This window comes from Tiliqua scincoides, chromosome 2, assembly GCF_035046505.1.
Source record: "Tiliqua scincoides isolate rTilSci1 chromosome 2, rTilSci1.hap2, whole genome shotgun sequence".
Taxonomy (NCBI): Eukaryota; Metazoa; Chordata; class Lepidosauria; order Squamata; family Scincidae; genus Tiliqua; species Tiliqua scincoides.
Window position 1 is genome coordinate 249668311 of NC_089822.1, and position 246780 is coordinate 249915090.

The following is a 246780-nucleotide window of genomic DNA, read 5'->3' on the forward strand; positions in this document are numbered from 1 at the left end:
TAGAGACAGTTCCCAGACAGGCCAAGAAAGAAGATAAGCAGAATCGCAGCAAAGAAAACCATGTGTGTTGTTGTGTGGTGCAGTATCCCAAGAAGAACAAACTCAGTCCATGAAGTTTCATTTACTCTACCCATGCCAGTGTCACCCAAAAGTTGAAAGGATATGGAATTGATGGAGAAGAGAAGGGGAGGCAGAACTGACAGGGTCAACAAGGGAAGAGACAGGCAAGAAGAATATGCGTGTTCACACACACATGGTGAGGCTGGAAGTGTCTCGAAAGTCCTTGCTGAAGCAGGTCCCGCTAGCGATCGGGTTTCAAAAGCCATCAGTAAATCTATTTTGCCATCTTGTCCAAGATCCTGGGAGGAGCACCTGAAAGAAAAATCAAGTCATATATGCAGCTTCTGCTCAAGCATGAAACTAGTATAGTGAAGCAAGGCCTCCAAGAGGAATTTTATCAGGGGGTAGAAGGTTTCTGTTGGGACCCTTCCAAGAAAGGGACTGAACGGGACAAAACAGAATGGGGCAGGGTGTTGACAAAGGGGGCAAAACAGGGCAAGGAAGGGTGGCAACAGCCGAAAAACTCTTTGGAGCCCAGATATACTGGGCTTCCCAATGAACAGCCCAGGTCTACCTGCCCAGGCTGCATTGGCAGCTTGATACAGCAATATGAGAAATGACTGCCAAGTCTCTCAAAAATCTTTTAAATAGAGAAGGTAATTGCAGAAAATTAGCATCATAGTATTTAGGATCACTCTAGAATGGAGAGTGTCCTTTGTGTACCAAAGCATACTTCTGCAGCGCGCAGCTGTTCCCCTGAACTCTTATCCACTCCTTCATGGCATGCGGATCAACACACCAAAGAGCTACTGTTTCCTCCCAGATCTGACACTGTGTTCAGGAGTGTCATGTATACATTCCTTGGCCTAGCACATATGGCTTTTGGTAGCAGCAGTAGCTGCACACCCAGCATGCCATGTGGGCAGTGAGTACAGATGAGAGAAGAAAATGGAAATTTCCCAGGAAATTTTTGAGGCCCCTTTTCGGACCCTGGGCCTGAGTATTAATAACCCCCTTTACTCCCCTCTTCTTGGCCCTGTTCTGAAGTTGAAACCACAAAAGCAATGTGTGCTGGACTGCAGTCATAGCTTTGTATTGTTGTGTGTAAGGGTAAGCTTGGTGGTTTCTTGTGTTTTCTGTAATCATCATCTGTAATCATCATCCATGACTGCCGTTTTCATTCCTAACTGAGAAAACCTGAATATGCATTTAATGGTGAAAATATTTTATATATTGACTGTAACTGTTAGGTATTTTATGATTCTTGCCCAGGTGTCAACAAACTGTACTCTTGTGAAGGAGAAATATGACAGGTTTTCCCACTCAGATAAGAGGAGTGAATCTTTGCTTGTTTCTGATGTAAAATCTATTCTGGTCTCCTATAAACTGTAGATACTCACCTACAGGGCTTTTTTTCTAATGGAACGCGGGGGGACGTTCCGGCACCTTTTTGCAGGGGCCCCTCCCCTTCGGAGGCATTCCGGGGGGGAGCAAAACAGAGGCCTTCACTGGGTAGGTGCTGGGGGGTGCAGGGTGGGCAGGCGCCTGGCCCCTGCCTGACCGCACAACGACCCCCTCCTGCCCCATCCCCAAGCTCTCGCCTAAGCCCAGCCCACCTCCCCTTCCCCCGCTCTCTGCTTCCCTGCGCAGCTTCCAAGCCGGTGGAGGGCGCGGGGGACACATGCCGATGCCGAGGAGGAGGATGGACAGCCAGCCAGCCAGCCAGCCAGCCAGGGAGATGGGCTGCGGCACCCATGGAACACTCAGGTACTGGCTTGGCGGAGGAGGAGGAGAAGGAAGCTGGCTGGTGCAGCCCCCGTGCCAATCTGCAGCACGAGCCTAGGCGTGTCTACTCAGAAGTAAGTCTCATTGTGCTCAATGGGCCTTGCTCCTGGGAAAGGGTGCATAGCCTTGCAGCCTGAGAGCCCAAGCCTATGCATGTCTACTCAGAAGTAAGTTCCATTGTGTTCAAAGGGGTTTACTCCCGGGAAAGTGTCATAGCCTTGCAGCCTGAGTAGACAGGCAGAGGAAGGGCTCTGAGGCTGCAGTCCTCTCTATACTTTCCTGGGAGGAAGCCCCATTGACTCTAATGGGACTGACTTCTGAAGAGACAGGCACAGGATTGGGCCCTGAGGCCGCCATCCTATCCACAGTAAGCCCCAATCACTAAAATGGACTTCTGAGTAGACATGCATAGGATTGGACTCTTAGGCTGCAATCCTAGGCACTTTCCTGGGAGTAAGCTCCATTGACTAGAAGGAGACTTACTTCAGAGTAGACATACCTAGGATTGGGCTCTTAATCCTGGCAGAGATATATATCTGCACCAGTTTTCACATGCTAAGGGCAGGTGAAAAGCGATTCTATGTGCGTACAACGTGCTGTCCAGCCTTGCCAGAGATCCTCCTCATCCTTCCCCCACAAGCATGCCCTCCGCCAGCCAGCGTTTGCAGCTCCTCTCCAGCAATGCACAGCAGCTGCTCAGGGCAGCAGAGAACATACAATTGCATGCCAAGCGCCTTCCCAAAGACACAGAGTATTCTGATACCTGAATTAAACCATATTTAATTGCTTGTTTGCAAACGTAGCTGTTTCTATGTGCACCTAAGGACCCCTCTCGTGTAAGAATTCCTTTTTTGTTCTTACTCCCACAGTTGCTTAGAGTAATTTTACTACATGGAACTCATGAAAGCCATTTTTCGGAATCCATTCACTGCTTCCTCTCCTCGAAGTAGTGTCCCACTACATACTACACGCTACATGTGCACCTGTACAGTATTTTTCCCCATGTGTAGAAAAAGTAGCTAGGGGGAAGGGGATGTGGAGATTGACAGCCCAATCCTATGCATGTCTACTCAGAAGTAAGTTCATCTTTAGGGGGGAAGCACATAAAAAATATTTTATTTCTCCAATAAAAAATGATTTAAAAATAAATAAATAAATAAATAAATAAATAAATAAAAGATTAACAAGTTGTGAGTTCCTGCACCTTTTCTTTTACACAAAAAGCACTGCTCACCTATAAGGCAAGAAATCTCTGCCAATAAATCAAACTTAGATCATCTCCTTGCCTTATCTTTGAGGTCACTCAGGGATCACTCAGGGATCAGGCAAGTGCAGCACCAGGAGAAACAAGAGGACATTGCAGAGATAAATTAGATGGCTATTTGTCTCCACCGTAACCCCTCCAAAGCAAGCTGCAGGCAAAGTTAACTTTTGAATTAACTTTCTGTCTTTTTGTAAGACAGTTAGAGTTATTTTTTTGTAAGTTATTTTAGAGGGTTTTTTTTGTCTTTTTGTAAGACAGTTAGACAATAAGAGTTACTAAGGAATTGAAGAATGAAGTTGCAGATCTCTTGACTAAGGTATGCAACTTGTCCCTCAAAACGGCCACGGTGCCAGAAGATTGGAGGATAGCAAACGTCATGCCTATCTTTAAAAAGGGAAAGAGGGGGGACCCGGGAAACTATAGGCCGGTCAGCCTAATATCCATACCGGGTAAGATGGTGGAATGCCTCATCAAAGATAGGATCTCAAAACACATAGATGAACAGGCCTTGCTGAGGGAGAGTCAGCATGGCTTCTGTAAGGGTAAGTCTTGCCTCACGAACCTTATAGAATTCTTTGAAAAGGTCAACAGGCATGTGGATGTGGGAGAACCCATGGCCATTATATATCTGGACTTTCAGAAGGCGTTTGACACGGTCCCTCACCAAAGGCTACTGAAAAAACTCCACAGTCAGGGAATTAGAGGACCGGTTCTCTCATGAATTGAGAACTGGTTGGAGGCCAGGAAGCAGAGAGTGGGTGTCAATGGGCAATTTTCACAATGGAGAGAGGTGAAAAGCGGTGTGCCCCAAGGATCTGTCCTGGGACCGGTGCTTTTCAACCTCTTCATAAATGACCTGGAGACAGGGTTGAGCAGTGAGGTGGCAAAGTTTGCAGACGACACCAAACGTTTCCGAGTGGTGAAGACCAGAAGTGATTATGAGGAGCTCCAGAAGGATCTCTCCAGACTGGCAGAATGGGCAGCAAAATGGCAGATGCGCTTCAATGTCAGTAAGTGTAAAGTCATGCACATTGGGGCAAAAAATCAAAACTTTAGATATAGGCTGATGGGTTCTGAGCTGTCTGTGACAGATCAGGAGAGAGATCTTGGGGTGGTGGTGGACAGGTCAATGAAAGTGTCGACCCAATGTGCGGCGGCAGTGAAGAAGGCCAATTCTATGCTTGGGATCATTAGGAAGGGTATTGAGAACAAAACGGCTAATATTATAATGCCGTTGTACAAATCTATGGTAAGGTCACACCTGGAGTATTGTGTCCAGTTCTGGTCGCCGCATCTCAAAAAGACATAGTGGAAATGGAAAAGGTGCAAAAGAGAGCGACTAAGATGATTACAGGGCTGGGGCACCTTCCTTATAAGGAAAGGCTACGGCGTTTGGGCCTCTTCAGTCTAGAAAAGAGACGCCTGAGGGGGGACATGATTGAGACATACAAAATTATGCAGGGGATGGACAGAGTGGATAGGGAGATGCTCTTTACACTCTCACATAATACCAGAACCAGGGGACATCCACTAAAATGGAGTGTTGGGCGAGTTAGGACAGACAAAAGAAAATATTTCTTTACTCACCGTGTGGTTGGTCTGTGGAACTCCTTGCCACAGGATGTGGTGCTGGCGTCTAGCCTAGACACCTTTAAAAGGGGATTGGACAAGTTTCTGGAGGAAAAATCCATTACAGGGTACAAGCCATGATGTGTATGTGCAACCTCCTGATTTTAGAAATGGGTTATGTCAGAATGCCAGATGCAAGGGAGGGCATCAGGATGAGGTCTCTTGTTATCTGGTGTGCTCCCTGGGGCATTTGGTGGGCTTCTGTGAGATACAGGAAGCTGGACTAGATGGGCCTGTGGCCTGATCCAGTGGGGCTGTTCTTATGTTCTTATGAATTCTCCTCCTGAGGAAAAAAAAGTAAGCCAGGGCTCAAGGCTTCCATTTAAATCAAGCAAGCCACGTTTTCTTTAACAGACGCTTCTGCACCTTCCTCCTTTGACAGAGGTCTGGTTTGACAAGATGTAATCTCATTTCCATCTGAAACAAAGTCCCATGCTACAATTCAGTAAACCATTACTTAAGAATAACACCCATGGGAAGCTACTTCTGGGTAAATCAGGCTACAACTATGTGTAGCTGCACTTGCTCATACTCATTCCTTGTTGCTTGTTTCTCCACTGTGAACTGAATTGCACACTCCCAGTTATATATTATGAGAAGAAAACACACGTCATGGTTCAAGTTGCGGACTCACCTCCCTGCATTACAATCTCTGCGCATGAACTGGAGGTTGTCCATGACTTTGTGTACCTTGGCTCAACAATCTCCGACACTCTTTCTCTCGATACCGAGCTAAACAAACTCATCGGTAAAGCAGCTACCATGTTTTCCAGACTCACAAAGAGAGTCTGGTCCAACAAGAAGCTGACAGAACATACCAAGATCCAGGTCTACAGTGCTTGTGTCTTGAGTACACTTCTGTATTTGTCATGACTTAGTGAGTCATTGACTCTTCGCTGACAAAAGGAGAGGAAACTGAACGCTTTCCACATGCGCTGCCTCCAACACATCCTTGGTATCACCTGGCAGGACAAAGTTCCAAACACCACAGTCCTGGAACGAGCTGGAATTCCTAGCATGTACGCACTGCTGAAACAGGCGCCTGCGTTGGCTTTGTCAGGTCGTGAGAATGGGCGATGGCCGGATCCCAAAGGATCTCCTCTATGGAGAACTTGTGCAGGGAAAGTGCCCTACAGGTAGACCACAGCTGCGATACAAGGACATCTGCAAGAGGGATCTGAAGGCCTTAGGAATGGACCTCAAAAGATGGGAAACCTTGGCCTCTGAGCATCCCACTTGGAGGCAGGCTATACAGCTTGTCCTCTCCCAGTTTGAAGAGGCACTTGCCCAACAGACTGGGGCAAAGAGGCTAAGAAGAAAGGCCCATAGCCAGGGAGACACACCAGGGACAGACTACATTTGCTCCCAGTGTGGAAGGGAATATCACTCCTGAATTGGCCTTTTCAGCCACACTAGACGCTGTTCCAGAACCACTTTTCAGAGCGCGATACCAGAGTCTCCCGAGACTGAAGGATACCAATGATGTATGTTATATGTTGAGCCCCTGGCTTAACATACCAGGCACCTTAAAGAAGGATTTGATGAATGATTCTACTGGTATGTTGTTTTCAGTGCACTTATAGTGCTTACAAAAAGGTTGTGAAGACCAGAATTTATCAAATTATTAAATAAAAATGTATCATGATCTTTTACTATGTTTTTATTAGAGACTGTACAGTTCTTAGGTAACAATTACTGGTAGGTTATTTTACAGGATCTTGGGTCTAATCAGACAAAACTACAGTCAGACAGCCCCCTAAATTTAACCCTACCCCCTGACTTATCGGGGGGGGGGGGGTCACAGAAAATTCCATGATTTTTGGCTCAGAACCTGAAGAACCTTTATTAGTCCCCTGGTTGGATAGTAACTACCTTGAAAATCCATTGGAACAAAGAATGGTGGATGCCTGTTCCTGTCAGTGTGTTAAGCTAGATGGACCTTTGGTCAGAGCCAGGGAGCATGGCTGTTCTTGAGCATGGGTGTTCATATGAGAATGGGACCGTGGGTGTTCACTGAGCACAGATTGGGCAGGCAAACGCAAATCCTTTGAGAGTCTGGGTGAGTCTCCCATCTTGATGGGAGTCCTGATGGGAATTGCTCCCATTCCTGGTGCAGTTCTACAAAACAAACTAAAATCATATAACACTGAAGTCGTCTGGTTTGCACATGGATATACATTGCTTAATTTCCCCCCCAATTGTTTACTCAGTGCTTGATGAGTTGCTGCTGACTCTAATGAAAAACATTGTCTTCAAAGCGCTAGGACAGTTCTGTCTGCATTCATCACAAGACGGGATGTACAAAATTGGCTGTGTTCATCTCAGGATGGAATACAAGCATGAACAAGTTTCTGTTTGTAGGTCTTCTGAAGAATATATGTAGGGAAGGGACCAGATGATGTGTCACAAATGTTATCATTTGTGAAAGGTCAGGCATGAGACTCGGATATTGGTCTTGCAAAGAGGACTTCTCTTCATGTTATTCTAGTCATGTTATTTAACAGACACACACACGTCTTCCCTCATGCCACAATTTTAGTCCAGATCAGCTCACCCTCCACTGCTATTTTAAACAGCCTATTGAAAAATATATATTAAAGAGATGAAAATGTGACAATGCCCCCTTTGAATGTTCAAGGAGACACGCAGATCTCTCCCCTTGCAGAGCTGCAGACAGACACTCTCCCTGGCGTAGAGGGAGAGGGTAGGTGTAGCTAATGAGAATATTTATGTACCACTTTTCAACAAGGCAATTCACAAAGCTGTTCATATAATTCCTGTGGCATGTGAGTTAACGTGCCATCAGCGTTTGCCCCGCCCCCTCATGAGGCACAGCAGGGCTATCCCTCAGCGGATTGGCCAGGGGCTAAGTGGAAGCAGGGCCACATGGGAGCTGCACCCTGAGACCCCTCAGTTGGAAGCAAGTGGCGATCCCCTGCCCGCCCACCCTTCTGCAGTCTGATGACTAGCTGGTTGCCATTTGGGGCTGGGTAGGAATTTTTTTACCATCACCCAATTGGCCTCTAGGTTGGTGGTTTTTTCGCGTACCCCAGACTGTGGAGTTATGGTGGGAATTTTTTGAGCATTAAATAGTTAATTCTTGGTCACTTTAGACATGTGTTGTGCGGGTTTGGGTAGGTAAGGCAATCTTGGTGTACACCGCGGGGTGGCAAGGGCTGGGAGGACTCCGTGCTCGGTCATGCTGGCATAACCGGTTGGGTGACACGGGCTGGCCAAATCTCAGCCTGGTGGCAAAGGTGCACCATGGGTTTGCTCAGTGGCCTGCGCTAGCCAGCCACCCTGACCCCTTTGGGGTGACAAGGAAGGGGGCGGCAGGCATTGTCCTGATGCAGCCTGGAGTCGGGTGTGGTCGCCCAAAATGGGTTTACGGGGAGGTAGACGGGCAGCTCCGTTTACCCCACGTAGAACCCGCACGACTTAGTCCCTGTTGCAATTTGAGCTGTAATTTAAATAGTTAATAAAGTGACCCTTTCTACCATAGACCTTTGCCTGTGTCTTTATTGTGGGGTGCGGGGCAAATAAATAAATAGCTCCTAGTTTCGAAATGACTCAATATCTGAAAACTACTTGACAAAACACCACGAATTAATTTACATTTCAAATTTGAAAAAATTTACATAAATGAATACATTAGAGACAAAACTTATATGACTGAATGAATTTTACTGAGCTGATTTAGAATTCACATGAGAACTATAATACAGGCACTCAAAACCACATGAGAACTATGAACTTTTGACACACACCTCTTGCACAGCGAAAACATACAGGCCAAGCCAGAAACACGTGGAGACACGTCCGGAGGCAATGGGGGGGGGGGGTTTAAAATAATGCCCAGTGATAGAAAGAAATTTGATTCCTTTGTTCCCAATTAAAAGCCGAAATGAAAAATCAAGAGTTGCTCTCCTTCAGATGGTTTATTTTCTAACAGGCTCGAACAGACTGATTACGGACAAGACCATACCCCTCCCTGTACTTCCCCTTACAATCACTTTTATAACAGTACAAAACAATTGTCCATAACAACCATGACGCAATTTGGCTTCTCGGGACTTTCCAAACTTCCAGAACTCATCAACACTCAGGTCAAAGTGCCCTATTACAAGTTGACATGATCTCGGATGTTCCCTTACAAAAGTCCCTGGCCGTCAGCCACAGTTTAGAACTGAAAAACACATTCTTTCTTATCTGCGTAACAGAGAACCAAAGTCTGTAGCCATAATTGTAGGCCTGAAAACCAGTTTCAGAGATTACTATATATTACTAGAGTTAAAACACATACAAAGGTTTACATAAGAAGATATATCACTACAGGTAACCTTAAAAATCTCCTTCAGTGCCTCCTCTTGGCACAGATGACCTAGGTCATCTGAGCCACCAACAAAATTTCTTTTTTTTTAATACATTGATATATGACAATATAGATATATGCAAAACGTGAGTATAAGTTCCATTATCTGTCATTTCTTGTAAATACCTTTGCTAGCACTAATATACTCTCTTGGGTTCAGGAGTTGTGCAAGCTTTAGACATGATTATCTTACCCATGCAATAAGTACATCTTACCAAAACATATATCAATAACAAAAGACAGATAAAGACAACCAAAGTTCTTATCAGGTTATGCAACCATCCCCCCACATCAGGGAACCAACTGAACAGATTAGCCCAAAATCCTACCACCAGTTTGCCTGCCATATCTTTGGCCACTGTGCGAATGTGGTGTGCACGATCCCATGTAGAGTTGTACGTATCTGGAATGAAAACACAGCACTCCTGCCCCACTACCGCGCACACACCTCCCTCGGCAGCCAATAAAAGATCAAGAACAATGCGGTGTTGTAACACCGTTTGCCTTATTTGCTTCTGCTCAGAAGCTAAATCAAGTAAGGCTCCTGCTGTGTTGTTTGCCATTTGTTCAAGTATCCCTTGGACACGAATCAGACCCTCACCTACTCTCCAGAAAGCTCCACTACAAGCCCAAGGAAAGGCTGCACAGGTACCTGTCCAATCATTCAGTGCTCTCCATGTCAGAGGGTGTGTCCTATCCGCATCTTCCTTAGCACTTCGCACATTCCGCACTCTTTCAAGTGGTAGTTGTTCCCTGAACAAAACTGGAGGATTCAACCATGCTAAGTAGCATGAACCATCCCACGAAGTTGGAAGAATGATATAGGCTTTGTCCCCACATACCCAATAAACACCATAGAGGAGGCTAACTCTATGAAGAGTTGACACTGCATAAACTCGGAGGGCCCATCCTGACCACACAACTAATCCCTCGAAGCGTTGTTCTACAGCCTTATCCTCGCAGTAACATAGGTAACCTTTACTGTCTTCCTTAGGTGCCCCTGGATATGCTGGGACACAATCTAACAAAATCTTTTCTCGTAATAATTTGAGGGTTTTAAACATTAAAGCACAATTTAAAGGTTTTGCGTATGCCCAATAGGCTCTGCTCTGGGAATATCCATCTTCTAGAGTCATTCCTTGCCCCCTCTTCGTTCCAAAATGTGTACCATTAAAATATCCTTTACAGACACTAGTGCCCACTGGTTGTGCACCTCGACTTAAAAAACACCATTCTCCCTTCCTTGGTATCACTATGGTATACTTATCAGAAACAACTCCCACATCATTCCAGGTCACAAAGCTGGTTCCTGTGGGATCCTTTAGAGAAGGTGCCCAAGTCATATTTTGTGCTGTTAGAGGGGTTGGTATCATTGGAAAACCATTTTCACTGGACACTGGCAAAAGAGAACAAACCCAGCATGATGTATTCTGCAAGGATGGCATACGTCTCTTCATCTGGTGAGCAAAACGAATAAAAGCATTAGCATCATCAATTTGTCCTAACCCAGGAGCCACATGCAAAGCCAAACCCACAATACACAAGCACAAGCTGCAAAAGTCCAAGCCACGATTCGTGGCCATCCTTCTGGGAATGGACACCAGAAAAGCTCCTCTGTTGCAGGTGCTTCAGGCTCCCCAAAAGGATAGCAAGTCATTTAAAGTTCAGTCATTCAAAGTGCAATCAAAGTTATTGAAAGTTCCGTCACTCAAAATTCAACTTCTGGCCTGCCTTTCAGGTCGGTCAGGCTGCGTTGCTCCTGCGCTGCCAGCAACTTCTGGCCTGCCTTTCAGGTCAGTCAGGCTGCGTTGCTCCTGCGTTGCCAGCAACTTCTGGCTCACCTTGCCGGTCAGTGAGCTGTGGTGCTCCTTGTCATTTCGCTGGTGCAGACCCCTTCTGCTGTGCACCTCTTGACCCTGGTGTGGTGAATCACTTAGATTCACGTAGATTCACTTTTTATCGACTCGTACACTGAAATACGCGTTAGCCAGGTCTACCAGAGTGTAATACTGGGCATCAGAAGGTACCTGAGCTAGTATTGTACTTGGATTGGGCACAACTGGAAAAGATGGTATCACATAATCATTAATTAACCTCAGATCTTGCACCATCCGATAGAGAGGTTTTCCGTCTGATCCCACCTGTTTTTTCTTCACTGCAAGTATAGGTGTATTACAAGGAGATTCACAAGGAACCAAAACCCTTTGTTTTAGCAATGCATCTATGAGAGGTGCAAGACCTTCAATTGCCTCAGGTTTTAATGGATATTGCCTTTGCCTTGGTGGAGGCTTTCTCTTTTTCACAACTGGAGAAATAGGTGCTGCAGATTTCACTAACCTCACTGTATGTTTATCTCCCCACACTATAGGGTTCACTTCATTTTGTAATCTTTCAGGCAATGCTGCACTCTCCTTAGCCTCCAACCCAGCTAGGAGATGCATTTGATGCAAAGGAAATTTAACAGTTATACCCTCAGGGTCACAGAATATTTGAGCCCGCAGTTTCACCAGCAGGTCGCGTCTTAAAAGAGCAGAAAGGTCACCCTCCCCGCTCTGGGTCATCAATAGAAAAGAATGCTCGAAACTCAAGGGACCCAGAGAAGCTGAACACTCAGTACTCATAAAGTGTCTCTCTGGTTTCTCTGTGACTCTTAAAACTTCCCTCTCTATTTGTCCTCTTGGAGCTGCCCCCCCTGGTAAAGCTGTATGAGAAGCCCCTGTATCAAGCAACAAGTTAAAAACTTGTTCTCCCACCTTCAATGGAATAGTGGGGAATCTTGGATCACACTTAAACTGCAAATATCCGGCCTCATACACTTCTGGACTCTAGGGGAGCGGCGCGCAACTTCAGTCAGTAAAGTCCATGAATTGCCTATCAGCAGCCCCTTGGCTGATTTGCCTGAGATCTTCTCGGAACTTCAAAGGACAATTTCTTTGGATATGTTCTGAACTCCCACATCTGTGGCAAATGATTTGATTACCCCCTTTCGGAGTCATGCTACCTCTCATATTAACTCCTCCTTGATCTTGATTCATTGATCTTCCTCTTCCACAACCTCTCCTAGTTCCCCCTCTGTTCTGAAAAGGACCATCTTGAAATCTTCTACTCTGAAAATTCCTTGCCCCTTCTCTGGAAGCTGCAACTATAGCAGCAAGAAGAGAGACCTGTTCTTTTATTTTAGCCTGTTTTTCTTTTTTTTCTTTTTTGCTTGTCTTTCAGATCCCCCCTTGCATTGAACACTCTGGTGGCAATGCTTATAATCTCAGGTAGATTTTTCTCTTGCATGCCATCAGGATGTTTCCTGAAGCGACGTGCAATATCTTCTGAACACTGAGCCATATACACAGTTTTTAATACCTCCTGCCCTTGCTTTGATTCCGGATCTAAAGCTCCATGCTTCCTAAACTCACAGGTCAATCGTGTACAAAAATCAGAAGGATGCTCATTAAAACGTTGCACACAGGCAGTAATCTTACTCTAATTTGGAGTAACTTCTCCTGCTGCTTTAATTCCTTCTAAAACAGCTTCCACAAAATTAGACAAAGCTAACTTTCCATTTGGAACGTTTGCATCCCATTCAGGATTGTACTGCGGCCAATCTAACAGAATCTAAGTAGGAGAAGCAGGCTTTCTTCTTATATATTCTATGGCTTTCAGTTTAACCCTTTGTCTCTCATCCTCCGTAAAAAGATGGTCCATTACTTGCATAACATCCGCCCAGACCGGGGAATGAGTAGCAAAAATGGTTTTAAACTTCTGATACACTATATTTGGATTATCTTGTAGACGTGGTATTGTCTGCTGCTAATTCATCAAGTCAGAGGTAGTGAAAGGTGTATGGGTGAATACCATTTCATGACCTTCAGCCGTAGGAACTTGATAGGCTCTCAATGGAGCTATAGAGTTTCCCGGTGTGGATGTTTGCGGCTGGAACCTGTCAAGTCTATTGGTTGTACGTGTTGGAGAGAAAGACTACTCCACACTTGAAGGCACTTTACCGTCAATTTGTGCTCTAGCATAGATCTTTGCTATCTTATTGACTGATCTAGCCACAGACAAATCATGATCAGTAATTGGACTTGTCTCGAGTACAGTAGGATTACAGCTTTGCCTACTATGGGTCACAGAAGGGACCTCTAGGTTCAAAGCCTGACAAATATTACTAGACTCAGTTCTCCAGGAAAAATCAGGTGATCCAGGGAAAACTTGTTCCCTACCCTGGCTACGTAAGACAGGACTAGCCAATTGATCCTGAGAAACTGTAGCCCTCAATGTAGTTAGAGGTTGCCCTTTCATTCCTCCAGTTCTAGTTGCAACTACTTGAGGCACTGGAGCAGCTCCAGCTTGTCCCCTAGGAGTCAACAAATGGAATGGATACAGGGCTGGGTTATATTGATTATCCTCTTGGGAAGTGGGATTAACTTTATAGGGGGGTGGACTGGTTGACGATACCTTACATCTATTTTTTTCTACACACATAGCCTGGATGGCTCGCTGGCTATCAGAAGGTTTAAAATTATACCATACAAATAAATAATCCACCTGACCAGGCCTCTGATCAAGCAAAATTCCCTGTAAAGCATTCATCCTTCCCTCAGAGAACGTTCTACAGCTTGGCCACTGATCAGATTCTGGCAATGAAGAGGTAAGACTTGGCCAGACGACCGTACATAGGGTGACCATACGTTTTTTAGACAGCCTTACTGTTCTTGGGATACTATCCCAATCCCTCAAAATCAGGGAAAGAGGAGCATCAGCGTTACAACTAGGTGTCTGGCCCATTTTAAGACAAGCTGATTTATCAACAAGTAAGAAGCCTAAACATAGGATTGAACAATCCCCTTTTACTCAGCTTTATTCATTCACACAGTCTCCCTGTCTCATTCAGTCTTAAACGCACCACACAGATTAAAATTAAATTTAGCTGACAGGATGCATACAAAACACGAAGCAGCCTTAGTTTAAACTCTGCTGCACAAGCAGACCGGGAAGAGCGTTAAGCACTGGCTAAATGCTCAGATTCTTAACACTATTCAGCTTTGCTGAACCACTCCCTATTTTTGCAAACTCAGGCTGGAGATTCTACAGCATTTTAGTTGAAACTCAGGACAAAGTCCAGACAATTAACACACGGGAACATTCATTTATATACCTGGGAAACCTAACTTTCTCTGCCTGGCCAGGCTATTCCAGAGTGCCAGCACTCTACCAGAATCCCTTGAAATAGACTCTGTGAGTTCCCTTCTTCACAGCCTGTTAAACACTCTAGCTAACAAAGATCTTACAATCAGCTAGTTAAGTCAGCTAATTCAGCTAACTAATCAGATCAACGCAAGCATACAGACAGAACCATTTAGACCTAAGCACAAGAAATAAACACATAGATCAACTAAAGACAGCCACAAGACAACATAGACACATCACACATCACACAAGACACAGAACAGTACACAGAACATAAAGCATAACCAACAACAAAAAGCACAACCATCATACTCTTCCATATGCTGAATCTTGCAATTTGGAGCCAAATCAGACAGTCTGTTCGTCCCAAGCCAGGGGAAGGTCACTGCACGACAACCGTCTCAGCAGTAGCCTCAGCCTCCTCTAGGCACGCTTCTCCTCCTAAAAAAGGGAAGGTGCGCGCAAAGCGCACCCAGCAAGAGGCGAGGCACCCACCAAGCCAACTGTCACTGCGTTGTCCCATCTGGGGTGCCAACTGATAGAAAGAAATTTGATTCCTTTGTTCCCAATTAAAAGCCGAAATGAAAAATCAAGAGTTGCTCTCCTTCAGATGGTTTATTTTCTAACAGGCTCGAACAGACTGATTACAGACAAGACCATACCCCTCCCTGTACTTCCCCTTACAATCACTTTTATAACAGTACAAAACAATTGTCCATAACAACCATGACGCAATTTGGCTTCTCGGGACTTTCCAAACTTCCAGAACTCATCAACACTCAGGTCAAAGTGCCCTATTACAAGTTGACATGATCTCGGATGTTCCCTTACAAAAGTCCCTGGCCGTCAGCCACAGTTTAGAACTGAAAAACACATTCTTTCTTATCTGCGTAACAGAGAACCAAGGTCTGTAGCCATAATTGTAGGCCTGAAAACCAGTTTCAGAGATTACTAGATATTACTAGAGTTAAAACACATACAAAGGTTTACATAAGAAGATATATCACTACAGGTAACCTTAAAAATCTCCTTCACCAGGGAAAAGCAGAAAACACATGGAGACTATAAAAGGTCTTGCTCTCACTCGGCCTGCAGTTTGCCTCTGGGGGTCACGACCAGCAGTTGCAGGCCAGGGCGGCCTACAATAGTCTCCGACGGGCTGGAGGCTCATTGCAGACTGGGGGCTCCCTGTGGGTTGGATAGGGGGTCCCTGAGAGTTCCTGAGGGCTGCACATGGCCCGTGGATCAGGGTTTGCCCACCCCTGCTCTAAAGGAACGATTCCTTTTGCTGCTGCCGTCTTTAGTTCTGACCCAAATAGGTCCCTCTGTTTTGCAGGCAGTGAAAGTGGAGGGGTCTGTTTGGCATTACATGGAGAAAGGAGGTGACATGTCTCATAATTTTGGCAGGGGCTTACCAGAGTCAATGGTGGCCCCCTTTCTTTCTTCCTTAAACATTTTAACTTGACAGCACTGCAGGATGAAGCAGAAGCTAGTAGTACTGGAAGCACTGAAAGTCTTCCCCGTGATTGGTTCCTACTTGAACTGGTTTCAGGACAGGGAGGTTGAAGGAAGGGTGTGGAGAGGTCAAGGGAGGGTGTGTATCCCAATGTGTGTGCCAAGATACTATCCTCCCTTTCCGAACCTGCCTCACCCTTTTTCTCATCTTGGACTTATGCCAGCCCTATGACAGGCTTGGGCTTTAAACCAATCATTCCTCTGTTCCTGTGTTTCCCAAACTTTGGGTTCGAATCCAAGTGGGTCATGATCCAATTTCTGGTGGGGTCCCACAGAGCCTCCAAAAAATCACAGGTGATGGAAAGATCAGATAACTAAAAAAAACTCAAGCCCTGAGGCTATTCAAAAATCAGACGGCTGCTACTGCCCTGCAAAGAGCTGAGCTCCTGGAGTTTGCAACATAGCTGCTAATTGTGTTGCAAACAGCTGTGGTCCTGCACTTTGAAATCTTGTGTAAATTAAAGGAGATAAAGGTTTGAGCATCTTTTTTTGGGTGTGCTTTTTTCCATGTCCCTCAATGACAAGTAGTGCAGACAGGTGAAGACTGGGTTACCTAACTAAGCCCCTCAAGCCTTGGGGCTATTCATTTAGGCTGTCTCATTATGATAAATGGATAGTAGTTTTTTTTAAATAAATAAATAAATAAAATATTCTTTGTATATAAATAAAAACATTCTTTCTAGATCACCTTTTTTAAAAGTCTCATAAAGCTAGGTGGGACCCGATCGAGAGCTGTTTTAGAAAGTGGGTCCCAGTGCTAAAATGTTTGAGAACCACCGCTCTATTCTTAAATGTAAGATATACATGACCTTTGTATACGTATGGTGCACATGCACAGTTATTCGTGCATTCTGTTTGACTCACATGGAGCAGAATGCACAATCTCTACCCTACACTAGAGGGGTCCAGTCTCCAGATTCATTTTTAGAATGAATGCATGTTCAGACATGGGCACCAGAACAAATATCCATGTACAGGCATTTGTACCACATATGTGAACAGCACATGACAGCAGATGATTCTGAATTCAGCTAGAGAATGTTTTCCTTAACAAACCTTCCAAAAATAACAAAACTGGATACATGGAATGCAACTCGCAAGATCACTGGGGTAATCTGGGAAATGGTCTCTTTTTCACAATGGCTTGAACCTTGGGATCAGCAGCAGTTCATGAAGTGATTCATTGGAGGCTATAGTTGTCCACCACACCCCTGAGTGTCACGACATGGAGAAAGGAAGACGAGACAACCTTGTTGTGAGTAGACAGATGTGGCAAAGAAACTGTTAACTCTGGACCATGTAGGTGGGCATTTCTTGACTTGCGGATGTCACTTACTTACTATTTTTAAAATGCTTAATATTTAGAAACGGCAAGAGAGCTTGCAAAAAAAAAAAAAGAATCTGTGATAAAAGCATACACTATAAGAACATCACCCAGTAAGAACACCAGCAAACACAAAAAGGAGCAAACCAACTAAGATCAAACAGCAGTATGTTCTCTATATAGAAAACCACAACAAATTCTGGCCTAGGCCCACACAGGGCTCGGACAGTCACTTAGCAATCACACACTTGCACAATTCTATAAGCCCTGATGCCTCTGTGGCTTCCATGTGGCATTCTCTGATGACCACATCAGGGTTCAGTGGTGGACAGCGGTAGCCTCCAGTGAACAACCTGTGGTGTGCCTCTGATCAGGCTGATGATTTTTGTATTACGCAGTCAGTGGACATTTAACAATCCATTTCCTCAGTACTAATAACACATCTCGGTTCCTCAGACTATATATGAGGGGATTCAGCATAGGGGTGACAATGTCACAGAACACTGAGGCTATCTTATCCTGTTGTGGTGTTCTGTAGGATTTGGGTGTTAAATACTTAAAACCGGCAGCTCCATAGAAGATCCCCACAACACAGAGATGGGATAAGCATGTACCAAATGCCTTGTGCTTTCCTTCCATCGAGTGCATTCCTAGGACTGTGGCAAGGATGGAAATATAGGAGGCTAGGATGACCGAGAAGGGGCAGAGAAGGAAAACAATGCCACCTAAGAATAATCCATTTTCATAGGTGTGGGTCTCAGAACATGACAACTTCAGCAGAGCTGGGACTGTGCAAAAGAACTGGTCAATGCCATTTGAACCACAGTAGGACAATTGAAGTACACTAATGGTTTGTATCAAAGCATGAAAAGAAGTACCAAACCAGACCCCTGCTGACATGACTAGGCAAGTCTTCCTGCTCATGAGAACAGGATATTGCAAAGGCTTGCATATTGCCACGTACCTGTCATATGACATGACGGTCAGCAGGAGACATTCTGCTACTCCCATGGTCAATGTGAAAAAAACCTGGATTCCACACCCAGCCAATGAAATTGTGTTCTTTTTGATTAAGAAGTCCATTGACATCTTGGGGACAATGGTGAAGAGCTGACAAATGTCCACGAAGGACAATTGGCTGAGGAAGAAGTACATGGGGGTCTGAAAATCAGAGGTACCTCTGTGAAACAGGAAAAGATAGAGACAGTTCCCAGACAGGCCAAGAAAGAAGATAAGCAGAATCGCAGCAAAGAAAACCATGTGTGTTGTTGTGTGGTGCAGTATCCCAAGAAGAACAAACTCAGTCCATGAAGTTTCATTTACTCTACCCATGCCAGTGTCACCCAAAAGTTGAAAGGATATGGAATTGATGGAGAAGAGAAGGGGAGGCAGAACTGACAGGGTCAACAAGGGAAGAGACAGGCAAGAAGAATATGCGTGTTCACACACACATGGTGAGGCTGGAAGTGTCTCGAAAGTCCTTGCTGAAGCAGGTCCCGCTAGCGATCGGGTTTCAAAAGCCATCAGTAAATCTATTTTGCCATCTTGTCCAAGATCCTGGGAGGAGCACCTGAAAGAAAAATCAAGTCATATATGCAGCTTCTGCTCAAGCATGAAACTAATATAGTGAAGCAAGGCCTCCAAGAGGAATTTTATCAGGGGGTAGAAGGTTTCTGTTGGGACCCTTCCAAGAAAGGGACTGAACGGGACAAGACAGAGTGGGGCAGGGTGTTGACAAAGGGGGCAAAACAGGGCAAGGAAGGGTGGCAACAGCCGAAAAACTCTTTGGAGCCCAGATATACTGGGCTTCCCAATGAACAGCCCAGGTCTACCTGCCCAGGCTGCATTGGCAGCTTGATACAGCAATATGAGAAATGACTGCCAAGTCTCTCAAAAATCTTTTAAATAGAGAAGGTAATTGCAGAAAATTAGCATCATAGTATTTAGGATCACTCTAGAATGGAGAGTGTCCTTTGTGTACCAAAGCATACTTCTGCAGCGCGCAGCTGTTCCCCTGAACTCTTATCCACTCCTTCATGGCATGCGGATCAACACACCAAAGAGCTACTGTTTCCTCCCAGATCTGACACTGTGTTCAGGAGTGTCATGTATACATTCCTTGGCCTAGCACATATGGCTTTTGGTAGCAGCAGTAGCTGCACACCCAGCATGCCATGTGGGCAGTGAGTACAGATGAGAGAAGAAAATGGAAATTTCCCAGGAAATTTTTGAGGCCCCTTTTCGGACCCTGGGCCTGAGTATTAATAACCCCCTTTACTCCCCTCTTCTTGGCCCTGTTCTGAAGTTGAAACCACAAAAGCAATGTGTGCTGGACTGCAGTCATAGCTTTGTATATCTTCCTCACTATTTTTTGTTGAAAACGAGGGATTGCTGAAAGATCCACCAGGAGCTTCAAGTGCCATAGAAACCAGTGGGGAAAAGAGAAAGATGACATTAGCAGCATACAAAAACAGCAGAAGTATAGTCCATGAAAATAGAATCACATACTATGGTATTTTCTTCAGGCAAAAATGTGTGCCCCTGATGAACTCAAAGCACATTGTTAATTTTTCTTCATACTTTCCTCCCATTGTTTTGTAAGTACAATTTGCCTTTATGGCAAAATAACTGCAGTTGAATCAACAGCAACAAGTTGATGGGCCTGATAGTACTTGTTAGCATCAAGAGATCATGAAATTAGTGCAGGTTTTTGTTTGTATTTGCAATTATTGGCAATATAATTCAAAGCAACTCTAAATTTACGGTCAACAATGATGCACTTAGCAACGATACAACCGGAACAGAAAAATAAATGAACTAAGTGGATCAGATGCACCTAGCAATGATAGAACCAGAACAAAAAAAGAGAATGAACTGAGTGGATCAGATACACAATTTGGCAGATTCCGAATAATTTTTGAGCAGCAAGTAATGAGAGTCATGTAGCCCAATATACCCCACAATACTTACAGAAGAGCCTAAAATCTGGATGTCAAACACAAGCCAGGTGGGTTTTGGAAGTCTTGATTTTCTTCCATGTGGTGACGGCTCTTATCACTTAATAACCTCTCCATCTCCAGTCTCCATACACTAGCATTAGGAAAAGGGATTAATGCGTGCAGCCGGGTTCATTGTGACAATACAATATTTGCCATGAAGACTTTTCAAAATAAATTTTCAGTTTTTATTCCCTAATAAAGATGAGAGAGAAAAATATTTGGCATGATGATAACCAGAGATGAACCACAACATGGTTTCACACAAACATGTCTGGTGTTTATAGAAATTCAAATATAAGACTTGCCTAGATTCTGTCATACGTATCATCAGCTGTGGATGCATCTTCAGACATGCAGGAATAGGTTTTTATATTTTTCTCTGATGCTCAGCTTTATACCTGCAACCATGCAACAAAATACTGTACTAATTGAACAAGTTGGGAGTTAACTAATTATGTTATTTTAAAACTATATTTTGCATCATCCAGGAAGTCTGACATCTTTGGGGTGAAAATAGTCTGCAAGGCACCAGGCGTTGGGGACTTCAGTCTCAAATCCCAAAGCTTAATTACAGTTTGGCTGTAGAAGTTGAAGCCATTGCCAAGGGGATGTGAACGAAGACACACAAAATCTCAGGTATGACGCTGTTGTAGTTGAAGCATGGTAATATAATCAGGTGTGTAAGGTAATTCCATTGTTGTGTGTAAGGGTAAGCTTGGTGGTTTCTTGTGTTTTCTGTAATCATCATCTGTAATCATCATCCATGACTGCCATTTTCATTCCTAACTGAGAAAACCTGAATATGCATTTAATGGTGAAAATATTTTATATATTGACTGTAACTGTTAGGTATTTTATGATTCTTGTCCAGGTGTCAACAAACTGTACTCTTGTGAAGGAGAAATATGACAGGTTTTCCCACTCAGATAAGAGGAGTGAATCTTTGCTTGTTTCTGATGTAAAATCTATTCTGGTCTCCTATAAACTGTAGATACTCACCTACAGGGCTTTTTTTCTAATGGAACGCGGGGGGACGTTCCGGCACCTTTTTGCAGGGGCCCCTCCCCTTCGGAGGCATTCCGGGGGGAGCAAAACAGAGGCCTTCACTGGGTACGTGCTGGGGGGTGCAGGGTGGGCAGGCGCCTGGCCCCTGCCTGACCGCACAACGACCCCCTCCTGCCCCATCCCCAAGCTCTCGCCTAAGCCCAGCCCACCTCCCCTTCCCCCGCGCTCCGCTTCCCTGCGCAGCTTCCAAGCCGGTGGAGGGCGCAGGGGACACATGCCGATGCCGAGGAGGAGGATGGACAGCCAGCCAGCCAGCCAGCCAGGGAGACGGGCTGCGGCACCCATGGAACACTCAGGTACTGGCTTGGCGGAGGAGGAGGAGAAGGATGCTGGCTGGTGCAGCCCCCGTGCCAATCTGCAGCACGAGCCTAGGCGTGTCTACTCAGAAGTAAGTCTCATTGTGCTCAATGGGCCTTGCTCCTGGGAAAGGGTGCATAGCCTTGCAGCCTGAGAGCCCAAGCCTATGCATGTCTACTCAGAAGTAAGTTCCATTGTGTTCAAAGGGGTTTACTCCCGGGAAAGTGTCATAGCCTTGCAGCCTGAGTAGACAGGCAGAGGAAGGGCTCTGAGGCTGCAGTCCTCTCTATACTTTCCTGGGAGGAAGCCCCATTGACTCTAATGGGACTGACTTCTGAAGAGACAGGCACAGGATTGGGCCCTGAGGCCGCCATCCTATCCACAGTAAGCCCCAATCACTAAAATGGACTTCTGAGTAGACATGCATAGGATTGGACTCTTAGGCTGCAATCCTAGGCACTTTCCTGGGAGTAAGCTCCATTGACTAGAAGGAGACTTACTTCAGAGTAGACATACCTAGGATTGGGCTCTTAATCCTGGCAGAGATATATATCTGCACCAGTTTTCACATGCTAAGGGCAGGTGAAAAGCGATTCTATGTGCGTACAACGTGCTGTCCAGCCTTGCCAGAGATCCTCCTCATCCTTCCCCCACAAGCATGCCCTCTGCCAGCCAGCGTTTGCAGCTCCTCTCCAGCAATGCACAGCAGCTGCTCAGGGCAGCAGAGAACATACAATTGCATGCCAAGCGCCTTCCCAAAGACACAGAGTATTCTGATACCTGAATTAAACCATATTTAATTGCTTGTTTGCAAACGTAGCTGTTTCTATGTGCACCTAAGGACCCCTCTCGTGTAAGAATTCCTTTTTTGTTCTTACTCCCACAGTTGCTTAGAGTAATTTTACTACATGGAACTCATGTAAGCCATTTTTCGGAATCCATTCACTGCTTCCTCTCCTCGAAGTAATGTCCCACTACATACTACACGCTACATGTGCACCTGTACAGTATTTTTCCCCATGTGTAGAAAAAGTAGCTAGGGGGAAGGGGATGTGGAGATTGACAGCCCAATCCTATGCATGTCTACTCAGAAGTAAGTTCATCTTTAGGGGGGAAGCACATAAAAAATATTTTATTTCTCCAATAAAAAATGATTTAAAAATAAATAAATAAATAAATAAATAAATAAATAAATAAATAAATAAATAAAAGATTAACAAGTTGTGAGTTCCTGCACCTTTTCTTTTACACAAAAAGCACTGCTCACCTATAAGGCAAGAAATCTCTGCCAATAAATCAAACTTAGATCATCTCCTTGCCTTATCTTTGAGGTCACTCAGGGATCACTCAGGGATCAGGCAAGTGCAGCACCAGGAGAAACAAGAGGACATTGCAGAGATAAATTAGATGGCTATTTGTCTCCACCGTAACCCCTCCAAAGGAAGCTGCAGGCAAAGTTAACTTTTGAATTAACTTTCTATCTTTTTGTAAGACAGTTAGAGTTATTTTTTTGTAAGTTATTTTAGAGGATTTTTTTTGTCTTTTTGTAAGACAGTTAGACAATAAGAGTTATTAAGGAATTGAAGAATGAAGTTGCAGATCTCTTGACTAAGGTATGCAACTTGTCCCTCAAAACGGCCACGGTGCCAGAAGATTGGAGGATAGCAAATGTCACGCCTATCTTTAAAAAGGGAAAGAGGGGGGACCCGGGAAACTATAGGCCGGTCAGCCTAACATCCATACCGGGTAAGATGGTGGAATGCTTCATCAAAGATAGGATCTCAAAACACATAGACGAACAGGCCTTGCTGAGGGAGAGTCAGCATGGCTTCTGTAAGGGTAAGTCTTGCCTCACGAACCTTATAGAATTCTTTGAAAAGGTCAACACGCATGTGGATGTGGGAGAACCCGTGGACATTATATATCTGGACTTTCAGAAGGCGTTTGACACGGTCCCTCACCAAAGGCTACTGAAAAAACTCCACAGTCAGGGAATTAGAGGACAGGTCCTCTCATGGATTGAGAACTGGTTGGAGGCCAGGAAGCAGAGAGTGGGTGTCAATGGGCAATTTTCACAATGGAGAGAGGTGAAAAGCGGTGTGCCCCAAGGATCTGTCCTGGGACCGGTGCTTTGCAACCTCTTCATAAATGACCTGGAGACAGGGTTGAGCAGTGAGATGGCAAAGTTTGCGGACAACACCAAACTTTTCCGAGTGGTGAAGACCAGAAGTGATTGTGAGCAGCTCCAGAAGGATCTCTCCAGACTGGCAGAATGGGCAGCAAAATGGCAGATGCGCTTCAATGTCAGTAAGTGTAAAGCCATGAACATTGGGGCAAAAAATCAAAACTTCACATATAGGCTGATGGGTTCTGAGCTGTCTGTGACAGATCAGGAGAGAGATCTTGGTGTGGTGGTGGACAGGTCGATGAAAGTGTCAACCCAATGTGCGGCGGCAGTGAAGAAGGCCAATTCTATGCTTGGGATCATTAGGAAGGGTATTGAGAACAAAACGGCTAGTATTATAATGCCGTTGTACAAATCTATGGTAAGGCCACACCTGGAGTATTGTGTCCAGTTCTGGTCGCCGCATCTCAAAAAAGACATAGTGGAAATGGAAAAGGTGCAAAAGAGACCGACTAAGATGATTACGGGGCTGGGGCACCTTCCTTATAAGGAAAGGCTACGGCGTTTGGGCCTCTTCAGTCTAGAAAAGAGACGCCTGAGGGGGGACATGATTGAGACATACAAAATTATGCAGGGGATGGACAGAGTGGATAGGGAGATGCTCTTTACACTCTCACATAATACCAGAACCAGGGGACATCCACTAAAATGGAGTGTTGGGCGGGTTAGGACAGACAAAAGAAAATATTTCTTTACTCAGCATGTGGTCGGTCTGTGGAACTCCTTGCCACAGGATGTGGTGCTGGCGTCTAGCCTAGACACCTTTAAAAGGGGATTGGACAAGTTTCTGGAGGAAAAATCCATTACAGGGTACAAGCCATGATGTGTATGTGCAACCTCCTGATTTTAGAAATGGGTTATGTCAGAATGCCAGATGCAAGGGAGGGCACCAGGATGAGGTCTCTTGTTATCTGGTGTGCTCCCTGGGGCATTTGGTGGGCTGCTGTGAGATACAGGAAGCTGGACTAGATGGGCCTATGGCCTGATCCAGTGGGGCTGTTCTTATGTTCTTATGAATTCTCCTCCTGAGGAAAAAAAAGTAAGCCAGGGCTCAAGGCTTCCATTTAAATCAAGCAAGCCACGTGCTCTTTAACAGACGCTTCTGCACCTTCCTCCTTTGACAGAGGTCTGGTTTGACAAGATGTAATCTCATTTCCATCTGAAACAAAGTCCCATGCTACAATTCAGTAAACCATTACTTAAGAATAACACCCATGGGAAGCTACTTCTGGGTAAATCAGGCTACAACTATGTGTAGCTGCACTTGCTCATACTCATTCCTTGTTGCTTGTTTCTCCACTGTGAACTGAATTGCACACTACCAGTTATATATTATGAGAAGAAAACACACGTCATGGTTCAAGTTGCGGACTCACCTCCCTGCATTACAATCTCTGCGCATGAACTGGAGGTTGTCCATGACTTTGTGTACCTTGGCTCAACGATCTCCGACACTCTTTCTCTCGATACCGAGCTAAACAAACTCATCGGTAAAGCAGCTACCATGTTTTCCAGACTCACAAAGAGAGTCTGGTCCAACAAGAAGCTGACAGAACATACCAAGATCCAGGTCTACAGAGCTTGTGTCTTGAGTACACTTCTGTATTTGCCATGACTTAGTGAGTCATTGACTCTTCGCTGACAAAAGGAGAGGAAACTGAACGCTTTCCACATGCGCTGCCTCCAACACATCCTCGGTATCACCTGGCAGGACAAAGTTCCAAACACCACAGTCCTGGAACGAGCTGGAATTCCTAGCATGTACGCACTGCTGAAACAGGCGCCTGCATTGGCTTGGTCAGGTTGTGAGAATGGGTGATGGCCGGATCCCAAAGGATCTCCTCTATGGAGAACTTGTGCAGGGAAAGTGCCCTACAGGTAGACCACAGCTGCGATACAAGGACATCTGCAAGAGGGATCTGAAGGCCTTAGGAATGGACCTCAGAAGATGGGAAACCTTGGCCTCTGAGCATCCCACTTGGAGGCAGGCTATACAGCTTGTCCTCTCCCAGTTTGAAGAGGCACTTGCCCAACAGACTGGGGCAAAGAGGCTAAGAAGAAAGGCCCATAGCCAGGGAGACACACCAGGGACAGACTACATTTGCTCCCAGTGTGGAAGGGAATATCACTCCTGAATTGGCCTTTTCAGCCACACTAGACGCTGTTCCAGAACCACTTTTCAGAGCGCGATACCAGAGTCTCCCGAGACTGAAGGATACCAATGATGTATGTTATATGTTGAGCCCCTGGCTTAACATACCAGGCACCTTAAAGAAGGATTTGATGAATGATTCTGCTGGTATGTTGTTTTCAGTGCACTTATAGTGCTTACAAAAAGGTTGTGAAGACCAGAATTTATCAAATTATTAAATAAAAATGTATCATGATCTTTTACTATGTTTTTATTAGAGACTGTACAGTTCTTAGGTAACAATTACTGGTAGGTTATTTTACAGGATCTTGGGTCTAATCAGACAAAACTACAGTCAGACAGCTCCCTAAATAACCCTACCCCCTGACTTGGGGGGGGGGGTCACAGAAAATTCCATGATTTTTGGCTCAGAACCTGAAGAACCTTTATTAGTCCCCAGGCTGGATAGCAACTATCTTGAAAATCCATTGGAACAAAGAATGGTGGATGCCTGTTCCTGTCAGTGTGTTAAGCTAGATGGACCTTTGGTCAGAGCCAGGGAGCATGGCTGTTCTTGAGCATGGGTGTTCATATGAGCATGGGACCGTGGGTGTTCACTGAGCACAGATTTGGCAGGCAAACGCAAATCCTTTGAGAGTCTGGGTGAGTCTCCCATCTTGATGGGAGTCCTGATGGGAATTGCTCCCATTCCTGGTGCAGTTCTACAAAACTAACTAAAATCATATAACACTGAAGTCGTCTGGTTTGCACATGGATATACATTGCTTAATTTCCCCCCCAATTGTTTACTCAGTGCTTGATGAGTTGCTGCTGACTCTAATGAAAAACATTGTCTTCAAAGTGCTAGGACAGTTCTGTCTGCATTCATCACAAGACGGGATGTACAAAATTGGCTGTGTTCATCTCAGGATGGAATACAGGCATGAACAAGTTTCTGTTTGTAGGTCTTCTGAAGAATATATGTAGGGAAGGGACCAGATGATGTGTCACAAATGTTATCATTTGTAAAAGGTCAGGCATGAGACTCGGATATTGGTCTTGCAAAGAGGACTTCTCTTCATGTTATTCTAGTCATGTTATTTAACAGACACACACGCGTCCTCCCTCATGCCACAATTTTAGTCCAGATCAGCTAACCCTCCACTGCTATTTTAAACAGCCTATTGAAAAATATATATTAAAGAGATGAAAATGTGACAATGCCCCCTTTGAATGTTCAAGGAGACACGCAGATCTCTCCCCTTGCAGAGCTGCAGACAGACACTCTCCCTGGCGTAGAGGGAGAGGGTAGGTGTAGCTAATGAGAATATTTATGTACCACTTTTCAACAAGGCAATTCACAAAGCTGTTCATATAATTCCTGTGGCATGTGAGTTAACGTGCCATCAGCGTTTGCCCCGCCCCCTCATGAGGCACAGCAGGGCTATCCCTCAGCGGATTGGCCAGGGGCTAAGTGGAAGCAGGGCCACATGGGTGCTGCACCCTGAGACCCCTCAGTTGGAAGCAAGTGGCGATCCCCTGCCCGCCCACACTTCTGCAGTCTGATGACTAGCTGGTTGCCATTTGGGGCTGGGTAGGAATTTTTTTACCATCACCCAATTGGCCTCTAGGTTGGTTGTTTTTTCGCCTACCCCAGACTGTGGAGTTATGGTGGGAATTTTTTGAGCATTAAATAGTTAATTCTTGGTCACTTTAGACATGTGTCGTGCGGGTTTGGGTAGGTAAGGCAATCTTGGTGTACACCGCGGGGTGGCAAGGGCTGGGAGGACTCCATGCTCGGTCGTGCTGGCATAACCGGCTGGGTGACGTGGGCTGGCCAAATCTCAGCCTGGTGGCAAAGGTGCACCATGGGTTTGCTCAGTGGCCTGCACTAGCCAGCCACCCTGACCCCTTTGGGGTGACAAGGAAGGGGGCGGCAGGCATTGTCCTGATGCAGCCTGGAGTCGGGTGTGGTCGCCCAAAATGGGTTTACGGGGAGGTAGACGGGCAGCTCCGTTTCCCCCACGTAGAACCCGCACGACTTAGTCCCTGCTGCAATTTGAGCTGTAATTTAAATAGTTAATAAAGTGACCCTTTCTACCATAGACCTTTGCCTGTGTCTTTATTGTGGGGTGCGGGGCAAATAAATAAATAGCTCCTAGTTTCGAAATGACTCAATATCTGAAAACTACTTGACAAAACACCAGGAATTAATTTACATTTCAAATTTGAAAAAATTTACATAAATGAATACATTAGAGACAAAACTTATATGAATGAATGAATTTTACTGAGCTGATTTAGAATTCACATGAGAACTATAATACAGGCACTCAAAACCACATGAGAACTATGAACTTTTGACACACACCTCTTGCACAGCGAAAACATACAGGCCAAGCCAGAAACACATGAAGACATGTCCAGAGGCAATGGGGGGTTTAAAATAATGCCCAGGGAAAAGCAGAAAACACATGGAGACTATAAAAGGTCTTGCTCTCACTCGGCCTGCAGTTTGCGTCTGGGGGTCACGACCAGCAGTTGCAGGCCAGGGCAGTCTCCGATGGGCCGGAGGCTCATTGGAGACTAGGGGCTCCCTGCAGGTTGGATAGGGGGTCCCTGAGAGTTCCTGAGGGCTGCAAATGGCCTGTGGGCCGAAGTTTGCCCACCCCTGCTCTAAAGGAACGATTCCTTTTGCTGCTGCCGTCTTTAGTTCTGACCCAAATAGGTCCCTCTGTTTTGCAGGCAGTGAAAGTGGAGGGGTCTGTTTGACGTTACATGGAGAAAGGAGGTGACATGTCTCACAATTTTGGCAGGGGCTTACCAGAGTCAGTGGTGGCCCCCTTTCTTTCTTCCTTAAACATTTTAACTTGACAGCACTGCAGGATGAAGCAGAAGCTAGTAGTACTGGAAGCACTGAAAGTCTTCCCCGTGATTGGTTCCTACTTGAACTGGTTTCAGGACAGGGAGGTGGAAGCCAGGGTGTGGAGAGGTCAAGGGAGGGTGTGTATCCCAATGTGTGTGCCAAGATACTATCCTCTCTTTCTGATCCTGCCTCACCCTTTTTCTCATCTTGGACTTACGCCAGCCCTATGACAGGCTTAGGCTTTAAACAAATTATTCCTCTATTCCATTGTTTCCCAAACTTTGGGTTGGAATCCAAGTGGGTCATGATCCAATTTCTGGCGGGTTCCCACAGAGCCTCCAAAAAATCACAGGTGATGGAAAGATGAGATAACTAAAAAACTCAAGCCCTGAGGCTATTCAAAAATCAGACAGCTGCTACTGGCCTGCAAAGAGCTGAGCTCCTGGAGTTTGCAACATAGCTGCTAATTGTGTTGCAAACAGCTGTGGTCCTGCAGTTTGAAATCTTGTGTAAATTAAAGGAGATAAAGGTTTGAGCATCTTTTTTTGGGTGTGCTTTTTTCCATGTCCCTCAATGACAAGTAGTGCAGACAGGTGAAGACTGGGTTACCTAACTAAGCCCCTCAAGCCTTGGGGCTATTCATTTAGGCTGTCTCGTTATGATAAATGGATATAAGTTTTTTTAAAAAAAATAAATAAAATATTCCTTGTAAATAAATGAAAACATTCTTTCTAGATCACCTTTTTTAAAAGTCTCATAAAGCTAGGTGGGACCCAATCGAGAGCTGTTTTAGAAAGTGGGTCCCAGTGCTAAAATGTTTGAGAACTACTGCTCTATTCTTAAATGTAAGATATACATGACCTTTGTATATGTATAGTGCACATGCACAGTTCTTCACGCATTCTATTTGACTCACATGGAGCAGAATGCACAATCTCTACCGTACACTAAAGGAGCCCAGTCCCCAGACTCATTTTTAGAATGAATGCATGTTCATGGGCACCAGAACAAATATCCACGTACAGGCATTTGTACCAACAGCACATGACAGCGGATGATTCTGAGTTCAGCTAGAGAATGTTTTTCTTAACAAACCTTCCAAAAATAACAAAACTGGATACATGGAATGCAACTCACAAGATCACTGGGGTAATCTGGGAAATGGTCTCTTTTTCACAATGGCTTGAACCTTGGGATCAGCAGCAGTTCATGAGGTGGTTCACTGGAGGCTATAGTTGTCCACCACACCCCTGAGTGTCATGACATGGAGAAAGGAAGATGAGGCAGCCTTGTTGTGAGAAGACAGATGTGGCAAAGAAACTGTCAACTCTGGACCGTGTAGGTGGCATTTCTTGAGTTGTGGATGTCACTTACTTACTATTTTTAAAATGCTTAATATTTAGAAATGGCAAGAGAGCTTGCAAAAAAAAAAGAATCTGTGATAAAAGCATACACTATAAGAACATCACCCAGTAAGAACACCAGCAAATTCAAAAAGGAGCAAACCAACTAAAAACAAACAGCAGTATATTCTCTATATAGAAAACCACAACAAATTGTGGCCTAGGCCCACACAGGGCTCGAACAGTCACTTAGCACCACACACCTGCACAATTCTATAAGCCCTGATGCCTCTGTGGCTTCCATGTGGCATTCTCTGATGACCACATCAGGGTTCAGTGGTGGACAGCGGTAGCCTCCAGTGGACAACCTGTGGTGTGGCTCTGATCAGGCTGATGATTTTTGTATTACGTAGTCAGTGGACATTTAACAATCCATTTCCTCAGTACTAACAACACATCTCGGTTCCTCAGACTGTATATGAGGGGATTCAGCATAGGGGTGACAATGTCACAGAACACTGAGGCAATCTTATCCTGTGGTGGTGTTCTGTAGGATTTGGGCCTCAAGTACTTAAAACCGGCAGCTCCATAGAAGATCCCCACCACACAGAGATGGGATAAGCAGGTACCAAAGGCCTTATGCTTTCCTTCAATTGAGTGCATTCCTAGGACTGTGGCAAGGATGGAAATATAGGAGGCTATGATGACCAAGAAGGGACAGAGAAGGAAAACAATGCCAGTTAAGAATAATCCATTTTCATAGGTGTGGGTCTCAGAACATGACAACTTCAGCAGAGCTGGGACTGTGCAAAAGAACTGGTCAATGCCATTTGAACCACAGTAGGACAATTGAAGTACACTAATGGTTTGTATCAAAGCATGAAAAGAAGTACCAAACCAGACCCCTGCTGACATGACTAGGCAAGTCTTCCTGCTCATGAGAACAGGATATTGCAAAGGCTTGCATATTGCCACGTACCTGTCATATGACATGACGGTCAGCAGGAGACATTCTGCTCCTCCCATGGTCAATGTGAAAAAAATCTGGGTTCCACACCCAGCCAATGAAATTGTGTTCTTTTTGATTAAGAAGTCCATTGACATCTTGGGGACAATGGTGAAGAGCTGACAAATGTCCACGAAGGACAATTGGCTGAGGAAGAAGTACATGGGGGTCTGAAAATCAGAGGTACCTCTGTGAAACAAGAAAAGATAGAGACAGTTTCCAGACAGGGCAAGAAAGAAGGTAAGCAGAATCGCAGCAAAGAAAACCATGTGTGTTGTTGTGTGGTGCAGTATCCCAAGAAGAACAAACTCAGTCCATGAAGTTTCATTTACTCTTCCCATGTCAGTGTCACCTGAAAGTCGAAAGGATATGGAATTGATGGAGGAGAGAAGGGGAGTTAGAACTGACGGGGTCAACAAGGGAAGAGACAGGCAAGAAGAATATGCCTGTTCACGCACACACGGTGAGGCTGGAACTATCTCGGAAGTCCTTGCTGAAGCAGGTCCCGCTAGCGATCAGGTTTCAAAAGCCATCAGTAAATCTATTTTGCCATCTTGTCCGAGATCCTGGGAGGAGCACCTGAAAGAAAGCTCAAGTCATATATGCAGCTTCTGCTCAAGCATGAAACTAGTATAGTGAAGCAAGGCCTCCAAGAGGAATTTTATCAGGGGGTAGAAGGTTTCTGTTGGGTCGCTTCCAAGAAAGGGACTGAACGGGACAAAACAGAGTGGGGCAGGGTGTTGACAAAGGGGGCAAAAGAGGGCAAGGAAGGGTGGCAAAAGACAAAAATATAGATATACTGGGTTTCCCAATGAACAGCCCAGGTCTACCTGCCCAGGCTGCATTGGCAGCTTGATACAGCAATATGAGAAATGACTGCCAAGTCTCTCTAAAATCTTTTAAATAGAGAAAGTAGTTGCAGAAAATTAGCATCATAGTATTTAGGATCACTCTAGAATGGAGAGTGTCCTTTGTGTACCAAAACATACTTCTGCAGCAGCTGTAGCCCGCAGCTGTGTCCCTGAGCTCCTATACACTCCTTCATGGCAAGCGGATCTATACGCCAAAGAGCTACTGTTTCCTCCCAGATCTGACACTGTGTTCAGGAGTGTCATGTATACATTCCTTGGCCCAGCACGTATGGCTTTCAGTAGCAGCAGTAGCTGCACACCTAGCATGCCATGTGGGCAGTGAGTACAGATGGGAGAAGAAAATGGAAATTTCCCAGGAAATTTTTGGGGCCCATTCTTCGGCTCCTGGGCCCCTTTTCGGACCCTGGGCCTGAGTATTAATTACCCCCTTTACTCCCCTCTTCTTGGTCCTGTACTGAAGTTGAAACCACAAAAGCAATGTGTGCTGGATTGCAGCTGGATTGTATAATCTCCTCACTATTTTTTGTTGAAATGAAGGGATTGCTGAAAGATCCACCAGGAGCTTCAAGTGCCATAGAAACCAGTGGGGAAAAGAGAAAGATGACATTGGCAGCATACAAAAACAGCAGAAGTATAGCCCATGAAAAGAGAATCACACACTATGGTATTTTCTTCAGGCAAAAATGTGTGCCCCTGATGAACTCAAAGCACATTGTTAATTCTTCTTACTTTCCTCCCATTGTTTTGTAAGTACAATTTGCCTTTACAAATTGAGTTGAGTTGAGTCAACAGTTGAGTTGAGTCAACAGCAGCAAGTTGATGGGCCTGATAGTACTTGTTAGCATCAAGAGATCATGAAGTTAGTATAGGTTTCTGTTTTTGTTTGTATTTGCAATTATTGGCAATATAATTCAAAGCAACTCTAAATTTACGGTCAACAATGATGCACTTAGCAACGATACAACCAGAACAGGGAAAAAAATGAACTGTGGATCAGATGCACCTAGCAATGATACAACCAGAACAAAAAAAAGAATGAACTGAGTGGATCAAATACGCAATTTGGCAGATTCCGAATAATTTTTGAGCAGCAAGTACAAGCCAGAATGAGAGTCATGTAGCCCAATATACCCCATAATACTTACAGAAGAGCCTAAAATCTGGATGTCAAACACAAGCCAGGTAGGTTTTGGAAGTCTTGATTTTCTTCCATGTGGTGACGGCTCTTGTCACTTAATAACCTCTCCGCCTCCAGTCTCCATACACTAGCATTAGGAAAAGGGATTAATGCATGCAGCCGGGTTCATTGTGACAATACAATACTTGCCATGAAGACTTTTCAAAATAAATTTTCAGTTTTTATTCCCTAATAAAGATGAGAGAGAAAAATATCTGGCATGATGATAACCAGAGATGAACCACAACATGGTTTCACACAAACATGTCTGGTGTTTTTAGAAATTCAAATGTAAGACTTGCCTAGATTCTGTCATTCTTATCATCACCTGTGGATGCATCTTCAGACATGCAGGAATAGGTTTTTATATTTTTCTCTGATGCTCAGCTTTATACCTGCAACCATGCAGCAAAATACTGTACTAATTGAACAAGTTGGGAGATAACTAATTAAGTTATTTTAAAACTATATTTTGCATCATCCAGGAAGCTCAAAGTCTGACATCTTTGGGGTGAAAATAGTCTGCAAGGCACCAGGCGTTGGGGACTTCAGTCTCAAATCCCAAAGCTTAATTACAGTTTGGCTGTAGAAGATGAAGCCATTGCCAAGGGGATGTGAACAAAGGCACACAAAATCTCAGGTGTGATGCTGTTGAATTGAACAAAGTCATAAACATTGTTGGTTAGATGGACACACAAACACAAAGTTTGACCAAGTAGGTACAGGAACAAGCCATGCCCAGCAGATGGAACTGGGATGCTACATAAGATCAGAGCATAAAAACCCTACACAGTGCTTCTGGGTGCCAGATGTACCTCAGAATGCCAGATGCAGAGGAGCGCACCAGGATGCAGGTTGTTTATTTATTTATTTAGCGTATGGCATATCATAGACTTATAAATCAATTAGACTAGGTCAAATGTCAATGTCCAGTTCGTCCAGCCATTCAAGGACAGAGTTACCTTCTTTGAAAAGTCAGACCATGGGCCAGTATACGCCCTCACTTTGCAGCCAGACACAATGTGGTACAGGTGCAGCCTATTTATCCACGCATTTTTATCTTCGGATTTGTCTCAACGAGAATGGGATGGGGGTACTGAAAGACACACACACCTTTGCCTCCTTTGCCCTGCACTGGCATCTCGCTCCTTTCTGGGCAGCCCAAAACACTGCAAAAAGGCTCCACCTCGCCCAGGCAGGGAAATAGCCCTGGAACCCTGGAAGAGGTTCCCCTTGCAAGGAACAGTAACATTTCTGGAGCCCTGGAGCTTCGGGTCCCAGCAATAGAAGCCAGCAGCCTGCCCTTTCTATGCCAGCCACTAAGGAGCCGATACTGGGACAGTGGGCTTGGATGCCAATCACAGAGGCTTGGGAAGGCACAGAAAGAACAAGGCAGGAGGCTGGGGACATGTGGGTAGCCATTAGCCACCAGGGAGAAAACGGGCATGGTCACCAGGTGGTCCTTATTCACCCTGCCCAGGAGGAAGAGGTGGGCGCTGATGGGACAGGCACCTTCTATGTAAAGCCCTGGCAGGCTCATGATGACAGCCAGTGGTGGTGAGGTGGCTGGCTGTGGCAGAAGCTGGCCCACCTGTGAAACCTCTGGAGCACTGCAGCTAGGGAGGAGGAAAAGAGTGACAGAACCCCCTTCTGCCAGACTTTGTCTGAGGCCCTTCTCGCACCAGCAAACCGGGAGGCAACAGTGAGGCTCTCCCCCTTGCCCTCAGGCAAAATCCCTTAGGGAACTTCTAGCCTGACCACCCTTAGGCTGCACACACACACACCCCTCAGGCCGGACAGCAGTTATTAGGAGCCACAGCTCTACACATTATGACATTCAAGTCAGGGGTCTAAAGCAACCCTTCATTTAAAGTTCTCATTGTGGGGGATCCAGGTGTGACCAGCATAATCTGTGCATGTGTGGTGAATGTCCAGATGCTCAAGTAGTTGAGGGGCCCTGACCCATGAGAGGGGGGTATAGATTAACTTGTACCCAGGTCCAGGGTCAAAGAAGGGCCTGCAGCTCTCACTGCTCAGCCTCTGCAGCTGCTGACCCTACACCGTCTCCAACCTGGCCTCCCACAAGTCCTGCTGAGGGCGCTACTGTGGGACACACCTCAGAGACTGCAGCTGCAAGCCATATGAGCTGGGCTGAGGAATTCATACAAGACACTGTTTAACATGGAGCCAAACTGGGGAAGAAACTGGCCTGCTGTAGTAGCTCTTTGGCTTGTGGATCCGCTTACCACAATGGAGCGCATAGGAGCTCAGGGACACAGCTGCGGGAGTTCAGCTGCTGCAGAAGTCGGTTTGGATACCTGGAAATTTCCTGGGATCTCAGCTGGTCTCATGGAATGCAACAGGTGGAGGCCAGGTCTACTGGGTGGGTAAACCTGGGCTCTGGAGACTTTTCCAGCTGTTGCCACCCTCCCTCTGCCCTATCTTGCCTCTTCCCACCCTGCATCTCCATCCCCTTCCTCCTGCAGTTTTGTCCTCTCTCCCTTTGGGAAGGAGCCCAAAAGACACTTTGTACCCCCTGATAAAGTTCCTTCAGAGATCCTGCTGCAGTCTCTCTCCTTTTTGCACCCAGTTGGATATAAAGCTAATCTTGTTGCTAGGACGAAAGCCTAGGTGACTTTTTTAAAGCATTTGTGTGATTTCCTGATTCCTGGGAGCAAAATCACACCAAGGAATCCATAAAGAAATGGATCAATAAGTCTTGCCTGTTACTGTCAATTCCACTGATCTTTGAATGTAATTATCTTCTCCCACCTACTTGCGGAATCTGCTTTAATTCTCCACTAAAACTGACCAGGGTACTTCCTGTGAAGCTCCATCTTCCTAAGGCTCTGCTTTTTATAACCTCATCCTTCACTTGAATTTATTCCATTAGATTGCATTACATTCAGCCCCATCTAGTGGCTGAATGCAGTATAGCTCTAAGCATACATTCTGGGGTGATGCTAGGAGTCTTTGAAGTGGGTCTATAGAGTTTTGGGGGGGGCATCCTGAGAGGCTTGCAAAGTGCAGTTTGCTGTGCAAAGGTAGAAAACTCCATTTTCATGCTTTTTAGGATATTTAAAAGACCTTTAGGGATGCCACATTCACATGCTGTGACTCTTCCAATAGGATCTCAAAAGATGGTCTCAATCAAAGGGGGCTCTAGAGTTTGCATCACCCAGTGCGAGAGTTCATTGCGTCACCCCCATGAAGGACCTCCTTCCGTACCAAACCATGCAGAATACATTACAATATCATACGTACAACCTAGATGCAGTGGCATCACTAGGGTTGGTGTAAACCCCACATATTATAACACTGGATCAACTAATAGATCAAAATAACAAATTTTTCTCCTTTTCTAATTTAAAAACAAAATAGGCATTACCTGAGTTTGCAAAGTGGAAACATCTGCAATTGATACATTTGATAGCTACTAAGTATGGGCCATCTGCCTTGTCTGCTTCAGTCTCCATTATTATCAGAAAAACGTATGGAGTTAAGGCAAAAAGAAACCTACAATTTTTTTGTATAAATATTGGATGGTATGTAACAAATCTGACACAAATGTACCATGTGAAAAAAATGGAACAAGGAGCTTACCAGACCAATTCAATATAATCAAGAGATTATTAACTTATTACAAAATATTTCTTTGATATCTATGGATCTTAGATTGAGATTAATCCAACAGAAGATTATTTTCTGGATATATTGGACCCCTCGTACAATAAAGGACTGATTGCTGAACTGAGATGTTGGAGGTGTGATGTATCAAATGCCACAATGACTCATAAGCTATGACCCTGCCCAGTAATACGTGGCTCTTGGGAAGGTTGTCAAGAATACAACATTAATATTGTAACTGGACAAAAACTGATTTTTACTGATGTACATGTTATGTTGAATTATATACCCGTGACTTACAGATAAAGGGCACAATCCAGAGGAGGACTTGGGCAGGCACATGTTTGCACCTCCTCAGGAGTAAGCCATGCTGGTGCATGGAGGTGCGCTGGCACATGGAGGCTGAATCCAGCCTCCGTGGCGGCTTGCGTGGCGAGCCTTGTGTTCCCCTCAGCTTTGAAGGCTTGGAGGGTGAGAGTTTCCCCTCGCCTTTGGAGGCTTCGCATAGCATCAAGCCCTGCTTGGTGACAGGGGTGCCGGTCTGCATCCCTGTTGTTAAGCAGCGCACAGCTGTACTTATACCTAGTGTTTCTTCCTGTCTTTTCATGTTTCGATGAAGTTTCTGGATTTCATATATCTGTTTTGCTGCCCCTCACCTGGAATGGCTTGGAAAAGGAAGGGGAAGTGAGTGAGGCTCCTGCAGTGAGGCTTCCTGCAATACTTAGTGCTTTGCATCTCCTTTAGCTACGCCACTGCGTGTATATCCGGGTATGGTATTGTTTATCTCTGGATAAAACTTGCATCTGTTTGAACCTGATCTGTGGTGGAACACGCAATAAGAACAGGCCACCAGATCAGATTAATGTCAAAAATAAGGATGCTCTCTGTGTGTTCTGCCAGGAATCTAACGTTGGTTTTCAGAAAGTGCACCCACACTCTCCAGTAAGTGCAGGGACCAGGATTCTTGGGACAATCTGAATAGAGACTGTAATCCTAGCTAGAGAATTATTTTATTTTTGCTTTGCTGTTTTGTTTCTTTCACTCCAAGCCAGCATGCAAACTTTACTGGTTCAGCAACCATAAGAACCCCACTGGATCAGACCAAGGGCTCATCTGTTTCAGCTTCAGCTTCATGTATCTCACAGTGGCCCACCAAATGCTTCAGGGAGCACACAACACAACAAGACACAACCTGGTGCCCTCTCCTGCATCTGGCATTCTGAGGTACATCTGGCACCCAGAAGTACTGTGGAGGGTTTGTATGCTATGATCTTGAGTAGCATCCCAGTTCCATCTCCGGGGCATGGCTTGTTCCTGTACCTATTTGGTCAAACTTTGTGTGTGTGTCCCCATCTAACCAACAATGTTTATGACTTTGTTCTATTCAACAGCATCATACCTGAGATTCTGTGTGTCTTTGTTCACATCCCCTTGGCAATCGCTTCAACTTCTACAGCCAAACCTTAATTCTCAAACCTTTTAATTCTCAAACAAGTTTAAATTAAACCTTAATTCTCAATTAAACCTTCTCAATTAAACCTTAATTCTCAATTAAACCTTTAATTCTCAATTAAACCTTAATTCTCAAACAAGTCTCAAACCTTTGGGATTTGAGACTAAAGTCCCCAAAGCCTGGTGCCTTGCAGACTATTTCCCTCCTTCCCCAAAGATGTCAGACTATGAGCTTCCTGGATGATGCAAGATAGTAGTCATAGTTTTAAAATAACATAATTAATCTCCCAACTTGTTCAATTAGTACAGACACCTTGGGGCTAAAAGAAGTATTTTGTTGCATGGTTGCAGGTATAAAACTGAGCATCAGAGCAAAAATATAAAAACCTATTCCTACACATCTGAACATGCATCCACATGTGACAATAAGGATGATAGGATCTAGGCACATATTATATTTGAACTTCTAAAAAACACCAGACATGTTTGTGTGAAACCATGTTGTGGGTCATCTCCGGTTATCCTCATGCCAAATATTTTCTCTCTCTCATCTTTATTGGGGAATAAAAACTGAAAATTTATTTTAAAAAGTCTTCATGGCAAATATTGTATAAGGAGTCATGTCACAATGAACCCAGCTGTCTGTTTTAATCCATTTTCCTAATGCAAGTAGGGATACTGGAGACGGAAAGGTTATGAAGTGATAAGAATCATCACCACATGAACGAAAATCCACCTGGCTTGTGCTTGACATCCAGATTTTAGGCTCTTCTGTAAGTATTATGGGATGTATTGGGCTACATTAGTCTCATTCTGGCTGGTACTTGCTGCTTAAAAATGATTCGGAATCCCCCAAATTGTGCATCTGATCCACTCAGTTCATTCTTTTTTTTCCTGTTCTGGTTGTATCATTGCTAAGTGCATCATTGTTAACAGTAAATTTAGAGTTAATAGGGTGCTTTGAATTATATTGCCAATAACTGCAAATACAAACAGAAACCTACACTAACTTCATAATCTCTTGATGCTAGCAAGTACTATCAGGTCCATCAAATTGTTGTTGTTGAATCAACTGTAGTTATTTTTACCATCAAAGCAAATTGTGCTTACAAAACAATGGGAGGAGGGTAAGAAGAGGAATTAACAATGTGCTTTGAGTTCATTAGGGGCACACATTTTCGCCTGAAGTAAATACAGTAGTGTGTGATTCTGTTTTCATCGGCATTTCTTCTGCTATGTTTGTGTGCTGCTAATGTCATCTTTCTCTTTCCCCATTGGTTTCTATGGCACTTGAAGCTCTTGGTGGATCTTTCAGGAGTGATCAGTCCCTCAGATTTCAACAAAATATATTGAGGAGGAAATACAAATGCTATGACTGCAATCCGGCACACATTGCTTTTGTGATTTCAAGTTCAGTACCGGGGCAAGAAGAGGGGAGTAAAGGGGGTAATCCAAGCCTAGGGTCAAAAAGGGGGCCCAGGACCCAAAGAAAGGGCCACAGAAATTTCCTGGGATCTTATGTTTTCCTAACTCACCTTGACTCACTGCCCATGTGGGATACTGAAAGCCATATGTGCTGGGCCAAGGAATACATACATGACACTCCTTTGCGCATGTCAAATCTGGCAAGAAACTGGCCTGCTACAGTAGCTTTTTGGAGTGTAGATCCACATGCTATGAAGGAGTGTATAGGAGCTCAGGGGCACAGCTGTGGGCTATAGCTGCTGCAGAAATATGTTTTGGTACACAAAGGACACTCTCCATTCTAGAGTGATCCTAAATACTATGATGCTAATTTTCTGCAATTAGTGTCTCTATTTAAAATATTTTAGAGAAACTTGGAAGTGCATTTGGTTTTGCCAAGGTTGGCAACCTTCAGTCTCGAAAGATTATGGTATAAACCTACAGCACCCAGTATTCCTAAGTGGTCTCCCATCCAAGTACTAACCAGGCCTGACCCTGCTTAGCTTCCAAGATCTGATGAGATCAGGTTTTGCATATTACTGTATCTAGCTGCCAATGCTGCATGGGCAGGTAGACCTGGGCTCTTCATTGGGAAGCCCAGTAGATCTGCACTCCAAAGACTTTTCTGGCTGTTGCCACCTTCCCTCTCCTGCTTTCCCCCCTTTGTCAACACCCTCTCCTGCTCCATTTCATCCCTTCCAGTCCCGCTTTGGGAAGGGGCCAAAAAGAAACTTCCTCTTGGGGGCTTCAGTATACTTTGTTCATGCTTGAGCAGAAGCTGCATATATGACTCGAGTTTTCTTTCAGGTGTTCTTCCCAGGATCTCTGACGGCAAAGTAGATTTACCGATGCTTTTTAAACCTCATGACTAGCAGGAACTGCTTCAGCAAGGACTTTCGAGACAGTTCCAGCCTCACCGTGTGTGTGTGAACAGGCATATTCTTCTTGCCTATCTCTTCCCTTGTTGACCCTGTCAGTTCTACCTCCCCTTCTCTCCTCCATTCATTCCATATCCTTTCGACTTTCATGTGACACTGACATGGGAAGAGTAAATGAAACTTCATGGACTGAGTTTGTTCTTCTTGGGATACTGCACCACACAACAACACACATGGTTTTCTTTGCTGCGATTCTGCTTATGTTCTTTCTTGGCCTGTCTGGGAACTGTCTCTATCTTTTCCTGTTTCACACAGGTTCCTCTGATTTTCAGACCCCCATGTACTTTTTCCTCAGCCAATTGTCCTTCATGGACATTTGTCAGCTCTTCACCATTGTCCCTAAGATGTCAATGGACTTCTTATTCAAGAACACAATTTCATTGGCTGGGTGTGGAACCCAGGTTTTTTTCACATTGACCATGGGAGGAGCAGAATGTTTCCTGCTGACCGTCATGTCATATGACAGGTACGTGGCAATATGCAAGCCTTTGCAATATCCTGTTCTCATGAGCAGGAAGACTTGCCTAGTCATGTCAGCAGGGGTCTGGTTTGGTGCTTCTTTTCATGCTTTGATACACACCATTGATGTGCTTCTACTGCCCTACTGTCGTTCAAATGGTATTGACCAGTTCTTTTGCACAGTCCCAGCTCTGCTGAAGTTGTCATGTTCTGACACCCACACCTATGAAAATGGATTATTCCTAACTGGCATTATTTTCTTTCTCTGTCCTTTCTCGGTCATCCTAGCCTCCTATATTTCCATCCTGTCCACAGTCCTAGGAATGCACTCAGTTGAAGGAAAGCACAAGGCATTTGGTACCTGCTTATCCCATCTCTGTGTTGTGGGGATCTTCTATGGAGCTGTCGGTTTTAAGTATTTGAGACCCAAATCCTACAGAACACCACAACAGGATAAGATTGCCTCAGTGTTCTGTGACATTGTCACCCCTATGCTGAATCCCCTCATATACAGTCTGAGGAACCAAGATGTGTTATTAGTACTGAGGAAATGGATTGTTAAATGTCCATTGACTACATAATACAAAAATCATCAGCCTGATCAGAGCCACACCACAGGTTGTTCACTAGAGGCTACCGCTGTCCACCACTGAACCGTGATGTGGTCATCAGAGATTGCCACATGGAAGCCAAAGAGGCATAAGGGCTTATAGAATTGTGCAGGTATGTGGTTGCCAAGTGGCTCTCAGTCATGTGTGGGTGCGTGCCACAATTTATTGTGGTTTTCTGTGTATAGAACGTACTGCTGTTTGATTTTAGTTGGTTTGCTCCTTTTTGAGTTTGCTGGTGTTCTTACTGGGAGACGTTCTTATAGTGTATGCTTTTATCACAGATTCTTTTATTTTTTGCAAGCTTCCTTGAGTGCCGTTTCTAAATTTTAAGCATTTTAAAAATAGTGACATCTGCAACTCAAGAAATGCCACCTACATGGTCCAGAGTTAACAGTTTCTTTGCCACATCTGTCTTCTCACAACAAGGCTGCCTAATCTTCCTTTCTCCATGTCGTGACACTCAGGGGTGTGGTGGACAACTGTAGCCTCCAGTGAACCACCTCATGAGCTGCTGCTGATCCCAAGGTTCAAGCCATTGTGAAAAAGAGACCATTTCCCAGATTACCCCAGTGATCTTGTGAGTTGCATTCTATGTATCCAGTTTTGTTATTTTTGGAAGGTTTGTTAAGGAAAACATTCTCTAGCTGAATTCAGAATCATCCGCTGTCATGTGCTGTTGGTACAAATGCCTGTACGTGGATATTTGTTCTGGTGCCCATGTCTGAACGTGCATTCATTCTAAAAATGAGTCTGGAGACTGGGCTCCTTTAGTGTATGGTACAGATTGTGCACCCTGCTCCACGTGTGTCAAACATAATGCGTAAATACAGTGGTGGATCTCCCCAACCTCATGCCCGGGGCAAAGGTCTGCGATGGCACCCCCCTGTGGGCTGTCACTTCCCCCCCCCACAAAAAGCTATCCCCCCCACTCATCCGAGGCTCATGGAGCCTCGCACAACCTCCACCCACATTGGGGAAGCCTCTCTGAGGTTCCTTGTTGCTTTAAACTGTTCTTCTGGAAAACCAGAAGCACAGTTTCCACCCCCATCAGGAGCCTTAGAGAGGCTTCCGTGGGGTCCTACTGGCTCGCACCCGGGGCTTTTGCCCCATCAGACCTAATGGCAGTACCACAACTGCATGAATTACTATGTGTACTATGCATATACATAAGTGACGTGTGTCTTTCTTTTAAGAATAGAGCAGTGGTTCTCAAACATTTTAGCACTGGGACCCACTTTCTAAAACAACTCTCGATCGGGACCCACCTAGCTTTATGAGACTTTTAAAAAAGGTGATCTAGAAAGAATGTTTTTATTTATTTACAAGGAATATTTTATTTATTTGAAAAAAATAAAAACTTCTATCCATTTCTCACCATGAGACAGCCTAAATGAATAGCACTAAGGCTTGAGGGGCTTAGTTATGTGTTAAAGTTGTAAGAGATGGAACCTTGGCTTTCCCCAGGTGTGAGCCGGGTGCACAAACACAGCATACACAGCAGAGTCCTTTCAATGCAGCAGTTGTATTATAGAGCAAGGGTTTTTAGAAGTAGAGTAATCAGCAAACAGTCCAAGTCATATACGATGAGCAGTCAGTTCAGTATCAACAAATCCAAATCAGCTTTCCACAATACACAGTCAAAGTTCAGTCCATAGTCAGTAACATCATACACATACAGTATCCAGCCTCTTCAGTCACTGGCAGCAGTTTAACAGTAATCACCATCAACTCTCCTACTGCTGCACTTGAGGCTCCTTCTGACTATCCTCATATAGTCAGCTCAGCCAATCAGTACTGGCCTTGGTCACACCCAGGGTGTGCCTGTCCCAGGTGCTTGCTGATTCCAGCTGAATTATCAGTCCACACCTGCTCCCTGAACCAACATGTAAGCCTTGGTTCTGCATTTACTCAGAACACAAGCTGACATTATGTGACCAAGCCTTCACGTGCCCACACAACTTGTCATTGAGGGACATGGAAAAAAAGCACAGCAGAAAAAAGACACTCAAACATTTATCTCCTTATATTTACGCGAGATTGCAAAGTGCAGAAGCACTTTGCAGTGCAATTACCAACTATATTTCAAACTGCAGGAGCTCAACTCTTTGCAGGGCAGTAGCAGCTGTCTGATTTTTGAATAGCTTCAGGGCTTGAAACACTGGAATGGAGGAATGATTGGTTTAAAGCCCAAGCCTGTCACAGGGCTGGTGTAAGTTCAAGATGAGAAAAAGGGTGAGGCAGGTTCAGAAAGAGAGGATAGTATCTTGGCACACACATTGGGATACACACCCTCCCTTGACCTCTCCACCCCCTGCCTTCCACCTCCCTGTCCCGAAACTAGTTCCAGTAGGAACCAACCACTGGGAAGACTTTCAGTGCTTCCAGTACTACTAACTTCTGCTACATCCTGCAGTGCTGTCATGTTAAAGTGTTTAAGAAAGAAAGAAAGGGGGCCACCACTGACTCTGGTAAGCCCCTGCCAAAATTATGAGACATGTCACCTCCTTTCTCCATGTAATGCCAAACAGACCCCTCCACTTTCACTGCCTGCAAAACAGAGGGACCTATTTGGGTCAGAACTAAAGAGGGCAGCAGCAAAAGGAATCGTTCCTTTAGAGCAGGGGTGGGCAAACCCCGATCTGTGGGCCATTTGGGGCCCTCAGGGAACCCGTATCCAACCCACAGGGAGCCCCCAGTCTCCAATGAGCCTCCAGCCCGTTGGAGACTGTTGGAGGCCACCCCGGCCCGCAACTGCTGGTCGTGACCCCCAGACGCAAACAGCAGGCCAAGTGATAGCAAGGCCTTTTATAGTCTCCATGTGTTTTCTGCTTTTCCTTGGGCATTATTTCAAACCCCCCCCCCTTGCCTCTGAACAATTTATATCTCCATGTATTTCTGGCTTAGTCTGTATGTTTTTACTGTGCAAGAGGCATGTGGCAAAAGTTCATAGTTCTCATGTGATTCTACATGCCTGTATTATAGTTCTCATGTGTATTCTAAATCAGCTCAGTAAAATTCATTCATTCATATAAGTTTTGTCTCTAATGTGTTCATTTATATAAATTTATTCAAATTTGAAATGTAAATTAATTCTTTTTTCCCCTGGCCCCTGACACAGTGTCAGAGAGATGAGATGGCCCTCCTGCCAAACTGTCTGGCCACCCTGCTTTAGAGCCACCTCTCTGCAGGATGTCCCGAGAGCAAGGGCACTGTTCTATTAAGGCAGGGATAGTGGAACGAGGATTCTACAGGGTTGCTGTCCTTAGTGAGGCGGGAAGATAATGGGAAGAGAAGCGTATAGAAGAGAGCTAGGGAACAAGGAGCATATTTCATGGAACGCTTTGCCCCATTTAGATTGAATATTCTCTGGGTCTATACCTGGCCAATATGGAGGACATTCAAATAAACTTGTTGGAACTTTATCAATGTGCAGCCTCTTCTTCTTTGGTAAATATCAAGGCCATTGCTTTCCACACTTCCAATTTTATGTATTATTTTCTGCATTCATCCTTTATAAGAAAAATGATCTGGCAGTTGCCTCACAAACTCTATTCAACCATCTATAATTCTCCCTTCCTTCAGGCATCTCCCCAGAGTCATATTTAGCATAGTCCAATGAGATTACGTACAGTACTGTGTACATTCTCGATGGACCAGTACAGCACAATGACTTCGCACTTGTTGATATTTCATATTAAGACCATCTTTAACATTGACAGCAGTGGAATGTGGAGGCATTTTATGGCTTTCAGCACGATAATGGAGACAATGTGTTCTGCTCCTTAAGGATGTACCCAAACATTAAGGCACTGCTTTTTACAAGTTTTGTTTTCTTAGGCAACAGGTGATGTCCCTCTGGGAACAGATGCTGAAAGTGGTCTGCCAACATTCATGTTCTACTTCCTTTGGTAGAGACAGCAAGGAAGCTGATGCCAAAGTGAATAGGACATGGCTGGGATTACTTGGGCCAACTGATGTTTGAAAGAATGCTGCAAACCATGGGGGGACCTTGGTATCCACTGATTTGGCATCCACTGATTTGACTCAACACCAATATCAGGGTCCACCTTTAAATGCCTTGTAAAAAGGGGAGAAAAGCACCAAAATCCAATTTCCTACATTCTTACTGTTAAACCATACTGGTTTCAAGTTTCTCAGGGTTAAAGATAGCTTTAAAGACCCACTTCCAGATTTCTTGCTCCTCCATTGTCACCCCAGAGTGCATTGGTATTAGACACTATACTGCATTCAAGCACAAGATGGGCTGAATAAAGGAATCTAAATGAAATGGACAATGGAGGAGCAAGAAAACTGGAAGTGGGTCTTTAAAGCTATTTTTCACTGATTTGGTATCCACTGGTTGTTGTTTTTTAATCCACTTGGGGGTTCTGCAACAGAACCCCAGTGGATAACAAGGCATGACCTGTATGCCTTCACTAAACATCCCACAATAGTAACTTTTCTAAGGGTAATTTCCTGGTGTTTTGTCAACCAGTTTTCAGATATTGAGTCCTTTTGAAACTAGAAACTATTTATTTACTTACTTACTTACTTACTCACTTACCCTAGATACTGGATTACAGGGCTACAGATTTTTGCCAAGTATTCAAGCTGAACATCACCTTGCCTTATCTCTGAGGTCTATCAGAGGGCAGAGCTTTTCAACTCTGTCCTGAGTTTTGTTTCAAGCAGTTGCATTTCAAGGGGCAGGCAGGCTTGATCATTAGAAGCAATTCAGAGATCATTAGAGGGCTGTTAATTTCTATGGTAACCTCCCTGGGAAATTCTAGCCAAAGTTAACCTTTTATTTTCTTCCAGAGAAAAGGGCTCAACTTTTCCATTTCCATTTTGCAAATGCTTGCATTTGGCAGAGGTCTGTTTTTTCAAGGCTAGGGTGTCATCCTCCTCTCCATTTGAAACCAAGTCCCAGACTACAATTCAGTGCACCATTACTTAAGAATAACACCCATGGAAAGCAGTGGGTCTACTTCTGAGTAAATAGAGTTGCAACTATACGCAGCTGCACTTGCTCATCTCTCTGCCATGAATTGAATTGCACACTCCCAGTTATGTGTTTTAAGTTGTATGTTATATGTAGAGCTTCTGGCTTAACACACCAGGCACCTTAAAGGTGGATTTGATTCATAGTTCTCCTGCAGTGATTCCCAACCTTTTTCACTTGCATATCCCTTGGCAGTAATTCCCATAAATCATACCCTTCATATTAGCAAAACGTTTGTTATTAATAATGCAGGTTCAACCTTGTTATACATGGATTTTTTATACACGGTTTTGACTCGGCACAAATGATCCCTGCAAATGAGAAGGAATGTGCTGATCCCTGGAGAAGGGGAAAAATGCACCCCTTTAAAATCAGTTTAAAATACTGCTTTTTACTGTTGCAGAGAGACAGTCATACAAGTGATTACAGGTATAACCTAAGTATCCACAGATTTTTATATCTCAAAACTGATGAGAAGGGCCCTTGAATTTAAAGGAAAACAGTCCTTTAATAATGCCAGAGAGGGACCATCAATCACTGACCATCAATCACTCTCTCTGCAGGCTTCACTTGTCCCTTCCCCCTGAGCAGGTGAACTAAGGCTAAATGGCAGCCTTCTGCCATTAGATTATCACCTTCTGCATTATTTCCACCTTGCTGGGGCTCCTGGTGAAGGGAGGGATTGCTGCCTCCTAGTGAAACCTAAGCACCTGGAGAGACACTGATTGCCTCTGTGTGCATTACAAAAGGTCAGCAAATCACCAGAGGAAATAGACTTTGTTTTTTTAATTGATTTGCTATAGCGTGTTTTTTGCCATCCGAGTGCTTGGAAGGGAACCCTCAAGAATAATGAGTCTCAACCTGTATAAGCCTTCATCTCCTCTATATGAAAACCCACACTTCATGTATTCATCACAGTAGTTTCTCTTTTTATTTGATTAAAGAACTGAAGACTCTGCCTTTGCACTGTTTTGCACCAGAAATGTGCTGAGAAATTCTGGGTGATTGATCACTTTCCATATTATGTTTCAGCTTTTTTACTGTGCTGGTTTTCAATCACTGGTTCATAGATGAACTGATGACCAAAAACTAGCTATTGGTGGGGCTTTCACAGCCAACTAGCTCCCTCCCTTCCTGCTTTGCTGGTCCTTGCAAGGCATTTGTGCCTTGCAAGTCATTCTGGAGCATGACCTGTCTTTTTCTGCCATTATTCCATTCTTTTTCAAGTACCCCTAAAGGTCCTGTTGAGTGTCCCTGGGAGTACATGAACCCCAGGTTGGGAACCACTGTTCTACTGGTACGTTGTTTTCAGTGCATGGATAGTGTTTACAAGAAGGTGGTGAAGACCAGAATTTAAAAAGAGTAAACATGTATCTTATGATCTTTTATTATATTTTTAATAAATTAGAGACTGTACAGTCCTTAGGTAACAATTACTGGTAGGTTATTTTTCAGGATCTGGCCTTGGATAAAATCAAACAAAACTATAGTCAGGCACCCCCCTAAGTTTAACCCCTGACTTAATACATAGACAATTCCATGATTTTGGGCTCAAAACTTGCCCTCAACATCTGTGAGATCGACTTATAGGTGAGTATCTGCAGCACTTACTTACACAAAGTGCTTTGTGAATGGTTTTGTTGAAAAGTGGTATATGAATATTCTAATTAATAGTAATAAAAAATATTCGAGCCAGAGGGCAAGCCCTGTCACAGAAAGACTGCAGCTTGAAAGTATATGTGGAATCTCACTTTCCATAAGTGCTAGAAACCACCTAGGCTTGTGATCCTGGCCATACAGAATTGGTGCTGTTATGAATACGACTTGCTGCCCTTATAGCAGCTTTCATTGCAGTATCAATCCAAGCATGAGGGCTGTCTGTGTATTCTCCTGCAAAGAAGACTCTCCCTTCATTCTGAGACAAAGCCTTGAAGAAGTACTTATACTGGAACGGGGTGGGGAAAGCAAACGCTGACATTGCAAACTCATCTAGGGACCACTTTTGTATCACATGCTTCTTGCAAACGGATTGCAGGTAGTCTTTGGACACTTGGTGGATGACTGATAGGTCATCCATTACTACATCAACACACTTTTCTTCACTAAGGGGAACAAAGAAATCTGCATCATCACTCTTGGTATAAGAAGCGAGGAGAACCCCAAGTCCATTGGGGAAGTCATGGTTCGGGTAGTAGATGACACGAGATGGGAGATCTGTGAATGAGCGCCCACCTCGAATCCCATCCTTCTCCCAAAACCTTTCTGTGCAAGCCAAGGCAATTTTAGTAGCACTGGCATAATGATAGGAGCGCAGGGCATGAGCCTTCACATGAGAAAGAGGTGGCTGGAAAGTGATGAGTCGTGTGGCTTTGGCAGTAGCTGTGACGAGGACGTAGTCAGCAGTCAGGTATGACAAGGCGTTTTTGCCAGGCTTCTGGTAATACACCTTGACTTTCTTGCTTGAGCGAACGATCTTCTCTACAGAGCAGTTAAAACGGATCATCCCGGGCATTTCCCGCAAGAAGCTGTTAGGGAGCTGGTCAAATCCACCTGTGATTTCTTCAAAACTAAGAAGGTCAAGATGAGTGGAGGAAGAAGAACAGGAAAATGGTCAAATGATTAATTCATTGAACAAAACCCATGTATGGAACTCAAGCAAAATACGTTACTGCACAATTTCTGCTTCATTACTTATAACAAAGCTAGAATGAGGACTCTGGTTATTGGTCTGTGTTAGGATACATCTAGAACAGTCCCTCACTTTCCCATCTCTAATCTTCAAGTACTTCCCCTATGTTGCTCTTTGGTCTTCCCATGTCACACCTCAGTCCCTTCACCTCTATTCAATGGTCCACTACTAAAATTATTCACATCTCTCCCCAGTCAGACTATCTGATGCTTCTTCTTAAATCCCTTCATTGTCTTTGCATCCTTTATCCTCCAGTACAAACTTTTCTTAGCTACAAGCCATTTCATGGAATGCTCCCCTCTGTGTTGCTGCCCTTATCGCCTGGTGCATTTATGTTTGTGGCCTTTGTTGCTCCAATTTTACCAGTCTTGATTTTTCAGAAGTCTTCCTAGTCCCTGCAACATTATTTTTCCTCTGCTTACTTGAACACCAACATGGTGCACCCACATCTCTTTCCCTCTCATTCTCACAAGCAGTTTCCTGACATTACAAACAAGTGCAAAAAGAACATGTGAGAAGGCAGTGAGAGTGCACTGGAAACCCTGCACTTCACGGCGACATGGGCTACAACCCTATCCACACTTTCCTGGGACTAAGCCCCATTGACTGTAATGGGACTTACTTCTGAGTAAACGTGCATAGGATTGGGCTCACGGTCTCCTGACAGTTGCTAAAGCTACACCTGCCCTCTCCATCTTTGCCAGGAAGAGAATCTGTCTGCAGCTTTTCATGGAGAGAGATCTGCATGTCTCCTTGAGCATTCAAAGGGGGCATTATCACGCTTTCAACTATTTAATATAAATTTTTTAATGGGCTATTTAAAAGAGCAATGGAAGGAGGGCTGATCTGGATTGAAATTGTGGCATGAGGGGGGACGTGTGTGTGTTTGTTAAATAACGTGACTAGAATGACATGAGGAGAAGGTCCTCTTTGCAAGACTCATATCTGAGTTTCATGCCTGGCCTTTGAACAGGATCTGTACCCTACATGGTGTTAGTCAGGACTCACTGTTTAAATGAGGGTTAGTATCTACCCCACAGTGCGATTGCGGGTTCTCCTGCCAAACCATATACCACATTGTGTCTGGCTGCAAACTGAGGGTGTATACTGGCTCATGGTCTGACTTTTTCAATGAACTTAACTCTGTCCTTGAATGGCTGGACAAGCTGGACATTGACATTTGATCTAGTCTAATTGATATATAAGTCCATGTATTATATGCCATACACTAAATAAATAAATGCCTGACCTTTCACAAATGATAAACATTCACATTATCTGGTCCCTTCCCTACATAAGTTATCCAAAAGACCTATAATAGGACCTTGTTCACGCATGTACATTCCATCTTTAGAGGACTGCAGACAGAACTTTGGAAACAATGTTTTTCATTACAGTCAGCAGCAACTCATCAAGCACTGAGTATAAACAACTGGGAAAAAAATAAGCAATGTATATCCATGTGCAAACCAGACTTCAATGTTATGTGATTTTAGTTTGTCTTGCAGAACTGCACCAGGATGGGAGCAGTTCTCATCAGGACTCCCATCAAGATGGGAGACTCACCCAGACTCTCCAAGGATATGTGTTTGCCTGCCAAATCTGTGCTCAGTGAACACCCATGCTCAAGAACAGCCATGCTCTCTGGCTCTGACCAAAGGTCCATCTAGCTTAACACACTGACAGGAATAGGCATCCACCATTCTTTGTTCCAATGGATTTTCAAGGTAGTTGCTATCCAACCCGGGGACAAGTCAAATGATAACCCTACAACCAAAGCCAGGTTCAGGTTTACCGGGGCTTCCCATAAAGGGCAGAGTATATCATTCCCCTACCCACTAAGATGTAGTGACAATGCAACTCCAATGACTCTGTTCATTGCTACTTCCCTCTGGTGCCCACCATGTGCACATAGGGGCTTCCACCCCTAAGGCTAGTGCATCACTGCAAGGAGCAACACTCTTAGCTGAGAGAGATTCTTCACTACTAGATGATGATTATGGACCCAGAAGTGGTCTCAGGGTTTGGAGATGGGCCCTCATCAGCTGCCACCCAGTGCTGTCCCCTGACACTGGCCCAGTTCGCATCTAATAAAGGCACACTTCATACCTGTTAAAGATTACAACTCTCCCCCTCTTACCTGTCATCATCATAGAAAGTCACAAATTCACGGGCAGCATCAAGGAATGAAATATAGAATCCAGAATCTTCATTCATGAGGTCACCAATCATATTAACTGCTCCTCTGCTTAGATGTCCTTCTTTAATTAGGTATCCCTGGTTGAGAGGAAAATGGATCAAAGTGGAGGAAGAGTAGTTCAAAATACAAAGGCTTTTTTCACTTCTGACATTCAGGGTACAATCCTAACCAACTTTCCAGCACTGGCATACCTGTACGAGTGGGACACGTGCTGCAACCTGCCATTGGGGAGCAGTCACAGAGGCCTCCTCAAGGTAAGGCAATGTTTGTTCCTTTACCTCGGAATTTCATTGCCCTTACCTCAGTGCTGGAAAATTTGTTTGGATTGTGCCCTCAGATACTTTAACTTCAGTTTGTTTTGCCATTTCCCCAAACCAAAGAAGAACAAAGTGGGGAGCTGGAAGGTTCTGCTTGTAGCCCAATGTGGCTACTATAGAGAACTGCTCAGCTGAGCCATTACAGAATACTGTTTAAAAAGGTTAGTGCAGTGGCATAACTAAGGGGGTGCAGGGGGTAGCAGTCGCACGGGGCAACAAGCTTTAGGGGCAACAAGCTGAGCTTGACACTAGTGGCCAAAATTGTGAAAATCTTGGTATGTACAAATAATACCATCATGTTATATATCATTGGAAAGGTAATTTAATGCAGAATGCAACAAACCACATTAGAATAGTTTTAGAATTAGAATATTGTTTTCTATCAATAGTAATGGCCAATTAACCAGAAAATGAAAACACAACTGCCTTAAGGAACAAAAAGCAGATTTTCTTAACTCAAAACTGACCTATGAGACTGATTGTTCTGAGACCCAATAAGATGTTATTATGATACAGCATGGAAAAATTAAGGTGTTAATATGAGTCAGCTCTCATTTCCATGTATCATAATACAGTTACTCCTGCTAACTTGTAAAGAGGCACTTTTTCAAGTGGTGCTCCTCTTATATTTAGCAAGGGGGGAGAATAATTGTCCCTCTTCACCTCAGCACAGTGTCTCTAACCAATAAGGGACACACTTTTTATTTATTAATTACATCTGATTTTGTCATTGGTGGGGGGGCTACAAAAACTCCTTTGATCCGAGGTAGCAGATAGATGTCTTAGCTATGCCACTGGCTCGGGAGAGGTGGCAGAGTAAGTGGGTGGTGTGCTGCTGGGGGGAGAAGGCAGATTTCCCCACAATTTGCACTTTTTAAAAAGTCCAGGCCTGATGTCAATTCCACTTATGACATCACTTCTGGGGCATCATTTTGAGCTCCACACCACGCTACACATTTATTGGCTATGCCACTGGGTCAATGAAAGTAGATGAGATTTTTCCCTTCCCTCCTGCAATATACATTAGTGGCTGAAAACGTATGAAGCGGAAGACCCAAGGACTGGACACCATTTAGACCAGGGGTGTCAAACTTGTTTCATACCGAGGGCCAAATAGCATTCATGATGCCTGCTGAGGGCCAGAAGTGATGTCATTTGGCAGGAACTGATGTCATAAACAGGTCATAACCAAAAATAAACACTTTTTTCTTACTTAGGAACTCATTAGCTGCAAACAACAGAAGAGAAAATATACAAATCTTGATCATATTTCAAGATATGAGAGAGCCCAATTTTCACATGGGCTGCCCTTTCAGCAGTAACACAACAGCACTGCTCAGCAGATGAGAGCCTGAGGGCCAGATAAAAAGCTTCCACAGGCTGCATCCGGCCCCCAGGCCTTATGTTTGAGACCCCTGATTTAGACAAACAATGTGGAACTTTAGATCATGACTCTGCATTCCACTTTCGTGGACCATTTTCAGATGATACCTTAAAATAAAGTATGAAACGACTGGAGCTCTTATCTTTTAGATATACCTGTGTTCCAGTTCTAAAGAGGCTTTTGATCCCAATCGAAACACACTGAGAATTTCTTATAAATTTCCAGTTTTTAGCACCAATTTGAGATCCACTCCTTGTTTCCAGTTCTGTGTCTTTTGATATTGTCCCATATTCCCCATACATCACATGAACCATCCATATGCAAAGGAGCGCCACTGAATCATTTGAGGCAATATATAGGAGACCAGAATAGTTTTACATCAGAAACAAGTAAACATTCACTTCTCTTACCTGAGTGGAAAACGTGTCATATTTCTCCTTCACAAGAGTGCAGTTTGTTGTCACCTGCACAAGAATCATAAAATACATAACAGATACGCAAAGAGCAATATATAAAATATTTTCACCATTAAATGCGTATTCAAGTTTTCACAGTTAGGAATGATGACATCTGTCATGGGTAATGCATTGATTACCAGTAAACCACTAAGGGCACAACCTTAAGTGAGCCCTGGGCTGGTGTAAGTTTCTTGCGCCAGCTCAGGAGGGTCGCAAACATGCCACAAAGCACATTTGCACCTCCTCGTGTGTCGGCTGGACTGGCGCAGGGATGCGTGCTGGCCCAAGGAGGCTGCATCCAGCTTCCGCGCCAATGTGGAGAGGTAAAGCTATGTCAGCCAAGCTCAGCTGACACAGGGGTCTGGGGAGAGTGGGGAGGAGGCATAGATGAGGCAGGAGGAAGGTGTTATGGGGTGGGAGGAGGGCGGGTGGAGGGTGTTCCAGGGGGCAAGCGGGCAGGAAGCAGGAGGTGGGGCTGGGACCCAGCAGTTATGCTGGATCTCAACCCTCTTCCCCGAGCAGTGCAGAGAGGCTCCAAGCAGCTCCATTCTCCTTGGACATTCATCACCTCCTGAGGTGGCGCAGGTCCAAGGAGGCCTATTGGGGCTGTGGTGGCTTACCCGGGGGTAAAGGGAAGAGTTTTCCCTTGCCCCCAGCTGAACTGATTCTGGCCCCAGTCTTGTGCTGGATACAGCATAGGCCTCCCGGCCTGACTGTTCCAGCGCAAGATAGGATTGCGCTATATGTTTCCCTTTACACACAATGGGATTATCTTTATACACATGATCATATGACCATGCTTCAACTACACTTGATAAATTAAAGACAATTAAATCCACAAGATTGTAAAAGATAAACGATATAACATTACATTAACTTATGTACACTAGTGGGAGTACAAAAGCAAGAAAGGCCCCAATCTAAAGAACTGTGCAACTCATTCTACCCACTCAAGGGAGTTGTCTCTTTTCCCTGTCGCCAGGCCACTTTTGAAACTGATGGGACTGAAGTCTTAAGCAGGGGTTCTCCAACATCTCGGGAGTAAAACACGCAAAGTACGTTTGTGCGGTGGCAGGGAAAACGCAGTGACACGATCCTGAGGATTGTGCTGCTGAGGGGGCAGTGGGGCTTTTTTTAACCTACTTTACCTGCTGCCGGGGTCCAGAGGGTGCAGGGAGCTCCACGGAGCCGTCTGCAGGGCTCCCCATCACTTGCAGAAAGTGAAAATAGCGATCACGACCCACCTCCAGGTTGTAATCGCAAAACTGGAAGTGGGTCTCGATAGCTATTTTCACTTTCTACAAACCACACGGAGCCCTGCAGAGGGCTCCACAGGGCTCCCCCCACCCCCCAGGACTCCAGCAGCTGATAAGGCTGGATTTAAAAACAAAACAAAACCCTCCTGCAGTGGTGCAATCCTGGGGGTCGTGTCGCTGCCTTCCGCTTCTCCAACCCCTTAAGGGGGCACAGGCTGCGATCCTCAGGCTGGGGTGTCACGGCACCCCAGTTTGAGAACCACTGGTCTTGAGCAAGACTTGAGAAGTGTGGTACAGGATATATTCAGGATTGCTTTATATACTGTTGAAAGGTTTTTGACACGGTAATAGTGATTGCACGGCAAAATGCAATCGTTACCTCCATGTGAGGGCAAGCGTTATATGGTTTTGCCAATCAAACGGTTGCGTTCTCAGCTTCGCAGTGTGCCTACCTCATCCAGTGTTCCTTCGAAGAGTTGATCAGGAGACTTTCCCCTCTCACTGGGGGCCAAGTCATAGCCGAAGAGATTAGAATTTGCCTGTACTTCTGAGACTCTTTTTCTTATATTTCGGAAGAAATACCAGGCATTCTTATCAGTCTGAACAAATGGATTTAATTTGAGACTGAACTTCTTCAGATATTCATGAACAATTCTGAAAAAAAAAAATAGTGAAAGAGAAAAAGTGCTTTCTTAGACCACAAGGCAGTATTATATGGTAGCATGTGACAGTTTTATACCTTGGAAGGCAAATTAGTCATGAAGCGTTTGCGGATCAGAAGGTTATCAGATAGTACAGGATGACCCCAAAAAAACCAGAACCCACAAATCTTTGAATAAAACTGTTAATTTTAATTTTTCTGAATTAACTGAAACTGTTTCAGATAACTGAAACTTTGGGGAATAATTGTACACAGATTGAAGTTTGAGTCCAGTAAGTTTCTTGAAATTTACTGGACCTTTGTAGGATTTAATAAAATTTTTATGGGTTCTGGTTTTTTTGGGGGTCACCCTGTATATGAGATTGGAATGTTTGAATACAGGTAATTCCCAATTTAAGAACATCTGTCGTAAGGATGTTCCAATTTAAGACAGCCACGTAGCACTTTTGCACAGCTGCAGTCCATCCAGGCCAATTTTTTTGCACAGACACATTAACACTGGTTTTTGGAGAGGTATTCTGCATTTTTGGGGGTGCAGGAGTGGTGGGTTAAGGACAGCAGGTACAGTACTTACAGTGGGCTCTCCTTATCTGTGGACTCAGCATTCACAGATTTGAATACCTGGAGGGCTAGGGGGCCTCAGAGGACTTCCCTGACTCAATTGGAAGGCACTTCTGGTTTGGGCTGGTGACTTCTGGTTGTGTCTGGAAGTCTCAAGCGCTCCCACCCATGCAGAAAGTTGGGGTGTGCACTTGTCCTTTACTATGGTGATGTAACACTAAATCATCAGTCAAGCACAATTTCCACAGTAATGGAGCATATCCTGCATTAGACTGAGTAGCAAATCGCCAGCATGAATGTTCCCTATAATCTGCTTAAGGATTCCTTCCCTCCCCCTTTGAATCTCCTGCATAAAACCACAGGAGAACGTGGCATTTCTGAGTGGAAACCCAATCCAGAAAGAGCGGACTCTATCAGCCTCTTTCCTTACCTGTGGGCTTTGGGTATGCGCATAGGTCCCAAGTCCACATACCAGTCTTCTTCACGATGGGTCTTTATCCGACCCCCTACACGGTCACTGGCTTCCAGGATCTGAACCTAGGAACAAAGACATTGTGCTGGTTTTCACTTCACTATGATGCATCCCAGTATATTATGGGAAATATGTATAAAAGTCTCATGATCTCAATGTACAGGAATGAGAGATGTGAAAGGAAAAAGAGGGCATGTGTCTCCATTCGTTGTCAATGCTAAAATGCTTTTTTTCTCTTGTCAGCATTCATACATCATAAGCTTGTTGCCTTCATCACAAATCCACTGTTTTCTTATTCTCCCTTGGCATTTATGATGACAGACGGGGGCTTCTGGTCGATCAAAGCAGCAGTCCTTTCCTACTTTTTCAGTTCTCAAAGTGTCAAAGGAGGATCAGAACAGCAGACTCATGGAGGAGACCCCTTTTCGCCTACAAAATCTGGATCAGTGAGGGTGACACACTGCAGTGGGGGGGGGGACGGAACATGGCTGATCTCAACAGCATCCTATCCACAGCAGGTGGTGACCATATTTTTCCCCCACAATGCTCTAGGCAAGCTGGCCCAACCAGCACCTTACCTACTTTGACACAGGCTGGATGCATCTGTGTCGGGTGTGCCATGCACCAGATATTTGTGCTGACAGCTCCAAAGCACACAACAGCAACACACCATTTACAGCACTTCAGAAGCATTTATGATTGCTGAACGTGAGTTCAATGGGACTGGGCCATCAATCTTACAATTTAATTACTGTAATGTGACAAAATTAAGACCAAAGGAACACTGTTATGACAGCACCCTTCTGTGCTGTACAGGCATGCCCCCGCATCCGTGGGGTTTCTGCTCTGGAACACACACCCCCCGTGGTTTCCTGAAACCATGGATACAGGAAACACCTGCCCCCCCATCCTTCAGAGTTGAGGGGAGCTCCACTCTTTCACCTCTGGAGGGTCCTCTGAGCTCAGCAGAGGCCACAGACCACAACCCATGGCCTCTGCCAAGCTCAGATTGAGCTTGGCAGCTCAAATAACGTGACTTCCTGTTTGCTGCGAAACCAGAAGTGATGTTTATGCCTAATAAGGCATTGGGTGTCTGGAGAAACCCCCAAGGGAGTGCATGCGGGGGGGGGGGGGCGCAGACCTGATTCGTGAATAACTGAATCCACAGATATGGAATCCGCAGATATGCCCCTACCCCTGTAATTGCAATATGGTGAAAGTGTTGATGAGACATTTACAGTCATTCGTGGCTGGTTTAATAGATTCAAGAGTCATGCATAATTGCATGTTAAAGTGAGTGGTGCGGCTGCCGGTGCTGATACAGCAGCCGCTAGGGAGTTCCCTGAGACTATCACACATCATAAAGAAGGGTGGTTGCCTGTCACAACAGATGTTTAATGCTGATGAATTATTCCAGGAAATAAAATGGCAGGTAGAACTTGCATTGCCAAAGAGGAGAAGGGCATGCCAGGTTCCAAAGCTTCCAAGGACAGACTTACACTCCTACTTGGAGGAAACGGTGCTGAGGACTCCAAGCTGAAACCTTTTTTAGCTTATCATGCTGAGGACCCAAGGGCCATTGCATTTTCAAGGGCAGCTGAGCTAGGTGCGACGTGACCCACCTGTAATTGGCTCGTGACCCACCTACTGGGTCCCGAGCCACAGTTTGAGAAATGCTGGTTTAACTGTAAGGCCTGGGTGACTCTGACCATCTTTGATTGGATTTTCCACTGTTTTGTGTCTGAGGTAGAAAGATGCTGCCATTAGAACAACCTGCCCTTCAACGTCCTGCTGACGCTAGATGAGGCCCCTGTTCGCTCACCTATCCTTGATTACACTGCCCAAACGAAGAAAAAAAAAATAATTGTTCTGCTGCTTCGGAAGTTAGACTTATTCTTGGGTATATTTGGGGCGCTGATTCCCAAAGTGGCATCTGTTTGGCCATATCAGCTCTAGTTATACACTCAAAACAATATACATTGATGCACGTCAGCATGTAAGTTGGGTAGGCTGTATCTCCAAAGCTAAAGCTGACAGGGCAAAACTGATGCCATTTTTGGAATCAGTGCCCCAAATATATCCAAGAATAAGGGCACAATCCTAAAGGGTAATAGGCCAATGCAAGTCCCTTGCACTAGCCCATTGTTGTCACAAAAGTGCCGTAAAGCACTTTTGCACAAATATAAGTGAGGTTAGGCTGGCACACAGACTTGTGGACAGGCCCTGGAGAGTCAGCTGAGCTCAGCCGACACAGGGGTTTGGGGAAGGAAGGGAGGAGGCTGGGGGAGACATTCTGGGGCGGGGAAGAGCAGGTGGGCAGGCAGGGAGTGGGAGGCAGGGCCAGGATCCAGTGGTTATGCTGGATCTTAACCCCATTCCTGGGCAGCCTGGATCAGCCCCAGGCTACTCGAATTTGTGCCACCGATTTCGGTGGCACAGATCCAAGTATCCCCATTGGGGCTGCAGTGGCTCTCCCTGGAGTAAGGGGAAGCGATTCCTCTTGCCCTGGGCTGAGCCACTAAGTGCCAGAACCTTGCGCTGTATGCAGCACAGGCCGGCTGGCCTGCCTGTTTCAGTGCCAGTTAGGATTGTGCTGTTGATCTAAGTTTTAAGGCATTAAAATGTCTGTTGGGCTTATCATCCCAACATCCAGGTGCTATACTTACCTCCCGATACCCCTTCTGTGCTGCTACCTACAGACCAGGGTGTCACTTCCTGCTTTAAGAAGCACTACCCATGGAGAACATTCAGAAGGCTACAGAAGAGAAGAGTGACATTGAAACAGTTCCAGAATAAATACGATATTAAGAATAGTGATGCTTCTGGGCATGAGATTACAACTTCCAACATGAAAGGCATTTGGAAGCACCTCCGCCCCCAATTTGTCAATGACTCCCTTGAACTTGTGGCTACAGTACTCAACAACATGGCAGATATGGGTATTTGCATGTGGAGGAGGAAAATTTCCAGGAACCATTTGAATGCCACTCCCAATGGTTGGCCAAGGAGGATTTGATGGAGCTGAAGTCACAGGGACGTAGGGTGAAGTCCCTGAGGAGGAACAGGAGGCTGAGGAATCCAACAGGTACAATATCAAGGAGCAGGTAGAATGTTTCAACATGAGAAAGCAGCAGCTGGGTTTGTGTCTCAGGACCCAAACGTCAGAAGGGTTCGCAAGGTTTTAGCAGTTGTTCATGGGGCTAATCCATGCTATAAAGTGGTTTATGACGAGAAGAAGAAAGCAACTTTGGAGACATATCTTGATAAGCTTTCCAAAGGACTAGAGAAGAAGCATGATGAAAAAGGCAGAACTTGAAAAGCTGGGGCATCCCCATCAACAGCCAGCTTTAGCAAGTTTCCTTTTCAGGAAAGCACCACACAGTAGAGAGTACTGGTCTGCAGGTGCACTGTAAGTACATTTTTTCACGTTTCGCAGCATGCTGGCTACCAGTAATAGGAACATTTATAAAGAATATTTATATACTTCCTTTCAGCTACTATAAAAAGGATTTCACCTTCTCTTTACAGAGCATGAATAAGTAAACAATATATTCTACTTAAGTACAAAATGACTTAAGTACAGACCCCTGGAACCAAACCAGCCCTTGAACATTGAGTGTACTCTGGAATGCTCAGACATGCTTACAGCCCAGCCCAGCATGAAGCTATATGAGCCTTGATGACACACAGTTCTGTTGTAAATGGTCATACAACAGCGCACAAAGCCAATATTGGTCTGCCATGACAAATGGCAGTGGTGCCAGAGGCCCACTGCTACTGCCCGCTGCCTCTGGCAGTGAATGTAAGCTGATGGGGGGGACAAGAGCTGGCAGATCAGGGTGGGGAGGGGAAGGGAATTTCTGGGAGAGAAGGGAGTGGGCAGGGGTGAATTCCAGTGTGCTCCCCGTTCCCAATCCAGTCCCAATCCTAACCCCGTTCCCAATCCTCGTCCTTCTTCTCTACTTTCCTTGGATCTGAGCCAGCAAAATAGCTGGCACAGATTTGAGAAGGCCCATTGGGACAGCAGAGGCTCGCCCAGGTGTAAGAGAACAAAGCTGCCTTACCTTGAGGAGGTCTCTGGACTGTCCCATGTTCCATTGGTACGGCTGCATTGGCGGGGGGGGAGGGGGGGATTTCATTCGGATTAGGCTAAAGGAGGCTCCTCTGATCAATGAAAGACTTATCAGAACTCAAGTTTGGGTTAAAGGGGTAGCAGGAATGCATCAGCCTCTCCACTTGAGAGAGGCAAGGAGGACTGGAAGTTTCCAGTCTATGAGACTTAAGGCCCAATCCTATGCTACAGTTACACCAGAGCATGTTGCCTTCCACTGCTGTAAATGCAGTGGCGCTGCTGCAAACGGCGTGCCACTGCCATGTACTTCGGAGCCTTCAGCACAACCAGTTGAATGCTGGCAGAGGGGGCGGTTGCAGGTGCTAGAAGGCCTACGCAGAGATAAGTGAAAACATCACCGATTGGCCTTCTGGCTTTCCCCTCATACCAGGCAGCATGTGCTCAGTCAGCATGGCTGTATGCTATAAAGGTGCAGTGAATAGGACTGGGCTGAATGAATTACTCCAGGACGCACTGTCCCAGGGAAATAAAGAGATCAAGCCAAGAGGGCAGAGGTCAAAGATTTTACCACCCCTTCTCCTTCCCAGTCTATACTGGGTATAACCATGAATTTTGATCAGCTGAGAAAGGAATTGAGGGACTCTGAGATCATGTGTTTTTTTTCTGCCAAGGTGTAAGGTTTAATCTTCTGGCCAGGCCTAACCAAAGGAGTGGAGGTGTGTGTGCAAGTGTGTAATAGTTTAGCACTATTTTGATGTCAGGTTATAATAAAAAAGCTGGTTTGAAGCGATATTGCTTTTCAGAGGAGACTTTTACCTCCCCTCCCCCCCCCCAATGTATATGATTCCTTTTCCTATCTCTCCTTCTGGGAACTGAAAATGGAAGGGCCTGATCTACCCTCTCCTTTCTTCCTCCCAGGGCAGTCTCAAATCAGACTGGGGCCTGTTTTGGACCTAGCAGGTTTCTAATTAGAAGTTCACCGCCTCATGGCATGGCCTTTGGCCTTGGCTTTTGGTCAGCAACTGCTTTTCTCAGTAAAGTCCAGATAATGACATCTTAGTTGACAGAAAGAGAAGGTTATGAAGAAATGAGCGATGTAAACCTGGCAGGCTTATGTTAAATACTCCATAGGAATACTTTCCCAATGTAAGCACACCTTTCCATCTTTTTTCAAGAGTCCATGGACGAGAGGGGGATGGTCTGAGTGTACATACATAATACCTTACTTTATGCCAATAAAGGTATCAATCAATCTTTATGTTATGTGTTGGCAAACTTCAGTCTCGAAAGACTATGGTATAGCGCTCTGAATGGTGCGCGAACAGCGTCTAGTGTGGCTGAAAAGGCCGATTCGGGAGTGACAATCCCTTCCACGCTGGGAGCAAGTGCAGTCTGTCCCTGGTCTGTCTCCCTGGCTATGGGCCTTCCTTCTTTGCCTCTTAGCCTCAGGCTGTTGGCCAAGTGTCTCTTCAAACTGGGAAAGGCCATGCTGCACAGCCTGCCTCCAAGCGGGCCTCTCAGAGGACAGGGTTTCCCACCTGTTGAGGTCCACTCCTAAGGCCTTCAGATCCCTATCAATCAGTCAGTCAATCAATTATAATACCTTACTGCAGCTAAGCCAGTCTAGGTGTGCACTGCACCTATAGTGGAAAATCCCTGGCATTGGAAGACACTTTGAGTTAATACCTTACTTTATGCCAAGAAAGGTATCAATCAATCAATCAATCAATCAATCATAGTACCTTACTGCAGCTAAGCCAGTCTAGACGTGCACTGCACCTGTAGTGGAAAATCCCTGGCATTGGAACACACTTTGAGTTACATCATGAGAAGAAAACAGGATGGAACATAATCAATAAGATTAAAGACACACCCTTCTCAGTCACATAAATTACCTTATGCCCTGCATCTTTCAGTAATTTGGCAGCGGTGAGTCCACTTATTCCAGCACCAACAATCACAACAGTCTGTGGTTTGGATGTTCTTCCCAGCCCATTCCTGGCAATGTCTAACAGCTTCTCATAGTCGGGATCATTGAAACACTTCATCCATTCCTCCTGCTCGGCTGCACGATTTTCAGAGATCACGGCTGCCGTAAGCAGTAAGAACAGGAAACCTGCTCAAAGAAGCAAAGGTTTAACAAGAGTTATGCTAACATGGACGTGTTTTGGGGGGTCAGACAATATGCGTCAAGCATTTTAGCAACTTTGTTCTTTAAGCTAATGAAATTTCTATGGAAATCTAACACAACCACTTACCCTTTGGCTGATCACCAGTTATCACATTATCTCTCTGAGTGGCCTTCAGAACTTTGAGTGACCCCTGGGTAGCACTACTTCTTTGCTTACTGTAGGAAATGTATGCCCCATTATAAAAACACCTTCCCCAGATGTTTCATGGATGTAATAAAACTAATAATATAAATGAACGATATGGCAGCACAGCGACACCATTTCAGAGTAGCAGTGTATCATATCCTTGAACATTATTATTAATATTATTACTATTCTTTATTAACAGTATTTATACACTATTCTTGAACTACGACAACAACAAAAAGTTCACAAAGCAGTTTACAGACAAAAATCAAATCATTAAATGGCGTCCTGTCCCAAAAGGGCTCACAATGTAAAAAAATGCAGAAGAATACCAACAAACAGCCATTAGAAAAGAGATTGTGCTGGGGTGAGGAGGACCAGTTACTCTCCCCCTGCTAAATATAAGAAGAGCACCACTTGGAAAAGTGTCTCTTGCGCAGCTAGCAAGGGAGATCCTGTCTGCTTTAGTTGCTGCTGACTAGGAGGAACCAGATGGCAAGGAACAAACAAGACCCAAACGTGAAAAATGGATCATTTGTTCAGCTGGGACACGTTTGTTCCTATTGCTCTGTACAAATGTCACATAGAACAAAGGGCCCATTTCATTGTGTTTTCCATTTTGGATCAAAATTAATGCACACCACAATAATCATAGAGACCCACTGATCACCCACTCCGCAGACTGACCAATTCAGACCTTCATATCTGTCTCCAAAAGAGGGTGAGAAACTCCATGAAAAGACAGTCTATAAGGACCTAGCAAGCTTTCTTCATTGCTAAATTATTCTTGCAGTTATTCAGGGCCCAATTCTATCCAACTTTCAAGCGCTGATGAACAGGCCTCCCCAAGGTAAGGGAATCTATGTTCCCTTACCTTGGGTTGAATAGGCTTGTGCACCCATCAATGTTAGGGTAGCAACAACACCACTGCACAAATTTCTGTTAGCAAAGTCATAATCATAATTTGGTGACCCAAAACACACCATCCATCCCAAATTATGTCTCTAAAGAAAAACTGATAACTTACAGAACAGGTCCATGATCTGATGGCCAATGTACAGACGGATGCCGGATCTCAATGTACAGATCTCTCTTCCTTTATAGAGAACAGGCTGTGACCAATACAGAATGATTCAGAACCTGGGAAATTTAGCTTTCTCAACTCGGTCCTTTGCAGTGACCAACCTGTTACTTTGCAATGCCTCTACACACCTATTTGACAGGTAACGAGTTTAGGTCAAATGTTGTCAAGGCCATCCATCCACAAAGAGCGGGGAAGAAAATGTCAAATGCTATTGCTTAATATGTTCTGCAACAGCTTCCTGGCAACACTGAGATTTCAGGATTGCTAATTTCAGATCAGAATTACTGCCTTACCTATATATCCTATATCCTGGTTTTAAAAAAAATATTACCCTGCACATGCCCAATCTCATCTGATCTTGGAAGCTAAACAGAGTCAGGCCTGGTTAGTACTTGGATGGGAGACCGCCTGGGAATACTGGGTGCTGTAGGCTTATACCATAGTCTTTCGAGACTGAAGGTTGTCAACCATTGTATTGAATTCTATTGCTCGTTGATCATGAGTTCATTTAGGTTCCCCATATGAGGCAGCAAAGGAAGGTAAAAACTATTTTAAATAAGGAATATTGAATTAATAACACAGCCTCATTAATTGGTGAATCACCAATTAATTTACCCAGATATCCCCAGACAGCAGCCTTGACTGGCGTGGAGTCCTTTAGGACAGGGTTTCTCAACCTGTAGTATGGGTACCCCCAGTGGTACTTGAGGTGGTGTCTGGTGATACTCGCAGGACCTTTGGACACCTACTGCCCAGCAGTGAGAACAGGTAGGCAATGCAACAAACAGCAGGAGGCTTGGCTTGGCAGGCAAAGCTCCAAAGCATGCTTTACCGCACTCGAAAAAGCCCTCCTGCCTGTGTAAACACTCTTACTGGTGTTTGTCGTGTTGCATTTGGCCTCCCAACCCAAAAGTCACTGGCAATGATGTCATTGCTAGTTACTTCCAGAGGTACTTCGAATCGGTGGACCTTGTGAAGCAGTACAGCAGAGGACAAACCTTGAGAAACACTGCTTTAGGGTCTTAAGTGATACTTGTAATCTCATGATACTTCTGGAGATGGAAGCTCTAAGCAGCTATGTTTGTATGTTGAGCATTTGTTAGTTGAAAACAGGGAAATATGGAGGCTTCTGTAGTAGCTATCCTGTGCTGTTGTCCATTTTTTGATGTTGTATTGTATCCAGGAATGTGCAGCATGGGGGCAGTAGGTAAGGAAGAACTGCCCACTGGAGTCCTCTGCGGCCACTACTGCTGTGAGTGTGCAAGCACTCCAGCCGCTGGTCAGAGTGCATGGATTTTAAGTGCTTGTTCCTCATGTGGGGGCAGCACTTTTGGGAGGATTCCAATGGGGTGGATCTGCCTCACATGCCACCCCCACACCACATGCCCCTGATTTGGGGCAGGGGTAGGTCAGGCGGTGGGCATTCTTAGAGTGGGCAGGTGGGAAGCTGGGAGGTTTTTAAAAACGGAAGGAGAGGGGACCTGGGAAATTATAGGCCAGTCAGCCTGTTCCAGGTAAGATGGTGGAACGCCTCATCAAAGATAGAATCTTAAAACACACAGACGTACAAGCCTTGCTGAGGGAGAATCAGCATGGCTTCTGTAAGGGTAAGTCTTGCCTCACGAACCTTTTAGAATTCTTTGAAAAGGTCAACAGGCATGTGGATGCGGGAGAACCCGTAGACATTATATATCTGGACTTTCAGAAGGCGTTCGACACGGTCCCCTACCAAAGGCTACTGAAAAAACTCCACAGTCAGGGAATTAGAGGACAGGTCCTCTCATGGATTGGGAACTGGTTGAAGACCAGGAAGCAGAGAATGGGTGTCAATGGGCAATTTTCACAGTGGAGAGAGGTGAAAAGCGGTGTGCCCCAAGGATCTGTCCTGGGACCGGTGCTTTTTAACCTCTTCATAAATGACCTGGAGACAGGGGTGAGCAGTGAGGTGGCTAAGTCTGCAGACAACACCAAACTTTTCCTAATGGTGAAGACCAGAAACGACTGTGAAGAGCTCCAGAAGGATCTCTTCAAACTGGGAGAATGGGCAGCAAAATGGCAGATGCGTTTCAAAATAAGTAAATGTAAAGTAATGTACAGTGGGGCAAAAAATCAAATTTCACATATAGGCAATGGGTTCTGAGCTGTCTGTGACAGATCAGGAGAGAGATCTTGGGGTACTGGTGGACAGCTTGATGAAAGTGTCAATCCTATGTGCAGCTGTGGTGAAGAAGGCCAATTCCATGCTTGGGATTATTAAAAAAAAAAGAGTGAGAATAAAATGGCCAAAGGCCCATCTAGTCCAGTTTCCTGTATCTCATAGTAGCCCACCAGGTGCTTCAGGAGCACACAAGACAACAGGAGACCTGCATCCTAGTGCCCTCCCTTGCATCTGGCATTCTGAGGTCGCCTACTTATGAAACAAGGAGGTTAATCATACACATCAAGGCTTGTAACCTGTGACGGACTTTGCCTCCAGAAAATTTGACCAATCCCCTGCCATCACCACATCCTGTGGCAAGGAGTTCCACAGACTAACTGCACACTGGGTAAAGAAATATTTTCTTTTGTCTGTCCTAACTCTCACAACACCTAATTTTAGCAGATGTCCCTTAGTTCTGGGCTTGTGTGAGAGGGAAAAGAACATCGCTCTCCATCTACTCTACCCATCCCCTCATAATTTTGTATGTCTCAATCATGTCGCCCCTCAGGTGCATTTTTTCTAGACTGAAGAGCCCAAAACGTTGTAGTCTTTCCTCATAAGGGAGGTGCCCCAGCCCAGCCATCATTTTGGTTGCTCTCTTCTGCACCTTTTCCATGTCCGCTATATCCACTGTTGGACTGGAGACACCCACTAGAGCAGGGGTGCTCACACTTTTTTGGCTCGAGAGCTACTTTGAAACCCAGCAAGGCCCGGAGATCTATCAGAGTTTTTTAAACAATGTTCGCGCCATCATAACATATAACATTTATGTGTACAATGTATGTTGGTGTACCTTGAGCCCCACTGAGTATAACAGGACTTACTCCTGAGTAGACATGCCTAGGATTAGGCTGTGAGGCTGCAATCCTAGCCACACTTACCTGGGAGTAAGCCCCATTGAGTACAATGGGCCTTACTCCCGGCGTTTCATCCCAGAGGCACCTGAAAGGGGGGGGTCGGCACTCCGCGATCTACTCATTTTGCCTCGCGATCTACCAGTAGATCGCGATCCACCTATTGAGCACCCCTGCACTAGAGCATGTAAGGCTGTGTAAGGGGGTTTAATTGGGCAGGGGTTGGGCTGAAATAAGGAGAAAATTATAGGTTGAAATGGAATAAAACAATGTACCCATAGGCATTATTGAGGAAAAACACCATCATTTACTGTGAACTCAGCAAAAACCTCACTGCTGGGACCAAGGGGACAAAGGGCAGGCAAGCAGTGCTCTCTCTCATCCTTTAGGCCAGTGTTTCTCAAACTGTGGGTCAGGACCCACTTGGTGGGTCATGAGTCAATTTCCAGTGTGTCCCCATTCATTTCAATGTGCATTTTATTTTTAATATATTAGACTTGATGCTACCATGGTATGTGACAGCATTTGGGGGAATGTTACAGATCTGTACTGTACTTTTAAGAGGCTACTATCTATATCCTTTTAACAATGATAGTCAATAGGACTTATTACTGGGTAAGTATGGATAGGATTGCAGCCTTTGGGATGTTTGGGAATTGTTTTTAAACAGTTCAGCAACTGCTTGGGAGGCTTAGGAGGGTTCTTTTTTATTTTAAATACATTTTTAAACTTATACCTATCGTAAATTTTTAATTGACTTACTTATTTAATTGATTGACTGATTTGATTTTGTCCTACATGGGTGTTAAAAATTTCCCTGCTTGATGATATCACTTCCGGCCATCATGTCACTTCCAGGTTAATGACGTCACTTTGGGTGGGTCCTGACTGATTGTCATTCTAAAAAGTGGGTCCTGGTGCTAAAAAAGTTGGAGAACAACTGCTTTAGGCCTTAGAAAGGAAGGAAAAGTAAATGAAGAACCCAAGTGATAACAAACGGAAACAAGTGATACTGAGTTGGCTGTCTGGGAAGAACTTAATCAATTGCAGGAGGAATGTGCTAGGCAAGCAAAGGCATCCTTGAGTCTTAGGAAGAATTCCAGGAAAACCTGTTGAAAGAGAGCTCGTAAATTTGCCTTCCTGGACAGGGTTGGAATGATTAGTAATATACGTTTAATATTCAGTAGCTATGTGTTAACTGTGCGAGGAATGTGCTGCATGGAGTTTTTCTAACGCAGCGGTTCTCACACATTTAGCACCAGGACCCACGTTTTAGTACGAGAATCTGTCAGGACCCGCCAGAAGTGATGTCATGACCGGAAGTGACATCATCAAGCAGGGGGATTTTTAACAATCCTAGGGTGTAATCCTACCTACACTTACCCAGGAGTAAGTTCCATCTCCTGTCATTGTTAAGAGCATCTACATAGTAGCCTGTTGAAACTACAAACCTGTAACATTTGCCCAAATGCATATTGGTACCCTTTCCTTTTTATTTCTCTGCCTGCCAAGCCAGATCCTCACATTCCAGGTCCCTGACAGCCCTTCTCATAACAGGGCGGTGACAGGGTGAGGAGAAGAGGAGATCGGGCCCAGGGGGAGGTCAGGTCCAACAAATCAACTGGGAGGACAGGTTCCCTCACCGCCCTGAGCAAATAAACCATCTGTGGTGTTCCTCCTGCCACAAATCATGGATTGTCACACTCTTGGCCTGCTTGCAGGAAGGTATGTTGGCTGAGGCCCAGTTGAAACATGCAGAAACCCACGTGGAAATGAGCTTCTCCTTAGTATAAGTGGACACGTGGATGCAAGATCCACATGTTTCCTTCGCTCTGGGACATCCATGAGTACCCCTTTCCAACTTTTTCATCACTTAACCCGTTTCTGCCCTGCCCACAGGTGTACACATTTGATCCCTGTTTCATACATGCAACACTGGGCAGAAATGGCTTGAGCTGGAATGCTATGCGCACCTTCCTGGGAGTAAGACTCAATGAGCACAATGGGACTTGCTCCTGAGTAGACATGCCTGGGCTTGGGCTGCAAATCTCTTCGTTTGGAGCCTTCCACAGGGGTTTCTGAACATATCGTTGCAAAACTCCTGTGATTTTCAGTCGTAACAAACTTGGTGAGATGACATTGTAGACTGTCTTCCTGGCAAGCCTGTCACCACAGCTCCTCCTCTCCATACTTTTCACTTTTGAGGGGATCTGTCTTCTTCCCCTTACGTGCTCTGGAGAGAGAAGTGAGGGACGTATTGTCTAGGAATGCCTACTCAGAAGCAAGTCCCATTGTGTTCAGTGGGTCTTACTCCCAGGAACTTTTATATAGGATGATGGCCCAGACAGAGAGAAAGAAAGAACTACATCTTTCCTGCTCCCCTTCTCCATTTGCTCTTAGCTGTCTCCCTCCCTCTCCATGTGCATGTGCGCACGCCCATGCTCATACATTGCTCCCTTCCCTGGTGTTTCTTTTTGTCTTCTCTTTCCAAAAGACCTACAGTTATCAGTTTAAGATACCATGAGCTTGAGTGTGATATATACCAGGGGGACAAATCAGGATGAAACAGAGATGGACCAAAATCCAAGGCAAGGCATTATGGGAAACGTTAAATTACAAGTGGTTAAGGGGAGATATGAACAAGGAAAACTGTTCTGGGCACCCAGCCCAGAGCACTGATGTAGAATTTTGCAACCCAGGAAGTAATACATAAAGAACTATAAAAGTACCATTGCAACAAGTAGATTTCAGAATATTTGGGATGGCACAACACATGATGAGCATGCAATCCTGTACGTGCTTCCTTAGGGGGAATCCCTATTAAATTCATTGGGACTTGCTTCCAACTGAAAGCTCAGTGTGGGGCAGCAGATGTGGGAGAAGCATTTGCAGGGGGGTATCAACAGGCAGAGGAAGGGTGGGAGCCACAGAGACAGTTGATGGTGTCTGCCCAGTACAGACCGAAACATTTACTTTTAGCACCTGGCTCTCCAAATGGACATGCTGTGGTGGAACACAAGATGGGAAGTTGTTCCACTGGGAAGGAATGAGGAAGAATGTGACAAACTATATACGGTCCTATGTGACATGCCAAGGGACTGGGAGGGTCTCATGACCAAGTCAAAGCTCTTCAGCCTTTTCCAATCATGGAAAATTCTTTCCAAAGAACTGCTGTAGACATTTTTCGTCTATCTCCTTAGGAAACATCCACTAGCAAGCACCCAGTACATTCATTTACATCCATTAACATCTATTAACAGTAGATGCAGTTATGGATTTTATTATATGCTATCCCTGTGATTTTCAACCCTTTTCAACCCCATGGCACACTGACGAGGCACTAAAATTGTCAAGGCACACCATCAGGATTTTGACAATTGACACGGCACACCACACTGCCAGTGGGGGGGGCCCACATCCTCCATTGGCCCTACTAATAAATGACCTTCCCCCAAATTCCTGTGGCACACCTGTGGACCACTTGCAGCACACCAATGTGCCACGGCACAGTGGTTGAAAATGGCTGTATCCATAGCTGTTGTTCTGAACCATATGGGTACAGCCCTGGACACAATGCAAGTTTTAAACAATGTGGTTTCTTACCACTGGTGCTCAAATTGCTTACTTGGGGGAATTAGTTAAAGAGCCCAGGATGGAATAGCTAAGCCCTCTCCAGCCTTTACCTTCCCTGAAGGAGGAAGCAGGGAAACACGGGGTCTTTTAGGCTGGATGCATTTATGAGAATCAATTCAAGAGAAAGGCAACGGAGTATCTCTCCGCCCTCCCCCCCCCCCCCAAAAAAAAAAATCTGGTTAATGAAATCTGATGTTTCAGAGCACAGGCCTGCGGCCTCTGCAGGCTTCAGAATGGACATTTTGGCCAAAAAAAAACAACCCACAACTTCCAATTATTTTGCCCTTGTAAGGCATTCTGAGGCCTAGGGAAAGAAGGAGGGGGCAGATAGGAGAGGGATGAGCAGAATCAGACCAGATACTTAAGAAGGAAGCCCATGATAAGGAGGTCCGATCAAGTGGGAGAGACAGTGCGGAGGGCTAGGTGTATGGGACCAAGAGGCCAGCCCTGTCCCAAGGAAGCGATCCAGACCTTGAACAAAGAAGAGTGCAGGTGTTGTAAACGCCCTCCCTGCCCATGCTCTGAGGCTAACCAGGGTGAGGAGCAACTTGGGACAGTTTTGCAGCTGCAGAGGGAACCACATGCCACTGGGCAATGAGTGACCAGGCCAGCTATGAGAACCCTCTCCCAGGTGTGGCATGGGCAGATGGGCCACCTGACACAGTCTATAAACCCTAACAGGTGTGTGTTGTGTGTCATGTGCCTAGGCTGTGGTGTGAGTGGGTATGTATTAAGTACACTGACATGAAAGGGATAGAGAATGATTTTCAGGGAAGGATGAATAGGAGAGCCCTGCTTTTGTCCCCACTGGTACACTATAGATGAGAGACAGTGGAGCAGGGACAGATCTAATGGGGGGGCATGGGTTTATGGCCTCCCCAAACTGTCGTGCCAGCAGGGAACGGTGCCCACCAGGATGAGGAGCAAAGTCGGGCACCAGGGAAATGTCCGCTGGACAGGGCACCAGCAGCGAGATCACACCTGGACAATGCTCTGTCTGGTCTGAGGTCACACGAGACCCTGGGCAGGCCATGTAGCTGGAAGGGACAGGACTCCTCGATCCGGTGGCCGGGTTCATAAGGAGCCAGGCCGCTGAGGAGGGAGGTCGCTTCTTTGTGAGCTCCAAGGTGGCAACCTGGGGGAGCCTGCTTGCTGCCTTTTCTCAGCCTCCAGTTAAGGTAGTGCTCATGCCCCCCCCCAAACACTGGATTCGCCCCTGCGCAAGGGGGGGGGGTGTGAGGCAGAGAGATGAGAACTTGCAAAAGAGGAAAGAAAGGTTTCAAAGGGTGATAGCAGCAACTGTTACCCTGCATATGCCCGATCTCGTCTAATCTCGGAAGCTAAGCAGGGTCAGGCCTGGTTAGTACTTGGATGGGAGACCGCTTGGGAATACCAGGTGCTGTAGGCTTATACCATAGTATTTCGAGACTGAAGGTTGCCAACCAAAGGGTGATAGCTCCCTGATTCCAGAGAGCTGTGCTGGGGTCCACAGAGTTCTGGGCAGATTGTGGAAACTCTGCCCTGATGCAACGCACAGGGGTTTTGTACCAGATGGTAGAGCGACAACCTGCTGGTCAAAACTCTGCAATACTTAAGGATTTTTTTTTTAGTTGCTGCTACCTGTAGAGCTAAGGCTGTGCACTACAGCCTCATCAGAGTGAGAAAGGGGCTCAGGCGTGATCTGCATTCATGTGTAAATGTGTCACTCCTGGATGAATGGACTCAGAACCAATGCTGAGGTGAGCAGTTGCTAGCACCCAATCATGGGAATCAAAAGGCAGGCAGGCAGAGGATGTAGTCTAAGGGGTTGTTCCAAAGGCTCAAAGGTAATAGCCAGAATGCAAAAGTACAAGGAATACCTCACAGTACTTTCGCAATCCAGATGTGCCAGGGAGATGCCAGGCACAGTGGAATGCGGTTACATCATCTTAAATGTCTACGTGTCAAATGCACTGCAAGCAGGAGGCTGCATGTAATGTAGATGTCATGAGACAACACTGCAGGCAAAGACAGAGAGATTACACACTTAGTGAAAGGCTACGTGCAGTGAGGGCAAATACCAAATGCAAACAGGAAGTGTACTGGAAGGTGGTGTCGGAAGCAGGAGGTTGCATCATGACATGAGCTTCTCTCCCCAAGTTGGGTGGCCTGAGCAAACCAACAGCGTTCTTGGGCTTGACTCAACTTTTCAGGGAAGCAGCATCCAATGTTTTAGAATAGGGCTACCTCAGAATGCCAGATGCAAGTGAGGGCACCAGGATGCAGGTCTCTTGTTGTCTTGTGTGCTCTCTGAGGCATTTGGTGGGCCGCTGTGAGATACAAGAAGCTGGACTAGATGGACCTGTGGCCTGATCCAGCGGGGCTGTTCTTATGTTCTTACTGTCCATTTTGGGGTAACATAATAGGTATGATAGTCCATAATAGTGCATGGTGGCATTGCTGGATGGCATATAGTTGGGTTGGGGACTCGGGTTTGGCTTGATTGAAGCTGCTCGCCATGGGCAGAGCAATCCAACACAATTCCCAAGCAGTGATGCAGCTACACAGCGGTGATCATGAGAACTGACACTTATCTGGATGAAGCATGTAAAAGTGCTGCCAATAGTAATTGGTGCGCTAGGGACAATATCAACACAATTTAACAAGTACTTTGCACAACTGGACACCCTGGCAATAACTCCAGTCTAATTACAGAAGACCACCATAATTGGCACAGCGTCCATCCTTCGTCAGTACCTCATCTACACCTAGATGTCAGGCAGATGTCCAGATGTGGATGAGGACTTACCAGCTGATAAATGTTGTGTTTTTGTGTGTGTATATGATCATTATCAGCTATGTTGTCATTTTGAAGTGAATAAATTAATAAATAAATAAAAATAATAATAATAGTTCATTAGACTATATTAGATGAGAACATGTTACAAAATGTTTAGAAACAAAAATGTAGGCTGTGGAATCTATTAAATTTAAATACTTGCCATCTCTTTACCTTATTTATTTATTTATTACATGTTTTTATACTGCCTTTCTCATCAGATTTTTTCATCAAACTTATTCAAAGCGGATTACACTGGCAGACTCCCATAAACACCCATAGCGGTTTTTACAATATTGTTCTATGTTATTCATATAGAAACATTAATTCTCCAGATTATCCTTCCCGGTGTGGTCGTCTCTCTGGCTGCACAGAGAAAGCCTTCTGAATTTTCCTACGATATCAAGCCAAGCAGGATCAAGTTGTTTATCATTCTTGCTGACTGACTTTTTTTTCACAATTCCTTCCACTCTCTCACTGTGGCCCGCTCTCTTCCAGAGGGTTATCACAACTCGTCAATGACTTCTGGTCTCCCATCCGGGCACGATCGAGCTAACCCTGTTCAACTTTCTTCGGGTAGACATATGTGTTGGCAACCTTCAGTCTCGAAAGGCTATGGTATCGCGCTCTGTCTGTCGGGTAGACAGCAGCTCAAATAAATCAAACACCAACTGAATTCAGACAAACATGTAGAGCCCAATCCTATCTTCTCTCTCCCATCCCCACCCCATCAATGCAGCCATGACAAAAAAAGGCACATGGTGTATCCAGCAGAGAAGTGACCTGAAGGCAACTGAGAGGTAAGTATAAAACATATATACACACCTCCCAGGAAGCTCTGGGACCACTTATGGGTCTCCTCAGATAAACCACCACTTTTGGTAGCCTATGTCGGAAGAGGAATGGAGCAGGGAAGTTTGGAATGAAGGGGAAATGCAAGGAGCCTGCACAGTGTAGAAAGGTTACTGAATGTTAACAGGAAGGAGGAACATCCTATTAATGTTCACTTAGTGCCCTCTAGTGTGCAAGCTAGTTATAACTGCATGCTCTGTTCTCCACTTTAAGCAAGAAAGGGCACAATCTTAATCCACTTTCCAGCACTGACATAAGGGCAATGCAGCTCCGAGGTAAGGGAACAAGCATTCCCTTACTTTGAGGAGGCCTCCGTGAGTGACACCCAACTGCAGGGTGCAGCACACGTTCCATTGGCACCGCTGTGCCAGTGCTGGAAAGTTGGTTAGGATATGGACCAAAGTAAAGCAAGATTCACGCACGCTTGCAGCAGGACTACAAGAAAAGTAAACCTAATGGGTTGTGGGAAGTGGATCCAGATCTGCGGATAACAGAATCCATGGATACCAGATCCACAAATATGTGGTTTGTATGTGGCCAAATATGTGGCCTGTCTTTATGTGGTTTACAGAGTCCTTCTTAAAGAAATTTTGATTGGAGGAGGCAACATGCTAGAGAGCACATTTATTACAGACCCAACCATTAATCTGAACTACTAGAAACGTAACTGAATGCACAACATGTGGAGGTGTTTGAAAATGGTCTTATTTATTTTACTCAAAAGTAAGCTCATTGTGAGCAGTAAGAGTGCAAGTGTGCAAGAATGCCAGTAAGCTAGCGCTTAGGCCTGCTCAGTGAACTTGCACAGTCTCCTGGATGCCGTGAATGTGCTATAAAGCACATTAGCACCACCTCAGGTGTCAGACAGGCCGTGCAAGCACGTGCACCAGCATCCTGGTGCTGAATCCAGATCAGGGAAGGGTACGTTCGCACCAGCCTAGGACGGTCAGTGCAGAGGGTTGGAGAGGGTGGTGGGAGAGCAGAATGAAGGTGTTTTGGGGCCAGGAGGGCAGGATGGTGGGCAGACAGGCTATGGGAGAGGGGTGCAGAGTAGCCCCGTGGGGTGGCAGGTGCATGACACAGGGTAAATATCCCTTTACTGGGAGTTGCAACACAGCCACCTCCTAAACTGTGCCATTCAGCCTGCCTGTTGCTCAGGTTAGAATTGGGCTGTTAAGCTGTAATCCCATCTTACTCACTGGAAACAAACACCTCTGACGATATGAATCACATTTACTGGTTATATTCTGCCATATAGATCGGATTTGAGTCACTGGAATTATTTCCACCAACAGGCAAATGCTTTCATCATGCTCAAAATGTACCTACTACACTGAGAACTGGTTCCTGAAAAATGTCTTACAAAATCTTCATGCCAGTGTGCGCTTAATACAGGATCTATTCAAATCAGGTGCGGAGCTGGGAGAGGTCAATATAACAGCTGAAAGCATGAACAGGTGAGGAGTATAGGACCTCCCCCTACTCCCTGCACTTGAGTTTTCCACCCTTCAGTTTGTCCTCTGGCACTTTTCTCCAAAGCATCCATAACAAGGGAACTAGATGGTGATTTATTAATTGTAGCGGGACTCTGGAAGTTGACACACAATACCATGCTCATGAGATGTGGAATTCTGACTTTCCTCATCCAAGTCTGCCCTTTGGCTCAGTGCATCAATCAATCACAGTAGCACAAGCTTTACGATAAGCATTTATTTACATTTCTGTTCTGCTGATAAAAAATCAACAATACTTCTTAAATAAATGTCATTAAGTCATCTGGAATACATGTGAAACAACACACTGAATGGTCTGATCTAATGATCTGATTTAGTAATAATAATAATAATAATAATAATGCATGTATTTATATACCGCCTTTCTTGGTCGTCAGATTTCTCCTCAGACTTTATTCAAGGCGGTTTACATGGGCAGGCTGTTCTAAATCCCCATAGGAATTTTTACAATCGAAGAAAGGTTCTATCTTTCAAGAACCACAACATTTCAAAGAATATTGTTACCTGTCTATTGCAAGTACATACTCTGAGATTCTGGAGGTAGATGAGTTATTACTACCTGCTTCACCCCAAAACTCAGCAATTACAAACCCCAAAAGGAAAGGAAAGGAAAGGAAACCCCACTGTCTGTTTTCTATACAGACAGTGTTTAGGTTAAAAGCAGGTGATACTATGGGCACCTGTTTACTAGCTACTAAACAGTAACTAGCTAGTTAACAGTATACTATGGGCATATTGTTGTTATGAGCAGGTTTGAAAAATGAATCAGGAATTTACTCGTATGCCACCATTAATCATTCCACCATAGCAGGTTTCCTAGGGGTTGCTTGCTGGTGTTTCTTCAACCTCTTTTCAGATTATGTGTCAGTTTGAATCAAATAACCATTATTTATTTATTTATTTATTTATTTATTTATTTATTTGCATATAAAATAGTTTGTGAACTGATATGGTTGAAAAGAGGTATATGAATATTCATTGGAATAATATTATTAATAATGACGTATTAAGAGTCAGAGGGCAGCCATTGTCACAAAAAGACTGGAGGTCTGTTTTCCATGGGAGCATACATGAGACCCCCTTTTCATGAAGGTTAGAACCCGCCTAAGCTCTGCTCTGTGATTCTTGCCATACAGAAGTTGGGCTGTTGTGAATACAACTTGCTGCCCTTATCGCAGATTTCATTGCAGTATCAATCCAAGCATGAGGGCGGGCTGTGTGTTCTCCAGCAAAGAAGATTCTCCCTTCATTTTGAGACAGAGCCTTGAAGAGGTGCTTAAACTGGAATGGGGTGGGGAAAGCAACAGCTCCCATTGCAAACGGATCCAGGGACCACTTTTGTATCACATGCCTCTTGCACACAGATCGGAGATAATCTTTGGACACTTGATGGATGGCTGATAGGTCATCCATCACTACATCAATACACTTTTCCTCACTGAGGGGAACAAAGAAATCCGCATCATATCTCGTAGTGTATGAAGCTAGAAGAACCCCAAGTCCACTGGGGAAATCATGGTTTGGGTAGTAGATGGCACGAGACGGGCGATCTGTGAATGAGTGCCCACCTCGAATCCCATCCTTCTCCCAAAACCTTTCTGTGCAAGCCAAGGCAATTTTAGTAGCACTGGCATAATTATAGGAGCGCAGGGCATGTGCCTTCACATGGGAAAGAGGTGGCTGGAAAGTGATGAGTCGTGTGGCTTTGGCAGTAGCTGTGACGAGGACGTAGTCAGCAGTCAGGTATGACAAGATGTTTTTGCCAGGCTTCTGGTAATACACCCTGACTTTCTTACTTAAGCCAACGATCTTCTTTACGGGGCAGTTATAACAGACCATCCCGGGCATTTCCCGCAAGAAGCTGTTAGGGAGCTGGTCAAATCCACCTGCGATTTTTTCAGAACTGAGGAGATCCGGATGAGAGGAGGAAAGAGAAGAGGAAACCAGTGAACAGACCAATTCCTTGGACAAATTCCAAGTGGGCAAATCAAGCAAAATTATTAACAAAACCAGAATGAGGGCTCTGGTTATTGGTCAAAGTTCGGATGCATCCAGAACAGTCCCTCAGTGTCTCAACACTTATTTTCATATATCCTATATGGGTCTCTATGGTCTTCCCTTGTCGTACATCAATCTTTTCTCCTGTATCAAAATGTCCACTCCTAACGTTATTCACTTCTCCCCTCACACACTTTGGCGCTTCTTCTCTCATCCCTTTTCTGCCTTCTCCATCCAGCTCAAACATTTTCTTATTAATTATTATTAAGAATATTTATATACCGCTCTGCAACATGAGTAGTTCACAAAGTGATTTACGTAGTGAAATTAATCAATAAATGGTTCCCTGTCCTCAAAGGTCTCTCTGAGTTGTTGGCAACCTTCAGTCTCGGAAGACTGTGGGATCGCGCTCTGGATGGTGGTTCTGGCACAGCGTCTAGTGTGGCTGAAAAGGCCAATTCGGGAGTGACAATCCCTTCCACACTGGGAGCAAGTGCAGTCTGTCCCTGGTCTGTCTCCCTGGCTGTGGGCCTTCCTTCTTTGCCTCTTAGCCTCAGACTGTTGGCCAAGTGTCTCTTCAAACTGGGAAAGGCCATGCTGCACAGCCTGCCTCCAAGCGGGCCGCTCAGAGTACACAGTCCTCAAAGGGCTCACAGTCTAAAAAAATACAGAAGAGACACCAGCAACAGCTACTGGACAAGACAACGTGCTGGGGGACACCCCTGCTATATATAGGATGATACCATTTTGAAAGGTGCCTCTTTGTCCAGTCAGCTACAAACCATTCCATGGAATGTTCCACTCTATGTTGCCGTCCTTATGTCCTAGAGTATTCCTGACTGTAGCCCTTGCTTCTCCTACTCTACCAGTCTCAGCTTATGTTCTTAGGTTTATGTTCTTATGTTCCCAGAACACCAACATGGTGCTGCCCGCCACTCTCACAAGAACATGTAGAAATGCAGTGGCAAGCCCTGCATCCATGCTGCCACTATGTACCAACATGCTTCCAAAGTCACTTCCACTCCCACCCTCCCTCTCTGCCAAGAGTGTTTCTTTGCAGTCAACTCTCCATGGGGAGAGATTTTCTCTGTGATCATCACCTGGAATGTTCCAGAATGCATTATTATGGTTGGCAACCTTCAGTCTCGAAAGACTATGGTATAAGCCTACAGTACCCGGTATTCCCAGGCGGTCTCCCATCCAAGTACTAACCGGGCCTGACCCTGCTTAGCTTCCAAAATTAAACAAGATCAGGCATGTGCAGGGTAACAGTTGCTTCTCTCATTATTATTATTTTTAAATAAAAAGCTACCAGGTGGTGGGGGAGGAGTGATGAGAATTGAAGCTATGGAATGGGTGTACATCTGTTTACTAGTCAAGCATGAGTAACACAAAGAGAAGAATTTGGGGGTTCTTGTGTGTGCGTAACACTTCTATCTCAGACTCATGCCTGATTGTTCACAAATGATACATTATCTGGTCCCTTCCCTACAATAAATAGGATCTTGCTTACATTGCAGATTTCATCTTTTGATGATTGCAGCCAACATGGATAGAATTATCCTACCACCTTGGAGACAATGCCTTCCATTAGAGTCAGTAGCAGCCCACCAAGCACTAAGGGCCTAATCCTATTCAGCTTTCCAGCCCTGGTGTAGCTGTGCCAATGGGGCATGAGCTACATCCTATGTTGGGAGGGTAGTTACAGAGGCCACCACAAGGTAAGGGAACATTTGTTCCCTTACCTCAGGGCTGTATTGCAACTACACTGGCATTGGAAAGTTGGATAGGATTGGGCCCTGAGTAAACAATTGGTGAAAAAATGAAGCAGTGTATCTAGGTGCAAATCAGACTTCAGTGTTAAATGATTTTAGTTTGTTTTGTAGAACTGCACCACTGCATTAAGATGGGAGACTCACCCAGCTTCTAAAAGGATTCGTGTTAGCCTGTCAAATCTGTGCTCAGTGTCTGGTTTAGGATCAAAACCGGGCCAGTCTGTTGTTATCGGGCCCTCATCAACTGTGCCACAAAGCTGACCCCACAATTCTCCAGTAATCCAGTGTTTTCATCTGGTAATCAGCTAAGACAATATACAACCATCCTCTCTTACCCATCATCATCATAGTAGGCCACAAGTTCATTAACAGAATTAAGAAATGAAGCGTAGAATCCACCACCTTCCATCATGAGGTCACCAATCATATTAACAGCTTCTCTGCTTAGATTGCCTTCTTTAATTAGATACTCCTGGTTGGAGGAAATGGGATTTGGGTGAACAGGTGGTTCAAAATCCAAATACTTCCTATTTTCACTTCTGAAATTCCTGATATCCCTGAATAGCGTCCTGCAGCCCAATTCTATGCATGTCTACTCAGAAGTAAGTTCCATTAGAGTCAATGGGGATTACTCCAAGGAAAGTGTGGATAGGATTGGGCTGCTGGTCCCCAAAACTGTATAAGCTATCTGAGCAGTCTGTAATGAAACAACTAATTTTGAATAGAATCAATCTAAAATAACTGTTTAGGAACAAGAATAAGTTGTGTGTTTAAATAATTGAATAGGGTTATTATTTATATATATATTTCTTATAACAATATAAAAACTGTGTGAGATCTTTTTCGTTTACTTGAATAGCAGTCTCCTGCAGTCCACTGACAAGCCACACCACTTCACCCACTCCACCGACTTGCCAGAACAGCAGGTCTTCTCACCAGTGTGAGAAGCAGGCCAGGAAGCAGAGAGTGGGTGTCAATGGGCAATTTTCACAATGGAGAGAGGTGAAAAGCGGTGTGCCCCAAGGATCTGTCCTGGGACCGGTGCTTTTCAACCTCTTCATAAATGACCTGGAGACAGGGTTGAGCAGTGGAGTGGCTAAGTTTGCAGACGACACCAAACTTTTCCGAGTGGTAAAGACCAGAAGTGATTGTGAGGAGCTCCAGAAGGATCTCTCCAGACTGGCAGAATGGGCAGCAAAATGGCAGATGCGCTTCAATGTCAGTAAGTGTAAAGTCATGCACATTGGGGCAAAAAATCAAAACTTTAGATATAGGCTGATGGGTTCTGAGCTGTCTGTGACAGATCAGGAGAGAGATCTTGGGGTGGTGGTGGACAGGTCGATGAAAGTGTCGACCCAATGTGCGGCGGCAGTGAAGAAGGCCAATTCTATGCTTGGGATCATTAGGAAGGGTATTGAGAACAAAACGGCTAATATTATAATGCCGTTGTACAAATCTATGGTAAGGCCACACCTGGAGTATTGTGTCCAGTTCTGGTCGCCGCATCTCAAAAAAGACATAGTGGAAATGGAAAAGGTGCAAAAGAGAGCGACTAAGCTGATTACGGGGCTGGGGCACCTTCCTTATGAGGAAAGGCTACGGCGTTTGGGCCTCTTCAGCCTAGAAAAGAGACGCTTGAGGGGGGACATGATTGAGACATACAAAATTATGCAGGGGATGGACAGAGTGGATAGGGAGATGCTCTTTACACTCTCACATAATACCAGAACCAGGGGACATCCACTAAAATTGAGTGTTGGGCGGGTTAGGACAGACAAAAGAAAATATTTCTTTACTCAGCGCGTGGTCAGTCTGTGGAACTCCTTGCCACAGGATGTGGTGCTGGCGTCTAGCCTAGACGCCTTTAAAAGGGGATTGGACGAGTTTCTGGAGGAAAAATCCATTATGGGGTACAAGCCATGATGTGTATGCGCAACCTCCTGATTTTAGGAATGGGTTAAGTCAGAATGCCAGATGTAGGGGAGAGCACCAGGACGAGGTCTCTTGTTATCTGGTGTGCTCCCTGGGGCATTTGGTGGGCCGCTGTGAGATACAGGAAGCTGGACTAGATGGGCCTATGGCCTGATCCAGTGGGGCTGTTCTTATGTTCTTATGTTCTTATGTTCAGTGTTTTGTGTGGGTTCCTCCTTGGCGGCTGTGGTGGCAGTCAAGAGGCACACAGCGACATGCAGTTCCGTGTTTGCAATGTGGTAAAGCACTAGGTCTAGAGGTGAATGCACCCCATAGGATTGAGGCACATGACAAACCTTTGCAGTCATATGCAAAAGTTGGCAACCTTCAGTCTCAAAAGACTATGGTATAAGTCTACAACACCCAGTATTCCCAAGCAGTCTCCCAACCAAGTACTAACCAGACCTGACCCTGCTTAGCTTCTAAGATCACGCAAGGAGCTCCACCTAATCATTAGGGGAAATATATAGAATGAGTTTGACTTTAGAGACATGCAAAGATTCATTTCTCTTACCTGAGTGGAAAACGTGTCATATTTCTCCTTCAAAAGCGTACAATTTCTTGTTACCTGCACAAGAATCATAACAGATAAACAAAGGGCAATATATAAAATATTTTCCCCTTCAAATGCACATTCAAGTTTTCAGTTAGGAATGATGACGTTAATTAAGGATGATTATAGAAAACATAATTATAGAAAACATAAATACCACTAAGAGACAAACAAGTTTACCCTTACACATATGATTATATGACCGTGCTTCAACTACGCTTGAGAAGTCAAAGACAATGAAATCCACCCGACTGTAAAGGATAAATGATAGCATACAATGATTTATGTACATGGGAGGTGGTACATAAACAATAGTGTAATGGCCCTATCTAAAGAACTGTGCAAGTTATTCTACCCACACTAGGGAGTTGTCTCCCATCCTTGTCACCATGCCACTTTTGAAACTGATAGGACATCATAAGGACATAAGAACAGCCCCGCTGGATCAGGCCATAGGCCCATCTAGTCCAGCTTCCTGTATCTCACAGCGGCCCACCAAATGCCCCAGGGAGCACACCAGATAACAAGAGACCTGCATCCTGGTGCCCTCCCTTGCATTGGCATTCTGACATAGCCCATTTCTAAAATCAGGAGGTTGCACATACACATCATGGCTTATAACCCGTGATGGATTTTTCTTCCAGAAATTTGTTCAATCCCCTTTTAAATGCATCTAGGCCCGATGCCATCACCACATCCTGTGGCAAAGAGTTCCACAGATTAACTACAAGTTGAGTAAAGATCAAAACACTACTTGAGAAGTGTGGTACAGGATATATTCAGGGCCACTTTATATGTTGCCATGCAGGTTTTTGACATGGCACTAATAACTTCCCAGGGACATGCTGGTTTATCTCCACTTAAGGGCAAGTCTTATATGATTGTGCCAATCAGTCAGCTGTATTCTCAGCTTCACAGTCTACCCACCTTATCCAGTGTTTCTTCGAAGAGTCGCTCAGGAGACTTTCCCCTCTCACTGGGGGCCAAGTCATAGCCGAAGAGATTAGAATTTGCCTGTACCTCTGATACTCTTTTTCTTTCATTTCGAAAGAAAAACCAGGCATTCTTATCGGTCTGAACAAATGGTTTTAATTGGAGATTGAACTTCTTCAGATATTCATGAATAATTCTGGGGGGGAAAAATATAGTGAAAGAAAGTATTTTTAAAAAATACAAGGTAAAATTACATGGTAGCATGTGACAGTTACCCTGCACATGCCTGATCTTGGAAGCTAAGCAGGGTCAGGCCTGGTTAGTACTTGGATGGGAGACCGCTTGGGAATACCGGGTGCTGTAGGCTTATACCATAGTCTTTCGAGACTGAAGGTTGCCAACCATGTGACAGTTTTATACTTTGGGATGCAAATAAATCATGGAGCTTTTGCAGATCAGAAGGTTATCAAGTAATATATGAGATGGAAATAAATGTTTAAATACAGGTTGTCCCCAATTTAAGGACATCTGACTCAAGTATATCCCAATTTAAGGACAGCCGTGTAGTGCTTTGGTACAGGCACATTCCATCCAATTATTCCATGCAGGTATTATAACACTGGTTTTTGAGAAGATGCAAGATGCTGTGTTTTTGGAGATGCAAAAGTGGTGGGTAAAGGAAGGGAGGCACAGCAATTCATAAAACTGTACTTGTGTTTCACTCCAATTAATATAAATACAAATGGTAATTTGCTGTCAAATGTAAAATGCAAGTTGTAAACTGCAACTCACACAAGTGCAGCCCTCCATCTAAGCCAGTGTTTCTCAACCAGTGGTATGGGTACCACCAGTGGCACTTGAGGTGGTATCTGGTGGTAATTGCAGGGCCACAGGACACCTGCTGCCCATAAGAGAGATCAAAAACGCAACACAAAAAACAGTGGCAGGAGGTGCCAAAGCATGCTTTTCCGTGCTTGAAAAAGCCCTCCCCTCCACTCTGAGCCTCTTACTGGTGTTTTTCATGTCACATCTGGCCTCCCAACCAGAAGTAACTGGCAGGGAGGTGCTTCAAATAGGTTGACCATATGATGTGGTACAGTGGAGGACAAGCGTTGAGAAATGCTGATCTAGGCTGCTCCTGCCATTGATAGGCAACCCAATCCTGAGCTGCCCGTTGTGCTGGGACTGCCGTGGAGCCAAAACGGCTGCAGCGGCATCCTGTATGGGCAGCAGCCGGTGGTGCCTCAGGGGAAGGGGACTTTTGTAAGGAAAGCAGCCCTGCAATTAGGCTACTCGATTCTGCAGCAGCCCTTGGAAATAGAGCCTTAGAATCAAGAGCCCCCCCCCCCCCCGTGTCAGGCTGTGCAGCCAGACAAAGCTCAGGATCCAGTATAGCTGGTCCCACCTCCCTCCCGCCCTGCTCCATTCCCCTGGCACACCTCCTCCTGGGCTAGCTCCAGTGCTGAGAGAGCTCTGCATGCCTTACGGCACATTTACGACACTCGGTGCTGGCAGTAAGAGCTCAGGATTGGGCTCTGAGAACCAGTTCTATGCATGTCTACTTAGAAGTAAGTCCCATCATACTAAATGGGGCTTACTCCCAAGTAAGGGTGGCTAGGATTGCAGCCTGAGTAGCAAATCATGAGCATGAATGCTCCCTGTAACCTGCATTCAGTCTGCTTAAGCATTCTCTCCCACCCCCATTCCCAACATGGTATCTCATGCATGAAACCACAGGAGAAAGAGTGGGTTTTCTGACGGATTTTCCTCTCTCCTTACCTGTGGCCTTTGGGTATGCGCATAGGTCCCAAGTCCACATACCAGTCTTCTTCACGATGGGTCTTTATCCGACCCCCTACATGGTCACTGGCTTCCAGAATCAGAACCTAGAAACAAAGACATCGTGCTGGTTTTGATTTACATAAGAACATAAGAAGAGCCCTGCTGGATCAGGCCAAGGGCCCATCAAGTCCAGCTTCCTGTATCTCACAGTGGCCTACCAAATGTCCAGGGAGCACACAAGACAACAGATATAACCTACATCCCGGTGCCCTCCCCTGCATCTGGCAATCAGAGGCAGCCTGCCTCTAAAACCAAGAGCTTGCACATACCTACGATGACCGGTAACCTGTAATGAACTTTTCCTCCAGAAATTTGTCCAATCCCCTCTTAAAGGCATCCAGACAAGATGCCATCACTACTTCCTGTGGCAAAGAGTTCCACAAACTAATTACATGCTGGGTAAAGAAATGTTTTCTTCTGTCTGCCTTAACCCTCCCAACACTCAACTTCAGTGGATATCCCCTGGTTCTGTTGTTATGTGAGAGGGAAACGAGCATCTCTCTATCCACTCTGTCCGTCCCCTCCATGATTTTGTATGTCTCAATCATGTATGTATATCATGTATGTCTCAATCATCTTCAGGCACCTCTTTTCTAGACTGAAGAGGCCCAAATACTGTAGCCTTTCCTCATAGGGAAGGTGCCCCAGACCAGTAATCATTTTGGTTGCTCACTTTTGCACCTTTTCTATCTCCACTATTTCCTTTTTGAGATGTGGCAACCAGAACTGGACACAATACTCCAGGTGTGGCCTTACTTTTAAATCTTGGTATTTTTAAATAATACTATCATGGTATGCATCATTCGATGTGTAATTTCAGGCAGAGTGCAATGAAACAAACCTCTTTGAAATATCTCTATTCTATCAAAAGTTATAGTGAAAAAACCAGTGGGGTTTCACTTTCTCTTTCACATTTCACTTGCATGCATCCCAACAGACTACAGTACTCAAATGTGCAAAATTCTCATCATCAGAAATGTGCAAAAAGAACTGCAAAAGGAAAAATGTGGTTGGTGTCTCCATTTGTGGTCAGCACTTACAGATGTTTTTTTTTTTTCTCTTGTTCATACTCATACATCATAATCCTGTGTTCCTTTCATCACAAATCCACCATTTTCATATTCTCCCTTGGCATTTATGATGAGACTTGGGTGCTTACCTTCTGGTAGAGCAAAGCACCTGTCCTTTATTTTACAACTGTTTTCAAAGTCTTAAAGGAGCATCCACAACATCTGGATTAGTCTGGAACATTGCGGAGGAGGGGAGTGGCTGGTGTCACCACAAAAATACAGCATTCATCTCAGATGTTGGGCATCATTTTTCCCCACAATGTTCTGGGCAATGCAATGTCAGGGCATTGCCAGGGAAAACACAATAGGTCATCTGAAGGACCACCAGGAGGGTACTTAAATACTACTAAAGAGAGCTTAAACGCTAGCTCACACAGAGTCAGCGTGTTCCTCAGTTCACTGCTTGAGGTACTTTTGAAACTGGGATCTTACACAGACAAAGGCTGGGCTAGAGCCTCCAAGGTTATCTTTTGCTGTAGATTAGTTATAGCAGCTTAATTATAATAATGGACAGCAACAATGACAATGGCAAAGACACAATCCCCAAGGAGGTGCTGAGCAGTTCAAATGAAACCATAAGCCTAACGGAGCTCCAGGAAGTTGAAAACAGCAGTGGAAGTGGATATTTTGCAAGATTTGAATGAGGACACGCAACTTGCCATATTTGTGTGACAGTATTTGCAGCTGTCATGTAAAAATCTATCTGTTTTTGGCAGATAGGAAACAGGGATGATGAAAGCTTCTCACTATGACTCCGATCACTGGGATCAGGACTGCAAGCTTGGGTAAAGGTCAAAACAACAGGAAGTGACATGGACAGGACAGTCCCCCATCCAGGCACTGCTTCTCATGCGAAACCCTAAGTAATAATGTTACTCCACAGGCATAGAGGATAACCTGGTTTCCAATCAGAACTTCACCACTTCACGGCACGGTCTTGGCTCTTGGCAGCAACTGCTTTTCTCAGTAAAGTTTGGATAATGAGGTCTTTGCTGACAGAGACCATTGTACGGAGGTGAGTGTGTAGGGCTGGCAGAATACATGCTGCTAATGTCAAATATTCCATAGGAATAATATCCCGATCTAGACACCCCTTTCCCTCCTTGACAAGAGGCAAGAGGGCACGCCAAAGGTGTGGTGTGAGTGTACATAAGTCAGCTACCTTATTGAAGCTAAGATGGTCTAGCTCAGGACTGTGCCTGGAGGGGAAAGCCCTTGGCATTAGGATTCATTTTGAGTTACATGAGGAAAGCAACGTAATCAATAAGATGAAAGACTTATCCTCAGTCACGTAAATTACCTTATGCCCTGCATCCTTCAGTAATTTGGCAGCGGTGAGTCCGCTTATTCCAGCACCAACGATCGCAACAATCTGTGAATTGGATGTTCTTCCCAGCCCGTTCCTGGCAATGTCTAACAGCTTCTCATAGTCAGGATCACTGAAACACTTCATCCATTCCTCTTGCTTGGCGGCACGATTTTCAGAGATCACGGCTGCCGTAAGCAGTAAGAACATGAAACCTGCTAGAAGGAGAGAAGCAAAGGTTTAACAAGGGTTATGCTGACATGAACATGTTTTTTGGGTTAGTTGGTCTGAGGCATTTTAACAGGTGCGTTCTTAACACTAATGAAATTTCTATGGAAAGATAACAAAATAACTGTATGGTTGATCAGGAGTTTGTACATTTTCTTCTGAAGAGGATTTCTGAACTGACAGCTGGGCCGCAGTACTTATTTGTTTTTCATAGATAATGTGTGTCCTGCCTTCCCATTAGGCAAACACTTTCCCAGGGGACTCACAGATAAAATGAAACCCAGTGGTGTCACTAAGGGGTGAAGGCTGTACAGAATTGGGAGGGGGGGTGACACCACTACTAGCCAAACTTTTTAAAATCTTGGTATTTTTGAATAATACTATCAGGTTATATATCATTTGATGCATAATATCATGAGGAGTGCAGTGAAACAAACCGCGTTGAAATAGCTCTATTCTATCAAAAGTTATAGCTAAACAACCAGTGGGCGAGGACAATGGTACTTCACCATGCCCACTGCCTTGGGTGTTGCCCTGCCCACTGCGTGGGAGGAGGTTCGTCATGGGGGTGACGCACTGGCCTCTCGTACCGGGCGATGCGAACCCTAGTGACGCCACTGATAATACTCATAACAAAAACTGTTAAAATCAAAGAGCAGTTCATAGAAACCCATTCAAAGAAGCTCTCAGAGAAGCACCATTGTAACCTCTAGTGACATGTTCCCTGCAGCTAGAATTGCAATTGCAAAAAAAGGGGGATCAAAAACAATCTCAACTTTACATGACTGGCTTCCAATTATCTAGGTCAGGGGTGCCCAAACCCGGGCCCTGGGGCCACATGCGGCCCTCGAGGCCTCTCAATGCAGCCCTCGGGGAGCCCCCAGTCTCCATTGAGCCTCTGGCCCTCCAGAGATTTGTTGCAGCCCGCACTGGCCCGACACAACTGCTCTCAGCGTGAAGGCAACTGTTTGACCTTTTTGTGTGAGCTGTGGGATGAGGGCTCCCTCCACTGCTTGTTGTTTCATGTCTGTGATGCCGTAGCAGCAGCAAAGGAAAGGCCAGCATTGCTTTGTGCAAGGCCTTTTATAGGCCTTGAGCTATTGCAAGACCTTCATTCATTCATATAAGTTCATCTTTAATATATTCATTTATGTAAACTTATGTAAATTTATTCAAATTTTAAAAGTAATTCTTTCTTTCCCCGGCCCCCAGCGCAGTGTCAGAGAGATGATGTGGCCCTCCTGCCAAAAACTTTGGACACCCCTGATCTAGATGGTATTCATCTCCTTTGTGACATTACCTTACTCCCATAAGAATGGATGTGACTATGGGTTGATTTATCGTTAACAACAACCTGGTCAGTCCATTCTTACCCCAAGTTTTGGTGTATATGTTTTATCTGATATAATTTATTCTAACAAAAATGTGCTGTCCTTATGAGTCTCCATTGTCAAAGCAAATCACTTGATCAGATTCTTAAACGCCACTTGATCTTCCTCCCTTCATTGCTATTATCATAAGACTTTGCTCCAAAAGTGCATCAAATTTATTAATTTGAAAATATTTACAGTCTCCCTTTCTGCTCCTGTTAGGAGGGTGCCCTAAATGACTAACAAATCAACATAAAATCAAAAGAGTAACTTAAAAATAAGAAAACATGTGAAACAACTAAGGAGGGCAGCACAGCAACACAGAACAACAGATTTGTTTTCAGAACAACAAGTATCATATCCTTAGAACATCCATATTTCCTTGTCTTTTGAAGCTGCTGGCTGGGGGAAATCAAACTGAAAAGAATGAACAAGACCCAAATAGGACTAAACGGATTGCCTGCTTCAGTGGGTCTTCTTCATTCCTGTTGTGTTCTACTTTGCACAAACGTCACACTGAACAGAAGGATCCAATTCATTTTGTTTTGGTCATTGTCACCAAAACTAATGCACACCCCAATAATCAAAGGGTCCCCATGGATCACCCGCTCCACCAGCCGACCAATTCGGACCTCAACCACTGTCTCCAAAAGAGGGTAAGAAGCGCCAAGAAAAGACAGCCTACAATGACCTAGCAAGCTTATATAATTACTAAAGTGTTCTTACAGCTAGCAAACGATTGCTTTCTTGTAAGAAAGTACAGTATATGTAATTGCTAAACTGTTCTTATATTAAGGAAGTAACAGTAATTCAGTCAATATTGAAATAAAATAAAACAATAATAATACACTGAGACCGTTGATAACAAATCACAGTTAGAAAAGTCATCTGGTGACCCAAAACACACCGATCACCTGAAATGATGTCTCTAAAGAAAACAGATAACTTACAGAACTGCTCCATGTTTTGATGGCCAATATACGGCTACCAGAGAGCTCTCTCCTTTTATAGAGGACATGTGACTGGCTGTGACCCATACAGAATGATTCAGAATCTGAAACTGTAGATTTCGCAACTGAAACTTTCCCAGTGTCCAAATTATTACAATGCAATGCCCGTGCCACAGCTACCTGAAAGTCACCCAAAGAGCAGCACATTTTGACGCAGCACGAATGGCCACTGCACATGAGAAGGAATGTGCTGATCCCTGGAGAAGGGGGGAAAAATGCATCCCTTTAAAATCACACTTTAAAAAAACTGCTTTTCTTACTGCTGTAGAGAGACAGTCATGCAAGCAATCATTCCATGCTTCAGCTGAGTCAGGCAAAGGCAGGAGGTCCTTTGCATTTCTGATTGCTGACTGCCTCTCTACAACACTATGGAAAGCTGTTTTTAAAGCACAATTGTAAAGGGACACACTTTTTAATTTTTTTTCAACTGATTTTATTGAACAAATTTTATGGTATCAGCAGGGAGTCCCAGAATCAAACCCCTGCAGATGTCGAGACACAACCTTATTAGGAGCAATGGGAGGGGTAAGAAACCTGGAAGTGGGTCTTTAAATCTATTTTGCCCACTGTTTTTTTTTATTTTTTGGATTTTTTTTAAAAATCCACTAGGGGTTCCGGAACGGAACCCAAGTGGAGAATGAGGGACAACCTGTACTATAGAACATAAGAACAGCCCCACTGGATCAGGCCATAGGCCCATCTAGTCCAGCTTCCTGTATCTCACAGCGGCCCACCAAATGCCCCAAGGAGCACATCTGATAACAAGAGACCTCATTCTGGTGCCCTCCCTTGCATCTGGCATTCTGACATAACCCATTTCTAAAATCAGGAGATTGCGCATACACATCATGGCTTGTACCCTGTAATGGATTTTTCCTCCAGAAACTGGTCCAATCCCCTTTTAAAGGCATCCAGGCCAGACGCCATCACCACATCCTGTGGCAAGGAGTTCCACAGACCAACCACGTGCTGAGTAAAGAAATATTTTCTTTTGTCTATTCTAACTCTCCCAATACTCAATTTTAGTAGATGTCCCCTGGTTCTGGTGTTATGTGAGAGTGTAAAGAGTATCTCTCTATCCACCCTGTCCATCCCCTGCATAATTTTGAATGTCTCAATCATGTCCCCCCTCAGGCACCTCTTTTCTAGGCTGAAGAGGCCCAAACGCCGTAGCCTTTCCTCATAAGGAAAGTGCCCCAGCCCCGTAATCATATACGTCACTCTCTTTTGCACCTTTTCCATTTCCACTAAGTCTTTTTTGAGATGCGGTGACCAGAACTGGACACAATACTCCAGGTGTGGCCTTACCATCGATTTGTACAACGGCATTATAATATTAGCTGTTTTGTTCTCAATACCTTTTCTAATGATCCCAAGCATAGAATTGGCCTTCTTTACTGCCACCGCACATTGAGTCGACACTTTCATCAACCTGTCCACCACCACCCCAAGATCTCTCTCCTGATCTGTCACAGACAGCTCAGAACCCATCAGCCTATATCTAAAGTTTTGATTTTTTGCCCCAATGTGCATGACCTTACATTTATTGACATTAAGTGCATCTGCCATTTTGCTGCCCATTCTGCCAGTCTGGAGAGATCCTTCTGGAGCACCTCACAATCACTTCTGGTCTTCACCACTCGGAAAAGTTTGGTGTCATCTGCAAACTTAGCCACCTCACTGCTCACCCCTGTCTCCAGGTCATTTATGAAGAGGTTGAAAAGCACCGGTCCCAGGACAGATCCTTGGGGCACACAGCTTTTCACTTCTCTCCACTATGAAAATTACCCATTGACACCCACTGTCTGTTTCCTGGTCTTCAACCAGTTCTCAATGCACGAGAGGACCTGTCCTCTAATTCCCTGACTGTGGAGTTTTTTCAGTAGCCTTTGGTGAGGGACCGTGTCAAACGCCTTCTGAAAGTCCAGATATATAATGTCCACGGGTTCTCCCACATCCACATGCCTGTTGACCTTTTCAAAGAATTATATAAGGTTCATGAGGCAAGACTTACCCTTACAGAAGCCATGCTGATTCTCCCTCAGCAAGGCCTGTTCGTCTATGTGTTTTGAGATTCTATCTTTGATGAGGCATTCCACCATCTTACCAGGTATAGATGTTAGACTGACTGGCCTATAGTTTCCCGGGTCCCCCCCTTTCCCTTTTTAAAGATAGGCGTGACATTTGCTATTCTCCAATCTTCTGGCAACGTGGCCGTTTTGAGGGACAAGTTGCATATCTTAGTCAAGATATCAGCAACTTCATTCTTCAGTTCCTTAATAACTCTTGGGTGGATGGCATCAGGGCCTGGTGACTTATTGATCTTTAATTTATCAATGAGGTCTGAAACATCTTCTCTTTTAACCTCTATCTGACTTAATTCCTTGGTCAGGAGGGTCTGTTTGGGCAGCGGTATCTGCCCAAGGTCTTCTGCCATGAAGACAGATGCAAAGAACTCATTTAATTTCTCTGCCATCTCTAAGTCTCCTTTTATCTCCCCTTTCCCTCCCTCACTATCCAGAGGGCCAACCGCTTCTCTGGCGGGTTTCCTGCTTCTAACATATTTGAAGAAGCTTTTATTATTTCCCTTAATGTTGCTGGCCATGCGTTCCTCATAGTCTCGCTTGGCCTCCAGTATCACCTTCTTACATTTCTTTTGCCACAATTTATGTTCCTTTTTATTCTCCTCATTAGGGCAAGACTTCCATTTATGGAAGGAAGCTTCCTTGCCCTTTACAGCCTCTCTAACTTGGCTGGTTAGCCATGCGGGCACCCTCCTGGATTTAGTGGAACCCTTCTTTCTTTGTGGTATACACCTCTGCTGGGCCACTATTACTGTTGTTTTAAGCAGCCTCCATGCACTATGGAGAGATTGGACTCTTTTTACCCTCCCTTTCAACCTCCTTCTAACCAGCCTCCTCATTTGAGGGAAGTCCGCCCGTCGGAAGTCAAGGGTTTTTGTGAGAGATTTGCCCAGTATTCTTCTCCCGACGTGCATGTCGAAACGGATCACAGCATGATCACTGTTCCCCAATGGCTCCGTAACAGTGACATCTCTAACCAGGTCCTGCGTACCGCACAATATTAAATCCAGAGTCACCTGTCCTCTGGTGGGCTCCATGACTAGCTGCTCTAAGGCACAGTCATTTAGCATGTCAAGGAATCCGGTCTCCTTTTTGTACCAGAACACAAATTGACCCAGTCTATATGAGGATAATTAAAGTCCCCCATGATTACAACCCTGTCCCTCCTTGTCACCTCCCTGATCTGTTTCCTCATTTCAAGGTCCCCTTCCAATTTCTGGTCTGGAGGACGATAGTATGCCCCGAGTATTACATCACTCCACAGGCCTGGAAATTTAACCCACAGAGATTCTACAGTGGAGTTGGACCCGCCTTCAATCTCTACTTTGCTGGATTCTATCCCTTCTTTAACATAAACAGCCACCCCACCTCCAACACGCCCCTCCCTGTCCCTCCTGTAGAGTTTATAGCCCAGGATTAGGATATCCCACTGATTCTCCGCATTCCACCAGGTTTCCGTTATGCCCACTATGTCAATGTTTTCCCTTGTCACCAGACATTCCAGTTCTCCCATCTTTGCTCGGAAACTCCGGGCATTTGCATAAAAGCATTTGTACACGGAATGCCCCAAGACAGGCTGCTTATTCACTCCTTTGTCCCCGCATCCTCTCACTGTGCCAAACCATCTATCACATCCCATCACGCTACCATTCCCAATTTCTTCTCCTACTCTGCCTTTGTCTTGTTGTTCTTTAACCTCCCCATCCTCGTCCCGAACCAGATGCCCCTCGGCTTCTGTCGGCCTTCCTCCAGGGATCAGTTTAAAAGCTGCTCTGCCACCTTTTTAATGTTATGCGCCAGCAGTCTGGTTCCATTCTAGTTCAAGTGAAGCCTGTCCCTCTTGTACAGGCCCCGCTTGTCCCAAAATGTTCCCCAGGGCCTAACGAATCTAAACCTCTCCTCCCTACACCACTGTCTCATCCACGCATTGAGACCCCTGATCTCCACCTGCGTAGCTGCCTAGCTGCCTAGCTGGTCCTGTGCGTGGAACAGGTAGCACTTCAGAGAACGCTACCAGAGAACGCTATACTACACGTATAGTGTAGTACACAACGAAGATGTATGGCTCAACAATATAATTTCAAAATAATATACGAATATTATAATATATTGCTGTATTATCAGTCTAACACAATATAATGAGTATAACAGTATAATATAAAATAAAAAACAAAATACATTTTTGAATGGTAGGAAAGCAGCACTCCAAATTTTTGTACATTTATAACACTATTCATACTACCTAAAACTGATGGTTTTATTCCATATTTAGCATCTGAAACATCCCTCTGAGGTGTCCAACAACTGTCGACTAGCATGCTAGAACTCAATTTTCCCTGGAACCTTTTTCCCTTGATTGAGATATCTTGATGAAATTGCTTGCCATGTTCGGCATTGATGTAATGGAGATTCTGAGGGAGGAAATTCAAGTGGGAGTCCAAGAAACGAAGCTTCTCTGCTCTCCTCAGACTTGCGCCACCTCCTGAGGAGTCCGAGGAGACTCATGGGGCAAGAGACTCAAGTCCAAGGAGACTCATAGGGGCAAGGGCGCCTTGCCCAGAGGTAAGGGGAAAAGTTTCCCCTTGTCTCTGGCTGAGCCACTTTGGGCCCCAATCCTGCACTGGATACAGTGCAAGCCTCCTGGCCTGCCTGTTCCAGCGCAGGCTAAGATTGCGCCTTTTGTCTTCTACAGTGATGTTTCTTGGAGGCTGTGGTATATGTACGTTCTCACTGTGAGGAACTGGCCCAATAGCAGATGGGAAATTTGGGTAGATCACTATGTGTTTGGATTTACTTGTTATTCACAAGTAAATCCACACACTGCAATCACTATGCAACACTGCAATCACTTCAGCGCCCTATCTTGCACTGGATGCAGCACAGGCCTCCTGGCCTGCCCGTTCCAGCACAAGATAAGGCCCCAAAGTGGCTCAGCCAGAGGTAAGGGGAAACTCTTTTCCTTATCCCTGGGTAAGCCACTGCAGCCCCAATGGGTCTCGTCAGACTTGCACCACCACTGGTTGGCAACCTTCAGTCTCGAAAGACTATGGTATAAGCCTGCAGCACCCGGTATTCCCAGGCGGTCTCCCATCCAAGTACTAACCAGGCCTGACCCTGCTTAGCTTCCTAGATCAGACGAGATCAGGCATGGAAAGACTATGGTATAAGCCTACAGCACCCGGTATTCCCAGGCGGTCTCCCATCCAAGTACTAACCAGGCCTGACCCTGCTTAGCTTCCAAGATCAGGCATGGAAAGACTATGGTATAAGCCTACAGCACCCGATATTCCCAGGTGGTCTCCCATCTAAGTGCTAACCAGGCCTGACCCTGCTTAGCTTCCGAGATCAGACGAGATCGGGCATGTGCAGGGTAACAGTTGCACCACCTCCTGAGGTAGCATAAGTCCAAGGAGAGCGGAGAGGCTTGAAGCCACTCTGCACTGCTCAGGTATGGGGGCTAGGATCCAGCACAGCAGCCGGGTCCCAGCCCTTCCTCCGGCTCCCCAACTGCCTGCCCCCAGGGTCGCCCTCTGCCTGCCCACCCCCCACCCTGGAACGCCTCCCTTCCACCTCCTCTCCACCCTCCCCAGACCCCTGAATCAGCCGAGTTCAGCTGATGCAACTTACCTAAGGGAAGCTGCCGCAGAGCCTCCATGCTCCAATGCACCTCCCTGCGCTGGCCCAGCTTCCTGCTCAGGAGGCGCAAACTTGCTTTACAGCATGTTTGCGAACCTCCTGGGTGGCCCAAGGGCAACCCAGGATTGCGCCCTAAGTTTGTTTAACAAAAATAATAGTCTGATGAATGATGTTTGAGTTCCCTTCAGGCTTTAACTGCAAAGCATATATGGCAGGAACCATTTACCTGTTCGGTCAGATGCTTCACACAGGTCAAATAGCAGGTATGAGAGGCACAGTTCTTATCTCAGTCACCTATATTACGGCCAAAATATAGGTCATAACATTTTTTAACTAGTCGAGTGAAATTTAGCCATTGAGCTTTAAATTTCAATTCCCCCCCCCCCACACACACACACACACAAACACATAACAGATGGTTTCTGGATGATTTAAAAAACCCCTTGGCATAACGACACAGTCTCGCCCACAACACAGTTGCACAGTAATCTAATCACGACACACACACATACACAAATACACAAAAACTCAAAGTCTCTCAGTGTGTACTGAACACAGTGAATGTCAGCTCGCTATGACGTAGGTCAGTGACGTGTGTATGTTGGGACAAGCAGCATAAATTGTCAGACTGCCACCGGCCTGTATACACTAAACAACACCTGGTGGAAAACTACGCAACCAATTGTGACAAAGGTGGTCAACTCTTTCAACAGATGTATTAAGAAAAAGCTTCATCAATCACGCATGCACACACACAAACTGTGCTTGATAGAAAAATTCTGGTTGCATATTTGACTTCAGCGTGAAAAGTCGTGTTAGAAACATCTTCATTGTTCCATGCGCCAAAAATCACATTGACCAGAGTAATAGAAGATTGTCAATTAGAATATTCAGCCCTGGAATGGGCTCAGAGCATATTATGGATCAGAGCATGGATCAGAGCATATTTCAAAAGTGTTTAGAAACAAAAGTGTAAGCTGTGAAATCTATTACATTAAAATACTCTCCACCTTTTAACCTTAGAAATAAATCAAACACCAACTGAAATTCAGACAGGTTAGGGCCCAATCCTGTCCTCTTCGCACACACACCCTGCCGATGCAGCCACGCTCAAAAAACACATACTGTATCCAGCCGAGGGGCAACCTGAGGGCAATAGAAAGGTAAGAATAAAAATAGCATCCATGCTTCCTAGGAAGCTCTGGGGCAACTCATGGGTCTCCTCGGATATGCCACCACGGGCGCAACCCAAACCTTTAGATAGGCCACGCCGTAAAGCACGTTTGCACCTCCTTGAGTGGAAGCAAGGCCGGTGCTCCAGGAAGCGCTAGCCTGCGGAGGCTGACAGACACCTCCGCACCGGCTTTCCCTCAGCTGCTTGTGTCGGCCTGCCTGCGCTGACAAGCGGAAAAGGTAGGCATGGGGCGGGGAGGAGGAGGGAGGGAGGCGTTCCTTTTCGCAGGGGGGAGGGCAATGGGTGGCCCCGGGGGCGGGTGGGCGAGAAGAGGGAGGCAGGGCTGGGATCCGGCAGTTATGCCAGATCCCAACCCCTGTCCCCGGGGAGGCTTCAAGCCACTCCACTCTCCTTGGACTTGTGCCACCTCAGGAGGTGGCGCAAGTCTGAGGAGACCCATTGTGGTCAGCAGCCCTTACCCAGGGGTAAGGAGAAGTTTCCCCTTGCCTCTGGCTAAGCCGCTGCTGGCCACAGCGCAAGTCTCCTGGTTTGCCTGTTCCAGCGCAAGTTAGGATTGCGCCCCACTTTTGATAACATGTGTGAGAAGAATGGTGTGGGAGGTTTGAAATGAATGATATAGGATCCCAGAACTCTGTACATGCAGAGCTGCTGTGATATGGCATTGGGCCCTGGGCAAGATTCCTGACTGGGGCCCCCTTCTATATTTTCCTGCAAATCAGATGCTACTAATTTTTAAAAAAAATATGTTTTTAATTGACGGTTTTAATTTAGCATGTGCAAACTAAAGACAGTGTTTTGAAATGAAAACTGATTGAAATGAAAATTGATTAAAATGAAAATATTGATCAGAATAGGATAATGTCCTAACTTTGAATGATGCTCCTGCATCAAAGAAAAAAGTTTCTTTTCTTCTGTCTTAGCAAAGTCCTCCTTATTTGCTTTTCCTTCTAATAATAATGCAGGGGCATCCAAGGACTGGCTTTCATTATCTTCCCTCATTACTACGTGACAATTTTGAAACAAAGCCCAGGTGAAATAAACTTGGCTGGCCTTTGTTTTCATTTTTTCCCTCTTTCTTATTTCTTATTTATTTATTTGATTTGTACCCTGCCTTTCTCCCCAGGGGGCACCCAAGGTGGCCGACAACAATCAAAATACATGAAAGATATCCATTAAAAACTGTCAAAAATAAAACTATAAAATAGACAATAAAAGCCAAACAGCAGCAGCAATAAAAAACCATCAGTTAAACAACGTTAATTACTAAATTAATCTTAAATTTAATTAATTACTAATTACTAAATCTTCTTTTCTGGGCTCCAGATTTATACTTTTACCCATTACTGCTATTTGACTTTCAAATCATGCCAAGGCACATGTAGACTTGATCCAAGGCTGTGCGTTCTGGACACACACTAAACTAAAAGAAGGAGTGGAGATGACTATTGGGACCTGGGAACTCTGTGAACTGAACTGGGTGACCTACTACTGGGACCTAGTAGTTGTGCTCTGAAGGTGTTAGTTTTATTTCCTCCTGTTTGAATTGTACCAATACATACTGGAGCTTATGGAGAAGACCTCAGCTGCATTTCCATTACAGCTTGAATCCACTTTCAATGCACTTCTATTCCGCAAATGCTCGGGGGCGACGGCGACAGGGGAGGGCTGTGGTTTGTTAAAGAATCTGAGAGAGCTACGGTCTCCTGAATGCATTGGGGGAATAGTATTAAAGCTGTAGAGGAACTGCAGCCCCAGATAGGCTGAGATTGAGGTACCCAAATTTATTTTGCAATAAATTTTGTCATGTACTGTATAGTTTCTTCTGTCACGTCCTGGGCCCCCTAGATGCCTGGACCCTGGGGATTTTGCTCCCTGACCCCCTCTCCTCAGGCCTCTTCGCATGCCCTGATGTGTAAAGAAATACATCATGTTCAAAGATGAATGTGGTTTACCAATTCCTTTTTAAAGGGATTTTGACTGGAGGCGGAAGCATACTAGAGAGCCCGTTCATTATAGATCACAGAGACCCAACCATTAATCTGAAATTAAACAACAGGGTATGTAACTAACTGGACGCACAATATGAATCACATTTACTGGTTATACTCTGCCTTATAGATCCATCATCTGAGTCACTTAAATTGTTTCTAACAGCTGGTATATATTTTCATCATGTTCCATTTGTGACTACCACACTGATGACTAGTTCCTAGAAGAACTTCTTACAAAAGATGCTGATGCAAGTCTGGCTTCCTATTTTACTCTCTATGGGTCAATGCATTGCCCTGAACAGGAACAATGACTAGCACAGGCAGTGGACATTATGTAAGACTGATAAAATTCAATGCATCTTCTTTACCTTGGTCATTTTTTAATTAATTTTTTTTTAATCTACAGTATATTGTTTTGAGGAGGCCAACAGCCTTTTGGGGTGGAGCACTATACTGGGGGACAGCACTATAGGTTAGGACTGGGGGACACATGCCCCCTGTTTGGCTAAAAAATTTTATTACCAGTATTGAACAAAGGAAGATCAGGGTTCAGTAAATTTGTCACATGCTTGTCTACCTCTTTATACCTTTATGTAGTTTCTTATTTGTGGCATTCTGGCTCATTCAAGCCTTTTATACAGGGGCATCACTACAGTTTATATCACCCAAAGCCAGATGCCAGCGTGTCACCTCTATGATGGACCTCCTCCCATGCAGTGGGCGGGGAAACACCCTGGGTGGTGGGCGTGGTCATGTACCATCTCCCCACCCCCACTGGATTTTGGCTATAACTTTTGATAGAACTGAAATATTTCAGCGTAGTCCGTTTAATTGCATTCTGCATTAAATCACACATCAATTGATGATGATATTATTCAAAAATTACAAGATTTTAAAAATTTTGGCCAGTAGTAGTGTCTCTCTCTCTCTCTCTCTCTCTCTCTCACACACACACACACACTCACTCACACACACACACACACACACACTCGTGCACATCACCCAGTGCAGCTTGTACCCCCCCTAGCAATGGCATGGCACTGCTTTTATGTTCTCATTCCAAACTAGATGGCACGGGATAATCACCAGACCACTCTGGAGGAAGTGTTTTCAGAATGGCAGTATTTTAGGTAGGATTGGGTGCACATGCCTGATCTCGTCTGATCTCAGAAGCTAAGCAAGGTCAGGCCTGGTTAGTACTTGGATGGGAGACCACCTGGGAATACCGGGTGCTGTAGGCTTATACCATAGTCTTTCGAGACTGAAGGTTGCCAACCATTCATGGGAGGTTTGTTCTTAAATCCAATATCAGTATTATCAATAGTGAACATGCAGCAAACATGCTGTGAAGTATGAAGAAATGTATTTATGGTACACTCGCAGTACAGTAGCCTATACTTTGTGGTCTTACCTTGAAAAGTGGGCTTGCTGGGGCTGGGAATTAAGAGGAAGAGAATAGAGAAGCTGGTGCATCGGAAATGGCCTAAAAACTGTAAAATCCAACCTGAGTTGCCTCTATTATGGGTCTGCTTTTATTTGCATGAATGCCCTCTTGAGCCCAATCTTCATCATATCTTAGAATACAGAATGGAAATCCCAACCAGCCCTGTTCCCTCCCTTTTAACCCATTTCTGCCCAACCCACAGGTGCATACATTTGATCCCTTTTGCCTGTAGGCTAAGTTGGGTAGAAATGGCTTAAAGACAAAAAGCCTCACAAAAGTGACTCAGCAGAAGAATCACCCATTAATTTGTCCAGACATCCCCAGATAGCAGCCATGATTGAATTGGAGTCCTTCAGGATCCCTTGTGGTACTCTTGATCTATTGATACTTCTCGAGACAGAAGCTCCAGCCAGCTGTGTTTGTACGTTGAACATGTTAGCTGAAAGCATGGAAGCTTCTATACTAGTTTTTGGTTTTGTTGTCCTTTTTCATATTTTTGCTTTTGCTTTTTTAAATTCTTGTTGATTGTTAAAGATAATTTGGGGACCCCATCAAGAATAGAAAACCAAGTTAAAAATATGTTAAATATGAACTAGTGATTATTCATCAGAATTGCTCTCTCACCTTTGGGTTTGAGTGTCAGGAGAGTTAGACCAAAGAAAATATTTCTTTACCCAGCATGTAGTTAGTCTGTGGAACTCCTTGCCACAGGATGTGGTGACGGCATCTGGCCTAGATGCCTTTAAAAGGGGGATGGACAAATTTCTGAAGGAAAAGTCCATCATAGCCATGATGGGCATGTGCAACCTCCTGATATTAGAAGTAGGCTACCTCAGAATGTCAGATGCAAGGGAGGGCACCAAGATGCAGGTCTGTTGTCTTGTGTGCTCCCTGAGGCATCTGGTGGGCCACTGTGAGATACAGGAAGCTGGACTAGATGGGCCTATGGCCTGATCCAACTGGACTTTTCTTATGTTCTTTGTATGAACTGGTTGTAATCTCAGATCATGAGTTAGCAACAGTAAGATTGAAACACTAAGGCGGCAGTTTTCAAACTCTCGGGAAGAGTTTGAGCCGCTTTCTTGCAGAGGCGGGAGAAGGGCAGTGACACGATCCCCAGGATTGCGTCACTCAGGGGACTGCAGGGGCTTGGCTGTACTTTCCAGAGCCTTCTGCAGCCTCCCGGGGGTGCGGGGAGCCCTGTGCGACCTTGTGCAAGGCTCCCCGAGGCTTTAGAAGTGAAAGTGGAGCGATCTCGCCCCACCTCCGCAAAACCGGAAGTGGAGCATGATCGCTCCACTTTCACTTCTTAAGCTTCAGGGAGCCCTGCAGACAGTCACGCAGGGCTCCCCGCACCTCTGGGAGGCTGCAGGAGGCTCTGGTAAGTACAGCCAAGCCTCTGCAGCCCCCTGAGCGACGCAATCCTGGGGATTGCGTCTCTGCCTCCTCACTGTCTCACCCCTTAAAGAGCCAGAGCCCTCAGGACGTCGCAATGCCCCAGTTTGAAAAGCCCTGCACTAAGGTTAAACTAGGATTGAAACATCTTTTCTGCACAAGGTTGATTTCAAAGTGATATCACAATAAGTGTTGTGAATCTGTTTGATTATTTGGAATGGGTCAACCTAGTTTTGCCTTACTTAAAGAGATGCCATGGAGATCTGAGGTGGGCTAGCTTTTGCACCACCGGAAAGCACTCTGGTCTTTCAGAGATCACGTTCCGGCACCTCAGCGCACCTCAGGACTCAACTCTCAGCCTACCTTTATTGTCAATTGCTGGCAGCCAACAAGGGTTATTTTTTCCTTGCCACATTATAGAAAAATACCTTTAGAAAATCCCCATTGACATGCATAACCTGCAGAGCAGAACCCCAACATCTGGGGTGATATCTGACAAAGAATGATACCAGAGACATCCCTTAAACAGAAATACCAAAAAAATCACGCTTTAAAATATTTATTATGCAAGAAAATACCGCCATGTGTGTGAACCAATGCACCTACTTTACAGCCCAATCCTATGCATGTCTACTTGGAAGTAAGTCCCATTAGAATCAATGGGGCTTCCTCCAAATAAAGTGTGAATAGGATTGGGCTGTGACACAATAAAACAACAAAAAAACATTCTCATTCACAAATGTCTATCCATGCAGGTTTCAAAGTAAGCTTATTTCAAAGCCTTTTAGGTTACCCCGGCTAACTGGGCAATGAAGCACATTTTAAAGCTGTGTCCTCTTATATTTAGCTCAGGGAGCACAACTGTCTCTCTTCACCCCAGCACAGTGTCTTTTCCAGTGGTTGTTGCTGGTGTCTCTTTTACATCTTTTTAACATTGTGAGCCCTTTGGGAGCAGGGAACCATTTCTTTGTTCCTTTATGTTGCTGTGTTCATTGCTTTGGGAACTACATTTTTTTGTTGAAAAGTGTTGTGTAAATTTTTTTTAACAATGATGCCTAAACTCAAACTCATATCTGAACAATGGATGCTACAGCTCATGAGTTTGCTTTGGAGGTGGATTCTGTTTGTTTTGATCATAATCTTATAGAGAACTGTCTTAGTGGGAGCAAAATCCAGAATCTAAGGAACGTATTTGACCCTGGAAAATGCTTTGTTCACCAACCTGTAATAATGTGATCCCTTCTTTTAGGCAACTCCCTGGAGATAACATTGTGCAGAATACAATGAGATTATGTACAGGACTGTTTCCAGTTTCACTCTGCTGCACACCAGGGAGTGGTCAGTGTCGCAGGCAGCACCCTGATAGCTGCGTGTGATCTTGATGCTGGGAAGGCTGGAGTGTCTGGTGAGAATCAGGTCGAGCTGGTGTCAGTGCTTTGATCTTGGGTGTCTCCAAGAGACTCTATGTTGGGGCTTTGTGTTGAAGAACGTGTTGCTGACACAGAGACCGTGATGACAGCAAAACTCTAGCCATTTTTGTTGGCCATTTTTGTTCATCTTCTCAGTGCCGAACTGACCTAAGCAAGTGGACCACAAACTTTATCAGCACCAACTCTAGCATTGAACTCGCCGAGGATGAACAATGGCTCTTTTACGGGGATCTTCTTGATAGTGGTGGCCAGGTCATCATAGAATTTGTCTTTGGCTTCTGCTGGACAGAGTTGGTGCATAAGCACTGATGAGAGTAACAGGTCCTGCTGATGACTGGAGCTGCAGGGACAAAATTCTTTCATTTCCCACAGTAGGTGGGATGATGGATTCCAGCAGGATATTTCTGACTGCAAAGCCAACACCATGTTCCCTGGTTTCGTTTGGTGGTTTTCCCTGCCAGAAAAATGAGAAATTTCTCTCCTTGACAGATCCGGAATCTGGCAGCCTCGTCTCTTGAAGGGCGACGATGTCCATCTGCAGTCTGCTCAGCTCCATGTCGATGACAGCTGTTTTTCGTGCATCATCTATTTCTTGCAGGTCATCAGAGAAGCCAGGTGTCATTGTCCTTATGTTCCAGGTGCCCAGCTTTAGGGCAGGAGTTTTCTGTTTTCTGTTGCATGGTGCAGAGTTGTTGATCCGCTTGTCGATTTTCACCCTAAACCCCACGCACCCCATGAGGTTAACGGACTGTGGCGAGGCAACACCTTACTGGCTGGGGACTGCCCAGCTTAAGGTGGGCAGCTTAAGGTGGGCAGTAGCTACCCAATGAGATGCAATGATCACTCCCACCGTCGGAAGCAGCCCCTGGCGTCACGCTCTACGCCAGTCGAGTGAAGACTTATAACCGGTAAACTGCTGCTTCCCGTGTTGTGCCAACGCTGTATGGCGAAGCTGGAGTGTCTACAAAGCGACTATATCACACGAAAAAGGAAGGAAGACCTCGCATTGATACCAGCAAGACCCGGGATCAGAGAAAAGTGGAGGATTTGCACGAGCGCTTGAGGAATCTCTTCCTGGCCCGGCCGACGCAAGCACATCCAACAGATGGGAACATTTCAAGAATGCCATTTACAACACCGCCTTGTCCATATTTGGCAAGAAGACCAACAAGATGGCAGACTGGTTTGAAGCCCACTCTGAGGAGTTGACACCAGTCATTGAGGAAAAGAGGAGAGCTCAAGCAGCATACAAGGCCTGTCCCAGTGAGTGCAACGTGCAGGTCCTCCGAGCTGCTCGCAGCAAAGTCCAGCAGACTGCCAGGAGATGTGCTAACGACTACTGGCTCCAGCTCTGTTCCCAGATACAGATAGCAGCTGACACAGGCAACATCAAGGGGATGTATGACAGTATCAAGCAGGCCCTAGGTCCAACACAGAAGAAAATTGCCCCTCTGAAGTCTGCCGCAGGCGAGGTCATCCAGGATCGGACGCAGCAGATGGAATGCTGGGTGCAGCACTACTCTGAGCTATATTCCAGAGAAAATGTAGTCACCGAAGAAGCGCTGAACAACATTGAGTGCCTGCCTGTGCTGGAGGAGCTTGACAGTGAACCAACCCTAGAAGAACTTAACGTGGCCCTGGACTCCCTTGCCTTTGGCAAGGCACCTGGAAAAGACAGCATCCCTGCTGAAGTCCTAAAGTGCTGCAAAGAGATCATCATCACTGAACTGCATGAAATCCTCTGTCTCTGCTGGAGAGAAGGTGGAGTACCACAAGACATGAGGGATGCAAACATCATCACGCTGTACAAGAACAAAAGCGACAGGGGTGGCTGCAACAACTACCGCGGCATCTCTCTCCTTAGCGTTGTAGGAAAGCTGTTTGCCCGAGTTGCACTAAAGAGGCTCCAGGTATTTGCAGAGAGCGTCTATCCAGAATCGCAGTGCGGATTCCGAGCCAACAGGTCCACCACTGATATGGTATTCTCCCTTAGACAACTGCAGGAGAAATGCAGGGAACAGCGTCAGCCACTCTTTATAGCCTTCATAGATCTCACAAAGGCTTTCGACCTGGTCAGCAGAGACGGCCTCTTCAAGATTCTCCCCAAGATTGGATTTCCACCCAGGCTCCTCAGCATCATCAGATCTGTCCACAAGGACATGAAGGGCACTGTTGTCTTCGATGGCTCCACATCAGACCCTTTTGACATCCGAAGCGGAGTGAAGCAGGGCTGTGTTCTTGCACCAACCTTGTTTGGGATTTTCTTCGCTGTCCTGCTGAAGCAGGCCTTTGGAACTGCAACAGAAGGCATCTATCTCCGGACCAGATCAGACGGAAAGCTCTTCAACCTCTCCAGACTGAGAGCAAAATCCAAAGTCCAGCTGAAATGTCTGCGTGACTTCCTCTTTGCCGACGATGCAGCTGTCACTACCCACTCTGCCAAAGATCTCCAGCAGCTCATGGATCGTTTTAGCAAGGCCTGCCAAGATTTTGGACTGACAATCAGCCTGAAGAAAACACAGGTCATGGTTCAGGATGTGGACTCACCTCCCTGATTACAATCTCTGCACATGAACTGGAGGTTGTCCATGACTTTGTGTACCTTGACTCTCCGACACTCTTTCTCTCGATACCGAGCTAAACAAATGCATCAGTAAAGCAGCTACCACGTATTCCAGACTCACAAAGAGAGTCTGGTCCAACAAGAAGCTGACGGAACATACCAAGATCCAGGTCTACAGAGCTTGTGTCCTGAGTACACTTCTGTACTGCAGCGAGTCGTGGATTCTTCACTCACAACAGGAGAGGAAACTGAACGCTTTCCACATGCGCTGCCTCCGATGCATCCTCGGCATCACCTGGCAGGACAAAGTTCCAAACAACACAGTCCTGGAACGTGCTGGAACCCCTAGCATGTATGCACTGCTGAAACAGAGACGCCTGCGTTGGCTCGGTCATGTCGTGAGAATGGATGATGGCCGGATCCCAAAGGATCTCCTCTATGGAGAACTTGTGCAAGGAAAGCGCCCTACAGGTAGACCACAGCTGCGATACAAGGACATCTGCAAGAGGGATCTGAAGGCCTTAGGAGTGGACCTCAACATGTGGGAAACCCTGGCCTCGAAGCGGCCCGCTTGGAGGCAGGCTGGGCAGCATGGCCTTTCCCAGTTTGAAGAGACACTTGGTCAACAGTCTGAGGCAAAGAGGCAAAGAAGGAAGGCCCATAGCCAGGGAGACAGACCAGGGACAGACTGCACTTGCTCCCGGTGTGGGAGGGATTGTTACTCCCGAATCGGCCTTTTCAGCCACACTAGACGCTGTTCCAGAACCACCATTCAGAGCGCAATACCAGAGTCTTTTGAGACTGAAGGTTGCCAACAACCATGTACAGGACTGTGCACATTCTAGAGATGGCCAGTACAGCACAGTGCCTTCCCAGTTGTTGATACAGTAAGGTCATAATTAACACTGACAACAGAAGGACACCAGTACTATTTAGGGCACAAGCCTAACCAGGTCCACTCAGAAGTAAGTCCCATTTTGTTCAATGGGGCTTTGTCATGAATATGTACAGTTTAGGCCTAGTAGCACGTAGGGCCTGAACCAAAGTAAACCAGTAACAGAGAAGTGGCTTGGATTGCAGCCTTAAAGTGATAATGGAAATAGCATGTTCTGCTCAAGGTTGCGCTTGAACATTATGCAGTGCTTTTGATAATTGTGGTTTTCTTAGTTCCTCTGGGAGTAGATGCTGGAAGTGACCTGTCAACATCCATGCCCTGCTTCCTTTGGTAGAGACTGCATGGAAGCCGATACCAATAGGACATGGTTAGGATTATTCATGCAACTGATGTTCAAGATGCTGCAAAGCAGAGTTGGAGACTGATACAATCCATTGTGCTACTGAAAGGTCAGCTATTATCCATGCTTTTATAATGGCAAGAGGTTAGCCCTGCCGAGGCTGCTATCTCACCTCGTCTGATCTCGGAAGCTAAGCAGGGTCAGGTTAGTACTTGGATGGGAGACCTCGTCTGATTTCAGAAGCTAAGCAGCGTCAGGCCTGGTTAGTACTTGGATGGGAGACCGCCTGGGAATACCGGGTGCTGTAGGCTTATACCATAGTCCTTCAAGACTGAAGGTTGCCAACAACCATAATGGCAAAACTCAAACAAAATAAATGTGTTGTAGTGGGAGCTATCTCAGAGACCTCCCAAGAGTGTGAGGCGGTGCCCCAGCCACCTTCTCCAATGCTCCCCCTCCTCCTCCTAGTCTCTGAATTTAAAACAAAGATGAGCACAGAGTGAAAGAGGAAGTGTGGAGGAGAGGAATGCGGTGGACTACAGAATTGGAAGGGAGGGGAAACAATTAATATGTTGTTGGCAACCTTCAGTCTCGAGAGACTATGGTAGCGCGCTCTGAAAGGTGGTTTTGGAACATCGTCTAGTGTGGCTGAAAAGGCCAATTTGGGAGTGACAATCCCTTCCACACTGGGAGCAAGTGCAGTCTGTCCCTGGTCTGTCTCCCTGGCTATGGGCCTTCCTTCTTTGCCTCTTTGCCTCAGACTGTTGGCCAAGTGTCTCTTCAAACTGGGAAAGGCCATGCTGCACAGCCTGCCTCCAAGCAGGCCGCTTCGAGGCCAGGGTTTCTCACTTGTTGAGGTCCACTCCTAAGGCCTTCAGATCCCTCTTGCAGATGTCCTTGTATCGCAGCTGTGGTCTACCTGTAGGGCGCTTTCCTTGCACGAGTTCTCCATAGAGGAGATCCTCTGGGATCCGGCCATCATCCATTCTCACAACATGACCGAGCCAACGCAGGCATCTCTGTTTCAGCAGTGCATACATGCTAGGGATTCCAGCATGTTCCAGGACTGTGTTGTTTGGAACTTTGTCCTGCCAGGTCATGCCGAGAATGCGCCGGAGGCAGCGCATGTGGAAAGAGTTCAGTTTCCTCTCCTGTTGTGAGCGAAGAGTCCATGACTCGCTGCAGTACAGAAGTGTACTCAGGACGCAAGCTCTGTAGACCTGGATCTTGGTATGTTCTGTCAGCTTCTTTTTGGACCAGACTCTCTTTGTGAGTCTGGAAAACGTGGTAGCTGCTTTACCGATGCGTTTGTGTAATCTAGAGTGACAGGACCCTTGCATCCTGGACAATTGGGTCCCAGTCTAATTTGGTAGTGGACATTTGTGGCCGTTCTTTTTGCGTCCCAGACATTTGTGTCATAATAGATGTATATATTTTATTTTTAAAATGCAAAGATAGGGTTCGGGCTAGAATAAGAGGCTGAGGATATATAACATGGAATTTGTGGCCCAGTTATTTTCAGTTTGTTGCCGAGTTATCGTGGGATGCAAATAACCAGGGGACGGGCACACACACACACAAATTTAAAAAAACAAAAACCACCCAGTCGCAAATGTCCAGAGATGCCAGTGACTGGGACACATTTGTTAAGGATACTATCATCCAGGACACAAATACTCTAGTACCACAATCCAGTGCCAGCCCATTCATTAAGTGGAGAAAGCGGTTAACATCAAGATTGGGGACCTTAGGAATTGCTGGCTCAAGGTGCCCTTCACCCAGTGTGTGCTACTGCCTACCTCCACTCAACACAAGCAGTATCATCCACTTTCCTACCCACTCACTTTGCTCCTTTCTCACGTGGTCCCTTTAAGTGAATCAGGAAGTGCATTTACCAGTTTGTTTAAATGGACTACACAAGGAAGAATCAAGACAAATGGATAGGAAAGCAGATTGCCACTGCCCCCCCCCAAAAAAAAAACAACAACTGTGCAGGCAGCATTGATCCGCTTCTCTGTCCACTCCCCTCACTCCTTCCTCACAGTCCTCTTAAATAGATCAGGATGTGATGTGCAGGACAGGTTAGACACTTCCAGTGTAACCTGCCATTCCTATTTTGTCAAGAAGGATCATGCAACAGGCTGCATTCTTCTACCCAGGTTTTGGGGGCCTGCCTAAATGCAATAGTGGCAGGGCATCAGGGACAGGGGCAGACATTAACAGCAGTTCCAAACATTCTGCAAAGGATGTAAGAAGGAATGAAGAGCAGCTGAATCTGCCTTGGTCGCTCTCCTCTTGCAGATAACACCAAACTCTTCAGAGTATTTCCACCAAAGCAGACTGAAGTGAGATTCAAAAGGACTTTGGCAGATCGTGTGAAGGGGCAACCAAGCGCACAGTGATTCACATTTGAAGATTTGCGCAAAGTTTGTAATTTAAGCGCAAAGTGATTCATATTTGGGTAAAAAATCCCAACTGATGGATTCTGAGCTGTTGATGATGAACCAGAAGAGAGAACTTGGTTCAGGATGAGTAACTCATTGAAACCGTTGACCCAGTGTGTTGCCAGCTATGATGAAGAACAATTCCATCCATAAGGAAAGCAATTGAGTATAAGACAGCTAATGATACGACACTGCTGTGTAGCCACATTAAGCAGGGACATGATTGGGTCTCATAAAATTATGTGAGTTGTGGAGAGAGTAAGGAGAAAGAAGTTATTCTCCATCTCTCATAAGCCTGCAACCAGTGATTCCCCAACAGATTGGCCAAAGATTGAAGGCACACAAAAGAAACAATTGCTCCACACTGTGCTTTTCGTATGTTCTCATATCCATCTAACCCAATATTGGGTAACCTATATGGGTATGGGTTCTGTACCAAACAGTGTCAGGTTGGATGTATCTTTCTGTAACCACTTATACTATAAAATAGGATCCATTTGGTTGTTTGTTTAGACATTTATATCCCAACTTTCCACTTCCCCCTCAAACGGTGCCCTATCTCCACGCAGTCTGTGCCCATGAAGACCATTTTGTATGTCATAAATAGGATCCATTTGGTTGTTTGTTTAGACATTTATATCCCAACTTTCCACTTCCCCCTCAAACGGTGCCCTATCTCCACGCAGTCTGTGCCCATGAAGACCATTTTGTATGTCATAAAATTGAATCATCCCAACTTGATTTGTTCATTGGCTATAGCATATGGTCAAAGCCTTTACCAGACAAATTCAACATACCACATGTCATTGTGGGAAAGAGATAAACTCAGGTTGCTTTGGACACAGGGTCCAATCCTGTTCAATTTTCTAGCACCGGTGCAGCAGCAATGCGACCCCAAGGTAAAGGAACAAATGTCCCCATACCTTAAGGAGGCCTCTGTGACTGCCTCACCACCACAGGTTGCAGTGCATGCCCCATTGGCATGGCTACACAGGCACTGGAAAATTGGATAGGATTGTGCCCACAGTCACTGGAATCAGTCTGGCATATAGAACAAATTAGGCATCATTACGGCAGGTGTGTGTGTTTAATAAAGGTTCTCTTCCAATTGTGTAAAGAGGTAGGAGAGGTCATAATAAAACAGATGAAAGCATGAACAGGTGAGGAGTATAGGACCTCCCCCTACTCCCTGCACATGAGTTTTCCACCCTTCAGTTTGTCCTCTGGCACTTTTCTCCAAAGCATCCATAACAAGAGAACCAGATGGTGATTTATTAAGTGTAGTGGGACTCTGGAAGTTGACACACAACTAATGCCCTGCTCATGAGATGTGGAATTCTGACTTTCCACATTCAAGTCTGCCCTTTGACTCAGTACATCAGTCAATCACAGTAGCACAAGTTTTATGATAAGCATTTATTTAAATTTCTGTTCTGCAGACATATTTCTTAAATAAATGTCATTAAGGCATCTGGCATACCACCTAGGCTGGGTTTTCTGACCCTGGACATACAGAACTGGTGCTGCTGTGAATACGACTTGCTGCCCTTATCGCAGATTTCATTGCAGTATCAATCCAAGCATGAGGACTGGCTGTGTGTTCTCCAGCAAAGAAGACTCTCCCTTCATTCTGAGACAGAGCTTTGAAGAGGTGCTTAAACTGGAATGGGGTTGGGGACGCAAAGGCTGCCATTGAAAACTGATCCAGAGCCCACTTTTGTACCACATGCCTCTTGCAAACAGATCGGAGATAATCTTTGGACACTTGGTGGATGGCTGATAGGTCATCCATCACTACATCAACACACTTTTCCTCACTGAGGGGAACAAAGAAATCTGCATCATCTTGCCATGTATAAGAAGCAAGGAGAACCCCAAGTCCACTGGGGAAGTCATGGTTCGGGTAGTAGATGACACGAGACGGGCGATCTGTGATTGAGCGCCCACCTCGAATCCCATCCTTCTCCCAAAACCTTTCTGTGCAAGCCAAGGCAATTTTCGTAGAGCTTGCATAATGATAGGAGCGCAGGGCATGAGCCTTCACATGGGAAAGAGGTGGCTGGAAAGTGATGAGTCGTGTGGCTTTGGCGGTAGCTGTGACGAGGACGTAGTCAGCAGTCAGACATGACAAGAATTTTTTGCCAGGCTTCTGGTAATACACCCTGACTTTCTTGCTTGTGTGACTGATCTTCTCTACAGGGCAGTTAAAACAGACTGTCCCGGGCATTTCACGCAAGAAGCTCTGGGGGAGTTGATCAAACCCACCGGTGATTTCTTCAAAACTGAGGAGGTCCGGATGAGAGGAGGAAAGAGAACAGGAAACCAGTGAACAGACCAATTCCTTGGACAAAATCCATCTGAGCAACTTGAGCAAAAAACATTATACAATATATGTTTCATTAATTATAACTCCGGAATGAAGACTCTTTGGTTATTGGTCTATGTTAGGATGCATCTAGAACAGTCCCTCACTATCTCATCACTGTATTCTCTATAGGCCTCTATGGTCTTCCCTTGTCACACATCAATCCTTTTCCCTATCAAAAAGTCAACTCCTAGATTATACACCTCTCCCATTACTTAGACCAGTGGCTCTCACACATTTAGCACCAGGACCCACTTTTTAGAATGAGAATCTGTCAGGACCCGCCAGAAGTGATGTTGTGACCGGAAGTGACATCATCAAGCAGGAAAATTTTTCGCAATCCTAGGCTATAATCCTACCCACACTTACCCAGGAGTAAGTCCCATTTATTATCATTGTTAAAAGAATGTACATAGTAGCTTGTTAAAAGTACAGGTCTGTAACATTTCCCAAATGCATTCACATACTGTGGGAGCATCAAGTCTAATATATTAAAAATAAAATATTTAAATTAATGGGGACACACTTGAAATAGGCTCGTGACCCACCTAGTGGGTCCCAACCCACAGCTTGAGAAACACTGACTTAGACAATTCAATACTCCTCAAATCCCTTAAGAACAAAAGAACATGAGAAGAGCCCCACTGGATCAGGCCAAAGGCCCATCTAGTCCAGCTTCCTGTATCTCACAGTGGCCCACCAAATGCCCCAGGGAGCACACAAGACAACAGACACAACCTGCGTCCTGGTGCCCTCCCCTGCATCTGGCAATCAGAGGCAACCTGCCTCTAAAACTAAGAGCTTGCACATTCTCATCTTCATTCAACACAAACCTTTCCTTAGCATTGAGAGGAGAGACACATCTTGTCTCACAAAAGATCTGTGTTAGCCTGCCAAATCTGCGCTCAGCTTCTGTTTCAGGAACAGCCACGCTGCCTGTCACTGACCAAAGGCCAACAAGCTGACAGGAATAGGCATCCACTGTTGTTCATTCTAATAGATTTCCGAGCAAGTTGCTAGCCAACTTGGGGGCTAATGAAATCGAGGTCCAGATTTACTGGGGTTTGCCAGCAAAGGATGCTCTGTAAGACCCTTCCTACCTTGTTGGGTTCTACCGAGAGGCAATGACAGTGCAACTCTCTTTGGTAACAGTGGGCTCAAACCTATCCAGTTTTCCAGTGTTGGTGCAGCTGTACCAATTGGGCCGTGTGCTGCATCCTGTAGTGGAGGGGCAGTCACTGAGGCCTCCTCAAAGTATGAGAACATGTGTTTCCTTGGGGCTGCACTGTGGCTGTACCGCTGCTAGAAAGTTGGATAGGATTTAACTCAGTCACTCCATTGTGGCTTCCTCTAGGTGCCCAACCCCCAAGGGCTTTCACCCCCAAGGCCGCCGCATCATTGCAGGGAGATGGCTGTGCAGCCACTCTCTCTGCTGAGACACTCCCTTTCTGCATGAAGATTACGGGCACAGAAGTGGTCTCAGAGGTCAGACAATGGGCCTTCATTAGTCCACAATACTGACCTCACGATGCCATACCTGTCCTCTAACACAAGTGTTTTCACTTTGAATCAGCTAAAATGAACATATAACTGTCTTTTCTTAGGCTGCTTCACATCTAATAAAAACAAACACTTCACGTCATACCTGTTAAAAGATTACAACCCTCCCCTCTTACCTGTCATCATCATAGAAAGTCACAAATTCGCTGGCAGAGTTAAGAAATGAAGCATAGAATCCACCATCTTCATTCATGAGATCACCAATCATATTAACAGCTTCTCTGCTTAGGTTTCCTACTTTAATTAGGTATTCCTGGTTGGAGGAAATGAAATTTGAGTGAACAGGTGGTCCAAAATACAAATACTTCCTATTTTCAATTCTGAAATTTATTTTGTTTTTTCATTACCCAATGCAAGTCTTTTCTAAGACTGGGGGCTGGCAGGTTCAGGCTTTAGTTCAGGGGAGCCCAAACCCTGGCCCGGGGGCCATTTGCAGCCCTCGGGGATCCCCAATCCAGCCCGCGAGGAGCCCTCAGTCTCTAATGAGCCTCTGGCCCTCCGGAGACTTGGCGGAGCCTGAGCTGGCCTGACGCAACTGCTGTCAGCATGAGGGTGACTGTTCAACCTCTTGTATGAGCTGCGGGCCAAAGGCTCCCTCCACTGCTTGCTGTTTCACGTCTGTGATGCAAAAGTGGCAGTGAAGGAAAGGCCGGCCTTGCTTTGTGCAAAGCCTTTTATAGGCCATGAGCTATATTCATTCATTCATATAGACCTTCATTCATTCATATAAGTCCCATCTCTAATATATTCATTTATGTAAATTTATGTAAATTTTAAATGTAAATCAATTCTTTTTTTTCCTGGTCCCTGAACACAGTGTCAGAGAGATGATGTGGCCCTCCGGTTAAAAAGTTTGAACCTTTGCTGTAGTTCAATTGTGGCTGCTAAGAACAACCATCACATTCAGTTTGATTCTAATATATTAATTAAATGGATGCTCAACAAAGCTAAAGAGATATTCCCCCTTCTCTCCTGCAATCTGCTTTAGCAGCTAAATACAAAAATACCAAAAAAAAAAAAAAAAAAAAAGGAAGCAGAAAACACACTATGGATCTGAACCATGTAAACCTTTAGTTCTTTATTCCACTGAATTTTACCACTTTTCAGACAATATGTTGAAAGATAGCACAGATTAACAGAAGCCCTTATTTTTGAGCCATGGCCATGCTATAAATCTAAAGGGACTTGCAATTTCAATCCCTATGCGGAGAAGAACATAAGAAGAGCCTCGCTGGATCAGGCCATAGGCCCATCTAGTCCAGCTTCCTGTACCTCACAATGGCCCACCAAATGCTTCAGGGAGCACACAAGACAACAAGAGACCTACATCCTGGTGCCCTCCCTTGCATCTGGCATTCTGACATAGCCCATTTCTAAAATCCGGAGGTTGCACATACCCATTATGGCTTGTAACCCGTAATGGATTTTTCCTCCAGAAATTTGTCCAATCCACTTTTAAAGGCATCTAGGCCAGATGCCATCACCATATGCTTGGCAAGGAGTTCCACAGACCAACCACACACTGAGTAAAGAAATATTTTCTTTTGTCTGTCCTAACTCTCCCAACTCTCAATTTTAGTGGATGTCCCCTGGTTCTGGTGTTGTGTGAGAGTCTAAAGAGCATCTCTCTATCCACTCTGTCATGAGTAGACCTGATTAGAATTGTGCCCTTAGTTTGTTTCTTGCCAAAATGAAGACTGTCTGATTCTCAAAAATGAACTTCAGTGTATAGAAACAGTCAACTAGCCAGAAATACGGGTACTTTTGACAAATGTTCATACTACATATGAAATACTAAATACTTCCCTCCCCCCCCCCAAAAAAAAAAAAACAAAAAACTGAATAAGCTATCTGAGCAGTCATGGTAACTAAACAACAACGAATTCTGAATATAATTAATCAAAATGTTTAGGATCATGAGTACGTTGTGTGTTTTCTATTAAATAATTGAATAGGGTCATTATCTGACTATATCTATTTAAAAAATATGAATACTGAGTGAGATCTTTTGGATGTGCTTGAAAAAGACCACATGAAGATCGTTAGCAGCCATATGCAAAGGAGCTCCAATGAATCATTTGAAGAAATATTCAGAAGATCAGAATAGGTTTGACTTTAGAGACAAGCAAAGATTCACTCTTCTTACCTGAACGGAAAATGTGTCATATTTCTCCTTCAAAAGCGTGCAGTTTGTTGTTGCCTGTGCAAGAATCAAAAGATACATAACAGATAAACAAAGAGCAATATATAAAATATTCTAGCTATTAAATGTATATTCAGGTTTTTACAGTTAGGAATGATGACATCTGTCATGGATATGTCGTGGATGATGCATCAGTTATAGAAAACATAAAACATAAACATTTGATTTTTCTCGGTAAACCGCTTTGTGAACTTTTAGTTGAAAAGCGGTATATAAATACTGTTAATACTACTACTACTACTACTAATAATAATAATAATAATAATAATAATAATAATAAAAAAACATAAAAATCACTAAGGGATAAACAGGTTCATCTTTACACACATGATCATACTACTGTGCTTCAACTACACTTGACAGGTCAAGGACAATGAAATTCACAAAACTGTAAAGGATAAATACTAGAACACTATATTCACTGATGAACACTAGTGGCAGGATATAAACAACAATGGCACCAATCTAAAGAATTGTGCAACTCATTTTATGCACTCCAAGGAATGGAGTCCTCTCCTTGCCGTCATGCCACTTTTGAAACTGATGGGACTTTGGGACTATACTTGAGAAGTGTGGTGTGGGATATATTCGGGGCCAGTTCATGTGCTGCCAAGCGGCTTTGACACAGAATATTAAATGCAGAGTTTACCTCCACGTAAGGGTGAATGTTATATGAGTATGCCAGTTAGAGGACTTAGAGCCCAATCCTAGGCATATCTACTCAGAAGTCCCATTGTAGTCAATGGGGCTTACTCCCAGGAAAGTATGGATAGGATTGTAGCCTGAATTCTCGGCTTCACACTGTGCCTACCTTATCCAGTGTTTCTTCATAGAGTTGGCCAGGACTCTTTCCCCTCTCACTGGGGAACAATTCAAACCCAAAGAGATTAGAGTTTGCTTGTACATCTGCCACTCTTTGTCTTATATTTCTAAACAAACACCAGGCATTCTTATCAGTCTGAACAAATGGACTTAATTGGAGGTTCATCTTCTTCAGATATTCACGAACAATTCTGAAAAGAACAAAGAAAGATCGAAAAGTACTTTTAAAATGCAAAGCAGTATCATATGGTAGCATGCGATGGTTTTATACCTCAAGTTGCAAATCAGTTATCAAACTTTTGCAGATCAGAAGGTTGTCAGATAATATACAAGATAGGAATATATGTTTAAATACATTTACTTTTTATACTACCCCCAATCCAACATACACTCTGTACTCTGTTGCTCTTCCCTGTTCAGCTGTTTCTCTTCCCTGTTCAGCTGTCTGGATTTCACACTAATTCTGCACATATTGCAGTTGACTGAGAAGGAAATCAAGAACGTGAATGTTCTTGATTAAGCATTCCCTCCCACCCCCATTATCCCCTTTGAATCTCATGCATGTAACCACAGGAGATAAAGCAGGTTTTCTAAGGGATTTCCCTTTCTCCTTACTTTTGGTGTTTGGGCAGGCGCATAGGTCCCAAATCCACATACCAGTCTTTTTCACGATAGGTTTTTATCCGACCCCCCACACGATCACTGGCTTCCAGGACCTGCACCTAGGAACAAAGACATCGTGCTTGTTTTTAGTTCACTCTGTTGCAATCCCAACAGACTGCAATGCCCAAAATGTGCATAATTCTCATGATCTCTGCATTCAGGAATAGAGGGCTGCGAAAGGAGAAAGAAGTGGCCTGTGTCTTCATTCACTGTCAGCACTAAAAGACTTTTTTTTCCTGTCAGCGTTCATATATTGTGAGCTTGTTGCCTTCTAGTGGCATACCGGGGGGGGGGGATCCATGGATGCAAGTGACCTCAGGCAGCATGGCTGGGGGGGCTCAGGCGCTGCCAACCCAGCCGTGCCACCCCAAGGGCCACCTCTGCTCACTGCCTCCCTCCCCTAGGAGGCGTTCAAAGGGCCAGGGAGGTCGTATGCAGTCTTTCTGGTCCTCAAAAGGCCTACTCAAGTCTCTGGAGGGCCTTTAAACATGACGTCCGGTTTTTGGCCAGGACCACTACTGTTGCCTTCATCACAAATCTACCATTTTCATATTCTTCTTTGGCACTTATCATAAGGCTTGGGGGCTGACCTTCTGGCAGAACAAAGCAGCAGTCCTTTCTTGCTTTTTCAACCACGTTCAAAGTGTAAAAGGAGAATCAGAACTCCTCCCAGCAGCTGCCTCTTGGATACCCCTTCCCCCCCTCCCCATCACACCTGGACCATTACAACGTGGGCTGGTCTCACCACAAAAACATGGCATTCACCAGAAGTGGTGGCCATCGTTCTCTCCCCCCCCCCCCCAATAATGGTCTGAACAATGCAATATCTGGACATAGTGGGGAAACATTTCATAAGTCATCAGAAGGACTACCAATAGGGATTTTGATGCTCACCTCACACTTTTAAAAAAAAGGAGTTGGAAGAAAGAAAGAAAGAAAGAAAGAAAGAAAGAAAGAAAGAAAGAAAGAAAGAAAGAAAGAAAGAAAGAAAGAAAGAAAGAAAGAAAGAAAGTCTGGACACTGCCCTGCTCCAATGTAAATCTTGCACCCACTCGCTTGTTTTGAAAGCCAACAGGAACTGAATGGCCCACAACACCCCTGTGGTTTCATTTTGAGGCAAATGAGAATAGCCCTGTATTCAATAATAATAATAATAATAATAATAATAATAATAATAATAATAATAATAATAATAATAACTTTATTTATACCCCGCCCTTCTCCCTAAAGGGACCCAAGGTGGCTTACAATAGGTTAAAAGCAGATTAAAACATAATTTAACAAACAGATAAAAACATATTAACGCATTGACAGATATCATAAAAAACAGTAGTCAGATAAAAAATCAGGTAAAAAGAGCATAGAGCAGCAGATCATAAAGGAATCAGGCCTGTAAAAACATACTAAAAGATGTAGAAAAGATGTTAAAAAGGATGTGAACTCAGAAGGCTTGTTTAAACAGAAGGGTCTTCAGGCCTCACCGAAAAGTCTCAAGAGAGGGAGCCATTCTCAAGTCAAGGGGAAGGGAATTCCATAATGTTGGTGCCACTACTGAGAAGGCCCTATTTCTTGCCGCCACCCCACGTACCTCCTTAGGCGGCGGCACTTGTAAAAAGGCCTTCTCTGATGACCTAAGAGGACGAGCCGGATTGTACGGATTCAGTCCAGTTTTCTGTTCATTATGTATAGATGCACACTCCTAACAGTGTGATAACTTCCTAATTCTGTATCTCCTGTTGAACTAGATTGCACAGTAGAATGTACCACAGTCTAGAATGCGTCACTCAGGAAAGTTGCTATATAGGGATTAAGATTCTGAGCTGTGAGGCAGGAAGTCTCCCTTTCCAAGCATGCCCCAGGCTTGAACACAATCTCTGGCCGTAAGCAACCCATTATTGCCTCAGCTCCCTAACGGTAATGTAGGTCTAATAATACCTGCACAGTGTTCAAGGCTGTCGCAAAAATTACTGAGATCATGAATGTAGAATGCTTTGGACACTCTAATGCAGTGTTTCTCAAAGTGTCCTCCTAGGAACCTTGGGACACCCTGAGACAGAGGTGTCATTAGGGGTTTGTATCAGAACTCATTGCATAGACCTCTGCCCATACCAGACTATACAAAATAAATTACAATATCATACTTACAACCTAAATGCAGTAACATCACTAGGGTTGGTGTATCCCCCCATTAACTTTATTTATTTTAATATATAATAGCACAGTACAGTAACCAGTACAGTTACTGAAGGTATGGGAACATTTGTTCCCTTACCTTGGGCTGCATTGTGGCTTCACCATAGCTGGAAAGTTGGATAGGACTGAGCCCTTAATTATAATAATGGAAAGCAACAATGACAGAGGCAAACACATCGACCCTGTGAAGATGTTGGGCAGTTTGAATGAAGCCATAAGCTTAAGGGAACTCCAGGAAGCTGAAGCAGCAGAAGAAGCTGATATTTTGCAAGATCAGAGTGAGGATACACAATTTGTCATGTTTTCAGGACAGTATCCTCAGTTGTCACATAATGATCTATCAGTGGTTTTGACAAATAATAGGCAAAAGGGTTGGTGAAAGCTTCGCATTGTGACTCAGTTCACAGGGAGCAAAACAGCAACTTCGGGTAAAAGTCAAAGCAACAGGAAGTGGCACAGGCAGGGCAATCCCACATCCAAGCACTGCTTCTGATGTTCAGCCCTAAGTAATAATGTTATTCCACTTAGGCTGGGAATAACCTGGTTTCCAATCAGAACTTCACCACCTCACAGTGTGACCTTTGGACTTGGCTTTTGCTTCTCCAGTAAAGTCTCTAGCTAAGGATGTCTTTGCTGACAGAGACTATTGTATGGAGGTGAGTTTGTAGGGCTGGCAGAACCCATGCTGCCAGTGTCAGGTACTCCATAGGAATAATATCCCAACATAGGCACTCCTTTCCCTCTTTTATCAAGAGGCTGACGGGTCCCAGGACATGGTCTGATCATAATAATAATAATAATAACTTTATTTCTACCCCGCCTTTCTCCCCGAAGGGACTCAAGGCGGCTTACAACATATTAAAAACAATTTAAAAACAAATAAAAACATATTAACACATACTAAAAACAGCAGTCAGAGTAAAAATAGGTAAAAAGAGCATAGAGCAGCAGCAAGTCATAAAAGAATCAGGCCTGTAAAAAAATATTAAAAGATGTTAAAAAGATGTTAAAAGGCCAACAACTCAGAAGGCCTGTTTAAACAGAAGGGTCTTCAGGCCTTGCCGAAAGGTCTCAAGAGAGGGAGCCATTCTTAAGTCAAGGGGAAGGGAGTTCCATAGCGTTGGTGCCACTACTGAGAAGGCCCTATTTCTTGCAGCCGCCCCACGTACCTCCCTAGGCGGCGGCACTTGTAAAAATCATACAAGATCATACAAGATATTGCTACCTTACTGAAGCTAAGATGGTCTAAGTCCGCACCATACACCTGCAGTGGAAAGCCCCTGGGCCACTTTGAGTTACATGATGAGAGGAAAGCAGGATGGAATGTACACAATAAGATTAAAGACTGGCCCCTGTCACGTAAATTACCTTATGCCCTGCATCTTTCAGTAATTTGGCTGCTGTGAGTCCAGATATTCCAGCACCGACAATCACAATAGTCTGTGGTTTGGACGTTCTTCCCAGCCCGTTCCTGGCAATGTCTAACAGCTCCTCATAGTCAGGATCATTGAAACACTTCATCCATTCCTCCTGCTCGGCTGCACGATTTTCAGAGATCACGGCTGCCGTAAGCAGTAAGAACAGGAAACCTGTTCAAAGAAGCAAAGGTTTAACAAGAGTTATGCTAACGTGAACATGTTTTGGGGATGGGTTGGTCTGAGTCAGGCATTTTAGCAGGTCTCTTCTTAAGGCTATTGAAATTTCTGTGAAAACCTAACACACTGTTTGGCTGATCAAGAGTTTGTAACATCTTCTCAATCTTCTTAATTTCAGAATTAAGTGACAGTTGGGCCACAATATTTATTTTTTTATTTTTGTATAAAATGTATATCCTGCCTTCCCGTTATAAAAACACTTTCCCAGGGGTTTCACAGGTGCAATGAAACCCATCACACAAGAACAACTATTAAAACCAAAAAGTAATTCATAATTCATAAAAACCCAATCGAAGAAGTTTTAAAACAAAATAAACATCATTGTGACCTCTAATAACATGTTAACTGTAGCTAGAATGTCAATTGCAAAAAATGGGGGAGACACAATCTGTTTGCACAGCAAAACCATTTCAGAACAAGGAGTATCATATCCTCAGAACAGCCAAACTTCTTTGTTTATTGTAGCTGCTGGCTAGGGAAGATCAAACTGAAAGGAAGGAGCAAGACCCAAATAGAACCACCTGAATTGCCTCTTCACTGGGACTTCTTTGTTCCTGTTGTGTACAGAAAATACACATTGAATAAAAGGACACAATTCCTTGAGTTTTGGTCACGGTGGCCAAAATTAATGCGCACCCCAATAATCATAGAGTCCCCACTGATCACCCACTTCACAGACTGACGGGACACTGTCTCCAAAAGAGAGTAAGACGCTTCAAGAAAAGACAGTCTACAATGACCTAGCAAGCTTACTTCATTGGTAAACTGTTCTTACAGGTAGAAAGCACTTACTTAAGTAGTAAGTACTAAACTGTTCTTACATTAAACAAGTAACAGTAATTAGGTCAATGTTAAAATAATAACAATAATAATACACTCAGACTATTGATAACAAATTGCAGTTAGAAAGGTTTGTACCAAGTTTGATTTTGTGACCCAAAGCACACCAACCACCTGAAATGATGTCTCTAAAGAAAACAGGCAACTTACACAACTGGTCCATGTTTTGATGGCCAATGTACTGATGGATGCCAGAGAGCTCTCTCCTTTTATAGACGACACTGACAGGTGACTGGCTGTGACCAACGCAGAATGATTCATAATCCAAGAAATTTAGCTTTCTCAACTGAAACTTTCCCAGCGACCAACCTGTTTCAATGCACACCTAGCTACCTGAAAGTCACCCAAAGAACAGCACATTTTGCATATAGTATGGGTACAGGATGCAACCAAGATGTATGGCTCAACAGTGTAATCTCGGTTATATGTTTTCTAATAAAATACATTTTTGAACACTAGTAGAGCAGCATTCCAAAGCTAGAACGCTTCAAAATTATGTCAAGAACTTTTCATGTTGCTGTCAACAATGTTGATAGAATGACGGTATACTATCAGATGGTTGTTCTAAAAAAAGGGGGGGAGATAATGATTTCTGCTCATATGATGTCAAGGCCTCTACCTCCCCCAAATATTGTTTAATTTGTTCTGCAACAGTTCCTTGCAACATTGAAATTCTCAGATTTATTAGAATAACAGCCCAATCCTAACGAACTTTCCAGTGCATCCCAAAGGGGACTGCATTCTGTATGGGGTGGAGGGCAGTCACAGAGGCCACCTCAATGGAAAAGAACTTTTGTTCCCTTACCTCTCGGCTGCTTTGATGCTGCATCAGTGCTGGAAAGTTTGTTAGAAATCAGCTGTGACTGTATTAGTTGTATTTTATTCTAACGCTTGTTGATTGTCAGTTAATTTTGGCTCCACAAATGAGACAGAAAAGCAAGGCTAAAAATATTTTAAATAAAGAATACTGAATTAATAATAGAAGATTGTCTCAATTAGAGTAGATGAGATTAGATCAATGCATATTACAAAAATGTAACCTAGGGAATCTATGATTTTAAAATACCCTCCACCTGTTTACCTTAGACATCAAATACCATCTGAAATCCAGACGAACACTTAGATAAGCCTGGATTTTTTTCCATCCAATGTATGTTTGAGGACTGAAACAGGTACAAAATTGACAGCTATCTAAAATGATATTGATGAGGTTCTGAAGACCCGGCCTCTGAAACCGATCCTGATATCCACATATGCTGGAGTGGGGTCGCCATGACTGTATGCACAGGCTGCACTTCTCAACTGCTTAGGGGCTGAATCTAGGATCCACTTCCCTCACTCAATGGATGGAAGAGATCCTCGCTCAGTCCTCACTCCACCCCTTCTGTTTGGCATAGTATACAATTCCTGATCCATTGTTTAATGGAAGACCATGCACATGCCTGATCTTGGAAGCTAAGCAGGGTCAGGCCTGGTTAGTACTTGGATGGGAGACTGCTTGGGAATACTGGGTGCTGTAGGCTTATACCATAGTCTTTCAAGACTGAAGGTTGCCAACCATTTTGTCAGTAGCCATCGCTCAGTGCAGAGATCATGCAACAAGAATCAAGCAGGCAAGACTCCTTTTGGCATGGCACACAGTTCCATTTATGCTGGAATATTTCCCTTGTATCAGGACGATGGACTGTAAGGTTCATGCTGATATAAAGCAATCTCTGGAGTAACTCTCCTTAAACTGGTGCATATGAACTACACAGGTTATTCATTAGGGTTGGTCTCTCACCTTCAAATTCTTTGCATGAACTTTCATGACATAGCAACACTAGGATTAAAACATGGACATCTTTTCTTCACAGTGTTGACCTCAAAGTCATGGAATAATAGGTGCTGGGAGTTTGACTATTTTGAATGGATCTGACACTATGGTTTGCCAAGCAGTGATGCTTGGCTATAGTCAATTTGGCAAAGGAATGTTAACATTTCTTAATGGCTGAGGATGGGCCCCTAAACAGGCAGTTCAATTTCAAGAGCGCGTAAAAGCTCATCAGGTATAAAGTAGACTGCAGTCACTTCTGGAGGTGCAGGTTGTCTCTCTGGAGATTGGATGTGGTGTGGTAGGTCTGCTGCTCTGTATGAGTGCCTCCTGTTTGTCTCCACTTATGCGTTGTCTGAATATTTGAAAATACATACAGGTGTGCACCACTTACCACTACTATCCGATCTCTGATCATTCTCAGATCCCCATTGTTATGCAATTAGGTCATTAAGTGAACATCCAGTCCAATCTATTGCCTTCGTTGTGTAAGCAGACACTCCCTGCCAGACACTAACTGGTGGTACAGGCTGCTGGAGATAGATTGCCTCTACTTTGCATTAAGAGCCTCTCTGTTGTGTAAACAGTCACTCTGCTGCAGGATATGGGAGATGTGCTTGCCTCATTAAGAGCATTTTTATTGTGCTTTGACCACCATCATATCTGCGGTCCATCATTAAGCAAACAGGGCACACGCCTGTATTGCAAACACACTTTGTGCCTTCATTGCTCTCTTCCTCTAAAGAAACTCAAATCCAGGATGGATGGATGGATGGATGGATGGATGGATGGATGGTCATGGTTCCTAGAGTTTCTCAATGCCCAGGGCAGCACAGAAAGAGGGTTAAGTGGATGACATTATTTCAGGGGGTGTGTGCACCATGAAAGTCCTCTCTGGGAGGAGGAAGAACAAGTTATCTCTCTGTGTGTCTTCCCTGAAATGTCTGGCTGTTGGTTTACATAGGTGTGGAACTGACCAACAAGCAGCTTGAATTCATGATTAGATCTCTTCTGGCCTTTCCGGTGAAACAGTTGAAACATAGGTGGAATGTCCATTGCAGACCTTGCTGTAATCCAAGGGTCAGAGCTACAGTCAGATAGGGAATTATGACCAAATCTTACCGGAACTGAGTGGCAGCAGAATGCAAGTTCACCATAAAGCTGTCAGTGCACTTGTCAAAGGCACTCCAGCAGTGCGCTGAGTAGTGCACAGCCAATGTGCCGGTGGGAAGGCCAGACACTTCCCACCTGCACAAGGAGTTACCCAGCTGCCTGCCAATCAAGATAAGATGCTGGAGAAGGCAGGAGGGGTAGGGGAGGTTAGAACGGAGTGGGTGGGGAGGGGGCACAATGGGGCAGGAAGGCTCGGGGGGGGATGGATTTGGCAGCAATGGTGCATACCAGATCGTATCACCCTTTTCTACAGCCTCCCTGCCCCCTTTTTCTCCTCGGACTTGCACTAGCAAAATCACAGATCTGAGGAGACCCATTGCACAGTAGGAAGTTTATGCAGGGGTAAGGGGATTTAAGTCTTCTTTCTCTGTTCAGGTCTCCAGATCTGTACTCCTCCCCCTGCTGCATACAGAGCACCCATTTGGGTACAGCTCCATCAGCAAGGAGGAGGGGACCAGGGAAGCCCCTGCAGCAAGGGGAGCAAGCAGCCAGAACTTCGACCCCTGGTGCCCCTCTTGCAAAGAGTGCCATTTTTTCCATCACTTTTTCAAAGAGGCCTGAGCAGCAATTGCAGGGGGGGAATTGTGTAGGCGGGTGGCCAGATAGTTGCCCTCAAGCAACCTGCAGCCTGGTGCAATTGCTACCCCTCCACCCCCACTAGCTACGCCACTGGGAGGGGAAGGATAGTCCCAAGAAAGGCTGATGGGAAAACAAGTATGGAGAAAGAGAAGGAGGAAGCAGCAGCAAGTTCCCAGCTTGAGTTCTGAGTCTTCCGGTCGGCTGTGCAGCTGGAATGACTGCTTGGTATCAGTGAGCAGGCCCAAGTAGCTGCCAACTGCAGCAGCATTGGACTGTTTTGGGTGAGACAGAACTTGGCTGTTGCAGCACCACAACTGTCCAGCACAAGGCACAGCCTTGTGCAAGGGGAGGGGCCAGGTGGGGGCTGTTGGGGGTCATGGCTACAGCTGGGTTAAAAGGTGCCAGAAGCAGGGGAGGGGATCAAAGAGAGAAGAGGAAGAGAGTTGTGCATGCCAAGGGCTGCCTCAACCCCTCCTGCCCCACAATCCGAACAATCCTCCACCCTCAGGCAAGCACACACTCTCATCCAAGGACATAAGAACATAAGAACATAAGAAGAGCCCCACTGGATCAGGCCATAGGCCCATCTAGTCCAGCTTCCTGTATCTCACAGCGGCCCACCAAATGCCCCAGGGAGCACACCAGATAACAAGAGACCTCATCCTGGTGCCCTCCCTTGCATCTGGCATTCTGACATAACCCATTTCTAAAATCAGGAGGTTGCGCATACTCATCATGGCTTGTACCCCGTAATGGATTTTTCCTCCAGAAGCTTGTCCAATCCCCTTTTAAAGGCGTCTAGGGTAGACGCCAGCACCACATCCTGTGGCAAGGAGTTCCACAGACCGACCACACGCTGAGTAAAGAAATATTTTCTTTTGTCTGTCCTAACCCGCCCAACACTCAATTTTAGTGGATGTCCCCTGGTTCTGGTATTATGTGAGAGTGTAAAGAGCATCTCCCTATCCACTCTGTCCATTCCCTGCATAATTTTGTATGTCTCAATCATGTCCCCCCTCAAGCGTCTCTTTTCTAGGCTGAAGAGGCCCAAACGCCGTAGCCTTTCCTCATAAGGAAGGTGCCCCAGCCCAGTAATTTTCTTACTCACTCTCTTTTGCACCTTTTCCATTTCCACTATGTCTTTTTGAGATGCGGCGACCAGAACTGGACACAATACTCCAGGTGTGGCCTTGCCATAGATTTGTACAACGGCATTATAATACTAACCGTTTTGTTCTCAATACCCTTCCTAATGATCCCAAGCATAGAATTGGCCTTCTTCACTGCCGCCGCACATTGGGTCGACACTTTCATCGACCTGTCCACCACCACCCCAAGATCTCTCTCCCGATCTGTCACAGACAGCTCAGAACCCATCAGCCTATATCTAAAGTTTTGATTTTTTGCCCCAATGTGCATGACTTTACACTTACTGACATTGAAACGCATCTGTCATTTTGCTGCCCATTCTGCCAGTCTGGAGAGATCCTTCTGGAGCTCCTCACAATCACTTCTGGTCTTTACCACTCGGAAAAGTTTGGTGTCTTCTGCAAACTTAGCCACTTCACTGCTCAAGGAGGTGCAAGCCAAGACAGACTGTGGGCCTCACCCCACCCTGGTGTCACCCGATGCAGCCCACACAGCCCTAGTGATGCCACTGAAGCTGAGATTTAGGGCCAAATCCTAATCTTCACACACCGGCTCACTGCCAGCGCGCACTGCCGCACCCTTGCCATAAGGCGTGTTTGCGGCCCTAGTGCTGGCACAATGCAAGTGCTAGCCCAGTGCTGAAGGGCACTGGGCTAGTGCCGGTGGAGCGCTGGAGCTCTGCCGCTCAACGGTCATGTGGACTGCCGAGCAGTGGAGACATAGGTGGGGGCATGGGGGAGGCGGGGAGGAGGCATTCTGGGAGGGGGGAGGCGGAGGGAGGCTGGGGAAAGGGCGGGGAGGAGGTGTGCCAGGGGGAGGGAGTGGGAAGGGAGGGAGCGAGACCGGTGGAGTGGTGGAGACCATGGCCGCCCGACACGGAGGTTCTGAATTCTCTGCTGACCTTTGGGTCGTCGTAGAATTGAGTAGCGCCATTGCAGGGCTACTCGGTTTACCTGTAGGAAGGGGAAAAAAAGTCCCCTTCTCTCAAGGAGGAGGTGGCAGCTGCCTGGAGAGCACAGGATGCAGTGGCAGCCATTTTCAGTGCCGCTGCAGCCCTGCATGCCGGGCAGCTCGGGACTGAGCTACCCGTGACTGGCCCAATGTTTCTTTGTGGAGTTCCTTATTATTTTTGGCATACTGGCTCATTTGTGTCTTTTATTTTCTCATTCCAAGGTAGATGGCACTGTTAGAACTCTTCAGGACTTAGGACAGAGTTCTTGCGACTACTGTCATGTGTGAACATTTCAAAACATCAGACTTTTTTTTCCCCTAAGGCACCCTCAGCCTGGCCTACCTCTTTTTGTTCATCTCCACCACATCAACCTGGGGATCCACCTGGAGGTTTCCACAACCACCCTGAACAGATAAGCAATCTGAAGTCATGTTGGGTTTGTGAACCGTAAATAAAGAATGATGAATCTGAAGTCTTCATCCTAAATAGGCAAAGTTCAGAGCACCTGAAAGGGGCAGAATTTCAGGTTGAAGACCATTGACCTAAGGAAATGATCTGATGAAGATAATTTTTCTCTATTAACTCCTACTCTCCTGAAGGGCATGGTGTTGTTTTGAACATCTCTTGAATGAAGGATTGGGGTGGGATGAACGATTGGAGGGGTGAGCATTTTCTCCTGGTTTGATGTTCTGCTCAAGATTTTTTCTTTAGAAACTGAACCCCCTAAAAAAACCTGGTGATCCACCCAGCTGGTAAGTCACCACCTGCTTTTCTCCCACTCTCCCGGAATTGGTGCTGAAAAGATAGATAAATCAGTCTTGTCTCCATATGAAGAACATGTGATTGCAAAATCAAGATATTTGAGAGCCATTTGGGGGGCAGGAGGAAAATGCTGGTGCCAGGTAGTGAGTCAGTCTAGAGCTGGGTGTCTGGGGAGGGGGGTTAATTGGCTAACGGTTAATTCCCCATTCAGCCATGAAGTTCACTGAGTTCATTCAGCCATGAAGCAAGAAAGATAACTTTTCATTGCAAAAGGCAATAATAATATGGCAGAAATACTATTCATTACATCTTGAAGTTTGAATTTTTTCTAAACAAAAAATAAAATTAATATTTTTACTAAATCATTTCACAGTGACTAAAGCAAGTGGTTTTGCTACTACCTACTTTTCAAAGGCAATCAACGCATTTTGTTTGTTTACTTGTAGACTTACATGTATGCAATTTTATATTAAAATGTGCTTAAGCCCATTGGGTTCATTAATTCACTTGTGCTTTTTGAGCACACATTTTAATATAAAATGTTTTATATTTGTAGTCCCGCAAATATATATATATATATATATATATATATATATATATATATATATATATATATATATATATATATATATATGCACTATGGGTGGGGGACTTTCCACGGCCAAGAGGAGTAAAACAGAAGGAGAAAAAGCTGGTATTTTACTGCGGGAAAAATCTAAACAAACTTGAACATTTCATAGCGACTGGAAAAAGTTCATCACTTTCGGAGTTCCTCTAGGTACTAACTGATAAAGCAACTCTACTCGTCTGAAATGTTGCAACGCAGGAAGTAGTAGAGACAGAATCAACCAAATGATTCATTGCAGCACGTGATCTCCAATATTCTGGGGCGAAATAACACAAGAAGAGGATGCAACACTTCCTTCCCCTTCTACATTCACTGGGGCTTGCTTCCGGAAGTAAGCTCAGGGTGAGGAAAGAGTTGCAGGAGAAGCATCTGCAGGGGAAAATCAATGGGACCAGGAAGGCTGAAGTTAGTAGAGGGTTGCTATTGCTGGTGCTCCCTGCATTCCACATTAATGCTATATTCCCCACACTGGGGAACATGAGTTTTTAGATGATGAATAATTAGCTGGGGTAGGGGTGATCAGGGGTTGGAGGGGGCAATGAAGAAGGTAAGCCAGCAGCAGGATGGGCACGGGGTGATTGCGAGCACAGAGGGAATGATCCAAGGGCACTTTGTGTGCCGGTGGGGGGAACACCGAACTTTGATATGAGGAACCTGAAGGATTTGGGTTGGGCCTACCTAGGACCAGGTGGGCTGGGCCCACCTCAGTCTGCTGTTGAACTGAGTGAGCAACCTGAAATGAGCATTTATAATCTCAGGCTGAAACATGCCAACGAACTAGAGTTTCCAACCGCATCTTTGCAAAATAATATGAACATAGGAGCTAAAGAGCTGGTGCAGATCTGAGTAGACCCATTGGAGACTAGCAGCCCAATCCTGAGCTGCCCTGGGGTGCGGGGCTGCGGTGGTGCCAAAAATGGCTGCCGCTGCATCCTGCACGCTTCAGGCAGACCGCGGCTCCTCAGGAGAAGGAGATTTTCGTCCCCTTCCCCCAGGTAAATGGAGTAGCTCCACAATGGGGCTACTTGACTCACCGCCAACCAAACGGTCGGCAGTGAATCAAGAGCATCCGTGTCAGGCGGTGACCCTGACGCAGAGGCTCTGGATCTAGTGAAGCAAAGCTCCACCGATCCCCGCTCCCTCCCCCTGGAATGCCTTCTCCCTGCCCTGTCTCCGCCTCCCCTCTCCCTGGAACCCCGCCTCCCCCCATTCCCACACTTACCTCTCTGCTGCTCAGTAGTCCTTGCAACTGCTGAGCGGTGGAGTTCCGGCGGCCGCCCTGCAGTAGCTCAGCCCAGGCCATTTGGCTACCACCAGCACTCACCCGGCGCTAGGGCCCACAAACATGCCTTACAGTAAGCCGGCATGCACTATTCTGGATTGGGCCCTAGGTGGCCTATGGAGCAGTAAGTACAAATGTTCCTTACATAACTCTCCTGGGCTGCCTGGTCTCGAGCTAGCCCATAGCATACAGCAGAAGCTGTGTCAGCACTCTATGGACCAGTCAAGGATAGGATTGGGCTATTAGTTCTTCTGTTGCCACTTTGCTTCTACAACCCCTCAATATAGCCCAGGAGAATCAGCATCGTGCAATGGTGAGGATGTTGGGCTCCAGCCACGGAGTCTGCTCAAATCCCCACTCAGCTACGAAACTCACCTCTCTGTTTCTTTTAGTCTAACCCACCTTACAGAATTGTTTTGGAGATCACGTGCCTGGGGCAGGAGGCATGGTTGAGTTAAGAGCTACCTGAAGAATGCTAAGCAGGAACAGTCCTGGTTGAAAATTGGATGGGAGAGCAGAAAACAAAAAACGGTGACAAGCTGCTGTGAGAGAACAGAGCCAGGACAAGCTGGTTGTTGAGATCTGTGATGCTGCAGGAATGCAGAGAGAAAAGAAAGAATGATTAGCAGCTTTGCAGACCTGAAGCTGCTCCTACTGAAAGCCTGGACGGTATACAAATATTAGTATTATTATATGGGTAACTCAGTTTGTCACCTTGAATTTGGTGGAGGAGGTGGACAGTGTAGTAATGTGAGCAATATGTTTCCCACCTCACTCCAGTCCGGTTTTAGTGCCTGAAAAGAGTACATGAGCCAGCCAGCATCTCAGATTTTGAAAATTTTAATAAATACATACGTTCTGTCTTCTAAAGCTTGCCTGAGAGCCAAGCTTTCCTGCAATGAGTGTCCCTTCGCTTTTGATTTGGAAAGCTGCTTTTCAGTTTCAAAAACTTGGCTCAGGAAACCCTTCGAAGTTGTGCAAAGGATTTGGATAAGAAACATCACAGATTACCAATTTCAGAAAAGCTGGAAGGAAAATTGCCTTTAAAATCTAGCTCAAAGTGGCAGGTTAATGAAAAAAGCAGAGCTAATATCCCCAAAGTGCTGTGTACTGGTTTTACCAAAATGGCTCTTGAAATAAAGGTAGTGCACATGTCACCATTAAGAAATAGTACGGAGGACAGCAAATTTCAAAAGCTCCTTTCTACATCTCCTGTCCTATATACTGGTAACATCCCTTATTTATTCTTCATTAATTGCTGGGCAGGTCTCTTTTGGCATGTACTGATTTCAGACTACTCCTTCCTGGTATAACATTTCAGGTACTTCCCCTAAATCACACGGAACATAAATGGATGCTGGTGAATAAATGAATGCTACGGCCTCCGAAATGTTCAAGTTCTCCACCTTGATACTGGCAAGTGGCCAGTATCATACAAGAGAAAAAGGAGAATTTCTGGATGGGTTTGTGAAGTGCCTTGAAATGAATTTTTAAAAATCAGCCTGAAAAGCTAGCATATCAGAGGAAATATTTTATTTCCGAGAAATATTGTATCGTGTTACAACAATTTCAGCAAACTGCACATTATTCTTAAAAAAAGAAGAAAAAAAACCCAAGTTCAGAACCAAATTCTTTAAGAATTCTAAATGTATAAGGCTCTATCATCGAACAATGAAGATGAGTGGGGAGGGGGAAAACTTCTAATACAATTATAAATAGCATTGGAAAACTGTTTAAATATAAGGAAAAAGCTAAAATGCCAACAATATCCCATCTTTAAAGAAGGGGCATCAGTGGCAGACCAACAAGATATATGAATGCGAACTCCATAAAAACACATCCAAAATTCTAAAGCCCTGCAGAGGATGGAACCTCTGCTTGGATCTGCTGCCACAGAAGAGGCATCTAGTCCAATGCTGTGTTTCTCAACTAGTGGTACTCATACCACCAGTGGTACTTGAGGTGGTGTCAAGTGGTACCCACAGGACCCCCAGACCCCTGCTGCCTGGCAGCAAGGCCAGTAATGCAATGTACCAAAAAATTTAATCAACTATAAATTTCTTCATTAGATTGTTTTCTTCTCCTGCCATTTGTTCCTATTTTGAATTTATTTAGATTTATCCAGCCTAATCCTATCTTCTGCCAGCCTATAGCATGCAGTACTACCACCAGACAGCTCAAAAGAGATAAGTAAAAACTATTTTTACTTACCTACCCATAACCCACCTGGCCACCAATGCGTCTCCTTGGACCTCACATCTATTTAGCTGGTGTATGTCTGAGAAGCAACAGGGGGCATGTAGAATCAGGAAAAGGGGGGATAGGGCCTTGGTGTGTGCCACTGCCACCAAGATCTTCCCCCTCCCACTCCCAAGTTGCTCCTGGTTCTGCCCACTCCCTACCCCGATCCTCCCCCAAACCACCCCGCCACCACCTTACCTGCTCCAGTGTGGGCTGGATAAGCTGCTGGCATGTGTGCATGAGAGGTGCAGCTTCTATGATGCCAGCCCAAACTTTTGGCAATGGATTGTGAGATCTGCTGCCACAGGCCCTCGACAGGATTGACCCATCACAGATCTAGCACAGTGGTTTCCAAAGTTCACTGTAGGAGTTGGTTCTCCTTAGGAACCACTTATGTCTTTGCAGGGGTGGGACACAATCATAAGAACATAAGAAGAGCCCCACTGGATCAGGCCATAGGCCCATCTAGTCCAGCTTCCTGTATCTCACAGTGGCCCACCAAATGCCCCAGGGAGCACACAAGACAACAAGAGGTCTGCCTTCTGGTGCCCTCCCTTGCATCTGGCATTCTGACATAGCCCATTTTCTGATCCCTAAGCAGTGATGTGATCCTCAGGATTGCACCGCTGCCGGGACTGAAGAGGTGTTTTTTTTACTTACCTGCAGCGAGTGCTGGCCTCTAAGGGATGCAGGCAGCCCCACAGACCCCTCTGTAGGGCTCCCCAAGTCTCTGATTAGAAATAGAGATCAGAAACCACTTCTGGTTTTCAATTGTGAAACTGGAAGTGGTTTCTGATCTCTATTTTTAGTTAATTGGAGGCTTGGGGAGCCCTGTGAAGGTGCTCTTGGGGATCACATCACATCACTGCCACCCCTCAGCCCACCGTTTAAGGGGCCAGAGCTGAGTTCTTCCCTGGCTAGTGGGTCGCGACCCACTAGTTTGGAACCACTGATTTAGCTCATTTCGTCCCAGATTTTTGAAGTGAGTTACAACAGTTTGAAAACAAATGCCTAAAAACTGAAAAATGGGATTAAAAAATATCCCAAATATAAAGGTGTATTAGAATTTTGGCTTGTGTGTGTTTACTCAGAAGGATGTCCCACTATGTTCAGTAGAATTTGCTTCCAGGTAAATGTCCAACAATACAGTAACATGAGCTATAAACTATCTCTTAGGCAGTGCTGCCCCTTGCAAAAAAAGGAAGCGTAGACATTAACATGGGCCCCACGGCAAACTTCTTTTTGCTTCCAGCTGAGTCAAATTCTCTTTGGCTTCCCTTTGGCTAAGGACTTTTGAAAAAAATTCCCTTTATTCCAGCGTGCTCCATGCCCCTCTTCCTTTTCTAAGCCAGGGAACAGGAAGAGGCATCGGAGCCCCAGAGGTGACAGCTTCCACGCTGGGTAAGGGAATGTGGCATTTGGCACACTGCTTTGGGCGCTAGGAATCTTGCATCAGCTTGGGAAGAAGATCCTACTGTACATAGAGTATTATCAAATTAAAGGATTAAGGAATTACATTAACTCTCAATTAAATTAAGGGCGCAATCCTACAGTGAACTTGGGCCAACACAAGTCCCTTGCTATAGTTGGCAACCTTCAGTCTCGAGAGACTATGGTATCACGCTCTGAATGGTGGTTCTGGCACAGCGTCTAGTGTGGCTTAAAAGGCCGATTCGGGAGTGACAATCCCTTCCACACTGGGAGCAAGTGCAGTCTGTCCCTGGTCTGTCTCCCTGGCTATGGGCCTTCCTTCTTTGCCTCTTAGCCTCAGACTGTTGGCAAAGTGTCTCTTCAAACTGGGAAAGGCCATGCTGCACAGCCTGCCTCCAAGCGGGCTGCTGAGACGCCAGGGTTTCCCACTTGTTGAGGTCCATCCCTAAGGCCTTCAGATCCCTCTTGCAGATGTCCTTGTATCGCAGCTGTGGTCTACCTGTAGGGCGCTTTCCTTGCACGAGTTCTCCATAGAGGAGATCCTTTGGGATCCGGCCATCATCCATTCTCACGACATGACCAAGCCAACGCAGGCATCTCTGTTTCAGCAGTGAATACATGCTAGGGATTCCAGCACGTTCCAGGACTGTGTTGTTTGGAACTTTGTCCTGCCAGGTGATGCCGAGGATGCGTCGGAGGCAGCGCATGTGGAAAGCGCTCAGTTTCCTCTCCTGTTGTGAGCGAAGAGTCCATGACTTGCTGCAGTACAGAAGTGTACTCAGGACGCAAGCTCTGTAGACCTGGATCTTGGTATGTTCCGTCAGCTTCTTGTTGGACCAGACTCTCTTTGTGAGTCTGGAAAACGTGGTAGCTGCCACGTGATCTCCAATATTCTGGGGCGAAATAACACAAGAAGAGGATGCAACACTTCCTTCCCCTTCTACATTCACTGGGGCTTGCTTCCGGAAGTAAGCTCAGGGTGAGGAAAGAGTTGCAGGAGAAGCATCTGCAGGGGAAAATCAATGGGACCAGGAAGGCTGAAGTTAGTAGAGGGTTGCTATTGCTGGTGCTCCCTGCATTCCACATTAATGCTATATTGCCCACACTGGGGAACATGAGTTTTTAGATGATGAATAATTAGCTGGGGTAGGGGTGATCAGGGGTTGGAGGGGGCAATGAAGAAGGTAAGCCAGCAGCAGGATGGGCACGGGGTGATTGCGAGCACAGAGGGAATGATCCAAGGGCACTTTGTGTGCCGGTGGGGGGAACACCGAACTTTGATATGAGGAACCTGAAGGATTTGGGTTGGGCCTACCTAGGACCAGGTGGGCTGGGCCCACCTCAGTCTGCTGTTGAACTGAGTGAGCAACCTGAAATGAGCATTTATAATCTCAGGCTGAAACATGCCAACGAACTAGAGTTTCCAACCGCAGGTTCAGTTTCCTCTCCTGTTGTGAGCGAAGAGTCCATGACTCGCTGCAGTACAGAAGTGTACTCAGGACGCAAAGTCTGTAGACCAGGATCTTGGTATATTCCTTGCACTGGCCTGGGAATGTCGCAAAAGTCACATAAAGCTCTTTTGCACCACTTATTTGGGAGATAGGCCTGCACTACCATGGGCCTGGGGATGAAGTGTGTCAGCTGACCTTGGCCAACACAGGGGTGTGGGGGAGCATGGGGAGGGCAGGGAGGAAGTGAGAAGGAGCTGTTTTGGGGTGGGGGAGGGCGAGCAGAGGGTGGGCAGGAGGGGAGTGGGAGGAGGGGCTAGAACCCTGTGGTTATGCCAGATCCTGACCCTAGGCGGCCCAGGGTAGTCCCGGGCTGCTCAGATTTGCACCACCTCCTGAGGTGGTGCAGATCCAAGTAGCCCCATTGGGATCGCAATCACTCTCTCTGGGGCAAGGGGAAACTTTTCCCCTTGCCCCTGGCTGAGTCTCTGGCTGCCTGAAATTTGCGCTGGATACAGCGCAAACACACTGGCATGCCTGTTTCTAGCACAAGTTAGGACTGCGCTCTAGTGGCAGTGAAAGGATTTCAGTAGCAAGCCTGTGAAAGCAGCATCACTGCCTCATCCTTGGGCTATTTGTCTGATATCAAGTGCCTTTTTTGCATACAGTGGTGCCTCGCAAGACGAATGCCTCGCACAACGAAAAACTCGCAAGACGAAAGCGTTTTGCGATTTTTTGGGTGACTCGCAAGACAAATTTAAATGACCCTGCTTTGCAAGACGAATTTTTTTTTTATGCTTCATGCCAGTTTATGCTCACATTCACCCTAAGGAAGGGGGAGGATCTTCATGCCAGTTTATGCTCACATTCACCCTAAGGAAGGGGGAGGATCTTCATGCCAGTTTATGCTCACATTCACCCTAAGGAAGGGGGAGGAAGACAGCGAAGAAAGTGATGTCAGTGATTGTGAGCAAATGAGCTTCATAAATTCTGACTCTAGCGATGATGAGTTCTTGGGGTTTCCAGAAAACTAGAGTACTCAAACCTTTAAGTCTCTCCATTTGTTAATGACAGTGATAATGGTTCTTAATGCCACTGTTGACTGCTGTTCACTTTACAAGGAGCGAAAAATACAGTATGCCTTTAAAGAGCACTTAATGAACACTTTGTAAACCAAATTTGACTTTGTTCTGACTTTTTTTGCCCATAGGAACGCATTAATTAAATTTCAATGCATTCCTATGGGAAACCGCGCTTCGCAAAACGAAATTTTCGCAATACGAAATGACTTGCGGAACGAATTTTGTCTTGCGAGGCACCACTGTACTTGAACGTTGCCTGATTTCTCTTTTCACTCTTTTTTCCCTTTTCATAGATGAGTTTATTTTTGAAAACTTGCTGGCTTGTTTCAGTTAGTCCAGAGCAGAGAGTCTTTACTCCTCCATCTATAGATCATTCATGGCTCATGGGTGAGTGTATAGGTACAGAGAAGTTGGGGTTGCCTACATCAATTGGTTCCCTGGCTACTTCTTCAGTAACCAGCTTCAGTGCTGAACTGGGCTTGTCCTAGATGGGAGGAAGGGTGTGGGAGTTCCCCTTTTTAAAGTGTTCCCTTCTTGGTATTGGCAACCACCCTTTCTGGGACAGGCTGTGCCAGGTTGTCATGTCTGTCATAGTCACTCTAGAAAGGACACAAAGTAAAAAGGGGGGGGGGAGGGTTTGGGAAGTGTGCATGGGGTGTGTGTCCTGCCTTTTCCTTCATCCCTAGGTGGTGGCCCACAGCATCACTGCAGCCCCATTCATAGCTAAAGAAGTGGGTGGATGAATCTAACTTTTACAACAGAATGGGCAAATGTGTGAGCAGGGTTTAACCCTCCCTAACCTTACCTTCTCAGGCTTCATTGTGCCAGGCACTTTTCTCCCAGTCTGGCTAGGGAGAAATGTGTCTGAAGCAATAGAGCACAGTGAAATATTGTGGGGCGGGATGGAGAAGCTTCACCGCACTGGCAGGTCCCCTTGTTTAGTCAGCCCTGAAAGGGCATGACTTTCAGGTCCCTTTTAGACCCAACTGCCTATAGTAATAAAAGCGAAGGCAACTACAGATGTCCCAAGCTAAAGCTGATGCCCACAGGCCACGTCTGAGGTTACTGTTCCTTGTTCACCTTCCAAAAACAAATTAGAGCTGGAACCAGTTTGGCAAGAAACATCCCTCAAGCATATTCTCTTAATTCAAATTTTAATTGCAAAACTTCAGGTTTTATATTCTTGTGTTTTTTTTTAATTCAACAGTCCCAGATCACCACTGTGTGGTTTCATATTGTTCTTAGGGGAAGATAATAGATGTAAAATTTTGAATTTGTTAAGCTATTACTTAATGGCATTTCTTTAAAATTCAATAAGATTGAAACTTTAAAGTCCCTTTAAAGTTCAGCCAACTGTAAGCCTGTTGAAGGATTTTGATGGATTTCAATTTCAGGGAAATTTAAGCCCATAATTGACTCTCTCCGATGAAATCAATGGGACCTAAAGACTGGATTGTACCCATTTTTTTAACTCTCTCTCTCTCTCTCTCTCTCTCTCTCTCTCTCTCTCTCTCTCTCTCTCTCTCAATGCTGAATGTTTTTTTTAAAAAGTTTGAATTTGTGAAGTTTGTGCAAGTTTTTAAACTGATACAACATATAATTTCAGATCTAGAAAATATCCCCTGGGGGCTGGGGATAAGAATAGGCCCTCAGTTTGGCTGTACTTGTCCTAAGAGGCGACTAAACAGCCACCGGGTAGATGGGACTCGTCAGCCTGGGAAGGCAGCTCATCTGAGAGAAGGAAAACTCTGATCCCAAACCTCCACTGCCTTGTGGCTACATCCAGTTATGGAAAAGGCTTCAGGAGTCAACCTCGAGGCAAAATCCGGAGCCAGAGTCCCTGAGGCAGTTCATGGCTGAACACAGTCACCTTCTGGCAACTCCTGCGACGCCGCTGGAACCAACCGTATCGGCTTCTGCCTTTCCATTGGACCATTTCAGTGACGTGGAGAGGGGGGATTTGCTGCATGGGTAACAATCTATCCTCCATATCTACTTTACCCAGGCTTCACGCACTGGAGAGGACACTCTGTTCCAGAACCACCATTCAGAGTGCAATACCATAGTCTTCCGAGACTGAAGGATGCCAACAACAGAAAATATCCCTTATGAAGCAGCTTCCAAAAAATGACACCTTTGGCTGCAGGCTTGACTCCCTTGTCCTCTGCCCCTGTCAAGGAGGGAGACGCTGCCCTTCATTCATTGGCCACTCAGTATCTCTCTTGAACTTCAGCAGAAAGAGAGGAAGAATTAGAATGCTGGCCCTTTTGCTTCCTTGTTGTCAGGGTTGGTGACTTTTACTTGCTATCAGACTGAAGGCGGAAACAACCAAGTCAGTAAAAGCTCTGAAGAAATGCAGACCAGGGGCATGGATTGCCCTATATGAAGGTGAGATGCTGCCACCAGGAGGTGAAAAGCAACTGTAGCAGTGATGGCTGTCTCCCAATCTTTACCACTGGCGGGCCAGTTCTTAAGAACATGAGCCCTGCTGGATCAGGCCTATCTAGTCTAGCTTCCTGTATCTCACAGTGGCCCACCAGATGCCTCCAGGAGCACACAAGACACCAAGAGACCTGCATCCTGATGCCCTCCCCTGCATCAGACATTCTGAGATAGCCTACTTCTAAAATCAGGAGGTTGCACATACCCATCATAGTTTGTAACCTGTGACAGACTTTTTCTCCAGAAATCTGTCCAATTCTTTTTTAAAGGCATCTGGGCCAGGTGCCATCACCACATCCTGTGGCAAGGAGTTCCATGGATTAACTACACGTTGATTTAAAAATGCAAAGTCTGCCTTGTCAGTTTCACTATGTACCAAAAATTGGATTGTGACCGTTGTGGGCCACAGACCCACAGTTTTAGAACCTGTGCATTAGTGTATATGTGAAATTTTGATTTCTTGCCCCAATGTGCACTGATTTGTGATCTGACTCTCTCACCAGTCAGTCTTAGTGAATGACCCTGGTTCTGGCTGGTTGGTAACCTTCAGTCTTGAAAGACTATGGTATAAGCCTACAGCACCCAGTATTCCCAGGTGGTCTCCCATCCAAGTACTAACCAGGCCTGACCCTGCTTAGTTCTGATACTGTGCAAAAGGGAAAAGAACTTCCCTCTATCCACCCAATGCACAGTTTTTTACATCTCAATCATGTTCCCTCTCAGGCACCTTCTTTTTAGATGGAAGATCTCCAAATGCTGTAACCTTTCTTTGTAAGGGAGGTGCCCCAGCCCAGTAATGATTTTGGTTGCTCTCTTCTGCACCTTCTCCAGTTCCACTATATCCTTTTTGGGATGACACAACCAGAACTGAACAGAGTACTCCAAGTGAGGCCTTACTATTGATTTGTACATTGGCATATTTTGGCCATTTTATTCTCACATGCCCAATCTCGTCTGATCTTGGGAGCTAAGCAGGGTCAGGCCTGGTTAGTACTTGGATGGGAGACCGCCTGGGAATACTGGGTGCTGTAGGCTTATACCATAATCTTTCGAGATTGAAGGTTGCCAACCATTCTCAGTCCTTTTTGTAATGATCCCAAGCATAGAATTAGCCTTCTTCACCACCACCGCACCTTGGGTCTTTCATCTAGCTGTCCACCAGCATCCCCAAGATCCCTCTCCTGATCTGTCACAGACAGCTCAGAACCTATTAGTGCAGTGGTTCCCAAACTTTTTAGCATCGGAAAAAAACCCACCTAAAAAAAACTTTCATCTTACCAGCCATTCAATCCTCCAATGCACCGTCTGCCTTGTCAGTTTCACTATGTACCAAAAATTGGATTGTGATTATGGTGGGCCACGGACCCACAGTTTTGGAACCTCTGCATTAGTGTATATATGAAATTTTGATTTCTTGCTCCAATGTGCACTAATTTACACTTATTTACTTTGAAGCGCATCTGCTATTTTGCTGCCCATTCTCCCAGTTTGGAGAGATCCTTTTGACACTCTTCACAATCCCTTCTGGATTCCATGACCTGGAAAAGTTTGGTGTCATCTGCAAAGTTTGCCACCTTGCTGCTTAACCTTGTCTCCAGGTCATTTATGAACAGGTTGGAAAGCATCTGTCCCAGGACAGGTCCTTGGGGCACACCGCTTTTCACCTCTCCATCGTGAAAATTGTCCATTGACAACCACTCTCTGTTTCCTAGTCCTCAACTAGTTCCTAATAAGTCCTAAGACCTGCCCTCTTCTTCCCTGACGGCTTGGTTTTCTCAGCAGCCTTTGGTGAGGAAATGCATCACCTTCCAGCATGATAATGATCACCTAATATAACGTATGTAAAAATGAATGAAAGATTCCAAAGGGGAAATTGCTAATTTGTTACTAGCTCAACATGGACTGTAACTGAAACATTCAGATTTTATATGGTAGCGTGGCCGAGCGGTCTAAGGCGCTGGATTAAGGCTCCAGTCTCTTCGGGGGCGTGGGTTCGAATCCCACCGCTGCCAAGTAGCTTTTTGCCTGATTTATTTTTCTTATTATCCTTAGCAAATTTTTTTAATATAATTTTTTTTTTGAACCTCCAACAAAGAGAAATGCTGATTCTTGTTCCCTCACCCAAACAGGATTCAACACTGGGAACAAGCCTTGGACTTGAATGCCCAGGAGGAGGTCCTGCACTTTGCATTGCCTTCAACCCAATGGATTGAATTCAATGTTAAATAAAGTGTTGGGGAGGAAAAATATTGTGTTGTTTCTGCCCGGTTTCGAACCGGGGACCTTTCGCGTGTTAGGCGAACGTGATAACCACTACACTACAGAAACCTCCACGCCCAAAGTCTTGTCCCGGGGCCTCTCATCCTTTGAACGGCACTTGGAAATGTTGCAATAGGGGGTTGCCCTGGAGAGGGCTGTATATGGTTACACGACATGTGCCAACGATAAAGTTCTCTTTACTTTTGTGCTGAGGTTTCCGCTTGTCTCAGGACTTCTGCAAGTCTTGTGTTCTGCAGCCCAGGCATGTCTACTTGGAAGCAAGTCCCATTCTAGTCACTGGGGCTTACTCCCAGGAAAGTGTGGCTAGGATTGCAGCCTCAGAGCCCAATCCTAGCCGTGTCTACTTAGAAGTAAGTCCCATTAGAGTCAGTGGAGCTTACTCCCAGGAAGGTGTGGATAGGATCGCAGCCTAACACTCCCTTGCACTACTAGAGAGCTGTGATCTTGTCCCGCACTCAATCAAGACTCCATCATTTTCCTTCTTTGCAAACTCTTTTCACCCCCCTGGAGGAAGCCCGGCTGCCAGATCACCCCCAGCACAGTTGCATGAGTGCTGCTGGACTCCTGGAGGAAAGGAATGTGCATTCCCCTTGAAATGCATGTGCTGCTGGCCAGGAAGGGGCTGAACCTGTATATATTCCAAAGTTCACAACATATAAACCCCTAGAATGACACAAAAGAGATGTCTGGGGTGCCATCCCTTTTGCAAACCATAAATCAAAGTTTTGTGCTCCCACCGAAAAAAAAAACAGGGCTCGTCCGGGATTTGAACCCGGGACCTCTCGCACCCAAAGCGAGAATCATACCCCTAGACCAACGAGCCGCTTACAAGCTCTTTTCAATTATCAGTATATATTTTGAGAAGCTGAGCGTACACTCCTATGCATGTCTACTCAGAATTAAAAGTCCCATTGTGTTCAGTGGAGCTTACTCCCAGGAAAGTGTGCATAATCCTTATGCACACTTTCCTGGGAGTAAGCCCCATTGAACACAATGGGACTTTCAATTCTGAGTAGACATGCATAGGATTGTACTGTGAGTCAGTGTGCACTAACCAACCTTTAGCCACCCATGGGGGCGGGAATCATTACTTGTGTTTTCTTACTCCCATCTTCCTGTCCTGCAATTTCTTTTGCCCTTGGAGTTTTTAATCTGCAGGGATTGGAAGAAAGCAGCCATTTGCAAAATATAGAACAGACTGGATAAAGAATCTGCCATGAATCATGAGAATCAGAAGAGATTCTGATCAGAAGGTTGTTCAGCTCAAAACATATGCACAGAGCTCCAGGATTGATGCTCCCTCTTGGTTGATGAATTAGAATTATGCAGTTGTACTTGCAATCAGCTGCCTGCTCTGAACCCAAGTTTAGCATCATGCCACTGACTAAGGTTACAATCCCATCCACACTTTCCTGGGAGTAAGCCCCATAGACTACAATGGAATTTACTTCTAAGTAGACATGTCTAGGATTGGCCTCTAAATCAGCCCAAAATCAGGGTGACCAGATGCAGTGGAGGGCAGAGGCAAGCATTGTATAGAAGAGGGCATCTGGGCAGGTGCAGTTCAACATGGAAGGGATGAAAAAGCTGCACCTGCCCCAATTCCCTCTTCTATGCAATGCTTAAGGGCAGAGGCACTCTGTCCTCCATTGCATCTGATCACCCTGCATAAAATAAAACCAAGCCTGTTTATATATAACTAGGGCCACCCATTGATGTTTTCACCGTGCAGTTTGCAAAGCAGGGCATTCCAGTTCATATCAATGCAATCAAATCTCTAATTGATTGTGCAGTGCCACATTGTTGGTTTAATTGGAATAAAATAAAAGCATGAATGAAAATAGGTTTTCCATCCACCAAGAGCAGAAACAATTGAGGGGCACCTTTTAAAAAAAATGCTGAAGATTAAAAAAAATACTGATAAAAAAATTCTAAAGATTAAGGCCCCAGCGAGATTTGAACTCGCGACCCCTGGTTTACAAGACCAGTGCTCTAACCCCTGAGCTATGGAGCCTACATGCTAAGTAGTATGCTCTTTTCTTTAGACAAGGCTGCTTTTGCTTCTGCCCTGTTCCCTTTCCCAGTTGAGTTCTTTGACCGGTGCACCAACATTGCACTGCATTCGTTGGCTGTATAACCAGCGGCATTGAAAATGGCCTCGAAATCCTGCTTTGCGTCCCTGCAGCTTCCAGTCAGTTGCACAAGGAAAACCCTCCCCCAGCTACTGCCACGTACAGACCAGGAAAGTCTTGCGAACAGTGCCACCTGCCGGTCGGAACGGGCGGTGCAAGTAGATGAGTCTCAAATGGTTTTTAAAGGCAAAGCCAAACCATTCATGCCAAACCCCCAAATCTCACTTTCTGTCAAGTGTTGAAGTCCTCCAGGAGAAACACGAGCTGGTATTTAGTCAGACAATTACTGCACTGCACTGGATCAACACATCTTGAAAAGGGCTGGGACCAAGTTTTCTAATCAGGCACAGCTAGGGGGTTGGACTAGATGACCTTGTAGGTCACTTCCAACTCATGATTTCAAGCCAAAGTCAACCTCAATAAGAATGTGAATCTCTCTCTCTCTCTCTCTCTCTCTCTCTCTCTCTCTCTCTCACACACACACACACACACACACACACACAATTCCTTGGGCCTGGTGTCTAAGTGACACAAAAGCTTGAAATGCTGGAAACAAACTTTTGTGTCACTTAGACACAAGGTCCAAGGAAGTGTGTGTGTATACATGCATATTACCTGGATCGATGCCAAAGTTGGCCCTCTCCAATTAAGTTTGCACATAACAGAATTAACGTAGGAGGGGTTTTTTTTCCTCTACACACATGTACAACCAGATGAGCAAAAGTGATCTCTGAAGGAGCTCTAACACAGAATGGCCAGACATCCTCTTTTTCAGCCTCGTGTCCTGGAAAAGAACTTAAATGTCCTCCTTTTTCCTGTGAGTGGGAAAATATATATTAAATTATATATTTAATATAGTTTTAAATTTAATCATAAGTAGTCTAGTGTTTAAATTAACCACCTGAAATCAATATACAAGTGTTCTTAGTTTTTATTTTGTCATGTCCTACATTTTTCTTGAATGTCCTACATTTTGGAGTACCTTGTTCTCTTTTGAGGTTATATCTGGTCACCTTGCTCTAATTAGTCTCCTAGGGCAGTGGTCTTCAACCTTTTTCGTGTTTTTTAAAATCTGTTCAGCAGGGGACAATTAGTGTGACAATTAGTCTGATTTTTTTCTTTTTAGATGGGTTTTTGGTTGGTTTTTTTAAAATAACAAGTTATAGTAAGAATCTCTCCTCCCCCCCCCCCCATACCATGGTTTAATACAAAATCTGAATTTAATACAGTTTGATGGTTTGCTAGTCCCTGGGTCTAGTTGGGAGACCACAATAATAATAACAGTACCCAACTTGGATGCATCGCTTATAAACACATAATCTCAGAACCCAGATATTTCATCTCAGGGTTGTCTCCTGTCTAAAAGAGCAGACTGGAACTCCATATGCCTGGTATAACTGCTTGAATATAAATAGCTTGAAATTGAATCATGGCCAAATGTAGGATTTAGGGCCCAAAACTTTTCAGCATTGGTGCAGCTGCAATGCAGTCCCACGGTAAGGGAACAAATGTTCTCATACCTTGAAGAGGTCTCTGTGACTGCCTCTCCAGCACAGGATGCAGTGCACACACAATTGGCACAACTACACTGGCACTAGAAAATTGGATAGGATTTGGCCCTTAATCTGTGTTAAAGTCAGGTTCTTTATATAGGTACTGTGTGTGTGTCTATGTATACACACACAGTATATGTATATATACACAGTGTATACACACACACATATATACATATATTTTATATATATAAGAGCAATTCACATTCTTTTACATATACTGTGTGTGCATGCATAATATACACACAACCTAGTTGTCAAAGGAAAGACAGTAAATATAAATGAAATTGTACATAAAAAATATTTAGAAGCCTCTTATTTAAAAAACAAAAAACAAAGTCATCCACCCTGATCACCACCCACAAAAAGAGTCTGGTCCCTGGCATCTCCATCACAGCAGCCAGGCAGCGTCAAAATTCCGCATGCGAACTGCGCATGCTCCGTTTCCCTGTTCCTCTTCCCCCCCCCCCACTGCCTTTGTTGCTTCAACGCGGTGCTGCAGTGATTGTCCTCAGTCGGTTACCGTCGTAGTTGCCTGCATCAGCCACATGGCTCCCCTTACTATGCATAGTTCAGGGGGGTTTTACCAGCCTTTGCTGCCCATGTCTGGCCTCCCCATCTCTCTCTGGTCAGGGCCAGGCCCTTCACGTAGAGACTGGGGAGAACAAGCCAAGGGGCCTGTGTCCTGAAGGCTCCCACTCTTGGGAGGGAACTATATGATAGCCAATGGGTTTACTTCTGAGTAAAACCATGCAGGCCAAGACTCTGAGGCTGCCATCGCTCTTGCATGGGAGTAAACCCACTGAAAAACAGTAGACACACAGGATTGTGCAGTCAAGCTTCTGCATGTCTACTCAGAAGTAAGCCCCATGGAGTTCAGTGGAATTTACTCCTAGGAAAAAGTGCATAAGATTGCAGCCTTTGTAACCTACAAGTTGTAGGTCACAGCTGTAGCATACTTACCTGGGGGCAAGCCCTGTGCACTTCAGGATCTGCTTCTGTGTAATTTGTTTACAGGAGTGGGCTTTTAAAATTAGGAGCTTGCCATGCTGGGGGGGAGGGGGAGGGTGGGAAGGAGCTGAATTTCTCCCTGACCACAGCTGGGAAAGACACAGAAGCCCTGCATTTGTAGGGAAAATGTAGTAGGTGGCAATCTTGCTGCAGAACCCAAGCAGGCACCCAGCCAATCTATGAAGTGACTTGGCACATTGGCAGAGCAGTGGATTTACAGGGCAGCAAAATCTGTCATTGTGTTGATGCTGTTCAATCCTTTTGCAATTCCTGGTTCAGCCAGGCCCCCACTGCAGCCAGAGCCTCCCACTCATGTCCCACTCCCATGCATGTGCTCTGGAAGCAACTAAGTAGTGGTGATAGCAGCTGCTTGGAAGGACTTACTGTGGGACTTCTTCAGTGTCCTTCATTCTTCTCCCTGCAGTTTGCTCCAGCATCGCCCATTTTTCTCACCTCTTTGTGCTTCAATTTTTTGTTCTCTCCCCATCCCATTCCAAATCAGTTTTGCTTCCCCTCCCCCCACTCCAATTTCTTCATTTTAAAGAACTGTGTTTCAAGTCTGGAGTGGGGACTAGACTGACAGGGCAAGGCTATGTGTGTCTTCTTGGGTATACTAGTCTCTAATTCAATAGAACTTATTCTCTGGTATTACACCCTGAGTTAACTCACAGCCCATTCCTATGGGCTTATTGCTCTGGTGTTTGGCAACCTCTCCACCACTCTGCTTAGCATAGCAGCTGGAAAACCATGCGCGGCCAGCAGGCTTGTCAGATCCGTTGCCACTTAAGTTCTACTGAGGGGCAAGAATCAGGACAGATCAGAGTGGGGGGGGGGGTGGATCAAAGCAGCAGGGGCATACAAGACATCCTGAACACCCATCCTGGGCCAGACACACCCCCAGAAGGCTTCTCAGAGCTGTGCCAGCAAAAGAGCTGATGTAGATCCCAGGAGTCCCATCAGGAACCATGTAGCATGCCTTCTTACCTCTGATCAGCCTGGTCTCCAGACAGCACAGTGGATGCAGTGCTGGCAGCCCTATTTATTCCAAACCAGTTGCTTCCCTATGAACCTATCAAGCAGCTGAGATCAATGGCCCCCTCCAAGGTACTGCACCACCATCAGAGGGTGAGGTAAGTATAAGCTGGAGAAAGGGCTCTCTGAGTGGTGACATGTTGGCAACCGTCAGTCTCGAAAGACTATGGTATCGCGCTCTGAATGGTGGTTCTGGAACAGCGTCTAGTGTGGCTGAAAAGGCCGATTCGGGAGTGACACTCCCTTCTACACCGGGAGCAAGTGCAGTCTGTCCCTGGTCTGTCTCCCTGGCTATGGGCCTTCCTTCTTTGCCTCTTTGCCTCAGACTGTTGGCAAAGTGTCTCTTCAAACTGGGAAATGCCATGCTGCGCAGCCTGCCTCCAAGCGGGCCGCTCAGAGGCCAGGTTTTCCACCTGTTGAGGTCCACTCCTAAGGCCTTCAGATCCCTCTTGCAATGTCCTTATATCGCAGCTGTGGTCTACCTGTAGGGCGCTTTCCTTGCACGAGTTCACCATAGAGGAGATCCTTTGGGATCCGGCCATCATCCATTCTGAGTGGTAGCCCCCAAACTTTGTCACTCCTTCCCAAGACAAGCATGGCCTGGCACCAGGGCCTAGGAGAGGGGCGTGGTATGTACAGAACTTGGGCTCAGTTGACTGCTGTAACTTGGCCTGGTGGGATCGTAGCCGTGCTTTTTATGACCCAATAGACAGTCTGTCTGAGTTTGTCTGAGCCAATAGTAAGAAGTTTTGTCTGAGCCAATAGGCTCACTTGCTGAGTACCTTGTAACAAGCCCTTGAGAGTTGGAGAACTAAATGGAAAACTGCTGCATTGGAGAGACAGGAGGAGGACTGGGAGGGGCTGAGCCGGAGTGTGCAAAAAGGCTGCAGTACCATCAAAAGAAAGGTAGAGGGCTGCTGTGTGCAGAGCTGCTGAGGCTATAAAAGGGGCTGCACCAGCACAGTGAGGTCACCCGGGACGAACTGCTGAGAGGGGTTTCAAGACTGGGCTCTGCAGAACAGAGACCAAGCCACAGAGTTGCTGTGAGGAGCATCTGGAGAGAAGGAGCTGGAAGAACAAGCTGTGGAGACCTTCAGGAAGAGAAGCTGCAAGGAGTGAGCTGGGAGAGAGAGACCAAGCTGTAGAGCGGAGCTGAAACCTGAGCTCTGAAGGAGGGCTGAGGAGAGAGCTGTTGGAAGGAGCCCCTGGGAGAGGCCTCTGAGAACCAGAGAAGGGAACAACCACCCAACCTTTGCCTGGCTTGCCTCAAGTCCTGCTGCCTGCCTGCCTGCCTCAGGGAATTTGGAACAAGGTCATTTTGATTTGTTCAGGTCAGGTTCCATTCCTCCTAATAAAAAGCCTTAAAACTAAGCTTGGTGTCAGTGGTCTCTTTCGATCCTGTACAACGGGTAAAGGGTGTAATTTGTACCAGGGCCCAGGCTCAGAAGCAGGGCCCAGGAGCCAAAGAAGGGCCCAGAAATTTTCTGAGATCTTACATTTTCCAGTCACCAATCTCAGACTCACTGCCCACACGGGATGCTGGGGCCATTACCATGGGCACATGGCAGTTACTGCTGCCACAAGCCATACGCACCAGGTCCAGGAATGCATACATTTCTTAAGCCATTTCTGCCTAACGTTGCATATATACAACAAGGACCAAATGTGTGCACTTGTGGGTCGTTAACAGTATCTCATCTGGGAGGAAACAGACCTGCTACAGGTTTTTGACTTGTGAATCCACTTACCATGAAGGAGTGTATAAGAGTTCAGGGACACAGCAGTGGGACTGTAGCTGCTGAAGAAGTCTGTTTTGGTGTACATAGGACACTTTCCATTCTAGTGCGAGTCTAAATACAGTGATACTAATCTGCTGTAGTGATTTTCTGTATTTGAAAGATTTAGGAGTGTGTTTGGTTTTCCATTTACTGTATCTAACTGCCAACACGGAACAGGCAAGTAGACCTGAGCTCTGCATTGGGAAGAGTGGTAAACCTGAGCTCCACAGACTATCCTGGCTGTTGCCACTTTCCCCCTGCTTGTTTTGCCCCCATTCTTGACACCCCCATTTCCACACCCCACTGTTTCACCCCCTCCCTCTTCGGGAAGGGGCCCAAAAGAAATTTTGTACTCCCTAATAAAATTCCTCTCACCTGCCCGGCACTATCATTTTTAAAATAATCTGGTTGTTTACTGTCCCTTGCAAGTGTTTTAAATGGTTGTTGTAAATTTCTTTTATTTGTGGCATTTTCTTGTCTTGTAAGCCACATCTATTTTTTATTTTTTTTGCTTCATAATGCAGGATATAATTCTTTAGATCAGTGGTTCTCACACATTTAGCACTGGGACCCACTTTTTAGAAGCAGAATCTGTCAGGACCCGCCAGAAGTGATGTCATGACTGGAAGTGACATCATCAAGCAGGACAATTTTTAACAACCTAGGCTTCAATCCTACCCACATTTACCCAGGAGTAAGTCCCATTTACTGTCATTGTTAAAAGCATATACCTAGTAGCTTGTTAAAAGTACAGGTCTGTAACATTTCCCCACATGCAGTCACTTACCATTGTAGCATCAAGTCTAATGTATTAAAAATAAAATATTGAAATGAATGGGGACCCACCTGAAATTGGCTCACGACCCACCTAGTGGATCCCAACCCACAGTTTGAGAAACACTGCATTAAATAAATAAAATTTAATTCTGACAAATGTATTTTTCTGTTATACTTTCATTAAATGCATTATAATCCAGAAATAAACATGAATTGGCCACAGGACATGTCACTGCAGTCATCACCCTCTCTAAACCACAATTCCAAATCTGTAAAACAGGAAAGTAGCAATTATTTCCCAGAATTCTTAAAAGGAAGCGGTACTGACCATGCCTCAACAAGTATGCTCCTCTCTACTTTCAGGCAGGCAAGAACAAGATGCAACCCTATATTTAGCACCAATTGTAAAGGGGTTGGGAGGTAGGGAACAGCAGCACACTGATTTGTGACTTGATAATTTGAGGCATTTTCACTTGACCCTCTTGGTGCTTGTGGCCAATCAGTTTTGTAACCTATGACCTTATGCAGCACTGAGCCAACACACTTTAGCAATTTTCAAGTTTCCATGTGCAAGCAGCAGGCACACACCCCTACTGCCACAATCTGGAAGCCCCTACTCAAAAGCCTTTCCAAGCACTTTTCTTGAAACCGTCATATTTCTCCTGGTCACATCATTAGCTCCTCAACTGACATCACTGAGGTCTTGGCATTAAGAGCAAGCTGTAGTTTGTGGTGTGCATAGAACCTAGGCTCTCCACTAAATATCCCACTCCTCTCAAGAACAGAGTTTAATGTAAGTTACAGTGGAGCAAACTGAGAAGAGTGGGAAGACCCTCTCTGTGAAAGCAACATTAAATGTGAAGATGTGCTGCATGTTGTCAGCATTGTAGAAAGATACTTCTTCTCCTTCATAGTCTAAGTACACTCTAATTTTGCCGATCCTCTCAGGCAGGAAAATTGGGGTGCGCTGAGGGGACGTGACAGCCCAGTACCGCCCACCATTTTGCTGCAATGCCCAGATGCCTTCTTCGGGACAAAACTGAGTCAGTCCTTTCCGTCGCACTGATTCCTTGGCTACTCCAAAGGCCCAACCATCTGCACTCCCCACCTCCACCTCCCAATAATGCCTCCCCGATTTGAATCCCTTTGTAGCCAGGACTCGGGAGTTGGTGCTGAAGCGCTTAGGGTTGTCAGGGAGATCTTGCTTCCGGCAGCCCATTCTCACGCTCTTGAGGTCAGCAGAGAGGATGAGGAGGTAGTTGGCCGTCTCTGGATCCAGGAGCACGTCCTCTAGTAGGCAAGAGAAAATTAAAAAGGGAGAGCCAACTATTACCATAAACTACTTGCGCAGCCACTAACAATGGAGAGAAGCAGCAACAGAATGAAAGGTCATAATGAAAAATTGTTTCACTTCTGCTTCATCTTGAACACCAGGCTTTCAGAAAGCCTTTAGGGGTCACATTCAACATGTGTGTTATATTACTGCTTCTCATGGTTTTTAATTCCGCTGGGTTTTGTTGCTATGTTGATTGGTTTAGTGTATTGATTTTGAGATGGGGCACAGCATGGCTACATGCTCAGATCTGTAGAAGGGCATTACAATTCAGCATTTTTATTTTCCTAATAATGCTTAGCATGGAATTTGCCCTTTGCTGTCACACATTGAACTGATGCTTTCATTGAGTTATCAGCTATGACCTCAGTATCTCTTTCCTGGTTAGATATGCCTCATCACTTGTTCAGACTTCATCAGTGTACAGTATATGTGAAGGGAGGGTTTGTCTTCCTTTAACATCCATCATTTTCCAGATACTTTTGTGCAACCTTATCTGCCATTTTGCTGCTCATTGCCCAGTTTGGAGAGATCCTCTTGGAGGCCTTCATAGTCCAACTGGGCTTTCACTACCCTGAATAATTTGCAGACTTGGCCACTTCAGATAATTCAGCCCTAACCAGATAATTTATGAACAAGGTCAAGTTACTTTATAAATCTTTGGGGGATCCCTATATTTCCTCCATTGTGAGAACTGATAATTTCTACTCTCTACTTCCCGTTTACTTACTTTAAACTAATAAATTAGTAACTAATCTATGAAAGAACCCATCCTCTTGTTCCAGGACTGCTAAATTTGCCTCCAAGAACAGTTGATGGGGGACTTTGTTAAATGCCTTTTGAAGGGTCAAAGATACAGTGTTTGCTGGATCACCCTGAGACACATGCTCGTTTATGAACACTGAAATTCTGATGCATTCAGGATCTGCTTTGAATGTTCATCTGTATTGTATGATTTGATTTGGAAAAAGCCGTTTTGTGTCTAGCATTTACCTTTCTCACCTTTCCCCAGTTCATCCCGCAGATTATCTGAAAAGAGGAAACCCAAACAACAAAGGTCAGAATTAAAAGGCACCTGAAAAAAGTTTCTTTTTAAACCAAACACTCTGCACAATACCAAACATGAGAACCCCTGTCACACTATTTACTTGCTGGTATTTCTTTCCTGCCTCCTAAGCTGTTAGGGTCCTGCTAGTCTATATCTGATTGTATAATGACAGAGAAGATAGGAAAGTGTGCGTGGTGGGGAAGTAGGGCAGATTGCCTTCCAAAATCGAATTTGAAGAGGGATCTTCACCCTCTTATTCCCAAGGCTGACCATCCAATTGATCCCAAGCAGCACATACAGGAGAGGGCAGCCCAATCTTTGTGGCAACATTTCATCTGTCTGTTGGCAGCAACTGTTATCCTGCACATGCCTGATCTCCTCTGATGTTGGAAGCTAAGCAGGGTCAGGCCTGGTTAGTACTTGGATGGGAGACCGCCTGGGAATACTGGGTGCTGTAGGCTTATACCATAGTCTTTCGAGACTGAAGGTTGCCAACCATCATGTGTCCCCAGCCTGCATACATCCCTGCTGAACTCCCTGCCTCAGCCAATCATTGCCTCTCTTTTCAAGGAGCAGGGGCAACTGGCTGGGGCAGGAGGCAGCAGCAGATGAGCTGCTGCTATCATGGAGATGGGAGGGGCAAATGAGCACAAAATAGTTAAAAATTGAGATGCGTAGAGCAAGACCTGGTTGTTCCCAGGAACTAGGGAAGCTTTCCCCAGACCTTCTTATTCATATCCTTTCCTACTTTGACCCAGGACCCAGCCCAGCAGATACAGTTCAGCAATACCTTGCACTTTCATCCGGTTAGGGATCAGAACATGCATGAAAGTAAAAAATGGATGAACGTCATAGCATAGCCTTATTTAGCTTGCACATTTATTTCAACTGGTGAAATACTATGTGTCTATATAACACATGTGAATGCATACAAAGCCTAAATAAACAGAAATAAAAGAAAAATAAACATAACATCGATGAACATCCTGGAAGGTTGGATGAAGTAAGACAAAAGAAGAAAGCACATGGACAAAAACAAATGTGGTTTTATAATGGCTGAGAAAGAGCAAAGCTATGAAATTCCATTGGACGAAAGTCAAGATATTGCTGAACAGGCTTGCCCACTGAACAGGTCATCTGGCTTGCTTAATGAAAGCAAAAACCACCATTTTGTAAGCTACTGTCCACAAGAGTCTCTACCTCTGTGCAGAGGTTTCACTTTGTATTCAGACAAACAAGTGGAATGGTAGAATTGCATCTCCTGGTCCCACCCCCACCTTCACATGTTCAAAGACCCATCTGCAGAAGGCCCACGTGCTTAGGTTCCAATTGTGTGGGCGATGTCCTGCAAACATGGAAGGTGCAGATTGTGTGTACAGACCTGAGAGAGCCCTTCTTAGGCATTATAATTCTAGGCACTGTGTAAAGGGGGAATGTGCCAACTAGCCATGGTTACATGCTTCATGGTTCAATAGAGTTCATGGTTATACCGTCTGCTCTGCCCATATTCAGTGCTTCTCTGCAGAAAAGCACAGGGGACACGGCCATGGAGCGTGTTGACCCTGAGGGGCATGGCTAGGGGGCATTCTCCATTTTCCCTCGACTTGTGAATTTTGCATCCAGAATTAAAACACTTGAAGATGGCTAGTGTGTGCACACAGAGGTCCCTCCGCACATGAGAACCCAAGCGAGAGAAGAATTTTAGAGTCATAATGTTTATTTCATGCTGAGGTGAGTTTTGCAAGCTCACCTGGATTTACACTCCAACCTGTGCTCAAATAACATCTGGCTCTATTATTAGTGAATTCTAGGCACTCATTAGGGTAATAACACTTTCAAACTATATTGTCTGCAGTCTTCATGCTTAACTTCATGACGCTAATTGTGATTAATATTGTGAGATTACAGGAAATCACTTGGACACATTTAAGTATGTGGCGGTGACAATGACATATATGCATTCACCCAACTTGTTCTTTATTCCTCTTAGGCTAAAACCCTATACACACTTACCTGAGAGTAAGCTCCAATTGAACAAAGTGGGATTTACTTCTGAGTAAACATGTGTGCGATTATGCTGTTAGTGTCCTCTGCCAGCAACAGAATTTCCATGCCACAAGCCCACATTGCTTCTTCAAACACTAAAATACAATTAGATGCAAACTGAGAGGTGTTGCTTTTCTTTACCTTTGAATTTCTTTAGTACTCCCTTAAGGACCACAGTCTTCAGTGTGAAATTGCAGATATGACCCTTCATGTCAGAAGAAACAGGGATGGGTTTCTGACACTTAAGATCATCGCTTCTAGCAGATTAAAAAAATTAGAATTACTGGACTTATAATGGTGACATGCAAAAGAGCAAACATTCCCCAAAACATAATTTTCATATGTTAGGCTCAAATCCACTCTGAGTCTCCGTTGCATCCATTTTCAAACACTGCCATGGCACACTGGCGTACCACAAGTGATCCACAAGTGTGCCACAGGAATTTGGGGGAAGGTCATTTATTAGTAGGGCCAATAGGGGATGTGAGCCAGTCCAGGTTTTCTATTTGCATTGCAAAGCAACCAGAACAAAAACCACACTAAGCCTCTTGTGTGAAATCACGATTAATCAAATTCTTATGTGGCTGCCACTGGCCTAATTAAAGCTTCTGGAGAGAGAGCCTTGGGTTTCAGCCCAATGGCTCTTAAGCTAAGCTAAGACCTTGATCCGAGGTGAACTTCATGCCACAGGAATAAAAGCAAAGCTCCTACCCCCTTTGCGCTCTGGCATCTTCCAACAGCACTGGTTGGTGAGTGAAGGAAACCAGAGTCCAGCAGGAAAGAGAGGGATCATATTCGCTCTACCCAAAGAGTTATAAGGAGTTGGGGATTTGTACTGACCAAGGGAGACGTGCCACAGACTATAACATGCCTCTGTGACTGTATTTCTCTGAATGGCTGTCTGCCACTGACCTTTTCATTCCTTCATGAGCAAAGAACAAGTGAGGGTGAAAATGGTGCTCCCTACCTGATAAGGGCACTCGTCACATCCTGAAAGAGGAATGGAAAAAAAAAGGTGTTCAGCTTAATTACATCCTCCACACTGATAATTCCAGACACAATATTCTAGTTGCTGTTCCTTCCCCCACTCCTCTTCCTTGATCACAGAACATGCATTCTCATATTTAGATTATACACCAGAGATCAGCAGAACTGGCCCCACTGCAAAATTTCAAGAGAGATATCCCATAATTCTTTGCAGTGTTGCAGGGGATGCTGGAACAGGTACAACTCCTAGCTTGTGTGACTGAAGGGCTGTGCCTCAGAATCCCGTGGGATTCTTTGGACCTGCAAAATAATTGGCACTTTATTGGTATAAAAAGTGCAAACACTGATTGCTTGTTCTGTTGGGCCAAGATGACGGAGGGTGCAATCCTAGCCCACTTTCGAGCACCGACATAAGGGCAATGCAGCTCTGAGGTAAGGGAACAAGCATTCCTGAACTTTGAGGATGCCTCCATGAGTGCCACCCAACTGCAGGATGCAGCACATGTCCCATTGGCACTGCTATGCCAGTGCTGGAAAATTGGTTAGGATTTGGGCCTCAGTGGTTGTTCACCCCTAACTAAGGTTCATATGCTCACTCATTTGAACATCCTTTTTGACCACGCTTCTTAACCACAGTGCATTTGTAGTCATTGCCAGATCCGTGGAAGGGTGCTTGCGGCACCTAGCTCACAGGTTGGGTTGCTACATGGAGACAAGAAACTGTGATGGATGCCTATGTACACACTGGAGAGTAGGATGGAAGCAGATTGACTTTCATGCAACAATTGGAAAGGGGCCAAACACCAAAAAAATCTTGTGATGTTGCTCAGCCAACGACCCAACAACAGTGCACATCCACTCCCAATGGGGACTCATATTTGAGTGCTCTGATGCATGCTGCAAGTTTAATTCTGCATATAGTGACAGATTCACCCAACTGGTTGGAAATGGACTGGAAACTGGCAAACAGGATCTTCAAGTGCTTTGGCCAACAGCTACCAAACACTTAGTGGTTGTGTGAGCATACCCATCATACATGGAGTAACTGTTCAAAAATACTATGTTCAGACATAAACATGTAGGGCAATATACAGGCTTTTATCAAGTTATGGCCTAGCTAACACAGGGTACATACACCTGCAGACGGACACTACATCCAACACCAAACTCAGTGCTGGGTCAGTTTTAATGAAGTAATTTCCTATGTCCGTGGTTAACTAGCTTTTCTAAGAGACCATGAAGAGGCACTGAAGACTGTCAAGTCAATCATGATCTCCCAAGAACCCAATCCTATGTATGTCTCTCAGAAGCAAATCCCATTATAGTCAATAGGGCTTACTCCAAGGAAAGGGTGGATAGGATTGGAGCCCAATTTCTTTTACCAAGGCCAAAATTGTAACTTCCTATTGCACCAACTGAGTGCTCAATCCTATCCAACTTTTGAGTGCTGAGGCAATGCGGCCCAGCGGTAAGGGAACAAACATTTTCTTACATTGAGGAGGTCTCTGTAACTGCCCCTCCCCACCGCAGGACGCAGTGTGTGCCCCTTTGGCTCAGCAGCACTGCAAAGTTGGATATGATTGGGCCCTCAGTCTCTCCTGTTACTCCTTCCTCTCCTGACTGCCTGAAAAAATGACATGTATGCTTCTATAGTTCCCATAGGAAGGGAACAAGGGCATCTGGTGAGTCAGGCAGCTTTCCTAAGAGAGCCAGTGCAGGCTTTGTTGCCATCAGTTGCCAAATGAGGGGCAATATCACAAACTAAACATATAAGACTTTCTTTGGGAGGGATCGTGACATGGGTCTACTGCAGTTATTCCCAAACTATAGGTCTGTGACCCACCAGTGGTCATGATCCACTTTTTGGTGGTTCACAAAACTGCGAGGGCAAATTAGGCCATGTGCATCAAGGGTTAAACACCCTGTTACTTGGGAAGAGCACTGCTGCCCAATCACCATGATAGCTACAGAGGCTTAAGGGGCTGGTAAAGTGATTTTTTTTAGGTGGGTCCTGATGCTGAAAAGTTTGGGAATCCCTGGTCTACTGAATGCTTCAATACATGTTCAGACCACAACTTTACAGGTCTTGGAGAACCTCTGAAAAAGTGGGTCAACCTACAAGCCATGTGTTGCAATGAGGACACATATCAAATCGTATTATGGGAGAGGGTTGCAGAATGCTAAGTGTACCAGAGCCATCAGGGGAATTGTTCATGATGACGACCTTAATACAGTGTGTGACAAATACAGGAAAAGCTGAAAAGGTCCATAGTTCTGAGTTCTTCAGGGTAGCCATCTTCAGAAAGGTATGTTACAGCCTTTAAATAGCACCAAGAAACCAGATATACTCCATACCAGGGAAACTTCAGGTGTAACTTGAGATAGCAGACAAATCACAGCCAAAAATTGACAGGAGAGCACACAGCTCTTCTGCACAGCAGTGTTCTAGTGATGAAAAGATTTCATTGAAAATGCCCCCCTAACAACATAAAAGTATGCACATCACTGTTTCAACATAAAACTAGTTTTAAATTGTCAGTGCCTCAGTCATATTGTGCAGTTTATGGGCCCAATCCTACCCATCTTTTCAGCCCCAGTGCAGCTGCGATACAGCCCCTTGGCGAGGGAATAAATGTTCCCTTACCTTGTGGAGGCCTCCATAACTATCCTCCCACCACAGGATGCAGTGCACATCCCTTTGGCATAGCTACACCAGGGCTGGAAAGTTGGATGGGATTTGGTCCTAAATTTAATATGAATGGCAAGGTAGCCAACTTGTCATACCAGCCCTGGCTCCTACGCCTTTAATAGCAGCTTGATTTGCAGACATTTGCAAGCAGTGAAGCTTATCTCCATGCCGTGAAAAGCTTCAAGGACTGATTTCTGATCTCACGCTGCTGTAAAAGAACAGCAGGCCAGGCTGTTTGTTTCCTGGTCATCTGGCAAGTTTAATCAATGGACAAATACACATTGGCATATATTGAAATGAGTTAGCAACTACAAATGGCGAATTAATTTTTTCCCCTCTAACACATTCAGCAAATTTTACTGAACTCATGAAATCTGCTTCCTACTTACTTTGCCATAGGAATCACTTCCGGGCATTCATAGGCCCACTGTGTTGCTGCAGTTTCTGGAAAAAACTTTACTAGAGTACTCTGGTAGAAATAAACACATATGTAATTTCACTTCTAGGATTGCCAGTTGAAAGGATCTCGGGTAGAACAATAGGGATAGGCTGCTCACTAGCTTGGGGCTTAAAAAGAGTTATTGTCTATTGGGAAAAGCTACCAGCAGGATGGATGGACCAATGATTCATCAGCTCAGGCTCCGCCATTTCCAACCAAGACTGGGGAAAACCACCCTGTCCAAAATACTGCCATAGAGGACAGTAGGCTAGATGGTCCAATGTTGGATTCAGCAAAAGTTAGCTGTATATATTCATATTATTCAGAGTGCTGACATATCCTTGGTGCAATACAAAATGCATAAAAAGAGACACCCACTGGGCTTACAAAACTAATTTGGACAAAATATATAAAATAAAAAGCTAACAACAGATTTTCGTTAGTTACTTAGATCTGAAATTTATTTCCGTTACAGTAAGTATTTTATCCTATATCTTCCACTGTCACTTTTCCGGTGAGTTCCACTCCATCTGCACTCAAAGGCACATACAAAATGGCTTTTGCATTCCCTGAGGTGGGCATAAGGCAAAGCAGAGAAGTGCATTTGATTCAGACAATGCCAAGAGTGCAGGAAGCTCATGGCACAAACACAGACATCTCTTGCCTGTTGAATTGTTGTGCTGATGCTATGAGATCCGTCTGGGCCTAAAAACAGCAGGATGTGTGCACAATTTTAATTCTTACCTTGAGGAAATCCAGCACTGGCTCCTGGATTTTTTCCTCTAGATCAGCAATCAATTTGTTGAGAAGAGAAATCTCCTTGGAGAGCTCCGTGATGTTCTCATTCTGCCTTTTGGTGATTCCTTTCTCCATCTTGTCCAGTTGACCCAGAAGGAGTTGCTCTTGTTCATGTAGAAACTGACGCAGCCCCTCAAATTCAGAGAGGACTTTTTGCCTCTCAGCTTCTATGGTTTTCTTGAAAAGATAAAGAGAAATGGTTTTCAATCTTTTTCATCTCATGGCACACTCACAAGGTGCTAAAATTGCCAAGGCAACCATCTGTTTTTTGACAATTGACAAGGTACACCATACTGCTTGTGGGAGGCCTGCATCTCCCAAAGGCCGTAATAATAAATGACCCTTCCTCAAACTCCACCAGCACACCTGTGAACCATTTGTGGCACATCAATGTGTCATGGCACACTGATTGAAAATTGCTGTATTAGAGGGAGGCTGAAGCAGTTAGAGGAGGCCCTCAAGTCATCCTGACAGGTCATCCAGGTTTCTCTACCTCTGAGATCTTTGGGACTGGTTCTAGAGCTCTGAAGAAATGTGAACATGTGCACAATTTAAATTTTCTTCAATTGATTGACACAATGGTTCAATTTTTTCAAAATCAGCAATTAGGTTGTTGAGGAGAGACTTAAGACCCAATCCAATCCAACTTTTCAGTACTGATGCAGCTGTGCTAAAGAGGTGTGCGCTGTATCCCATGATGGGGGGACAGTCACAGAGGCCTCCTCAAAGTAGAAGAATATTTATTGCCTTACCTCGATGCTGTATGGTTGCCAATGCATGGCTGCATTGGATAGGAAAATTTGGATAGGATTGGGCCCTTAATGAGCGGCCTCCAACTTCACTGGGAAGATCACCCTAAATCATACATGGTAGATTTACCCACATTGAGTCCTACAGACCTACAAAGATGAGTACAGACCCAGAGGCAGTCAATTGGGAGGAAAAGTCTTGAGTGGGCCTACCCAACTTTGGTCCACCGAAGCCAAATCAGAACATTAGCCATCTACTTTCATACTTGGCAGACCCCTTGCTTTTGCAGAACTTCAGACAGTAGCCTAGTGGAGTGTCCTACATGGTTGGTGGACTGTTTTCAGCTCAGTAGATCAGAAGTTATGTACAGCTAAAGTTTGGTACTGAGACATGAGCTAAAGTATGTTTATGTCTCAGCACCGAAGTTACCTAAATGCACTCTTTGTATATCAATACACCCCAATTCTGTTTCTTAGGGCTCTTGTCTCTTGCTGACTTTTATAAAAAAAAAAATGGCAGGACTATTATGTGCCTTTATCAACTTCATGCCATGCAGAAATTCCACAAGTAAAGCTTTTCCCCAATATGGAGATGCCAAGCCGGGGGGGGGGGGGGAGGAAGAGAGAAGCTTCTCTTGCTAAATTTCAGTCTGTTACATAAAGAAAACAGGAGCTTTAGCAGTAGCAAAGGGTAGTCTTATTTGTTTAAGCAATTTCTAGTAGGGTATGGGGGGAACAGCTTAAAAACTGTAGATAAGGAAAAATGAACTGCTGCTGAACAGAGGACAAGAAGGAAAACAGTGTATTCAACATAAGTTAGAAAAGTTGTGTTCTTTATTTAAAGAACCTTCTTTTTCCAGTGCTGATTCTTCAGATTTTTTGCAATTTCCATATTTGTAATTCATCTCTTTTCCCATATTTGTAATTATCTCTTTCAGTGCTTTTAAAAATGTTAACAGAACTTTTTTTTTTTAAATGAGCTGCAGTAATAAATGCAGTGCATTCAGTCAACAGATGGCACCAGAGGATAAGGAAGAGCTGATGGTGTCTCTGAGAAACATATTCAAGTGCACCATAACTCTACCCAGATCTTTCACCTAAATATACTGCAGTCTATATTATGAAGTTACATTAGGTCAATTCTAAGTTCAAGTTCATGTAAGCAGTGGATACACTCCAACATGACTTCTGCTCCTCAAAACAAACCACCATGGTCAGTCCAATGCTCCTGGAAGTGCACAAACCAGGTGTGATGGACTAGGAATGCTTTATCATTTGCCCCCAGTAGGCAAGGTGCACTGCTTCTGAACATGGAACTTTCATTCTTTGCCATCTTGACTCCACCTTTGCATAGAAAGGCAAAAGAAAATACTTCTTTACTCAGCATGTGGTTGGTCTGTGGAACTCATTGCCATAGGATGTAGTGACGGCATCTAGCCTAGATGCCTTTAAAAGGGGACTGGACAAATTTGGGGAGGAAAAATCCATTACAGGTTACAAGCCATGATGTGTATGTGCAACCTCCTGATTTTAGAAATGGGCTATGTCAGAATGCCAGATGCAAGGGAGGACACCAGGATGCAGGTCTCTTGTTATCTGGTGTGCTCCCTGGGGCATTTGGTGGGCCTCTGTGAGATACAGGAAGCTGGACTAGATGGGCCTATGGCCTGATCCAGTGGGGCTCTTCTTATGTTCTTATGTAATCAATCCATCAATTACCTCAGTTACTGTGGCTACCTGGCACTGAACTTACCTAATCCTTAAAGAAAAATTAGCAGATCACCTTCAAAACCTACTCATAAGAAGAGCCCTGCTGGATCAGGCCATAGGTCCATCTAGTCCAGCTTCCTGTATCTCACAGCGGCCCACCAGATGCCTCAGGGAGCACACACAAGACCACAAGAAACATAATTTACCTAGTGTCTTGGAGTACCCATAATACTGAACATTCAAACTGCATCAAAGACTCTATGCTAAGATAAACATGAAATTGTTGTTCCCAGGTGATTGAATGAGGGAGTGCATATTCCAGGGGTGGCCTGCCATTTGCTGATTGACCCAAAGTTGCCTAGTTTTGCTTGATGGGCAAACAAATGCACATAGCTCCATGCAGATTCTTGCAGGCCAAACTGCTGTGAAGGGCACCAAAGCAATCCAGGCCTTTTCTTTTGGCCAACTAGCAATCCCACCTAACTCTCTTCCAACCAAATGTTCATATCTGATTGCACCCAGTTGCTCATTTCTGAGTAACAAGAAGTACCCACCAACAGATCTTGGCTTTTCTTGTCATCTTGTGTTTTGAACTCCAAAAGCTCTTGCCTTTCTTTTTTCAAGAAATCCAAACGGGACTGAATTTGTTCCTGAAATTAAAAAATTACATTATTATTGTTGCTATAGGAAGGCTAATAAGAGAATGACCAAGAAACACACAGAGAAAAACCAAACCCATGAACAAGTGTCATGCGGATACCAAATACATTGTATTGGCAACCTTCAGTCTCGAAAGACTATGGTATCGCGCTCTGAAAGGTGGTTCTGGCACAGCGTCTAGTGTGGCTGAAAAGGCCAATCCGGGAGTGACAATCCCTTCCACACCGGGAGCAAGTGCAGTCTGTCCCTGGTCTGTCTCCCTGGCTATGGGCCTTCCTTCTTTGCCTCTTAGCCTCAGACTGTTGGCAAAGTGTCTCTTCAAACTGGGAAAGGCCATGCTGCACAGCCTGCCTCCAAGCGGGACGCTCAGAGGCCAGGGTTTCCCACTTGTTGAGGTCCATCCCTAAGGCCTTCAGATCCCTCTTGCAGATGTCCTTGTATCGCAGCTGTGGTCTACCTGTAGGGCGCTTTCCTTGCACGAGTTCTCCATAGAGGAGATCCTTTGGGATCCGGCCATCATCCATTCTCATGACATGACCAAGCCAACGCAGGCGTCTCTGTTTCAGCAGTGAATACATGCTAGGGATTCCAGCACGTTCCAGGACTGTGTTGTTTGGAACTTTGTCCTGCCAGGTGATGCCGAGGATGCGTCGGAGGCAGCGCATGTGGAAAGCGCTCAGTTTCCTCTCCTGTTGTGAGCGAAGAGTCCATGACTCGCTGCAGTACAGAAGTGTACTCAGGACGCAAGCTCTGTAGACCTGGATCTTGGTATGTTCCGTCAGCTTCTTGTTGGACCAGACTCTCTTTGTGAGTCTGGAAAACGTGGTAGCTGCTTTACCGATGCGCTTGTTTAGCTCGGTATCGAGAGAAAGAGTGTCGGAGATCGTTGAGCCAAGGTACACAAAGTCATGGACGACCTCCAGTTCATGCTCAGAGATTGTAATGCAGGGAGGTGAGTCCACATCCTGAACCATGACCTGTGTTTTCTTCAGGCTGATTGTCAGTCCAAAATCCTGGCAGGCCTTGCTAAAACGATCCATGAGCTGCTGGAGATCTTTGGCAGAGTGGGTAGTGACAGCTGCATCGTCGGCAAAGAGGAAGTCACGCAGACATTTCAGCTGGACTTTGGATTTTGCTCTCAGTCTGGAGAGGTTGAAGAGCTTTCCGTCTGATGTGGTCCGGAGATAGATGCCTTCTGTTGCAGTTCCAAAGGCCTGCTTCAGCAGGACAGCAAAGAAAATCCCAAACAAGGTTGGTGCAAGAACACAGCCCTGCTTCACTCCACTTCGGATGTCAAAAGGGTCTGATGTGGAGCCATCGAAGACAACAGTGCCCTTCATGTCCTTGTGGAAAGATCTGATGATGCTGAGGAGCCTGGGTGGACATCCAATCTTGGGGAGAATCTTGAAGAGGCCATCTCTGCTGACCAGGTCGAAAGCCTTTGTAAGATCTATGAAGGCTATAAAGAGTGGCTGTCGTTGTTCCCTGCATTTCTCCTGCAGTTGTCTAAGGGAGAATACCATATCAGTGGTGGACCTGTTGGCTCGGAATCCACACTGCGATTCTGGATAGATGCTCTCTGCAAGTACCTGGAGCCTCTTTAGTACAACTCGGGCAAACAGCTTTCCTACAACGCTAAGGAGAGAGATGCCGCGGTAGTTGTTGCAGTCACCCCTGTCACCTTTGTTCTTGTACAGCGTGATGATGTTTGCATCCCTCATGTCTTGAGGTACTCCACCTTCTCTCCAGCAGAGACAGAGGATTTCATGCAGCTCAGTGACGATGATCTCTTTGCAGCATTTTAGGACTTCAGCAGGGATGCTGTCTTTTCCAGGTGCCTTGCCAAAGGCAAGGGAGTCCAGGGCCACGTGAAGTTCTTCTAGGGTTGGTTCACTGTCAAGCTCTTCCAGCGCAGGCAGGCACTCAATGTTGTTCAGTGCTTCTTCGGTGACTACATTTTCTCTGGAATATAGCTCAGAGTAGTGCTGCACCCAGCGTTCCATCTGCTGCGCCCGATCCTGGATGACCTCGCCTGTGGCAGACTTCAGAGGGGCAATTTTCCTCTGTGTTGGACCTAGGGCCTGCTTGATACCATCATACATCCCCTACATACATACATACATACATACATACATACATACATACATACATACATACATAATGCATGTAAGCACCCAAAATGTGCTATATGACCATACTTCAAAGAATGTGAGAGAGTTATATAGGGTTGGCTCTAGTCAGAGCCCTATGGATCACAAATGGAGAAAGAAGGTGCATTCAGAAATCTCCACACGATGGGGAAGGTCTCACCTACTGAATGCCTCATTCTCATGCAGGTACTACAGAAACTGAAGCCCTGCCAGGAAAAACTGGCAGCTCTCTGAGCCAGGCTGTGCTGGACCTCAGAAAACATATCCTGGGAAAAGAGGGGTGGGGAAGATCATTGTAGGCGTTTTGGTGTTCACATATACGTTTAAGGGATTGAGTGCTTTTGACCACTGGAATTGCCAGAAAAACTTGTACCTTGAAGACATGCAAAGCGAAGAGAAAGGATGCAGCTACCAGTTGGACCTCCTTGCCCTGCTGCTCTGCCTGGCAGCCCTCCCAGCCACATGATGGGGATTTGTTGCCTTTAGTGTTGAAACTCTAAAATTAGGTGTGTCAAAGCTCAGATCTGCCTTGAAGTCACACCCTTCACCTTGGAAGACCTGAGGCCTAATCTCACATTGGTGGGTGTTGTGACTGTATTTGATGAGCAGTTCTAGCTCCATGCCAGAGAGTTTGCAGGCAGAAAGTCTCAAGTTCAGTCAGCATCTCCAGATGGGGTTAAAAAAAGACACTCCCTCTCCAAAAGCTGAAAACAATCAGGATACACAATACAGAGCTAGATGGACCAACAAGGGAAAAGTTCTCTGCCAGGCTTTTCGCTTTTATTTTTATCATGCCCTACATTTTTCTTGGAAGTCCTACATTTTTGGGTGCCTGGTCCTCTTTAGCAGTTATGACATCTGGTCACCCTGCCTGTTGGTGACGTTAAAGGTGTACAATACCTCTTCCTCTGTGTCACTTTTTATGCCCTGCTTAGATAAGTCTTAATATCAGGCATATAAAAATAGTATTTAAGATTAAAAAAAAATAGATCCAGCTTATACTCATAGGTAGGATAATCAGCCTAAAGCAGTATTTGCATTCATTGGACACTCTACAAGTGAAGGATCATCACAGGCTTAAAAATAAAAGCACAAATAGTCAAAACTTGAATTGTTGTGTCTTGGAAGAAACATGGACCATGGATGGCTAGGAAGCAGCCTTACAAATCTACCTGGCTCTAGCACCCTACCTAAGGCAGCAATCCTTTCCACACTTTCCTGGGAGTAAGCTCCATTGACTATAATGGGATTTACTTCTGAGTAGACATGCAGAGGATTGGGTTGGGCTCTGAGTCTACAGCCCTATTCACACTTTCCTGGGAGTCAGCCCCATGGAATCCAGTGGAACTTACTTCTGAGTAGACATGCCTGGGACTGCAGCTTGGGCTGCTCCTCCTGACCCAGGCGCCTCCTCGCCTATCTGCAAGCCGGGAGGGGGGAGCCTGGTAACCCCCCCCAAGGCAGGGAGGGAGATGCTCAGCTTCTGCAGCCCCTCACCTTGCCCTGGCCAGGTAAGCCCTGCCCTGCCAGCCCCTCCATCCCTCGGATGCAGAAGGAAGGAAGGAAGCTGCTCAGCAAGCAGGTGCAGCGGACCAGGGCTGCAGCTCTCCTAGGGGAAGACCTATGGAATGCAACGGGACTTACTTCTGAGTAGACACGCATAGGATTGTGCCCTGGGGTGCCCACGGCTCACTGCACTCGGGCTCAGGCCGCCTGGAGTGGGAGGAAGACGGGGAAACGGAGCCTTGCAGCAGGCGGAAGGGGGGCGCCAGGCTGCCCCCCAAGAGTGCAGCCCAAGCTGTTGCTCCCCCGCGCCCCCCTCAGCGACACACTTTACCACTTCCAGTCTCCAGTCACCCGAGCCATCAAGTGGCAGCCTGTTCCGCAGGTGCATTCTATGCCCTGCAAAGACTTTTATGTGGGCAAAGCCTCCCCCTGAAAGGCTGAAACAGGGGCTTCTCCGGAAGCCGTGGGAAGTGGGGCAGGGAGGCAAAACGGCTCCGGCGGACTCCACTCGCGGGTCCCGCTCCTGCCTGGGGGGCCAGTGGCTCCCTCCCGAGGCGCGTCCGAGGTTCCAGCGCTGCCCTGCCGGCGCCAGCGTCACTCTCCCGCAGGTCTCGCGCTGTCTGTCTCGGCGGCCACCAGGGGGCGCGCTCCTCGCCCTCTGCCTGCCCAGGCGTCCGGAGGAGGCGAACTCCTGCGCCACTCGCCGGCCGTGGCTCCGCTCTGTTCAGAACTCCCTTTACCTGCGCGGAGGGCGGGGTCTCCCTCCTCCAATGGGCGCTGCGCATGCAAATGAGGGCGCTGCTGCCTGCATCCTCACCTGCATCCCTGCTGCGCCCGCATCCGTCTGGCTGCGCATCCCCTGGGCTGCTGGCTGGCCGGGCAGAGCCACCCTCCTGGCAGGCACGAGCCTCTTCTTTCCAGCCCCCCCCCCCGCTCTGACACAGAGAAGGGGCCACCAGTCACGAGGAGCAGCTTCTTCTCGCCCCCTTCTCTCCCTCTGTCGTTGTTTTGCTGAGTCAGGCCGTGGAAAGCCCTCGGGGCAGGGACCTCTCGCCTTGCAGATGGGAAACGCCGCTGGGCACAAACCCCATGTGTGCAACGCCAGGGCACGCGGAGAGGGGGGTCAAGAGCTGCGAGAGGCGGAGTTCCCTTCCAGCGGGGAGAGGAGACCAAGGAAAGGAAGGAGTGGCCAGTGCAGGGGAGCGCTAGGACTGGGCTGGGGGTTGCATTCACCACAGTCTGTGGAACTCCTTGCCACAGGCTGTGCTGATGGCATCTGGCCTGGATCCCTTTGAAAGAGGATTGGGCAAATTTCTGGAGGAAAGGTCCATCACAGGTTATAGGCTGTGATGAGTATGTGCAACCTCCTGATTTTAGAATGCCAGGTGCAAGTGAGGGCACCAGGATGCAGGTCTCTTGTGGTTTTGTGTGCTCCTGGAGGCATCTGCTGGGCCACTGTGGGATACCAGTGGCTGGTCTAGATGGGTTTTTTAGTCTTATGCAGCCAGGCTTTTCTTATGTTCTTATGTACAAGCTTCAATTGTAATCTTGATCTGACTGCTCTTCATTAGGTGAGATTATGCCCCTGGCCTCATAAGGGGCTTAATATTGCATGCACTGTAGTCCTTTTCTGCTGCCCTGAAAACTGAGGTTCTGTGAGGAGATGGAACTAGGGATTTGGGGCAGCAGCACCAAATTAGCCCGTGTACTCTGTGTGATCCCTAAACTGATGGTTCTGGGGTTTTGTTGTTTTAACAGATATCATAACTGAAGTGAGGAATGGCTGAAAGATTAGCAAATAGTGCCCATTGCTAGGCTTGTCTGTGAATGAGCTGAAGGCCTCTGCTGTTTGCACACAGGAATAGAGGCAGCTATAAAAGGGGCTTGACCAGAAATCTTTCATGGTGCCTAAGGGAAGATCTGTGACTGACCTTCGGCTACTGTTAACATGGTCGAACTAATGAGTTTGGCAGAGATGGGACATAACTGCACCTGGTCCAAAGTTAAGGTGAGGGGGAGTTGGCACCCATCTTTGGTCATATTTGCTTGTCTTGGACATGGTGAGAATCTAACCACCTTTCCCACAAAATAGCAGCTTGCTACTTCCCTGATCTCTCTGTTACATCTCTGTTAGATTCCTTCACTGCCGAGGCAGTGATGGTGAAGCTGCATCATGGAGACCAGGAGTTTTGGTTCCCAAACTGCCTAGGAGTAGTCTGCAGAATTCTTCTCAGTGAACGGAGACTTCAGGATTAAATCAGTCAAGTTTGACTGAACTGTGCTCTTGCCCAAGTAGTAACAAACTGGCAAATAAATAAAAACCAAATCATTACAGTGTCTTACTTGGGGGCGGAGTCCTGGGATGCTGTTGGTGGTAGGATACTGGTGTGAATGAAAATACTGCAGAACTATTATGCTTCTCTAAGATCCCATTGGCTCTTCAGTACCACTAAACTTCCTGGGACCCCCAGAGGAAACAAGATTTTGTAGCAAACTGTCTGTGCTGTGAGTTCTACCTTCTTGGAGGAGGAAGTATAGGAAGTGATTTACTCTTAATAAAAACATTATGTGTCAAATGCAGTTTGATAATAGTGGCTAGTTAGAGCAACAGATTAAGGAGACCCAAGTTCAAATCTTTGAGTGTAAACTCTTAATGACTGTAGGGGCAGTAGTTTGGCACTTCTTGACAAGAGAGCTGAATTAAGGTCTTCAAGAGCTGAAATACCATCATAAAACGAAGAGCCTAAGATTCAGATTCAGCACTTTTAGCACAGATTTTAGCACTTAACACTGAAAACAGGTTCCAGAGATAAACTGGTCTTAAACTGAGCCAGCCCTCACCAGGGCTTCACCCTGGCTTAGATTAAATTCTGGTTATCTCTTAAGGTTCCTAACCATAATGGCATCCTCATGCAAGGACAGAATTGTATACAATTGCAATTCTGAACTCAGGTTCAGGTTTTATTTATTGTTTAATAAACAATAAGGGTTCCTCCTAAGCTGTGCCGTTGCACAGCTGCCCAGCTTGAAACCAAGCTGTGTGCAGTTTAGCGACCCAGAAGTTGCTGAGTGTTCAGAGACACTAGCAGGCTGCCACAGAAGGGCTCCATGCAGCAGCGTGAAAACTGAGGGAACATTATTTAAATACCAGCTTTCCCAATACTGTGGGCACCCAAGTTGGCTAACAAAATACAATCTCATGTAAAAACAATATAATAAACATCACAACAAACCTCCAATACGTGTAAAAATCAATCAATCATGGCTTGTCCTGAAAGTTCCCTGTTTCTTATTACCTCTTAACTGGGTTTCTATTTCAGGGCTGGGGAGGGCAGCATCAGGGATAATTGTACTCAATGATGACTGATGTGAATAATTTCATATATTCCTGAAATCAACTGATAACTGCAAATAACCTGCATAATAGCAATTATCCTGGGTCAGTTAACCTGGAAGCCAAATAATACATTGTAGAGAATACCCACAATGGATCTCCCAATATTTTTTTTGCTTGTTTGCTTCAGCAGCTACAGGAGCAGGGGCTCTATCTTTTATCAAAGCCATTGTAAGGGGGGTTAATCCTCACCCTCATTTATGAAGAGCTCTAGATGTGTACAAATTGCTCCCAGGTGATCATCTATCTGGTCATTGATGAGTCCCAGCTCTTCTTTCATGATGTGCCTTAAAACAAACATGTCCCTCCCCTGAATCTGCTTTATAAGCCCCATATGGGAGAGAACTGGATGTGTTTGAAAGAGTCAAGCACTTCTACCACAGCTCTGATCGAATTGTCCTGAAATTGCATTAAGAACAAAAGCACCAGGAAATCCCATGACAGATCCAAGGGCTGCCCAATACCTGGTGCCTAAAGCAGCATGCCAAATGCTACTCCATCTTATCTGGTGATGTGCCACTCTTTGCTCCTCCCTTGATTGGAAAGGAGGAAGGGAACAAAGGAGAAGAGGAAGTACAAAGAAGGGTGGTGGGCTAGAGCATCAGCTGGACACCCTAGTACACCACTCTCTTCTGCACTTCCTCATACACTTCATCCCCCTCTTCCTTTTCCACTCTAGGCAGTAGGTAAAAGAGAAGCAGTGAAGATGACTAGGCAGATGGATGTGGGTGACACTCAACAATCTGTTCCTGACGTGACTATCTCAGTTGGCCTCATGGATGGACCAACTCTGCACAGATCTCCTGTATAACAAGATCCCAGGCTGAGATGAACTCTCTGGGAAGCAGGAGCCAAGCTTGGGGAGTGCAATATTTAGACAGATCATTTGTGTGGGGGGAGGTTTGAAGCACTGGGATGGAACTCTGGCAAAGCTGTGCCCAGATCATAATCTTTCAGGGGCAAAGCAACTCTCCTTTTCAGCTCTGTTACTTAAAATAGAATCTACAGCTGATCAAGGTTTACATGCTGATGATAGGAACAGAAAGCTTGGCTCCTGCTTCCCAGAGAGTTCATCTCAGCCTGGGATCTTGTTTCCCACTTTGGGAAGTCTCCCTTCCAGAAATAGATTAGGAATTTGGTTACTTGCTTAACCTTTTCTTGTCTAGCAAGGGCAACCCCCACAACTGCATGTGTACAATCAGTCCCAGTCTGTGAATAGGAAACTCATGCTTTGCTGTGCTACAAGCCATGTTCAGAGACCAAGATCACCAGTGCTGATATACTTGGAAGCCTACAAACTGTATTCACATTGAGTTCTGTAATGAAATTTGGGATTTCACTTCATAATGAATTTGGGATTTAAATGTAATAATAAAATACGAATTTTATTTTTGTATATTTGAGTACCTGGAGTACTCAAATGCTCCTGGAGTTAGTCCGGCCACATCTGATACAGATGATTTGTCACAGTGCTGGGGATTGAACTAGATGACCTCCATGTTCTTTCTAGCCCTATCATCTTTTGCAAAGTACAGGTGTGCAGCACTTAATGACCTTCCACCTAATGATGGCCACATATACAATGGTGGTCAAAGCACAACAAAGAGGCTCTTAATAAGGCAGTCAATTGTCCCATAGCCTGCAGCAGAGTGTCTCTTTACACAACAAAGGGGCTCTTAATACAAAGATGAGACAATCTGTCTCCAGTAGCCTGTGCAGCCAGGGAGTGTCTGTTTACACAACAAGATTACACAGCCAACAGCACTAGATTGGGCTGAATGCTCGATTAACAACATAATTGCATAATGGGGATCACTGTCCTTAAGTGATCCCCATTCCTTAAGTGTCCTTAGCCCTGTCCTTAAGTGGCGCACACCTGTGCATGTACTTTCACTGCATTCATGTGCATTCAGGACCAAGCCACCTGTCAAGCCCACACAGAGCATGAGTGCACTAGAACCAAAGACAGATGGAGAAGTACCTTGTACTCCTGGGCAGCCTCTTCGATCGGGACCACAGCATGAGGCCTGTGCTCCCGAGACCGGTCGCACACCACGCAGATGGTCTTCTGATCGTCTTTGCAGTAGAGTTTCAGTGCCTCCTTGTGCTTCTCGCAGAGCCCGTCCTCCTCAAGACCCTTGGCACCCCGCATGATGAACTGGCTGATGATCTCGGCCATGTTGGCCAGCTGTCTGTTGGGCCTGAAGTTCTTGTCCTGGACAATTTCCCTGCACTGAGGACAGGGAAAATCTGCTTCCAGGTTCTTCCAGCTCTTGGCGATGCAAACGCGGCAAAAGTTGTGGCCACACTCAATGGAGACGGGGTCTTTGAAATACTCGAGGCAGACTGAGCAAGTGGCTTCATCTTGGAGGTTCCCAGGTAGGAAGACGGCGGCCATGGCTCCTTCCTGGCACTTGAGAGTGTCTCCTTCTTCTTCGCCCGCTGCAACTGCATACAGGGACCGAATGCTTGGCACTAAACACAAGGTGGGTGGTCCCATGCCAGAAACTAGTTTGTGTTGCGAGGTCATTTCAGGAGTTTCTGATTTCTTAAACTGGCAACAAATCAGAATCTGAACTGTTTAGGGCCCTAAAGGGGGAAAGAAAAGCCCAGTGCCGGGCCTCATTTGGGTTGGGAATCGAAAATAGAAGATTTGTGTCCGTGTGACTGGTGAAATTTCATCAGTCTCAGCGGGGCTGGGAGCCGTGATTCATGTCTAACAATAGAGCTGAGATGGCTCAAGCCTGCCAGACAAGCTGTTCTCTCTCACCCAGAAGCCACCACTAACACTAGTCCCAGACATACAAGTCTGGTTCTGGATCTTCAAACACAAGGGGAAATCTCTATGCACAAACTCAGAGGCATCCTTCATTACTACCTCCCACAAGGTTCCAGGGCTGACTCTTGGTCCTTGTCAATGAATTTCAGGTCTACAGCCTGGTGAGCTTGGGCTTTAAGAAGACTGCCTGGGGGAGGGCAGATATTGGAAATTTTCTTAAATTAGTTACACTCAGAGTATTGGATCACCACAAACGACTATACCTAATCCCAGCTATGTGGCTGTGCTCCTTGGTAGTGATGGAATGGAACTCTGCACATTCTCAGAGGCACCTGCATCCTTTTTCTCATGGTTCAGAGTTGAGTTGCGATAGTCCTGCCATATTGATTTATTTATATCCTGCTTTCTCCCTAGTGCAGTGGTTCTCAAACTTTTTAGCATCGGGACCCATTTTAAAAATGACACTCTATCAGGACCCACCTAGCTTTACAAGACTTTAAAAAAAAAAAAGTGATGTGGAAAGAAATAATTTTTATTTATTTACAAGTAATAGTTATTTATTTGCAAAAAACACTATCCATTTACCATAATGAGGCATCACTAATGAATAGCCTGCAGGTTTGAGGGGCTTAGATATGTGACCCAGCTTTCACCTGCCCCCACTACCTATCATTGATGGACTTGGGGGGGGGGGGGAAATCACACCAGAAAAAAAGACTCAAATATTTATCTGCCTACACAAGCTTGCAAAATGAAGGAGCTCATCTGATTGCAGGGCAGTTAACAGCTACAGATTTTTTTTAATAGCCTTGGGACTTGAGGCAATTAGTTATCTGATCTTTCCATCACTCTTATTGGAAGCTCTGTGGAACCCATCAGAAATTGGATCCTGACCCACCAGGTGGATCCCAGCCCACAGTTTGAGAAATACTCCCCTAGTGCATGGAGGACATTCAAAGTGGCTGAACAGCAAAACACCGAAGCCGCTACACTGAATAAGCAGTCCTTGGTTCTTCAGTCCTCTAATCTGCCCTGTACACACTCTGTGGCCTTAGATTATCCATTATTTTCTTGATCCCAGCCCTTTAATTCTGTAGCGTGGGGATAATGATACCGGTCTACCTTACAGGACTGTCATTGAGATTCCTGAGCCCACACACTGTGATGTGTTTTGAGCACAGTGGAACATGTATTTCTCAGGATACTTCTGTAAAGGCAGAAAAGTCCATTGCTTATCATTCCCTGTGTCTGATTGGCTAACAGACTCATCAGCTTATGATGCAGGGAATGGACAGAGTGGATAGGGAGATGCTCTTTACACTCTCACATAATACCAGAACCAGGGGACATCCACTCAGATTGAGTGTTGGGCGGGTTAGGACAGACAAAAGAAAATATTTCTTTACTCAGCGTGTGGTCGGTCTATGGAACTCCTTGCCACAGGATGTGGTGCTGGCGTCTAGCCTAGACGCCTTTAAAAGGGGATTGGACAAGTTTCTGGAGGAAAAATCCATTATGGGGTACAAGCCATGATGTGTATGCGCAACCTCCTGATTTTTAGAAATGGGTTATGTCAGAATGCCAGATGCAAGGGAGGGCACCAGGATGAGGTCTCTTGTTATCTGGTGTGCTCCCTGGGGCATTTGGTGGGCCGCTGTGAGATACAGGAAGCTGGACTAGATGGGCCTATGGCCTGATCCAGTGGGGCTGTTCTTATGTTAGCTTATTGGTGGGTGCAGAGCATACACAATTGTGCCAAATGAGCCACCTGGGCTGCTGGCACTTTCTCCAGTTTCCTTTCTCAAAAGGCTCCTCTCAAAAGATCCCCTGCACTGAGAATATATCTTCACATTCCATGAGAAAAGAGCAGAGAGCAGACAGGTGTATGGGCTCACCATTGAGTGGTTGCACACTATTTATTTAATACAATTGTTAGAGGGCTTAGCGCTTACTACAGTCATGAAGGTTATAAGCACTTCAAACAGCAGGATGGTGTAGTGGTTTGGGAGGTGAACTTAGACCTTGAAAATCCAGGTTTGAATCCCACCTCAGCCATGAAGCTTCCTGGGTGACCTTGGACCAGTCACTTTCTTTCAACCTCACCTACCTCACAGGGTTGTTGTGAGTACTAAAGGAGGGGAGCAAAAATGTGGGGGGAAAAAATGAGATTTTCTTCTGAGTAGACATGCTGGTATCTTACACTACAATCCTATACTCACTTACCAGAGTAAGGCCCATTGGACTCAGTGAGGCTTATTTTTCAGTAGATGTGCATAGGTCTGTGCATATAAATTTTGAAATAAAGTCTGAGGAGAAATCTGAAGACCATGAAAGGTGGTATATAAATACCTGTATTATTATTATTATATAATATATAATATGGGTCCCTTTAGGGAGAAGGGTGGGATAGAAATAAAGTTTATTATTATTATTATAACTGGTGTGTTTTATAACTATAACTGTTATAATTTGGGATATTTTAAATCCAATTTTTCAGTTTTTATACATTTGTTTTAAAACTATCACAACCCACTCCAAGAGGCTAGGAAGAAATTAGCTAGTTCTTGAAATGAAACACAGCAAGCTTCAAAGTAGGAATAAGGAATAACACTCTCACGAAGACTTTTACCATTTGATTTTTCTGTGTGTTATCAATGGGTAGGGGGAGGTATCATGACAAGATCCTGAACTTCAAAAGTTGCTACTTATACCAATGAATCCAAGGCAAAGTTCAGAAAGGAAAAACTGTTAAATAACAAACGTTCATTTAAGGAAGATAACATTTATTTATATTTTGACTTTGAGGATCACATGTCCAACAACGTTAAGGGAATAATAAAAACTTATTCAAAGATGTTAGAAGCAGGAAACCTGCCAGAGAAGCATTTGGTCCACTGGATGATGAGGGAGGGAAAGGGGAGATAAAAGGAGATGTGGAGATGGTAGAGAAATTAAATGAGTTCTTTGCATTTGTCTTCATGGCAGAAGACCTTGAGCAGCCTGAATGGCCCCTCCTGACTAAGGAACTAAGGGCCCAGTCTTATCCAACTTTCCAGTGCTTATGCAGCCATGCCAATGGGGCGCGTGCTGCATCCTGAGGTGGGGGGACAGTCATGGAGGCCTTCTCAATGTAATGGAACATTTGTCCCCTTACCTCAGGGCTGCATTATGGCTGCATCAGTGCTGGAAAGTTGGATAGGATTGGGACCCAAGTCAAATAGAGGTTAAAAGAGAAGATGTTTCAGATCAAATTGACAAATTAATGATCAGTAAGTCACTGGGCTCAGATGGCACCCACTGAAGAGTTATTAAGGAACTGAAGAATGAAGTTGCTAATCTCTTGACGAAAATATGCAACTTGTCCCTTACAAAGGCCACAGTAAGGATTGGAGGATAGTAAATGTCACACTGATCTTCAAAAAAAAGGGAGGGGACTCAGGAAACTACAGGTCAGTCAGCCTAATATCTGTTCCAGGTAAGATTGTGAAATGTCTCAAAGATAAAATCTTAAAAAACATAGGGCACAATACTAACCAGGTCTACTCAGAAGTAAGTCCTATTTTGTTCAATGGGGATTACTCTCAGGAAAGTGTGGTTAGGATTGCAGCCATACACAAATAAGCTTTGCTGAGGGAGAATCAGCATGACTTTTGTAAGGGTAAGTCTTGCAACACAAACCTTTTAGAATTCTTTGAAAAAGTCAACAGGCATGTGGATGCGGGAGAACCCGTGGATATTATATATCTGAATTTTCAGAAGTCATTTGACATGGTCCCTCGCCAAAGGCTGCTGAGAAATTTTCACAGTCAGAATTACAGGGCAGGTCCTCTCATAGATTAGGAACTGTTTGAGGACCAGGAAATGGAGAATGGGTGACAATGGACAATTTTCACAGTGGAGAGAGATGAAAAGTGGTATGCCCCAAGGATCTATCCTGGAGCCAGCGCTTTTCAACTTGTTTGTAAATGACCTGGAGACAGTGTTAAGCACCGGCAAGGTGACCACGTTTGCGGATGACACCAAACTTTTCCAAGTGATGAAGAGCAGAAGGGATTGTGAAAAGCTCCAGAAGGAGCTCCAAACTGGGAGAATGGGCAGCAAAATGGCAGATGCCTTTCAATACAAGTAAGTGTAAAGTAATGTACACAGGGGCAAAAAATCCAAACTTCATACATTGGCTAATGGGTTCTGAGCTGTCCATGACAAATCAGGAGAGAGATCTTGGGGTACTGGTGGACAGCTCGATGAAAGTGCAGACCCAGTGTGCAGTGGCAGTGAAGAAGGCCAATTCCATGCTTTGGATCATTAGAAACAGTATTGAGGATAAAATGGCCAAAATTATAATGTCACTGTACAAATCTATGGAAAGGCTGCAACTGGAGTAGTGTGTCCAGATCTGGTTACCACATCTCAAAAAAGATAGAGGGATGTTCTTTTCCCTCTCACACAACACCAGAACTAGGGGACATCCACTAAAATTGGGAGGGAATTAGACCAAAAAAAAAAAAAAGAAAACATTTCTTTACCCAGCATGCAATTAGTTCACGGAACTCCTTGCCTCAGGATGTGTTGATGACCTAGAAGCCTTTAAAAGGGGATTGGACAAATTTCTGGAGGCAAAGTCCACCACGGGTTACAAGCCATGATGTATATGTGCAACCTCCTGATTTTAGAACTACTTCAGAATGCCAGATACAAGGGAGTGGCACCAGGGTGCAGGTATCTCTTTGTCTTGTGTGTTCCCTGAGGCATCTAGTGGGCCACTGTGAGATACAGAAAGCTGGACTAGATGGGCCTCTGGCCTGATCAAGCAGGGCTCTTATGTTCTGGGAACATGAATTTTTTCACGGTAATATGTAGTTTTGCCCTGTGTCAGACCGTTTTGGTAGCACCCTGCTACTTCTTTCTAAAGTTGTAGGAACACATTATACCTTCTCAAATCTTTTTTTTTTCTATCATCTTCTTCGCATTTTCATTTCATGTTTTCAGGAACATAATGAAATCCAAGGTACATCCTGAGATTTATTGTAGCCTTCTAATGAGAAAAAAGGACGAATTTTCTCTGCCTTGAAACAAACTGAATGAGAGCCTATTGCAATCTCCTTCTCAACATCAAAATACATCACCCTGTTGCCTTCATAGTCTAGATAAACTCCAACTTTGAGGACATCTGTGAGACAATTTGTCTTTTTCACAGCCCATATGCCCTCTTCTGGTGTTTTGCTGTGGTATTCCTTTCTTTTCACAGATTCTCTGGCCACCCCCACAGCCCAGTTCCCCTGCTCCCCAAAGTTCAACTCCCAGTAATGTCTCCCTGAGGTAAATGCTTCACAGCCCAGCACACAGCAAGAAGAACTAAATCTCTGGGGATAGTCAGTCACAACAGACTTATACCGTGTCCACTTCAGACATTTCTGATCATCAGATACTTGGAGCTGGCAATGAGCAGTGTCTGGATCCAGAGACACTTTTACTACAGATGGAAGAAGAAGGAGAGAGAGGAGATAAATCATCATGTGATTTTTATTCTGCAACTCAAAAATGTACAGCACCTCCATCAACAGAATATTACCAGTAGCATAGCTGGGGGGCAGGTACCCAGGACCAGGTGATGCAATGACTCCCCACTGTGTTACCCCTCTGTGTCTGTGCAGTCACCCCCTCCTCTACACATGCACGGCCCTGGCCCTGTAAATGGCTCCATTTGGAGCCGTACAAGGATAAAGACAGGTGCGACACCAGTAAGGGCTCTCACCCCCTCCCCTTCAGCAGAGACAGCAGAAATCAACCACTCCACCACAGGGGAGGAATTGACCCCTTGTCCCGAATTAGCTATGCTCCTGCATATTAGTTCATTGATGAGAAAAAAGTGGCCATATTATGAAGCTAAAGATACTGTCTAGCATTTTTTGCTGTAAAGGGGGAGGGGCAAAATCAAGCAGAATGGCTACATTATGTAAGTTTAGGGAAACACTTTGTACTTTTAATGAACTGCCCAACGCTAGAACAGCGGTTCCCAATCTTCATTTGGGATGCTACCCCCTTTAGGAGGGTAGCACCCCAACCAGGGACCCATAGAACTGTTAGCATGACACTTCCTGTTTTTGCTGCCACCATCACCACCAAGCACATGTAAAAGGGCTTTTTTTAAACTTATTTGTTTTGGTAGCAGCAGAGAAACCCAGAAGAGCCATACTAACAGCTCAGCAGCCCCCAGTTGGGTCACTACCCTCCTTAAGGGGGAAGAAGCATGCCAAACAAAGGTTGGGGACACCTGCCCTGGGGGTCGTGACCCCCAGGTTGGGAAATGCTATGCTAGAACCAAACACTTGCAATAGTTACCTAGTATGCTTCAAACATGCTGAATTGTAGAGACTACACTAACAGCCCAATCCTACCCTTCTCCCCCACCGCCCCTCCCACCAATGCAGCATAGCTGAAAAGACTACAGTTGCATCCTTTCCTGCAGACTTACCCCATTCCACCTTCAATTGTTCTGGAAAATTTTCTAGAGAAAACAAAAGAGGAGAACATAAGAGATGACGACACAGAGGTGTGTTTATATTCAGCAAAACCCTGCTGTGTCTGCAGGTCACAACGCTGCAGATTCTTTCATGCACAAGCAAGTAGTTCCATCCATCCTTACATAGCTGTTCTCATGGTCACATGTCACTGGATCTTCATGGAAGGAGCTACTGGCTGTAACTGCGGCAACTCAGTTCACATCGTATGTTTGTCCATTTGAGTCTCAATGGTTACCAGGCATGATGGCTATGTAGGACTTTCAGGTTCAGCAGCACTATGCCTCTGAATACAAGCAAGCAATGTTGGGAGAGATGTATGCCTTTTTCTCCTGCTTGTGCACAACCCAGAGGGAGTTGGTGGTAAGGACCATTGGCCTTTCTACTGATTACTCCTGGCCCAGTTTTTCAAGGACTCACAGGAACAGCTTAGAAAATCTCAAATGGTTTGAGAATCAGGGGACGAGGTTTGTCCATCTCTCATACTCTAATACAGGGGTGTCAAACTTGTTACATACAGAGGGCCGAAGTTAGCATTCAGGGCTCCAGCTGAGGGCCGGAACAGATGTCATTAAGCAGAAAGTGACATTATTAGGCCAGAAATCAGACCCTGTTCTCATATAGAAACTCATTAACTGCAAATTACAGAAGAGAAAATACGTAAATCTTGATCATATTTCAAGATTTGGGAAAGCCCAATTTTCATGTGGGCTGCCATTTCAGCTGTAACACCTCAGCAGCTGAGAGCCTGAGGGCCGAATAAAAACCTTATGTCTGATACCCCTGCTCTAATAATATGACTGGTTTTCTGGTCACAGACTTTTGAGAAGCTAGAGATGGAATTCTAGACTCATAAGACCCATTACTTTTCACAAGTACGAATATAATTTAATATTTTGATGTCATCTCAGTACCTGTGAACACATGCAGAGCCTCCTTCAGGATAATGTATTTTTTAGAGAAGGCATGAAGCTTCTCTTCTAGCTCAGAGCAAACATCAGGCTGCTGGGATTCCCACACTTCACATCTAAAAAAAAATAGCATTTTTCAGTTTCCTGTAGCTATTGTATTAGCTAATAAAAAGACATACGGCATTCACTTTGTATTCAATACATGTGGAAAGTGAGGTCTTATAAATTCCAACAGAAATCTTGCAAGTCTTGGCCCTGGAGTTATGTGCCTTTGAAAAAAACAAAACAAAAATTAAGAAGATAGATCTCAGGGTGGTGGCAGAGCACCTTCATCCTCTATTTCTGAAACATCTTTCTAGTGATCAAAAAGCTGTGGGTGCCAGATAGGTCTGAAGTTGGTTTATTGTTCTTACTCAGTTTTTGCTGATTAATACACTTTTACATTAAAAAAATTCAGACTTCTTTCCATGTATACGCTCATGCCAGTGGCATCAAGCATGTTGTAAGTCCTTCCCATGCTATTTCAAATGCCCAACCCATATTGTCATCCATTTTGGGTTATCACCCTCTCTAATATTTCAGTCCACACGTTATGCACATATTTTAAAACCACATCAGCCTCTCTCCCCCCCCTTCCCATTCTGTGGAGACGGGTTTGTTGCTTTGTGTGGCTAGCTCTGAGAAAAGACAAAAACACAGAGGCAAAAGAGACACCTGGTCCTGTTAAGATTTTTCCAAATGTTGCATGAAGGTGTAGCAAAACAAGTTACGTACCTGCTAAAGCTTTTTTCAAGATCCTAGAAGGAAGAGAACAAATGAAAGTTACATCTGAGTTTCACTGATGAAACAGCATTTTTATTTCCATGACTACAGTCTTGGTCAGGGACATTTGGGAGTGATCCTCTATCTTCCCCCATCCACAAGATGGCTAGAAGCTATTTAGGCCTCTTAAATGACTCCATGCTTTGAATTTTTGGTCTGTTATTTGCCTATAAGTTACCAAAAATTAACATAGCATGAGTTCTACGTAACCCCCCACTGAGATCTACCAAAACACCAGCCCAGAGCAAGCGTCTCAGCCAATGTAGGATAAACAATGTAGCATGCATGCACCAGCCTCTATATCACTTTCCCAGAGGTACACATGACGCATAAAAAGAAAGGACGCAAAGCGCTGCCCAGCAGACAAACAGTGAACACAGACATAATTCCTTGAAGCTTTGATAGTAAATCTTATACACTGCCATTATAACTGGCATAATCCCATCTGGTCCTAACTGCCCTTCACATTCCTGCATTTCTTCTCTTCTCTCAGGTAAAATGCAGGTATTTATCCCACCAAAGCCTCCTGGTAGCAGTGTGCTAGTACAAAATATAAGCCATATGTATTTTCCGGCTGTCATTTTCAGACTCACAAGGCTCACCTGGAGAAATGCCTTTTCTGGATGCCGGCTCTTCTCTTCCAACTCACGGATCATGGTATCCGTAAGAGAGATTTCACCAGAGAGCCTGGCAATACATTTCTCCTCCTCCTTCACAAACTCTTCCAACTGATCCAACATGATTTTCTCTTGTTGTTTCAGAAATTGTTGCACTTCCTCAAATTTGGCCATAAACTTCTGCTTCTCAGCAACCACCTTACTCTGTAATGAGAAGACCCAAAGGCAAGTGATAAAGGTGCATTCAGAAACAGCCCCTCCTCCTCCCTCAAATAAACAATGAGCTTTTTTCCCAGTAGGGTAGCCCAGCTCGTACCCACATCTAGAATACAAGTGGCAGTCATACCAATAAGCACGCTGATTGCTGATTCTAGTTTATTGTCTTACCTCTTCCCCCTATGCTGCAATGAGCAGCCCCATTTTTCACATCTTTAAAATATATGTTTAGTACATTGCCAATTTCTCTCTCTCTTTTTTAATCAGTTTCACAATCACTGAAATCTTTTGAAGGTCAAAATTTCAGGTCTCCATAGCACAACATATCTGGCTAATAGGTCTGGCTCATTGTCTAGCAACCAGCAAACACACCCCACCCTGTACATTGATTAGAGAGTACATCAAGCACAAGTTTCCATCTCCCTTCTACCTAGAATCAACATAATAGTCTGGAAGGTACAACAAAGGGTGAAGCTGATGGTCCATCTAGATCACCTTTATCAATGCTGACTGGCAGTTGAGGTTGTCAAATCTAACTCCAGCTACTCCTGGAGATCCCCCCCCCCCCAAATCTGATGTGATGTTGGACATTTCTAGAGAAAAATTTCCAGTATTGCTTTCAGGAATCACCTTACAGATTCCTGTAGACTCCAGACCAATCCTGAAGAGTTGGCAACATTACTGTCAGCACCTCTCCAAGGTTTTATAGAGGACATTTTCTCTGCTGTACCTGGAAAGACTAAAATTGGGGCCTTCTGCATGCAAAAACTTGAGCTATAGCCCCCTCCACACAATGACCCAATAGGTCCAGTACCCCAGACAAATATTCCAACTGCCCAGTATAAGAGCTACCTGTATATAATGTTTCATATTAAATATCCATTATACTCACCAAAAGGTTTTGGCATTTATCCTTTTCTTTTGCATGAAAGGTGATAGTTGTTGCTCTTTTTTCCCTCCAAGCTTGCAACTGGGTCTCTAGTTCTTCCTGTGAAAAATATATACATGGCAGTGAGACCCAGTTATATGACCTCACCTGAGTACAGGACCTGCTACTACAAATACAAATATCATGGCGAGACTCCATTTTATGACCTCCCCTGAGGATCCTGCAAATCTACAACTGGACAGGCTCCCAATAGGAAAGTAAACATGTGCAAAGACGCATGTGTCCTTGTACACCCAGCATTTTCATTGGGGAGGGGGATTCTGAACTGTAGAAAAGTGGCAGTCTGTTTGGATAAACGGACATAAAGGTCCAACCTTGTTATACATTGATTTTTTTATACACAGATTTGACTCAACAAGAATGGCCACTGCAAATGAGAAGGAAAGTGCTGGTCCCTGGAGAAGGGGAAAAATGCATCTCTTTAAAATCAGTTTAAAAAACTGCTTTTATTACTGTTGTAGAGAGCCAGTCATGCAAGCGATCACTCCATTCTTCAGCTGAGCCAGGAAAAGGCAGGGGGTCCTTTGCGTTTCTAATTGCTGACTGCCTCTCTACAACAGTAAGAAAAGCTATTTTTAAACCGCAATTGTAAAGGGATGCACTTTTTAATTTTTTTACACTGCTTTTATTTAACATATTTTATGGTATCAGCAGGGAGTCCCAGAATCAAACTCCTGTGGGTATCGAGGCTCGACCTTATTCCACTAGGAGCAATGGAGGGGCAAGAAATCTGGAAGTTTGTCTTTAAATCTATTTTTCCACTGTTTCCACTAGGCGTTCTGGAACAGAACTCCAGCGGATAACAAGGGACAACCTGTACTTTAAAATCTTGCCAGTGGATTCACTTCCATTATAGTCTTATGGGATTTATTATCAGATGGGAGTGATCTTGTAAACAGCCCCAACATTTCACCTTCCAGATGGTGCTTGCAGGGCCGTGGGTGCCATATCAGATTCCAATTGTGAGGAGGCAGAAGAGATTTTGATGGGAAAGGAGGACAAGATTCAGCAGAGTTTGGAAGGCACACTTGTTCTTAAGAACAGCAATGTTATCAACATGAGTTCAAATATCTCTCTCTGTCTCACACACAAACACTTTAAAGCAGAAGTCAGCAACCTACAGCCCACCACCCAAGGTCTGCAGAAGCAGCTGTGCACCACAAGGACTCTGCAAGCCTTGACAGGCGGCTCTACCATTCCGTGTCTGGCATACAACGAATTGGGCAGGAAGCTTGCCTCCCAAGCAGAGCTCCGCACAGCCACTTCCGGGAGTTCGGCAACTTGGAAGTTCAGCAATGAAGTGATGTCATCAGCACTGGACATCTGGCCCCTTTGCTAAAAAAGTTGCCAACCCCTCTTTAAAGCAAAGTAATGTGTACATCTTGCATGTATACTTAAAACAGAGGTCCAATTTAAAAACAGTGCCAGCATCAGAGGGCTGGCCTAATTGGGCATATGTTGGGAGGCCATGCCTTCCCAGGGAACCTGCCTATCTGCTGTACTTTATCTTGCTTCAGCACACAAAAGCTGAACTGAACAAAAGGAAAATGAAGACTAAAAATGGTCTGATTTGGCTCAGCAGCAACAATTCACAGATGTGCAAGAGAGATCTAGGCCCACAGCGTGGCTTGCCTGCTTTTCTGAACCACTGCCTCTGCACTGCAAGCTACACTATGTTAGTATGGTACAATACTGCCACCTTTCGGAAATTTGGGATAGGATGATCTACAGATTACAGTCGCCTGCTTTCAACATTCTCAAAATGATGGTGCACTGAGGAGCTTGATTGGTGCATCATATCATGAGCTAAGCTACAAAAATCAACTGTGAAACTGCCAATGAGAGGTGCATTTACTAATTTTCTTCTCAATGGCAACACCTGGTGTTCCTCGAATCCACAAAAAGGAGCGCCACCCACTTCTTTGGCTTCAATCCTTGAATCCAGTTTGTTAGTGGAGTGTTACAGCCACCACCGAACCCTACGGAAGCTGCCTGTTTACTCTCCATGAGAAGTCATACGGCTAGTCATACATTATGCTGTACCCAGGTACATGCACAATATTTGGCCCACTGGGATAATACTGTTCTATGTGAACCTGCCCTACAGCTGTACATGCTCATGGTGCACATGTATCCTGGCGTTTCCCAGGACACATGCCAAGGTTGGGGTCGGGGGCATGCACATACAGTGAGAACACCCATCAGAAACTGCACTGAGCTGGCTAGGATGGAAAATGTATTGTCTGAACTAGCCCTCTGTTCAGCAGTGTGTGCCTGAGTTAACCTTTACAGATCAACAATCCATGGGCACCGTACACCGCGTGAACCTGCCATGTATAATGTGTAAACAAACAGGTGAATAGCTGCACTCAGATACAGACTAGAAATTATTGCACCCAGGTACAGTTTAAAGCCGACAGCAGCCCTATAACAAGTTTCTCCAAATGCTGACATCCCAAGTGATGCTGCCAAGCGTTTGACTTTGTGCACTTCTTACCTTGTAATCCTGGACCGCTTGCTCAACAGCTACCAGGACGTGAGTGGCATCGTGGTCCTTGGATTCCACGCAGGTGCCACACAGCAGCTTTTGTTCATCTTTGCAGAAATGCTGCAGAGGCTCCTGGTGCAGGCCACACACTTTCTCCAGCCCTGCACTCTCATCCGTCTCTGTCTTCATCCGCTTGGCTATATCTGCCATATTCCCCAGTTCCCTGTTGGGGTTGAACTTTCTTTTCCGGGATATTTCCCCACACTGAGGACAAGAGAACTCTGTCTCCCATTTTTCCCAGTGCTGAACAATGCAGGCATGGCAGAAACTGTGGCCACAGTCTATGGACACCGGCTCAGTGAAATAATTGTGGCAGAGGGAACAAGAAAGTCCCTCCAGGAGACTCCTTGCAGAGCTGGCTGCAGCCATCCCTGAGTCTGCTCTGCTGTACAGCTAAGTTTCGTTTTCCTGGCTCAGGCTGTTCTGATATACCAGGAAGTGGCTGTTGGGAGGGTGGGGCTTGGCTACCCTGTCTGCCAGTGCCAGCCTTGTGATCACAGCAACACAGCATCACCAAAACCAGGCAGTTCAGTACTCTTGTCTGCAGGGATAATCAATCCATGTCTGTTGGGGGGGGGGGAAGAGGGGGCCTTTCACTTTCACAAGCTGACTCAGAAAGTGTCCTGAAGTGCATTTTCCTTCAGAAATCATCGGCTTGACAGGTCTGTCTCTTGCTTGACAACTCTATGTTGAAGCCAGTTTTGCATACTGCACAGTGCACTGTGCCTACTCATAAGTAAGTCCCATTGGTTCAATGGGGCTTATTCCCAGGAAAGTGTGCATAGGCTTTGTCTTGTCTGCACTGGTAGTCAAATTTAGCAGCAGGCATACTTACGTAGTGACCTAACGGCACACGTCAGAATGATTACATGATAGGGGTCATATAAACCCCCACCTACAGAGGTAGTCAAACCAATTTACCTGCTGCTGTGCTTTGCCCACTTGAGGACATGAAGCTACAGTAGACACAGCACATCTCCAAAACAAGCACTGAGAGCATCCAGGAAGACAAACAAAACCAAAAATGTATACTGTAGAAGTTGGTCACTTAAGACTTACTATTTCCTTATAAAATCTATGTCACGCAGCAGTGATTTCAGATTTTTACATTCAGGAAAAACCTTCCCATAATATGCATGTATAACTATACACACATCACTTGAGTATGACACATGAACACTGCCATGCTGGAGTGAAAAAGTCAAGATGGTAGTATCCTTCTCAAAGTACTTCATTTGTTCCAGAATGTGAATGAACACAGATCTATAACTCTTCTCCCCAAGAAGAGTTACCCCTCCCCCCCGTGCGCATCACCCAGTGCGGCCCATGCAACGCCACTGCTCTTGAGAGCACTATAGGCACTCATTTTGTGAGCAATGAAACTCAGACCAAGTGGGCCCAAAACACACTCGCAACAGGAAAGTGAAAACAAGGTATTCTACTGCAATTGTTCACATCCATCACCTTTCCCTCTTTGCAATCTCACCCATCTCCCAGGAATTCCTTTCAAAGGCAATACCGTATCTATTTTAGGGAAGAAATTTACATTTAGCTGCAAATTAACCTTGAGATAAATCCAAGAGTTTGGACAAATTTAGCCAGAAGGCACAGGAACATATAGACAAACCCATGCAAGAGATCAAGTTTGTAACAGACACACCAGATAACTGAGTAGGAGGCAGCGGTTTTTGGTAAAACATATCCAACTCTTATAAAAATGCAAGAGCAGCCCTGCTGAATCTAGTCACCTCTAACACACAAGACACCTATATCCTGCCATTCCCTCACATCTGGCATTCAGGCTGTCTCTACAATCCAGAGATTGCACACATTCATCATGACCTGCGGTGGAGGGTGGAATAAAGACAACTTGAAGTAATCAGGTAGTATGCCCTCCCTATGGTGGGCTGGGGCACCAGTTATGTACCTCTTCCCTGCGGTGGAGAGAAGACGCAGAAACCAGAAGCCAGCGCCCATTCATCCTATGAAAACCTCAAGTTTCAAACTATTTTGGATAATTTTTGCACACGCTTTCCTAATACTGAAAAGGATGTTTTATTAAAAGCAGTGCTTAACGCAGAAAGGGGCAGTGTGTTTTTGGGACACTTCCAGTCACTCTAAAACCAAACTCGTCCAGTGAAGCACCAGAGCATTCTTTAAGGGAGGGGCCCAAAGAGAAAGACACAGACACGCAAAAGCAGACAGTGAGATGTATTTAAAGAAAACGCTTCATACATTTTTATTTATTTTACAATATGCAGCAATTGCAACCATTACCTTAGGGTTCTTTACACAAGCATTTAGACATGTATTTTTTTCATTTTCAGGGAAATCAGAACACCCAGTTTAAGACTATGGCACAGAGTTTTACCCATTTCATCTCCAGAACCAACTCGGAAAAGCAGAAATGAAATTAAACTTCAGAATGACCCAGCCTAAGGAAAAAAGGCTGTTGGTCCTAGAGGCTGAAGAAAAGTGATCAACAGAAAAAACGGTCACGTGTGCAAGATCCAGGGATGCTTGATTCAGGATAACCATCTCTGTGCAAAGGTTGCCAATAGGCCAAGCCTCAAGAAGTGTTACATTTGGGGCCATGCCTCCTAGTGGATTTTCTTCCACTAGGTAGTTAAAGCTAAAATAAATGCAAGCATTTAAAAAAATAAAGATAAAACATTAAGTATGACTTGATCAAAAACAGAGATAAAATTTCAAGTTTAATAGCTAAAAATTTTCCAAATTTGACCCCATTACTACAAAAGGGTCACAACATTCCCTTGGATGTTCTAACAGCAAGAATATTTTTAAAGGCCTACAACCTACTCTTCCTAGTCCTTGTGCTATTCCCTAGGGCAACATCATAAGGCCTTGGTGCAAGGACAGTAGCTCTGCCTCCTCGTCATATTCTCCCAACAGGTCGGGCAGAGGTTAAAAAAAGTTTCCACTTCCTTACTATGAAACAGCTCATTTTCCACATTGCTTTGGGAAGATGGTGACATACTTTTCTATACTGGGCCCAGGAGAAGAAGTTAAGATCATGGGCTCAAGAGGTCCATCTCATGGACCCCAGTTGGATATTTCACCCCCATGCGTCTCAGAAACACTGTCTGTGCTGGGAAGCCCACCACCCACAGCAACGGTTGGCTGCGTGTTCCGTTAAAAGAGGCCGGTGGGAAAGTGAAGATGGGGTCATCTGTGTCAGCATCAGTAAAGGTCACACACTCTCCAACATAGTCCAGGGACACTCTGATCCTCCTTGGGTGCTTGCTCAGGGACAGGGCGGTCACAGGGGAGGTTAGAGCCCAGTGCTGGCCCTTCCACAACCCCACAGCCCAGATCCCTTCCTCTGGGCAGAAGTCCATCATCCCCTTCTTTGAAGGGTCTCGGGCGACCCCCACTGCCCAGTATTCCCCATCACCCACTTCCAGCTCCCAGAAATATCTCCCAGAGGTAAACCCATCACAGCCCAGAACCAAAGCCCTAGAATCCAATTCCTTGGGGATATCAGGGGTATACTGTAAGGCAGGCAGCCTGTGCTGGGATTCTTCACGTCCTATGCTTCTTTGGTCCACAGGCAGAAGAGCACCTGGTACACTAGGATCAAGACTCACATCTGCTGCAGGCAAGAAGAGAACATTTAATATGAGCTAAAGATTGGAATTATTATTATTATTATTATTAACAGTATTTATATACCGCTTTTCAGTGGAAAGTTCACAAAGCTGTTTACAGAGAAAAATCAAACAAGCAATGGAATCTTTGACATCTTCTCACACACCTCAACTTCATCCTCCATGGCACCAGTCTGAGTTCATCAGTTTGCCCCCCTCCCATCCCTTGCTTTACCACATCTCACTTTTCCCACTTCTACTGTAGGTCACTATGTTTCAGCTCCCATAGCATCCTGGACAGGATAGTGCAACTGAGGACCTAGGGCTGAGTGGCTTAAAATGCAAATAGCAGAGTTCCTGGCAGGCACTGAAGTCATAAGGACCCTATTGGACAAACAGCATCATTCTAGATTGAAGCACAGTATCTCTAATCAAAATGAACTTGGACTGGAGGGCTTGGAATATCTTCTGCCCCAAGATCTTGGAGCACAGGCAGATGAGGAGGACGTTGTAACAGCAACAGTATTTTTAAAAGGCCTACAATCTACTCTTCCTAGTCCTTGTCTATCTGCTAGTCAGAGCAGATAAGATCAGTAGTCACACCTCTGTATAAGGCAGCTTCATACATTCAGAACTGGGAAGGCTAACAGCCCATCAAGTTCAGGCACCACCAGAGCAACACCACATGCAGAATGCAGCTGCACTGAAGAGTAGATAGCTCTAGCTCAGCAGCACCCAAACTCACGACCACTGTGCACCTGGAATGCGGTCCCCATCTGGACCTCAGCTTTCCATTCCGCCCCCACACAACTCATCGTCTGGGTAGACCTGGGCACCAGGACACTCTGGACTGTTGCATCTGTTGCCCAGCGTCCCAGAAGACTGTGCCACAGGATGTCCATGCAGATGCAACTGCTCAGAGTGTCCTGGTGCCCAGATCTACCCAGAACTGTGCAGGGGTGGAACAGTAAGGTTCACTCAATGGATGGACAGGTTTATCTGAACCCTGGATCTGGTCCCAGATCGGGGCTGGGGTTCAGAAGGCCCTGCTCTAGCTGACCTGAGATAGCCAAGCCATTTGACCCAACAGAAAATCAGAACAATTCCATTACATGCAGCTCACTACACAGCTTCCTATTGTGTAGTAATTTTCCTGTGCATGCACTACATAGCTGCAGTCCAGTGACATATGGTGATTTGTTAATACAAATGAAGTATCTACTCATGTTTTAAAGCAGGGGTGCCCAAACCACAACCCAGGGGCCATTTGCAGCCATCAGGGACCCCCAATTCCAGCGCCTAAAGAGCCCCTATTCTCCAATGAGTGACTGGAGATTTGCTGGAACCTGCACTGGCCCAAGAAAACCGCTCTCAGCATGAGGGTGATTGTTCGACCTCTCGCTTGAGCTGCGAGTTGAGGGCTCCCTCCTCGGCTTGCTGTTTCACGTCTGTGATGAAGCAGTGGCAGCGAAGGAAAGGTCGGCCTTCCTTTGTGCAAGGCCTTTTATAGGCCATGAGCAATTGCAAGTCCTTCATTCATTCATATAAGTTCCATCTCTAATAAATTCATTTATGTCAATTTATTCAAAGTTTAAATATCAATTAATTCTTTCTTTTCCCGGCCCCCAACAAAGTGTCAGAGAAATTATGTGACCCTTTGGACACCCGTTTTAGAGCACTGGTTCCCCAACTGTGGGTCAGAACCCACCAGGGGGTCACAACACAATTTGGGGGGGGAGGGATGAAACTGACAAGCTGATATCTGTTGTGAAATTATGTTTTAATCTGTTTTATATGTTGTTAGCCGCCCTGGGTCCCTTTGGGGAGAAGGGCGGGATAAAAATAAAGTTTTATTATTATTATTATTATTATTATTATAGCTGACATGGAAAGTGTACTGAGTCCTATGGAACCCAAAACGGAGCAGCACATGCATAGTTACTCATGAGTAGGTGACTGCATCTTGGTTCAATTTGAAGAGCAGGCTGAAGGGAATATAATCAGAATGGTTATGCTACTAGAATGGTCTGGATCTGATGAACATTGAGCTCAACAAATGCTCCAGAAGGCAGATCCCATTCCTTCCCCCACACACATAATAAAAATATAAAAGTAGAGGCTTGAGCAGCTGGTAAAAGTGAAACTTATTTTAAGGCATGTAAAGCTAGGTGAATCTATAAACTAGCTAGTTATAGTTTTCGTCAATACTGCACCAGGTGGCTTAATATCAAGGACACTTCTACACTGTTTCAATGGGAACTTGTTTTATAACATGGACATCGACAGTACGCAAAGAGAAAACTAGGTGGGTCCCAATCGAGTGTTTTTAAGTGAGCCCCAGGGCTAAAAAATTTGGAAAACACAATTTTAGAGAGAAACATTTGATAGTGCAATCTAGCCTAGATTTTTTTTAAAAAGGATTTTGATAGGGCTTCCAGTCATTTGGCAAGGGGCTTATACGCTGCATAACCTCCAATTCCTCTACTCATCCCAGTTCCTGAGATTAATGCCTACAATAACATCCCTCCTTCATGGCCCCTAGAATACTTGACCCTTTCCCAAGATACAAGCAGCTTTTATTGGAGACTAATGAAGGGCTCAGCAGCAAGATACTTGCAAACTCTGTGATCATCATAGAAACTCACCTTTATCATTCACCATTTTCACAGTCTCGGCCTTCTCCACAGCAGATATCACATTATCTAGATGGGGGAGGAAAAAGAGGATGAATTCCAATCTTAAGAAAACACCATTTATTTAAAATCATTGAACCTCCCAAAATCTACATGAGAAAATAAATTTGCCCATAGCAACCAGTGAGCTTCTTGGCAGATCAATAATTTTAACCTGAGTTTCTAAAATGAGATCTCAGTGCTCACTGTTAGTCTTTTAAAGGACAGATAACAATTACTACAGAAAAATGATGGAATGGCTTACCTTAAGTGGCTGAATAGTATGTAAAGACAAAAACACTCCCCTTCTTCATTATCCTCTCATCAAGTTTCCAACTTACAGAGCAGCCTTGTGGCCAACTGGTCCTTTTGTTATGATCACCTAAAGTCCCTTCCACCCCAATCCATCATCATATCCTCAAGGATATCACTACGTAAAAGTTAGCCCAAACCTGCTGGCATAGATCAGACAAAACCAATCCAACCTAGAAAGTCAGAAATATCAATGTGCCCAACTGTACCTTGGAATCTATTCAGAGTTTCCTTTAGAGCCGCCCCTTTCCGAGAGAAGTCGGCCAGTCTCTCTTCCAGATTTGGAGCCTCTTCAGATAGCTGAAACTGCCCTGCTGCACACCTGCATTTTAAGGTGAATATAGACACTCCTAGCCAAACAGTTCCATTCACAGGTTACCTAAATTCCCCTCTAGCCTCCATTTTATAGAGCCTGACTGACTGAGCCAAGTTTTAATGTTGAAACAAAGGAAGAAAGTGAACACAGGTGATAAAAGTATGTGCTTCCATTGAACCAGCTGCATCAGTGTTAAGGTTTGAGAGCCAAGAAAGCTGTTCAAGGAACTGTCCTCAGCGTTTCATATATGATGAGATAAATGTGCGCAAGTGGCATAAGCTGAGTGGCAAATAGCTTCATTCTCGGGCCACAAACCATCAGGAATATTCCTGCACAAGCACTGCTTGGGTGGACAAGCTCTGGCACAGCCCCACTGTTAGTGATGCTTGCTTTATAGAAACTGAAACTAGATGCACTTTTAGCTGAACTTGTCCCAAAGAAGCAGGCCTGCCTTCAGTTTCCTCTGCTTCCAGGGAACCCAAAAGCTGGTCTGAGGGGGTCTGCTCAAGGAGAAAAGCAACAGGTGCAGCACTTGTCTTGACCCGCAGACCACAAATAGCTTGAGGAACCAATGTCATGGGGAGGGAGGGGGAAAAAGGAGAAATGCACACACATACCTGTTCATAGATTTTTTGATGTCCTAAAGGGGAAAAAGAAAAGAAGGTGCTAAGCCCCACAATGCTTTGCATCAGAAGTGCACTGAAGGTTAAAAGGGAGCCTGCCTCCACAAGCCCAGGTCAGGCTGTGGAGGACTCCAAGAGTGCTATCAAAGGCGTATGGGTGGAAGCTTTTTTCTAGCCTCTGGTGCTTTTAAGGCAGGGGGAAACAGCCTGCCCCACCCAAGTCACCCTCAGGCTCTTACCTGTGATCCTAGAGGTGGAACAGCTGATGTTTGCTCCAAGACAAGAGGTGGGGGGATGCTCCGGTTACACATGGGAGCCTTCGGGCCACGGTGCTCTCCCTGGCGCTGCAACTGTTTCTCTGAGGAGAAGGGCTGCCCTGGTTCTTTTAGCAGCCTTCTCCTCCCCAGACTGTCCCCCCACCATTCCTGCCCGTGAGCACGCTGGCTTTTAGCCCCTTTCAGGGCCTGCCCACTGGCCACAAGCGTCTCAACAGGAGCCGCCAGCTCCTTCCCTCAACCATGCCACCCATGAAGCCTCTAAGTGTGCTGTCTGGTAAGCACACTGCTTCACAGGCAAAAAGTGGGTGAACCCTACTATAGGCCCACAGAGGCAATTGCGCCCCGTTTTCAAGAGCCCAGGCCAGTAGGAGAGACCCCAATGGGGCCCCAGTCCCCCAGCCCAGGAACGCTGCATCTCTTCACCATCACCCATTGTGCCTCAGAGAGGCTCTCTGCACGACACAGGTTACCTAAAATCTTGTCCTTGTTGCTTGTGATCAGAGAGCTGGTTGCAAAATAATTAAAAAATGATTCTGTGCCAAGAGATCAAGTGCGCAGGAAGTGCTGCTCAATTTTTAAAACAAATCAGCCTCACATCCTTGGAATAGCTAGAAATGATGTTCACCACGGAGTGGACCACAGGAGGACCCTAAGGAGATCCCAGAAAATGCAGGCTTTTTCGCAGGCACAGACACCCAACAATCCCCTTTTGTTTTCCTTCAGAAAATCCCGCTTGTTCACCACTAAAACACGTTACTTCGGTTTATTTTCCCTGTATCCTTTACAGCATGCACTCAGCTTTATTCCAGAAGCTGAATTTAAGAGCGATCTCTATTCCAGCCCCATAACCACAGCAGCTCCCCAAGTACCCAAACACCCTTAAGAGAGAACCCATATTAACACAACTGTACGTACTAGAGGTCTGCATGGCAGCCATACCGATGTGTCCCGGCATGAACCTGAAGGAATGGGATCATCCAGGCCAGCTTCTCAACAGCCTTCAGGTCAGGCTGAAGGACCTGGAAGTACATCTGCCAACAGCAGAGTGCTATGGTGTCATAGCATTCCACAATGGGGAAGAGCTACAGGGTTCAACTGTTCTTTGCTGAACTCCAAGTGCTCCTCAAGAGGATGGGGTGAGCTAGAGGCCCTCATCTTTCTTTTCTGGAATTCCACATCACTGCACAATGGTGTGAAACTTTCTGGACAACGGAGCCCCCACTTCACTGGACTGGCTTTGGTTCTCAAGTGAGAAGACTGGTTGTCTAACAAGGGCCAGTATCAGCCCTGGACAACTGACGGGGATCCACATATCAAAGGGACCCTGATGTCATTACAGCCCATATCCCACTGCCCCCAAGATGGGCATTCCCCGCCAGTATCTAGCACACACAAAAAATCAAATGCTTTGCCAGTTCCAGAAGGGAAGAGCTAAATTTATCCTTGACCAATTGCAAATGTTGGCAAGGAAGGAACAACTCCCATATTCTGGTGCTTGGGGGGCTCCAAAGCCCGAGACCTTTAATCCATTGCCAGGCTGAAGTTCAGGCCCCACAGAGATCTATCTGCTTATAGTGAAATCTCACCTGCAAAAATTCACTTGCTGGCTGCTTACATTTCACCTCCATCTCAGCAATCACATCACCAAGACGGGAAAGCTCCTCTGAGAATTTGGAGACCATTTCTTCTTTTCGCTTCACTATCTCCTTATCTAATTCTTCTAGGCGGGCTAGTAGAAGTTGCTCCTGTTCTTTCAAAAACTTGTGCAGGCACTCAAATTCGGACACAATCTCTTCTCTCTCAGCTTGAACCTTTTCCTGTAATGATCATAAGCAAGATGTGAAGGAAGAATTGGGGAGCCCTTTCAAGGAGCATAAAAGACACCAAGTCATTACACTCTAACACATTTTTGGAGAACTTCCCCATCTTCCCCTGGCACTGCCTCCCTCCAACTTCATGTGGGCTGGAGATGCTGAAGAGCAGCACCCCACCTTCTTTAGTCCCTGGGCTTGGCAAAATGGCTAGCCTGCCTAGAGGGAGGATAAGTCTGCAAGGGGGCAGCAACAGGGATAGGAAACTGCTTAGAGGCCCCTTGAGGAGGGTTAGCCGGCTCAACCTATTATCTATGACAAGAGACCCATCCATGGAGAGAATGTATTGTAAGATGAAATCAGAATATTTGTTTACACTGTTAACTAGCTTTCACACAATCTCATTTTCCCTTCTGCAAATAATTACAAATATACTGACAATAAAACTTAAGTGCCAAGTCCACAAAGTAGCAGAAAACTTCTCTACTGTCAACTATAAACTGGAAAAGGGGGCAACTATAATTGGTAAAGAGGAAAGGGAATATTTAGAGATGAAGAGTGAGCTGGAACTCTAATGAGGGTGAAAAGCTTTCAAGTCCCATACCGCTAATGTTCATAGGCAGAGACTCTAGGCACCTACCATATATTCCTGAATTTTCTCCTCTCCAGACAGCTTCTGACTCCACAGAGAGTTCTTCTCCTGCTTCAGAATCTCTAGTTGTGTCTGAACCCGTTCCTGATTAAACAGAAATATAGGTTCAGTCCCGGCATTCCTGAGGGTTCCATTCCCAGAACGCAGGTGGATGGTAAAAATCGCATTAAAGCAAATCCATTTAAAAAATGTCCCTTTGCTAGGCAATTTAAAAACAGCTTTGCTGACCTTTGTGATGTAAGACAGTCATTAGGCAGACAATCCATCAATCAGTCTCTCTCCAGGTGCTTAGAAAGGCTTCACTCTGAGCCAGGGACTCCTCCCTTCACCCAGAGCTCAGTGCTGGGAAAGAATGCAAAGTGCTTGTCTTTCTTTCAGGTGCTCAGGAGGAAGGGAAGGGTTGCACGCCTTGGAGTGAAGCTGTTCTAAGTGCCTGGAGAGAGAATGATTGATTGATGGATTGTCATCTGGCTGCCCTCTCTTGCATTAATGAGGCTATTGTTTAACAACTTTTTTCCTTTCATTTAAAGGGCCCTTCTCATCCCATTGAGATAAAACCATGGATGAAAAATCCATGGATGATTAGGTTATACCTGTACTCACTTGAGGTGGAAGAAAGCCGGGTTGAAAGTAATAGCAGCAATGCAATCTAGCCCTCAAAGGGCAAATATATGCAAATATGCCCCACCTCCATTATTACTCAGCATATGTACAGCTTTTTAGAACAAATGTTTTTAAACAGCTGTTACATGATAAAGGGTTTCCACTCAATTAAAAATAAATCTATTGTCTTAAGACAATATACAATCTTACTGTCTTCTCTTTTACTTGCAGGGCTGAGTTAATAATAATTTGCATGCTTGTGGATTTGGAGAATAAGAAAAAGTTGGATTTAATAGAAAGGTCAAACTATATTGTATTAAATAAGAAATTTATGTCTATAGTGAAGATAGGTGGAAGTAATTTTGAGTTGTTTTGTTTTAGTTTATTTTACTTGTGTTGTAACTGTTTCTGTTATTAATAAACAGAAGTAAAAGTGGTTACATGACAAGAGAAATGCAAAAAAATTGTTCCTTATTCTAAAAGGGCTCACAACCTAAAAAGAAGCACAAGGGAGACAGCAAACACCCACAGGAAAAGACACTATGTCAAAATGAATACAGACAGTAAAACATAAGACCTGCTATTTTAAAAGATAATTCCTTACCCAGTTAGCAGGGGTAAAGTGTTACCACAAAAACTCTAAAAAAAAATTTGCACAAAAACTCTCAACCTAACCTGGGATAGCAAGCAGTTTGGTTTCAACAGTATTGCAGGACTGTGCAAACTCTGCACCAAAACACCAGTTTCAGCTTCCACACACTGAATGTTTAGTCATTTATATGCATTGCTGCAAATATACATAAATGTATATTCGCACATAATATATATTTAATATAAATGTTTATTAAATATAAATGTTTATTATTAATGTCTATTAAAATATAAATATAAACATAAAATATAAATGTTTAGTCATTTATATGCATTGCTGCAAATGCACATAAATGCATTTGCTTGTGTATTCACTTCTGCTAGGGGGCATGGGAAGAGACAAACCATACTGCTCAATAAACATGTCCCACTTCCTCCCCTGCCTGTTTGCTGTCCTGTTGAGTCCCTCTCTGGCTTCCAAAAGCCTTTAAAACTGGCTGCTTTCTTAACGGACACTTTAAACTTATTTTACCAATTTATGCATCTCAGCTTCTGAGGCTGTAGACAAAAAAAAAAAAAGGATTGTAAAAAGAGTACCAGCCAAAAGCCTTCATTGTTTGGTAGGCAGTTGTTCATGCCCTGGACCCAGCAGTACAGAGAGCAGGTTACACAATATTTTTGCCAAACACAGGAAAGCAGCAGGCTAAAACAGAGATCTGGTACAACAGCATTCAGCCCTCTGCTGGTTACTGTACTGAATCTGACAGCACAAACATTTCTTTTGAGGTTGCTAGGCACCTATGTTTACAACTCTGCTCCCCTGACAGTACAGCTGGTGCAATATTCTGTTAATACAAGGGACCAAAACACCCAGCTAAAAAAGAGACCAATAAAACAAACTTGCCAAGCCTTTTCTTGGAAGAAGGCCACAACCTGGAAAGCACCAGAGGCTGAACTGCCTTTAGATGCTTTCTCCAAGAAAAACCCAGAGTGACAAAACTCTGGCCACAATTTTCACCCAGGACACAAAAGCAACACCACATACTCCAATCACTCTAAGTAGAGGTGTTGTTTGTTTCCTGTAAGACAAGACTGCATCCTAAGTCTTACTAACACAACAGGCTGAATAAAGTAAACAACACCATTTCAAACAACTCTAAGGTCAAAATGAGCAATATGGAAGAAAATCAACACAAAACGCACACTGATAGGGCTCATGGAAGCAGAAGCTTCAATTATACAGGCCTAAAAAACCGAGGGTCAGAAAAGTTTTTCCCGAACTTTATGAATTTGGTTTGATATGAATTTGGGGTGCCGATTCCAAAAATGGCATCCGTTTTGTCCTATCGCGTCTAGTTTTGGAGACACTGCCTAACCTCTTTAGTGAATGATTCAAGCAGCTTCCATATGAGGAAGCCATGGTGTAGGCTTCCTCATGAAGAAGCTGCTTGAACCATTCACTAAAGAGGTTATGCAGTGTCTCCAAAACTAGATGCGATAGGGCAAAACGGATGCCATTTTTGGAATTGGCACCCCAAATATACCCAGGAACTGGTGTAATGTTTAAGGAAGCAAAATGTGTGTTGGCCTGTGTTATTAGCAGAAGAAACATGGGCTTGCAAGATGACTTCCTCTGCTTTCTCGGAGGTGCATTCCCAACTATTATCTCATCACAGCAGTAGCTTAAGTTTGTTGCTGTACTGCCTGTGCTACCATTTCCATTTCCTCTTCCTTGAGTTGGCAGTTCACACATCGCAACACTGAAGCACTTTGCAGCCACTTCAGAGCAAAGGTACAAATACAGTCCTGCCTTTATAAATACACTATTGATCTGGTACAACCTCGTGACAGGCAGAAGCTTTACAGGGGCCAATTTGGCAACACCCAGCTTGACACTGAAATGTACTCTAGAAAAACAATCCAAAATTATTCAGAAATTTTCTACACTTACTTACTCATCTGTAAGTCCAAAACATTCAAAATGGGCTCAACGGCACTTCCAGTATCACATGCAGCAGTAGAAACTATTTTCTTGTCACTGCTACCAGCTCTGTTCATATATGTGTGAACTTTAACATTAGAGGAATAAGTGGTATGTGTAAGAAAGGCGACTGTATAAAATTATGTGTAGGTGCAAACACATTGCAGACACACTGTATGCCGTTATATGCATACATTAGCGTTTCTCAACCAGTTGTGCTTGTACCACTGGTGGTGCTTGAAGTGATGTCCAGTGGTACCCACAGGACCCCCGCAGCCCTGCCACCTGGCAGCGAGACCAGTAACACCATGTGAAAAGCAGTAGTAGGAAACTACGCTTTCACACGCTCAAAAAATCCCTCCCATTCACCCTGAGCCTCTTACTGGTGTTTGTTGTGTCGTGTCCGACCTCTCAATCTGGAAGTAACTGGTGATGACATCTGTCCTCCTTACCCGGTAGTCCCGAGCCGCCCTCTCCACATGGAAGATGGTGTGTGCCCGGTGCTCCTGGGACCTATCGCAGTGTGCGCAGATGGGCGCCTGATCCTCCTCGCAGAAGAACTGGAGCACAGCCCCGTGTGTCTCGCACAGCTTCTCTCTCGTGTCCCCCGCGGGTCCCGAGGGCAATAACCCCCTTTTGGCTGTCACTATCGCAGCCGCCGCATATGCGGCCACCATGGCTGGCGAAGGAGAAGGTGACATCGGCGGTGGTGCCACCACCGGTGCCGGTGTCACCGGACGTGACGGTGTCGGTGGCGGAGAGGGGGTGGCCGCTCGCGCTGGTGTGGGTGCCGGCTCTGGAGGTGTCAGTGCCACAGTCACTGGCGTGGGTGCCGGGGCCACCGGGGGCGGTGTCACCACTACCGGTGCCGGCCCTGCTGCTGGCCCGGCCACCGGGGGCGCCACCGCCGCCACCTCCAGCCGCTGCCGCTTGGCCCTGTCAGCCCCCAGGTGGGCAAGGAGCGGCGGGGGCTTGAGGGGCCGCAGGCTGCGCTTGTGGGCGGTGGCGCCGCACTCGAGGCAGGAGATGTTGATCTTGGGCTCGGCCAGGCGCTGCCCGATGCAGGGCGTGCAGAAGTTGTGCCCGCAGGGGAGGCACACGGGGTCCGGGCAGTACACGCGGCACAGGGAGCACCACGTCTCGCTGGGGAAGCGCGGCCCGGCCGGGATCTCGGCGGGCGTCGTGCCGGGCGGGGGCGAGTCCGGCGGCGACGGGGGCGAGAGCGGCGCGTGCTGGGGGGGCAGCAGCGGCGGCGGCAGCGGGCCGCCCAGGCCCTGCGCGCCCCTCAGCCGGCTGCGCAGGAGCCGCTGCTGCAGGAGCTGCTCGGCAGACATGCCGCCTAAACCGCCGCCGCTCATGACGCCGCCCGCCCGCCGGCCTGCTGCAAGCGTGCGAGAGGCAGCGCGCGAGGACAACGGGCTGTGCCCTTCCTGCGAGCGCCGCGATTGGCTGAGCGGCGGACAGGAAGGGGCGGGGCAGGGGAAAAAGCACAAAGCGGAAGTGAGGCTCGACGGGGAGACGTTATTCGGGTAACCCTTTGCGCGCCGCATGGAATTCGTTTGAAAAAACGGAAAGGTGGGAACGTTCCGTTTCTCCCCTGCTCGCTCCACCCACCCTACGCAGCGCACGCACGGAACGCATGAGAAGGAACTTTGGGAAATGTAGTTCTAGTGGTGAGGTTAAGCTAGGGCTGTCTGACCAGCAGGCTTAATGTGCTTGCCCTTCCTGCACTGGACACCATGGCTGGACACCTGCAAAAGGGAGCGCCAGAGGGAGCTTCTTTTCCCCCTCGAACAACACCAGAACCAGGACAGCCACTCAGACTGAGTGTTGGGAGAGTCAGGACAGACAAAAGGAAATATTTCTTTACCCAGCGTGTGGTTAGTCTGTAGAACTCCTTGCCACAGGATGTGGATCCCAGGCTGCAGTCAGTCTGTGGAACTCCTTGCCACTGGATGTGGATCCCTATCACACAACACCAGAACCGGGGGACATCTATTAATATTGAGTGTTGGGAGAGTCAGGACAGAAAACAGGAAATATTTCTTTACCCAGTGTGCAGTTAGTTTGTCCTTGCCACAGGATGCAGATTCCAGGGTGCAATCAGTCTGTGGAATTCCTTGCCACCAAATGTGGTTCTGGCATCTGGCCTGGATGCCTTTAAAAAGGGTCAAATTTCTGGAGCAGGTCCATCGCAGGTAGCAAGCAGTGATGTGTATGTGCAACCTCCTGGTTTTAGAAGTGGGCTACCTCAGAATGCCAGATGCAGGGCAAGGCACCAGGATGCAGGTCTCTTGTTGTCTTGTGTGCTCCTTGAGGCATCTGGTGGGCCACTGTCAGATGGGCCTTGGCCTGATCCACTGGGCTCTTCTTATGTTCTGTTCTCTCACTTTTCCATCTCCAGAGCCCTTTACACTCCTAAAAGTAGTCTCAGGAAGTCCAGCCAGCACACATGCAGAGTCTTGAAGAGCCTCAGAGCACCAGCATATGCATGGACTAGCTCAGCATGGGGCAGATTTCAGACGCTTGTAGTGTGTTCATGGAGCCCCAGGGGTGCTAGGAGCACACCTGGAGAAATGCTGCCCTACATAATTTCAGGGCCAGGACATAGCTTTTAACAGAGATTGATTTGGCAATGGCCACTACTACATGCCTTGACTTACTATCTCTTTCACAGCCCAATCTCTTATAGTACCTGCTTACTCAGAAGTCTCATCATGTCCAATGCAGCTTACTTCCAAGAGTGACCAAAAAAACTGCAGCCTTAGCTTTGTGGTCAATTAGTAAATATATAGTGACATAGAATGACAATAGATCACTCTCTACACCTGCACTAGAGCTCCTTCTTGCATTTCTTTGCACATTTGGTGTGTGTCCTGCTAGCCCCATCTTTGTCTGGAACCAGTGAGCATTTATTTAATATCGGGTTGCAACCAGAAACCCACACCCTATCTTGGGAGACCATGTGTTCCACAAAGGCACCAGTGACTTCCCCCGCTAGCACTTCTTTACATGGTTCTTCTTCCTGGCCCTCTCACACAGCACTACCAGCTGTAGCAAGCAGGGCTCCAGTTTTGCCACACAATAGTACATTTTGTTATGGCAGCTATGCATTTTGATTACTGTAATAAGCTTTGGGGGCTGAAAAGCAGGGTTTATAAATATAATAAACAAACAGGCAAAGGCTAGGGAAGGCATAAGTGTCCTGAAATGTATGTATAGGAGAAGCAACTTGCAGTGGCTTCGTCCAATGTTTTTAAAAAGTCAGTACAGGCATCTGGGTTGTGATCTAGCAACCTTAGGCTGCAATCCTCACCACACTTTCCTGAGAGTAAGCCCCACTGAATAGGATTTACTTCTGAGTAGACCTGGTTAGGATTGTGCCCTTAGACAAATGGGAAGCTGGAACTTCAATTGCTAAGAATTTGGCTAACTTAGCACTTTCTATTCTGACTGGCAGCAGTTTCCAAGGTAGCGTCTTTTTTAATCACATGCTACATAAACCTTTAACTGGTGAGATACTGGGAATTGAACACAGAACCTTCTGCATGCAAAACATGTGTTCTACCATAGTGACAATAGAGGTATAATGAGGGAGTAGGGGCTGTGGAACTGGGCTGTTAACACCTTTGCTCCAAGTCCTTGTGACAGCAGCTCCTCCGTAAAATTGGGTGCTGACCATGGCCTGAATGGGACTGCTCCCTTAAGCCAAAATCCTTTTGCTTACCTGGTTTGTGGATCAGTTAAGTGCAGTAGCAATTCAACTTCTGTGTGTAACCTTTGACTCCTGGTTCTGCACCTCTGCTTCCTCTACCCATTAATTAGATTACAAACTTTTCCAGGATAGCAACATGTCCCTTTTAATTTGCAAATGATCACTATGGGCTGTGCACATGCTCTCAGCTGAAGTTAGAATGCAATCCTATACACCTTACCTGGGAGTAAATTCCATTAAACTCAAAACAATTTTTGAATAGACAAGCATAGGATTGCACTGTTATTCTAATAAAACTATGCAATCAATTCCATGATGCTGAGGAGAAACAGGAAGTTAATCCTTAGCTCTCAGTATGCACCAACAATCTCTGTCCTTAGATTAGCAAAAGGCTTTAAAGTTCTATGAATCAGCAAAAGGGCCAGCAGATCAGTTTAGAGCTGGACTTTGACCTGAGGGACTCAAGTTCAAATCCTTGCTGAGGCCCATGTCCAGGCCACTCCTTGGAAGGAGGCAACAGCATTTTTATTAGAGTTTGCATGTTGGATAGATCTTTCTTCAAGGCTTGGCTGACTTGTTTGGGCTGCTCTGAGACATCCCCACCACAGCCTGCTAGCCCTGCCACACTGACCCTCAGGCTTCTCCTGGCCACCTTCAACGTCATTATGAGGTGTGTGTTTGCTGGGTTCCCTACAGCTACATGAGCTCTCTGCTGATCAAATGCCCAAAGTGTGTCCCGCGCCCCCGCCCACCCGCATTGGTGGAAGTTGAGGAGGTGATGGACATTTCCTGCAGACATCCTCTGCCTCCATTGCTGTCTGAGTGGTGTTATGTTGCCAACTGAGGGCCCAATCCTATCCAACTTTCCAGCGCTGGTGCAACTGCAATGTAGCCCCTAGGCAAGGGAGCAAATGTTCCCTTACCTTATGGAGGCTTTCATAACTACCCTTCCACTACAGGATGCAGTGCACACCCCATTGGTATGGCTACACCAGGGCTGGAAAGTTGGATAGGATTGGGCCCTGAATTGTGTACACAGGAGTATTGTGACAGTGGTGATCAGAGAGGTTGTACTAAGGCACCTTATTTCTCTGATGACATCATTGCTCTCTGTAGGGAAGTGTTCCACAAATTCCCTCAAAAAGAAACTAATATTGGGGCACAGAACATCCCAAAACATCTCGTCTCTCATTTTTTTAAAAAACCACCCTAAAATATAATATGCAATTTCTTAGCCCTTGGAGGTACAAATTGTCTTGAAAGAGTGAGGACAATGCCTAGCAAAATCTCCAAAGGAGCAAAAGAAGGGAAAAAAAATATGGGATTGAGTAGGATTTTTCCAGTGATGAGTATAAGAAGAAAACAACAAGCCAGGATGGGTATATACAGCCTTCAGGTTTTAGAGATAACCTATCTCTGGATGCCAGATTCAACAAAGTGGTAACAGGATATATGCACCTTGTTTGTCTTGAGTGCTCCCTGAGGAATCTGGAAGCTGGAGTAGATGCACCCTTGGGCCCTGATTCTCTCTGATATGTGCAGAGCCTGAGGAAAAAAAAAATACTGGGAACTTGCAACAGACAGGCAATATAGCAGAGGGGAAAAAAACCAGAAGAGGAAACATTATTATTTTATGTATTTATTTAAAATTTTTTAACCCCACATTCCTTCCTTCTGTACGTTGGTCCAGGCAGCTTACATTAAAAACATAAAGAGAAACAAAATAGCAGCAGCAGATACATTGGGAGGGTCACAGGAACTAAACAATAAGGAACAGTAAATTACAGAAAGCCAAATGTAGTAACACACTTTTCAGCAGGCACCAGAAGGTGTGCTCACCTTACCTCCTGAAGGAGGGAGTTACACAACCCGACCACCATCACAGTGAAGACACTTTCCCAGGTTACCGCCAGACGTAGTTCCGTCAATGGTCAAACACATAATGGAGCCCTTTCTGATGACATCAGAGAGTAGCCAGTTTCATGTGGGGGAGAGTTGTCCTTCAGATACTCTGGTCAGGTCCAGAAACATTCCTAAGCTGCAAACCTATTCTTTTAAGAGGAGTGGAAGCCCTTCCAGAATCCGCCGACAATCTATAGCCTGCATCCCACATAGTATTAACAAAAGCACCTCTGTCTTGTTCAGATTTAATTTCAACTTGCTCACCCTCATGCAACCACTACTGGCTCCAGAAACAATTCTGGATGCTCATAGTCTCCCTGTTATCAGATGGAACTGAGATACAAAGCCAAGTGCCACCTTTCCCTTCTGCAGCAGTTTCATGTAAACAACATGGGGGACAGACGTGAACCCACAAAGGCTAACAGCCAAGGGGTTCAGCAGGTACCTTCCAATACTACCTTCTACAGCGGTCTCCAAACTGGAGACTGCTGCACTCCAGGAAAGGCTTCCCCGGGGAAGCTCCATTGGGGAGCCGCTGTTCCACTCCGCCAATCTCCCAGGCAGCCGCGTCTGGCTGCTGGGGCGACAGAACCTGGAAGCGGCTGGCAGAGGTTGGTGACACAGAACAGTGGCTCTCTGGTGGAATGGTAAGCTCCATTCACCCGGGGGATGGATCCAGCCATGTACTGGATCTGGCCCATGGGCTGGAGTATAGAGAGCCCTGTTCTAGAATCTAGCCTTCAAGAACTGGAGCCACTACAAAACAATACCCCCAAGTCCAGAAGGAAACCATGGTATTGAACGCTACTGAGGAGTCCAGCAGAACCAACGGGGATGTACCACCACTGTCGAGGCTCTAGCCTAGGACATCAACCAAGGTGACCAAGATTATTTATGTATGAGAAAATCAAATGAAATGTGTCCAGATAATCAGTGTTATCAAGAAACCTTCTGGAGTGAGGTCACCACTACACCCTGCCCCCAAACTATCTGGTAATTCTCCAATGCAGTGGAGTCAAGGAAAGGCTTGAGTTACCCTCCCAACCATGTCCAACCAGGCATGCCAAATCAGCACCCTCATCCAGAATTAAATAATGGATAAAAGCGGTCTTACTGTTAACCAACCTGGCATTTAAAAGCAGCAGCTTCAGACGAAAAGGAAGAGCACAGAGATCAGCTGGCTGGGAGAAGGACCAGAAAGAGAAATAGTAACTGCCTAGATGAGCATTTCTAAACCAGTGGTACTTGAGGTTGATGTCCAGTTATACTCACGGGACTCTCACGCCCCTATCGCCTGATAGTGAGACCAGCGATGCGACAAGCAGTGGTATACTCAGCAGGCAGAGCTCCAGTGTGCACTTTTTGCATGCTCAAAAAAAGCCCTCCCATCTGCCCTGAGCCTCTTACTGGTGTTTGTTGCATTGCATCTACCCTCCCAATCCAAAAGTAACTGGCAATGACATCACTGCCAGATACCTCTGGTGGTACTTCCAATAGGTGAACCATGTGAAGTGGTATGGTGGGGGACAAACGCTGAGAAACTGCTGGCCTAGACCCCTTTTTTCTGTAAGGGCACTTCCCTCTCTCTGCCTTCCTTCCCATTGCCCATCACGGCATTAATGGGGGCATCCCATTTCCTCTCTCTCTTCCCTTATTAAGCAAACACAATTTACAAACCAATCCACTCCAAAGCAGCCAAATATAATTCCAGAAAACAACCAGAGAGAATGTGCAGCCACACAGCCCTTTCACAATCCATTCAGAAAGTAGGGAGAAAAGCATGTTTAGTTGCTGCCCCTGTCGCTGCCCCACTCGTACCTAGGTCTGGCTTGACCTAAAAAGTGCTAGCCACTTCCAAGTACCCTAAACCTTCCTACCCCATTCCCCAGTGTCCTGGCTCACCACAGTTGGGTCAAGGGATAAGGAACATGGTGCTCACACCCTCATTTGAATTATGGATACAGGAAATGGGTCCTGAATGGTGACCACTATGGTATCAGCCCATTGCAGGCTGCCTGCCGCTTACATCAGGTTTGGGGAAAAATTACTAAGGAGAAAGAACAATTTTGAAAAGACATGGGTAACCGAAATGTGAAATAAAGTACCAATTGCTAATACCACGATCTTAAATGTTTAAGGTGGAACTAAAGTCCATTGAAACAGATCAGACTTATTTTTAAAGGTCAAAATAAAAATACTTTAAATTTGTGGTTTGCCTTTGTGTGCTTTCTCTTAAAAACACTAAATGTCAGCCACAGTGGGGGAGATTTTTGTTGGGCATACAGCATGAAGGGAAAGGGTTAAATACCCCTTCCTATGCACCATGGTTTCCATCTGATTGTCCATGCCTGCTTGTCCCCCAGATGCTATTCAAATAAATACACATGCAAGGGAAAACTGCATGTTTAAAGTAGTTTGGCCCTAAATATGTGCAAGTTATGTAAAGGACGTTAGCTGAATTAATGTAAGATCCAAGTGAGAAATATAGAAATATATTAACATTCAGCTTGCAACTAAATATTGATGATCTCAGAAGACTGTCTCTTTCCAATTAGGTATGCACACTCAATGTTCAAAAAAGCCAACAATGGGATGTTGCTGGGATGGGAAGAACCTTGCCAGGTGATGTCCCAGAGCAAATCCACTTTTACTTAACTTGAAAGCTGGAAGCCAGTGCCAAAAATTTTAAATCCTGTGCCAGTCATGAGATTCCACAGAAAATTATGCATGGGTGGAATTACAGGAGACCAACGTGTACTGTAGACAGTTTTTCAAGGACACATTTTAAGCTCTGTAGTTAGACCCCACACTTTGAAGAAAGGACAGATTTTTTCCCCACAAAAATTAGCTGACTGGAAAATAAAAATAAGGGACATATAATCAGCATTGAAAAATGCCACCCAACCCCTCTCGTAATGAACAAAGACTTGGATTCTTTCTGGGGCTTCGTCTAGGGTCAGGCGGGTATCAGTATAAGTGAACGGCTTGTACTCATCCCCACTGAGCCCCAAAGCCCAAATCCCTGCGTCAGGGTTTGCCATGATGGGTCCCTTCCTCTTCACAGACTCCCTGGCGACACCCACAGCCCAATTTTGCCCGTCACCCACTTCCACCTCCCAGTAGTGGACCCCTGAGGAGATTCTCTCACAGCCCAGCAGGAGGAGAGTGGAGTCAAATCTCTCGGGATTGTTGGGCAGTTGCTGAAGGATGGTTCCGCGCTTCACACTTTTCTTGTCTTCACTCACCACAAGGAGGGGATGAGCCGTGTTGTGATCAAGAGTAATGCTTACTGAGGAGACAAAAAAAAGAAAAAGTGACTGGGGATGTCAACCACAAGGAAATCCCAAGACTTTATGAGCTGATGCAAAACAGAATGGAATAAGGGTAAAAATGAAGAGAGAGAGGGCAAGAGAATTATCCTGGCTAGGCCTCCATTTCTACTGTCCAGGCTGCCTAGCAATCTGAAAGACAAACCAGACATGACTTTAATCACATCTTTGGCCTGGAAGACTTACCTTAGATACTCATCTATACTATAGGTGAAATTTTTGCCAAGTAATCAAGCTCCAAATATCACTTCTCCTTATCTCCGGGTCAATCAGAGGGCAGAGCCTTTCCACTCTGAACAGCTTCCTTTCTCAGTTGAGCTCCCCTTAGGCAGGCACCTCCTTAGCTGCTATAGTCACTTTCCTGGGACTTCTCCAGCCAAAGTTAACCTTTTATTCTCCTTCCTTCTGCTGCAGCCTGGTTCTGCTTGGCAAATGCTTGCAAAGCAGGTCTGTTTTCGGAAACACCGGGATGGGATCCTCCTTCCCAGGCTACAATTCAGTGCACCGTTATTTAAGAATAACACCCATGGAAAGCAGTGGGTCTACTTCTGAGTAAAAAGGGTTGCAAATATCTCATCTCTCTGTTGTGAACTGAATTGAACACTCTCAGTTATGTGTTATGTTGGATGTTGGATGTAGAGCTTCTGGCTTAACACACTAAACACCTTAAAGGTGGATTTCTCATGGTTCTCCTCATGTCCACCTTAAAGGTGGATTTGATTACTGGATCACCTGCAGTGGTTCCCAACCTTTCACTTGCATATCCCTTGGCAGCCCATTTCCATAAATTGTACCTTTCATATTAGCAAAATGTTTGTAGTAATACAAGCCCGCATCTCCTCTCTATGAAAACCCAGACTTCATGTATTCATCACAGTGTTTTCTCTTTTTATCTGTTTGAGGAACAGAAGACTCTGCCTTTGCACTGTTTTGCACCAGACGTGTGCTGAGAAATTCTGGGTGATTGATCACTTTCCATATTATGTTTCAGCCTTTTTACTGTGCTGGTTTTCAATCACTGGTTCATAGATGAATTGATGACCAAAAACTAGTTATTGGTGGGGCTTTCACAGCCAACTAGCTCCCTCCCTTCCTGCCTTGCTGGTCCTTGCAAGGCATTCCTGCTTTGCAAGGCATTCTGGAGCATGACCTGCCTTTTCCTGCCATTATGCAATTCTTTTTCAAGTACTCCTAAAGGTCCTGTTGAGTGTCCCTGGGAGTACATGAATACCAGGTTGGGAACCACTGTTTTACTGGCATGTAGTTTACAGTGCACTTACTCTGATAGTGTTTACAAAAAAGTGGTGAAGACCAGAATTTTAAAAAGAATAAAAATGTATCTTATGATCTTTTACTATGTTTTTAATAAATTAGAGATTACAGTTCTTAGGTAACAATTAGTGGTAGATTATTTTTCAGTATCTGGCCTTGGGCAAAATCAGACAAAACTATAGTCAGACACCCCTCTAAGTTTAACCCCGGACTTATCCGAGGGTCATAGAAAATTCCATGATTGTTGGCTCAAAACCTGCCAGCGACTTATCTGTAGGGTCGACTTGTGGGTGGGTGTCTGCGGTGCTTTTCCTTGTGTGAATAGCAGATGGGACCCAGTTCACCCCCTGGCATGATCAACTATTCCCCCTGCACAAGTGCAATTTGCCTTGGAACAAAAGCTCCCAGGGCAAATACAGTGTGCAAGGGGGGAGGGAAGAGACATCCATCCAGATAGGGACCACACCAAGAAGGGAAGTTTTAAGTCCACTGTCACTCATCACAGCCACAATAGAGCCCTTCTCCCCCAATGCACTACTTACATAAGAAAAAAACAAGTATGCCATGACCAGTAACATCATTAAAGTCATAGCTAGCCTGACCTTTAGCCCATGAGACACTGGGTATCCAGCGCCAACTCTTGAGAGGAGGGTGGTTGCATCCAGGCCACTAATGTGCCTGGGTGCACTGTAAAAGACTCCATCCATGAAACCCGTCTTCAGGGGCAGAACAACGGCCAAAATGGTGTGATCAGAGAGCTTTGTGCCCAATCTGAGCAGACTGAAACTGATGGGAACAGCACCACAGGAGTTGAGAGGTTGCCTGGACAGCAATGCTTCTGTGACTGCTGCCCACCTATAAGAAGGTGCAAAGCAACCAAGGGACGAATGGTGCCAGCACAGACAGTGATGAGAAAAGCCAAAATGGGCTGCTTCCATTTCCTTTGTCCTACACCCAAGACCACCTGGAGTCCAGCGAAGGCTTCAGGAATCCCAAAATGCAGATAGCATCTTGAAACTCCAGTAACTTGGCAACAGCCAAGACCTCCTCGGCTTACTTTCTCCCACCCCAAGGACCTGAGCCCCAGTGTTGCATAGCAACAAATTTATTCCATCCTCTGACTGGGAATAGGGGGAGTCAGGTAAAAAGTAAGTAAGGTGAAAAAAGCACCTCCCTTTTTCCTGTGCAATGCTTCCCCTACTGGATAGAGTCATCATTCCCATCATCCTTCACCGTGCCATGCAAAGCTAGTCCTGGGAGTTTTACGGGAAGGAAACATGGGGCTCTGATCTTCTCAGGAGGTGACTATCCTAACAAAGAAGCAAACTCACCGTGTTTAGCCGACGTTTCCATTGACCTTGCTTTTGCCAATTCAGATATCATAGTCTCTAGAGGGAGACAGGAGAAGAATACAGGAGAATTCTAGCTGCTAGAGGGGAAAGCTGTGTTTCAAAACACTGAGATTTTCTGAAAAAATATATCAGTGTGTTCAATATATCTATATCAGCTATGAACAAAATGACTGTAAGCAAATGGAACAAACTTCAGATAAGCCAAAGAAAAGGAGAGATGTGTCAAGATAATGGGTTTGCAAAACAGAGGGATCATATGCTGCTCTGCTCAATTCATCCTTCTGTAGCCCTGTACCCGCTTTGGCCAAAATACTCTACTTCACTCTGTGCTCCTGACTGCCCTAATCTTTTACTTTCAACCATTCAAGTTTTTGTTAAGATTATTATTTTATCTTATTCTGCATACAAAAATTGTACTTCTTGGAAGCAACCTTCCCAAACCCCTTCCTTTTCCCCAAAAACAGTACCACAAGAGTATTCTTCAGTATTTTGAGAGGCCATAATACTTATTATATACATAATACTCAAGTGCCAAAAGACAAGACACAGTACATACACAAAATTAATGCCAACAGTCTTGGTCTGCCACCTTGTAAGTTAAAGGAACAGGTATGAAAAAAGAGAAAGATAAAACAATGAAGGCAGTGGTGTAGCTAGAGGGGGTTCAAAGAACTCAATTTTACAGAGAGCCTCACTGCAGCATGCAAACAGCCCATCCCCTTTGAAGCCATTCTGGGATGTAGGAGCAGAACAGCCTCCTACATCCCAGAATGGCTCTGAAGGGGACAGGAAGAGGCCACTTGCACGCTGTGGTGAAGCTCCCTGCAAAGTTTAGTGCTTTGCACCCCCTCTAGCTATGCCACTGAATGCAGGAAGAAGAGTCCATAGTTGTTATTTGCCCTTCTTGTTACCTCGACATTTCTCCAGAGCCTCCTTGATAACGACATTTTTCAAACTGAAATGCCCAAGTTTTTTTTCCAGATCTGTTGGAGAGGAAGAAGCTTCTGCTAATGGGAGCGCCTGTCCCTGCTTACATCTAGAATGGAAAGCAGGTAACTATGATATTGTAGCTTTAGCATAAACTTCCTAAAATAGCATTTACAGCCCAGTGCTAACCTGCGCCGATGCAGCATGGCAGATCCAGGTAAGGGAACATTTATGCCCTCACCCAGTGTAAGGCCTGCTCAACAGGGCCTGGATCTGTGCCTGCTAAATAGCGGGCAAAAGTCTGAGCTGCCCAGTTTTCAGGATTTACAGGACCAGGAAGGGGGGCAGGATTTGGTGTGTGCCAGCATGCCCCCTCCCTGCTCCATTACACCCCCTTCCCTTGTGCTACTTGGAGCAGCTCTTACATGCTCTGGAGTGCATTTCCTCCAGATCTGGTGCCAGCAGGAGAGTGCAGGCCTTCCTGCTGATGTTCCTAAGTGCTAGGCCAATGTTTTTCAACCTTGGGGTCATGACCAATGGGGTCGTGTAGCCTTAGTTGTGAGGTCAGGACAACTTATGGGAATGAAAAGGGTTGAAGACTACTGGAATACCCAGGAGATTGTGTCCCGGTCCAGTTCAGGTTCTTAGCGATTGTGCTAAAATAGCTGTCACTACTGCCAGGCTTCATGGTACCCTTTTTTGCCCTCTCTAATAAAATATTTGGTTACAGTGGGAAGGCATATAGGGGTTACAGTTCTGGAAGGGCTTGACAGGGGCAGAGAGTGGGTGGATAGAGTTCCAGGAGGGGGTAGGATTGATGGTTGGTCCTCAGTCTCTTACTTTAATTTATTTATTGAAGTCATGGCATGAAAATGGTTGAAGACCACTGTGCTAGGCTGTCACAATGTGCTTTACAGCATGTTTGTGACAGCTAGGCTGACGCAGCAGTTGCTGCACCAGTGCAACACAGTCGTGCTGTTAATTTCTAAATGTTTTTACCCATGCATGAAGGGCTTGAAATCTGCTGTCTGTGAGCCCCCTTCCAAACTAATGGCTAAGATGCTGCGATAGCACCCCATGTTCATGAACATTTTCACTGCTGATGAGAATCTAGACTACACTTCAGCATTGTTTCCTACCACATGGAGAGTAATGAAGTCTTTAAAGGGACTACTTACTTGTCCAAAACGTTTCTGATATTCTTTGTAGGAAGGGGGGAGAGGGCAAAGAGAAAGAAAGTCAGTCACACATTGGTTATGCCAGAAATATCACCAAAAGGCTCATGAATATTTATTTAGAAGATGTCTACCCTGGCTTTCCCCAGTGGTGTTCAACATCAGTCTCAGTAATACATAGAGAAATAATGTATAAATGTAACAGTTTTAATCATGCAAAGATATAAAGCAAAAAAAAAAAATGCATCCAATAAAATAGCAGCAGTAGCACAACCCTGTAGATGGCAAAATACACAACACACAAAATTAAAAAATCAGCAGTGACATAAAAGCAGTGAAAAGCAAAAAAAAAACCCAGCGTTAAAAGCAACCACTAACACTGCAACCGCTGTCTGGGGCGCCCAGCCTCGGTGGCACCGAGAACGGCTGCAGCCGGATCCTGTGCGCCCCAGGCTACCGCAGGAGGCATCTCGGGAGAAGGGGATTTTTCATCCCCTTCTCCTGCGTAAGGTAAGCAGCCCCACAATGGGGCTACTCACTTAGGGCGCCGAGCCCTCCACAGGCGCCTTGGACCCGCCTCCCTCCCTCCCTCCATCACACCTCCCGCCCGCCCCTGCCCTCTCCCTATCACACCTCCCTCCACCCGCCCCCCCACGGCCTCCCCCCTCCCTGGAACGCCTCCTCCCCGCCCCGCTTACCGTGCCAAGGCTCGGCAGTCCATGAGACCACTGAGCCACTGGAGGCTGGCACTGGGCTAGCATGGGCGACAGCCCGGCACTAAGGCTCGCAAATGTGCCTTATGGCACATTTGCAACAATGTGCAGCAGCACAGAGCCGCAGTACTGAGCCCAGGACTGGGCTCTAAAATGGTAAGTAAGAACTGGATTCAATTAGAACCCTCCCAACATAATTAAAATGCTATTCTAAAGAAAAAAAGTCATTAATCCCTGCTAGAAGAGGAGGCAGTTCTTAAATCATCAGGGAGGTAGTTCCACTATTGCGGTGCAACCACAGAGAAGACCGTTTCTTGCAGCCACCCCTTTCACTTCCAATAGGTTAGACCTATAATACAGTCAAGCAGAGTTTTGAACTAGAACCGGGTCCAAATCCCACCCCAGTCACAGAATCATTGGGTAGCTTTGGAAATGACCTGCAAGCTTCCGGCCAAATAAAGAAGGAATGTACGATTACCTAACTTGCAAGGCTGGGTTTAACAAACATAACACTTCCAGGATACCTTGAAGCTTCCCTTTTTGTTGCTTTTGACACAGTTCAAACAAGTGACTGCAGCACAATAATATGATATAGGTGGGGCCTCATTATCTGCAAGGGGTTTTCATGCCCCCCCCCATGGATATCAGAAACCGTGGCTAAGCAAACCTGAGGTTTTGGCTCCTTAAAACCTCCAAGCACAGCTCTGGTCACCTCCAGACAGCTTTCTGAAGTCCGGAGAGAATGCACGCATCCACCCATGGTATCTGTGGACCTCTGGAGGCAACCAGAGCACAGCTCCAGTTACCTTCGGAGAGTTCAGGTTGAGCCAAGTCTGGCTCAATGAGGGCTAAGCCAGACCCACATAAAGAAAATCTGTGGACAGGTCTCATCTGTTTGTCTTTACTGAAAGTGCAGTTTCCTGAATTTTGGGCTTTAGTGCTAAAGCACAGGAACCAACAAAACAGGAAGCCCCCGGACAGCCTCACCTGCAGGAATTCACTTGCGGGCTTCTCACACGTCTCCTCCGTTTCATGGATTAGGGCATCGAGGTGTGCAATCTCCGCAGACAGTTTGGTAACTACTCCATCCCTCCTCTGTACAATCTCCTTGTCAAACTTTTTCAGCATGATAATCAGAAATCGCTCAATCTTCTCCAGAAATTCATGTATCTGATTAAATTCAGCTTCTACTTTCTGCTTCTCAGTTTGTATATCATCCTGTAATTAATAGGAAACAGATAAGGCCAGAGGGAAGTAAAAAAATCTCAGATGCTCTTAAGTTAGTAGTCAAACCAAGTCTGGGCAATTTAGGGCGCAATCCTAACCCCTTAAATCAGTGCTTTCCAGCACTGACATAAGGGCAATGCAGCTCCAAGGTAAAAGAACAAACATTCCCTTACTTTGAGGAGGCCTCTGTGAGTGACACACAACTGCAGGATGCAGTGCATGTACCATTGGCACTGCTATGCCAGTGCTGGAAAGCACTGACGTAAGGGGTTAGGATTGCACCCTTAGTTAAAGAGTAAGGGCGCAATCCTAACCCCTTATGTGCAATCCTAACCCCCTTACCTTGCCTTTATGTCAGTGCTGGAAAGCACTAACATAAGGGGTTAGGACTGCACCCTAAGTAGCATACATGGGTGCTCAGTAATGCGTGTGTATATTATTTATTACATTTACACTCTGCTTTTGCGTGGGGCTTTTTGGGATCCCCCATATAAATGTCTGATCAGGCTTACATCTACTGGACTTTAAGCCCAATCCTATGCATGTCTACTCAAAGGTAAGTCCCATTAGAGTCAATGGGACTTACTCCCAGGAAAGTGTGGATACGATTGGGCTGTTTGGAAGCACTGCAACATAAGATGCTGCCAGACCAGTCAGTAGACCTGACCGTGTGACTTTTTGAACAGTTTTGTTTTTTGGGAGGAGGGCAGGGTAGGAGAAGAAAAGGGAGAAATATCTACCAGAGCACAATGAAATCTCAAACTAGTCTGGGAAACAGAGCAGTATTAAAGATTAAGGCTATAATCCTATATACACACTTACCTCTGTGAGGCTTACTTCTAAGTAGACACGCATAGGACTGTGGTGTTAGTCACATCACAGTATCAACAAGCCTAATGGACTGACCTTAACCATTAACAGAATAATAGTGCCCTATGAATAAATTATAATATGAATAAACCTGGATCTAAGGCACAAAGACACTCCTCCATCAACAGACAAACAGGTACCTGATCAGCCTGGCTTCTGCACTCCAAGTCTTCCTTTGATTCCTTCAGCTTGTCTCGTCTTTCCTTCAGAGCTTTCAGTTGGGCAGCAACTTGTTGCTGAGCACAAACAAAAGACACATTTGGAAGGCATTTAGGAATCAGATGTTTAGTGAGAGCCACTGTCTATTAAGAAAACTTGCAGTCCAATACTGTGTATATTTACTCAGAAATATGACCTGCAGGGTTCAGCGGGATTTACTCTCAGTGACAGGACCACTGCATCTTGGACATCCTGGTCAAATGTGTCCTGGTATTGGACATTTGCATCAGTTCTTTTTGCATTCTGGACATTTGTGTCCCAGTATATGTATATGTATATTTTTATTAGATGTACTTTTTATTTTTGAAACACAAAGGGTTAGGGCAGGGATAAGAGGCTTAGCATGTATAACATGGAGTTTATTGCCCAGTTATAGTGATACACCCAAAGCAAAGACACAACATCGACCATGGTGTCCTTCTGGGCCAGCTGGCTGGGTTGGGGCTTGGAGGCACTGTTTTGAAGTGGTTCTGCTCCTTCCTGGCTGACAGATCCCAGAAGGTGGTGCTGGGGGATGCCTGTTCGGCACCCCGACCTCTGAGGTTTGGGGTGCCGCAGGGTTCCATCTTATCCCCCATGCTTTTTAACATCTACATGAAGCCGCTGGGAGAGGTCATCCGGGGGTTTGGAGTGGGTTGCCACCAGTACGCTGATGACACCCAGCTTTATCTCTCCTTTCCCCCTGATTCTGAGGAGGTGGTTGGGGTCCTGGATCGCTGTCTGGAGGCGGTTAGGGACTGAATGTGGGTGAACAAGCTGAAATTAAATCCGGATAAGACAGAGGTGCTCTTGGTTCGGAAATCCACAGCTCGGGTGCTGGACTATCATCCTGCTCTGAATGGGGTTGCGCTCCCTCTGAAGGAGCAGGTCCGCAGCTTGGGGGTTCTCCTGGTTCTCAGCTGCTTCTGAAGTCCTAGGTGGTGGCGGTGGCCAGGGGAGCCTTTGCTCAGCTTCGGCTGATTTGCCAGCTGCGACCGTACCTGAGCTGCGCGGACCTGGCCACAGTAACCCATGCCCTAGTGACATCTAGATTAGATTATTGCAATGCGCTCTACGTGGGGCTGCCTTTGAAGACGGTCCGGAAATTACAACTAGTACAGAACGCGGCTGATCGTGTGGTTGCCGGGGCACGTCGGTTTGACTCTGTCGAGCCGTTGCTCCGGCGGCTACACTGGTTGCCGGTTCTGTTCCAGGCCCAATTCAAGGTGCTAGTTTTGACTTTTAAAGCCCTTTACGGCTCGGGTCCGGGGTATCTGAGGGACCGCCTCCTTCCCTACAATCCGGCCCGTGCTCTTAGATCTTCTGGGGGGGCCCTTTTGACTGTGCCGCCACTAAGAGATGTGAGAGGGGTGGCGGCCAGGAAGAGGGCCTTCTCAGTGGTGGCCCCCGAACTGTGGAATACCCTCCCCTTAGAACTGCTCCCTCGTTGCTAACGTTTCGGCGTGGACTGAAGACCTTTTTATTTCAAAAAGCTTTTAATTGTTGACAGGCTGGCTGGCGTTCTTGCTTTTTATATGAAAATCCACGGGGTTTGTTTTGTTTTTAGCTTTTTAATCATTGTAAATTTTTTTTAACTGTTTTTCATGTTGTATTTTTAAATTGTTTGTTAGCCGCCTTGTGTGCCCGTTGGGCAAAAAGGCGGGGTACAAATTAATAAAATAATAATAATAATAATAACAACAACAACACTTGGCACCTAAAAAATAACAAAGACAACAGGGGAGGGGACAGGTCCACAGACCCTGTGTCATCACAGGAAAAAGGGTCTCAGCCTTCAGTCGTAAGAACATAATAAGAGCCCCACTGAATCCTGGTGCCCTCCCTTGCATCTGGCATTCTGAAGTAGCCTACTTCTAGAACCAGGAGGTTGCACATACTCATCATGGTTTGAAACCTGTGATACTTTTCCTCCAGAAGTCCAATCTCCTTTTAAAGGAATCTAAACAAGATGCCATCACCTGTCTACTCAGAAGCAAGTCCCATCATAATAAACGGGGCTTACTCCCAGGTACAGGTGGAAAGGACTGTAGCCTTAGAGCCCAAATCAGAAATAAGTCCCAACAGTCAGTGGGGCTTATTCCCAGGTAAGAATTGCAGCTTCAGAGCCCAAGCCTAGGCATGTCTACTCAAAAGGAAATCCCATTATAGTCAATAGGGCTTACTCCCCAGTACATATGGAAAGGATTGTAGCCTTAGAGCCCAATTCAGAAGTAAGTCCCATTAGTCAGTGGGGCGTATTCCAAGGTAAGCCTGGATAGGATTGCAGCCTTACAGCCCAATCGTAGGCATGTCTACTCAGCAGTAAGCCCCATCAGAGTCAGTGGGGCTCACTCCCAGGTAAGTGTGGATAGGGTTGCAGGCTTAGACCCCAAGCCCATGCCACCTACTCAGCAGTAAGCCCCATCAGAGTCAGTGGGGCTCACTCCCAGGCAAGTATGGATAGGGTTGCAGGCTTAGACCCCAAGCCCATGCCACCTACTCAGCAGTAAGCCCCATCAGAGTCAGTGGGGCTCACTCCCAGGCAAGTGGGGATAGGGTTGCAGGCTTAGACCCCAAGCCCATGCCACCTACTCAGCAGCAAGCCCCATCAGAGTCAGTGGGGCTCACTCCCAGGCAAGTGGGGATAGGGTTGCAGGCTTAGACCCCAAGCCCATGCCACCTACTCAGCAGCAAGCCCCATCAGAGTCAGTGGGGCTCACTCCCAGGCAAGTGTGGATAGGGTTGCAGGCTTAGACCCCAAGCCCATGCCACCTACTCAGCAGTAAGCCCCATCAGAGTCAGTGGGGCTCACTCCCAGGTAAGTGTGGATAGGGTTGCAGGCTTAGACCCCAAGCCCATGCCACCTACTCAGCAGTAAGCCCCATCAGAGTCAGTGGGGCTCACTCCCAGGCAAGTATGGATAGGGTTGCAGGCTTAGACCCCAAGCCCATGCCACCTACTCAGCAGTAAGCCCCATCAGAGTCAGTGGGGCTCACTCCCAGGCAAGTGGGGATAGGGTTGCAGGCTTAGACCCCAAGCCCATGCCACCTACTCAGCAGCAAGCCCCATCAGAGTCAGTGGGGCTCACTCCCAGGCAAGTGGGGATAGGGTTGCAGGCTTAGACCCCAAGCCCATGCCACCTACTCAGCAGCAAGCCCCATCAGAGTCAGTGGGGCTCACTCCCAGGCAAGTGTGGATAGGGTTGCAGGCTTAGACCCCAAGCCCATGCCACCTACTCAGCAGTAAGCCCCATCAGAGTCAGTGGGGCTCACTCCCAGGCAAGTGGGGATAGGGTTGCAGGCTTAGACCCCAAGCCCATGCCACCTAGCCCATGCCACCTACTCAGCAGTAAGCCCCATCAGAGTCAGTGGGGCTCACTCCCAGGTAAGTGTGGATAGGGTTGCAGGCTTAGACCCCAAGCCCATGCCACCTAGCCCATGCCACCTACTCAGCAGTAAGCCCCATCAGAGTCAGTGGGGCTCACTGCCAGGCAAGTATGGATAGGGTTGCAGGCTTAGACCCCAAGCCCATGCCACCTACTCAGCAGTAAGCCCCATCAGAGTCAGTGGGGCTCACTCCCAGGCAAGTGGGGATAGGGTTGCAGGCTTAGACCCCAAGCCCATGCCACCTACTCAGCAGCAAGCCCCATCAGAGTCAGTGGGGCTCACTCCCAGGCAAGTGGGGATAGGGTTGCAGGCTTAGACCCCAAGCCCATGCCACCTACTCAGCAGCAAGCCCCATCAGAGTCAGTGGGGCTCACTCCCAGGCAAATGTGGATAGGGTTGCAGGCTTAGACCCCAAGCCCATGCCACCTACTCAGCAGCAAGCCCCATCAGAGTCAGTGGGGCTCACTCCCAGGCAAGTGTGGATAGGGTTGCAGGCTTAGACCCCAAGCCCATGCCACCTACTCAGCAGCAAGCCCCATCAGAGTCAGTGGGGCTCACTCCCAGGCAAGTGGGGATAGGGTTGCAGGCTTAGACCCCAAGCCCATGCCACCTACTCAGCAGCAAGCCCCATCAGAGTCAGTGGGGCTCACTCCCAGGCAAGTGTGGATAGGGTTGCAGGCTTAGACCCCAAGCCCATGCCACCTACTCAGCAGCAAGCCCCATCAGAGTCAGTGGGGCTCACTCCCAGGCAAGTGGGGATAGGGTTGCAGGCTTAGACCCCAAGCCCATGCCACCTACTCAGCAGCAAGCCCCATCAGAGTCAGTGGGGCTCACTCCCAGGCAAGTGGGGATAGGGTTGCAGGCTTAGACCCCAAGCCCATGCCACCTTCTCAGCAGCAAGCCCCATCAGAGTCAGTGGGGCTCACTCCCAGGCAAGTGGGGATAGGGTTGCAGGCTTAGACCCCAAGCCCATGCCACCTACTCAGCAGTAAGCCCCATCAGAGTCAGTGGGGCTCACTCCCAGGCAAGTGGGGATAGGGTTGCAGGCTTAGACCCCAAGCCCATGCCACCTACTCAGCAGTAAGCCCCATCAGAGTCAGTGGGGCTCACTCCCAGGCAAGTACGGATAGGGTTGCAGGCTTAGACCCCAAACCCATGCCACCTACTCAGCAGTAAGCCCCATCAGAGTCAGTGGGGCTCACTCCCAGGCAAGTATGGATAGGGTTGCAGGCTTAGACCCCAAGCCCATGCCACCTACTCAGCAGTAAGCCCCATCAGAGTCAGTGGGGCTCACTCCCAGGCAAGTGGGGATAGGGTTGCAGGCTTAGACCCCAAGCCCATGCCACCTACTCAGCAGCAAGCCCCATCAGAGTCAGTGGGGCTCACTCCCAGGCAAGTGGGGATAGGGTTGCAGGCTTAGACCCCAAGCCCATGCCACCTACTCAGCAGCAAGCCCCATCAGAGTCAGTGGGGCTCACTCCCAGGCAAGTGTGGATAGGGTTGCAGGCTTAGACCCCAAGCCCATGCCACCTACTCAGCAGCAAGCCCCATCAGAGTCAGTGGGGCTCACTCCCGGGCAAGTGGGGATAGGATGCAGCCTCAGCTCCACTGGGAAAGGCAGGGTGTGTGTGGAAGGGTGAACGGAGCCACCCCCGGGCAGGGCAGAGCAGGCCCCTCCGCTGCTACCTTGTAGTCCTGCGCGGCCTCCTCGATGGGCAGCATGGGGTGGCACTTGTGGGTGCGGGACTCCCTGCAGATGACGCAGACGGGCGTCTCGTCCTGCTCGCAGAAGAGCTTGAGCGGCTCCTGGTGCTTGTCGCAGAGCCGCTGGCCGGCCAGGGCGGGGGCGCCGTCCAGCCGCAGGCGCTTGGCCACCTCCACCACGTTGCCCAGCTCGCGGTTGGGCCTGAAGCTGCGCTTGCGGGACCAGCGCCGGCACTGCGGGCACGACGTGTTCTCGTCCTCCGAGAGCCCCCAGCACTGCGTGATGCACGCCTGGCAGAAGTTGTGCCCGCAGTCGATGGACACCGGCTCCTTGAAGAAGCCCAGGCAGATCGAGCAGGTCACCTCCCGCTGCAGCGTCTCCAGGGGGCTCTCGGTGGCCATGGCGCGGCGCGGCTGTGCGCAGGGGGCGCCGCCGTCCCCGCACCATGTGGCTCCCCGGGCGAAGCGGATTGGCTTGAGCGAGAGCTCGCCGCACACGCACGCAGGGAGCCCGGCTCCCGAGGAGGCGGGCTGCCGTCCTCCCCACGCTTTCCTGGCAGTGAGCCGCATGCACCGTCATGGCATTGCACGCGTAGGACTGGGCTCTGAGGCTGCGGTCCTCTCCGCGCTTTCCTGGGAGCAAGCCCCATGCACTGTCATGGCACTTACTGCTGAGTAGGCAGGCATAGGATTGGGCTCTGAGGCTGCAGTCCTCTCCACACTTACCTGGGAGTAAGCCCCATTGATTGTAATGGGACTTACTTCTGAGTAGACATGCCTAGGACTGGACCCTAAAGCTGCAGTCGTATCCTCTTCTGGGAGTAAGCCCCATGGACTATCATGGGACTTACTTCTGACTAGACAGGCATAGGATTGGGCTCTGAGGCTGCAGTCCTGTCCACACTTACCTGGGAGTAAGCCCCATGGACTATCATGGGACTTACTTCTGAGTAGAAAGGCATAGGCTTGGGCTCACAGACATCTACTGGGGGTGCAGACTTTCATCACAGGGTGCAAAGTTTCTTCCTGATCCCTTCTCAGAGGGGGAGGGGTGAAACAGTGGGGGAGGGTCGTGACAAGGGTGGGTGGACAAAACAGGGGTGGGGAGGGGGCAAAACAGGGCAGGGGAGGGTGGCAACAACAGGAAGAGTCTCTGGAGTCCAGATCTACTGAACTTCCCAGTTTGGAGCCCAGGTCTACCTACCCATGCAGCAACAGCAGCTAGATACAGTAGTTTGGAAAACCAAACTCCACTCCTACGTCTCTCTGAAGTCTTTTACATATAGAATTATGTAATACATAATACATTATAAAAAAACACAGGTCATGGTTCAGGATGTGGACTCACCTCATAAGAACATAAGAACATAAGAACAGCCCCACTGGATCAGGCCATAGGCCCATCTAGTCCAGCTTCCTGTATCTCACAGCGGCCTACCAAATGCCCCAGGGAGCACACCAGATAACAAGAGACCTCATCCTGGTGCTCTCCCCTACATCTGGCATTCTGACTTAACCCATTCCTAAAATCAGGAGGTTGCGCATACACATCATGGCTTGTACCCCATAATGGATTTTTCCTCCAGAAACTCGTCCAATCCCCTTTTAAAGGCGTCTAGGCTAGACGCCAGCACCACATCCTGTGGCAAGGAGTTCCACAGACTGACCACGCGCTGAGTAAAGAAATATTTTCTTTTGTCTGTCCTAACCCGCCCAACACTCAATTTTAGTGGATGTCCCCTGGTTCTGGTATTATGTGAGAGTGTAAAGAGTATCTCCCTATCCACTCTGTCCATCCCCTGCATGATTTTGTATGTCTCAATCATGTCCCCCCTCAAGCGTCTCTTTTCTAGGCTGAAGAGGCCCAAACGCCGTAGCCTTTCCTCATAAGGAAGGTGCCCCAGCCCCGTAATCATCTTAGTCGCTCTCTTTTGCACCTTTTCCATTTCCACTATGTCTTTTTTGAGATGCGGCGACCAGAACTGGACACAATACTCCAGGTGTGGCCTTACCATCGATTTGTACAACGGCATTATAATACTAACCGTTTTGTTCTCAATACCCTTCCTAATGATCCCAAGCATAGAATTGGCCTTCTTCACTGCCGCCACACATTGGGTCGACACTTTCATCGACCTGTCCACCACCACCCCAAGATCTCTCTCCTGATCTGTCACAGACAGCTCAGAACCCATCAGCCTATATCTAAAGTTTTGATTTTTTGCCCCAATGTGCATGACTTTACACTTACTGACATTGAAGCGCATCTGCCATTTTGCTGCCCATTCTGCCAGTCTGGAGAGATCCTTCTGGAGCTCCTCACAATCACTTCTGGTCTTTACCACTCGGAAAAGTTTGGTGTCGTCTGCAAACTTAGCCACTTCACTGCTCAACCCTGTTTCCAGGTCATTTATGAAGAGGTTGAAAAGCACCGGTCCCAGGACAGATCCTTGGGGCACACCGCTTTTCACCTCTCTCCACTGTGAAAATTGCCCATTGACACCCACTCTCTGCTTCCTGGCCTCCAACCAGTTCTCAATCCACGAGAGGACCTGTCCTCTAATTCCCTGACTGTGGAGTTTTTTCAGTAGCCTTTGGTGAGGGACCGTGTCAAACGCCTTCTGAAAGTCCAGATATATAATGTCCACGGGTTCTCCCGCATCCACATGCCTGTTGACCTTTTCAAAGAATTCTATAAGGTTTGTGAGGCAAGACTTACCCTTACAGAAGCCATGCTGACTCTCCCTCAGCAAGGCCTGTTCGTCTATGTGTTTTGAGATCCTATCTTTGATGAGGCATTCCACCATCTTACCTGGTATGGATGTTAGGCTGACCGGCCTATAGTTTCCCGGGTCCCCCCTCTTTCCCTTTTTAAAAATAGGCGTGACATTTGCTATCCTCCAATCTTCTGGTACCATGGCCGTTTTGAGGGACAAGTTGCATACCTTAGTCAAGAGATCTGCAACTTCATTCTTCAATTCCTTAATAACCTCCCTGCATTACAATCTCTGAGCAAGAACTGGAGGTTGTCCATGACTTTGTGTACCTTGGCTCAACATCTCCGACACTCATTCTCTCGATACTGAGCTAAACAAGCGCATCGGTAAAGCAGCTACCACGTTTTCCAGACTCACAAAGAGAGTCTGGTCCAACAAGAAGCTGACGGAACATACCAAGATCCAGGTCTACAGAGCTTGCGTCCTGAGTACACTTCTGTACTGCAGCGAGTCATGGACTCTTCGCTCACAACAGGAGAGGAAACTGAGCACTTTCCACATGCGCTGCCTCCGACGCATCCTCGGCATCACCTGGCAGGACAAAGTTCCAAACAACACAGTCCTGGAACGTGCTGGAATCCCTAGCATGTATTCACTGCTGAAACAGAGACGCCTGCGTTGGCTTGGTCATGTCGTGAGAATGGATGATGGCCGGATCCCAAAGGATCTCCTCTATGGAGAACTCGTGCAAGGAAAGCGCCCTACAGGTAGACCACAGCTGTGATACAAGGACATCTGCAAGAGGGATCTGAAGGCCTTAGGGATGGACCTCAACAAGTGGGAAACCCTGGCCTCTGAGCAGCCCGCTTGGAGGCAGGCTGTGCAGCATGGCCTTTCCCAGTTTGAAGAGACACTTTGCCAACAGTCTGAGGCTAAGAGGCAAAGAAGGAAGGCCCATAGCCAGGGAGACAGACCAGGGACAGACTGCACTTGCTCCCGATGTGGAAGAGATTGTCACTCCCGGATTGGCCTTTTCAGCCACACTAGACGCTGTGCCAGAACCACCTTTCAGAGCGCGATACCATAGTCTTTCGAGACTGAAGGTTGCCAATACAAAATACATTATAGAATTATGCAGGGAATGGACAGAGTGGATAGGGAGATGCTCTTTACACTCTCACATAATACCAGAACCAGGGGACATCCACTAAAATTGAGTGTTGGGCGGGTTAGGACAGACAGAAGAAAATATTTCTTTACTCAGCGTGTGGTCGGTCTGTGGAACTCCTTGCCACAGGATGTGGTGCTGGCGTCTAGCCTAGACGCCTTTAAAAAGGGATTGGACAAGTTTCTGGAGGAAAAATCCATTATGGGGTACAAGCCATGATGTGTATGCGCAACCTCCTGATTTTAGAAATGCCAGATGCCAGAATGCCAGATGCAGGGGAGGGCACCAGGATGAGGTCTCTTGTTATCTGGTGTGCTCCCTGGGGCATTTGGTGGGCCGCTGTGAGATACAGGAAGCTGGACTAGATGGGCCTGTGGCCTGATCCAGTGGGGCTGTTCTTATGTAGAAAAGCAATGCAGAAAATGAGTATCATCTTATTTAGGTTCACACCAGGAGGGAAAGTGCCCTGTCTGCACCAACACTGACTTCTACAGCAGCTGTAGCCCAGAGCTGTGTCCCTGAGCTCCTATACACTCCTTCATGGCAAGCGGATGTACATGCCAAAGAGCTACTGTAGCAGGTCAGTTTCCTCCCAGATTTGACAGTGTTCAGGAGTGTCATGTATGAATTCCTCAGTCCGGTGCATATGGCTTTCAGTAGCAGCAGCTGCTGTGCACCCAGCATCCCATGCAGGCAACGTGTCCCAGTGAGATCGGAAAATGTAAGATCCCAGGAAATTTCGGGGGTTCCTCCTTTGGTTCCTGGGCCCCCTTTTTGGCCCTGGCCTGGGTACAGATTACCCCCTTTACTCCCCTCTCATGGGATGCACAGACCTAGCATGGTAAATTCTTCTAGCATAGCTCTCTCATGTTCAAAAGGGCTTTCTCCCTAGAAAGTGTGCATGGGGTTGCAGTCTTACTTTGCAGTCCTATACACACACTTACTGGGGGGGGGGGCAGCCTTAGGAGCTGCAGGGCCCAATTGGAAACAATTTTTTTTGGCTGGGCTGGGCCCCAGGTTCACAGCCAAGATCTACAGAATATTAAGAGATGTTATTAAAATTTATTATAGACTTTATATTTCTATGGCTGAACAGAAAGCCATCAACGTGTGCTTTTAAAAAGTGCATGTGAGTGAACGAACTAAATGGAGCTAAGCACATTTTAATATGTTTGGGACTGTATATTTGCAATTCCTAACATTTTGTTTCCTTGTGTTAATCACACATGTACACCATTCATCTAAGCTGTTGTCTATGCATCTCAGACATAGCACAGGTCATAATGTTTCATAACTGATGAAACAGTTCTGTCAAGTGCGGAGTTGCAGCCCTGGGTATATAACAATATGCAAACCCTGTTTCTCAGTAGACACCCCACAATCTAGACTGTACCCATTCCCTGAGAGTTATCATGTAACTCTCCTCTTTCCTCCCTGCCCAGTTGGAGCAAAACAACTGCCAGGTAGTCTTCACGGAAAAGAAGCTGGGATGGGGTGAGGGTGGGGTTATTATTATTATACAAGTCTAGAGAATTTATTCTTGGGAAAGTTCTTATTTGTAGGGAAAGTTCTTATTTGTAGTGGATAGTAATCTGTGGAACTCCTTGCCACAGGATGGGGTGATTTCATCTGGTCTAGAGGCCTTTAAAAGCGGATTGGACAGATTTATGGAGGAAAAGTCCATCACAGGTTACAAGCCATGATGACTATTGCAACCTCCAGGTTTTTAGAGGTAGCCTACCTCTGAATGCCAAGTGCAAGGGAGTGGCAACAGGACACAGGTATCTTGTCCTGAGTGCTCCCTGAGGCATCTGGTGGGCTACTGTGAGCTACAGGAACTAGATGGGCCCTCAGCAGGGCCCTTCTTATGGTATGTTCTTAATGTTGATGTTGGCATCCTTCAGTCTTGGAAGACTATGGCATCGCACTCTGAATGGTGGTTCTGGAACAGAGTGTTCTCTCCTGTGCACAAAGCCTGGGTAAAGTAGATATGGAGGATAGATTGTTACCCATGCAGCAAATCCCCCCTCTCCACGTCTCTGAAATGGTCCAATGGAAAGGCAGAAGCCAATACGGTTGGTTCCAGCGGCGTTGCAGGAGTTGCCAGAACATAACTGTGTTCAGTCATGAACTGCCTCAGGGACTCCGGCTCCGGATTTTGCCTCGAGGTTGACTCCTGAAGCCTTTTGCATAACTGGATGTAGCCACAAAGCAGTGGAGGTTTGGGATCAGAGTTTTCCTTCTCTCAGATGAGCTGCCTTCCCAGGCTATGGAGTTCCATCTACCCGGTGGCTGTTTAGTCACCTCTTATGACAAGTACAGCCAAACTGAGGGCCTATTCTTATCCCCCAGGGGTTTCTTAATGTGTGTTCTACACAATTATGAAGATGTGATTGCATCCAAAAGCCATAACAGTGAAAGTGATTGACCCAAACATAATCTAGCCCAGCAGTTAATTTTTCACCCTTGCCAACTGGACACTCCAAACAAGGAAGATAGCCACAGCCAGATGCCAGAGGCAAAAGAGAAGTGTCTCTGGGTAACGTAGTTTCATTCTTAGTTCTCTGATATAGTCACTGCTGATAACATTCCCCATTACTGTTTCTAATTCTCTGTTAAAATTTTCTGTGAGCTAGTACCCATCACTAGATCCTGTGGCAAAGAGTTATTCTAATTATGCACTGCATTTAAAAAATGCTTCCTCTAGCTTGTGATTGGCAGTTGGCTCTGGATGGGTCATGGTATGAGCATGTGGCTGTCTTCTAAGAGATTACACTTTCATTCTATGCACAATTCATAATTTGGTAAGCATCTACCATGCCCTCTACTTTTGGTTTTTCTAAACAAGAAAAACCTCTTCAGAGGAAATGTGCTCCAAATGCTTAATAGTTTCACTTACCCTTTTCTGTGCCATCCTCCAGTGTTCAGTATCCTCAACAGAATAATTAAAAGACAGGCTCTTGTTGGTCTTATGTAATATTTTATTAATTTCCAAATTCTTATTAATCTCAGAACAGTCCTATGGGAGAGGTAGTCTGGCTCTCATTTTATCGCACTAACCATTTGAAAGCTAGTCCTGTGGAATGCAAAACAAGACATGTTTTGCAGCAGAAAATGGGAATGTTCTGGGCAGTTACAAAAAATGTATTCACATCATACCTGGCAGGCGACTGGAGTTGTGGGTGAAATGAGGGCGAAACCTGTTCTCACTTAATCGACTTTTGGCAACAGTTCAGTCTTGGTTGGCAAAACTGAAGAACTTGCTACACGACTCATTTCTAGATAGGAACCACAACTGAGTTGACTGGCAAGCCAAGACTTCCTGCTCTCTGAACTGATACCTGATAGAAGACCCAACACTAGTCATCAGTCTGTTATGGCGCCTTAGTGTCAAATGCTGCATGCACAAATATCACACACTGGTGACCTGCATCAATGACGTCTGAAGTTACTGCCACCTTTTGGTTCTGTTGTTGCAGCCATAACATAACCTAATTCCTCCCCATTCATTCATAAGCATGCACTAAAAGGGTGGATGGAATCCTCCCTTTTATCCCTCCTGACTAAGTGTACGATGGACTAAGGGCACAATCCTTACCAACTTCCCAGGACCAAGAAACTTCCCATACAGGTCCAACTTGAGGATGCTTCCGTGTCTGCCCCCCAACTGTAGGATGCAGCGCATGCCTCATTGGTACAGCTATGCCAGAGCTAGGAAGTTGTTTAGGATTTGGGCCTAAGTGTATGATGAAGAAGTTACAGTGTGTTAAGAAGTAACTAATATGCCTTAAAATATGGTTTCAATTAGATGTCCCTCAGCCATCCAGGGTCAGCTGGGCAAGCAGCACCTTAAAAAAGGGAAAAATTCTCTCTCCAGAAAATGAAGCTGATGGAAAAATGAAGACCAGGTCCTTTGTGTCTGCATTTAAGAACTGCACGTGCCCCTTCTCATAGTCCACAGACACCCGGATCCTCCTGGGGGTGCAGCTGAGAGGCAGAGGTGTCACAGGGTTAGTGAGAGCCTGAAACTGACCAAAATCCCCTTGCAAGGCCCAAATCCCTTCCTCTGGAGTCAATCTGAGTTCTATCTTCCTCCTCACAGAGCCTCTGGCTACCCCTATAGCCCAAATGCCTCCATCCTCCACGTTGACTTCCCAATAGTGCCTCCCAGACGTGAATCCTTCATGGCCCAGCACACAGCAAGAAGACTTAAATCGCTTTGGATTATGTGGCACATCAGTCCTGGTGACATCCCACCTTGCACTTTTTTGATCTTCAGAAATTACAATTTGGGGATTTGCTGTGTCCGGATCAAGGATGACGTTGACTGCAAAGAGAAAGAGAGGAAGGGAATGAAAATGGTAGAATTAAAAGGACTGTGTATTCTTGGTGACATTCCAAGTCAATCCAGAGTATTCCACACGTCTACGCTTTGTAAGGGCCCAATCCTATCCAACAGCAACTGTTACCCTGCACATGCCTGATCTTGTCTGATCTTAGAAGCTAAGCAGGGTCAGGCCTGGTTGGTATTTGGATGGGAGACCGCCTGAGAATACTGGGTGCTGTAAGCTTATACCATAGTCTTTCGAGACTGAAGGTTGCCAGCCAATCCTATCCAACTTTCCAGCACTGATGCAACTGTAATGCAGTCTGTGGTAAGGGAACAAACATTCCCTTACTTGAAGAGGCCTCTGTGACTGCCCCCACACCACAGGATGCAGCATGCACCCCTCTGGCACAGCTGCACCAGTGCTGGAAAGTTGGATAGGATTGGGCCCTAAGTGTGAAATTTGATTCCCTATAGTTTTAGTACTGATGTAGCATTTTACTGCTGCAAAATGCTAGATTTGATTTAATTAATCTCTTCATCACACCAAACCCATGTAAAGAAACTTTTCCAGAAGGTTTTCCACCAACTACTTACCCCATTCTGTTCCCAGTTCAGATGGTAAAGTATCTAATAAAAAAAAAAGAGAGATGGTGTTAAGCAATGATTAATTTTAAGAGAGGAGTCAAATGTGCCTGCAAGTCCTGCTTCCCAACTGACTCAGAAATGTAGAAGGAAACTGTAGTTACATGAGAGGAGTGTGGCATATCACTGGAACCTGCCTTTATGGGCTTGAAATGATGGCACAGAGCATTTCCTCATTAGGTTCAAAGACTGAGTCTTGGCTCAAGTGAAACCCTATATTTAGAGCCAAACTAGATGCAACTTCAATCACAGGTTTGTTTGTTTGTTTGTTTTAAAATGTGCTTAAAACTGGCTACATCTTTCTCTATAAAAATCGGTTGCACGGGGCCTGATCGAAATCAGGATTGCAACGTAGGAGAAGGGGTTTAAGCCATTTCTGCCCAACGTTGCATACATTGGGACCAAATGTGTACACCTGTGGGCCGGGCAAAAATGGGTTAACCTGTACTGTTTTCCTGCTAAAAATCACTCCAAAGCTGCCTTTTATCATTACTTTTTAAAAAAAAAAAAATACATTTTAAAAACTGGAACAAATGTCCACTTTGGGGAGAACAATTTTCACTGGTAAATGACACAAGCGAAAGGGTTAATGAACACTCCCCATCAGCATCCTGGTTCCATTCCAGCTTAAGGCACCCTGTGGTTGCTTTGCAAAAAAAAAAAAGAACTCTGAGAATGAATTTATACTATTTACATATTTATACTACTTTAGAAATCACTTCTCAAGTAGGTCTTTATTACCTCTGAAGTTATCCAGGATTTTTGTGAGAACAGCATTTTTCCGAGAAAATTCACCTAGCCTTTTTTCCACCTTGATGAATGGCATCTCCTCTGGTGGCTGAAAAGGTTCCTTATCAAATCTAGAAAGAAAAAGTCATGTCAATTTTCCACCATCTTGCTGACATCTGATGTCATCTATTGTATTTTATTGCTTCAAGCTGTCTTGTTTGTTGGATTTTATATTAGATTTGCTTGGTTAATTAGTTCTAATTATAAAAAGCCACTTAGAGAATCCTAGTAGAAAAAAGGATGTGTATTTGTTAAATCTCATTGGTTCAGAGCAGTTTTTGATATCACATATATTGCAATAAATGTAATGTCCTTATGTGCTTCTGATGCACCCAGAGAAGGTATTGGGTGGGCTAGGTAACCTGTTGTCATTTCTAGCAACCAGCAAGATTTGGCTTTCTGATTTCTTGTTTCACAGAGACAAAACGTGTGCATCCCTCTTGTATCCACTGTGGTACTTCTCACTATGACAGATGGTACGTGGCTTCACTGCCACAGGGATCACAACACTGCTCTGCCTGGTCTGAGCCCACTGGAAGTAGAACAGCAATGCCCTGGTAGCAAGGGGTGGCTGTGCAGTGGCCTGGCTCTTCAGAAGAGGAATGGGTTGGGCACAATCATTACATAGCAGAGGAGGAATCGGAAGATAGCAACAACTGGAGAAGTCCTTTCCTTGCTGCAGAGACAACTTTAAGGCAAGCTGCTCACAAAACAAGGGGAAAAAAGTTGAAAAGCTTTCAGTCTGTGCCTTGAGGGGGAGTGCTAAGAGCCACATACCTGCACAAGGTGCCTCTGATATCCTAGAGAGAGAAAAGAAGGGTGGGTGGGAAGAGAAAGACAGGAACTCTGCATCACAATCAAGACAATCAACAATTATAAATTATATATATTTGTTTCCAATATATACACAAACACACACAATTTTTTTTAAAAAGACCTAAGTTACTACTTTTAATCAGCATGTACCTTCTAACACACCAGTTGAAAAATGAGTACATGACGATGAAAGCATGTGAAATTTGTTCTTTGCTCCCCCTTCCCCCACCAGCAAATGCAGAAAAACATACTCAGTAATAATAAAGCATTCATATAGAACTTTTCCTGGCTGCACTTATTTCTTATACATCATCATCCCACTATCTCATCATCAAGACCCTGTTCCTTTTCAGAGCAGCAGAGAAAGAAGGAAATCAAAAGCTACAGCTTTTCCCATTCCCATGGGATTGCAGTGTTTTATTCAAATTCCATGGAAGGTTTTTTGATCTCACCTGCAGGAATACACTGTCTGGCTGACCACACTTCTCTTCTACCTCATCGATCAAGACATTGAGAGAAATAATCTCATCAGCAAGTTTGGTGTCAAATTCCTTCTGATGCCTAACCATCTCTCTCTCCAGTTCGCTCAGCTGAGCCAGCAGGAGTTTCTCTTGCTCCTCCAGAAAGTGGTGCAGCTGCTCAAATTCAGACACAATCCTCTGCCTCTCAGCCTCTGTTTGTTTCTGTAATGGAAAGAGGAAGAGGGCAAGACAGGGCATTGGGAAGAAGGCCAGCAAGAATTTGGTTTTTGAACACATGGAGTGACTTTTCATTCAAATGTGATATTGGATGAGATCCCCCTAAATAAGCAAAAGTTAACCTGAACTACTGGAATGGTTTAAAAACCAAAACTATCCAACATCAAAGTTTGGCCATGCCACTGAAGACATGTCAGTGACATTTGAACTTCATCCCCCATGCGCTTTGACCAAATCTTGTCATTTGTCAGGAGAATGGCAGCCCAATCCTATGCATGTCTACTCAGAAGTAATTCCCATTAGAGAATGTGGCTTACTCCCAGGAAAGTGTGGATAGGATTGGGCTGTGTGTCATCAATATCAGAAATCTGATTTTTAAATGCATATCATACCCTACAGTTCCTGATGTTTTGAAATAAATTAATGTAAAATTGTGTCATTCAACTTCCTACTTTGCAAGTATGTAAGTTCTCCTCAAGGAAGGAAACAAGAGGGAACTTTACTATAGAAACAACACAGGACAACCCCAGAAGGCATACCAGAAATGCTTATCAGTGGCATCACTAGGGTTCGCATCACCCGGTGCGGGATGCCAGCATGTCACCCCCCCCATGCAGTGGGTGGGGCAACAACCCAGGTGGTGGGCGAGGTGATGTACCATCACTCCGCCCCCACTGGTTTTTTGGCTGCACTTTTTGATAGAACACATTCTGCATGAAATTATGCATTGATTGATATATAACATGACAGTATTGTTCTTCCAAATTATGATTTTAGTGATTTTGGTCACTAGTGGTGTCACACACACCCCCCGGGTGTCAACTTACTAACACCTTATTGCAGCAGTTCTCAAACTTTTAGCACTGAGACCCACTTTTTAGAATGAGTCTGTCCAAGACCCACCAGAAGTGATGTCATGGTGGAAGTGACATCATCAGGCAAATTAAAATAAATAAGTATAAATAATTAAAATAAAAGAAATAATTAAATAAGCAGAAGCCAGCCCTGATCTACCAAGTGAATTTTCTCTGTGGCCTGCCTGCAATAACACCCCCCCCCCAAATCAGTAAGGTTTTCAGCCCTACCCAGTGCCCAGTTCAATTTAAGAACTTTTGTTTAAACCAGATCACTGTCAGGACCCACCTGGCTTTGCAAGTCTCAAAAAGGTTCACCTTATCAGCTGAAGCCTCTGTTTTGATCCTTTTTAGTGGGGGGGGGGGCTGCCTTCTGGAGCACTTGTTTAGCTGCAGGTGCATAGGATCAGGACCATTCTGGTAGCCTTGCACTCTCCTTCACCTGATCTTCCACACCAGCCAAGGCATGGTTACTTTCTCACAAGTAAACACAACCGTGAGGCTTAGTTTCGCTTTCCATAGGGCTCAATACATTCATCTGCTTGGAGGGAGGGACTTCTTTCTCAGGTGTTTTTGGCAGCTGCATTCATTGGATCAGAACCATTCTGGTGTTGTTGGATTCCTCTCAGCCTGCCCTTTCCGACGGCCTAAGGCAAGTTTGCCTACTAGTGAGTAAACGCGCAATACAGCTCACTTTCCATAGGGATCCATGCATTTTTTGTACTCTGGTGTTTTGGCCATAACTTTTGATAGAAAGGAGATATTTCACTCTGGTTTTTTGCATTGCATTCCGCTCGAAATTCCGCATCTGACGGTATATAATATGATGGGGTTACTCCTAACCACCGCAATTTTTGCGTGTCACCCCCCCAGTGTGCGTCACCTCCCCTGTGCATGTCACCCGGTGCAGCCTGCACCCCCTGCACCCTCCTAGTGACGCTACCGATGTTTATTATGATTAGGCCCAGCATATTATGGGTGAATGTTCTTCTTCAGGGCCACTGATAGAGCAGAACAGCCTTCTACAGCAGTATTTCTCAATCTGTGGGTCGGGACTCACTAGATGGGTCACGAGCCAATTTCAGGTGGATCCCCATTCATTTTACTATTTTATTTTTAATATATTAGACTTGATGCTATCATGCGATGTGACTGCATTTGAGGAAATGTTACCGATCAGCTTTTTTATCAGGCTAGTATGTATATATTTTTAACAATGATAGTAAATGGGACTTACTTCTGGGGAAGTATGGGTAGGATTGTAGCCTAGGATTGTTAAAAATTTTCCTGCTTGATGATGTCACTTCTGGTGGGTCCTGACAGATTCTCATTCTAAAAAGTGGGTCCCAGTGTTAAATGTTTGAGAACCACTGTTCTACAGTATTTACTTACTTGTAATGTGGAAGCTGCTTTGCAGTACTGACGGCCCTGAAGAACAAAATTCACTCAGAATACTTCAGGTGTGATCATCATCACCCACCACATCTAATGTACTTTTTGGTATTTTCTTCTCCAGTCATTTTGTGTTCTTTTTAAACCCAGATCATAGTGGATACAATTTTCCCCTCACAGTATGTATGCCTTTTACAACAATCCATGTAAATTTATTTTTATTAAACTTCACAAAATGCTAAATGACTGAGGGCCCAATCCTATCCAGTTTTCCAATGCCGGTGCAACTGTGCCAATGGGGCGTGCACTGCATCTTGTGGTGGGGCAGCAGTCACAGAGGCCTCCTTAAGGTATGGGAACACTTGTTCCCTTACCTTGGGGTTGCATTGTGGCTGCACCGGTGCTGGAAAATTGGATAGGATTGGGCCCTAAGCGCACAATCCTACTCTGCACTGGAGCAGGCAAGCCAAGAGGCTTGTGCTGTATCCAGCGCAGGACAGGGGCCAGAATCTGCTCAGCCAGAGGGAAGGGGAAACTTTTCCCCTTACCCCTGGGTAAAACGCCCTGGCCCCTATGGGTCTCCTCAGGCCCATGCCACCTCTGGAGGAGGCACAAGTCTGAGGAGAGTAGAGCAAGCTTCAAGCTGCTTCGAACTCCACTGGGAATGGGGATTGAGATCTGGCATAACTGCCCCACCTCCCGCTCCCCGTCTGCCCCCGGGGCCGACCACCGTCCACCCTCCCCCCACCCAGGAACACCTCCGTCCTGCCTTCTCCTCACCTCCTCCCTGCCCACCCTAGAGCCTTGCATCAGCCCAGCTGTTTTGTCCCCATTCTGCCCACCCTCATTGCCACCCCCCACTCTGTTTCACCCCCTCCCACTTTGGGATGGGACCCAAAAGAAACTTTGTACCCCCTGATAAAATTCCTCTCAGAGGCGCTGCACTGCAGGATCTGAATGGCTGCCATGTGGCTTGGGAGTGGGGGCAGGATTGTGCATTGTTTTGAACAGATGTGTCCAAAATCCAGACAACATGTAACCATGGCTGCAAAGAGGCCCACATTCTTTGTTGCGATATACCATTGGGTTCCATGCTTACCAGATATTCCTGATGTCTAAGCTCTCCAGTCCGTTTTAATCCCACAACTTTTTCTATTTCTTCCTTCAAGCTCTGCAACCGACTCTGGATTTCTTTCTAAACGGAAAGAAACTGATTTTTGAACTGTGTTTTATTATGATTATTGACTCTTGATTTTCCCCTAACAGATTACATCTAATTTAGCAAAAAGAAACATACTATACCCTACAGTCAATAGAAACAAATCTTATTTATCATAGAAGAGTAGTATAACCCCAACCACACTGGGCACTTAGAGAAGCTCAGTGGCAAATTTAGGGCTCAACCCTATCCAACTTTCCAGGACAAACACAGCTGCAATGCAGCCCCAAGGTAAGGGAACAAATGTTCCCATACCTTGAGGAGGCCTCTGTGACTGCCCCACCACCACAGGATACAGTGCACAACCCATTGGCACGGCTGCACTGGCACTGGAAAACTGGGTAGGATTGGGCCCTTGCATCTCCACATAGGACACAGAAAAATTCCTGCATAAAATCCTGGAGAACGGCTGCCAGAGTACTGCAATTGATAAGTCTTCTGCAGGAATTGTCATTTTTCTGATTGCATCTTGCTCACTTGCACCGTGCTAGAGTATTTTAATCCTGTGACAACCTGAAATATATGCACACAGAGAGATGTATGGCTCATTTACCCATACTCTTGTACCTATACAGCATCACACACTTTCCTCAAGGAGGGCATATATATGGTTCTCCTGTGTTTTTATTCTTACAAAAATCCTGTGAGATAGGTTAGGCTGAGAGGGTGCACCTGAGCAAATGCCACTCAGTGTTTATCATAGCTGAGTGGGGAATGAATGAGGATCTCCTCAGTCCTAGATCAACTGCACAGTGCCTCATAACCGGGTACCTACAAAACAGTGACATCTTTGCCCAACACAGTATTTGGATATTAAGGGGTGTCACTATGGTGTGCAAGGGTTCCACAGTGTTCAGACATAATGCTGCATGCATCTGTGTCATTTTCAAAGTTAAGTTATTAAATCATAATGAAATCAAATTACATTTTAAACATTGCCCAAATCACCATCATCATCATCATCCCAGTCTCCTTGTTCTCACAGGCTAGGAAAGTGACATTTGGCACACCCCACTGCTCAGTAACAAGTACAGTACATCACCTTTCACTCAAAGGTCAAACACGAGAATCGTTTTTTAGCCAAGTTTAGAAAATGCAATTTGATCATATTTAATACAATTACATATTGTAATATGTTGAATACGATACAATTCAAAACAATTGGAATGCTTGCATTTCACGTCTGACTCTTTTGTGCTGATCTAAAACAGCAGCTCCTGTGGTACACTCTTCTGCTTCTGCACCATAAGATTCTTGGCGGAGTCTGATCCAGCTTACTACTGCAGGGGGAAGGAAGAAGATAGATGGGCAGGAGTGAAGCAGCACCTGGGTCCTGTTGTATAGGTAGATCACTGCAGTGCAATCCTACCCTGCGAAGTACACTTACCTGGGAGTGTATTCCATTGAACACAGTGGAATTTACTTCTGAGTTAGCACACATAGAATAGCACTGTTCTAGCCTGTAACCATCTTGCAGGAAGGGAGCAGCTGTACTGATGACTCCATTGGCGTCACTAGGGTTTGCATCACCTGGTCCGGGAGGCCAGCACATCACCCCTATGATGGACCTCCTCCCATGCAGTGGGTGGGGCAACGGCCATGGGTAGTGGGTATTGTGATGCATCATTGCCCCACCCCTGCTGGTTTGTTTTTGGTTTTTTTGCTATAACTTTTGATATAATAGAGATACAGGCCATGCCTTGTTATCCACTGGGGTTCCGTTCCAGAACCCCCAGTGGATTTTAAAAAAATCACTGGATACCAAATCAGTGGAAAAATAGCTTTAAAGACCCACTTCCAGGTTTTCTGGATGTGATAATGCATTCTGGGTCAATAATGGAGGCGCAAGAAACCTAGAAGTAGATCTTTAAAGCTATCTTTAACCCTAAGAAGTTTGCAACCAGTGCAGTTTAACAGTGCGAAGGTAGGAAACTGGATTTTAGTGCTTTTTCTCCTTGTTACAAGGCATTTAAAGGTGGACCTCAGTATCAGTGGTGAGTCACATCAGTGGATGCTAAATCAGTGGATTCTGAGGTCCTACCTGTATTTCAACATGGTTTTTTTCTCTGTATGAAATTACACATTGAATGATACATAAAATGATGGTATTATTCAAAAATAGCAAGATATAAAAAATTTTGGCCACTAGTGGTGTCATCACGCCCTCCCCCGTGTGTGTCACCTGGACAGGGGCGGATCCAAGGGGAAGCCATGGTCCCCCCAAACTGTCTACCAGCAGGGAAGGGCGCTCACTGGGCTGGAGAGCAAAATCAGGCGCCAGGGGAATGCCCACTGGATGGGCGCTGGCGAGATTGGCTGGAATGGGAGCCCAGGTCTACCCAGCTGGTAGACCTGAGATTTAAGGCCAGATGGGAGCCCAAATCTACCCACCCAGCAAACCTTGACCACGGAGGCCATCAAGTTCAACTCGGAGCCCAGGTCTACCTGGGCTTGAGGTTGACCTGGGTTCTGGAGTTGGTAGTGCTCATAGCCCCCCCAAACACAAACACTGGATCTGCCCCTGCACCCGGTATGGCCTGCACTCCCCCCACACCTAGCGATGCCACTGGGTCACAATCTCTTCCAAAGGGTAGTCAATCAACAATCTTGCTCCTTTCTCCATTGTGAAAAGGGGAGACATCAATATTAGGGCTGCCCAGCAACAGCAGCTATATAATTTTTGCCTCCCCTTCTCACAATTGCAATGCAATAGCAAGCAAGCTGGCCAGGTAGACTGCTGCTCCCCTTCCCACCTTAAGAACATAAGAAGAGCCCTGCTGGATCAGGCCAAAGGCCCATCTAGTCAGGCTTCCTGCACCTCACAGTGGCCCACCAGATGCCTCAGGGAGCACACAAGACTACAAGACACAACCTACGTCCTGGTGCCTTCCTCTGCACCTGGCATTCTGAGGTAGCCCACTTCTTAAATCAGGAGCTTGCACATATCCATCACGGCTTGTAACCTGCAATGGACTTTTCCTCCAGAAATTTGTCCAATCCCCTCTTAAAGGCATCTAGGCTGGATGCCATCACCATATCAAGTGGCAAGGAGTTCCACAGACTAATTACACACTGGGTAAATACATTTTTTTTTCTGTCCTAACTCTCCCAACACTCAACTTTAGTGAATGTCCCCTGGTGCTGGTGTTTGTGGAAAAAGAGCGTCTCTCCATCCCCTGCATGATCTTGTATGTCTCAATCACGTCCCACCTTGTAGTCCTGGGCAGCCTCCTCCACGGGAAACACGGAGTGGCTGCGGTGGGCGCGGGACTCCCTGCAAATGTAGCAGATGAGCGCCTCGTCCTGGCTGCAGAAGAGCTTCAGAGCCTCGTGATGCTTCCCGCACACCGCCTCCTCCTGCCCTGCCGCTTGCAAGGAGGCGTGAGCGCTCAGCCTCTTGGTGATCTCCACCACGTTGCCCAGCTCCCGGTTGGGCCTGAAGTTCCTCTGCAGGGCGATCTCCCGGCACTGGGGGCAGGAGAAGTTGCTGCTGCGCTCCTTCCAGCACTGGGTGATGCAGGCGCGGCAGAAGCTGTGCCCGCAGGGGATGGACACCGGGTCCTGGAAGTACTCCAGGCAGATGGAGCAGGTCGCCTCCTTATGGAGGCTCTCCACCGGGTTCTCCATAGCAGCCCAGCGCCTGCTGCTGCCCGGGTGGCTTTGCTCTCGCAGTCCAGCTGATTGGCTGAGCCAGAGAGGATGATGATGATGGTGACTGAGCCTGCCAGCTGCAAAGGGACCCCAACCCTCCTCGTGCTACAGAAAGGGGGCCTCCCTCCCTTCCACCCACGCCCAAAAGAGGCACCACTTTTCTGGGGACAAGAGGTTGCTTGTCCCCAGAGGTAGCTTGTTCCCAGACAACAGGGCAGAGCTCCCCAGCAATTTTCTGCAGTTTTGCCTACTGCATCATAGTTTCTCCTAAAGGATGCTGGGAATTGTAGTTTAGTGAGGTTCTGGGTCTTCTTCCTTTCAAAGCCCCTGCTCTGACCTCCAATTGCCATTTCCAGGAGCCAGGGTGACCAGATGTCATAACCACAAAAGAGGACCAGGCATCCCAAAATGTAGGACATTAAGAAAAATGTAGGACATAAGAAAAATATAAGATGAATACACTCATATATGGATTTCATGTGGTTAATTTAAACATATTACTTATTAAATATAAAACTATATTACACATGATTTATTAATTACAAGAAGGCTATGTACTGCCTGCTCATAGGAAAAAGGAGGGCATTTAAATTCTTTTCCAGGGCAGAAAGTGAAAAAAGAGGATATGTTCTGGAAAAAGAGGACATCTGGTCACCCTACCAGGGACACCTGTGAAAGAGGTGTTGAACCCAGGGTTGAACCCAGGGTGTCATAACTGCAAAAGAGGATCAGGCACCCCAAAATGTAGGACATCCAAGAAAAATGTAGGGCATGACAAAAATAAAAGCTAAAAACACTCGTATATTGATTTCATGTGGTTAACATAAAGGTTATATTATTATTAAATTTAAAACTTATTGCATATAATTTATTAATTGTAAGAAAGCTCTGTGGGGGCCCACTCACAGGGAAAAGGAGGACATTTAAGTTCTTATCCAGTACATCAGGCTAAAAAAGAGGACATGTCCTGGAAAAAGAGGACATCTGGTCACCCTGGTTGAACCAGTCAAAGATTTGGGCATAGACAAGAAGCTCAGTGAGATAACAGGTAGTTCCCTGCTTAAGTACAGGTTGAAATCTGGAGGATCATTGCTAAATTTGAAATACACACTTATTGAGCAGAAATATTTATGCACGCATGTGGCATAAACAAAATTGTAAACAACTTTCTGTAGTGGTTTAAAAGCAGGATAGAAATAGTTATTTCTCTAGATTATAAAATAATGATTCACTGGCTAGTGAATGTACATTGTGTGATTACCCTGCTTTTTTTGGTTGTGGGTTTTTTGGTTTTGGTTTACCCTGCTTCATAATTCAGTGGTTCCCAAACGTTTTAGCACCAGGACTCATTTTTTAAAACAGCACTCTATCAGGACCCAAGTAGTGTTAGGAGACTCTGTTGGAGGAATCTTTAAAAACTGGTTTCCTCTTTAGGGGGGAAGCAGAGTAGCTTCAGCAGCAGACCCCCCCTCTTGCTGGGAATCAACCCAGGGAGCCTCCCACACTGCTAAACTGTCTGCTAAACAATAAAGACAAACGGCAATGGCTGGTTGAAGTTTGCAAAAGAAGTCATTTACTCATGGTTCCTTAGAAGTATGGTTACAGCATCTGATTATGATCAGAGGTTACTCTAACTTAAAAGATAACAAGGCCATAAAGCTGCCTCGTCCTGCATGCCATATGGTCAAGATGTCGTCACCAGCAGAGCCCTGCTGGGAGCGACCTTATCTGGTCAGTGGTCAGTGAGGATGAGAGAAAAAGAGAGCAGAAGGGAAGGTTATATAGGGTCTGGGCCACGCCCCCACATAGGTCATCCAAAGGGGACAGGTAAAGTGTAGGGTCACTGGGCTATGCCTTAACCCTTTTTAGGACAGTATCCTGCCACCTGTGGAAGCAGATGGAGTTGTACCAACTCCAACAGACTCAGGGCCCAATTCTATCCAACTTTCCAGCACTGGTGCAACTGCAATGCAGCCCAGAGGTAAAGGAACCTTACCTCCTACTAGGCCCTTTCCACCAGGGCTGGAAAGTTGGATAGGATTGGGCCCTCAGAGAAGTTCCACTTTACTAGCGACTGAAGCCTCTGTTTATCCTTTTTACTATGGGGGTGGGGGCTGCCTTCTGGAGTATTTTTTGAGCTCCTTGGCCACCAGATCAGGATCATTCTGGTGGCCTTGCATTTCCCTTCACCTGGCCTTTGAAGAGAGTTGAGGTCACCCACTTCTGAGTAAATGCATACAGTTTTGCATTCCGTAGGGCTCAATAAATATTCCTTGTCATCTTGGAGGGAGACTTCCTTCTTGAGAGTTTTTGGAGGCCTGCATTCCTTGGGACTATTCTGGTGGTGTTACATTCCCCTCAGTCTGCTATTTGAAGTGGACTGAGGCACAGTTGTCTACTTGCAAGTAAATGTGCATGTGCTGCTCCATTTTGATTTTCATAAGGTTCAATACATTTTCCTTGTCAGTTTCGCGAGCCACCAAATACCAGGTCCCAACCCACAGTTGGGGAACCACTGGTGTTTAAACAGCCCAGGATGAAGCTATAGAACTGGCAAGAAGGCCCAGGAGTAGAATGGTGCAGATCAGGATGTCAGGAGCCTTGCTAAAAGGCTGGATTCAAAGCTGGATCTTAGGCTCTTCCCTTCATGATAGTATTTCAGCTCTTTAAGACCTTAATTCAGTTCTCTTGTGAAGAACTGCCAAACTACTGCTCCTACAGTTATTAAGAGTTTACACTCAAGCAAAGATTTGAATTTGTGTCTCCCTAATCTGTTGCTCTAGTCACTATATCACACTGAATTTAACACATAATGTTTTTATTAAGAGTAAATCACTTCCTTTTCTTCCTCCTCCAAGAAGGTAGAACTCAAAGCACAGACAGAGAGTTTGCTTCAAAATCTTGTGTTTCCTCTGGGGCCCCCAGGAAGTTTAGTGGTACTTAGAAACCAATGGGACCTTAGATAAGCATAATAGCTTTATAGGACCTTCATTCACACCAGTATCCTACAGCCAACAGCATCCCAGCACCCTGCCTCCAAGCAAGACATTGTAATGATTTAGTTCTTATTTATTTGCCAGTTTGTTACTACTCAGGCAGGGCACAGTTCAGTCAAACTTAAGTAATTTAATCCTGAAGTCTCAGTTCACGGAGAAGAATCCTGCAGACTCCACTCCTAGGCAGATTTATTTTATTCATACATTCATTCATTCATTCATTCATAGAGGTACGGTATTTATATACTGCCTTTCTTTGGTCCTCAGATTTCTCCTCAGACTTTAATCCAAGGCAGTTTACATAGGCAGGCTGTTCTAAACCCCCGTAGGGATTTTTACAATTGAATAGTTCTAGTCTTTCATAGAACTCCTTGTTCCAGCTGGATTCCTTCCTGGTCTGGTTTCTCTCTGGCCCTTCACCTCCCACGCTCCACTTGAGGGCAACTCCTCTCTGCCACTGAGAGTCAGCTCATCAGTATATCAGCATGTCGTCAGTTCTCGGGTACTTCAAACTGGCAGCCTCAGATCTTCAGGCATGCAAGGCGGCAGCCTCAGATCTTCAGGCATACAAGGTGGCAGCTCTACCAACTGAGCCAGACCTCCTGCCCAAATTTGGGAACCAAATCTCCTTGGCCCCATGCAGCTTCACCATCACCTTCTCAGAAGTGAAGGAACTTAACAGATCTAACAGAGAAACCTGCATTCTGGTACCCTCCCACACATCTGGCATTTTGAGGTACCCTTCCTCCAAAATCAAGAGGTTGCACATCCCCGTCCCGGCTTGTAACCTGTGATGGACTTTTCCTCCAGAAATTTGCCCAATTCAAAGGCATCCATTCAGATGCCATCACCACAGCCTGTGGCAAGGAGTTCCACAGACTGTGGTGAATGCAAGTCTCTTCTTCCCCAGTCCTAGCGCTCCCCTGCACTGGCCACTCCTTCCTTTCCTTGGTCTCCTCTCCCCGCTGGAAGGGAACTCCACCTCTCATAGCTCTTCGGCCCCCTCTCCTCGTGCCCTGGGGTTGCACACATGGGGTTTGTGCCCAGTGCCGTTTCCTGTCTGCAAGGCGAGAGGTCCCTACCCCGAGGGCTTCCACGGCCTGACCCAGCAGACAACCACAGAGGGAGAGAAGGGGGCAAGAAGGAGCTGCTCCTCGTGGCAGGTGGCCCCGTCTCTGGGTCAGAGCTTGGGGGCTGGAGGAGCTGAAAAGAAGAAGCTCGTGCCTGCCAGGAGGGTGGCTCTGCCCGGTCAGCCAGGGGTCCCGGGGATGCCCAGTGAGAGGGATGCGGGCAGCAGCAGGGATGCAGGTGAGGATGCAGCGCCCTCATTTGCATGCGCAGCAACCATTGGAGGACGGAGGCCCGTCCTCCGCGCAGGTAAAGAGGAGTTCTGCATGGGGAATACTGGGCAGTGGGGGTCGCCCGAGACCCTTCAAAGAAGGGGATGATGGACTTCTGCCCAGAGGAAGGGATCTGGGCTGTGGGGTTGTGGAAGGGCCAGCACTGGGCTCTCACCTCCCCTGTGACCGCCCTGTCCCTGAGCAAGCACCCAAGGAGGATCAGAGTGTCCCTGGACTATGTTGGAGAGTGTGTGACCTTTACTGATGCTGACTCAGATGACCCCATCTTCACTTTCCCACCGGCCTCTTTTAACGGAACACGCAGCCAACCGTTGCTGTGGGTGGTGGGCTTCCCAGCACAGACAGTGTTTCTGAGACGCATGGGGGTGAAATATCCAACTGGGGTCCGTGAGATGGACCTCTTGAGCCCATGATCTTAACTTCTTCTCATGGGCCCAGTATAGAAAAGTATGTCTCCATCTTCCCAAAGCAATGTGGAAAATGAGCTGTTTCATAGTAAGAAAGTGGAAACTTTTTTTAACCTCTGCCCAACCTGTTGGGAGAATATGACGAGGAGGCAGAGCTACTATCCTTGCACCAAGGCCTTATGATGTTGCCCTAGGGAATAGCACAAGAACTAGGAAGAGTAGGCTGTAGGCCTTTAAAAATACTCTTGCTGTTAGAACATCCAAGGGAATGTTGTGACCCTTTTGTAGTAATGGGGTCAAATTTGGAAAATTTTTAGCTATTAAACTTGAAATTTTATCTCTGTTTTTGATCAAGTCATACTTAATGTTTTATCTTTATTTTTTTAAATGCTTGCATTTATTTTAGCTTTAACTACCTAGTGGAAGAAAATCCACCAGGAGGCATGGCCCCAAATGTAACACTTCTTGAGGCTTGGCCTATTGGCAACCTTTGCACAGAGATGGTTATCCTGAATCAAGCATCCCTGGATCTTGCACACGTGACCGTTTTGTCTGTTGATCACTTTTCTTCAGCCTCTAGGACCAACAGCCTTATCTCTTCTCCTTAGGCTGGGTCATTCTGCAGTTTAATTTCATTTCTGCTTTTCCAAGTTGGTTCTGGAGATGAAATGGTAAAACTCTGTGCCATAGTCTTAAACTGGGTGTTCTGATTTCCCTGAAAATGAAAAAAAATACATGTCTAAATGCTTGTGTAAAGAACCCTAAGGTAATGGTTGCAATTGCTGCATATTGTAAAATAAATAAAAATGTATGAAGCGTTTTCTTTAAATACATCTCACTTTAAATACAGACACTGCTTTTGCGTGTCTGTGTCTTTCTCTTTGGGCCCCTCCCTTAAAGAATGCTCTGGTGCTTCACTGGACGAGTTTGGTTTTAGAGTGACTGGAAGTGTCCCAAGAACACACTGCCCCTTTCTGCGTTAAGCACTGCTTTTAATAAAACATCCTTTTCAGTATTGGAAAAGTGTGTGCAAAAATTATCCAAAGTGGTTTGAAACGTGAGGTTTTCATAGGATGAGTGGGCGCTGGCTTCTGGTTTGTCTTCTCTCCACCACAGGGAAGAGGTGTATAACTGGTGCCCCAGCTCACCATAGGGAAGGCATACTACCTGATCACTTCAAGTTGTCTTTATTCCACCCTCCACCGCAGGTCATGATGAATGTGTGCAACCTCTGGATTGTAGAGACAGCCTGAATGCCAGATGTGAGGGAATGGCAGCAGGATACAAGTGTCTTGTGTGTTCTCAGAGGCGACTAGATGGGCCCTTGACCTGATCCAGCAGGGCTGCTCTTGCATTTTTATAAGATATGTTTTGTAGATATCCAATATAAGATATTGGATGTTTTACCAAAAACTGCTGCCTCCTACTCAATTATCTGTGTCTGTTACAAACCTGATCGCTTGCATGGGTTTGCCTGTATACGTTCCTCTGCCTTCTGGCTAAATTTGTCCAAACTCTTGGATTAATTTGCAGCTAAATGTAAATTTCTTCCCTAAAATAGGTATTGTCTTTGAAAGCAAAGCCTGGGAGATTAATTGGGTGAGATTACAAAGAGGGAAAGGTGATGGATGTGAACAATTGCAGTAGAATACCTTGTTTTCACTTTCCTGTTGTGAGTGTGTTTTGGGCACTTTGGTCTGAGTTTCATTGTTCACAAAATGAGTGCCTATGGTGCTCCCAAGAGCAGTGGCATCACATGGGCCACACTAGGTGATGTGCATGGGGAGGGGGGAACTACTGACCAAAATGTGTAAAATCTTGGTTTTTTCAAATAGTACTATCATATCATTTGATGCCTAATTCCATGCGGAATGCAGTCAAACAAACCTCATTGGAATATCTTTCAAAAGTTATAGCCAAAAAATCAGTGGGAGTGGAGCAACGGTGCATTACCACACCCACCACCTGGAGTGTTTCCCTGCTCACTGCATGGGACGAGGTCCATCATGGGGGGTGAGACACTGGTCTCCAACATCAGGTGACAAACTAGTTTGGATACCACTGCCCAAAAGCCAAAACAGGGGGCACAAACAAACCAAAGAGCTTATTCAATGTGCTGTACAGGATTGAAAGAGACCACTGACACCAAGCTAAGTTTAAGGCTTTTATTAGGAGGAATGGAAGCTGGACCAAAAAATTGAAAGACGTTGTTTCAAATTACCCCCAATTGAGACAGGACCTCAGGCAGGCAGGAGGCAGCAGGACTTGAGGCAGGCCAAAGGCTGGAGGCTTGCTAGGTGCTCCCCTCTGGTTCTCAGCTCCAGCAAGAGTTCTCCCTCAGAGCTCAGGTTTCAGCTCCTCTGTGGCTTGGTCTCTCCCAGCTTGCTCCCTCGCAGCTTCTCTTCCTGGAGATCTCTGCAACTTGCTCTTCCAGCTCCTTCTCTGCAGATACTCCCCAAAGGTCCTCACAGCAGCTCTTCCCTGGTAGTCTCATCCTGCAGCTCAATTTTGAAGCTTCTCTCTGCAGCTCCTCCCTGGTGGCCTCTGAGTTTTTGGTGCTGGTGCATGCCCTTTTATAGCCTCAGTGGCTCTACACATGGCAGCCCTCTAGCTTTCATCCAGTGGTACTGCAGCCTTTTCTCCTGACTCAGCCCCTCCCAACTCTTAAGAGCTTGTTACAAGGTACTCAGTAAGTGAGCCTATTGGTTCAGACAAAACTTCTTATTATTGGCTCAGACAAACTCAGACAGACTGTCTATTGGCTCATGAAAAGCACAGCTACGATCCCACCAGGCCAAGTTACAGCAGCCAACTGAGCCCAAGTTCTGCACATATCAAATGGATGAGTGTAGTGTGGCGTAGTTGTGGAAGAGGGTAGGCTGTATCAGTCTAGCCTAGTACAGGCCTGGTTAGTACTTGGATGGGAGATCGCCTGGGAATACCGGGTGCTGTAGACTTATACCATAGTCTTTCGAGACTGAAGGTTGCCAACCAGTACATTGAATAAATATGGGGCACAAACAGACCAAAGTGCTGTTCCTTGTATGAAAAAAATTATGCCTGTTGGGTTGCAAGGTAAGCCCTTCTTCATGGCAAAAATATAGTGGTTGTGTGGGATTTGTCTGAAATGAATGTGACTAAGGAATAATGAAATGAATTGATGCTTATAATGGAATACCAAACTGGGAAGGGGGGATCCTGCATACCCTCATTTCCTGATTGCCTGTTTCAATAAGGCTGGACTGTGACTCTTCTGGATTTGGGGAAAAGATTCATAGCTCTGTGTTCATTCACATTCTGGAACAAAATGCAATACTTTGAAAAGAATACTACCATATTGACTTTTTCACTCCAGCATGGCAGTGTGCATGTGTCATGCTCAAGAGATGTGTGTAGTTATACATGCATATTATGGGAAGGTTCTTAGCAGGAGAACCTGCCTGAAGAAAACACAGGTCATGGTTTAGGATGTGGACTCACCTCCCTGCATTACAATCTCTGTACATGAACTGAAGGTTGTTGCATGTATACACTGCTGAAACAGAGATGCCTGCGTTGGCTCGGTCATGTCGTGAGAATGGATGATGGCCGGATCCCAAAGGATCTCCTCCTTGGAGAACTCGTGCAGGGAAAGCGCCCTAAAGCTGTGATACAATGATATCTACAAGAGGGATCTGAAGTCCTTAGGAATGGACCTCAACAGATGGGAAACCTTGGCCTCTGAGTGTCCCGCTTGCAGGCAGGCTGTGCAGTATGGCCTTTCCCAGTTTGAAGAGACACTTGGCCAACAGTCTGAGGCAAAGAGGCAAAGAAAGAAGGCCCATAGCCGGGGAGACAGACCAGGGACAGACTGCACTTGCTCCCAGTGTGGAAGGGATTGTCACTCCCAAATCGGCCTTTTCAGTCACACTAGATACTGTTCCAGAACCACCTTTCAGAGCGCAATACCAGAGTCTTTCGAGACTGAAGGTTGCCAACAACATATGGGACGGTTTTTCCTGAATGTAAAAATCTGAAATCACTGCTGCGTGACATTGATTTTATAAGGAAATAAGTCTAGTTGACCAACTTCTACAGTATACATTTTTAGTTTTGTTTGTCTTCCTGGATGCTCTCAGTGCTTGTTTTGGAGATGTGCTGTGTCTGCTGTAGCTTCATGTCCTCAAGTGGGCAAAGCACAGCAGCAGGTAAATTGGCTTGACTACTTCTAAGATGGGGGTTTACATGACCCCTATCAAGTAATCATTCTGACATGTGCCGTTACGTCACTACCTAAGTATGCCCGCTGCTAAAGTTGACTACCAGAGCAGACAAGACAAAGCCTATGCACACTTTCCTGGGAGTAAGCCCCATTGAACCAAT

At 45.6% G+C, this 246780-nt stretch overlaps 9 protein-coding genes, 4 non-coding genes and 2 pseudogenes across 13 annotated transcripts; 4 read left to right on the top strand and 11 right to left on the bottom strand.

The window, feature by feature from the left end:
• Nucleotides 1-17523: 17523 nt before the first annotated feature.
• On the bottom strand, nucleotides 17524-18465 carry LOC136639016 (olfactory receptor 2V1-like). The gene has a single exon (XM_066613044.1). The coding sequence runs from the start codon at nucleotides 18463-18465 to the stop codon at nucleotides 17524-17526; it is 942 nt and encodes a 313-aa protein (XP_066469141.1).
• Nucleotides 18466-30424: 11959 nt separating this feature from the next.
• On the bottom strand, nucleotides 30425-31366 carry LOC136639017 (olfactory receptor 2V1-like). Its single transcript, XM_066613045.1, has one exon. It carries the CDS (start codon nucleotides 31364-31366, stop codon nucleotides 30425-30427), a length of 942 nt encoding a protein of 313 aa, XP_066469142.1.
• A 9290-nt stretch (nucleotides 31367-40656) lies between these two features.
• On the top strand, nucleotides 40657-41595 carry LOC136639018 (olfactory receptor 2V1-like). Its single transcript, XM_066613046.1, has one exon. The coding sequence runs from the start codon at nucleotides 40657-40659 to the stop codon at nucleotides 41593-41595; it is 939 nt and encodes a 312-aa protein (XP_066469143.1).
• Nucleotides 41596-48401: 6806 nt separating this feature from the next.
• On the bottom strand, nucleotides 48402-64055 carry LOC136639019 (L-amino-acid oxidase-like). Its single transcript, XM_066613048.1, has 7 exons — nucleotides 64043-64055; nucleotides 62593-62813; nucleotides 56584-56690; nucleotides 55384-55585; nucleotides 53628-53681; nucleotides 51457-51593; nucleotides 48402-49194 (listed from the first exon to the last, which is right to left on the bottom strand). The coding sequence occupies exons 1-7, from the start codon at nucleotides 64053-64055 to the stop codon at nucleotides 48402-48404; spliced, it is 1527 nt and encodes a 508-aa protein (XP_066469145.1).
• A 358-nt stretch (nucleotides 64056-64413) lies between these two features.
• Nucleotides 64414-64532, top strand: LOC136643002 (5S ribosomal RNA; annotated as a pseudogene).
• Nucleotides 64533-72074: 7542 nt separating this feature from the next.
• Nucleotides 72075-72194, top strand: LOC136643191 (5S ribosomal RNA; annotated as a pseudogene).
• A 4880-nt stretch (nucleotides 72195-77074) lies between these two features.
• On the bottom strand, nucleotides 77075-95765 carry LOC136639020 (L-amino-acid oxidase-like). The gene is made up of 7 exons (XM_066613049.1): nucleotides 95738-95765; nucleotides 87413-87633; nucleotides 84980-85086; nucleotides 83195-83396; nucleotides 82229-82282; nucleotides 80079-80215; nucleotides 77075-77873 (listed from the first exon to the last, which is right to left on the bottom strand). Exons 1-7 carry the CDS (start codon nucleotides 95763-95765, stop codon nucleotides 77075-77077), a joined length of 1548 nt encoding a protein of 515 aa, XP_066469146.1.
• Nucleotides 95766-109196: 13431 nt separating this feature from the next.
• On the bottom strand, nucleotides 109197-130103 carry LOC136639021 (L-amino-acid oxidase-like). Its single transcript, XM_066613050.1, has 10 exons — nucleotides 130023-130103; nucleotides 127753-127814; nucleotides 121895-121980; nucleotides 120618-120838; nucleotides 117009-117115; nucleotides 116383-116584; nucleotides 115515-115568; nucleotides 113485-113621; nucleotides 110962-111725; nucleotides 109197-109288 (listed from the first exon to the last, which is right to left on the bottom strand). The coding sequence occupies exons 1-10, from the start codon at nucleotides 130101-130103 to the stop codon at nucleotides 109197-109199; spliced, it is 1806 nt and encodes a 601-aa protein (XP_066469147.1).
• Nucleotides 130104-140656: 10553 nt separating this feature from the next.
• On the top strand, nucleotides 140657-140738 carry TRNAL-AAG (transfer RNA leucine (anticodon AAG)). Its single transcript has one exon. It is a non-coding gene; the product is annotated as a tRNA-Leu (tRNA).
• A 243-nt stretch (nucleotides 140739-140981) lies between these two features.
• TRNAV-AAC (transfer RNA valine (anticodon AAC)) lies at nucleotides 140982-141054 on the bottom strand. The gene has a single exon. It is a non-coding gene; the product is annotated as a tRNA-Val (tRNA).
• Nucleotides 141055-141757: 703 nt separating this feature from the next.
• TRNAP-UGG (transfer RNA proline (anticodon UGG)) lies at nucleotides 141758-141829 on the bottom strand. The gene has a single exon. It is a non-coding gene; the product is annotated as a tRNA-Pro (tRNA).
• A 1118-nt stretch (nucleotides 141830-142947) lies between these two features.
• TRNAT-UGU (transfer RNA threonine (anticodon UGU)) lies at nucleotides 142948-143020 on the bottom strand. The gene has a single exon. It is a non-coding gene; the product is annotated as a tRNA-Thr (tRNA).
• A 7029-nt stretch (nucleotides 143021-150049) lies between these two features.
• Nucleotides 150050-219811, bottom strand: LOC136639022 (uncharacterized). Its single transcript, XM_066613051.1, has 22 exons — nucleotides 219361-219811; nucleotides 214231-214326; nucleotides 212981-213211; nucleotides 211284-211306; nucleotides 210090-210214; nucleotides 209158-209214; nucleotides 206000-206514; nucleotides 203684-203817; nucleotides 197992-199057; nucleotides 194422-194517; nucleotides 193557-193787; nucleotides 191687-191709; nucleotides 190963-191075; nucleotides 190415-190471; nucleotides 187202-187774; nucleotides 170780-171246; nucleotides 161643-161738; nucleotides 158576-158806; nucleotides 154684-154706; nucleotides 153858-153973; nucleotides 151616-151651; nucleotides 150050-150579 (listed from the first exon to the last, which is right to left on the bottom strand). The coding sequence occupies exons 1-22, from the start codon at nucleotides 219778-219780 to the stop codon at nucleotides 150065-150067; spliced, it is 5244 nt and encodes a 1747-aa protein (XP_066469148.1). The 5' UTR covers nucleotides 219781-219811; the 3' UTR covers nucleotides 150050-150064.
• Nucleotides 174344-184543, bottom strand: LOC136641881 (zinc finger protein RFP-like). The gene is made up of 7 exons (XM_066617973.1): nucleotides 184111-184543; nucleotides 181557-181652; nucleotides 180434-180652; nucleotides 179784-179806; nucleotides 179013-179125; nucleotides 178053-178085; nucleotides 174344-177050 (listed from the first exon to the last, which is right to left on the bottom strand). Exons 1-7 carry the CDS (start codon nucleotides 184528-184530, stop codon nucleotides 176563-176565), a joined length of 1392 nt encoding a protein of 463 aa, XP_066474070.1. The 5' UTR covers nucleotides 184531-184543; the 3' UTR covers nucleotides 174344-176562.
• Nucleotides 219812-226237: 6426 nt separating the features above from the next.
• Nucleotides 226238-237630, bottom strand: LOC136641878 (E3 ubiquitin-protein ligase TRIM39-like). The gene is made up of 7 exons (XM_066617967.1): nucleotides 237214-237630; nucleotides 233884-233979; nucleotides 230293-230523; nucleotides 229802-229824; nucleotides 228977-229095; nucleotides 228188-228220; nucleotides 226238-227590 (listed from the first exon to the last, which is right to left on the bottom strand). The coding sequence occupies exons 1-7, from the start codon at nucleotides 237628-237630 to the stop codon at nucleotides 227079-227081; spliced, it is 1431 nt and encodes a 476-aa protein (XP_066474064.1). The 3' UTR covers nucleotides 226238-227078.
• Nucleotides 237631-246780: the final 9150 nt, after the last annotated feature.

Bases quoted from the DNA above. Each gene is read 5' to 3' on its own strand.
- LOC136639016 (XM_066613044.1), bottom strand. From the start codon at position 18,465: ATGGGTAGAGTAAATGAAACTTCATGGACTGAGTTTGTTCTTCTTGGG.
- LOC136639017 (XM_066613045.1), bottom strand. From the start codon at position 31,366: ATGGGAAGAGTAAATGAAACTTCATGGACTGAGTTTGTTCTTCTTGGG.
- LOC136639018 (XM_066613046.1), top strand. From the start codon at position 40,657: ATGGGAAGAGTAAATGAAACTTCATGGACTGAGTTTGTTCTTCTTGGG.
- LOC136639019 (XM_066613048.1), bottom strand. The intron at 53,682-55,383 runs GTAGGCACACTG...ATTCTTGTGCAG, and splicing joins TCGAAGGAACACTGGATGAG to GTGACAACAAACTGCACTCT. The intron at 49,195-51,456 runs GTAAGAGGGGGA...TGACCTTCTTAG, and splicing joins ACTTTCTATGATGATGACAG to TTTTGAAGAAATCACAGGTG.
- LOC136639020 (XM_066613049.1), bottom strand. From the start codon at position 95,765: ATGGAGGCTCTGCGGCAGCTTCCCTTAG. The intron at 83,397-84,979 runs GTAAGGAGAGAG...TTTCCCCCCCAG, and splicing joins CGCATACCCAAAGGCCACAG to AATTATTCATGAATATCTGA. The intron at 80,216-82,228 runs GTAAGAGAAATG...TCCTCCAACCAG, and splicing joins ATGACACGTTTTCCACTCAG to GAGTATCTAATTAAAGAAGG.
- LOC136639021 (XM_066613050.1), bottom strand. From the start codon at position 130,103: ATGGCCTGGGCTGAGCTACTGCAGGGCGGCCGCCGGAACTCCACCGCT. The intron at 120,839-121,894 runs GTAAGTTGCCTG...TTCTTTGAACAG, and splicing joins TCAAAACATGGACCAGTTGT to GTTTCCTGTTCTTACTGCTT. The intron at 117,116-120,617 runs GTAATTTACGTG...CTTTGTTCCTAG, and splicing joins TGAAAGATGCAGGGCATAAG to GTGCAGGTCCTGGAAGCCAG.
- LOC136641881 (XM_066617973.1), bottom strand. From the start codon at position 184,530: ATGGCTGCAGCCAGCTCTGCAAGGAGTCTCCTGGAGGGACTTTCTTGT. The intron at 181,653-184,110 runs GTAAGAAGTGCA...TATTTTTCACAG, and splicing joins AAGCGGTCCAGGATTACAAG to GAAGAACTAGAGACCCAGTT. The intron at 179,126-179,783 runs GTACGTAACTTG...ATTTTTTTTTAG, and splicing joins CTTGAAAAAAGCTTTAGCAG to ATGTGAAGTGTGGGAATCCC.
- LOC136639022 (XM_066613051.1), bottom strand. From the start codon at position 219,780: ATGGCCACCGAGAGCCCCCTGGAGACGCTGCAGCGGGAGGTGACCTGC. The intron at 214,327-219,360 runs GTAGCAGCGGAG...GTTTGTGCTCAG, and splicing joins AGGCCGCGCAGGACTACAAG to CAACAAGTTGCTGCCCAACT. The intron at 194,518-197,991 runs GTAAGAGGCTCA...CTGTTTAATCAG, and splicing joins ACACGACACAACAAACACCA to GAACGGGTTCAGACACAACT.
- LOC136641878 (XM_066617967.1), bottom strand. From the start codon at position 237,630: ATGGAGAACCCGGTGGAGAGCCTCCATAAGGAGGCGACCTGCTCCATC. The intron at 230,524-233,883 runs GTAAGCATGGAA...TTTCCATTACAG, and splicing joins TTAGACATCAGGAATATCTG to AAACAAACAGAGGCTGAGAG. The intron at 227,591-228,187 runs GTAAGTAGTTGG...TTCTCTTTGCAG, and splicing joins TGAACTGGGAACAGAATGGG to TCAACGTCATCCTTGATCCG.